This window comes from Xiphophorus hellerii, chromosome 12, assembly GCF_003331165.1.
Source record: "Xiphophorus hellerii strain 12219 chromosome 12, Xiphophorus_hellerii-4.1, whole genome shotgun sequence".
Classification (NCBI taxonomy): Eukaryota; Metazoa; Chordata; class Actinopteri; order Cyprinodontiformes; family Poeciliidae; genus Xiphophorus; species Xiphophorus hellerii.
In genome coordinates, this window is record NC_045683.1 from 23,110,294 (window position 1) to 23,395,933 (window position 285,640).

Genomic DNA, 285,640 nt, shown 5'->3' on the forward strand with positions numbered 1-285,640 from the left:
CCCAGGGCCAGAATCGCAATCCGTCGACTCTTATCAGAACTGACAGCGATAGAAAAGGGGAGCGCGGCCTGAGAGAAGAATGTCTGAGACTGTGTGAGAGTTTATCCTGACATCTCTAAATCTGGCAGATTTTTTTTAAGAGGCTTGAGGTTGGTCAGGATTGAGGCCAGCAAACCACAAGGTCAGTTAAAATTCCAGAGCAGTGCATTAAGGGCTCCATCTGGCCCCGCTCACAAGATTCATCACACTGTGGGAATGCGGTGGAAAAAGTAAAAAGACAAATCTGTGTAGTAAATTAACCCACAAGAAGAAACAAAGCAGAGAAACAAGCAACAGGAGCTCAATAACGTCCTCAGAAATCCTCCTCCCGTGGGAAACATGTCGTAGGAATTTATTGTGACACGGAAGCATGTGAGGTTCCTCGGTTTGTACTGTGGACGCAAACATTTTCACAAGATGAGCAGCTTCAGGAAAACTTTGGAAACATCAGGAGCACCAGCGTCTTTTGTTTTTTTTCCAAATATGTCATTTGAAACCATGCAGCAGATGAAACCTTCATATTTACACGTTTACACATTTAAACCTCTCTCCTTTAATGGAAAACAGAGCGCGTACAAAAAGTCCACACACTGCTGTTAAAATGTCAGATTTCTGTTTCTGTAAAGACATGAGATAAATCATTTCTGAAATTCTTCTTGTACAGCTGAATATGTGGTGCCGAATGAAACCAATACTTTGTTTAAGCACCTTTTACTATTTAAGCATTTCTGTGTCGAATGATGATGTTCTTATTCCTCTTCAGCTTTGTAATATAAGTCCAAAGAGTTTGTACAAACATTAACGTGTAGTATTGCTGATGGCTTATGAATATTGTATTCTATTAATGATGTTCTGTTTTTGTTTTGTTTGTTGTTGTTTTTTTTGCCGGAACTATGAACAAAAAGTTATCTTAATCTGGTGCCAATGCATATATCCTCACGCTTTTAGAGGACATTAAATGTATTTTTACAAAATTTAGCAACAATACAATACAAATTCATCTTTGAAAGAAAATGCTGCCTTCTTGCCACATTACAACACAACCCTGATATAAGAGCATTTCTTGCAGTTAATGTTGCTTCCTTCCCGACCACTTGTCTCCATATCATTTTATTTATTTTGGAAGGGCATCTAGTTTTTAGTAATACACTTACACTTCAATTTATCCACTTGATGACTGGCTTCACCGTGTTTTGTGGTATATTTAGTGCCTTGCAGTTCTCTCCTGACTGATACCTTTTTGGCAATCTGATTTTTCTGACGCTTGGGAAGCTCTTGGCAGACTTTGATTTTTGCTGTGAGTTGCAACTAAAGAAAGGTGAGGAAATATCTTCTAGTACAAGTCAACTTTGTCGGGTTTGGCACTTTAAATGAGCAGCTTGTGACTCCCGGTCAGCATCAGTTTGAATGTAGGGGACAATTCGGAAGACAAAAACATAATACAATTAGAGAGTGTGCACATCAATTGTTTAGATTATTTTTCCCCCTTTGAAATATTTCAGTTTGTCTTTTAGATCAGCTGTACAGGTCATAGGTCACATTAAAGGTCGAAAATGTCCTGAAATTATTGCTCTTGCTCTCTTTTTTACATCAGAAAATCTGTCATTTTAGCAGGATCTGCATACATTTTATACCCAATGTGTATTTAAACATCTTGGAATGCTTTGATTTGCTGGTCCACCTCACCAAAGGGATTTTAGATCATTTTCATTGACATGTTGGACAAAAAAAAAAAAACCTTCTTCTTGTTGCCTTCTTAGCCAAGTCAAACCCAAGAGTAGAAAATGAATTAAAGGAACAATTTTAAAGTTGAGGTAAATTTCAGCTTCAAAGCAGCAACAGTATTAAAATAAAACATAGTCTCTCATCTTGGACTTTAAATAAGAGTCCAGAAAAGTGCATCTTACAACAGCAGGCTACACAGGCTCTCCTTTATCCGACAGAGAAAGTTGGTGGATTTTAATCGTTGGAAGGTCTCCAACAACAGCGGCTTCTTGTGGGGGAGTCTCAGGACTGAGGACGCAGCAGCAGTTGCGGCGGAGGCTCTTGTTGCACAGCTTCGCCACCTTGGCTCTGCTCGTATCGGCCGGCCCCTCCCCGCCGCTGATGGGGCCCACGGAAAAGACTTTCCATTCCCTGCTGTCCCTGGAGGAAGGAGTCCTGGAAAGGGCCACCGACGAGGAGGGGCTGAGTCTGCAGGGAGCCCCCCTGCTGTCGAGGCTCAGAGTGAGGCCCTGGCTGTGACCTTGGGTTTGACTTTGACTTGTGCTCAGATGGTGGTGGTGTGGTCTGGGAGTCATCCTCAGACAGTGAACTCCGAGTAAACTCTGAAAAGCCTTTTTGAACTCCTGGTTGGAGCACGGGTAGATGATGGGGTTGATGCAGCTGTTGAAGTAGCCGAGCCAGAAGGTGATCTTGAAGACCGTGTCTGAAGGTCTGTATGCGGGGAATATGGAGCCTGCAGCGACAGGTGACACAGAGGAGCTCAGAAGAAAGAAGCAACAAAGATCTACAGACAAACAAGCAGTAGCAGAGATGATGCCGACACTTTCCGTGCTAAATTTACTTGCAGTGTAAGGTCAAGGTTTTAATTTTGGGGTTGTCTGCTTAGGAAGGCACTTTCTCTGCAGGTTCTTTTCTGTAAAACGGAGCAACAGCCATTGTTTGAAAGAACAACTGCAGTGAATGCCGTGGGCCTCAAGGGGGTATAAATTTAAAGTAATGGTCTTCCAGTTTGAATAGAACAAGTTAACAAGGTATACTCTTGACTTTAAATGTTGGCAATATAATGGAACTCACAGAGTTAATGCTGGGATGTATTTACTCCACAGGGCACAGACCCACTAACAGCACTCAATGTGCTAATCACATTTATCTCTAATATAAGATGTTAATGACAGATTAAAAATCTTAACCATGTAATCAAGATGCCTTCATTTTAAAATATTGGTGAAATCCTATTTTAACAATGAAGCTGTGCAACGCTGAATGCTCTTTTCCCTCTCTTACAGTCACCGTAAGCGACTGTAAGAGAGTCTACGCTCATAAATGATTAATAACAAGAGAGAGGCTGTTTAAAGATGTTTTGCTCTTAAAATACATTTTAAAGAAAGTTGGTGAACTATAATTTGTCTTGTAAATCGGTTAATAAGATGTGCTGTAGTTATTTTTGTTGCCGTCGTTTTAGAAAACTTTAGAAACATCTCTACCATGCAGAATCTTATTATATGTGGATGTATTCATTGATACAGAGAGGGAAAACTGTGCAATTGTGTCTTAATTTAAAAAAAACAACAACAAAAAAAAAAACTTTTATACAAACAAAAGTTATGCCAACCAGCAGTCTAATAAATAAAAACTAAATAGAAATTAAATAAAACTTTCATAAAGGAAAGCTCAACAAATCCCCCAAACTAGTTTGATTTATAATTTGAGAGCAGGTGCTTGTACAGGCAAAGTGGTAAACTAACCAGTATTAGCCCTGGCCATGCTGCGAGCTCACTTGAGGTGATTTGGATTTAAATTAAAACCTCCAGTTTCCATTGCCAGTGCCTCTCCGCAGACACATTTCCATAAAGCAACACGTGAACTGCAGCCACAGCGATAAGTCATTTCCTTTTTAATATTAAAGTTAACGACATGTTATTTTTATTTCATAAAATTTTCTCTAAATATAACCTCATGACTCAGCCTCAGATGTGGTGTTTTAATAGATTTGCAGTAATAGACTGTGCTTCTCTTGATTAGAGGAAGCACTCACGAATATGAGTGGGATCCTTAATGAAGAAGCATAGGTAACGGCTTAAAGGGGGGTATTATATGCAGCTCTACTTGTCTTTTTATATGTAAGGTGACTTGCCACGTATTCAGTGGGAGACAATGAAGCATTAAAATAATTTAAAGCCCTGTCTGCTTGCACTACACCTCTCAGGCTGATATCCGTTCTCTCAGCTGGAATGGTAAAAGCCTTCAGTGAAATGCTTTATTGCAAGCTGTTACTGGTAGAAAAAAAAAAAAATCTGAGCTCTGTAAATATAAGACGGTGATGTAATCATGAATGAATATCTGAAAAGAGGATAGTCTGCGAGCAAATGATTTTCTATCTCTATACACGGCTTTAGCAGAGGACAATTCGATCATTGTTGGTATTTACTGATAGATCCTTTTCTCTCTTTTTGTTTTTTGTTTTGCAAAAACAGAGGGGTGTTACAGCTGTTAGATAAACGTATTGTGTCTCTGTAATTTTGTGTTTTTGAAACCTTCAAACAGACGACATGCTTCGGCAGAGGCTGTTGTGTAACACCGGTTTGTTTTGCCACGGGTTGTTTGTTGTAGCTATTGAGATTTTAATCATGCAGCCACCAAAACATGAACTCTTTGAAAGATATAATAATACAAAGGAGCAGGGAATTGTTGCACACCAAAAAAGAAAAAAAAGGTTATACAAAATGCAGTACAAACATAAAGACCTAGTCCATTATTATTATTATTATTATTATTTTTTTTTTTTTTTTTTTTTTTTTTTTTTAAAGCAGCATAAGCCAAATTTTTATCTACTGTAGGGTCGCAGACATTACACTGTCATAGATGTAAATAACAAGGTTTTGGACGGTTGACAGATGTTGAAAGAAAATCAGTAAAGTTGTTCTGTTTTGTGTTTTTGAGGTTACAGTAACATGCTGAATCTGGAACGATTTTCTATTTTTTGCATGTCACGGTTAAGAAAATGATCAATATTGCTCAGAATTCACTCATACAGTAGATGCTGCAGTTCTAGTAATACAAACTTTGTAGAAGATACTAACACAGCTTATAATGTAAACACAATAATAATTATTATTAGTGAAACCTATTTAATAGTAGCAGCACTGCGTGTGAATGAGAAAGCCATCATTAGGGTGTTGGCAGGGAGGCCTTCCAACCTAGAAGATGAGGAGCTCATCACCAAAGAAAAATCCTCAAAATACCAGCAGAAAAAAATGCACAAAGGCTGCTCCGCAATTATCACAATGGTTTGATTTCTGTAATCCTAATAAGATTTTTTTTTCCCCCTTTGAATATGGAGAAGAATCTAAATAATTTTGTAACTGTTTTTGAATAAATTATACATACAATTAAAAAAAAAATTCTTGCGTCATCTTGAATTTTCTTTGGGAACCAAACTTCTGGACTGAGTGAAAATCATCTTACAGAACATCTACAACTGACAGGGATACGACTAATTTTCAAAACCTCTTAACTTAACAAAGAATAAATGGAGGAAACCGTCTAATCTTCTTTTCCTATTGTCTGACTTTAGAAATGCCGTCATATAATTTCCTTTACTTTTTGGACAGCTGGCTTTTTGTTGTTCTTAATATCGGGCAGAATGTTTTAGTTTCCTCCATCTCTAACTGATTTCCATGGGGGAATTACAATAGCCTTTCCAAAACCCATCACCAAAAGCCCACATCGTCACTGGATTTATTTAAGCTGATGTGTAGTCAGGCCACAGTATATCATTTTTTTGCAGCCGTTTCAGAAAATACACAGGAAAAATAATAAAACCAAATCAGTATTTTCCTCCATTTATCCATCAGTTTGTGTACTTTAGCCTCTGGGTCACTGGTTCAGATGGGGCTCTTCTTTTTGTTTTTTTTACACACAAAGCAATTGTTTCATCTCACTGTGCCAGACAAATCAGTCAAGTCTTTGGACTGGACAGATCCAAAGGTCGGATTTAAAGGTCTGAACCCAGGCAATCAGTTTTATTGCATGTTGGTGAATTTCATCAAGACAGAAAGATGAGCAATACATGGGCTGGGATTTTAGTGGAGGGCCGCGGTGATTGATGCTATCCTCAGGTGGGCAGTTAGTGCAGATATCTGTCTTGAGGGTATCAAGATGATGACTTGAGGGGTTTATCTGATATAGAATCTGTCACGAGTCATGAGTCATAAAATCCGGAGCCGTCAGCAAAGAAGCAATGTGTGAATTAGCCACCTTTCCATCATTTGGCTCAGTGAAACACAGTTCGATCCAAAAGTAATAATGAAGTTGAAGGGAAATAAGTTGCGGTTTTCTGTTTTCTCACAAATAAATAAGTGAAAAAAAAAATGCAGTGTGTATTGGTATTCGCACCCGTGTGTCAATACCTTACAGAGTGTCGTCTTTCGTTGTAATTGTTGCTCGGTTGAGTTAGCGTTCTTCTAGCGTTTTTCATCTAGAAATCCAATTTATAACCTATTGTTCTGTTCAAAAATGGATTTGAAAACAAAAATTCTCAACTTTTTCAGATTCTAATCTTTCATTTAGGTGGTATTTTGGATTTCTGAACACATGGAAGTAATTTGATCTAAGCCATTGCATTGCAGCTCTGGCTGTATGTTTAGGGCTGCGGTCCGACTGAAAGGTGAACCTTTGTGTCATTCTCAAGCTCCACATTCCCATCAAATCGGTCACAAAAATATTTGTACATCTTTGTGTAGCACCTGCCAGGCTCGAATTTTAGAAGCCAACGTGTTGAATTGATAAAGAAGGGCACCAATTTCCTGATTAGAAAGAATTTAAATGATATTAGTACAACAATAAAGCTCATCTAAGGTGTTCTAAAGTGTTTTGACAACTATGACAACCTTGGGGGCTTTTACTGGGCTTTTACATTGATGTGAAAACATCAATGTCCTTGAAAAAGTTTAGTTGAGGATTTGTCCCTCGAGGCTTTAACATCCGCACCAACACATCATACCAGCTGCTTCCTGATATGGATTCAACTCGAGTGCAGGACATGGCAGGAAGCCTAGGAGGGTTGGAAGGACATTGGAAGCCAAACAACAACAATAACAACAATAATAATAAAATAATAATAATAATAATAATAATAATAATAATAGTACCAGAACTATTGAAATGTGTGCAGCTCCTCTCTCATCAAGACAAGCTGCCATGCACTCCATTCACTGTTGAAATTCCTTGTTTTGTTTTCATCGGCATCACCTGTTTCTCTGCCTGTCACATTCCTGAATCCTTCTTTTTCTATGGGCTTTCCTGGGAGAAATGACACTCTTCTGTACGACTCTTACCATCAGCTGGGGAATCGTTCACGACTCGAGCCAGTAGCCATTACCTAACTGCTGTCATATTGAGATCCGGTCCAATCCGGGCCCCAAACACCCAGGCATATTGGACAAGTCACCTGTTACCTTCTCTCACTTCTCCAAGCAACCCTGCCCTGTCGAAGGGGCGGCGGGCCGAGACGCTTCGGTGAGAAGCAGAGAGCTGAAGAGACGGACTCCTATCCTGTCTGCTGACTGATAGCCTGAGATTCTGAAAGCAAGGGACGTTTCCATGGAGATGAGGATGGAGAACTCTGCGCTATTCTGCTGATAGATAAGTAACTAGATAAGGACAGAACTTCAAACCTGCTCGTTCGCTTTCTTTCTTAGATCAGATAAGGCTGAAAAGGAAGATCTTTTCATAAAAGGTTTTGCTAAAGTCTAATAAGGCGTCCATTTGAGCTTTCTTTTTGTTCTTCATTGCTCGTTCTTCAATTTGAGTTGGTTTGGTTTGTTAGATACGAGTGAATGATTGATAAGGTCCACGTCTTTTTAAATGCCTATTCACTGATTATTTCCTGAGAAGATCAAGAATCCACATCAGACTCGTAACCAGATTGCTTAATTGATTATTAAATAAATTATATTACCTGATTAATATATTCAATAATCTAAGTATTTTGATGCTAATATTAGCTCATTGGCAAGACAGTAACACTTTATGCCAACCACAACACCTTTTTCCACATGCCTGCTATGCCCCATTGTCTTGCAGGCATAATTTCTTCCACCTTTCTTTCAACAAAGGCTCTATTCTTGCCACTCTTTCCCAAAAGGCATGTTTGTAGGATTCATGTCTAATTGTTGCCTGTCAACAAATTCTCCCACATGAGTCTCTGCAGCTCCGCCAGAGCTAACGGCAAAATTTAGTAAACAGAGAAACCAGGAAGACCTTGTAAAAGCAATCTAGAAGACTGCGGGCAAACACACAGAGCAAAATGTAGGCTACTAAATTATTACATGATGTCTTCTTTTTTGTTTTGCCAGTAAGTAAAGCTCTTATTTTATTTAGCATTATTTTACGCCTTGAAATAACACAGAAGAGGAACTTCTGAAATGTCAAGGGTCGAGAAGGACAGCCCTCAAATAAACAAGGCCTAACAACTTGTTTATTTTAGGATCTGAACCGTGATCCAACAGTCCCAAACCTTTTTTTTTTTTCTGTCTAGTGACAGATAAATGTCGGTCAATCATGGGCAGTCCAGCTCTGTGTCAGTACAATACCGCTGCTTGGTGAGTCATTGCTAAATCTATCATTGTCGACGGACATATGTGGCATGAGAAGTGACACCAGTGTCAGCGCGGAGCATTTTTCAGCGTGGGCTTTTATACTCGCCTACCAGTCAGAAAGTACACAACCAAATGGCCAGCTATACTTACCAGCATGAGACCATGGAACAACAACAAGAACAACAAGGTTCGTATTGGCCGGCTTCAAATTTCCATCTCACTCGCATGAGGATGGAAAAGCAGGAGATTTATTTCCATTCCATGCAAGCTAGTCTTGTCATGTAAGGTTCCATTGTGATGGTCTTATCTGTCACTGAAGGGGTGGCACTGAACGAGGTGAGTCACAAAGACTGTGCAAGCTGGAGCAGAGAGCTGGCTTGACATCTCAGACAAGGGTCCGCGTTTTAAATGTATGTCGGTCTGAAATTCTTGGAGCTTGTTTACAGATAGTAAGGACAGGAGGACGTCAGAGATATGAAAGATTTATACGGGCTATTTATAGGTTGTCTAGCCTTACATTTACAAGTGTGCTGTGCTCTGAAAGCTACATGCTTGTCGGAAATCTTGGAACTCCTGCCTGAAGCCACAAAGGAGTGATTCAATTAAAATGCTCTGACCATTAAACGAGGAAGCACTTAAAAGCCCTGGCAGCAGAATAAATCAATGAGTGGGATCTGTCCAATTAATTAATCCAGAAGGTGAATAGTTCTCTAAGCGTAGACTCGGATGTAACTGTAGGCGTGATTGGACGAGAACCACATATAGGTTGCGTTGTGGCTACAGGCATGACAAACGTGAGGAACTGTGTTACACATTTCAACCTGCCACCGTAAACTGGAAGACCATTGAGCTGGCATTGTTAGCGCTTTCCTCTAATTCAGGGAAGGCAAAGCTAATCCTCAAGTTAATTACAGCTTTTATCGCAAAGGATCAGTGGCCATCGAGAGTTGCTGAGAGTCAAGATCCCACCTTGAAAATATTTCACTGAAACGCAGATCCTCAAGGACGAAAACAACGCTGAAATCAAGTGATGTTATCACAAGCGGCTAAGAAAGATCCAGCTTTTCGTGCATAGACTGCCTTTCAAATACAGTATTGTGGATAAGAGGTTGTAACAGGAGTAGAAGTAGGTGTTTATTTAAGCTACAACTTCTGAGTATATCTTTTTTAGTTTCAGAATAATATATATAAATAGATTTCTTTTACATCCAAACAGTAAACCTAATGCACAATCTGGTCTGATTAAACAGTATTATTTCTATCTTATCCTGTTGATATGTTTAGCCACATGGTGGAAATCTTCACCAACATTACGTCCAAGGTAAAGATGAAAATACTCACCAATCGGTAACACCAGGAAGAACGGCAGCCAGCACAACACAAAGCAGCCAACCACAATACCCAGAGTCTTTGCAGCTTTCTTCTCACGTGAAAACTTGAGTAACCTCAAGGCAAAATGCGTGCGGCTGCGCAGGGACTCCTCCTCCAGTGCGGTTGTGTTTCCACGGTGGATCCTGAGAATCACCTGCTCCGAATCTGACTTCTCCGTCTTGTGGCCCTCTCGGAGGCCCTGGCTCTCTCTGTGAGCGACGACATAAACTCGACAGTACATGACCAGAATGATGGTCAGGGGGAGGTAGAAGGAGCCGACGGCTGAGAAGATCGCGTATCCTGGCTCCTCTGTGATCTTGCAGATGGACTCGTCCTCCGGCTCCGGTTCCTTCCAACCAAACAAGGGTCCGATGGATATGATTATGGAGAGCACCCACAGCAGCATCACTGCCAAAAGAGCCCTGCGCTTTGTCATGATGGAAGGGTAGCGCAGAGGATAACTGACGCCGATGTAGCGGTCCACGGAAATCACGCAGAGGCTCATGATGGAGGCCGTGCAGCAGAGCACGTCCACAGCCGCCCAAACGTTACAAAAAGCCCGTCCGAACACCCAGCGATCCAAAATCTCAAAAACGGCTGAAAAGGGTAGCACGGTGGAGCTCAGCAGCAGGTCTGCCACTGCCAGGTTAACAATAAAATAATGCGTGACCGTCCGAAGGTGGCGATGGCAAACCACAGAGAGGATGACCAGGATGTTTCCAACCACTCCGAACAGGATGAACACACCGAGAATCATCCCTAGAGCCACAGTCTTCACCACCCTGAGCTCTGGGAAGAAAATGTGGCTGCAGTTCGTGCAGTTCTGGGTCAGAGAAGCCGGGGTCATCATGTTGTCCAGCACAGGACCCATCAGCTCCAAAACGCTGCTGCTTGGTGGACACGGGTCCGTGGAAAGCACAGCACCTTCACTTTAGTTCTCTGAAGAAAAAAAGGGCTTCATGGCATTCTCGTGAAAGCCATCAGAGTAATGATCACATCAAGGCAGTCTTGTCAAAACATAATTTGAATGATGAGGCCTCCTGCAAATGAGCCATTATGCCGGCAATGCAGCAGGATGCTTCAAGAATTACTGAGAGAGAAGAATAAAATATGCAAATGAAGCCTACTTTGTTGAAATCAGGTAATCCATCTTGAAAACATTTGCGATGTTATTTCTGATATCATACAGCTGGTACAAAGCGCTGACAGAAAAGCACTACAAAGGGGATAGACACACGGGTGTACCTTGCATCCTCTTGCCAAAGATAAAAATGTCACTCCGGACCCAAATTTTAAGTCTTTTGTATTAAAAGCTGGAATAACGAGAAGCCACTTTTTTGGGCCGAGTGGGAGGTGAGCAGCACTTAACAGACAGCCTCTTCCCATAGCATGCAGGGGCATATTGAGCTGCAGCATTCTCTGGCAGCCTCCTGCGCCTGTGACAAGAGACAGAAGAACGGTGTAAAGAGAGCTGGCACAATCATCACACACACAAAAATATATATTTAAAGGAAACATCCACGATTTTGCCTATTGTTTCAGGTTTGTAGTTTCCTTTTTCTTTTCCTTATAGCTGATGCTCAGCCTTGTGTAGTCTGTGGGCGAGAAGCGGCGTCTGAACTACAGTTGGTGTGAGAGCTGTGTGAGCGCAGACTCCTCTTGCTTATCAAGTAAACTAAAAACATGAGGTACAGGAATTTGGAAAACTATGTTGACATTTTCAGAACACAGCACACTATTGAAAAGATGATGTTTTCTTTTTTTCTTTTTTAAATCGCCATTGTTCCTGCTCTTCACAATTGCTCATTACTTTGTGTTGGTCTATCACATAAAATGAGAATAAAATTCTCTGATCTTTGTGGAGGCAAGGCAGAAATTCGTTTGCAAGGCACTGTATAATCAAACTTCAAAGCCACATCTCTCCAGGATGTTGTCACACACTCCTAGCGTGAGAAAGCTGCTGGATGAAAAGAGTTCATTTTAATCAGAAAAGATATATATTTTCAGCTACTTGGGTAAATGTTATGGTTTTTTTGCACACAGACCCCCCTTTGCATCAGCTGGTGATCTCTTCTTTCAGAATCAGACTCAGCTTTATTCGACAAGTTTGTGCACACAAACCAGGAATTGGTCTTTGACTCAGATTTGCTTTCAATGAGGAGAGCATTGCTTTGCTAAAAGTAAATGATGCCGCACCAGCATAGTAGCTCCATGTTATGGGCAAAAACTTCCTCATGTTGATGGACACAAAATTAATCCTGCTTGTGCAGATTAAATGAATGTAGATTAGACAAGTAAAGTAAAATAAAGTATTGTTGCTTGTTTGGATTTTGCTAATCTGCTTTGTTGAAGACTGAAAAGGTATTTTTGAGTTTATCTATCTATCTATCTATCTATCTATCTATCTATCTATCTATCTATCTATCTATCTATCTATCTATCTATCTATCTATCTATCTATCTATCTATCTATCTATCTATCTATCTATCTATCTATGTTTTTGCAGGTTAACTCTTTTTCTGGCACAATGTGCAAAAAATAAATAAATAAAATCCATTGGATGGACATCAAAACACACCACCTCAAGCTTCTATCACCCACACAAGTCAAAGTAGAAACCTTGTAACAATGCCCATAAGGGATTTATATGAGAGTTGCATAAATCCCAAAATGAGTTTCTGTTTCCTCAATCAGACCAAAATCTTTATGCAGCATTGGAAGTATTAGGGCCCTTTAGTTTAAAATATGTAAGGCTCTTGTGGTATAACACAAGGTCATTGTATTAGAAAATCACAATCTGTCAGAAAACTATTTTGTTCAAATGATTTGATATTAAAATAATTACTTCTTCATACATTAACATTCAGAAGAACACACATCTACAGTGGGGGTTGATGAGAGAAAGGGCAAACATACTGCAGGGCAGCCCCCACAAGAGAAGCTGTCACACAGCCTGATCCGAAGGGAATAGTAAAAAAAAACAAACAGGTATAAGCTCCGTTTTTGGCAGTTCTCCAGTCAGATCCACAACAACGTGTTGAGGCGGTGGACAGCTGGACCGCGCTGTCTGTCTGTACTTATTTTAGTTGCTCAGAGATAAACAGGCGTTCGTGGCTCAGCTGTAATCTCAACCTCTTCACCGCTGCGCGCAGGAAAATCCCAGCTCTCTAAGAGGAGGACCTGGCGCCGGACGGTACCTGACAGAAAGTTCATTTCCAGCGCAATGAAATGACAAATGGATAGCTCACTCACAGACCTTTCTGCTCTACGCCCAATGAAAACTTCACTGTTATCATTAACATCCATTCTAAATTTAAAGGTTAGTTAGTGTTGTTAGAGACTGGTTTTAAAAGGGATGAACTCTGATTTAAAAGGCGAAGGTTGCCTTTGTATGACCGAGCGCAACAACTTCAGATTATTTCTTCCAGTGTTTAATACAATTATATATTATAATATCGTTACATACTTTTATGGGTAACTACATACAAATTGGCTTAGGTAAATTCAACCTCTAAAACAATAGGATTCATAAATGAAATGCCAGTGCAGACAAATTTAAAAAAACGCACCATTAAGGACAGGACAAAGGAAAGCAAATTAGGCACAACAAAAAATACTTCACAAACATTTGAAATGAACATATCTGGGAGACTCACCTAACTTTGAGTCTGTTCCCGCATCCCGACGGCTGCTGCGCTGAGCGGCGTTTGGACTCGGCTCCTGCTGCCGAGTCGCGCAGGGAGGCGGCGGCGGGCGGAGAGCCAAGTGCGCTCATGACGGAGAGCGCTCACATCTGCCGGGGATAATCTGCAGAGCCAGCCCCAGGTGCTCCGACTCTCTTCAGATGATGATGAGCACAAAATCACTCACTGCCCTCTTGAGCTATTTTCTCTCCATATTCCACCGCCCACCCCACCCACCCATCTACCTCTCCCTCCCGCCAGTGCTGCCCCCACTCCCCTCCTCCTCCCCTCCACCACCACCAACCAACCATTCTCGCATCACCTCACCGCCGCTCAGCATCACTCCCTGTGCGTCATCGCAACCAGTCACTATCGACCCCGCACGACTTTTCCAGCGGTCGTCACTCACCTTGACAACTGTGAAAGTGCAAGAATAAACAACAACAAAAAAGTTATTTCTTCTGACATTTGAAATAATTATCGGTGGCCCTGTCAGACTTTGAATTAAAGCCAACTTCTTTTTAAGTGGATTAAAGCGCACTTTATCGACTTTAATTTACAATTGTTTTGATTACACCTCAAAGATGAATTTTATTTTATTTTGTTAAAACATTCTTTATTGGTTTAGTTCAAGTAGTTCAAGTAGTCTGTAAATGTTACACCGCTTGTTATATTACGTGTTGTAAGTAAAAAATTAATAATTAAAAAGTTCCTGTTTATGAAATATTCAATGATATGACTCAGAAACACCTAATTAAACTTTAATTACTGTATGAATTGGAGGGTTTCTGAATATTAAGCCTCTGCATCGCAGCCATTTCTTTGTAATTAAATAATCCAGACCTTTTCTCTCAAATGACTCATTGTTAATTTGAGAGAAAATTATTAGAGGTTCAGTGGACCTCTAACAGGTACACTGAAGTCTGAACCTATTAGAGGGACTGCAGACTTAAATTATTAAGATTAATGCCGCCAACCCCAAATCCCATAAATACACACAGTACCTTACAAAAACACTCTTGTCTTTAAAACTTTTTATATAGTTTTGTCATGTTATGACCTCAAACCTGAAAGGGTAAAAATCAAACTTTAGTGTTTTATTGGAATTTTACAGTAGACCAAAAGAATATAGTGTATGACAGAGAACTGGAAAGAAACCCATTCAAGGAAGAGTGTAAAACAAACAATGGTATTGTTGACAGAAAGCAACAACAATTACAGTTTGTAATTTGACACAACCTGGAGACCCAGCAAATGTGTGATAGAAATCAAATAAATAAATAAAACATGTCTCTTATTGTTACAAATGGTGGTATTCAGATGGAAGTAAAATAGAGCAAAAATAAAGACCTTAAAAAATTAAGTTAACTTACAAAAACAAAGTCCAGGTCCAAAATCCAGAAATGTGAAGTGTAGATAAAGAAGCTAAAGCCCAAAAACCAGGAGCATCAAGCAGAGCTGAGGAGATGACCCAGCCAAAAACAATAAAAGCCAGAACACTTATATACTGAGGGAATGGTGGAAAATGACATTAGATGCTAATATGTTAATAATCTAGATAAATAAACCCAAATGCACCAAATTGACCAATATGATAAGACCTTGATGACAATATCAACTAAAGATTGCCAGACATTTCCTAACAATAGAAGAAGTTAGGGAGGAACACAAAAGAAAATAATAATTAAAAAAAACCTAACACCTGTGGATCATGACAATTATTGTTTTTTAATTCCAGTTGTGCTCTAGTCTGTTGTTCTTTCACATAAAATTCCAGCAATTATCATTTATGGCAACAGGAGACATGGTATATGTGACAGTCATGTCTTGATTATTTATTTTCTAATCTCCTTACATCTGGAAAATTATGCCAATTTTGTCCCCATGGACCAGACTATGACCATTTCTCACCTCAGTCTAACACCCATTTCCAGGCAGAAAAAAAAACACCACCGCAGATTAATTGTGGACTCTTTTTTTTCTTCCTTACTTCTACAGACAACATATCTGTATCAACCAGATAAGCAAGTCAGTACAATAAACATGAAAAATAGCGAATAAGTAAGATTGAATGTAAGTGCTTAATTATAGTCAGGCATGTTCCCCTTGTTCATCTAACTGAAAGGGAGCAGACAGAAGAAAAACAAGCATCCATGAATAAATACTGTACATTGATTTATTTTCTTCTTTTTTTTTCTTTTTTGAGGAGCTAGTCACTTTTCTTCCACACTGTGGTCAATTCCTCAGTTTATCCAGACAGGGCATTTATCGTTTTTCATGAAAATGTGGAAGCCAGCTCAGACAGATGTTGAGTCTGTCTGCGAGGTGAACAGCTGACTTAAAGAGCAGCTTCGGCACTCAATCAATGACGAGACTTACAGTGCTTGTCTTTTCTCTTTTCCTTTTTTTTCCCCCACTCCCGCTGCGAGGTTCTGGGGGAAAGAAATCGACTTCTTCACGTCAAAAGCAAAAATCACAAGCACAACTTTCTGCTCTCTGGGAGCACGAGTCCAGCAGAAGGCGCAGAGGGACATAAGTGGACGTTTTTGTTCTGTATGCATGATAAATTGATCATTTCATCAAAGCAAATGTGAAAAATAGAGCTGCTTTCGGAATTGACAAACAATTTTCACAGCAATTTGGGTTAGCGCTGTCATTACCTTTGAGGAGATTATGTCCGTCATTGTGCAGGCGTGCACTGGCACTGGAGGAGAAAATAATAATAATAATAATAATAATAATAATAATAATAATAATAATAATAATAATAATAATAATAATAATAAAGAAATCCCTTTCAAAATCAGTATTTGATAAACATTGAGAGTTGTGTCTCTGTTTAAGTCATGGATGCAGAACAAGCTGATGATTCATGCTTAAAGGATTGACTGAAACGAGGAAGCCATGATTCTCATCTGCACGTCGGGCTTGTTAGTGGCTCGACTGTGTGTTGTAAAAGTAATTAAAGCCGTCTAACTCGCCCATTCACTGAGGTGGACTGCTGCGTTTGAAACAGACTGAGATCAATATCCCCTGTGCAGGAATACACACTTTACCATCACAGGGGCAACAACCCTGAGCCAAGGATTCACACTAATGTTGGCATTTTCAGTGACATTCAGACTAATTGCATATCAAGAGAGTTCCCCTTTGGCACTTCTGACTGATAAAATCTTTTTGAAAGAAATTCAGATTTCAGCAGCTAACATCATCCAGGAGTTGATACAGACACATTTTATTCAGACACATTTGTCATTGAATCCCTTGCTTCCTGTGTGTCATGCTGTCATCTTTATCTTTCAGCATCGCAGTTGTACTGTGCCTGCCTTTCTTTTTATTTCTTTTCTTTTTTTTATTCGTGAGCTTAAGGCAAAAACAGAATTGACATTATGGTAGAAGTGTGATATTTCTGTCCTTGCGCGGATGATGTTCTCCAGGCTGGGTTTCAGCAGTCAGCCGTCCACCTACACACACACACACACACCCCCACACACACACACTAACTCCAGCCTCGCACCTGAAACGACTGAATCCATCGGAGGTAATGGAGTGGATTTGAAGACTCATGACTGTACCATGCAGCAGCAACCCCTTACATTATGTCTGGGAACACGGGTTTCACATAAAACTCATTTCTCAACAGGAAATAACATTAATAAAACTGAAAGTGGCACATCATATGAATGATGCTATTATCTTGACATAGTTAAGGGTTTTTAATGTATTTGACGTGCTCTTTTTTTAAGGGTGATGACGCAGCAGATAACTTCAATGAAATAAAAGCAGGAATGATCAATTAAACTAGAAAATTCCTGAAGAAATTTAACCGGGGCCTGCCAAAGTGTGCCGGTCGGTTTGGACCCAGCGTTCTGATGCTAAAAATTAGCATCAATGCTAAGCTAAGCTAAATTGTAGTCAATAACCTGTGGAGAGTCACAAGCATGTTGACTAACATGGGCTTGCACCGTTCAGTATGTTAAAATTAGTGTATAAGCAAAATTAGCCAAAATGCTATTGTAAGCCTAAATGTTGTCAGTAGCATGTGGGCTATCATTAGAATGTGATTACATTGACTTCCTACATTCAGTGTCCTAAACATGGCTAATAAGTAAGAAAAATAGCTACAAGCTTATTTTAGGGGAAAGGCTAATGCTAGCCCCACTAGTGCACTAGTGGGGGGCAGTGAAATCCTAATGTTTGTGCTAATGTTAATGCACTAACCTGAAAGAAAAAGATAACACAGGCTAATATTATTCCACCTCCTACAGCGGTGCACTAACCTCAGAAGAAAATTGAGGCTTTTATTTTGAAATTTTCAGTAAGCTTCATTTTAAATGGCCACACTATTTCAATGTGTAACAGTGGTTGGGTTCAAACAGTTATGTAATGCCCAAAAGAGCACTTACCTGATGTAAAAATTGTCCAGGCTTTTATTTTTAAATTTTCAGTAAGCTACATTTCAAAGGGCCAAACTAATTCCAACAGTGTGTAACAGTGATTGGGTTAAATCAGTTCTATAATGCTCAAAACACAAGTAGTTCTAAAGGCCAGCTCAGTCCTCCTCTGTAGTAACTGACAGTTCCACCATGTTGTAGTTCTGACATTCAGTTTTTGTAGTTCTAAAGAGCAGCTTTGCTCTCTGACAGCTGTCAGCCAACTGCCATGTCAGGGAGAGAGATGGCAGTCCCTCATTTCTCTAGCAGTGTCACTGCTCTCCCTATGCATTGCTATGGGCAGGCCCCAATGATTAAAAAAAAAAACTGAAGACACCTATTAGAAATCTCTGTAAAATATCAAAATTGGAAAAACTACATTTGGGAACCACTCAAGTTTATTCCCACTAAACTGGCTAAAATTACACATCGCTTTCTATTGGCAGTGGGTGTGTGAATATATTCTTTAGTTAGGAAACACATTTTTGTTCATATGTTTTGATTCATTAATAAAAAAAATAATGTTCTTTTCCAGATTTAGAAAAGTTGGATTAGATCTCAGTATGTCTTTGTTTATTAGTATTTCTAAATAAAGAACAGATTACAGCTTCAAAGAATTGCACATAAATGAACTCCCTCTGATATTTGGATAAAAGTCCCTTACAGAGCCACAGCAAAACCACACACTATTAACACGCTTTGTGCACCATTGTGGCTGGACATTTGACCACTTCTCAGATCAGAAATGGTGGAACTCATTTAAAGTGGTTAGTTTCCTGGCATGAACCCAGCTTTCAGGCGCAGTATGTGAGTTTTCAAAGGATTCGGGTCGTGGCCACTCCAGAAGCTTAATCTAGAACTTGCTTGATCCTTTCCAAAATCAGCTTTGACGTCTGTTTTGGATTGTTGTCGCGTGGGAATACCCAAATGTTTTTCACTCATCTGACCCGAAATGTCACCATCCGACAAAAGAATAATGTCAGGATATTTAGGAGCAGCAAATGATTCACCAAGACTCAAACCTGTCTTAACATCAGTGGCATTCTCTGTGTTCAACACTCAAAGTGTGAAATAACATTCAAAGTGTGGACCCATTTGATTTGTCATATTTGCTGTGATATATATCTTAAAGTTGTAGCTTTATTGCTACGGTAGCACCACCTTTGACGTTTTCATTTTATTTCCATTAATGTTATCTTTTTATGTACTGGCCTTTCATTGTCATAAGTTTTTATTTTTCTTCGTAGGTAACGTTGAGTTGAGTGAAGTTGACAAGTGTCACTGTCCACGGAAAAATGAGTTTGGCATCAGCGAGGGCTGAGGAAATGTCAACCAAGAAGTTATTGCCCCAAAATCTAATTTGAGTGACATTTGCAGCTTCTTAAGGACAAGCCAAAAGCCTTCTGGAGAAAACGTTTGCAGTCAGATGAGACAAAGACAGAGCTGCTTGGTCACAACAGAAACAAAAATGACTGGAGAAGCTAATATGAGGTTTCCAAACTGAGAACACTGTATCTGCTGTCAAGCATGGTGGTAGCAGCGTCATGGCTGGGATCTGTTTTACTGGCAGATGTATAAGAGAACTGCTTGCTGAGCAATGGAGAGCTTCTTCAACTTCTCCTCTGATCAGCTGCTGGATTTAAATGTGGGCACAGTCGGGTGTTCAAACAAGACAATTGTCCAAATGTCATGGTCAAAATAGTTTTAGAAAAAAGCAGACAGACACTGAGCCTCTATAATCATCTCACATTCACACAAATTTAGCAAATATCCAGCCAGGATTGTAAAAAGAGACATTCAGGCTTACTGTGGGTGTATGTTTCAATATGTGTGTATAATATTCACCCTGTTTGGATCAGAGAGAATCCAGACTTGTGAACCCAGATCTTCTTTGCAAAATTCATCGAAGTTGTTTGTTGTATAATGATTTCACCTGGAAAAAAGCAGGAGTTCAGAAAGCTCAATAAAAGCCTGAAATCAGTATTCATGCTGACGATCAGTGGAAAGTGTGAAACTCAAATGTATTGCTATCTTACGTGCTGTTAGAGACATCAAATTCAGATTTTAATGCCAGTCCCAAACATTATGCTGTTGCCAGCAGAGACGTCAACCAGAGTAACGATGCATGCAACAAATCTTTGCCCAAAATGTTGCTCCATTTTCTGCAGAGGATAAAGATCTTGTATTGCAAGGTAATCTCTTTCCCACTGAGAGCATTAGAGGGGGAAAAAAATCACAACATAAAAATAGATTGACAGGGAGCAGTATTTTATAAAGTGTGTTTTATAATTTGAAAATCCTGTTGCTCACCTGCACCTATATCCACATTAGATTGCCTCTGCGACCTGTTGGATCCGAGCCTGAAGAGGCTGAGCTCCAGGCACACTGCCTGCTGTTCACATGGTGTAATAATGCTTTTGGGCTTTTAGTAGACTCCGGGCATGGTTCAATCTGCAGATGCTTTAATGGTGAGCGACATAATTAACTCCAGAACGAACAGGTCTCTAATTATGGCCTAAATGCTGCTCTTTCGCTCTTTAGCATCATGCTCAGGGTTTCTAAGAGGGCAAACGCTGCTGTCTTCCGAACACGCCGATGCACAGTCATGAGAGCACACACACTCTTAACGCAGGGCTCAGAGCACTCAGCTGTTCAGCGCGGGCATCACGGCCCTGTGGCGGGAATTATCCAACATGACAGCACCCTCTGCCCCCCCCTCTGAGTAGTGTCTATCATCTGATTAATTAATCAGCACTCCAGATGTCCCATTGGCAGCGGTGTGATTTGGGAATTTGAGGTGGCTGAAGCTAAGAATGCACATGACATCAGATTGAACTTGCAAAGCACGCAAGTTTCTGACGGTTGCAGCTGCAAACGTCAGAAAACACATCCAGACGGCAGATGAAGTAACGTCTGAAAACAAGCAGCAGAGGTGGCACTTACAACTAGCTCAATCCATCACTCTGACTGTGTTCTGGCTACATTCATTTTGAATTCATGACTGTAAAATAATTGCAATTTTCTCCCGTCTGGCGGATTGTTTCAAGGCCACGGAGCAGACAAATTAAATGCCATGTTTCTAAATTTGGATAGAGGTGGTGCGTGTGTGTGTGTGTGTGTGTGCAAGCAGCTCATTCATTGACCTTGAGTGTAGGTATTGAACATCAGAGCGAGAGGATCTAGAACAGATAAGAGGAGGGTTATTTAGCGTACAAAGGAGGATGTAGCAGTGACACAGCCTTGATGTTCACTGGGGATCAGAGCCGATACGCAGTCACAGAGCATTAGACTGGCATGATTAATAAAGCAAAGGTCACATCTCACCTCTGTTGTCAGCAGTGCAGACAGCAGTGTGCACAAGCAACATGTCTGCACTATTAATTATTTAAAGAGACATTAATGAATTGTATATGACTGTATTGATTCAATGCAAAACTGCTTGGCTGTCTAGTTAAAAAGACAGGGCCTTGCAAAAAGTATTAATGTTCCGTAAACTCGTTTGCATTTAGTCACATTGGAGCCACAAATTACATTGTATTTCTTTGTGATTTGTTATGACAGAACAACACAATTTACTTGTGCAGAGTTATTGCTTTTTTCATAAATAAAAATCTTAAAAAGTATGTGGTGGATGTGTATTCAGACCCCTTAGGAAGCACAAAGACGATACTTTGATCCAATGAGTTAAAAATGTAACATGTTTGTTGTTTTCAAAACACTAAGTATGACAGAAGACTCTGCACATCCGCCTAAAGACATCATTCTCGTGATGACATACTTTGGTAACAGCATCATGCTGTGGAGATGCCTTTATTCAGCAGTGACAGGGAAACTTGTCACAACTGATGAGAAAATGAATAGAGCAAAACACAGGAAAGCAAACTGCATAGATATCCGCTCTAAAGAAAAAGCAAAAATGGTTCCTTCTGCAAATACACCTAATATACTGAGCAATCTGAGTAAGCCTAGAGGGCGTCGTAATAAACAACTTCTCAGTAGGAATACCAAGTGCAGATGAATTGTTTTAGGGCTTGTCTTCCTCCTGAGATCATCAATATGCCTGAAAACTTTAACGATGCGACTCATAGCCAAGGTCAGCATCTACATGTATGGCCACTCTTGACTCATTCTGCCTACAACAGAGGTTATGTTTATCTAAATAAGTATCTCCTTTAATTATTTATTTCAGGGCCATGGTCTGCAGCTGTGGTCTTTAACTGTTTTATTTATTTCATCTGCATGACTAATGAGATGACGCTATTCGCCTTTGTAGATGCAAACACCTAAACAGCAACTTTTAAGAGGTCTGGGAGAATTGATTTCTTTTATGTTTTTAGAATAATATTAATAATTAACTGGTCCAATTGCAAAGATTTATAGCATAATGTGATGAATGGGAAACCATTTTAATTTAGTTTTAAAGGAAATCTCATCCTGACATCTGCTTAATACTTCAAAAAAATAAAGTTAGATCATTTTTATCAAATGAAAAATAAACAAGCACTTATTTTCAGTTGCATTTATTCCTGTCAGCTGCAATATGATTTTCCGTTGTTGTTGTTGCTTGTGATTTTTAAAAGCTCCTCTAAGGCTGAAAAACAGGTCTCAGCGTGTGAGTTTCAGCTTCTGTTTCACAGAAATGCGTCAAAAATCTGCAGAGAAGACAGAAACTCTATCATCTGGGGACACACAGTGATTACAGAGCTGTCCTGAGAGACAGAATGGCTCGAGTATTGAACATCCACAAAACAAAGTGAATCCTGACACTGCAGTGTCATTCTGTTCTGACCTGCTCGCTTAATTGAGATTTGACTGCGCCCTCTTGTGGGGGGAAGTGGAAAATGCAAGTGGTCACTGAACCAGCCTTTGGTACCTGTGGCAGCGATGCCAGGGACCGAGTCCTGTCAGAAAATAAAATTTCCCTCTATGTGTAATGAATTTATTTAATATATGAGTTTCACTTTCTGAAGAAAAAAATGTTTCACTTTATGAAAAGAGTGTCAAAAAGTTGGGCTTATTCGTGAATTTAAACTTTATAACGTAAAATACCAAACGTTTTCACTGCGTTGGCAGTAGTGCAACGTAAATGGATGCAAGCTGCCGTTAAAATCTAAAGAAGAAGAAGAAGAAGAAGTTTTCACTGCGTAATGATGACGTTTAGGCTGCGCATGCGCATAGCCGCAGATCTGTAAGCCGTCGACACGGAAGACAAAGGTTCTAAACAACACCTCGATATTGCTGCAGAAGGCGTTGTAGAAATTTGTTGTCACTCTGTCTTAACTGTAGAATATTACATTTTACTTTGCTTTAACTATTATAGCTTGTGAGGTGAACATAAAAAACATGGCTGCCGCACTGTTAATTGTATTGTAGCTTGTTTGCCTCAAGAACGCCGAGAGTAAACTGTGGCAAGCTCCCGAAAAGCAGACGAAAATGCCAGCTCGTAATATTGTATCCCACGATACTCCTAACAGCAAAGTTAGGTACTCCAGGTTAGCCACTGATGATGACGGCTACATTGATTTACAGGTAAGATCTACAGGTCAGATTTGCCGCTTAATGCTGCTGATCAGTCCTCCTCAGTCATTAGAGTTGAATGTCTGCCTTTTAAATTGCTTTATTCAACCAACATAGTCTAATAACTTAGATATGAAAGAGCAGAACTGGAACAGACCGATACAGAGGCAAAAAAAATAAAAATAAATCACTTGCAGTCTTTAACAATACTATCCAGTAGTGCACGTTTCACTATGTTGACAGACTATAATAGCACATCTGCGTTTCCATGGATAAAATGAAAAAAAATGCACCATTGTTTACGTCAAGACAAATATCAGTAATAAGCTAAATACTCCATTAATGATTTCAAGAGTATTATTAAAAAAAGAAGTGAAGGGGAAATCCAGACGTTTTTCTCAAGAGGTCACTGATTTTTATATGTCATTCTATTTTATTGTTTATGATTTTGTATTATATATTTGTTTAATATATATTTGATTAGTGTTTCTACTACCTTGCTTGGGTACCTTTTCTTAAAGAAATTTCTGATTTCAACTCTTGGTTTATTAAGGGTATAAATAAAATAATGAAAGAACTTGATTTCCAGCCGTCATTCTCTGCCTGTGACCCTACAAGGATAAGCAAGTAGATGATGGATGGATGTTTGAGATTTTCTGTACTGCACACAGTGTCAACTAACTTTTTCAAAAACTTTCATTTTGGCTGGAATAATGGTATAGCTTTTTCAGGAGCTGAAAGATTGGCAAGTTTGTTTGACACCTTGACGTTAATGCAGTAAATAACAACCCACAAAAATATATACTTAAAAAACACTGCATTGTCCAGGAATTTCCAAACTCACCAAAACCCCTTCTTTAGTTCAAATGACACGAGTTATTTGAACTCGTGTCAACTCTGCTTGGGTTGAATGTTAAATCTGTCGGAGCAGTGCATGGAGCCTCAATTTCGTATTAACCCATGATATTAGTATTTTGTGAGACTAATTCCCTAAAACTTCACTCTGTTAGTTTGGTTATTGTTATAATGGCAGCAAACATTGACTTGCAATGTCAACATATGGCCTCAACAGAGTTAAAACCTTGACAGACTCTTTCTAGACTTTGTGCAGATACTGCTATTGCCTTTTAAGCTAGTTCATGTTTTAGGCAATAACTATCTCACTTGGTATGTCGTCTGAAACTTGGACAACTTTTTTGCTTCAGATTTTGATAACTAATTTATCTTCCTCTGCAGTTCAAAAGGAGCCCACCCAAGGTCCCATACAAAGCGATCGCCCTCGCCTCAGTGCTCTTTCTAATCGGCTCTACTTTAATCATCATTGGTGCTCTTCTTTTGGCTGGATACTTTGGAGTTACTGTGAGTTCTTTCTAAAAGCAGACCTTTTTTATGTTATGTTTGTGTGCTGTGTTATGTTAATATTTCTTAATAAAACATCACTGCATGTTTCAGAACTCCGACCGAACGGTGCCTGTGCTGATCATCGGCATCATCGTTTTCCTGCCTGGGATTTACCACTTACGGATAGCTTACTATGCATCAAAGGGCTATCCGGGTTACTCCTATGATGACATCCCAGATTTTGATGACTGAACCACACTAAAACCTCAGCGGCAGTCTTACTTCACTTGCATGCATTCGTGTATCGCTTGTACTGAATTTAAAATGGCTAGTAACATCTTATAGCTTAATCATTTTTTGGAAATCAGTGTTCTTTGTATAGATTTTCATTTCTAGTTAGTTTGTGAATGTGCTTATTTTAATAAATTACCAAAATGATCTTTTAACAATTCATTCGCTTAATGCCCTTTTTATGATTCAAGTGGTTTATCCTTATAGCAAATAATAATTAACTGAAACCAACCAAAATTATTATTCTCAAAGTTTGAGTGTCAAATTTCCAGATTTTAAAAGTAGAAGTGATTCATAATGTTGTACCCAGTGCAATAGTTTGGCCTGTAATTTACTTATGTATACTTAAGATCAAGAAAATAGTTTCCTGCACTATGATCCTTACTGTTTATCAGCTAAAGCCTGCCTACTTTCCAGATTTGTTTGGGGTTTTTTTCCTTGGAGGATTTTATGTGATTAATTCTGATCCTTTGATCTCCATATGGTGCACCTGGTCCCTCTGATTCAGCATTATCAAATGAGGCACTACTAAAGCAATTACAAGCCTTTCCCCTTTCTGATCTCGGCTATCAACCTATAAATATCCGTGATTTTGAAGCAACCTGATGAAAGGCCGACCCCATTTTGCACAGCAGGACATCAAAATCATGCAAAGATGTTGCTGGTAAAGGTTTTCCTTCTGTAATCCCGTCAGATGCGAGGCTACCTGCTGCTCTCCAGAGGGATAATTCAAGGATGCTTCTCTGCTATTAATTGCCACCCCTTGATCAGTTACCAACCGTACCTGGTATTAGTCAGATCGGATTATTCTCCGTAAATCAGCTCAGGAACTTTTTTCCAACTGAAAGGCTGTTTTTTTTTTTTTCTCGTTTTTTTCCCCCATTGACTACTGTGTTTCTTAGGAAAGCAATTACCATATTGCCTAATAAATCATCTGCACTCCACTGCATTTTTATGTGCCGGTTTGTGTTGCAGATATATTACAGTAGTCTAAAAATCAGCATATGACAAAGTCAAGGTGATCCTAAATTGAGAAACGCAGAATTAACAGCAGCCGCAACATTGAATTTTATTTAATTGAAAAGTTTTTTGCTTGATTTCTTTGTTTTGTTTTTAATACATTTTAAGTTTTTATAAACCAGACTTAAAAAATATTGAGACAACAGGATGGTAAAGGTTTTATCGCTTCACAGTGAGGCACTTTTTCCTCATCAACATGCAGTATCAAAGAGAAAGACATGTCTGAGGTTATTTAGAAGTTTTTTATAAAATGGGTCTAAAGGTGTGCAGCAGCTTCAAGTTAGTAGTGCTGCTGCTTTTTTACTCAAATATTTATCTATCTATCAATCAATGAATCGATCCATTATCTTTACCCATTTCCATTATATATTTGTGCAATTATTACCATGTCTATATTGCTTGGTGTTTATAAAGTTTTCCATTATGGGAAATATAGAAATACTGGAAAAATGTATATCAATATGGCAACATCAGAATCATCACAATTTGTGAATCCATTTCTTTGGGTCCCGGAAAATAAAATGCTAAATGACGATGTGTATCTATTTCTCAGTTCTGTAAATGGTTACAGAGGGAAAATTAAAGCATATATGCCCGTTGAGACAAAGTCATAATTCATGTATTTATTTTATTTACCCTACTATTGCTATATCGCCCATGTTTTGTAATGTGTTACAATGTAGAAATGCAAAAATTCTTACCTATTATTACCAGCCATACAAAATCTGAGCTATTTTGTTTAATATATTTATTTATAGACTGTGATTCTCACTTTGTCTTTTTATTGCCTATTTCAGTCATTTCTTACTAGCTGTAAGTAATAACAATAAGTGGCGGTAATATGCCACAAACACACATTAGCAGTAGTAATAAGAATAATTATGACTATAGTAATCATTATTATTAATAATGTTATGTTTATAATTATTATAAATATCATTAATGTTATAACGTTAATAACTATTACTGCAATAATAACATTGTTATAATAACGTAATGCTATTATAACTGTTATAATAATAATAGTAATAATAAATATTATTTTATTATTATATTAACATATCACTGTAATGTTATTAACGTTATAGACCCTTTTCACAGTGACGTCAGACAATGGCCGCCATAACTCAAAACTGGGTATCTTTACTTCCGGTGTGATTTTGCCTTGGGAACCAAGCTGAAAACTTCCCGCATTCTCATAATCTTAAGGATATAATAAAAGGTAAGTTTAATAATAACAGCATTTAAGTGTTAGATAGCTGTTACTAATCATTGTAAATTCACCATTCTCTATCTGTGTATAAAATAAACAGCCTCCGATCGGAGAGTAAACCAGCTAGCAGCAGCTTTAGCCACAGTTAGGAAAAATATACTCTCTGTCAGCGCTGTAACGTTTAGAGGTTCACTTTCTGTGTTTTATAAAACAGTGTTTACGTGCTAGATAACCGTTATAAGTCATTGTCAATTTACCATTCTCCAACTGTATTCAAAGGAACCAGCTTCCGATCATGAGTAAACCAGCTAGCAGCAGCTTTAGCCACAGTTAGGAAACATATACACCGCCGCCTGTCAGTGATGTAACGTTTAGAGGTTCATTTACCGGTGAATCATTATTTTTTATAAGTTTAGAAAAAACAAGACAAAAGCCACAAATAACAGTTGGGCTTGACGATATTTCTGTTTTTCCAGCAACAAAATGCGCGTCTCCATGCACTGTTCATGTTTCTGTCACTGCTAACTGTCACAGAGTCTCTCCCAAAGACGCAAAGAAGGAATAAAAATAAATACACAAGAAAATATTAATGTGCAATGATTTGGATAAATAACTTTAATCTGATTACTGGATTTGAAATACGAACTCGTTAGATTATTCGTTACCGAAAAAGTGGTCCGATTAAAGGCATTACAAAGCAGCGGCGGCACCGGACATCTCTGCTTATAACAAACAAATCCCTATTTTATGGGATGAGTGGCAACTCCAGTCTATAATTTAATAATCTGATCAAGATTAGAGCCTAAAACGTTATAGTTCAAAAACAGTAAAAAGTTCTGGTTAAGGAACAGTTATGTCACGTAGTTAGCTAGCTAACAAAATTCACTAATGCTAAGCTAACGGTTACGCAAAACAAAAATACCTACCTTCATAGTCAAACAGGTATTGTTCGGTGAAGAATTTGTAGCCTTTGTCTAATTTAGATTTTTTTGTCAGAGAGAACTGGTTTGCAAATCGTGATATATCTTCAAATCTTATTTTAGGCAAATGTTTTAGAGACTGTGTAAACTCCATGCTCCGGTGATCTGTCTGATCAACATATGCTGTCAGATTTATACATCTCTCTCTCTCTCTCTCTCTCTCTCTCTCTCTCTCTCTCTCTCTCTCTCTCTCTCTCTATATATATATATATATATATATATATATATATATATATATATATATATATATGTATATATATATATATGAAATAGACAACTTTATCATTACTTACTATGTACACCGGAACTAAGGATACACAGCTTCGAGCCAAAACGGAAGTTGTGTGACGTCATGTGAAAAGGGTCTATTATCGTGCCGTTCGGAGGGTTGGTTTGTGGCAAATTACCGCCACCTAGTGGTGCTATTTCCGGCTCCTGATTGGCCAATTTAAATATAACGTAAACGACGCCCCAATGTGCGTCTAATTATATTTCAATGACTAACTTTACCATCTTTGTCATGGCAGAGCTGCAGAAGTGATTTTAAGGTAAGATAATGGAAAACGTTTGTGAATGCATAGCTTTGGGTCACGGAAAACAAAATTATAGAACAATGTTTGAAACTAAGGTGCGAGATTAGCCATTGCATTTAGCTAATAGCTGTGTAAAAATAGAAGGAAATACAAGACAAGAGTCATAATCCAACCTTTTTGCATATACGTGTATTTCAGAATAGCAGAGGCCGAGGACGTCTTGCTAGGTTCACCGGTTCTAATTCAGAGCTCACATTTTGCTCAAACTTTACTGCGGACAAGTTCGATATTTATCAGAAATATACATTTAATTGAAAATGTACTTACTTTAGCAACTTAGGTTTTTGAAAAGTATGCTAATACTGTTACGACCATAAAGACGACAATAAAAATTATGTAATATTATTATTTTCTAAAGAAAACCTTAGTTACAGGAAGCTTTGACAATATAATTTATCGATACTTGTGGAATGTTTCATTGGTGGGTATTTATGGACCCTGGGGGTGAAGTGTATGTTTGCATCTGCTGTAAGCTGTAGGAAACGTGTCAGCTGGCTGCGGGTTTTCCTTTTGTTACAGTCACCAGTCTTTCCCACCGAAAGGCGCTTTTGTTTGAGGCGCTAAATTGCCAGGTTCGGCAAGTTACAGCGACTGAGGGATCATTAACGGAAGTAAATGTTTGTCCTTTCAAAATTAAAGCATTCTATCGTCGTTCCGAAAAAAGTGCATTTTTGTGCTCTTATTAGGAACATAGTTTTGACTAAGAGAATGTCCTCTAAATTTTACCTTAAGCTTGTTTTATGTGCTAGTGACTTTTATTTCATAAATGAAAATTAGACGTTGCTAAGTAAGGGCAGGCCAAAATGAATGACTCAATCTGATATTAAAAAAAAAAACCATTCACATTTATTTTCACAGTAAAAACACCCTATAATTTTACCCCAGTTCACCTCTGTACAAAAAGAGCCCATAAATAACAATTTCCTAGAGCATTTGGGCCAAAGAACATTTTACAATAGAATTTCAATTGTAAAATTGACATATTATTTTATGTCAATTTTTTTTTTACACAAGATTGAGGGTTAATAAGGTTGTTTAAGCAGTATTCAGTATGAAAGGTTAACAAGAACAAAAACTTTGTTTTTTGTTCTTGTTAACAAGAACAAGTTTATGTGTTATCGTACAGTTTATGTGTGCAATAATACATAAACTGTTATGTGTTATCATACACATAACAGTTTATGAAACTAAAACAAAAAGGGAAGCGATAGCCTGCTGTGGAAAAACAAAGCAAAGTAAACATGTTGTAGATTATATCTTTTTATCTAATCTCGAACAGACAGTTAATGTTTTAATTTATGATAATCTAATGTATTGTCATTGCCAGAATCTATTGCAAATTCTCAAAATGCAACAATTATTTGCATTTAATTAATAAAAAAAACTAAATAATATATATATATATTTTTTGCAACTATTTGATCTTCCTATGACCATCAAGGAAAAACTGATTAATTGGTGCATCTCTTAAGGTATTGTACTGGTCATTGTGCTAAGGATAATGGGGTCAGCAGCTAAAATTCTCAAAATGTTAATAGTTTCTTTATTTACTTTGTTAAGTGGTTAAAAATGCTAAGCTTTGAAAATGAGAAAATATCTATAAGTAGTCAGTCATAACATTTTTAGTTATGACTGAAATAGCTATTATAGTCACTTAAGTTTAAAAGCTTAGCTATAATCAGAATGTAGCCAGAAATATGTTTTTCGGTTTGTGCTGGTGTGTGTATATATATATATATGGGCTGACCTTTATTTTGAAAGTTTGAACGGGAAGTGCCTTGCTGTACCTGTGTGGAACTTGACGGAAGTGTTTACAGCCACCGTAGTAGAAGGAGGGATGAGGCTAATGAGAGGAGGGACACCGCGGGGACAGAAACCACGGCAGTGCTTTAACTAACCCTGCGGCGTGCTCTGCCGAGGAGTCCTGCGCCTGTTGGATGGTCAACGTCGACTGGAAGTCGCTTCCTCTCATTTAAACAACTAAAAGCACTTTGAGCAAGTTTGGATCCAGGAGAATACTGTAATGAAATTAGCTGCTGGGAAAGTTTATCTCTTAACTTAAATGGGATGAGGTAGCATGTTTTTTAATATCAGTTTTTTTAAACTGAAGACGCAAAGAAGTTTGCGGGACGTCCGATCACCATGGAGAGGCGGGATTAAAATGGTTTTAATTTTTCTCGGATTGAAAGGTTAAAAATGTGTCCACCTGCGCCCCGTTCCTCTTGATCTAAGCTTGTTTTTAACCACAAATATCCGTGGCGATAAAGGAATGGACACTTAAACTGGTCTGCAAGAAATCTTAAAGCGCATCCATGGATTGAGAGACTGTACTTTCAGTGAAGTGCCTCATGAAAGGTAAGGTGCAGGTGGAGCTAAGACATCCTCTAGTAATTTAAACCTTTAGACTTGAAGCATCTTTTGTTTAGTCATTTAAATCATGTGCACTTCCCTGATCTTTTGTTTGTTGCATGTTAATTTCTACACACACTTAATCCTACTGTAGCTTTTCCACAGCTTAAATATCCCCCAGTTACAGCCATTCTCACAATCCCTTATTTGAAATGTGTTGTTGTTTTGGGTATCACATGCACTACTTGTAATCTGTGAGCGGGTCTTTTTTACATGATAGACCATTCTAAAGAGGTTTAACTGTCTGCATTGCCCCTTTAAACCAGCAGCTCAGCTTCCTGGATTAAAACAAGGAAAAACTGACAGCAGTACATATGTATGTGCAAACTGTTTTAAAAGCCCGTCTTCTCATGTGGCTTTAGAGTCCCAGAGTAACACAAAAGATGCACCTGTTTTGTTTAGCAGAAGATCTTGGTGTCTTGGTGTTTGAGCGCACCACTTTATCAGCCTGCTGCCTCTGGACGATGCAGGCTTTTGGACAAAAGCTAGTTGTAACAGTTTTACACAAAGGACTGCAGCTGTTCTTTGCACTGTTGTCCTGCTGATCACTTTATTGAGAAATAGGCATCCCTGCAGAGGTCTGTTGTCTCGTTATGAATATGTATTTTGAAACCCATCTTAATAAGGTTCCAATCTAGAAGCATCTGAGCTTATAAATCAGCTTGGTTGCAAAAGTCTTTGATTGTTTTTGATAATTTCATAGTAAGTTTTAACATGTATGTTCTTCTAAAAATGAACCCCCTGTGGAAAGCATCTTATCTTTGCTGTTTGTAACAGTTGTAGCTCACGGGTTTGGAAAAGCCCCTGAATTATTTACACAAAACAGCAAGAACCTGTTTTTCATTTGGAATCAGTGTTAAACACGGTATCATCCAATCCCTGGAGGTGCTTAAAGCCTGTGCACGTGAGGAGCTCAGGTGTTGCTTTACACAGTGATGTTTCTTAATGCTTGTCGTCTAGAAAGCCTCAATAGTTAATCCCGTATCTGGCATTGTTTAAATATGAAGATTACATGACCAGAGGTTCAGCTGTGGACAGACTGACCTGTTGTTCTTAGAGATGTCTCATTTATGAGCTGAATAACATAAAAATAAATGAAGAAATGCATTGATCCAGCAAGAGAGTACCTACAGTCAATTAATTTCTCTAGCTTCAAATTACAACAGATGTCATCCTTTATTCTTTTCAAGACAAATGGATCCAGTTCCTGTCCAGTTCTAAAGGTCTAGAAATGGGTCGGTTACTGGCATTGAAGTATACTGAGGTTCTAAAAAGCTCTTTAAAAATTGGTGGTTAATATTGTCCAAGTTTTCCTTATCAGGCCGATGTGTTAAGAAATGACTAACATGGGCCAATACCAATGTTGATACCAGTATATCTTGCTTCCCTCATAATCCATATTCTTCTGGGATCAATAGGAATCACTTTTATTTTTTCCTTCTAAACAAAAGCATGAATCAATTTTTCTTTGAAAGTTTTGCATGAATACCATTATTTTTCTAAAGGTTATACATTATAATCACATACTGGTCCATGCTGGTATAGATCCAAATCCAGTTAATTTCAACATGATGCAATCGTGTAATCAGATTGAAATAAATATAAGGTACAATATTATCCTTGTTATGTTGCAGTACAATCACAGTTAGTTGATTAAAAAGTTTTATCTAAGGAACTCCATCCAGTGGCTTTGCAGCATTGACTTGTCCATTAATGCCCCTTTCATCACGCTATTAAGAGCTGTCCATAGTGAAAGAAATGAGTCTCTTTGTGTCAGTGTTCAATAAATTCAGTGCAATATGTCAGCATTCTGTGCTAAAGTTCATGACCTCAGACTTTAGGGCTTCGCTTAGTTTTATGGCTCTAACCTGCTTCTGAGAATTATAGGAGGTGAAGGACAAAAGCTCAGGACTTAAAGGGCAATGTGAGCTGCTTTGCTTTGCTGTATCTCAGCTACCAAACATGAATGTAGATCATCTCAGGAGAGAAAAAAAATTCAATCAGTCTGTTCAGGCATGAAGCACATGGGTAATTTATTGGTGTAATGTGAGGAATTATTCAGTCCCTGCAGAAGGTGCGCAGGAAACCCTGAATGCAAGAGACAGACTGACTGCAAGTGAGGAATTTGGAAACACTCTGCCAGTAATTATTGCTAAACCTTGTAGTGCCATATGTTAGCGTATTGGTGATCACTGGTAATCCATATACAGTGGGTTTTCCCTGGGATGCGGGGACTCCCCTCTCGTGCTCGTTGTCTACTGAGCTAATTTCCCATTTTGTTCAAATAAGCATCAATGGATTTTCCAAACTAGGTTGCGTTGCCAGGAACAAAATCCATGCATTGACTGCTCCAGTCTGCCGACTGGTTCCAGAGTTTTGGGACCAGTCGTTGTGTTAATAACTGTGTTTTGCCAGTTACAAATCTTTGGTTGGCCGGTCAGAGTTTCTGCTCGAGTAACACTTGTAGTTGCGGCACGACACAGGTTTGTACAAAGGCCACGGCCTGTCAGGATTAGGAGGGATTACTAAGAGAGTAATACTACTGCTTATCAGGCCTGTATCTGTCACAAGCATCACTGATGGGCCTGCTTAGGTACTGAGGGATAAGACATACTCTCTCACACACATAAGGTCAAACTGACAATACAGAAACCGATATATTATGGAAATATAGAGCTCTTGTTTTTGGGAGACTCCCAACATTTAATCTAAAACACCTGCATATCCAAGGACAGAGCATTTATCTATCTACACATCTGCAAATGTTTACCGACGTGCTTCTTGCTGCATTTCAGCAGGGAAAGTCTGTTAAGACCAGTCAGTTCAAGTGTCACGTGTCCTCCACGTCCGAGCCTGAACATCGTATTAAAGCTGCCCAGCTGGTAAACAATCCATGCGGTCTCCACTAGAAGAAAGTCTGGACCCCCCTCCCGTGGGCAGACCTTTGTGACTTGATATAGCAGGGATTGATCACTGCACCGCTACATGAAAGCATGTCCTTGATGTGTCTCAACAGTTTGATCTCTAATTCAGTTAAACTATTAACACTCGAAACAGGAGGCCAGGATTAGACTGGGTGTTACAAATGTACCGTCCAGAAGGCTAAGTCATGCCGAGATCCAAAGCAATTTGTGTCAGTGAAATCCAGAGGAACACAGCACCATTGCATATTGTCAACATGCATGCTTTAGTTTGAAATATCTGCTGCTGAGGTATTTAACATTTACAGGTTTTTTTTTTTTTTTCAAAAGTATTCATATTACCTGGTGGTGGCAACGTCATTAGCATGGCCCTTGCCTTTCTCCGCAATTCTGCACGATTCAAATCTAGAATTTCAACCTGGCCAGTCAGGGAACAGAAGCAGAAGTTGTGAATGATGACGTCAATTTTTTGCGCTGTTTTTAAATTGTAGTCTGCCTGTAGTTTTAGCAATGGCCACGCTTTCAAATATTGAATAAACTTTAACAGCTGCCTCGTTCGCATTGGCAGTGGAGGGCGGTTTTAGTGCAGGCAATTTTGTCTAAGCTTCATACCATCAAACTGGTGCGTTACATTCATCACTTGCAAACGTTAGCAACTGTGTAAAATTTAAAACCTCATCACAGTCCACTCTTCCAGCAAGCAGTCGTTTCTCAATAACTACTATATCCTACTATCCTACTATATCCTATATACTACTATATCCAGACCTTCTGTAGCACAGAACAAGAGACTGGTTTTACCAAGTGCAACATCATGCTTTGGGAATGTCTTTCTACAACAGGGGCTGGGAATGTAGTCAGAATTCATGGGACGACGGGTGGAGCTAGGAGGGAAAAACTAGAAGAAAAACCTTTTAGAAACTTCAGAAGTGGGGAGCAAATTCACCTCCCACCAGGACAACAACACTATAAACACAACCAGAGCTGCAATGATTAAGATCAAAATGTATTTATGTTTTAGTATTACCCAGTCGAAGTCCAGACCTATATTCAGTTGGGAATATTGACAGTTTCCATCCAGTCTTACTGAGCTTTAGTTATTTTGCTTGAAGAATGGCCAAAATCTCAGTATCCTTGTCATGTAAAGCTGTAACTGCTTTAAAAGGGGGATTTCTTCAAAATATTGATGCGGGGAGTTAGATACGAAACTCAGTTTTCAGGGTTTTCTTTTTGTCAAATAAACCATATGTATGTTGTCTTCTTACTTTACAGTTGTGCCCTGAATACCTTTTCCAGGCGCTGTGTGTGTTACATTGTTTCATTTTATGCATTCACTCTGAATTTAATATCTATCCTCCTTCAGAGGCCCTCAGAGTGCACATGCCAATTAAATGGCTCTGCTCTGCTGCATGAGGAAATAACCTGCTTGTCTCTGTCTAATACCGCACCTGCAGACAGAAACCCCCTCTGCCCCCATTCCAGTCTTTCCTTGTCTGTCTGCACAAGACTGTCACATAGTACATCCTGGTGCTGAAGCGTATTTCAGTTTACTGGAGCAAAGGTAAAGCTGATTTGAGATTGATAAATGATATTTGAGGTCTAGATGTAAGCTTAAATTGGAGAAACATTGTATGATGGGAATTTGCTGTATATCTCATTCTGTTAAAAAAAAAAAAAAGTGAGAAGGCAAAAGGAAGGAGGATGCCGTAAAGTGCAATCACATCCATCAGTTTGTTGCCTGCTGGAGGTGACACATAAACAATTTGGACTGCACAGATTTGTTGTTTATCTTCTGAATCCATTAAGAGCTGCGCTTATTTCAACATCCCAGAGGGCAAACAGAGGGCTGTTGAAAGGAACCCTGCGCTTTTGCATTTCACCGTGATGCCTGACTGACTCTAAGGTTCTTCTAAACAAGAAAGCCAGTAGAATATTGTGAAGTTCATGTTTCTGCTTTGCTATTCTGAGCTGTTTGTTTGCTTAAGCGCTCCGAAGCGATTAAATGTCTCCAGCGGATCATGGAGTTGGTTTGCATTTGTACGGTCTATCTGCGGCTGCATCATCACCTAGCATGTGTCCCACCTCTTTTCTAAGCACAGCCGCCTTCTGAAGTTACTCAAATGAACTTAAGCAATGCGCTTATGGTAAGTGTACTGAATGAAGTGAATTGCGGGAAGGGTGGAAGGGCTTCCTTTATGCTTGGAGGGCAGCAACTTTAACGAGTCTCTAATCCAATTTGAAGTAGACAGAGGAGCCACTTTTCCACTTCTTCAAGTGGAGTCATGTTTGTCAGACTAATTAGGAGATCAAAATCTGGAGTTTGTTTTTTCTTTTTTTTCTTGAAAGACTCATTTGAGTCATTTGTGCATTTAGTCTTTAGATGAATCTTACATGATTCTGCTGTTTGTGCTGTCTTAATGTTAATCTAAGTAAAGCTCGTCATCCAACAGAAAACTGATTTTGCTGCTTAAGCATTAGCATTAGCAATAAGGTAACATTTGGAATTGGAATTTGGAAAGGTCCATTCCTACCTTTCAGTAGGAATGGACCTTTATCTTTCTTTTTTTTCCTGATACATTTCTTAGCAGAAGAATTTTGATTCATTATTGTCACAATAAATCCCAATTAATGTTTAACTCTCAGAACTGTCCGTATTGTGTGTATTGTTAATTTTAGTATTTTCTCCACTGTGCATGTTCAATGAGAGTGTCTTAAATAAATTAGAAAATATGACTATTGCAGTTTTTGTTTGCAGATTAGTATTATAAATCACACTTCTTCATGACTGGTGTCCGAAAGAAGCATAAATTGTAGGGTTTTTTTTGGTAGCATACATATTTGTGATTGCTATCATGCAGTCACAACCATACAGTTGCCTGAAAAAGAAGTAATAAATAGCTCTTTTGGTCACTTTTATTACTGTCACAGAAGTACCACAAAATATTGTGATACCATTTCAAATTCATATTGCCCACCTCTAGCTTTCAGTGTTGTTCCTTTCTCCTGCCTACTGCTGTTGACCCATTTAGATTCAGACAAGACCTCATGAATGTGCTGGACCAAACCCAAGCAACAGGTTAATCTGACCTTAAAGAGGTCTTCCTCATCGCTAACAAGCACACTTAAGTCCTAAACGTCCACAGGATGCAAAGTCTAGGCGGGTTTTACTGGTTGTTTTGAGAAGCTCTCATTGGATTGGCTCAGTTTGCCTTAAATCCAACATAAAATCAGATTATGTTTTCAAAGAATACACTTATTCATCAACCAAAGCACATCTGGAATATGGTGTTTGGCTTGGATAATGTACAGACATAAACTCCAGGGATTACATGTGTCTGAGGAGGGGGATGTTTGAGGGATGTCCCCATGCAGCGGGGATTCTGTCAGTCTTTCTGTCTTTCTGATGAAGGGTAAAAAGGATGTACGGTCTTGTTTTTCAGACTGCAAGATGTGTGGAGGAGAGTGACGGACGGCCATGGGACTGGAGAGACGGTGGCTTCAGGCTGTCACCACTGCTGTAGCCATCTGTCTGCTAAGTAAGTATGCTAATGCAAATATGGATTAGCTGCATTCATTATTAATGCATTTCCATGTTGAATTTCTTTCTTGATGGCATTGTCCTTTTCAAGGGTTAGCTGAAAAAGGTAATAATTAACCCCTAGCAGAAATCTGTATTTGTGTAAGCTAAACAAAACTTATATATATATATATATAAATAGAATACATATGAATAGTTAGACATTTTCTGATGAGAATTGTGTTACACAATTAGGCCTGTCACAATAAGCTTTAAATTAATAATCACATGATAAATTAAAACAAGCTCAATAATGTCCACGTGGAAGATTTATCATTTTTCTTTCTTCTCTCTCTTTTTCTGACAATAATTGTATGACAAAAGTCTTTAGTCTGATGTTTTGTTCTTAACTAGCCAATTTTTAAAAATAATTTCTTGGCTCTAGTGGCCTTTATTTTAAAGTGATTAGACAGGAAAATGGGTTACAAGAGAGGAGGAAGACATGCGGCAAAGGTCATCGGGCCGGGACTTGAACCCATGACGACCGCTTGGAGGACTAAGGCCTCCATACATGGATCTCACATGTATCTCACACAGCAGCACTCCAACTAGGACAGTTTTGTTTACAGAGACTCTATAATTCATTATTTGTAGTTTCCGTTGTTAGGTGTATTTAGTATGGATATTTAAAATGTCCTCCAGTTTAAATATCCAACTTTAAATTCACTATAATTTAAAGTTTATTAAAGAATGTGTTCTTGTATTATTATACTATTATTAAAGTGAAAAAAATATGTTCCACAAGTTAACGTCAATCGATTTTGTCACCATAGTATTCAACAGTGATATTACTAAATGTTCTAGTTTGCGTAATTCTTTTGTAGCACTAGCTTTGGCATACCTTTATACAAGCAAGCATCCCTCGCCAACACTGTTACTTAGGATCAACAAGCATCTGGTGAAGCTTTGAGAAGCAGTGAGTGGATGTTGTTGATCAGCTGGACGCAGACGCTCCACATATACAACATGGTTTATCGGCACTGCTTCATGTCGGGGAGAGAGTGAAGAGGCGGGGTCGCAGCTCAGACATGAGTGGACAAGAGAGAATGGGGACAAAATCCAACTTAAACAATATATCTCTGGGTGCGGATTTAGATCAATCCTGGATTTATGCTACCCCCCCTCAAACTCCAGACCCCAGGCACACGTCCTTGTGTGCGTGCTTGTGTTTGTAGAAGGGGGGTGGTGGGTTGTGGGATTGATCGTGCTGGTTCCACACACCATGTGTATACCCCAGGGGGTGGTGAGAGGTTGGCTGGACCAAACACAGAGGCTCCTGCTGCATCAGAGCCTCGCCCCTCCTCCTCTTTCCCTCCCTTTGAGATTAAAGTAATCACCAGGCCAGATGAGTAGTGGAGCAAACACTGGCACCCAGTTGAGCACACACCCATGTTAGCACATGACAGCGAGGGAGATAAAGGAGGTGGAAGGACTGCTTCTTGCTCCAGGTGTCACTAATGGGATTGCAGCTACTCAATCTTTTTTACCAAATGCCCACATGATTGTTGTGAATGCCCTGTAATGGCCCGGCTTTTAGCAGTCGGGGAAAGTCAAACTCAGGAGCTGATCTGTGACCGGTTTCTGCCAGAATCAGTTATGATGTTATTTTTTATAACCCGTTTTTATAACCTCTTATTGACTTTTCTGTAGGCATGGGCTGGTGAGGTATGAAGCCTGTAGCATTTATTCAAAAATGTTGCATAGTATAATTGCTTTTATTTAAAGCAGAAAACCAGCAGTAATTCACACTTCTGGTAAAATAATAAATAAAACATATTATTTCAGTTGCTACAACCAGGTTTCTTACTGACCAGCACGGATTTCCAGTTTTCATTTCCGACTGCTCTGAATTTGACAGATGAAATGGAAAAATAAAATGTAATCAAAGCACATCTGGTTTGTTCATGAGTTTGTTGAAAGTTGTTAGTTTGGCCGTATTTATTAAATCAGATTTTCAGTATTTGATTTAGAATACAGATCAGAGCCAGTCAAATGAAAAGTGGTAGTATGAAATCACTGGCTCATTGATAAATACATCTTTAACAATATTATTTGTTACAGTTTTTGTTAATATTTGGATTTCAATGCATGGAGAAGAATATAAAATAAATACCCACTAAATTTAATATTAGTGTTTGTGTTTTGCACAACCTGAAATATTTCCAAATGGCTGAAAGATGTGTTCTTTCAGCCTGCAGACTGGCAGTGTGCAGCAGAGGAAAGGCCGCTACTCAACCTGAGAAAACTCTGATCACTCCTGCTCTTTTCTCTTGATTATGTTAAAACGACCGTAATCCATTACTTGGAAAAGTTAGGTGTTTTATGAAGTCATTTTTAAACTTTTCTATACTTTGTGGTTAAAGTTTCTCTGTAAAATTGATCCATTCTTCCTTAACAGCTTTCGCATAAACAAAATTCCCCAAAGCAATCTCCAAAATTTCAGAGCATGTGATCCGGCTCTATTTGAGGCTGTAGCATCCTTGAAAAGGAGCATCTGTAATTTGCCCGTTCCTTGTTTATTGCCTGTTGCGCTGTCTGCACAGATCCACCCAGGCCTTTGCGCTGATGATATATCATCGTCTCTCCAGGTGTGTCTCAGGGTTTGGCATCGCTGGTCCATGCCAGAGAGGGTGACTCTGCAGAACTGGACTGCAGTCTGACTCCATCGTCCAAAGAAGCCACCACCCCGAACCTCTTTCCCTTACACGTTGTGGAGTGGGTGCGCCTTGGCTACAATGTACCTGTTCTCATTAAATTCGGAGTGTACGCTCCTCGTGTTCATCCTAACTACAAAGGTAAGAAAAGCAACACAAATTCCTCTTTGAAGAACAAGCGTCTGGCTTCCGTAGCTCAAGAAACCATGATCCCCCCCAGATAACAGATTTATTTGGTAACAAAACTTTCCTTCATCTTTTAAGAACAAAGGAAGTCATAAGGAGGCTACACTGGTATTAATAACGACTTCGGGAGGAGATGTTGGGTTCAAACCCTACCCCAAATAGATAATCCACGCAAAGCACTGTAATTACAGGTGTTCAGTCTGTGTTTTCGGCATGCACTTGTACAGCAGCGCAGAGGGGAAGGGTGAGAATGAGCGACAGTTAAAGAGGGGTGGAGTGGAGATGAGAAAGGAGGAAGGGGCATACCAGGAACGCTGCTCACTGGGGGATTAGGAGTGTAGGTGGGGGCTTGGTTGTGAGCTGACAGTGTTTTATTAGTATGCTGAAGGGTGACCCAGTAAGAGGAGATTGTTGTGCTGGAAGGAGGATGCATGAAGCATTGGGAATAATGGGAGTTTTTCCTTGCTGGAAGCCCTATAATCCCATCATTGTCTGCCGGAGCCCAAAAGACAAAAGAGGGGTATCACAACCTCCCGTTGCGCTTCCAAAGCCGACAAGACCACTGGGGCACCCCAAATCCTGTACTGTCCCAACTGGGTCACCAAAAAGTAGAAAGTTTCCAAACATCCCAACTCATTTGTTGCGTGGGTGTGCAGAGAAACATGTGAAATACCTGAGGAACCTCACTGTCACCTGGAACACGCTTCCAGCCATCAGGTGACTGTAACGCGTCGTTTTAGCTGCTGCTTATGCAGCCTTAGTTGTTATCTCATGCATGTGCACCCATAGTAACGTCAGCAACACTGCAGAGGTGAATTGTAGTGTAAAAAACTAGGTGTTTTCTTGTTTTCCCATATTCATCCTTTGTGTGTGTGTTTTTTTTTTTGTCTGGTGTGGGTTTTGCCTCTGTCTGCCTCAGATCCTCATATTTCCCCTCCCACTGGGGGCAGATGGCAGCATGTCAAGCGTGTCAGTGCTGCGGGTCTAATGTATGCTTCCCTCAAATTAAAATGTTTTGGGATTTTAGATTTGACGCCGAGACAGGGTCAGGTCGCCAAACGTTTCCCGATCTTTGCGTTAGCCTGTCCGAGGACACAAGAGCAAATGCGGGGGAGCGTCAAGCTGAAGATCAAGATCAACCCATAAAGGATCAGAAGAAAGAGCTATAAATAATGGAGGAGCTGTGCTACTGTTCACTTCCTTTGTTAACAGAGCGGATTCTACCAGTTAAACTAAATACTTCTGTATCTATTCCTACCGCTTTTATATTTTGTCTTGTGAAACTTTGAATTCATTTTAAAGGGATTTTATGTGATAGTTGCAGCTTCTTGTAAAAAAGAAAAAAGATACATAGTTTCAAAATTTATTACAAATAAAAATCTAAACATGTACTGTGTATTTATATTCAGCACCCACAGTTAAAATTTTGTAGAGTCACCTTCTGCTGTGATTACAGCTGCAAGTCTTTTAGTCTAAGTCTCCATCAGCTTTGCAGCTCTGAACACTGACATTGTTTCTCTTTCTTCTTGACCAAATAAGACAACCCTTGTGACATTTTATGGAAAGATGCTCTACTGGATTTAGGTCTGGAACCATTCTAATACTTGAACATGCTTTGATCTAAAAACCATTGATTATTCACTCTGGTTGTAAGTTTGGTGAACCTCCATCCCAGTCTGAAATGTTTTGCTGCCTCTTTTCTTGTTTTCTTCCAGCATTACCTTGTACATAGTTCAGCCCCTTTTCAGTCAACTCTGACCAGTCTCCATTTCCCTGTAAAGCATCCTCAAAGATGGATTGGATGTTGGACAGAAAGTTGCTCCATTAGGTGTTTAAAGCTTGAGATGTTGCTTTATAACCAAATCCCTGCTTTAACATTCTTCACATCTTTCTGTTTGACGTGTCTGCTGTGTTCCTGTGTTTTTATGATGCTGTTTGTTCACTAAAGTTTTTTAACAAACCTCTACTCTTCACACAACGCCTGGACTTATACTGAGATAAAAAAAAAACACAGGTGAACTCAGTTTATTATTTGTTTAACTTTTGAAGTCAGTAAGCATTCCTAGATTTTTCTTAGGTGTAAAAGAGAAAAAGGAGTTGGATACAAATATCCAGCACACTTTCCACACCACAATTATGTGCCTATCTTATAAAGTCCCAATAAAATACATTAAGTATTGGACCAGTATGTGACAAAATGTGAAAAGTTAAAGGAGAATCCCTACCTTTGCAAGACAGCAGCTAGAGATGTTTAAAACTAAAAAGCTTTCACTGTTAAAGTAGATTATGCTCCTAGTTTTTCTGCTGTACTCATTGCATTGCAAATGATGTCAGATGCTGTGTGTCCTCAGCCTGCTGCTATGTCCCAAGGTCGTTTACGCTATTAACCATTTTTATCAGCGGAGATGAAAAGAATCTCAGCGTGTGGCATCCGTGGTGCTTGTTTCCGTCCATTAAAGCAGCTGTTTTTGATATAATATCAGGTGCGCTTGAGATAGTGCTGTGTGTGCTCAAGGAGTGTCCCCACTCCAGCCATAGAAACCATTAAACACAAACCTGTCCAGCTCTCAGAGAATGCTTCATATTTCACCGTGGCCCGTTTCCCACTCTCGGCAATGCCCTGCAGGGCTAAACATTAGTCAGCTCACAGCTAAGAGGAAACAGCCAGACCAAACTGTGACCGACACTCTTGCAATAGCAGGCTTTAGTTGTATCTGTCCAGACAATGTGTTTGAGTCTGGCAGTGTCAGGATGGTTTACTGTCGCAGGGCTAGATCAAATGTCTCCTGTGTTGTGAAGAAAATCAGCAGAGACTGTGAGCGGGGGGCCCTGACCCGAGGTTAGGACGACAATGGGCAAACCCCCAGATCTCAGCGGGCCGCCCTCACACTCGCAGTGTGACTTGTGAAACCCCGGGAAAGTCAGAGCCTGTGTTTTTCACACACGTGCAGGAGTCAGTGAAACATTTACAGTCTTTAATGTTGACAACTGGTTCAGACAAATGCAAAACTTTTACCACCCGCCTTCTAGTAAAGTTTTGTGGAATTTATTGTTAAACAGCCAGGCTTATGTAAATGTGGGCGTGTTTTATCTTCAAAAGCAAGGGGGGAAATTGAAACATAAACCTGAATGTCAGTTTTTCTGGACCAGGTGATTGTGCAGCTAACAACAACACATAAAAAGCATAAGAGACTGAAACCGAAGTTCTTCATTTTTGTAATCTTGGAGCAGCAGGCTGACGCAGGGACCCGAGTGCTTCAGGCTTCATGTCCTGCAGAGTTTTGGCAAAAGGATGCAATTTGATTGAAGTATTTCATTGGTCTGGTTAAGCAAGAAAAAAAAAACCATTTGTAATCTCAAATCTTTTTGCCTATCCTGTTCAGTACATTTATAAGAACCTGTGCATCTATTCATCTGTTTGGCAGGTGGGCATTTATCATATTTATCATTTATCACAATAAATTTCTTATCGCAATAAGAGATTTGATTTGTCATTGTCGATAAATTGCAAATAATGACATTTAACAAAACAAAACAAGACCGTTTGTATCGTCAATTTTACTATTTACTCCTCTGTTCAATAAGAGTGAATAAATACCTCAAAATATGAAAATACGATAACATTACTATACATTTTAGTGACACAAATCACACTTCCTTATGTGAATGGAGTCTTAAAACCCATATTATATATTATAATATCTTAAATTTTTCAAATAAGCCTGACAACACCTCAAAATCTGGGAAATTATGACATTTTACTAGAAAAACGTATTATTCTTATTTTAAAATTAAAATAAGAATAAGCATTTATCTAAGGTCTGTCCAGCTGAACTACGGAAACAATGACCAGACACATAGAAATAATTAACACAAGGTTATCTTTCCCTGATTCTCAAACAAACTTCATGTTTTGCTCTGGGAAGAAGCTGAAATACCTCTTCAAGTGTACTGAACTCTGAAGTTCCTTTGTGAAGATTTGAAAATTAAATCAAACGCTTTGTGGCCGTGCGTAAAGGGCTTATGCCTGTATTAAGTTGAGTTACTGTAGTAAATGTGGGCACATGAGCTTTGTGAAGCTGCGTCCAGCGCACTAACTACGAGCTGGACGCAGCGAGAGGGGCAGAGTTAACTGTAATCTATCCCATGACAAAGAGCTATTCATAAGAGGGTTAAACTGATTAGTGGGACAGGAGGATTGAAGAGAGAAATTTGGGGGGAACGGGAGGGGGCGAGCTGTCCGAGGCAGCGGGCGGACCCAGACTTATGATTGTATTCAAATCAAAACACATCCCACAATGCACCACTGCCCCAGCTCCCTTACTCACATGTGGATGAACAAAGAAAAGCAAAGCTGATGCTTCTCCAAACAAAACAAAAAAAGCACTGCCTTCCTCCAAAGGTTTCCCTGTCAGCATATTGTATGAAATCTGCAATGCTACGCCTGTTTTATTTATGAATATGAAACAAGAAAACATTTGTACTGAAGCTGCAGTTTCCAGTAAGCTGATGAAATACAGTTTTCCTGCTTAGACGCTGAAAGAACAAGAGCTGTGTAATCACAAAGCATCAAGGCTTATAGGGGTTTCACCTTCGGGTCCTTTGAAAAAAAACCCAAGAAGGAAGAGATAACATCATGGAGACGATGGCCGGCCGGCAGCGGCTCCTCTAAAAGCCGAGTGGCTGCCGGCCCACCACCCACCGGGTGAGAACCTAACTCGCTAATATGAAGAGGCTGCCTCTTAGAGTTCAAACAGCGCTGGTGGGATTAGCGTTTCCATTTTCTACCCTTGGCTGCACTGCAGCTCAACCTGTTGGAAACAAGGACTCATTTTTAACGTGGAGCGGATCTGTCATGTGATTGCGACTGGACGAAGAAAGAAAAAAGGAATATCCAGGCGGAGGTGGAGATGGAGCAGCGGCTATTGTTTCAACCAATTGCTCTGTTCTCCATAGAGCTTAATGGCGTTTGTCTCTTGAAGGTGGACTTTGTGTTAGTGTAGGGCGGGGGGTGATGAATGTGTCTGCTGGAGCTCGGGGGTCAAGAAGGTCAACGTCTCATTGGTTTCAGTGGATTATCGATGCACATAATTTGAGTAACCTCTCCATAACCTCTTCCTCAGTTCTTCTCCGATTCAAACACGTGAAGGGTTGTTTGTATGCCATCGGTTTCCCATTTTTCCACACTTGTGTCCAGTCGTATCGCCGAAGAGATGAGCAACCTTATTTTTAGCGTCTGACAGGGCAGAACACCTGCCAAGTGCCATCTTAGGTTTTAATTCCAACACACAACATTCAAATTTGGATAAAGCGCCATTTGTCACACAGCCTGGTTGTTTTGTCTGCCCACAGGGTGAAAGGGAAAGTCTCCTTTCTCTGTTGTTCATTATTTCTTTCATTCTCCCCTCTCTGTCTCTTGGGGTCTGGATTTTCATCCAATGCAATGTTTTTTCACCGCTTGTAATTTTTCAAATCTTTGACAGTAGAACCCCCCTGCTCTCCCTCAGCCATGCACGATTGACCCGCCCCCTGCCCATGTTTGGCCGTGTCGTGTTTCTACAGCAACTGAATTTAAATCTAAACCTACAGCCCTGGCTTTCCTCGGTCTCATCACTATGGTAACCTGAGAGAACGAGGAATGACGGGGTGGAGCTGGGGAGGGAGGTTGTCGTCTCTTTGTAGTGACGGACATGGGGGAGGATACGGGAGAGGGTTAAGACAGGGTTGGACAGTGAAGCCAGGCTTCAGGGGGCAGGGCACTCTCCGGTTTTTGAAAATCAACATGTACACACACCCACACTCACGTGCTCCAGGGCCCTGTGGCATCGTAGGGATTTCCACTGGCTGCATTTTAGCGATCCCCACAATGAGCAGCTCCACTCTTGCGCACAGAAGTGGGCGATAAATTCCACATCGGTTGAGAAAAGGTTGCAGAGGAAATGTGCAGCTGTGGGAGGATCCCTCATGGCACGATTAGAGGAAACCATCTAAAGTTATCCCGATACCTGTTATCATCTCCACGCACATTTCCCCCCCGCTCTCCCAACCCTGCCCAGCTGTTTGAAAGATGCTGACCTGAAACCAATGGCATTCGTTTTATGGATCCTCTAAAGTGAGCGCCGCTCCCATCAAGTGCTTGTCCGTCTTTCAGGAGGTCAGTCAATCATTAAACCCAACTATTAAGCACAGCAACTACCCCGACAGGAATGCAGGGTTAATTGTTACCTATTGTCTGTCTTCACTCTCTGTGTGTGTTTCAACCTGTCTTAAGGCCGTACACATAGGCAAATAAAATGCAAAGCTTTCAGGCATTAATCAAAGGGTCTTCTTGTCTGGAAGGAAAAAATGTGTTGAATAGTCAGATTCTACAAAATGCTAATGCTGCTTAAGGTTGCAGGATATAGAAGACTGTTTAAGATTAAGTGAAGCAAACTTTTTTATTATTTTGCATTCGGCCCCCTTTTAGTCTGATATCCCTAAATAAAAATTAATGCAACCACTTTCTTTCAGAAGTCACCTAATTAACGTGTAGCTGTTCTACGAAGGCCTCAGAGGTTTGTTCGGGAACATTAGTGAACAAACAGCATCATGAAGAAACACAGCAGCTCTGGCAGAGCTGCAGAAATCTTCCAGCAGGACAGCTAATGGTCATGAAATGCACACATCTATGTGGTTATGGAAGAGTGTCAAGAAGAAAACCACTGATGAAAGAAAGCGTAAACAAGTAATGTTTGCAGTTTTCCACAAGCCACAGTACTTCAGATTTTATTCAAAGTTAAGTGGAGCAAAAAAATGAAGGAACCCTGGAAGAAAACTTGTTGCTAGGGTTAGAAGTTTGCTTTTCAATCTTACTGAGCTTGAGGTACTTTGCAAAAAAGGAATTTGCAAAAATTTCAAGATATTCAAAAAGAGTTAGCTGAGACGTAAACCAACAAACCTGAAGCTGTAACGGCAGTGGTTCTACAAAGCATTGACCCTGAAAAGAAATTCACATCACTCTTTTTTCAGTTTCATTTGGAAATAAGACAATAAAAGCCAAAAACCGTTCTCCTTCCTCTTCTCAATTGTATGCGAATTTGTGTCAGTTTTGCAAAATCCATTAAAATTTGTGATTTATATAAAAACATTTTTTGAAAAAGTTAAATGTAATGACTGTCTTAGCAATGCATTTATTTGACTTTGCGTGGATGTGATTTTGAAACATTTTCCAAAGTTTATCGATGCACAATCGGCCTAACCTGCAAACTGCAGGAAGGAGAGCGGGTCGGTGGGAACTCCTTCACATTTCCGTGTTTACTTTCAAACTGCTCGCAGCGTCTGGTATGAGCATCGTGTGTGTTTTCCCCCCTGCCCGCATCCTCCAGTCATTTAAAGCCCTCAGATTGAAGGGCCAAAAAAAAAAAGAGTTCATTGAGAGACAGAATAAAAGGAGGGGGTGTACCCTGAAAGCCAGGCTGCAGTCACCAGGCAACTAGCATATCAAGTTTCAAAGCTTGACAAGGAGTTGTAAGAACTACAGAGGGGAGCGGAGGAAGCGGGGCGGTGGGGGTGTGTGGTAGAAACGCTCGTGCATGGTCCATCTGTGTCTGAGCATGCGCTCACACAAGTGCAGTGTGCATCTGCCATGCTTCTACTTGTGCATTTCTATCCTTTGCCCCCCAATGAACAAAACAAGTGACTCATTTCTCCCATGCATTGTCTTAGATTTACATTTTTAGCCCAGCACTCCTGAATCCAAAATAAAAATGAGTCATATGCATACGTTTTTTTATCGAAGTTCTTTAATAAAACACATTCAAGAATTTCTGGCTTGCTAACTGTAGCTCTCCGCTAAGCCGCCCAAACCCTAAATGACAGGACACCGTCTTCATCTGTCATCTTACATATCATTTTAACCATCGCTGTAGTGATTCATGTGTTTGCACTCCACCTCAGGGCCCCTGACTTCTCATCATCTGAGCTAGAGTCAGGAGACTTAGCCAACATGTTAAAGCTCAATCATTTTCACTGCGGTGCACGATGGCTACATAAATTCATTATGCATGAACGTTACTGGAAAGCATTCAGATTTATTTTAAACCAACTGGAGTCAGTGTTGTAAGAGATATTACAAAATACTTGAACTAATTATTGTTAGTGTTGTTTGCTTAATGAAGAGGTCAGTATATAACACTGTAGAAAATTAAAGTTTCCTCTGAAGATAGATTGCTTGCATCCTCACAAAGCCAGCCTACCTTGACTTTTGGGATGAAGCCAGGGAATGAGGGAGTGAAGGGTTGTTCATTGTTATATGAGGAGCTTCGGTTTCTTGTAAAACTTTTAGTCGAGACATCCCTCTTGAAAATGACTCACACTGAGCTCATTTCTGGGTAAAAGAAGACATAAGAAAACCAATCCTCAGTGCTGTGCAATCGTATCTCTTCTTTTGTCATTGTGCAACTACAAACTTCTCAGTATTTTCATTGGGATTCTGCTCCAACCCAGATTAGTATCCCAAAGTAATTGAAATGAATGGAAAAAGTGTGGCATGCTTTGCGGATGGGAAGGTGGATGATCTAAATGCAGTGCAGTCCTGCAAGGAAACATGTTAGAGACAGGAGGAAGAGGCTCACCTGCTAGCAGCAACAGCCTCAAACAGCCAGAGCTGCAATAAATCAAAGCTTAATGAATGTGTTACAATGGTTCCACTCACTGAGTCTCATTGGGGAAGATTTCAGTGTCTAGATGTGCAAAGCTGATAGAAAGGAATTGTGGGGCAGCTTCTTTTTTTTCTTTCTTTTTACAAAAATTAACTGGGGACTGAATGCAAATACAAATATACCATTCTTTAAAGATTGATATTTGTAAAAAGCCTTTTTTAAAATCATTTCCTTCCACTTCATAGTTAATTATTACTGTGTGTTGGTCTGTCACATAAAATCCCAATGAAATGCTGGTTTCATTGGGGTTGTTAACTAACTAAATGAGTACTTTTGCAAGGTGCCTGTGTATGTTTTTTTTTATTTTTCTTTTCTGGCCAAAACTTTGACTGCTTTTCATCAACAGAAAAATATTTCCATGCCTCTCCCTGGAAAATACAGCATCAAGCTCCAACTGTGCACTTGTAGGTTCCTGGGGCTTGAATGACATCGAGGAAAGATTGATCTTGGTTTTGACCATTTTAGCGACTAAAAATGATTTAATTTGCTCATCTGTTCTTCAAGATGTCTGCTGCTTCCACCATTTCTGCTGTTTTCATAAATCTTAACTATGTCATTTGTTATTTTGTATAAACTTGAAAATTCATCAGAGTCCCTCTCTGCATGTGGATCTGCCTGCTTGCAGAAGGTCTATGACTTTGACACTGGCCTTTGTGACAATGGATGGCTGTGTCCTCTGCATGAAAAGCCCTCTTCCTGCATATGCTGACGTTGCCTGTCTGCCTTTGTGCGTCTGTTAATCTTTTTTTTCCTCTTTGCCTTTCGACCCTCACCCTTCCTCCCACAGGGCGTGTGTCTCTGACCCATGGCGCCTCTCTGCTGGTAGAACGGCTGACCCTGGAGGACGAGGGCTGGTTCGAGTGTCGTATCCTTCTCCTGGACAGCAAAACCGACAACTTTCAAAATGGCACATGGACCTTCCTCTCCATCACAGGTGCAGCACTGCAGGGTGTTGGGAACATGGGAGCTGCTTCCTTCGTCACTCGTCACTGGTTTAGACTTTATTTAGAACGTCTGCAGCATGGGGTCTGGCTATATTCTGAAGGCCCTGGCAAAAGGGAAATTGCTGAACATTAACTGCAGTGCATTAACGCATGCACACTGGATGCAAGGGGATCGCACCTTGTTTTTACCTGCCATGAAGAACTGACCAATGCTTGTGAGGTTTGTCGCTGAAGATTAAGGTTAAATGCTCAAAGCCTTTGACTCACATGCTTCTTAACTCTAAGTCTCACTCACACACGCACGCGCAGCTAAAGCGGAGTTATGTCACTCAGAGTGTGAGGTAGAGGTTTGATATGATGATGCTGCAGTTGATGAAAGCCATCTGTTTGCTGCAGGACACATTTTTGGGTTCACAGCAGAAGGTCTTAGATATTGCACATAATATTGAATATCATATTATGTTTCATATCTGAGAATTAATTGAATAATGATGGAATTCAATATGATGGTGCATAGTGCTAATGGAAGGGAAATTAATGTATGGTTTTCAAGATATTTACAAATATAATAGAAGTGTGACGTACGTTTGTGTTTACATGTAGATTTCAACTTGTTAGTATATTGAATCCACCATCTGGTCTATCCAAAACGGATCGACTTAAATACAGAGAAATCCTGGAAGAAAATGTGTTAAAATGTGCAAAAGACTTGAGGCAGGGTTAGAGGATCATTTTCAGCAGGAAAACGACCCTAAACAAACAGCCAAAGCTGTTAGATTTAAACATGTTAATGTGTTAGAATGGCCTAGTCAAAGTGAAGACCAAAGTCAAATTTCAGTCTGGGACAAGAAATGAAAATTCATGTTTACACATGCTCTTACACATCAAGATATTTTTTAACTTCAATCCTTGGATGTGGAAAGTCTTTAGGGACAAACACACCCAAAAACTACAAGCATAACATTTTGAAAACCATGTGCCATTTTCTTCCAATTAACTTTCAGATTTACTTTATGTTGGATTATAACACAAAATTCCTATTGAATCGTGGTTATAACATGAAAAATGTGAAATAATGAAGGCATTGTATATGTATTGATACCTAATTTGATCATGTGAGTGAAATTCACCCCCTCTGTGTTTGTGTCTTTGCTCTAGCTCCTCCTGTGTTCATCAAGACGCCGCCAACTTTTGTGGAGGTTCTGCTCGGAGACTCGTTGACTCTTAGCTGCGGAGCCCACGGCAACCCTCGACCAACGGTTGTCTGGCACAAAGATGAGAGTCCGATAGAGAAACACGAAAAAATTAAAGTGAGTCGCATCAACAGACAACCCTGCAGAGTTTTAAATAAATACTCATGCAATTTGTGTTTCATTATCGTTCATTTCTTAGGTGCTCAACGGTACTCTGTCTCTTGCGACTGTCACAAGAAATGTTTCTGGAGTCTATAAATGCCACGTGTCGAACACAGAGGGGAATCTGACCCATTATACGGAGCTGCAGGTTCAAGGTAATTGTTGAACGATCCGTCATCAAGCGCAGAGTCGCTGCATATCTAATATGAAGGAAGCGCTGTTGCATTTGTATGAGAACATTCAGCTTTTTGTCTTATCTGTTCATCTCCTTGAGAAAAACATTTGGAAAGGGTGTATTGCATGTAGTTATATGTTTGTGTATACCGCCACCTGCAGTTCATTCTGTGAACTGTAGGTGGTTTAAAACTGACCAGCAGTAATTACGGATCTGTTCATTGCGTTTTTTTTAAAGGTCCACCGATCATCATCATCTCCCCTGAGGACACGACTCTCAATATGTCCCAGGATGCTGTTCTGCAGTGCCAGGCAGATGCTTACCCTTCAAACCTGACCTACGAGTGGCTGAAACAAGGACAGAACGTTTATCACATCGAGTGAGTCCATATCTGTAAAAAAAATCTATCAAGACACCCGGCACGGTGGGAAATATCGCACGTGGTAGTCTTATCTACTCGAAAAGTTGCAGATGTAAATATTTCCAAAGCACGCTGGTAATGCGATAAGTTTTAATTGGATTGTTCGTGAGATAATTATATCATGTGATCATGAACAAGCTGAGACAAAGAAGATTGCAGTTTAGATTAACGTACCATCTTCTAAATCTTTCTTGCACATCCGTTTAGTAGAAGCCACTGTTTTCCGTGTACATTTCAGGGTGTTTCTTTAATATACCGTTTTATCATAAATTGCACCATGTTTTGTGTCTTTAGGTCCCTCAGGTCCAGAGTGAAGATTCTGGTGGATGGAACTCTTCTGATTCCTAATCTCATCCCAGAAGATGCTGGAAACTACACTTGTATCCCCACTAATGGAATACTGACTCCACCCTCGGCTTCTGCCCATCTGAAAGTGAAACGTTAGTGTCTTACCGTCTCATTCTTTGTGGCTCATCGAAAGATGAATGTGTTTTACAGCAATTTCTAATCAGAAAGCGGTTTTTAATTTTTGGAGTTTTTTTTATTTCAGACCCGGCACGTGTTGGAAGAATGCTGCGTGAAACTTATTTGCCAGCAGGAATGGAGGGGGTGATCTTCTGCCCTGTGCAGGCTGACCCGCCTGTGCTGTATGTCAACTGGACCAAAGACGGAAATGAGCTGAATCTTGACAATGTAAATGTTAGCACTTGTTTTATAATCTGTGCTAATTGGGTTCTCAAAGTCACTTTAGAGTTAATATTTTTGTTTTTTTCACTTGTTTAGTTCCCAGGTTGGATGGTGAACTCAGAGGGCTCAGTGTTTATAGCAACAGCCAATGACAATGCTGTAGGCATGTACACCTGCACCCCTTACAACAGCTACGGCACAATGGGCCAGTCTGAGCCCACCAAAGTTATTTTGCAGGTAAAGTTCCCATTTTCAGACTTGCAGTACCTTTAAAAAGTACTAAAGCCCCTAGAGCGTCTCCTCATTTTGTGACTTTACAACTACAAGTCTATGTGTGTTTTGTTGGGATTTTATTTGAGAACAATACAAAGCTGTGCAGAATTGTAAAGTGAAAAAAAGTATTCATACTGAATATTTTACTATTTAAAATCAGGCCCTGAAGCAATGCTTTGTGTGACCAATTTTCCATTCAGTTGCAGCTTTAAGTCATTTGGGTTATGCGTCTGTGAGTAGACATTTACAAGTCTTGCCAAGCCACAGATTCTTTATTGGGTTTAGATTTGACCTATGCTTGGACCAAAATTGATCAATTTATCTATCAATAATATAGTGATTCTTAGACCTCTTATAACAAGTACCTCTCAGGGTCTTAAATATAAAAGCATTAAAATGTATTTAGATGTGCAAAAGTCAAAAGAGTGTCACTTTTTCAGGACCCACCATCATTTCGAGTTCCCCCCCTGCCAGAGTATCTCCAGGAGGTCGGCCGAGAGTTGATCATCCCCTGTGAAGCCAGTGGAGATCCTGCTCCAAATGTAACCTGGAGCAAGGTACAAAAACAAATTCTGCTTTTTCTGGTGCCTCAGCCAAGTCTGATGAATCCCTTACATGAACTTCCTAATGCTCTTCTCGACAGATTGGCCCTAGTCCTCGCTCACCGTACACGGTGCTATCTAATGGATCCCTCTTGCTGCAGCCCCTGAGCAAAGACCACCATGGTGGCTGGGAGTGTTTGGCCACCAATCGTGTGGCGACTGTCAGTGCAGGCACTGTAGTCTTTGCACTTGGTGAGTGCATCGGCATTATCTGTAATGGACATGTAATCTGCAGATAGATATAATGATATATGACGTGTGCATTAACAGTATAGATTTAAAACTGTCTGTTGCTCAGGCACCAGTCCTCATGCTGTGTTCTCGGTGACCGTTACCACGGAGATGAACCAGGCCAACGTGTCCTGGGTCCCAGGTTTTGATGGTGGATTTACCCAGAAATTTACTGTGTGGTCAGTATTATAAAACACACCCAGGATAAAAGATTTTCTGCTATCAGCAACTGAAACTATTTACATACTTTGATTTTACCCTTTAAAGGGTCAAGCAAACATCCAGGGGGAAGCATGAATGGGCATCTTTGCCTGTGCCAACATCCAAAAACTACCTGCTTGTGACTGGGTTACTCGCAGGCACTGGCTATCAGTTCAGCGTCCTACCTCAGAATAAACTCGGCTCAGGACCTTTTAGTGAAATTGTATCAATACGGACAAAAGGTTTGTTCCTTGGTTTTGCCTTCCTTCCAGCCTCCTAGTGTCATCTTGCTTTTAGAAAGAGATCACCTATGAACACTTATTGTCCTCTTAGCTGTGCCAACAGAGCTACCTAAAACCTCCACGGGTGTCCCAGCCCTTGAACCTCCCACGTTGCTCTCAGCTAACCGGACGGGGCGAGGCATTCTCCTGCAGTGGCAGCCTCCCGAGGCTCCTCTCTCCCCACTGACTGGTTTTGTCCTCCAGGCCCGCAGAGATCAGGGCCAGTGGATCATCATTGACAGCAATATCTATGCCAATCGGAGCGAAGTACTTGTGCAAGGACTGCTAAGGGTAATTGTTATTTACTAGTAATAAAACAAACTGGGAGAATATTTGTTAAATAGTCCAATACATAATCTGTCTCTTACTCAGGACTCCGTGTATGATTTGAGGCTGATGTCACGCAGCAACAAAGTCCTGAGTGAACCGAGCGAGTCCGTGAGTGTTTCCACAACTGGTATGTTTTTGTTCTTAATTATTACTGAAAGTGACATAAATATTACTGGATATTTACTACATTTATTTATTAAACACAGAAGTTAAATTATTGACTTTGGTTTAATTACAGGAATGGAAATTTACCCACTTCGTCCTAGTTTCTTAGAAGTCATTCCTGAACCACTGATGGCTGGTGTGATAGGGGGAGCGTGCTTTCTGCTTCTTGCAATCATCCTCTCTTTGGTGACGGCATGCTACATGAGCAACAGGAGACGGCAGAGACGCAGAAAGAGGAGACAAGGTAAGACATAAATGTGTTAAAGAGAAAGGGCTTTCACAACACAGCTAAGATGCAGCCAAAAGATGCTGAAGAGTGATGACTGACTTGCTTTGAGCAACAAAATCTGGTGGTCAGATGTGAGTTCACAAAGTGAAGATTAGATTTATTTGGTAATTTATCAAATCAGCTGATAAATAGGATAAGCTGATCTTCCAATTGGTTATACTGGCTTTTTGATGTGCTTATTTGTGTCGAGGTTGTGACTCAGAACACAATTTCTTCTGAAAATTGTGCTCTATTTGCTAAAAAACCTAATCAAAAGGCCCTAACGTGTCCATTTTATGCTATTTTTAGGTTTCATGGCTCTAAAATTCTGTCCCTAAAGTTTTGTTCTTTTGTATTATGAAATACGTAACTAAAATATTTTTCTCCTGCTTTTTTCATTTAGATCTGCCAGCTGCCTTTCAGAAGAGCCCATCTCAAGAGTAAGTGTCTGGATAAGGTTGATGCACATTTCCTTCAATTTTGCCTTTCTAACATGTTATAGTCTCCATCCCTAATGTTTGAAGCTATTCTTCTTTGTTTTCTTCAGCACACGATCACCTTCACGCAGCCCGGACAGTGTCCTCAAGTTTAAACTATGTCCACCTCTGCCCTTCTTTCCCAACTCCTCGTTATCACAATCTGATCGCTCTTCGTTTGACAAAGGTAGCCGTGGGGAATACCACGATCAGCGGAAACAGCTTTTGTCCAACTCCTCTCCTCCGCCTCATTACACCCTCTTCGAGAGTCATCTAGGTTCTCAGGCGCCTTCGCCAACTGCTCTGGAGTCCATTTCCCGAGGTCCAGACGGACGCTTCATTGTTCAGCCACTGCCAGAAGTTTCAAGTCCTTCCACTAAAAATATAAAGAAGGATGTTCTGCAAGTTAATGGAAGCGTTCACGGGTCAGGGAGCAACAGGACATCAATCAGGGACTCTCCAAAATCAAGCATTTTGAGCTCAGAGAAGGACGAGAGGAAGGACTCTCCTCTTACGGTGGATGTCCCAGAGTTAAGCAGACCTCCTGCATCGCCTGGCAGAGTACGAGCCATGGCAAGAAATTTCTCCCGACATGGCTGCTTTTACTCCGATGACGAACAAGGCTCAGAAACTCTTTTGGAAAGAGCCAGTTTCTACTCTGATAGCAGTGAAAGAAAGCCCAGCGATTCCCTACGTAGGTGTCGCATGCGGGGCAACACTGAAGACCTGTTCTCCAGTTTGGGAAGGAGAACAATGTTGCTGGATAGAGACAGACTCCACCATGGAGGCTACCGACCAATGGAAAGCCACCTGACTGACAACAGCACCCTGGTCTCCCAGCTAGAGAGTGAGCTGGAGATGGACAGCGTTAACAAGTGTGTCCAATTGGCAAAGGAGAGGGAAGAGATTGAGAGGGAGCTGAAGAATTTCGCAATGGATCAAAGACATTGCAGTCGAGTGAGGGACGCACCCTCTCCATGTAGTACAACAGAACGTCCTCAAAGGGATGAGACCGAATCAGTGGAAGAACCTGTGTGGAAACCTCAAGAAGTTACAATCAGACCGAAGTACAGGCCCACTGGTGTGACAAGTCGGGTTTCTGACTATAGGAGAGCGTGCTACTTTGGCAACACTAGCAGTCCGCTGGACAGGCTCCCCACATCTCGCATACAATGGGACGTTAGCCCTGTCACATCTGTCACTAGCCTCATCCCTGTTCAGACTCCTTGTAAGACTACGTCGCTTATCTCATCTAGAGAAGCCACGGAGGTGTCTCTTGCTTTAGATTCATCAAGCTCGCCGGTCACCCAGAATACGTCACTACCCATGCTCTCCCGTGATGTCACACTAGATAAAGCTACATCATCAAATCTTCAGAAAAACAAAGAGGCTTGTACCAAGTCTGGCACTGAGCAGAACATAGTAGAGGAGACACAGGAGTTAGGTGTTGTTTCTAAATCAACGAGTCCATTAGATTCTCAACTACGGGATTTGCCCAACACAGTGAGACCTGAAACTTCAGATTCTGTACAGCATAACCAGACTGAAAGAACTGCAGATATAGGTCACAACAATACAAGGGACCCCAGTCCTGGTAGTTCTTCAACCTTGCTGTACAATCATCATAAAGTAGGAGCTAAGTCCAAAGACAGAGAGACTCAGGACCACGATGACCAGCACGTTTCAGGGTTTTACTCCGATTTAGAGAAGGAAAGTGTCCGAACACTCTCCAGGAGAAGCGACAAGTGTCTCTTCCCTGACAGTCCTAGTCCCATACCAACCTTAACTCTTGTTGAAGAGGTCGAGAGTGACCAGTCTCAGTTTTCAGTCCCCAGAATGTCCGACTCTTTCAAGGCCAAGCCTGCAGCACCATCCCCTAAGACGTCCCCACACCAGACAAGTGCAATCCTTGAATACCTGAGTCTTCCAGGTTTCATTGAAATGAGCGTGGATGAGCCTGTGGAAGAGGGTCAGGTGACCGATGCCACCACAAAACAAACACCCAAGGAGGAATCTGTTGTGGCAAAACCCGATGTAGTCCCTAGAAACTGGGAGGTTCATGTTCAAGAAAACCCACAAACTCTGTCAAGTCAGAAACAAGGTGATCCTCTGGGTTCTGCAGACTCTAGCTACGATGCTTATAAAACACAAGGAAATAGACGTTCTCCTCAAGTGACAGCCAGAGTGAGATTTCCTGATGACCCAAGGCCGTCTTCATCGGGCCCAGAAAAAACAAGCAAGGAGCTCTATAATGAGAAAACAAGAATTCGAGCAGGAAATATTTACACCGTCAGACCTGAATCCAGACTTGGGTCCAGGTCGGCTCATACGTTGTTCAATGCAGCTAAAGGCATGGCAGACATTGTGTCAAAGCATTCTCAGAGTTGTGCAGACAGTGATGAGTTTTTGTCAGAGCAGCCCCAAAGACAATCTTCTCAGGGAAGCAGGACTAATAAAATAGTGTCTCGAATAACTCAAGCCCCTGTGCCATTTCTGAAGAAATCCTTAAGCCTTGGTCCCTGTAGGACTCTCTCTGGTGTGGCTCAGCCTCGCCCTTACCTTAAGAAATCCATTAGCTTAGGCTCACACAGGTGGGAGCACTTTGAAAGCCCAAGACCATATATTTCTGAGAAATGTTACTGGGACGAGTTCCCAAACCCGGATGTGAGGGTGAAGTCCTACAGTCTGGGCCGCACGCCGCCTTCCCTCCCTAGACCGGGGCCCTGCTGGAAAGAATACATCCCATTCCGGCGTCCCAGCATGGGGAGCTTAGAGAGGCCCCACCACACACAAAGGTCTTTAGCTAGTCCTTCCTACCTCACTCCTTTGTACCCACCCAGACAAACCTCAATGTCCCCAATGCTTGAGCCCTCAGATCCACGACGCCAAGCTGCCATTTTCCCTGAGTCCTCCAGATGGTCCCCCTCTTTTCAAGACACCCTGAGGTCTGTCCAGCATCAGTTTATCCCTATGCCGACCTCTAACTCTCTACCATACTACCAGCACTGGCCGGATCCGAGAGGGGAAGGCTTGAGACACTCTGACTCCAGAAGAGGCCCTCCAAGGTCCTACCTCCCCCGGGGCATCAGCTGGCCTTCGCCTTATTACTCCGCCTTCCCACCCAGGGAAGGAGATGGCTACAGGCATCCAGACAGGATGATGGGGAGAAGCGGAGATGCTGAGTTCAGGGACGGTGGCAGGGCCAGTTATGCCAGTCAGAGCAGCGGTAGAGGCAGCGCCGGTCTCTTTAGACAGTCCCTGTCTGTCACTCCCACCCTGCTCAGCTCCCCAGAAACCACAGAGGAGCATGAACGCCACAGAGCTGAGATGGAGCTGGCCGAGAGGAGAGTGAAAAGGTGAAAGACCGCCACCATCTGGAATGACTGACGATGTGGACCATCCTCTCTTCAGATGGATTCATTTACTGTTGCCAAAATGACACTTATCGTGAGACGTTTGTGTTTCTCTGTGTCTTTTCTGACCACTTTTTGTGTATCTCATTAGAAGGAACACGTCAGTAGATGAAAGTTATGAGTGGGACTCCGCTGATGCCTGTTTGGACTCCGAGGTCCTGGAGGCCACCAGGTCTGGCCAGTGTCGAGCTGGTTTTCAGAGAGGCAGGAGGGAGACGGGATCGGACCAGACTGGTGGCCTCCGGGATCAGCGACAGACAGGTGATCTTTTCATTTATGTTTGAGTTTTTTTATTGCTGCATGTGTGATTATTAGTGAGCTTAATGTGACAGTGCTGCATGTGTTCACCTTATTGTCACAGTGCTATGAGTTTTTGTTAGTTCATCCCATGACATTTCCATCCATGCCTCTCCTGTCCCTGATGACCCCCAGGCCCACCTCCCCCTGTCATCCCTCCTCGCTCGCTCAGTGAGGCACGCTTCAACGCCCTCCGCCTGGAGTACCAAGAGTACAGGCGGGCTCAGGGATCCGCCTGTACCCGGGAACCCTGCTTCCACCCCAGCCATGATTCGGATTCTGACTCCAGCTCAGCGCTGCTCTAGCAGCTGTACTCGGTCCGTTGCTCTGCCTGATCCTCAAACCTTTTTTTCCCTCATTTTTCCTCCTGTCACGGCTCACCTGCTTAATTCCTTTTGCTGCCTGCATGTGGTAGTTATAGTGTAAAAGTATTCATTCCCCATGAATATTTTCATGTTTTGTCACATTACGAAGACCTGTAGGAGTTGTAATTTTATTTGATAGACCAACACAATGTTAGATCTAGACCAACACTTCAACGTAGATGAAATGCTACATTGAAGTTGTTGGTTACAATGTGTAAATAAAGAATAAAGGTCAAAATAAAGAAAAAAAAAACATTTTAAGCATATATTGTCTAATGTTGTTCTGCTCTCTTTCTTTCTCTTCTTCAGACGCATCAAAGGCAAAAACCAAATAGCAGTTCTACTGAAAAGACAACAGCACCATGGTCCTATACATCGGGAACATTTCATTCTACTTTAACAATTTTAATCTTGTGTTGCAGCAGCTTCAAGAGACTGTACTGTTCTGTTTTGTAAGACATCCTCAGCTTTGTTCAGGCTCGTTCTTCTGTTCGATTTGGTTTCAGTGTGCTTTTTATAGTGGGAATGTGACAATCGGATAAAGTGAAGAGATGAAATTTTATGAGATAAGGTTCCCAGCTCAAGGTGAGAAGGACTTGCTTTGTGAAAGCAGCAGTTAGCGACAAAATGATAGATGCATTGAAAGTTTTTAGAATCTAAGTCTCCCTTGCAGTGACAATAAAAGATGCTTCTGACAGATCTGTAGGTAAGTAGACAACATCTCTCTGTGAGATATCTTCATCTGTATCGGTGCCTGCGAATAAATGGTGCTAGTTGTGCTCTCCATGTCTATATTGATTAATGACGCGTACTAATTGTTAGGTAACTAATAAATTTGACCCAAAATTCCCTACATCTATGTACCTAGAAGCTGAGTATATGTCTGCGATTTACCCACTGATTGCCTGGAATCATCCCCACTCTGCGACCCATTAACCTCACAGTATTTTGTTTAAAGTGTATAAATGTTCATATGCATAGTTTATTGTGAATAAGTCCTGCTGTATTGTTATGCATTCATCCCCATCACTCCCATCAGTTGAGAAAATCTTACTTGGCTTCACCTGAAAAAGTGCGACTTCACCAGGGAAGATTATATTTGCCTTATTTTTGGTCGGTACAAAGCCGAGATACAAAAAGAACAATTAAAAAGCACCAAACACGTTTTGTTCCTCATTGTGAATATGTCTGTGTATTTATTGAGATGAGTAACGATATGCAACAATGTTTACAATTCACATACCTGATGTGAAGAAAACACTGTGAATATTTCATTGACTTCTGATTCTGTATCTGAATTGCAAGTCTGTTATGAATTGTGTGCCCATTTCCCTGCTGTGTTTGTTTTGTTTTCTTTGCTAAAGAAAATCAAGCTGTTTTTGTACGTTACCTGACAAAACAATTTAAAATATGTTGTTGTAGCTATGCTTTGGGGCAGAGTCAGCCTTTTTATTGTTTTTACTTCAGTTTCCCAGATGAAAACCCACATTTGGCGTGAGTATGCATTCCTGGGGATGGCTTTGGAGGTCTTGTACAAAGAGGAAAATTTTATATCTTGTTACTTGTTTTTGTCATTTTTATATGTTTGTAAATGAATAAATTGTTATATTCTGAATGTAGCAGACTTAAGGGATGTGAATGTGTTGGGGTTTTTTTTGTATTTTTAAACCACTGATGAAAAGTATGATGTCCGTGCTTCCACTCCGGTCACTTTGCTGCTGTTACTCTCTGGCAGAGAATAAAAGACATTTCGTGGTCTTAATTTGGTTTAAAGCTGCAAGCAGCCTCGAACGGCCCTCGGAGCTCAGCGCCGCTCCGGCCTCCTGGCGACCGCGGAAGCTCTGGCGACGCCGCCCGCCAGCCATTGCTGACGCTCTCGCGCAGTTCCCGCACCTGTCCACCAGGTGATGCGCACCGATGCGTTCCGCAGCGCTATCTCTGACGAGGCACCAAAAACCTGGTGATCGACCGATGCAGTGAGGAGAAATAGCTGATGGAATAACCTAGGGGGCGCAGTGGAGTCCCCAGGGTTGAGGACACCTGGCACCCAATTAACTCCTAATGAGTGTGGTGCATAAAAGGAGACTCACCTGTTTTCTATAGTCTTGAGTGGTTAGTGCTCCGTTTGTGCCGTTAAAAATTTCGTTTGTGCATCTTTAGTTTCTGAGATATTAAACATTATTTCGTAGGTCATCCAGAGTTCACCGTTCCCCCACCTTGCTCCAAAACAAACCAAAGTGGGCTGCTTCATTAGTGCTCCGTTTGTGCCGTTAAAACGACTGCAGCGAAGTTGTTTTCAAGTTGGATATTGGATATTCGTGCTCCGCGGAGTGAGCGGCGCCTAGCTCAAGGTTGATTCGATTTATGAACGCTATTTTCGGCCAGCTGTTCCACCGCTCCCTCCTCAAGCGCTCTGAGGTTCACTTAGGGACTGTCAACAAATTTCCGAACCAATACTACTAAGAAACAAATGTAAATAGATATCTGACCAACTGACACAACATTTATGCTGTTACAGGAGACGCACTGTTAAAAAGTATATATAAATATATATATATATATATTTTTTTTTCTTTCTTGCAAACTTTAATATTAAAAGACGACTTTGAACCACTGAGCATCGCCCGGTTCTTTTTCTTAAGATGCTTCTGATGCTGTCTCTGGTCCCGGAGTGACTCAACAAAAATACGACAGATGCTCAGACTCCTGCCGAAGTCCAAAACTTGTGAATCTCCTCTAAACTCTTGAATGGGATTTGCTCCACAATCCTCTCAAGGCTCCAGATTTTTGTACCACACTTTTTCTTTCCACATAACTTTCCATTAATGTATTTTAATACATGAATTCTGTCCACAGCCAGTTTCTTAATTAAACAGTTAACTGCTCCTCTCAGTAACTATGTGTCTATCTGACTAAGTCAGCAGTCTTCCCTATAATTGCTGACCATACCATTTTGAATAATAATAAAAAAAAACAGATTTCTTGCTCTTAGGTTATTTTCTTTTTTCCTGTTTATCAGCCATAAGTCATAATAACCTACATTAACATAAAAATAAGAAAAAGATGAATGTATGGGTGATTAATCTATTCACAGATAAATTATTTAAGTTAATTAAGTAATCAAAATGCACCTGTGTTACTTTAAAACAGAAAATCTCTTCGGCTCTTTACCAATTTCTCCGTGCACATTTAAGTTTTTCCTTCCCATGTTCTCCCTCCTTCTCCTCTCGTTCTCGTGGATCCTTTACTTACTGAAACTCCTCATTAAACTTTTTTTTTCCCAAACGCGAGCTTGGATTTGAGTTTTGTGATTCCTGCTTCCTGTCCTCTCTCACTCATCCTAAAACAAAAGGGCCATTATTCAGCGGCGTGTTTCCTGGGGGTCTTACATGTAGAGATGTCGCACCGCCCGACTCAGGGTCAACACATATTGTTTATGAAAAACAAAAGGATGATGACGTGATGCCATGTCTAGACTCCATGCAAATGACCAAGGTCGATTTTTCAACAAAAAAAAACTCTTTTAAGCTCGCCTATACAGTATTTTCCATGTGACGACACAAGCGCATTTTATGCAGAACGCGCGCGCACCGGGGGCTGACAAACTGGAAATGATTATGATAATGATGAGAATCATGGCTGCCATCACTGAGTATTGTAGGACACCCAATGATGATCAATCACTGAAAGTTTGGTGCCTCTGTGAGTTTTTGCGTAGGAGATACAACAGTTTTGTTTCATGTCCAGTAGGCAAACTTGGCACCCCCCCCCCCCCCCCCTTCAGCAAGCACGAAAACTCACCGTTTCGATAACTTTCAATCGGCCATGCCTTATGAACGATCTGACCAAGTTTTAAGCCGATCAATCGACATCCCTTGGAGGAGTTCGATCAAATGCGAAGGCTGTAAACGGCCAAAATGGGGTCAAAATCGGAACTTCAATCCAAAATAGTCGATGTTCTGTTTGACTTACACTATGACATTAACTGAATTTTCTGTGTGTCTTTGGGAGCTCTACAAGTGTACCAAATTTAATGTCTCTACGATTAAGTAAGGTCAATGCGGATGGTATTTTGAAAGTTCCCAGGTGGCGCTGTTGAGCCGTTTCTGTTGCGATTTTTGCGACGACCTTAACATACGTAATTTTCCACGCAGACTTGACACGTCGGCCAACTTTGGTAAGTTTTTGAATATGATAAAGCCCCCAAAAAGCTAATTCTTTTGACAGAAGCATAATAAAAAGAAGAAGAAACAGTACGATTACAAAAGGCCTTCGCAACGCTTAGCTGCTCGGACCTGATTACATCACACGCCCCCATGTGGTCATGGATAAAACAGCAGCGCAAATGATCAGTTGTACATCGATGCTGTAAACACAAATTTGCATCAAACATAAGTGACAGAACCTCATAAAAACTATGCTTGACCCTCTGTTATGTTGGCCATTATTATGCTGTTGCTCTTTTTCTTTTGCACACTGCCAAGAAACAAAACTAATATTCAGATTTAAAATAATAATTTTCTTAATTAAGAAAGAAAAAATGTAAACCATCCTTATCTTATGTGATAAAGTAATCGTCCCTAAAGCTGATAACTGGTTGATGCAGCAATTCATGAACAAGGAGCCCACACTGGTGCACACACTGCAAATTTGCACAGTACACAAATATGCTTTTCACTTGCCCAAAATTGTTGCATCAAAGATCCTTCTTTTTTCTGGGTTGTGCAATATCCTATTTCTTTATCAACTGAAGTTTAGGTTTACATTAGTTAGGTTCACTTTTTGAGTGAATTTACTAAAATACGTACACGTCTACTTCACTGAGACGCACACGTTTATAACATTTATCCAAAACAGCCTTTAACCATCAATTGCACAAAATTTGCATTTCAACTAGAGCGTTTTTATTATTCCAGGTAAGGTTTCATCACAGTGTAGAGGTGAATGCCGGGCATTCAGCATTACTCTTTCTTGGAGGAGAGACGCATCACATGTTTGACCATATTTCCAACACCATCGAATATATAGTGATAGTGATAATCCGTCTCCCACATGAAGGACGGAGTGCTGACCACTTTGTTCTTCTCATCCACATAGGCTTCGTGAAAGAAATGGTTAAGGTCAAAGCAGCGGAGGAGTCACAATAATGATGAAGACGAACGATTTCGCTCGAATTTACGACAAACAGCGCTCTGAAAGGATATGTATGGCTCACGGACGACGTGGCGAGCGCCCATGCCCTTCACAGCCTGCACCATGTTGGTTTGAGGCCAGTTCCCCCAGCGGGTGCTCTCGTCCCGCTCGTAGCCCATGGTCACCTCGATGCTGGGCAACACGCGGCAGGCCAGCACCGGAGCCATGCTGGCCAGGCTGGAACAGAGGCAGAAGTCTTTCACCGCTTTAATGCACTAATCATCTCCTGTTATCGAGGTCAAAGGTTGATTGCATGTTAGTGACATAGAAGAATTTTTTTTTTAATAGAAGAAAAACTACAACTCTTTATCGGCAGAAACGTTTAGCTTCCATGAAGTGTTGATTTCAACGCAGTTTCAAGCCTCCAGCTTATCCAAAATGAGAGTTCTGAAGAACTAAAGGGTGAGATCAAATGTGTCCAATTTTTACCTTTATTGACAACCTGCTAATTACAGAATACAATTTTAAATACAAATAAAGTTCTTAATAATCAAGCTCCATCTTACATCAGTTCTGTTAGGTTCACTGATGAGAAGCAGATCCTCTAGTTATCGGGCTCCTCTCCTGTGGAACCAGCTTCCAGTTTGCAGCAGACGCTCAGTCTACATTTAAGACTAGGTTAAAAACTTAATTTTACAGCCTATAGTTGGACTGGCTTAGATTATCCTGAGCTATTTCTGTAGTTATGCTGCTATCGGGTTAAGCTGCTGGAGGACAAACTGACCATCATGTCACTTTGCTACTTTCTCCTGCTACGCTCCAATCATGTATATTATCTGCTGATATTTATGACATTAACTTTATGCTCCCTCTCTACTTGTTCCTGCATATAAATAATATCTGTTTCTGCTTATTTATTTTAGGCTGCTGAAGCAAAAATGTTCCTTTCCACTGTCACCACATACATGCTCAACATAAGGAATGACTGCAAATGAACAACTTTATGAAATTAACTGACCTCTGTCACCACATTCTTTTTAATCTCCAGTAATTGGTTAATTTATCACTAGCTCTTATTTATTCATCGTTTTATTTGTCTGTTTTCCTTGATTATTTTAATGAATGGATTTCTAATGGTTTTACGTTTGTATATTTTTAACCTTTGGAAAGCACTCTGTTTTACACTTAGTTGCATGAAATATGCAAAGTGAATAAAGACTTCAAATGTGAGCATTTGACTGAATTTTAGTCTACTAGATTGTCTATTTCTGTATATATACCTGGATGTTTTAGATTTGTAAATTGCCTTGAGATGACATTTGTTCTAAATCCATACTGTATGAGTAAATTGAACTAAACTGAAAACCTAAGTTCAAGTGATCCTTTTTTTTGGGAGGGACTGAAAATTGCAACATATAAAACCAGAACCAATTTTAAAAGTAGGAATTCACCACAGTAATATTTGGATAAAAGTCCCCAGCTGAACAACTACAGACCTCCTGCAGCCGTCATCAAGGTTTCGGTTAGATATTTTATGACTCTTTTTGGCAGAACTGGATATAAACTGCCTGAATTATTTTTGCATAGATGCAGCTTTTAAACCTAGTTGGGGCCAATCTAGATCCTTAATGGCAGCTAAATTATTAGTGGGGGTGTACCAGTAAATTTGACTCGCATGTACAATTTTGAATTTTTATAAATAAGAGAAAATCAGCAGTAAATCTAAATTTGTGTGCCCAATTGTTGTTTTTAAAATGAATTGAAAGTTGCATTGTTATGTTTATCATACCACTCTAAAACAAGACAAATTCAAACGCATCATCAAAAGTGCAAAATTAAATACATTTAAGCCGTTGATGACTGTATCTGAACTTCTGACTGGCACAGCTCAACATATATTATTCAGATACATAAAAATACTCTTTTAGGCACCAACGCCCACAAAACCAACCAATGGAAAAAGCAGTATTCTACAGCCGACTGGCACGACAAATGTTTTTTTACTTTCACTTTCCGTAGCCTTTGTTTTTACGGGAAGTATGGTGAACTCCATTAACTGGTTCATAAACAATTTTGTTTTACTATTGTTGGTTTTTTTAAACTATGAAACTAGGGTAGAGGTCGGGACTACCCTCAGTCTTCAGTTGTCATGGTGACCTTTTCTTCACCTTTTCATCAGCATCCAGCTCCGCTCTTCCCAGTAATTCCGGTAATCCCAAATCTCCTTCATCTGGGGATCTTCCCACCTTCATCTAATACCCGATGCCACCTCTCACCTGACCGTAAGAAAAGTCCGCACAGCGCCTGCCTATGCCTGTGGAACCAGAATGGGTCCTGCAGTTTTGTTGCAGTAATTTATTTTATGAATGATGGCCATCTGGACTTTGTACTGCAACAGTGCGATTTAGACTGAGAATCTCAGTCCACACCGGGGGGGCCGAAGTCCAGTCCTCAAGATCTACTACCTTACAACCTTTAGATGCATTTCTTCTTGAAAACACTTAAATCACATAAATTGCTCATTACCCAGCCTCTGTAAAGCTGAGTGACTGCTGATTATAAAATTTTGAATGCGTCTAGAAGTTGCAGGATAGTGGCTATTGAAGACTGGGTGTGGGCATTCCTGGTCTGCCAGTGAGTAGATTCTTGGTCATTAAGGACATGAGAGTCCTAAGCACTGGAAGAAGTCCAGTTACCTTGTATTTAATTACTTAGGATTATGCATAATGTAGCATCCTGATCTCTTCATACTCAGCACACAGCAACTTGACTCATGTTAGCAGGTTGTTGTAAAATTAATTAGCAAGTCTGTCAATTTTGACCATACACTTCTACATAATTGATTAAGATAAGAGCAGCCTGTAGGGGACAACGCTTGTTAAGATGTAAAAGTGATCAACAGAATGAACAAAGAACAACATGCATCTGAAAATCCCCAGGCTCTTGTCTGCTAAAGGAGAAAGCAATCACCAAGGCAATACCAAACGTCTATGAGCCGTGATTGTTCTCGGTTATAACTTTCAGACGGATTAATTTTGCTGAAGACAGGAGCTCCATTGGCTCAAACTCGTTCTGTGCGCTAATTGTGATAGGTAGGGATTACGGTGCAGGGGTCAGCAAACTATTTAACCTTCTGTTGTCATGGCGACTGTCCTTTTACCTGCTCCTCCTTAGCATTCTCCTTCACTCTTTCCTTTAATTCCTGTAATCCTGCATCTCTCCATACCTGGAATCCTCCCGTCTTCACCTAACACCCAGTGCCCTTTCACCCGACCTCAACGCAGACGTCTGCCTGTCACCTCATCCCTCCGGCCAGAATCTGTTGTTTTAACCCGATCCCATTAGAGTGGAAGCATTTATGTCAGAGCCTTTGTTGTGTCCTCCCTGCTTTAAAGGATTTGCCTGCTTTCACATCTTCCAGTTTGGGCTTAGGAGCAGTAAGGCTATTTTTACGGCATTTGCCCTAGCTGCTCTCTCCACTGAGAGTTCAAGTGAAGACTCTCGCTAAACAGATTCCTAAAATCAGTGTACAAGAAAAAACTACCTTTAAAACTGCTAATGAAGTACAATTTCTGTTCTTCTGGCCATTGCTATTTGTCAAATCCTGAAATCTGAGAAATTTAGATCAGATTCACCTTTTGTGTAAACAAAGGGCTGCTGAGAAGCTTTAGGCTTTGTTGTGCCGAAATTAGCCTTGTTAATTGGCTTAATAAACTTTACAGGACGTTTGTGGAAAGAGTCAACTTTTATTTTTTTTTTTTACCTAAAAAGGCTTTCGCAACAAAAAAAGATCATACAGTGCTGAATTAAATGTTCACCACAGCTTCCTCACCTAATTTCATTTGCCTGACTAAACGTCTAAGTCACCAGTGACTCCTTGCAGTGCCCTAATTCCATTATCAGGTTGTCTAAAGCTTTTGTTTATTTAAATTGGTACATTTTAATTAAGACAGGAGGTAAATGTCAGAGGCAGTCTGGAGCTTAGCCTCATGTTCGACATAGTTCTGTACTTCTCCCTGACTTTCTAACTCAAAGTCAGTGAGGCTAATTACTGAGGACGGATCACAGCATACATACCCAATAGGTTTGCGTGAACGGTGGAACTCTTTAAGCACTCTTTCCACGTCATTATGCAGCTTGCAGTCCTTGCCGTCCTTCATAAAAGTGGATCTAAAAATACAATTAAGATTTTTTACACTTCCATTAGTATTTAAGGCTTGAGTGAACCGCATTGTACCCAATTTTACTTTTCTTTGCACAGCCCAGTTTGCAAGTGACCCCTCACAGATTCTTGACGATTCCGTGGCCTCCAGGAAAGATGACGGCGTCGAAGTTGTTGACGTCCAGCGTGGACAGGTCCTGTATTTGCTTCTTTCCCTGGCCGTGAATGAAGCGAGCTGACTCGATCATCACGTTCCTGTTTGATGGCCAGATATAATCAAAAATACTACCTTGTGGGAAGAGTCGGGTCAGACGGTTACACATGCATGCGAAAGGTCAAGTCAGTTCACTGTCTGGTGTGTGTGGCTCCTACCGGTTCTCGCCCGAGGAAGGCTGCTTCTTCATGTGATCCATCACATGCATTTGCTGCTGATTTGGAGCAAACATGCGGAAGCGGGCGCCGTTCCTGCTCAGGTGGTACATGGTGCTGCACACAGAAGGTTTAGAGCCATCATGTCTGCACTGGTGGAGGTTCATGGATTGGTGAGAATGTGCCTGGATACTCACTACACTCCTTCATGGACATCACTTCCATCCCACCATCCACATCCTGAGAAAACCTGGAATATATCGACTCACTGCATTGGTCCACTTCTTTTCACTCGTAGCATATTATTTGCTTAAACTTACCACAGCAACCTTGGTGTTTCCCCAGTAGCCATATTCCCCTTGATGAACGAAGCAGGCAGGCTGATGAGAGACAGCGGTCAGAGTCTGTTTTGACAGCAAGGTCCTGGTTGCCAGCATGATTAAGCTTTAGTGATTCCGCAGGAAAGTACCCGATTAACAGACGGAGCCTGTAAAGACCTCTGAGAGGGCAGATATTGATCTCACTGAGGAGGTCTGTATTTATACTAGCAGTGTGGGGCCGAGTGACGTTATCACGTAAGCTGAGCTCCATTGTCTTTTGACGACTTGACTTCTTCCTTTCCAGAACACCCTTCCCTATTAATACCTCGTTAATTCTTCTGATTAACTTAAGGTATTTAGCCACGGAGTGAAACTTTAGCTTCGGCTAATATCTTGACCCATTAAGAGCTTGGCACTTGATACAGTGCATTGATTAGGAAACGGTGTCCAACTGCATTGTACGGGCATAGTGGCATACCATATGTCCTGTAAAGTCCATTAGGGTGTAAGGCTCTTACGCTTTGTAATGCCGTGTTGAGTCTAGACGGCGAACCCAGAAATACCTTCAACAGATGGAAATGTCCCTTTCAGAGTAAAAATGTTCAGCTGCATCTCAGTAAACTATTTTTGAAAAGTTTGATTCAATTCAGTATTTCAATTCAAGATTGAACATTGTTACATTTGTTGTGTTGAACCACTCTTGAATTAAAGATGTCAGGAGTTTCTTACCTGAACTAAGGACTGAACTCAGTGCTGCAAGGTTCTCTTCTAAGGTGAAAGCAAAATGTGCATTTTATCTAAAGATCAAGGCCCCAGAGTGTGAAGGAAAGGTGGGAAGGCAAAGATCCAGTCAAATGTTTAAGGACAGTAAAGATTAAAAGAAATAAACACTTGATAACATTTTGGTAACACTGTATTTGAAGGGATGTGCATACGACTGCAATGACATAACAGCTAAATGGGATAACAGCTGTCATGAACCTGAAGGAGTCTTTATGAATGTTTGACTGTTGTCATGAAGTGTCATTCGGTAAATAATGACACTTTTAATGCAAAGTTGCTTTAAAGGTTGCACTGAAAGTCTATTGAAAGTGCTAACTTTGCATTAAAGTGTCATTATTTACTAAATAATTCAAAGTTGGCACTTTTAGTGAAACTTTGCATTTAAAGTGTCTATTTACCAAATGACACTTCATGACAACAGTCATAAACATTCATAAAGACTCTTTTATGTTCATGACAAATGTTATGCCATATTTATGACAGTGTCGTATCAGTCTTTAATAAAAGTGTTGCCAATATTTTTTTCAATTGAATCACAAGGAAACGTTTGATATTTTAATTTATTGAGATGCACCTGAAGGGGAGACAACTCACAGTGAAGGTTCAAGAGAAAAAAAAAAAGTCATTTGTCAATGTACAGATGAACAACAGAAGGCAAAATATGATGGTTTTTTTATTATGGCCACTTTACTGCATGTATAAACAATTACTATTTACATAAAGATGAAGAAAATACAGTGAGAAACAAAATGCAGAAACAGAAACAAATGTGCAACCAACTACAATCACCACATCAGTCACAAACTCAAGCGGCAGCAGGAACCTTACGTGGAACACGGAAGATCCAAACCACGACCTAAAAATCTGAAAAATCAGCAGAACTCACGCATGGAAAACACATACTGAAGTGGTCACGAATGGTATTCACAGAGTACAAACAAAATCCTCTTTTTTAAAACTCAAATACAATTATGATGATGTAACCGATGTTTACGCTGTGAGGTTTGCTGCCAAGCTAGCCTCCATTTCTCCACACCGTGTTTTCGAAACACGAAAAACTCCCCTCCCTCACAATGTTTGTAAATGCTTCTGTCACGTCTAGAACAGAGGAGGTGAAAATAGTGAGTGAGAAAGCAAGAGAAAAGACAGGACACAGAATGAATAAGGTCCGGGTTTTTTTTGTTGTATAAAATTCATGTTTAAAACAATCTCATCAGTGTTGATGGATTCCTGCAAATAAGCAACATCAGGACAAAAGAAGAAGAAAGAAATCACACACGTGGCAAATATGTCAAATGAAAAATCACAAAGCTGTTTAATCAAAGCTCCACCCAAATCCAATTATAACTACGGCTGATGATAACATTCGGCAACAGCGCCGATCAGGTTGCAGCTGCTTCTTCTGTTTCCTGTGATGAGCGCTGTTAGGTGATTTTTTTTTTTTTTTTTTTTGCAGATGACTTATAGTTACATGTAAGGACCAGATCCTAAAAGCCATTTACATGCAAATCACTAACCACTTCAGCAGTGAGAATTAAGTATGAAGCAGCTCCTAAATTGACGCCACCACTAAAGAAAGCTTCCATGCACCCAAAGCCACTGTCTTTCAAGGAATCGACGCACCGACCCGTGCGCGTGTTACGTTCGCTGCCGAGAGTTTTTGCAAAGGTTTCCATTTGATAAATTGAGCGTGGTGTGCACGTCAAGCAAAGTAGCTGTGCTCGGGGATAAAACAATTTTTTCGCAAGGCCAGTCTGGTTGGATTAGGGCGTGTAGGCAGGTGGCGGCTGAAACTGATTGGCGACGTCGTAGTCGGCAGGAAAAGTCTCGCTGCTGTCCTCCATCTCCGAGAGCAACTCCAGGGCCTGCTCCTCCTCCTCCGTGGGGTAGTGGCGTAGGAGGTTTGCGGCGGTGGCGAGGATCGATGCGCCGCCAGCGCCCGCCACCAGGTAGAAGCTGATGGCGAAGGTGACGTATATGAGAGAGCCGTGGTACTTTTTGTGCTGCTGCTGAAGCGCCAAGATCAGTTCTGAGGTCCAGTAGCAAAACCCAATTACTGTGGCACACTGCAGCACTGAGGGGAGAGAGAGTAGGTTAATAAAACTAACAGAATAGGTCTGCTCGATATAATAATTCACTAAGGACAAGAACAAGTTAAATTTTCAATGTCCACTTGCATCAGTTTTAATTATTTTTATTTTTAGAGTTGTAGACAAAGTTTAAATAATGTAAAAAACATTTTATGTCAGGTTTGATTGCATAAAAAGTAGTTTGTACATAAAGATTGATTGATTGCTTGAATACATTTACTCAAAAGATATACAATTGATCATTTTACTTTAAATAGTGTGAGACTGAGTATAGGGTTAAGTTTATGTCAACTGTACTTAAGAGGTTAGCAACATGACACATTATATGAAAATCTGTTTAAAAACATTATTCTTCCTAAATGCTCTGGTAATATGCTTTCTTTAAGGTAAACCTTTCTGTATAAAAAAAACCTCAGAAATCATGATTTTACTTTTTAAAAATTCTGATTTGATATTTTTGCCAAATCGTCCACTTTTACTTTGTTTATTGATACACAAAATAATTTTTTTAAAAAAACCCCAACAATAAGGATATGTACCTGTTAGTATATGTGCAAAAGCATATCTGCGTGTGACCTTTAGGGCAGAGTGTTTGGGTCCAAACACATCCAACAGAAAAGCAGTCAGACTGCATAATATGCCGAGGAAACAGAAGGCAGCGATGACTCTCAGCAACAGGATGATTTGTGGGTTTACACAGTAATCTGTGGAAATATAGAAGTCACAAAGTTAAAGACAGCCGAATGATGAACAACTGCCTACGCTACAGGTTGCGACGTGCTTATTCTCACCATCCAGAAGCTTGGGATCGATGTACCCCAAGACATCCGCCACCCCCAGCTCTTGTCTAGGGCAGGCCCCTCCGTGAACCCGGAGCCAGGCCGGTTCAGCCAGAGCCGTGCACAGCGCTGTGATGGACAGAGCTCCGGGCAGAGCCGACACCAAGCTCCGCTCCGGCTGCTTGGGCAGGGATGTGCCCGCTCTCCGTCTCCGACCTCCAGGGAGAGTGGAACCCGGTGGCGCATACATGGTTATTGCGTCTCCTTAATAATTGGTGTGAGGAGCGTTAGTGACTTCTTTTTTATAGCAATCCTTCCGTAGCTAAGGGATGAGGCAACCAAGAGAGTAGGCAGAGTAAGGCCTGTAAGCCGGTTCAGGAGAGGAAACTTGGATCACGAAGGGATGACAGCGGCTCTGGACTCTTTCTTTCGATGAGTTACACACAATATGTCCGACAAAAATTGGGACGCTAGATAAAACAAGACGCTGGCGGCCGATCAGACAATGAACAGATGGCCTCTAGGCCTGTTAGCTCTTCTGTTAGCCTGATACGCTAACTCCTTGTCAACGTCAAATATAACAAAATCTAAGGAGAAAACTAAACCTAACACAAACAAACAAACACACTTAACACACGATAAGAATACCTACAACAATAAAAACATACGGTTACTATTGGTACAGAAAAGGAAACACAAAACAAAACAAAAGACAGCTTACGCTGGTTTCCTGTAATGTTGACTTCCTGTTAGCAGTTGGCACCGGTCTAAGAGGAGGGGTTGCTGCCATCTAGTGGTGACTCGTCCAAAACCACTTACACAGTGGTGTAAATAAATATTTCCAATTAGATTGCCAATTACAAATTGTTTTACCCCCACATAGAAGTATTAGACAGTTTTCTTTTTTTTTTTTTTTTTTGCCTCATTTCAAATCAAAGTAGTCTAAAAGTCAGTAGACTTATTCCTTAACATTCAGCCGGCGTATCACTCGGCTAGAAGTGATGACGCAGTGGAGTGGGAGGAGTTTCCCCTCATAAACTGAGAGTAAAGTGTTTGCTGTTTAGTTACTATGTTGGTGCAAGGTCAGGGGTTTCTTTTCACAGAAAGTTTGTTTACAAAGTTTCATTAAATGCCAACAAAGGAAACGTGTAATAACTACATAAAAATGACCAAATATGATCTGCTGCTTGATACTCCGCCAGCAATTTATTACATAGAGACAAATGCCGATAAATCATTTTTCTAAGACATAACTTGTATTTTTTCCCCCCAGCGGAAGTGGGTGTCCACCGCTCTCGCCGGCGAGTAGAGGAGAGGTTGACAAATGGTGCGTGCCTAGCGTCAGAGAACGGAAGTGATCCAGAATGCAACGCGCGCAGCCTACGATAAGCAAACATGGCAACATTTCCGCTGTAGACATCTCTGTAAGATATTGTTTTACTTTGTTCACTGCTACATAAACGACCCTCCTTCATTTCTGCTGCTCCACATGCTGATACATGACAAGTGGGCTTCGTACTACCGGGCGTTAAAAGTAGACACGGAAGTATCCACGCTTCAACTGCGTGAAATATTTGAGTAGCCATGAAGGAAGCTCTGTCCCTGGTTCAGAGGATCAGCGCGCACCCGGACTCCTGCTGCTGGTTCGTCTCCTGGAGCCCGAATGGGGCTCTGCTGGCTTCATGCGGTGGTGACAAGGCCATCCGGATATGGGGCCGAGAGGGTGAGCTGTCAATAACACGAGCTATAGCACAACACTAACACTTAAAACATGGACAGGTGGGTCATGTTTCTGTAGATAAATGATGCTAACAAGGTAATGCTTAGAAAACACTTTTTAAAGTGAAACTTCACTTTGAGCTCGTTCATCTTCATTACAATTTAAGGTAGCTCACAAAAACACTTGCCAGCTGGATCCACCTGGTTTGCATCCTCTCTGTTAGGTGTTGCAGTTACTCTAATCCATGTGTTTTGGACATAGCCTGTGTTTTATATACTTTAATGCAAACATTTTAGTATTACATTTCTGTATTTTCAATAAAAAAAAAAAAGCCAAATACCACATGAAAACAGAAAATGTTACTTTTACACTGTTGAAGTAGTTCCATCTGTTATGAGTGGGACCGATTTGTCCATTTGCCCCAAATGGGATTTTTTTCAGTCTTATCTCTAACGGTGTTTGTTGAATGAGATTAAAGGATTAATCTTTTCTGCATTTCTTTTTCAGGTGACTCTTGGATCTGTAAGACCGTGCTGCAGGATGGTCACCAGCGCACTGTGAGGAAGGTGGCCTGGTCACCTTGTGGCAATTATCTGGCCTCTGCCAGTTTTGATGCTACCACATGCATCTGGAAAAAAAAGAACGATGACTTTGAGGTCAGATTAAACTTTTCTTGTTCAGCCAGTGAATTTTCAAAAAACTTCTGAACTTTTAAACTTGCCTTCTAGAGCCTGACCGTGTTGGAAGGACATGAAAACGAGGTCAAATGCGTGGCGTGGGCTCCTTCAGGGAACCTCCTGGCCACCTGCAGCCGAGACAAGAGCGTCTGGGTTTGGGAAGGTTTGTTTTCACCGAATCTAAAGTGAAATCCATTGTTGTAAAATCACTAAATTAACGCTAGCTCTTAGCTTGTGTACAAACACAATTCGTTTGTGCGTTTCAGTGGATGAAGATGAAGAATACGAGTGTGTTACTGTGTTGAACGCTCACACACAAGATGTCAAGCATGTTGCGTGGCACCCCAAGAAGGAGGTAGCCCCTGACTCCTTGCATGCTAATCATACCTTAGCTTGACAACAGGCTATCACTGAGCTTTCTGTTTACACAGCTTCTGGCTTCAGCCAGCTATGACAACAACATCTGCATTTACAAAGAGGAAGACGACGACTGGGAGTGCCAGGCCACCTTGCAGGGCCACACGTCCACAGTGTGGAGTTTGTGTTTCGATGCCTCAGGGGAGAGGATGGCCTCCTGCAGTGATGACCGCACCGTGAAGATTTGGAAAGAGTGTCCCAGCGAGAATGGGCAAGGTGAGTTCATGGTGGACAGCAGCACTTTTGTCGGCGTGTATTGCAAAGAAAAATGAACAACTTTTTGTCAATTTGCTTGTTTAAAGGGAACCTCTCCTGGAAGTGTGTGTGCACCCTGTCTGGGTACCATGGACGAACGGTGTACGATGTCGCCTGGTAGGACAACCAATGCCTGTTAATGTCATGATGATTGGGTGCATCAGTGACTTGTGTTATTGTTTAACAGTTTAATCAGACCTTTTGACATGTTTTAGTGTTTATTTACAAGTTGATGGCTTATAGATAATTTCCCAATAGCTCCTTAGAAATTCTTTATTGCAGAAATGTTAGGACCCAGATAGGGTCGTAATTACTGTGAATAGTGATGTCCTGATAGTTGTGCAGCTGTCAGTCACCAATACCAATTTTTCTACTTTCCATTAGCTGTAATAAAAATTTAAAAATGCTTGAAACTTCACAAAATTATTACCGGAATAAAATGTTTGTTGTAATTTGAAAAACGTCTCAGTAGCTATAAATCGGTCCATTTCTATCATCAGTCTTAAAACACTTTTTCTCTCTGAAAGTGAAATTATTTGACTTAAATAAATCACGTCTGTTCAGGTGTGAACTGACGGGCGCTCTGGCGACCGCCTGCGGTGATGACGCAGTGAGAGTTTTCAAGGAGGACGTGACGGCCAGTCCTGATGAGCCAGTGTTTTCGCTCGTCGCCCAGGAGACCAAAGCTCACAGCGAGGATGCTAACTGCGTTTCCTGGAACCCGACGGAGGCGGGCCTACTGGCTTCCTGCAGCGACAATGGAGAGATTGTAATTTGGAGGTTTAAAGAAGAAGAAGAATTAGACTGATTCTGTGGTTTTTGGACCTGATTTTGTTGTTGAAAGGTTTTTTTTTGTTTTTGCAATTTCAGGTAAATGTTTTGTTTGTTTGAGAATAATACTGCAATGTGCTTTTGAGTCTGCATTTTGGAAATGGTATCCTTTGAAAATTGCTTGAAAGTTTTTTATAAATACAGAATATTAAACATAACCACAAATTGATCCTTTATTTAAAAAAATCTTTTCAGACAGTACATGATGCTAAAAACATGTAGAGGAGGAATTAGTTATGTTTAAAGTCACAACATAACTAGAGTGCTTGTTTCTATTTGAAACACAACCTGCTTTGAGGCTGCAGCATCTTTATCTTCAGAAGAGTCTAGGTTGCCTTGGTTACCTCTGTTAACTCAAACCGTACACGACTGTCATGTAACTGAGATTAAAGATTGACAGATGGACTGGAAGTCAACAATCAGGTGTTTCAAACTTAAAGAAAACTACCAGATAAAATGACACTGGACTTTAATAAGTATTGAGACATGTTGACAGGTAAAGCAAAGGTACATAAATCAGGTTGAGCATCTAAAGGACAAAAAAATAAACCCCTTGATTCCCTATGTCTAATTTAAAAAAATTTACTGCTTAGTCTGAGTCACTTTCCCCCTCGCTGTCGGCCTCTTTCACATCCGCGCTGAATTTGTACTCCTGGTCACAGCCCATGTAAGCGTCGCTCATAAAGTACAGGGTGTAGTTATGGATGCCCACAGCAGGCGCAACAAAGTCCAGCTTGACCTGCAGATAAGAGGCAACAAAAACGGTGTCAGGATGTTACTTCAAGGAGCGTTTGTGTTGCAGCTTTTGCCTTTTTTTTTCACCTTTGCTTTCTGCTGAAGAGTCAGCCTCTTGATAGAGATGAGGCTGTTCGACTTGGGGTCTCCGATGACCACCCACCAGCCCTCCTCACGTTTCTGCAACAATTATAGATTTCCACACATCAGTCATGTTCTGATAATGGAAGGAACGCCCCTGAAGATGAGGCGTACAGTGACACTGACCTGAGGGAAGAGTGGTGCGATGACTGGACCCGTCACCTCTTCCTCTCTCTCGAGCTGCACCTGGACCAGAACTGGACTGCCGCTGTGAAAATATATGGCAATTAGGGCTGAAACAATCGCGATTAATCAATTATTAACCAATAATCGCTAAGTGGAGTATTTATATATATATGCTGATCACCCTCAGTGCTGTAATTAGGCCAAAACTGTACAAAAATATATAAACACGTTCTACATTTAAGATGAAAACCCTTCTTTGTAAGCAAATGTGTAAAGAAAGAAAAAAGAAATTCAATTATTTATTTGCATTTTTATGTATTTCTAATATTGTCTAAAAAATCTTAGGTGGACAAATGGCTAACCTGATGTTCACTTACATTTTTGAAGATGATGAAACTATTTATGCCTTTTATTAGAATTTTATATTCTAAAATAATGAAAGATTATAAATTAGAGGGGAAAAAAACATGGTTCTTTAAAGTTTTGGTAGTAAAAATCTGTAAAATGAGGCATGCATTGGTCTTCAGATTCATTTTGGCCAGTTCTGATTTCGCTTTAGGCATAATATGTTAGAATATAACCTGCCAAAATGAATGAATGTGTCTGCAAGGCAATTTAACATCTGAGAGGATAGAAACCTTTTGATGTTGTCCCTCTCCGCTACGTCATAAGAAAGCTCGATGTTGGGGTAGCGGTTACAGAAGCGAGCCACGTCGGTCATCTGCCCGTCGGAGAGCTGCAGCAAAGACGTTCTGTCCTCGTCCTCCATTTCCATGATGTCAAAGATGCTCTCCACACCCTGAAGACGGAACAAGCACGGACGATATAGTTTTAATCTGCATCATGTGCTCAAATATTGCCATTGAAGCGCCTCGGCACCACTCACTTTGTCAGTGCAGCGTTTGATGTGGTCTGAGGTGAAGTGGGGCAGCTGCTTCAGGTAAGAGTCCTTGGACCACATGGCCTGGGTGACCATCTGCGCCAGCTCCATGGCGGCCAGGGCGGGACTCAGCCAGCCGTTACTGGACAGCACGTCGACGCAGGCCTGAATCAGACGGATCGCCTGCAAACGGGAAACGATTTAAACGTGTTGCTGTCTGAAATGGAAACCCAATGAGCTGAGTCATCAGGAGGGGAGTCCTGACCTTGCTCAGAATCTCCTCCGTGTCTGACTGGAGCTCGGCGCTCAGCTGCATCCTGGAGAGGTGGGCCTGCAGCAGCAGGTTGGTCTTCACGTGAGGATCGTTGAACTTCGGGTTGTTCAGCTTGTGGGGAACTTTCTGCGCCAGCTAAAAATTAAAACAAAATAAACACTCAGCAACAAACATCAACAACCAACTAGGGAAGGAAATCATCACTTAGTGAGTTAGTCTAAAGTTAATTGAGCTTATCAATCAACTATTAATTGATAAGTGGCCAATTTCTTAAAAACCTGGGTTTTCTCTTGTATCAAGAGTACCAACCATCTTTCCATAATATGCTGAATTTAAAAAAGAAGCACGTCTTTATATATATATTTTTGCTTCAACTGTATTAAAAAAATGTTTTTTGACTATATTAAACTTAGATATGCATCTAAAACTTAAAACAGGAACATCTTGGGTTGCTGAATAGAAATAAAAGATGAAAAGAATGAAATATATAAACCACAATCCCTCCTGAACAGAAATGTGTTCATACACTGTCTTTGAGGAAGTCAAGTGCCCTAAAAACTGGCATCATGTTTTACTATTATGTCACAATTTTTCTCCCTTACGCCTTCCACCTCTCTTTCTTCGGAAATCAGTTTTTTGGTCGAGACAAATTGAAGCTGCTTCCCTGAAAGAGATGAAACTGAATGAGCTTGTTGAGTTTTTATATTTCAAAACCGAACCACATAAAGTGCGGTTTGCATCACACACACTAGACTCTGTTTGGCCCGTTTCTCTTTCCTGTTCTGGTATGGTCCTGCCATCTGTGTTCCTGTATCAACTGGTTCCATTTAAGGATGACCAGCGGCACCCTCTGCTGGATGAAGGTCAAACTACAACACTGAAAGAAGTTCTAAGGGAGCGTTATTAGCTAATCGACTGGAACTAATTTAATAATTTTTAAATAATAAACCATTATTCGACAATTAATCGTAAGTCGATAAATTGTTTGCATCCTTCCCCATTTACCTGTCGGAGAAGCGCGTCTTCGTGGTGCCTGATGGGAATGTTCTTGTATTCAGCTGCGTTGGAGATAATCTCGATCAACCCACGGATCTTCGTCTTGGCGTTCAGGGACATACTGAACAACTCTGCCCAACACAACAGCAAAATAGCAGCGATATTCAGCATAACATACGAAAATCCTCCAAACGTCAGCAGGGCCATGTCGGTACAAACCGATTGTTGTGTAGTTGATGTAGTAGTAAGCGGCGATCATTCCCAGGTTGAGCGGAGCGACGTCCATTTCGTCCTCGATGCTGATGCACTTGGACTGCTCCAGGTCATGTAGGGTGTTTTCCACCAGCTCGGACAGGTGATCGGACAGGTGGCGATGGGACATGCCTGCAACGATTAGAGGACTGCGCTCAGATCCCCTTCAAGCCTTTCACTCGACCTGATCAGTCAGGTGTTTACAAGCCGATCCTCACCTTGCAGGTTGTAGTAGTTGGGGTTCTGCGTCATCCGTCGGTAGAGGAACGTCCAGGTCAGGTAGTCGACGGCGTCTTGCTTGTTCTCGACCGTCTTGGTGACGATCTCGGCGTTGAAGTGATCGTGGAGACAGTGATCCAGGTGGGACTCTACGGGCAGTGGCTCGTACAGAAACTTCTTGAAGAAGTCCTATGGGGAAAAGGCGCATCATTGGTGACATTTTAATAAAATCCATCTTTGTGGGTCTTAAGCAGAAAATTTTTTTTCTGAAAAACTGAAATTCCAACGAATTACTGGAATATTTTAACTCATTCAGAGCTGCAAACTATTATTTTAGTAGTCTATTATTCTGACGATTGATCAGATAAACCTTTTGGGAAATTTTGCAACTTTTTTATATAACTGCTTAAACCTTTTCATTCAATAATAAAAATGCATACCTTCTTGGATCCCTGACACATGATAACACAGCGTCCCTCGTCATCCAGCATGGGCCTGTTTGCCTTGCCGACCATCTGGAGGACATCATATATGGGATAGTCCACATACCTAAGACAGGAGAAAACAAAAAAAGAAAATTACTTTTTTTTTTTTCCTGCAAAGTGCTTTAAGTAAACTCTCCAAGAGCCTTACGCGTGGATTTTTCCATTATAGTACTGAGTGTCCATGACAATGACGAGATGGGCAGAGACGTTGATGCCCCAGCAGAGCGAACGTGAGGAGACCACCACCTGGACAGCACCTGTATTAGGACAGGAAGTTAAATCACCAGAAAACTGTTATGTTTTTGTATTTTTCTTCTTTAGTCCTGAAACTCTCTGTGGATCAGGGTTGTTTCATACCAGAGTTAAAAAGCTGCTCAACTATCCGGCGCTCAGTGGCAGTCAGGCCCTCGTGCAGGTACCCCACTCCGTTGGCTAGAGTTTCCTTCAGAGTCGGGTCGTTTATTTTCTCCAGGAATGGAGCCAGTTCTTTCTCAGAGCAGTACAGGAACCTAAAGAGAGAAAATACTTCCTTCAGATGAGCTTCCTTCACTCTTAAAAGGGCGGCATTATGCACTTTCCAGGCACATGGTAACTATGTTGCCTTCAGTTGCCATGGGAGATTCAAGGATTTCTCAAACATGTATAAAAGAATCAAAGCAACACTCTGTTTGTTTTAGATGAGGGAATCACATTATAACATGATGTAAAGTTAATTTTACATAATACTGCCCCTTTAAATCTCTGTTTCAAAACGAAGGCTGACCTCTGAGGGACGACATCAGCGGCGCAGAACGTGAGGATGTCGATGGCGGTGAGGCGGGTCTGCCTACGGGATGGGACAAACACCACCACCGGCTTGGAGGGAGAATGCTTCATGATGGCGTGATACACCGGCTTGGCCATGGACAGCAGGCGGGTCTGAGTGTGGCTCACGTTGAAGCCCTGCAGCGACACGTGAGCGTTAACAGAACGTTAGGAATCCTGACAGGTGATTCGTCCGTTTCTGGCCATCAGCAGCCATGTGTGAGCAGACCTGGATGTGCAGCTCCAGAGGCACAGGCCTGACGTTGGGGTGGAAGTTGAACGTAGCGGTGGTGCTGCAGCCCAGCCAGTGAGCCACGTCCTTGGCGTTGGACAACGATGAGCTGAGAGCCACGATGCGGATGGGGCGCTCGATTTGAGAGGAGATGTACCTCATCCTCGAGCAGATGACCTCCAGCACAGGCTAATAGGAGCATCAATTAATTTCACAGAACACAAAACAAAAATGGCTAATGCAAATCTTGACTTCTCTTTGTTCTTACTCCGTTTTCTCCTCCGATGAGGTGCGTCTCATCCACGATGAAGAGACTGACGTTCTGGACGTTCTTTCGCTGTTTCCAGCGACGAGACAGGATGTCCCATTTGTCCGGGGTGCTGACGATGATGTCGCCTTTTCCCAGCAGCTTCAGATCTGTGCTGGTTTCTCCCGTCAGCAGAACCACCTTCTTGTTCAGGATATCCTGGAATTTCTGGTGCCAGTCAACAAACACCTGAGAAACAAGAATCCGTGTTTAGAAAGATCACAAATATTTTCTGCATTTTTTTTTTTTAACATTCTGATCACATTACAGTCACAAACCTGTATTTTTGTGGCACACGTGAAGAGGAAGAAACAATGTATAGTTTTCTAAGATTTTCGCACATTATGATCTGTGAGGTGTGACATAGATTTGTATTTAACCCCATTTACTTCAAGAAGCCAGTGTAACCTTCAGAATTCACCCAATCAATGAAAAAAGTGAACTTGTTAGTTATTTAATCAGGTACATAGAAGCTTTGTTAAAGTACATAAAGGAAACAAATAATAATGGCTGTATTATACTGTGGGGGTCACATTTTTCAGTAAAGACAGCAGCTGAAAAATGTTTGAGACTTTTAAAATCAAACAAGAGCTACGATTTTCTCATGTTAGAGTGGCCTAGTCAAAGTCAAATGTGTCAAAGAGACAAAAGTGAGGTCCTACAAACTGAATTAGTGGCGCAAAACACAAATGAACTAAACATATTTTAAAAATTATATTTCTTCCACTTCACTGGCATGTAGGGCTGTAACTAATAATTAATTTACAATTAATCTATTGTTTGATGGTTAAAAATATTGGGACATTCTCTAGACTTTTCATTTTACCACTTATTAGAAATACATAAATACATAAAAAATACAAGTAAATGAATAAGTACCTTTTTTTAAAAAAAAAAAAGAAAATAAGCATTTTATTGCCTGGTGTGCAATAGCACAGTTTTCCTTTATTGTTTGGATTAATAAATGAATAGTAAAAGGTGCTTAAGATATTTTTGTTCTTAATTTGAACCAGGAGAAGCTAAAAATGCCACTTGAGAAGTTCAAGACTTTTCATCTTAAATCAAATTTTTTTGCACAGTTTTTTCTTAATTTCTGCTGCAAGCATCCTGTTCTTTCAGCAAATGACAATTTTTTGTGTGTCTATCCTTAAGTTAACAAATAAGTGATTACCAAATTGGATGACGATTATTTCAATAATTGATTAATCACGATTAATTGTTTCAGGCCTACTGGTACACACCACTTTGCATTGATCCAACACATGAACCCCAATACAACATGCTACCGTCTGTTTTTGTAACATTACAAGATATTCAATCCCTGCAATGACTTGCATGTCATCTAGCTAATTAATAAGGGAGGTTTGATGGTTTTGTTTCAGATTTGTGACTTTGTACCTGCTCCGCCAGCGCTTCCATTGGGGTGATGTAGACGCAGCGACCCTCTGAGTTGTGCAGCAGCATTCTCAGGATGGCGAACTCTGCACAGATGGTCTTTCCGCTGCCAGTTGGAGCTCCAACAAACACATTATCATCACTGTTGTACACAGCATTGAAGACTGAAAAAGGGGTAAATAAGAAGTTAGATGAGCAGTGAAGTCAGTCCTGATCTAGGCTCAAGTTAAAAGTCCTGTTTCCTGTTGTGTACCTTGTGTTTGGATGGGGTTAAAGAAAGGGAACTTGTTCTGATAAAGAGCCTCGAAGGCAGAGTTTCTGAGCGCGGTGACAGGCAGCGGCTGCAGATCCAGCAGCTCCGTGGGTGGCGGGTACTTTTCAGGTAGGATAAGGTGACGGAAGGACACGGGCAGCTGCGTCTCACAAGCTAACAGAAAAACAAAGAATAAAACCTGCTAGATGAAGAGCTAAGACAGACCGCAGGAGAATCATGAAGGTTGCTTACAGAGCCATCGGTCCGAGACGACACGAATGAAGTACTGTGGAGGTAAAGGCTCAAACACCGGAACAAAAAAGGTCACAAGGTGCTCATCCTGGGCGTACTTGGCCTTAAGCAGGAAGTACTCATGGTGGAGGATGACCTCACTGTCGACATCCTCCACCAGGATCCAGAAGGCTTCAGACGATCCGTGAATCTGAGCGAGAAAATAAACGTCTGAGACGATGCTAAGGAGAAGTAAGAGATGACAAAGGAACCGTGCTGAGAGTTTAACCGACCTTATCATCCCACTGGAAGTCCGGCGTGATGGTCAGCTCCACTTTGAGCGTGGAGCGAGTGATAGGCTGAATGTGGACAGCCAGGTCAAGCTTGGGGAACTGGTGCACGTATTTATGAATGGTCTTACCCATCTTCGGCATGCGGATCAGCTCACCTGAGCAAAGAAACGTTCGTTAGCTTTTTAACTACGAGAGCGAGGTTAAAAAAACAAAACAAAAAACACAATGCTCACCAATCTCATTGTGGTTGAGATCATAGAGACGCTCGAAGGGGAAGTTTTTCTTCTCGATCTTCTTGACGACCTCTTCAGGAAGCTTCTTGAACTGCCGCAGTGGGGACATCGACTGCCACCTGTTCACGCCGGAAACACCAACCATAAACGATTTCCCTCGACATATAAATTATGCTAGCTTAGCGCTGACAATCCCACTCACATCCGTTTGTCAATCATCTTGCAGAGATTCATGGTCTTGTCTGTGAGCTGGGCCCAGCCACGGTTGAGCACAATCTCAAATATGGCCCGCATTAAACGACCAGCACTCTGAAGAAAGAAAAATAAAATTCATTTCTTTACATAAAACTGCAGAATATGGAAATGCTAAGCTATAAAACAAGCTGTTCTTGCTGTACCTGTGTGACGTAAACCATGTCTGCCATCAGGGCAAAGCCTTCCAGTTTGAGCTGAGAGATGAAAGCTTGAAGCAGAACATTAATCTGAAACAAAGTTGACGCAAAAATATTCAAATATGAATAACCAAGTCAACAACTACTAAACTTACTAAAACTCGATTATGTTACCTTAGCGCTAGGCTCCTCAATGCTCTCCTTTACAGGAATGGGAACTCTTTCCAGAAGCTTCTGAAGCTCAAGTTTTTCCTCCTAAAAGAGAAACATTTTGTTTGTTTTGTATTATAAAAAGCCTACAGTGGATCGATTAGGGACAGAAAATAGTCCCCATGTCTGTCTCCGGCCAGCATACCTCTCTCACGGTGATGTTCCTGAACTCTGAGGACAGTGAAAAGACTCTGAAGAGTTCGATTTCACTGAGCGTGGGCTTCAGCAGCTGGTTGTAGGTCTGAATGGAGTCGTGGGTGATGTAGAAGTGGCTGGCAATGCGACCTAGGTCTGTTACCTTTATGTAATGATGAATAAAAAATGTTAACTTACTGCAAATTTACTATAACGGGGATCATTACGCATTACTGAGAGCTAGTTTGCAGACCTGGAAAGTTCCAGTCCTCTTGTCATATTTAATGAGGCTGTTCTTGTCCAGGACGTTTGCGGCCGTGTGAATCAGGTCCATCCTGCGCCTCTCCAGCAGCGGGTCTGAATTTCGGTCGTCGTGGGATACTCCATACAGCGTCGGGTTGCGGAGCATGCGCACGTACAAGTAGGTATAGCCGAGCCAGTTCACAGCATCCTGCAGCGACAAACGCTACAAATTAACCACAGAGAATCTCAATTTCATTTGGTTTCTTCTGTGTGGTGGTCACTCACCTTCACATTCTGAACGTTTCCCAGCACTATCTCTGCGTTGAGCATGTCAGGGAGCTTCACCACCATCTGGCTCTCTATGGGCAGCTGTTGGTTCAGCAGGGACAGGTAATACTGCAGCTCTCCGTGAGACGTGATTAGGATTCCCTCTCCCTTGGTGTCGTACTGCGGACGGCCAGCTCGACCCAGCATCTGAAATCAAGTGGCAGGTTTTATTTCTACTGGTCGCAGGGTTTTCCCACAGTAAAACACAAGCACGTTTCAGGCGTTTTCAAAGTAAGGTTTTAAACTTTTTCAGCACCTCACTTTGGAGACAAAAACAATACAAATGTACTAAAGAAGACAGTTTCATTTCTACCGATATATGACATCATATATTACGTACATTAATAATGTTTGGTGATTGTCCTTGCTATGTAAAATACTAAATATAACAAGATTTTTTAAAAGTCTCTCTCTCACACACTATTCACCTGACTTGTTTGAGAGGAAAACACAAATTTAACAACAACAAAAAACTCCCCAATTTCAACAAGGTTGCTTTAATATATAAAAAATATAAGCCAAGATCTATTTCAATTAAGTAAATCACTAAAGTCATTGGGAAATTAGGAAGAATAATTATTCACTACATTGAAACGATTCAAACAAAGCTAAGGTAAATTACCTTCCCGCTCAAATTAAATGCTTAAACACAATATACAAAGAAAACTTTCCAAACCATGTTCTCATTAAGTTTTATGGCTTTTTGAAAGTAGAAATAACTTCTGTAATTGTAACTGACCTACAAAAAAGTTTGGTCTGATTTCACTTCAGACAGTGAGAAAAAAAAAATCTGTGTCTTTATTAGGTGTATGAAAATGTCTGTGTTCAGATATAAGTAACATTTTCCAAATTTAGGCTTTTAATCAAACGTTAGATTGCACTTTATTACCAAACTGTTCAGTTTGAGTATCAAGCCTGTCCAATGACTTTATACAGAAATCAAACACTTTTCCAAACCTTGAAAACACATAAAGGAAGTTCAAGCACCAGAGTTGATCAACTTTTCAACAAATCTAAAAACCAGCTGGCTTTAAGTCCAGACAAACCTGTAAAATGTCCAGCGCTCCCAGCTCCGTCCATCTGCCTTTCTCTGGGCTGTAAACCTGGGTTCCTTTAATGATGACGGTGTGAGCTGGCAGGTTCACACCCCAAGCCAGAGTGGCTGTGGACACCAGAACCTGGATGTGTCGATCTGCGAACAGATCCTCCACCAGCGTACGGTCCACTCTGGTCATCCCGGCGTGATGGATAGCAAAGCCATAAGGAAGCAAATCCTTTAGCTCCAAGTTCTGAAAGAGAGATAAATCTTTAACTCAGATCAAGCAGCTAACACTGAAAACTTTTGGAACCCCTCTGGTCTGGTGGTGTTTACTGACTTTGCATTGTTCTGCCTCGGTTCTCAACACTTCAGTAGAAGCAGAACCCTCTCTCAGGAACAAACCCAGAGTGTCCTTCTCCAAGCACATGTCCCGAATGGCTCTGGCGGTCTTTCCTGTCTCTTTCCTGGAGTGAACAAAAACCAGGACCTTTTGGGAGACAAAAGAGCAGCAGATTTACTCACAAGCGAAAGTAGAGTGAATAACAAAAGGAGTCTCAGTCACTGCAGATCAAAGTCAAAACACACCTTCATTTTGACTGCAGACAGAAAGATTGAAATTCTACATTAAATACAATGAAATTGTAACATTGTTACTCTCATCCATAGCAGTTACAGTTTAAAAACAAAGTAGTTACTCGAAACTTTATCTCTATCAAAACAATTAGACTTTCTAACTTATGATAAGCCATTTCAAACCTTTAAAAAAATGTGGAAAAAGTTATTTCAGGAACAGGTCCTGAAAACAGGTTATACATGGTCCTTTTTTAAGGACCATGTATAACCTGTTTTTTTTTTTGGCCCCGTTTCCTAACAAATGAGATATAGAAAAAAAAGAGCCCCAGAAATCTTCTTGGAAAATATTTCTACAATGTCAAAGCAAAACTGTCAATTACAGTAACTCTAGATGTTAAATCAAACACAACTCACCTGGTTCTTCCCAGCATGCTCCATGATCTTTTCATAAACGATCTCATTCATGATTTGGAAACGTTTGATGGCTTTCTTTTCTGTGATACCAACGTACGTCTGCTCAAGGGGCACAGGCCGAAAACTGGAAAGAAAAATTAAAACAGCTCACAAATCTGACACATCCCAACAGGAAACAAGCGGTTAAGGGATTACAACCCAATAAACACCTGTTGTCAAAGTAAAACAGCCCCTTTGCAGGATCAACGCGCAGGCAGGTGGCTACGTCTTCATAGTTGGGCAGCGTGGCGCTGAGACCAATCAGCCGCACGTCCTCCTGGGTCAGCTCCACGTTACGGATGGTCCTAGCCACCAGGGACTCCAGCACGGGGCCGCGGTCGTCGTGCAGCAAATGGATTTCATCCTAGAAAACGTTTCCCTGGTTACCCTCAAGGATTTATCTCAGTTTTTAGTTTCTAAACTTGCTTAGTGGCATGACTTACAATGATGATGAGGCGCACTAGCTGGGTGTAGGTGCGCTCGCCGCCTTTCCGAGTGATGATGTCCCATTTCTCAGGGGTGCAGACGATGATCTGAGTGGCGTTGATCTCCTCTTTACAGAGCTGGTGGTCTCCGGTCAGCTCAGATACGATGATGCCGTAGCTTGCAAGACGCTGAGAAAAAGAGAAACGGTGGCATCATAACCTCTGGTTTGTTCTGCAGCAAAGATTTCACTGCAAGTAAGCAGAGCTGTATGAAGAGACAAAATGCTCACCTTGCCAAAACTTCCCACCATCTCCTGTACGAGTGAGCGCATGGGTGCAATGTAGATGATTTTAAAGTCATCCACATTGATTGTTCCATCCATGTTTATGTGCTTCCCGATTTCCCTCAGCATCGCCATCAAGGCAACGTTGGTCTTACCGGCTCCCTGTGTGCAAGACGATCACCCACATTTAGAGGAGATAACTCGTGTCAACTCAGCAGTAAGAACGTTTTTCAGCTTCGACGTGGTTCACTCACCGTAGGCGCGCACACAAGCAAGTTTTCATCCGTCTCCATGGTGGTCTTGAACAGCTTGCTCTGAATGCGGTTTAGAGTTTTGAAGCCTTCGAATCCAGCCTGGGCATACTTGGGCAACTTGTCAATGACAACAAGTACCTGGTGGTACAAAAGATTGGCTGAATGCAGGACATAAACTCAACCACAAGCAGCTTGATACCAAACAAAGCAAATAGTTGAAAAGCTTGGAGTTTGAAAATGCCAGGTTTTCATCACAGTGGATGAAACAACAAACCTCATCGTCAGCAAAGGGTTTCGGCTTGAGAGCAGGCACGTGGACTTCTTCATAACCTTTACGCTGCTTACGAAAGGAGCCGTCTGGCAGCTGGCACCGCTTGTTGGCCATGAAGTGGCTGCCTTGACTGAAGGCCAAGTCTTCCAGGTCCAGAAGCTGCCGAGGCATCACTGACTGTTGACAGGACGAAAAATAGGAATGAATCAGCGTCGATGACGTCAGTGCTGATTAGATGTCTACATACACCTGTGTCTCTATCAACCGGAGGCAAAAACAACAGTGAAAGATCATCCAAGTAGCCTCACATTGCAAACTAAAGGCTTAGTGGATGGAACTAGGCCTGCACTAATAATTATTTTACAAATAAATTATTCTGACAATTAATTGGATCAATAATCAATAATCACTTGGATCAATTAATCACCATTAATTTGATCAATCCTTTAAGCCTTAGATGGAAAATGAACCAAGCAGTATTTACCTCTCCGTGGTCAACGTCCATCGCTTCTAAGTCATCCACTCGAGACTTCCTCACTCTCTCTCTGCGAGATCGTTCTTCCTAAAGTACAAAAACATAAAAAGTGTGAAAAGCCGCACATAATACGTTTTAACTCAGAGCGTTAGCTTTATGACTAAAAGCTTTACTCTGATAATGTCCTCCTTCTCAGTCTCCTGCAGCTGGTAGAGAATCTTTGAAAGCTCCTGATCCGACTCCATCTTTCCAATGATCCGCTCCTTTTCTGCCTCGCTCTGAGCGCTGGCCAGCATTGTACAATACTGAACTGTGTGACAGAAAGAAGAGGTTAAATGCGTCAACTCAAATGAAACACTGAACAATCCGGGGAGGACACAGTTTGAACCAGACTGCCTTACTCATGCGGCGGTGCTGACGAAGGACTTTGATGAAGTCAAAGGTGTTGAAGCCCAGCAGCAGCACCAGCTGGTTCTCACACTCTCTGTCATCACTCGCAGTCTGAGATTCAACAAAGAAACACAAGAAGGCAAATCTGAAAATTAAAACGTATACACTCACCATTAAAAAAAAAAAACATAAACACAAACGATGTGAAAAACCTTGAGGATTTCCAAGACTTCGTCAGCCTTCTTTTGAGAGACAATGGCGTCATCGTAGAACCGACTGAGCTGACGTTGGAGCCAAAAGGCGTCGATGTCCCGAGGATGTAACTGTTTCTTCTTCTCTGACATCACGTCACCCGCCTCACCGAGCTACAAAGGCAAGAATTTCTGATTACACTCTGAATAAATAAACACTCTCTCTTAACATGAGAGAGAAAAAAAATCAATGGGTATGCTGGACTTACATTTGCTGTTAGCCTAGTGGAGACAACCGCTTCTTCTCCTTCGCTGTCTTCATCTGAGTGTTCGTCTCGTACTTCGCCAAACTGGTCCTCATCTCCTTCCTTTGGAAGAAGAAACAAGCTCATAAGCTTCTAAGCGCCAGTTCTATCACAGTTTAAGCATCACGATTCAAAGTCAAGCTCAGCACCAAAAGGAAACATGTTGCACAAGAGCCACTAAATACGAAGAAAAGAACATTTTTAATAAACAATAAAACTCACTTCCTCGTCAGATTCAAACTGTACGTTGACACCATATGTTTCATCAATGTTGTCATCTGTAGATTTGTAACAAGAACAGTTTCATTAATAAGGTTTTTGAAAATGTTTCACATCAAAGTGAATGGATTGGTACAACTTTCAGACAGTGGGATAGAGAATTATATCTGGAAAAGCAAAATTATTTGAAATATTATCCTGAAATTGAAGATATTTCAAATAAATCACATTCCAGACATTTCCAGAGTGCATTGGAAGTGCCACAACAAACATTTAATAACTGCTGACCCATATTCTGTAAGTCCTTGTCTCCTCCGTAGTCTGTGATCTTCTTTCCCAGGTTGACCAGCACATGATAGCGCGTGTCATCAGACGGGCCAAGAAGTTGCTCGACTTCACGTCGCCTTTCTTTGTCCCTCATTTTGTCGTTCTTCAGCACCGCCAACACTTCATCAGCTGCTCCACACAGAATATCACGAGGCTGCAGACGAAAGCGCGTCAGCAGGTGGTTTATTGTGAGAGCTAGGTTTAGAGTCTCAGTGTCACTAACCTGATCTCCTAAAGCTGCGTGGATGAAGCTCAGCAGCACTTCATAGGTCTCTCTGGTTTCTTTGGTTTTGGGCTTGTACACGATGCCCACCATTTCATCGATGCCCTCAGACAGGAGGGTAAAGCCTTTCATTTTGTTGATGTCGTGTCTGTCCTCATCTCTTTTTCTTCTCCTATTTTGGAAGAATAAAGTTATAGTGACCACAACAACTTTTGGGCAGGATTACGCTAATGTGCACAACTGGCAAAATATTAATTTGTTTGGCAAGTGTAGGTGTCAGATTTCAGACTTGTTAAGGCTGGTGTCCTGTAAGGAAACTTTGTTTGCAATACTTTGGTATTGAAACGCCTGCTGTCATGAAATGTGCAGCACAGAGAGAAACACTTGAAGAAATTTACAGTAGATAGTTTGATATTCTTTCCCAATATTTCAAGTGTAGAGAATAATTTTGGAAATTTCTGTAGGAGCAAAATTGAGCACATCTGTTTTATTTTTGAATCGACTTGCATTGAAATTTGTTAGATGGTTCTGTAAATCTATCATCATTGCACTGGCAATAAACGCAGCTTAAATTTTGTTTGAGGTAGCCCAAAGAAAGCATGTAAGTAAAGCAGACAAAACAATTTCTAGTATCAACATCTGACTCACAACACAGGTCTAAAGACATAAAAAATAAACGATGTGCCTGAATTGAACTTTTTTGTGTGTGGCTGCACTGACTTATCTCGTCGTTCCTCCAGCTTCTGGGGTTTGGTCCGCTGAGCTTTGTCCCCCATCTTTGTCCCCTCCAGCTTCCCCACCAAGGACAGCACCTCACCGGTGGGCTCATCTCTCCGAGTGCGGTCGATCAGGGAGCGATCCGCTTGCAGCACCAAGTTTGAGTTCTACACATTCGATACAAATATATTATGAGACATGCTGGAGCAAAATAAACATACTCCGTTACATATAGCTCAATAATGTAAAGCTAGTTCGCCAAAAAAAACTCATTTATCCCAATATCCATGTGTTTATATTCGGACATACTCACCGCTTTGTACTCATACTGCAGGTTACGAGCGGTAACATCCGCCATGGTGCCGCTTTTCCCTCAGCTTCCACCGCTCCTCCAGTTACAAATGCTCACAGAGCTGACTTGACTCTGACTTTTCAATGAGACGCCGAGCGCATCGGTTTAATGTTTCTATTTCAAATAAAAGTCGTTCTCATTAATCTCTGAAATATTGCGTTTCTCCTACGTAACAAAATCGCTGCTAACACGAGCGCACAACAGGCTTTCCTCTGGTTTCCACTTCCTGTGTCAACGGAGTGAGAACAAACAAGGAGAAAAACATGCACTGCCCCCTGGTGGCTATCCAGGTCACGACATTCACGTAAATTCAATTGAGCCTTTTCTTCGTCTGGTTTTGGCATTCAGATGTCAGAGTGTTGCCTTTAGGAAACACAGTGGTTCAGTCTGAAAAAAAGCGTTAAAATAATATTATTATATTAATTATAGACTATGATCTGTAATTACAGATCATTTTAATTCTCTGATTTACACTCATTCTTCTGCTTCCTTTTACAGAATATTGCTGTTATTATGTTTAAGATGAGAAAAATTATTACATTATTAGCAGTTCTTACATTATTGGTTGGTACGGGAGGACACCTTTTGAAAATAATTTCAGGGGGCGGCATCATCTTAGGTTCTTGCATGATACTTCAAAGAAGATTTTGAACAGCAGTAGATCATATTTCTTTTGACTCTGAAGGTTTGTTGTATATTTTAACAGGTTTCACTCCTGCAGAAAGAACCAACAACTGCAAGGAGAAGTTAGTAATACCAGCCTAGGAAGATGTTGAAACTATATAAATATTTTCCAGTTTAGACTGTCCAATGGAAGTTTACATGTGACTGTTTATTTGAATTTACTTCTCAAGAATTTCTGTCCAAGCTGGACATTCCCAGAACAACCTAAGTATTTCTATATATTCACATGTACAACAGCTGTTTATTGAAAGAGCAGATTGTATGGAGGATAATTCTAAAGGTTTCACTGAAAGTAATTCTTGTGAACAAACCGACTATACAGTAAACCTGCTTGATATACACCTTATGCACAACTACGTTCTAATCAGGGTACATGCCTACTTTTCACCTCCAGGTGGCAGCATCGACAATTACAAAGGTTTTAATACGTTGCTCAAGGAAAGTTTAACTTCTGCAAGAAACAGCCACTAAAATGAAAGATGTTCTCTTATTTTGTGCTGTGACATATGTGCACAGGTTTTGCTATATAAGTGGATGTTAAAAAGTTGAGAGGAAAAAAGGAAGGCTTCAATGAGCAAATCTTGTGGTGCGCAATCAGAAAGAGGAAAAAGGTACAGTGCATGTCGTCAGCACTGTTTTATTTCCTTTAAAACCCCAACATACATTTTTAAAAAAGCAATTTATGAATAAACTCATCTTATTTAAAGACGGACCAAAAGACACAGATCTATGGACAGTGAAGATTTTTAATAAATTAATGGCACACTTAAATAATTCTTACATAAATTATTTGTTGTCATTTGGCACTCTTCACTCTCCATATAAGTCAGGACATACTGTAGCAGCAGTTTGGTATTAAGCTTTGAAAATATAAAAAGCAAGTTTATCCCTCATATAGTTTAGGGTTTCTCTGAATTTTTCAAAAACTGTATTAGTTCTTAGAAAACTGTAAATTTTGAAAACTTAAAACAAATCTTCAGTCCTACATTATAAAAAAATGAATGTAAACATTTTGCTGTTTCTCTAAATTATTCTAAAATATAGGGATAGATTATGAATAAAACATATAGTGCTATTAACATGAGTTTTACTGGAGGTTTATATTCGTATTGTTTCTTTGCAGTTGGGCAGGTTTTACAGGTTTAGTTTTATCCTGTGTTTGGACTGGAAAATATCATTATTTAAAGTTAAATTGTCATTATTGCTATGTTTACTTTATCTGGTATGGTTTACTTTATCTTCAATATTTAACGCAAAAGGAAACGTTTCTGGAGAAGAAATTTGACATCTGATAAACATTGGCAATAATGTTAAACATCAAGCATAACGTTAAGCATTACCCTTGTTTAAATAAAAAATCGGGGACAACATTTAATATCCTGGATATTAAATGCTAAACATCGGAGATAAAGTTAAACATCCCGGATGGCATTAAACAGCAACGACAACACCGAATGTTAAACATCAGACATAACGATAACCATTGGTGGCTAAAGCTTAACATTGGGGACAATGTTAAACTTTACAAATAAACATTGGGGGCAACTTTATTTTCACAAGATTTATTAATTTGATTTCAAGTCTGCAAATCTTGGAACCTTAAAGTGATTTTAATTTTAAAAATCTACTTAAGTTCAGTAACAAAGTTTTACCTTTTTTCTTGACGATTCTGAAATTAGTAATTCAATTATAGTAACATATGTATTGTAGAAGTCCATACTAACTAGGAAAAATTGACCGTTTATCCCAGAATGTAATGGTTAAACACAAATTGAGGAGAATTTATCTGTGTACATTGGCAAGGAGTTGGTAATTATTCTGTCTGTATGTCCGATTTATTATCTAAATTGTCATTATAACTATTATGTAAACGTAGATTTTTCTTATCTCATGAGTTAGTTTGTAACCATTTTGTCTATGTAATATAGTTTATTTGTTGGCTCTTTAGCACAGTATATTGAACAGGAACATTAATATTATAACATGGTTTTAATTACAAATTTTTGATAATTAGGGCATTGTAAGTAAGTCATTAAATTGAGATAAAGGATAGGATTAAATAAGTGTTCTCTGCAAACAGAAAAGGAGTGGTAAGCCAATTATTTTGTTTATGTATGCATGATTTTTTCTGTCCTACAAATTGCTTGTTTTTGAAGACCTGTTTGAAATAAATCAAATATTTGCTTCTTTGAGTAAGAATCACTTACAGCATAGTGCTGCTATAACTTGTTTGTGTGCTAGAAGTGAGCTAAGGTGCAATAATTTGTTTGTGCCAGGTTGTAAATATTTATTTTGAAGCAGGTCAAAGAGAATCCAGTGCCTTAAACGGCAGTTAATTAATGGAGATGCTCATTGTTGCTCTCATATCTTATTTCAACAGTAGTCCTTAACAAAGAAACCCGTAAAACAACAGATCTGTAGGAAAATCTGACGAGGTAGCACAAATAGTCAGAACACCGGCTCAAACCTCGTCTGGGTCAGACAGGAAATATTAATCCCCGGAACCTGGAAGAATCTGATCCTGTTCCACTTTATCCAGGCTTAGCATTTTACATGCCAGCCCTCACTGTCTGTGTGTGTGTGTGAAAGAGAGAGTGTCTCACACTCCTCTGGGGTAGAACCAGGACAGTGTGTGTTTTGCAGATGACGTCACAGGGAACAGCTGCTCAGACAGCTGAGCTCCACTCATGTGGTGTGCCTATGACAGGACGTCACAAAGATTACATTGTCTACACACTGAAGAACAAAAGAGGATTTCTAATAAGCTGCAGTGTGAGGGAATTTATCAAATTCTTTGTATGTCAAACAACTCTCCCAGCACATAAAAATTATACCATATGATTATATGTTCTTTAACACTATTCTTTTCAAGGCGGCTTTAACTAACATATTACATTGTGATTGATAAGTTCCTTTATTTCAGTAATTTAATTGAAAAAGTGATTTCAGGATTATGGTTAACAAGATAATGAAGGTCAGCAAATGTGAATATTACATAAAACCAACAATAACAAAAATGATATTTAATGCAGAAAGGCTCTGGCCTGCACAATCATGGGGACGACAGCTGACTTGGTAGCTGTGCTGAGTCACTTGCAGCCTCTACATAAAGAGCAAACCTCAAAACGTCATGGCTAATCAAGCCGGCTGTTTGCAAAGTGCTGTTTCAAAGCTAGGAAACAGAAAGTTCAGTGAAAGGAAAAAGTGTCATTGAAAAGTGACACTTAGATAGGACTTTGTAGCAAAGCGGAGAGTGCAAATATTCTATAATACATGGACATTTTTATATTGAAAATCCTTCTCAGAGATTTTATGCAATCCTCGAATTTGCTGAAAAACCTAAGATGTGGTTTCCGTTATCGGTCAGCCATAATCACCAACAATAACAGAAATAAGTTTTAATGAATCTTAAGAAGGCAAGAATGAGAGAAGTGAACAGATGGGAGAAGAAGAAAATTAAGTACCGTAAACATAAATATGAATAACTGCATATTTGTATTTTTCTTGATTATGTCTGCTAAAAAGTTTCTTAGTAAAGTATTCATCTCTCACAAATATACATAATAACATGTTATGCTGACAGTTTTCATCTTTTCACCATAAGCTATTGTGTGAAATTGCAAAAGCATTTTACGCTTACTGTATTCTAGATTTGCATGTTTTACATCATCTTTCAAATTGGTTTACTGAAATAAACTTTGAGAAGCACTTGCACATGCACTTTTGTCATCCATCTGCATATAATATGCTACTGTGCTACTTTTCTCCTGCACAGCGAAACTTATAAGAGGCTTAGCCGACCGAAACCCCCAAATTAATTAAATGGTTGGCTGTAGAAACACAAAACAGTAAGTGAGGCTTGGTTATGTCTCTCTGTACAGTTTTATTTACATGATACTATTCTGTTGTAATGCTGGATAGCAAGATTATATGCAATACATAAATATCAACACAGTTTGTTGTTTGTTTTTTTTTTTCACTTTTTTGTACAAATTTGCATATAACTAAGAATCAAAAAAAAGAAAGAAAAGAAAAACTCAGTTATTTCAATGAAAAGCATCCACACTGGGGGGAAAAGTAACAAGTCACAAACATTCATGTCAGGCAGCCATGAAAACACACTTTTTTTTTTGTTGCACAGGGAAGTGCACATGCACACGCACAAATGCACACTCGCGCTCTATAGATCGATAAACGCTTGACAGATGAGAAGTTACATCTAATCTCAGTTTCTATTATTTTTCATTAATCTAGCTCTGGCATGCTCCTGTACTTCTGTAAACATGTGCTGATAAACCGGGTAGCTCCACAGCTAAAAAGGACAGGAGGAAGAGGGACACACCCACGTAATAACACACACACACTGTGCTCACATGACTGTTGTGTTAGCGCAAAAAAAAAAGAGGGAAAAATCCACAAATGCACTAAGTCCATGCGCCAACATCAGTACAATGGAAGAAGGAAAAAAGAAATGGATAAAATAAAAATCAGATAATTGTCTCTGGAAATAAAACGCCCCCAAAAATCCCTAAGGCGAGTGATATTTCTGAAACACTAAAGAAGATGAAGAGCAACTCATGCATTTATTCCATTCATTTATGCCCCTTGCAACATTTGAAATTTGTGCACCCGGAACATCAGGAACGGGTGCCGGCGTCTGCCCTCTCAGGCCGATCATTAGCGCTCAGCCCCGGCACCAGTCGATCGATTATAATCAGATCTGGGACCATTTTTCCAAGTCGGGTTTGTTGTTCAGATTTGGTTGAAGAGTGGGGATCTTTGTGTGTTTTATGAAAAACCAAACTATGAAATTGAACACAGGTGAGCTGATTGGAGGTTCAATCAGGGATTCAGATAGAAGGGAAGACAACACAGCAGCTCTGAGGTAGGTAAAGCTAGGAGAAATACGGTAAAAAAAAAAAAAATCCTCCTATTCAAGAGTGATGCTTAAGTTTCTTCTTTAGGATTAAAGGACAAGGCGGGCAGATTTCCTTTTCTCTGTAATCTGAATGCTTTGAGGGTTTAGTAAAAATGGCTGTTTGGCACAAAAAGGACAACCTTGTTTTGGTGAAGAGAGCACAGCATATCATGGACATCGTGCCTGGTCTGCTCTTAATAAAACACATTAAAAAAAGAAAACAAAAAAGGAAAAGGACTCAACGGCGGCAAATTCACACCACAGAAAACAAGATTAAAACAATCTAAAGAATTAATGAAAATAAAAAAAAGTGATCATTCATGCATCTCCCTCAGGTAGGGTCTTTCGATTTTTTTTTTTTCATCATTTTTGCGAATCGAGTCCTTTTGATTTAGCCACTCGCACTCATGTCAAAGGTCTTCACTCATTCTCCAGGCTTTCGCAAGATGTTTCCTCATTCCCAACACCATTCCCCCCCCCCCCCCCATCTATATTCTCTGGATCTTGTCAGCCACAACCACGGGATTCTCTTTGCGGATCTTGGCGGCAGCCTCGGCCTTGTAATCGTAGGGACAGTTGTGCTTGTCGGAGTATCGATGGATGCCACAGAACAGGTTACCACAGCGACAGTCGAACCCTGGAAGGTCAAAAGGGCAAAATTTAAAACAACCACATTAAAACAAATGGAGCTGGAAAAACTCAATAAGTGACTTGTGGAAAATAAAGCTGCAGTCTTCGAATAGTCTGATAACGGCTTACCTGTAAGGCCCACTCTTTTGCGACACATGAAGCATCGGTTTTTCTTGGGTTTGGGGGTTTCACCCTTGCCTTCTTCAGTGCTGGGAGAAGCTACAGGAGAAGGACTAGAAGCAGCAGGCTGGCTTACAACTGCACACAAAGAAAAGAAGAAAAAAAAAAAGATGCATTTATGTCATGCAGATGAAAAATATTAAAACAGCAACTGCTGTGTAGATTTATCTCAAATAATTTCCTTTGCTTCAGGCATGAACTGGTTTTGGTTTCAAAAGATTACGAACATTTCCAATCGTACAATTTTTACAGTTTAAAGTCATTTTAATCGGGCAAAAAAACATTTAGGAGTGACCTGAATTTAGTGTGATAACTGGTGTTAGCTTGCTATGTTTGTGTTACTCTATGAAAGAGGGAAATGCTGCAAAAAGCTTTCGAAAACAATTCTTAAATTTTGCCAATGCTCACTCTATTTTTAATAGCTATAGTAAAATAATTAAATGTTGTATAATGTTATTACACTTGTAGCACTATGTTGTGTTACAGAGCAGCATCAGGAAAAATTTTGCCTTAAAAAAAACTGATGCTAGACAGACAATTAATATTAATAACTAAAGCAACATTTTCACTCAACGTTATATGAATGTGAAAATCTCCTTCCAGTCCATGTCTGCATTGTGTGCCTCTCATCTACACACCGGCATTGTTGGAAAACAGCACTCTACGCTGAGCAGGACTCCAGCAGGCAGAATCTAATCTGACTCTCTCCTCCAGTTTAGAGGTATTTTTAAACAGGCTTATTTTTAGACGCCATCTCCTTCTCAGAAGCTCTAAGTAAAACCAGCTGTTAAATTTAAGCTGCGCTGCAAAGCATCAGAAATAAACCCAAGGCCTGCCGTTGGACCTTACAAAGCAGAGTCAAGGTGTCTGTGAGCTTTCGACAGCCTGTGTGTGTGTGTGTGTCTGAAAAACAAACGGGTTTTTATGTGCAACATGTCTCACCAGGCTCTAGGAGTTCAGGCTTCTCCTCTCTGGAGATGCTCATCTCTGTCATCTGTTGGGTTACAGGAAGAGATCCTTGAACAGTCCTGCTGGTTTAAAAAAAAAAATAAAATAAATAAATTTCGAACGAGAGTCTCGTTAGGAAGATGTTTATAAAGATACGAATGCGAGGAGAGTTTATTGATCGAGCCAAGCAATCTGCAGCCATTACTGACCTAGACATGTCTGGTGAGGAGGCAGGGGAGGCGTCAACCTTAGCTAGACTGGCTTCTAGTCTCTGGATGGCTGAGGCCTCTGAGGTAGGACTAGCAGTGGAGCCTTAATGACAAAACACAGAAGGAGATTTTAAAAAATATACATATGTATAAATATGTGCACATTTCCCCTAAGAGGTAGAAAATTAATAGAATTAATAAAAAAATAATAATCAGCTGCTTTGGGATAGCCAAATGCCTGTCCTATTCTAATTACACATCTTTAGGAAAGAATATACAGACAAGTACTGTACATAAAAATTAACAAAAATAAGTAAATAAATAAAAACAATAATTATTATAATAATAACTTCTTTAACAAAGACTTTCATGCTTTGTATGATGCCTTACCCATTGGGCTCATGGGGCTCATGCGATCGCTGCTCTGCTGTCGCGTCAGGTGTTCCTTGTAGCAAACAGAGCACATGCCATTGGTTCTTGGGTTGCCATAGAAACCACAGCCTGTGGCACAAAGCATGGGGACGGGGCTCTGGTTCGTCTCTTGAGCCATTGCTAACAGAGGAAGAGAAAGAAGCAGAGTGTGAATGATTATTGTTGTTGCGACAGAGAGAGAAGCACCTTTCCTTTAGAAAGAACTGAAAGCAAAAAAAGAAAAAAGTGGGGTTTTTTTTCTGCTGATCTAGTTTATAGAGACTGACTGACAGCAGGGTCAGACCATGAGAAGTCATAAACATGTCTCTCTGTTTCGACTTGCCCTTTAGCCTGAATACAGTAATGAGCGGTTCTCCACAGGAAGTTTAGACAACAAACAGCGCTCACTCTGTTCTGCTCACCGCTTTTCCTCAACTCGGCTCTCCGATCACAGCGTTCTTTGTTTTGTCCACTTCTTGTCAAAACCCTTTCTGATGAACTGGCCTTTCTTCCTCATAGGCCGCTAGAGTGACTCCCTTTTATGGCCTTATCGGGTCATTCACGGTACTTCCCATAACAATAAAAATACAATGTGACGCTCTGACTCACAAGCAGCTGCTGCCTCACAGTATGACAAACATTTCTCGTCAGGTACAATCGCTTTCTGTTGGATAGAGAAGCAACAAAGTAGGTCAGCAGTTTAAGGAGGTGTCCTGTGTTTCAAGGTGTTGGGAAAATTTCCCGTGCCACAGAAAAACAAGTCTCTGTGTGTGTTTGTGTGCGTCTGCTTGAGCAATTTGGCAGAACATGTAATGCTGTGACGTTATGGTCTGCCTTTGATGCAGCGCGACGCCACAGGAAGTTGTGTAATAAGACACACTGACTTTTACGCAACACATCAAAAACACCTCTGACGAACAGACAGGAAGACCCAGATCTGCCCATCCTTATTGAGAGGCTGTTTAGCATATCATCTGATCGCATCAACAGCCTCATATTTCCCTAGTAAACAACCTTTGGCCTGGTAGGCGCTTTGATCGTCTTAAAAACCTTGTTTATATTCAGCTCACAGACAAACGGAAGAAAAATCAAGTCAATGTTTCAAGGAGAGGCTGGCAGGTGTGCTTTTTTTTTTTAGGACGTCATGTATATGAACGCTTGGGGGCTTCTTATCAGCAAGTGCCACAAAGTACTCTTCCCCGCACCCTCCTTCCATGCCCCTTTACACCAACAAGCCAGATCTGTCAATAAAGCTCTTCTTGGAAAAGCTTGCAAAAGACCGCTGCCATTTGAGTCACATGTTCAGCTGCAAACTCTTGAAAAACACCAGACAGAGTGAGTGAGCTAGAAACTTCTGGAAGATCAAAACCTCCCATATTCATAATAAATATAGATATTAATAAGTGGTTCAATAACATAATTATCATGTCACCGGAAAACTATTTTGTAGTTGCATAAAGAGCATCTTAATTCGGTATTGTCGTGCCCAATTATTTGATCTGCAATTTAATCTCCAATAATGAGCTTGTCTCTCCTCAGTTTGCTTTTCTTTCCAATTTTATCTTCCTGACATTTACTTAAATATAAAGAACATACTCATAAAGACATTTTTAATCTGGATTTATTGAATATATTTTTTATTTAATTATTTTAAGGCATGCGTGGTCTTCCCTAGATTGGCAGCTGAAACTCAAAATGAAATAGCTCATAATGTTGGCTCATTCGTTACCTTTTGGTTCACGTGCCACACAAATCACAGGCCTGTCTACATATAATTACAGTGAAATCATACTGTCTATTGTTTGCTGTGAATAGGATGATTATGGGATAAGAATTAGTCATTTTTTGATTACAACAAACAAACTATTTTAAACAGCTGGGTAATGATAAAAAAATGCTGCATTTCAAGTTATGGGTGAGTGTTATTGTGTTTTTTTTTTTTTTGTAGCAGTACAGCTGCACCGCTCAATGTGACTTTTTGATAATAAACCATCTTTATTTTTAGTGAATTATTTTTGTTAGACTCGCTCACTGCAGGTGAATACAGATTCAGAGTAGAGATGCCAGTCTAGCTTGGTATTCCATTGACTGGCAGGTCAAATGCTGACAAATGAGATTTTTTTTCTCCTCATATTCAACAAATGAATTAAAATTAACAACTCCCATTGATTTATCTCTCTATACAATCAAGCAACACCCTGTGCCTGAATGCAGAGGTGAAATAATATTGTATTTAATTTTTTAGCTGAAATATTGCCCATTTCTGGAACAAAAAAAGCTGCACTAAGTATTTTGGTATATATGTTGTGGTTCTTAATAAATAAATAAATGGAATTGTCCAAGATTGGAATGGGTGTCAAAGAGCACTATTGTGATTCTCATCACAATAAATATCACAAGAGATTGTTAAAACTTTATGCTCATATAAGCCCATCCTTACATGGAAATCTAACATTAGGAATAAAACATGAGTGGTGATAATTATGTTAATTTTCCCATTTAATTCAAAACTACCATCTCTATCAAAGAACATGAAGCACAAAACTAACAAAATTAAAATGATTTTCCAGTAAAAATCAGAGCATTTCTAATTTATAGCCAAAAGTTGCGATAAGTTTTTGATCTTCACTTTAGTCAGTATCAAATAAACAAAACGCACTGTGATAGAAACGTTATGTCTGTATTGCCGTTCAGAAAACTGACATTTGACCCACCAAAGGCTTTCGATATGACAAGATTGTGACCTTAATGAGGTGCATTATGCATTAGAAAACCCACCTGACAGGGCAAGGCAGGGAGTTTCCAGCACAGACACAACCACTCACCACAGTTTCCTTTCACAAAAATGTTAAACGCATGCAGCAGGAACTTATGAGAAAGCCTCAGTCTTGTTTTCTATAAGAGACCAGTTTAAACCAACATATATGGGGTTAACTTTAGCAAACAAAGGGAAAGCTCATATTTCAGGCCCTGCTGGTGGGGTTGGAAAGTCCTGAGTCACAGTGAAGGACAGGACAGAAACTGGGGATTATTCTCCATAAAAACAAACTAAAGCTGAAAACAACCACCAGAAGTTGGTAGAAAAAGCCCCAATGGTGGTACTTTGTGAAACATTCAATAGCCAAGCCAGAATGATACGTCCTTCCTTTGTTTCTTCTTTCCTCCTTTGTCTGCAGCCTCCTTGCTTCCTGTTTTTTAAATCGCAATGTGTCTCGCATTTATCGCAACACTTGCGCCTAATACGGATTTCCAAAGTGTCCCTGACAAAGCAACGTTAAAAAAAAAATCCTCATTATATAATCACAAATAGTCGCTTAGAAGCCACTTCTTTTTTTTTTTTTTTTTTTTTTAAAGCCCCTCACGTCGAGCGAAACCTCGTCTCACCCAACAGCTCCAACTACAATACAAGCCAACACTCTGGTTTTATTTAATTACGCTACCATCGAAGCAAAGGCTGAGTTTCATTTGAGTGCAGCCTCTCTCGCTCCACTTGTCTATTCGGCTTATAAATTTTCTATTTGTAGACAGGAATTAACAGGCTTTTGGTTCACCCCATCCCCCAGCTCGGGACAGGCTGAGAAACAGAGACTGTAAGCAGCACTACCTCAGCTTCCTCCCATGTTTTTTGGTTTTTAACACAAAGTCACGTTCGAGGACTTGTGATATTTCAAGTCAGGTGGAGGAGGACATGGTGGAGGTGGAGGTGGCAAAGACAAAAGAAGGTTGATCACCGCAAAGCACATACCGTGTGACCTTTTAATCCATCAGCAAAGGTCGCCATTATCTCATCAAAAGCGCACATCTCTAGTATTTTACCTCAATACAAATCGCTTTCTCTGTAACGCCAATCCACTTCAAGAAAAAAAACAAAAACAAAAAGCAATAATCCATGATCACCTGCTGAAAATCGATGGGTTTCTCGCGAGAAGACAGGAAAAGCGGTTGTCTTTGTCAGAAAAGGTCGAAGTTATTATGTGGAGTTTCTTTTTTTTTTTCCCGTCTCTGTGGCAGCGTTTCTGTGTCGTCGTCCTCTCAGTCAGGCGGATTTAGACGGGTTTAAACGTCCCTTCCTAGGCCTCCTGCCTTTTCCTCCTTCCTCTCTCCGTCTCCCGTCCCCTTCTTCTTCTTCTGCTGGATGGATGTTTGTTTCCTTCTTTAGCAAGAGGAGTGGTGGATGATGATGTCACGGGTAAGAACAACGTGTCACCATTGGCTGCCCCGCGGAGCCCCGGAGCGCTCAGAGCGGCTCTGTCTGGCTCTGGTTATTACATGTCTGTTCGTCATCCACCCACAAGGACACGAATCCATTTACTGAGTAATACACCTAAATGGACGAATGAATGAATAATGACGTGTGCTATACATATTTTTAAAAAGCACAATAAACAGGGAACGCCTTTTTTTTGTTATTTGCATTATGGTTCTGTTTCTATCACCGTGGCCTGTATGTTCATTTCTATCACCAAGCATCAGCAGCGCAAGAGAAGATTTACAACCGGGACATGATGCTGTTTCATTGTGGTAAAGTTGTGGGTCAGTGACTACACTGCAGTCAGGAGGTAGCAACAAACAAGTCATGAGGCGCGATTTTTTTTTAAAATTTTGATTCAATTTAATTGATCTATTTAGTCTCAAGTCCCTCCAGTAGACAAACTGGTCAAATTTATATTAAGTTGTCAAGAAATATGTAATCAAATCAGTCAAATTTGTAGCAGTGAAATCCAATCATATAGATAGATTTGTATTCAGTTAAATGTACTTTAAGTACGCTTGTTTTCTATGCCGCGTTGCCTTCATAACTGCCTTGATTCTTCATGATGTGCAGATTCAACAAGGTCTCAGAAACATTTCTCAGAAATTTTGGTCCATATTGTCATGTTAGCATCACAGTTCTAGTGGATTTGTTGGCTGCAGATCCACTCTCCAGTTGTCAGGCCAGAATACAGTAAACTCTTGATCAGGTTTAAGAAACAAGACTGAGACGATTTGAGCTTTGTAATGTGGTGTAATTAGCCACCTGGAAGTAACCAGCACAAGATGAGAATACCGTGTGGTCATAAAGGGATTGACTGGTGCAACACACTCAGGTAGGCTGTGGTGTTTCAGCTCAGTTGATAGTAAGGTCTCTAATGTGTACCTTAAAAACTTTGCCTCAACCAGTAATGCAGGGCAGGATGGAGCCATGGATTTATCTACATCAAATTCTGTCCCTGAATGTCGCAACCCAAATCCAGACCACATTTTTTTCCAGTCTTTCTTTTAAAAAAAAAAAACAAAAAAAATTTTGGTCACAGTCTGTAAATTTTAGCCACAGTTTCCTTTTCTTAGCTGACATTTGAGTACCTGGCGAGGTCTTCCACTGTTGCCTTTCTATTATCTCAAACCAGCATTCACTGTTTTCCTTTCACTTTAACAAAGGATTTCTCGCCTAACAATTGCAGGGCTGTGGATATTCTCCTTTTCTGATCACTTCCTGTGAACCCGAGAGGTTGGTTGAGTTTCTGAAATACTAAGACCAGCCTGTATAGCAACCGAAAACCACAACATGATCAAAGTCGCATTAACCCTCTTTTCTTCCCCATTGCTATGCGTGCTTCAGACTGCTGTGAGCTGTCTTCACCAGATATAGATGCTTAAAAGAATTGAGTAGCTGGCAATGTTGACTGATTTTATGTTTGTGTTCTCAGAAAAATAAATAGGAGTTCCTAATAATGGATCCAGTTAATACTGTCCAATTAAGTTAGAATTTAAATAAAATAACATTAATTTTGGTTGATTATATAAATAGAATGCTATTTTTTCTTGGAAGTCCAGCTGATTGAATCAAGTCATAAGCATCTTTCACAAAACACTAAAAGCTAGGATTTTAACACCATTTATCTACAACTTTCTCTGTAAGGACCAAGATGGTGTGAGATGGCTGGAGTTAACCTGCCACTGTTACACCTCTGATTTGCTAGATGATGTAATCACAGCCCTATATTGGTTATGTAAGGATTTGCCAGCATTGTGACTTGAGGGTGTAGGGATGACAGTCTGTGTGACTAGCTGGCCAGGAGAGTCAAGGCGAAAATACACCAAGACCGCAGGGTAGCGGTGCATCAAAGACCTCATTCCTTGCCATTAGCACACATTGGACGGGCTGTGCTAAGATCTGGTGAGACAGAATAGATCACTGGGCTTTAGCCAAGGGCAGTGTTCCTCAACAACGCTGGCATTTGAGATGCAACAAAATTGTTATAGTTTATATGCCACCAATGTGCTTAATGCTTTAAAAGTGGAGATGTTTGCCACTTGTTTTATGAACAAACCTCTATGTCAGGGGTGTTCAAAGGGTGGTCCACTGTCCATTTGCAGCCCCTTGACTGATTATGTGCAATTAAAGAATTGTACAAATTTCCTAAGAAAGAGTGATTCAAATCGTGCTCTTATTGCTGAAAACAGACAAAAATGTTTTTTGGTTTTTTTTTCTATCCAGCGCAAGAAAAGTTTGTGAACTTTGTGCATTTCTTCTGTTGAAAACAGATAGCGGGAGAAATAGTTCCTTTGACGTTAAGCACAGAATCTTTGGGTCTACCTTTTATGGAGAGTAAACATAAAAGTTATTGACAGGCGATAGTTATTTCTCTATATATAAAGATGGCTAAACACAAAAACACCAAGCCAGGCCTAGCTTATATGGAATGCAAAAACAGTGTAGTATAGCAACTATGGCAATAGTAGCAACTATTGCTACTACTGTAGTTGCTATAATAGATTGTAGCAACTATTGTAAGAGATTTAGGGTAGAGTTTCATAGAGATGCAGCAGTTTGGACAAATATTCTGAGGTCATTGAAAGACCCAAAAACAAATTAAAGTACAATAACATTTTTCCTGAAATAAATAAGCTGTCACAGCAAAAAGGCTAATCCCATAATGATATGCTCATGTTTCTTTGTACCTTTGTAGAAGTTCAACTTGTTAAAAACAAGTACAAAATGACTTGTGACCTCACAAGTCATTTTGTACTTGTTGTATAGTTGAGTATACTCAACTAGACCTCAATAAAACTGGGACATAATAATAACATAAAAAGCATTAACTCCATATCAGAAAAACAATTTTAAGTACTTTTATTAAGAATTATAGCTCAAATACACGTTGATATTTAATTATTTTGTTTACTTTGATTTATAAAGTCCACTGGTTGACGTTTGGGAACTGTTAATGTAAACCCCATTCTATTATTCAACAACCTTGCTAAACCAGTTTGAGTTGTTAATTGAAATCAGTCAAATTGAGTGTAAAAAAATCTGTAGTAAGATACAAAATGACTGAGATTGTTATATTACAAAATGCTGAAGGGATGAAATAAACAACACGCAAATGAAACCCAATAATACTCTAACCCAGTTATCATCATGAAACATTAGGCCTTAAACTGCTCATATGGGATCTAATTAATGTGAGTACAGGCCAAATTCTTCAGTGTGAAAACATTGCTTTGGTCTATTGCATAAGCTCACACAGAAAGACAAGCAATGCTGACTAGACCCACTTGTGTGGATGTTGGCAGTGTAAACAAGTATTGTGGAAGGTAACAAGATAAGTTCTGAGTAGAACTAAGGGCAGATCTGTTTAAACTGGTTGTGCAATAGCACTGTGTTCGTAAACAGGGGTGTAGCCCCAGGGTAAGAGCACAAGGGAAAAGCTGTCAGGAATGTTTTGGGAGTTTTTGAAATGTATTATGAATCCCTATATAAATATTTGAAACGAATGTATACAGTCATGTGAAAAGATTGGGATGCCTTATGAATGTCTTTGTATGTTCTAACATATTTCAATAACTGGATGTACAATCTACCCTGTTATGGACTAGTGATGCGTCCAGGCGGTAGCCCACCTCCCGGCCACTGACTGCTGGAGACAGCTTACTCTGTCAAAATCTCATACCTTTTGTGTGGTGTGCAACTGAATCTTAAAGCAATTACCTGAACAACATGGTAAAATTAAAAGACCTGAGCCCTTCAGAAAGATGACTATTCAATCCTTGTGAACCACCTAAGGGATTTAAGCTTCAACATGCTCAGTTCTGGCTGTGGAAATAATTTTACACTGAACGCCAGCTGTAAGATGCTAAAAGAAGTCAAAGTGTCATTATGAGACTGACAGCAAGGTCTCATGCACTGTTGATGTGAAAGCTTCTTATTTCTGCTTTGGAGGACTAAGGTGGAAAACGTTCCTCTACATATAAACATATAAAGGCTTGATTCAAGTTGATCAGAGAGAATAGAAACAAAGACCAGGATTTGGACAGATGACTCTCTAATGCAATCATTTACAGAATCATTTGGCGTAAACCAGTCATAACATCTCAGGAAAACTACCTTACACCAACTATGAAGCACAAGCCTGGAAGTCTCATTGTTCAATCAATCAATCAATCAATCAAATTTTATTTGTATAGCACATTTCAGCAGCAAGGCTTTTCAAAGTGCTTTACATCATATCAAACACAGAAACACAATGCAACATAGAATCAACAATCAAAATAGGACATTAAGTCAGGTTCCATCAATAAATTTGTAATTGATTACATTTCAAATACAATCCTAAACAGGTGGGTTTTTAGTCGAGTTTGCATCCATAGAAGGTTTACCTGTTACACTCCTACTGTGTTATATGGAACAAAATACCTATTCCTATTTTTATTCCCACTCACGCTCACAATCACACAGTTTAAAACGATGTAAACGGCATTTTAATGTGCTTCTGGCACAAGGCTCCGTGTGCCAGAAGCACCAGAATTTGTTTGGAAATCCTTTGCTGTGGCAGGACAGGACCAGCTCACCATCAGAAAATCCACAATGAATTTTACTCTTTGCCAGATGTTGATTAGTGAAATTGTGAGGCCACCGTTGAAATTAGAGCTGAAGCAGAACTGGACTCTTCAACAAGAGAATGACCCAAACCTATCAGTGAATACAAAGATTAGAGAATTAAAAACAATGTAAAATTCTGGACTGAGACAAATCCCAGATCTTGAGATCATTTAGATACTTTGGGGTAACATGTTAAAAAAAGGTATTTAGTTACACCACAGAGTTAGAGTCTTACATTACTACTAGATTGTTCATCAAGACAAAAGTTTCAAGGGTTGTTTTTGTTTGTTTGTTTGTTTTTGTAAAAGGAAGATTCACCTTGATGTCTGTTTTTAACATCTTCTGGCACAAGAACATGTTATCTACTGTGCTGTTGTGAAATATAAAAACGTGTACTTACCAATGACGTATAATGTGTTATTGGTGCTGTATCACTTGCCCTGAGGTTTAACAAGTCCAAACACATTCGCCCCTAACCTTTTCGTGTATTACGTCAGGCACCACATGTCTCTAAGCACTACAAGCAGTGCTATAGAGGGAGCAAACGCTTGTGGTGCTAGTGTTCTGAGGGTACATACTGTTAGCTATTAGTGGTTGAATTCTTGGAAGCAGGGAAGGGTAGAAGAGTCGCACAGACACGGTTTGCCCAGTCAGCTTCAAGCAGAAACTGGAAGTGGAGCGAAGTGAAAGTAAAAATAGCTTCTGGCTGTGGATATTTACCTAACTTTTTCAGGGGAACCCAACCTTCTCTTCCACAGAAGAAAAACACCCATACAGACAATGTTTGCTTACACAGACAGCTGTAGTTTCATTTAATGAACACATGTACAAAATGAGACTTGTTCATTTACAACTAGGGACACAAGTTTGGCCTTTTCTGGTTCTCAGGCAAGAAGAAAGTTGTTGCTAAAAAAGCATAACAAACCCTACTTAATGTTTTTCATAATGCAACATTGTAATGGATACAGTGATCATGTGCAAGAATGTGCTCTGATAAAATATGATCGAAACGGAACTGTTTAATTTACAAACTAACACTGCAAGTCACCCAAACACACCACCCCTAATGTGATACACCACATTTCATCATGTTGTCGAGAGGCTTTTTCTGGAGGGATACAAAAGATGGGAAAATCTAAATACAGGGTTACTCAGCAGTATTTTCATAGAGGCTAGGGAAAAAAACACAAAATTGGCTCCTAGGTATACCTACCAGCAGAGTAAAACCAATAAAAATACTGCCAGAGCTCTGATGGGATGGTTTTGATTGAAAAATAATATTTTTTTGTTATTACAATGGCCTAGTTAAAGTGTGGACTTAAATCTAGTCTTTGATCTTCACCTGTGCTATCAATACAATATGATTGAGCTTGAGTCAAGTAGCCTTTCTCATATTACTAATCCTGAAGAATTTATGTTCACAAATATACTTTTTGTTTATTATACCACATTATGTTGATGTTGTGTTTTGTTTGCTTTTCCTTTGAAATTTTCCCAATCTTGCTTACAGTCATGAAACAAATAATCAGTGATGAGTGAAACGCTGATTAGAAAGCCAAAGGTCACAGTGAAGATGTAAAAGCAACAACTGCACTGTTTATCGCCAGTCAAACCTGTTGATTTCTACGTACATTTCCAAAAAGCACTAAAAGTGGTTTTAGGTTAAAAGCTTTTTTTGCACGTGCATAAGTGAAACACATGCAGCGAGGGCTGGAGGCGGGCAAGGAAAGGGAACCTTGTGTGTGTATCACACTGAGCTCTTTGTGTCAGAGTGTTGTGCTAACAGAGCAGAAAAGAAGGAGCATGTGTGTGGTGAGTATGTGAAGGTTCATGGGTTTCACTGGGTTGAAGAGGGTGGGTGTGGGGTGTGCAGCTGAGGAGAGACTGGGAGATTTTCAGCATTTGAGTATCATCACCCATCCCCCTCGTGTCGTAGCTCGGCCTCTGGATCGCCACCCGTTTGTAGGATGTAGGTGTTCATCCGTTTCTCTTCCCCGACCATGACGGATGCACGTGAGAGACCGAAAAGTGACAATGTTGCCATGACGACAGATTGTACGATTTACAGCCATCTTTCTGTGTGGGCGTGTGTTATGTCTGCATTCGTGTGTGTGCATATGTGGTGTGTGGGTGTGTGTGTGCGTGTGTGGGTGTGTGTGTGTGTGTAAGAGGCTCTGAGGATTACTTATGTGAATCTGGAGCAGCCTGTTTGTAGTTACTAGGCAGATATTGGCCCAGCCAACACACACACACGCCCTCACACACACGCACAGACAGAGCCTCGGCTTGCTTGTGTCTGGGGTCTTATGGGTGAGACATTGTTGATAAAGGGAACTACTTGTGGCAGTGGCAGCTTATCTGTTTAGTGAGGCCGTCCATGGGGCTTGATAACTTCTGCAGCAAAGTTTTTTTTTTATTTTTTTTAACCAAAAACATGACTTTAAACCTCTGTTTCCTGCTCTTTCTACACTCATATCTTACAAAGGAGCACTTCATCTGTGTCTGTGTTTGAGTGTGTGCTAAATTTAGTAAACAGAAAAAAGGAGAAGGTGCTCAAAGAACATTTTTGTGATGTGGGGAATTATGGCCCACTTATGCTGCTGTTACTGTAATTTTTGCTGAAGGTTTTTAGAGAAATACAATCTTGACATTCAGAGAAACAAAGAACAATCGGATCAAAAGACAGTAATTTTTTTGATTACTTTCTGTTTTGCTCTTTTTTGCTTCCTGCATCTCTCATGACTATCATTCTTGTTACTTGTGACCAGGAAGGAGGCTTGGAATAACTTCCCCGGTTCAAAAAAAAATAATCTTAAATTATTTCCTCGACCTTCTCAAGTTGTGTGCAAGCCTCCTTTATGGGTATTTTAAGTTATTTGTGGCCATGGTTCCTGTTTTAAAAAAGAAGAAAAAAAGCTGAGGCGGAAGCCTGCAGGCCTTGCATGAACACGCAGCAGACTTGGAAAAAAAAATATTGTTTCTGTTTCCCTTTACAAGCTGATCCATGTGGGTCTGTCTTGTTCCAGCTGACATCTGACACTCTGTGAATGAGTGCACGCCTGTGAGTCATGATAAAGCCCCCCCACCGGCCCGTGCATGTGAAAGTAAGAGCGTGTGCATGTGTACGCAGCAGATGTCCTGAGCTCTGCTCCGTTCCCCTCCACAGACTGGCTGGTCTTTGTTGCTGCTCCCTCGTGCAAACGGGTATGGCCACGTGCTACTCTGACTGCAGGGACAAGCCACGCCCCCCTCCTCCCTTTAATCTGTCAGTTTCTGACGCCAAGTCCTGCCCTAACAACACCCAGCGACTTTACAGGACCTGCCTCCTCTCTGGATGACGTGGTTTTTACTCATGCATGCTCGCCATGCTGTCTTTTAGTCACACTGAAACATTGTGGCTGAGAAAAAAAAAAATCTGACTAACTAAGCAATATACTTCCTTTTTTGCATCATTTTATGTGAGCTGTCTATTTCTCAAAGGTTCCCCTTTGATTTGTAGGTTTTGAAAGCTTGAATTTCCTTTGCTGCTCACTTCCTGGCTACAGTGGCTTTAACTTTTCACATTGTTGAGTTACAACAACAAACGTCAGGCATCTCTGTAACAGTTTTAAAGGTGTTAAAATCTTTTGTAATGCAGTGAATTTTTTGTCAGCACGAAAAACCTCAAGTCTAAACGTTACAAACTGAGATCTGCTCTCCACAAGGATCCATCTTAACACATAAACTTCATAAATTATGCATACTGCTGCTGGGAAACATAATCAGGAAACTAGCCTTTACAAATGTAGATCTTATTTTATTGATTAATTTTGCATCAATGCTTCCTAACAATTTGCTTAGTGCTTGTTTAGTCCTAAAAATCAGCATCCACTCTGTCTGCTTTACATATTTATGCACACATTTATTTTATTTTCTGTGCATAGCTTTGGATAGCTCATCCTTTTCTATTTGTTTGTTTATTATTGTTTGTTTTCCAGTTTTTAATCATATGTAAGACCCTTTGTGTACACATACAAAAGTGCTTTAAAATTAAGGAATGATTGATTGACTTATTGACTGACACAAATGAACACTCCCCAGATTTTTATTAGAAAAAAAAAGTGTCATTTGTACATCAAAAATTCACTCTACTTTGTGTTGCTCAGTAAAATACATCTCTTGTGGAATACACTGAGTTTTGACATTTGATGTAAATGGAGAAAATGTGAAAAGTTTCAGCTGGTGTGAAAGCTTCTTTCAGGCGCCGAGAAAGCTGAAACAGGAAGAGGGACTTTTTAATTATGGGGAAGCTAGGGAGAGATCAAAGTGGGTTTCACATTAGAGGCATGAGTGCTGGTGAAACTGAATGCGGCTCTGTTTTTTTTTTCATTTTAGAACTAGTCTAACTGCCGCACTAAAGCAATCTGTCATCCAAGTAGGTCCTGAAGGTACAGAAAAACCTGTATGGCGCTGAAACAATCATTCATTGTGCTTGAATACAAGTATCTGCCAGGTCGTCATTGTCTCATATCTGTGCCGATGGCAAAAAAATGTGTTTACAGTCTGAGTCACACCTGGATTAGCTTGCGCTTTTCAGTTACTCTCCTTCTTTCTAGAACAAAAACAAGACAGGTTTCAAACAGACAATTTTTTTTGCATTTATGTTTTGCTACACCACTAAAAACATAAATAAAATACAGCACCTTGCACAAGGATTCACACCTAATTAACCTTTTTTTGCATTTTGTCATGTTACAACAATAAACTCCAAGGTACTTTATTGGGATTGAGTCTCCTACATAAAAACAATTGCAACCAATTTCTTTTATGGATAATTGGTAAGAAAAAAAAATCAAAAGAAGTTCAATTTGATGTTTGCCAAAAGCCATGCTTGGATACAATAAAAGACAAAATCCAGAAATGTTTTTTTCTGGTGTAATAATAACTCTGCAAGTTACCTTAAACACATCGTTTGCACCACAAAATATAGTGGTTGTTTTTCTTCAGCTGTGACAGGTGAGTTCATCAGGGTTGATGGGAAGATGGATGGAGCAAAGCCCAAGGCAATCTTGGAAGAAAACATGTTAGAGGCTGCAAAAGACTTGAGACTGGAGTGGAGGCATATACCTTTCAGTGTGTGAAAGTCCTTAAATATTTATCCATCCATCCATCCATTTTCTGTTCACCCTTTGTCCCTAATGGGGTCGGGACCTTAAATATTTAACCAGAGCCAAAATTGAATCGTTCAGATTAAACCATATTCACGTGTTGGAGCAGTCTAGTCAAAACCAGACCTAAATCCAACAATGAGTCTATGGCAACACTTAAAAACTGAAGTTGACAGATCAGTCTGATTTGAGGTATTTTCCAAAGAATAACAGGTCAAAAATGTTATTCTTTTGTTCTAGAGGACGGAATAGAAATCCACAACAAACTTTCAAAATTTTTATTTATGAAAACCGTGTATAATATTTTTTCACTGTTCACAATCATTCTCTTCTTGCTGTTCTTTCATAAAATCACACAAAAACACTGGCTGTAATGCAACACACGTGGAAGATTCAAGGAATAGGAGTATTTTTGCACTGTACATTAGAAACAAACTTTTACGCTAATCACTCCTACTCTTGCCACAAGGATAAAACAGGTAACTTTGCGAGGTAACATTAATTGACTGAACATAATTTTATTGCATGATGAAAAACAATACAAAGCATTTATATTAAGTTCTCCCATGAATTTAAATCAAGGTCTGATGACCTCATCAGAAAGCCTTTCTCCCTGTGCCTCAAGCTTTTCCTGTCACTCTTGTTGTGAGCAGAGAGCCTGGCAACTCTTCAGCTCTTTCAGGTTGATGGCGCACTGCCTAACACCTTCATACTGACAGCTACAAACAAATGTTATATTTGCTTAAACAAAATATCAACTTGAGGTACTATAACTCACCAATGCTTCTCTATCATTTACTGCCCTGACAATATAATGACACCAAAAAACTACCAGGCTCCACAGTGAGCCTCACAACAAGAATGGGCAGCATGTTTTGTGCAAAGATCACATGTTCTCTGTCAAGCCTTCCACAATTTTCCATGACTGTCCAAAGAAAAGTTGTGTGTTTTCATTATGTTAGCGGCGAGTAACCTTGAGAAAAGGGGGTTCTCGTCATGTATCATAATCATCAACATTAAGAAAAATGAAGGAATGAAATATTTCACTCTATGTTTAGTGAAGCTATACAACATGAGTTTTATTTTGTGAAATACGTGACTTCTCTCTGGGTGCAAAGAAAAAGACCCTTTGAAAATAACATTAAACTGAGACTAAGACTAATTTTTAAAAAATGTAAAAAAAAAAAAAAAAAATAAATCTTTTTTCTATAAAACTGTGTTTTGAAGGGTGAGTTTAGATTAAAGATTACAGAATTATGATGAAGACTGAAATAATTATATATGTTACTAAAATGTATAATTTGTCTTAGTGAAATCAAAAGACCATTTGCAGCCTGGGATAGGCAGAGCTTTAAGAAGTGAAACAAACAAAATAGGAGAACGATTAAACAGAGGTGCAGGGCAATCTGAAACTGAATCACTTCTCTTTTTTTAAATACTGGATTATTTGAGCTTAAACCTGATCTGGTATAAATAAAAACATTTGTTACAGGTGTCAGGGACAGTTGTGCTACACCTTATTAAGCTGTAAGAATACATTCAAATCATCAAAGCAAGTTTGATATAAGAATATGTTCAAAATAACAATAAACAAACAAAACTAAGCAAAAAACAGTTTACCAAGTGGTTGTGATAAAACTGGATCCTTCAAAATTTCCATTTTAAACAAACACTTTCTGTGGTGGAAACTGGTTTTAAGTAGGACGGATCATAATGGCGAATATTTGGACTAACTGGTTTCTGGAATGAGCAGCTTTCAAAAGAAAAATACATTCTTACATGTTGGTACTTTTACGCCATAGGCAGAAATATGGTAACAAAGCATCAATATCAGAAAAACTAAGCCAAACTATTTGCACACAGGTACATAAACCTACATTTAGCATTTTTAATTGCGCTGGTGTGCAGTTTCAGTGTAAAATTATTATTTCAGTATCCATTATGAGGACACATGCATTATGACTATAGTTGTGGTTTAGTTATGTTTTATTTTACATTATTTAACCTGTAGTTTGTTTTAACATCACAGTCTACTCAAATGGCCTCACTGACTCTTTCCACCTCCCTTGTGTTCTGTGTAGATAGATAAGGCTAACTCTAGCATTGAAAAACGGAACAATTTGCAACAAGTCATTCACCCAAAACACACACACTCGGTTTTGGCCTCTTAAATTCAAAAAGGCAAACTCCAGATTATCAGTACATACAAAACAAGAAGCATGTACGACCAAAACTATGTTTGAGAAGGCACACCTATCGTTTCCTGCTACTAGAAAGTTTTCATTTTGGAGCAATACCGCCTCCTACAGGATTATGCTAGCACTAACGTTACTTCTTTCTACATCGTTGCATGCTGCATGTTCAAACACATGACATTTTGCATCAAAAAACTTAACTCTTAAAATGGTTGCTTTTATACTTTTTCAGGTTAACACTGTAATACATCCCAAAAGTTGTTATGGTTTCAGATAAGGTCTTAAATGGAAAGCCGTACAACAAGCAACTCTCTGTGAAATAAACAGTAGTGCAAAACTATTAGCTAGCGTTACATTCAAAGTAATCAAAACACATTCACTAAAAAATAAAGCAAATGAAACCAAAACAATGCTAATACTGAATCCTGGAGTTTTCTTTTTTTTTTTTTCCCCTGCAGGATGAAGCACACATTGAGATGACTCAGATGGATCAACCACTTTGGCCCACAGAAGTTTAGCTTGTAGACTAATTTATACATTTAGTTATTTATCATCTTTTAATAAAGTTTTCTTTGAGTTCTCACATTCCTTTACATCAGTAAAGCAGTTTGATTCGGTTGTCGTCAACTTAATCTGACTGACCAAGCAAACGGTGAATGACCTGTGCTTGTATAGCGCTCTATTAAATCCAGGACATTTACAGGAGAAACTCCTACCGCCATCGATGAGGAGAACCTTAATCAAAGAAGAAGCTAAGATGTCCATTAGAACTCCAGAGAAGCTGCAGAGATACATGACTTGACTGAAAGAATTTGTCAATACGACACAGTAGGTAGCACTGTTGCCATGCAGCAAGAAGGTCCTGGGTTCGATTCCCGGCCAGGGGTCTTTCTGCATGGAGTTTGCATGTTCTCCCTGTGCATGCGTGGGTTCTCTCCGGGTACTCCGGCTTCCTCCCACAGTCCAAAAACATGACTGTTATGTTAATTGGTCTCTCTAAATTCTCCTAAAGTGTGTGTGCATGGTTGTTTGTCCTGCCTGTCTCTGTGTTGCCTGGCGGATGTACCCCTCCTCACCCCACTAGGGACAAGGGGGAACAGAAAATGAATGGACCATCCATCAGTTATACATATACATTATAAACATACTCAAAAAATGTTATGGTCAAATGAGACAAAACTTCTATAAGTGTGTCAAAAATTAATACTCAAGTAATTGTTGAACCCTGACACTTTAATATAGAACAATGAACACTCTTGTACAAAGAGCCCTCATCCTCACTTTTACCTGGCCTGCCTTTAACCTCCATGTTTTTGTCTTGCCATCCCCATTCATAGACCTCTCACTCTCACTCTCACTGACACGTGGTGCATAATCTTTCAAATCCACACACAGCCGCATAAAAGGCAGTCATAACAGTTTTGAATAATTGATTGTTAGTGAAATTGCTTGGCTCTAGAGTTTCCAGCTCATCATTGTTCCTGCCTCGGGTCGATGGGTGGTGAGGAAAAAGTAAACTTCTCAGGCAAGTTACCCATCATGTGCCAAGCCATCAGCGCACATGCAAAAAGACATATACCTGGACCTGCACCCACACCCTTCATCCCCAAAGCGGTGCATGAGCTTGAATAGGGTTTCCCCTCTTGTGATGTAGAAGGTACAGCAGCAGTGAGGAAGTATCAAACCCTGCAGCTCTGTTTGTTTTGCAGTTCACATCACCTCCTGATGTTGCCTTTTCTAGAAGACGCAGGACCATGAGAGGAAGATGCCTGTAGACACCCTGATCACCTCAGAGAACGACAGTAAGATATTGACCATGTTCACATTACTGGATAGGCATTGCTGCTCTGCTTTTCTAATATAGTACAACTCAGGATTGGGTTTATCATAAATTAGCTTAGATTTTTGTTATACAAGCAGGGTAAGATACTTCACCCACTTTAGTATTATCTATAATATTTTGTGTGCAGGTAAGAAACTTTAGGCTTGGTCTCTACCAGTCCTTATATGTCCTGTGTCAAAAATTAAAAGGGCTCTTCTTATTACTTTGTTTCAATATTGACATTTTCTTGCCTGTCTCCCATAAAAGCCAGATGGTGGACATGGCCAATTGCTGATTGACCATGTCTTGGAAGGTTTGCAGTTGTGCCATACTCCTTCTATTTTTAATTGGTGGAGATAACAGTACTGAAAGCTTGGGATGTTGTTTTATAATGCAGTCCTGCTTTAAACTTTTCTACAACCTTCTTGGTCTTTGCTGACACGTGTTCACTAATATTCTCTAACCAAGGGCATCACAAAAAGCCTTATTTATACTGGATCTTGAATACTGAGATAGAGATATTGAATATAAGATATGAGATATTGAATGTTTGGACTCCACAGTTTTCAGATCTTTATTTGTAAACAATTTTGAAAACAAAGTATGATTTTTCTTTCACTTCACAAATATGCTCTACTTACTGTTGGCCTTTTACCCAAAAACCCAGTGAAGTACATTGAATTTTGTGGCTGTAGCCGGACAAAAAAATACTTTTACAAGCCATTTTACATTGTTTCCTCCTAACTAACCCCATTTTCCTTTTTTTGGAGATGGTCCCTGCTCTCCTATGCTCGTAGGCTTAGCCTCCCCCTCTCTACTTCACCAGGCTATTGTTTGACTCCTTTGTGCCCCTCGGCTGCACCTGACCGTAATGACCCATGTGGTGCCCACTCCGGTTACACTAAGGACACACATCAAAAGACCAACTACATAAATATCTGTTCGGTCTGTCAGTGGTCCTCTTTGTTTTCCTCTTTATCCCTATTTACAACAGTACAATAGTCCCATGTGCACAATAAGGTTTGGCTCAGCCAGTCAATGGAGTCAGTGTGGCATCCACAATATAAAAAATTGACTGGATTTAATAAAGCTAATGCGAGGGGTTGGTTATAAAGCACTGATATCATATGACTACAGTTATGTGCATGATTTCTATTAATCAGTGAGAATGCATTACTGCATGTATGTTCTGGAGATTTCTGCTATATCTTTAGCTAAATTTTGCTATTGCACTTTTTGAAATATTTGTGCTTTTGTGCAAATTTCAGGCCCATTGAAATACACTGAAATTCAAAAATATTTCACAAAATTCAGCTAAAATCTTCTACTTTTTCACAGCTTACTACTTCTGCCTACTTCATCGTAGAAACTCCATTCAACTTTTAAACAAGTCACAAGACTTTAAACTACCTTCCAATGTCTCGGCTTTTTGATATCTCCTATGATTTTTCCACAATTTAAGTTTTATGCAGATTTTTGATTGTTTTCAGGTTTACAATGTAATCCTATGGTGGAATTCTCTAACTGCTGTCAGTTGTTAGAGTGTACACTCTAGTAACTGACGATTTTTTAACTTTTCATACTTGTTGACAAACAAAGTTATGCTGTTCATACATATTTAACTGCACAGAAACAATTTATGCATCAAGACGTAGCCACATATGTCTACTTTAAGGAACTATGACTATCATAGCTGCAGGTCTTTGGGGTTTTTGTCAAACTCTTCTGGAGCACAGACATGTCACACTGTCTATTTCTTCAATGTGTTTTTCTCTTGTGCTCTGTTTACATCTGTGTGTCAACATTCTGCTTGTCTACCTTTCTGCAGATGCCTTTTGTTTTTACTGGCTTTACTGTCTGCAAAGGCATTCTGAAAACTTCCATCAATTTAAGCAATCCATATATCAAAATGTTCTGCTTCTGCTGAATTATGCTACGTCTTCTGCTACATTTTTCTATTGAACTTTTTCAAATATTTCCGGTTACATACAAGATTCTGTTTCTGCTGAAACATCTTTTGCTGAATTTGACTATTTAGCAAAAATATGTTTGGCTTTTTTCAGTTTTTTTCCTACTTCTTATGCTTTCGTTCTACTTTTTCTAGCATATTCTGCAGAAATCATTCTGTAGATTTGAATTCTCACAGCTGTTTCGCTTGGAACAGCAATTTTTCTAGTATAAGTTTTAAGATGCAGTTGAAGTCCCTTAGCTATATGAGTTACAGTTATAAGTATTTAGGGCAGTTTAAGAGAGTTTAGTCCAGCAATATCCATTGCAGTCCAGAATTTCCTTAAAACCATATTTAGTTGTGATTGACGGTTATGAAATTATTATTTTTAACTTAGATTTTATTGAAACACAAAAAAACTCAATGAGATTAAAAATCTATTTTTCAAGCATGCACAGTAAAAAAAAATTCCGTAAAAAAACAGGAAAATGTCCTGGTAATTTTCTGCCAGCACATTTTCTGTTTTTTTACGGAAATTCTGGTCATAAGTTTTCCGTAATTTAACAGCATTTTTTTATGTTAAATTTACCAGCACTTCTGTTAATCCATAATTGAAATTTTCCGTATTTTTACAGTACATGTCCTGTATATTCACAAACACTTCTGTAAATAATGAATTGAAATTTTCCGTTTTTTTACAATATGTATTAAAACATTCCGTAAAAAAACAGGAAAACATCCTGGTAATTTTCAGCCAGTACATTTTCTGTTTTCTTACGGTATTTTCACAGTTTTTCAATGTTAATTAACTTGCATTTCTGTTAATCCCTAACTAAAATTTTCCGTATTTTTCCAGTAAATCTGTAGTATATTCACAAGCATTTCTGTTACTTAAAAACTTGTATTTTTGACATTCAAACCATTCAAGTCTGTGTTAGACATTGACTAAGTAATAAATATAAAGCACTACATTTTAAATAAACATAAATTTAAGCAAAACTCAACTTCTTATTCAAAAGGACATTTAGACCATGAAATTTAGTGTTAAAATAGCTCATGCAGATGGGTTAACAATGAAACCATAAACAATCCATTTGCAAATTTTATTTTGCAGTTCATGGTTTTTCAATACCATATCAACACATCATTACAATATAATTACAAATTGCATTCTCAATTATATATTCAGTCAAACATATTTTTAAAGTTGTTAAGGTCAATGTAAAGTTCATTCTTGAGTCCAGACTTTGAAGTCAATTTAATAATTTTGTTAAGTTTAATTTAATTAACACAATCCAACACTAACATTAAAAAAATACAATTTTAATCTTGCAATTTGCATTACAAGATTAAAATCACAGGTGTAAACAAGGACCAACATCCAACTACTATTTTCTGAACTGCTGTCAACATAACAGAGAACATTATGAAGCATCACCTTTTACAAGAATCAAATTTTCCATGGACTGTCAAAGTCATACAGTTCATTTACAAACTTGAGCAGTCGGGGTGGAATGTGATGATGCTTCTTCCCCTTCATTTCAGCCTTTGACCCTCGTTTGGGGTTTAAGCCCAGAAAGACTCTAAAAAAAAAAGGGAATGGATACTTGAGTTTAACATACAGACAGATGCGTCCAAATTACATTATAAGACAAATAAATTTTTCATATCATTGAAAAATGTAAAGGTTCTTGAAGGGCATATCAATGGGGGTTTTTCCTGTAATGTGACTTCTTACTCTATTGAGGTTGGTAGGACACATTAGCTATATACATTGTCAGAGAGCATTTTCGTACTGGATTAACTTTATGCTTACAAACAACACCAATTGCTAGCTTAGTGATCTGGCTGTTTTATCCATGCATGAGATATGTCAGTGTCTTGTCCTAATTTCTCAGCTCTGGGTTTTTCCCTTAAATAGTTTTATAATCCAATTGGAATCCCAATCAAAGCAAAAAGTCAACAAAGTTAATTGGACTTCCCTACATCCGTCTACATGCACTGAAATCCTTAATGTTTCTCACATAGATGAATGACCCTCGCAGCAAACATGCTGTGTCTTAAAATACTAATACATTTTCAAAAATCTGCACAGAATTCATGTTGTAACACCTGGCTACACGTTTTCCTTCAGGATTCCTTTTCTTTTTTTCAAAAATTGTGTAGCTGAGTGTGTCTTTAGGCTGAATACTAATGCCTCTCAAAACAAATCAATTTTTCAAACAATTGACACCCTAGAGATAGCCATAGAAAGTTGACTTACATCACTCACACTGAGCTTCTAAGCCAAATTAATGTCCATAACATAGCAGAGCAAAGCTCAGTTTAGCCTTTTAAAGAAGAAAACTGTTAATTCCACTGCTAAATGGCTTTTCTCAAGGGTTGGGTCAAACAAGCTTTTCAGCCACAGGAGGTTCTTCATTCTGAGTCATGCTGTTCTTGCTGCAAGGTGAAGACGTAGAACGATGAAAGAAATCAGAACATAAAGGGTATAAGTTGAATATTAATGGAAAGGATTTGAAACCCTCTCTGATTTAACACCTGCAGCTACCTGGTAAACTGCAGCATGAAATTGCACATTCAGAGCAGTTTGTCAATGGAGCTTTCAGCAGATAAAGCAAATGAAATGCAGAGTGGAGGAAACATATTGGACTTCTACACAACCTGATGTTTCTTTGAATATAGCGTTCCTCACAATAACAGCGACGGCTGGTAAAGATGTGCAAAAAGGCATGAAATTCATCTTTATCACAGCTGTATTAGCTCACAGTAAAAATGAAAAAGGAATCACGTCTACAAAAATGTCTCGGATATTGGCATCCCTAATGGTAAAATAAATCAATGCAACCGTTCTTGTAATTAATCATTTAGTTATTTCCTGAAATATAGCTATGACCCTCAGTACAATGTCCCTCATCCACTTTTCAAAATGAGAAAAACAAGAAAATACAACCTTCAAGTAAAGCAAATGCTCTTCATAAGTCAATAAATAACTTATGAAAGATATTTGCCTAAACTCGCCCGACAAACAGTCAGAAAAGCTGAAACGTTTTAAACATCGGGAACTGTAGCAAGGATTGGTGTTATGAGGGTCACCAAGATTCTGTAAAGATCATTAAACACTTTAAAAATACCAACCAAGAGTAAATTTGGGGGAAACAGCCACAACAACCAAGGTTTGCTGAGTATTCTGGTATAATAAATAAAGGTGCATAATTATAAATTAATTTATAATCAAATTAATTTGATTGTTTCTATGAATAAATTGGCAACTATAAGGGCGCATAGCCAATGCAGTGTACTCAGTGTACTATAACCCTGGCGGGCCACCATGCTTTACTTGCCCCCCACCAGGCTAAACATTGTTTCCTTATTGTAAATAAAGTTTTTTTATGCACCAGTAACAATGACTGTAAAGAGGAATTAAGCTAGGTTTATAGTTTGTAGTTGAAGCGTTGTACTGGGCACGACGGGGTGCGCACCAATTGCTCCGTCCTTAAACTTGCCTGTTGGCTTCAAACACCATTTCCAAATTATGATGCCTGCTTGTTCACCTCCGAATTTTTTTTACATCTAAATTTTTTTTAATACAAAAACAAGGTGTGTCGCTGGTAGACTTCTCTAGCAAATAGATTCTTTTGATGCATCAAAGAGTGATGTCATCACTGCTGATGTCATTGTTACCAATGGAACTGAACATTCTAATAGTTCATTCACATCAAACACGTTTTGAGCGTCAGGCGAGTCTGGTTTACATTCAAAGTCTATGTGGAGTGTTGGACGCCATGGACTCTCTTGACGCGTCAAACGGCCACATCGGCCCTCAACGCGCCTCCACATAGACGTTGAATGTAAATCAGATGCGCCTGACTCTCAAAACGTGTTTGGTGTGAACGCACCATTATATGTCCTGTGTCATATGACTCATTGCTTTGAGTCAGGGGTAACATTTAGAGGTAAAATGTGAATTAAGTTTTAGATAGGGTTAGGATTAGGGAAAATGTCTGTGTTAAGCAAAATCACAGCAACTAAAATGAAGGGAAATGAATGCAAAGTTCTAATATGGGTCGAAATAGTTTTGATAAATCTGTATAGCATTTTGTTTTCTAAATCATTCTATAAATAATGATGATATAATGTTAGGTTGTATTTCTGCCAATTGCATAGCTGCAGTACATTAGTAGTCTAATGTGTTGAATATGCTGAGACACATTCAACGCATTAGAAACCAATCAGAACCAAAAGTTTGTCTTTTGGTTCTGATTGGTTGTTTCTGGACAGCAGCAGAGTCAGAGGAATTTTCAGATTCTCAGTTTCATATTTTACTGTCAGACACTTTTAACAAATATTCATCTAACACACTTATCCTTGCGCACACACATTCACACTTAGGACAATTTAGAGAGACCAATTGTTTTTTTTAGAAATTGTACCTGCTGCAGTTTTTATATATATAGGAAAGTTTTAATAATGTTTATTTTGGTGTTTTTAACTCTGAAATTGATCTTGTGTTTTATCCATTGGCTTTGGAGTTAGGAATATTATTTGCCTGTGTCTGTTTTGATTTCCTAAATTTGTGTAAAGGATATAAATACACTGCTGTTTAAACAAAACAGCGGTGTATTCATTTGGCACTTGTGCATATCAGCCCAACAAGGCCATACTGGATATTTTGGAGACGAACACATTTATCCTTGCGCACACACATTCACACCTTAGGACAGTGTTTCTCAATTCCAGTCCTCACGCCCTCCCTGCCTGCATGTTTTAGGTGTTTCCCTTCTGCCACACGCCTGGATTGAATAATGGGTGATTAACAGGCTTCTGCAGTACTTGATGGTCACGCAATCATTTGAATCAGCTGTTCTGGTATAGAGGCACATCTAAAACATGCAGAGCAGGGGGGCCTGAGGACTGGAATTGAGAAGCGCTGCCTTAGGACAATTTAAAGAGACCAATTAATTTTTTAGAAATTCTACCAGCTGCAGTTTTTATAGATAGGAAAGTTTTAATAATGGTTATTTTGGTGTTTTTAACTCTGAAATTGACCTTGTGTTTTCTCCATTGACTTTGGAGTTAGGATTATTATTTGCCTGTGTCTGTTTTGATTTCCTAAATTTGTGTAAAACATTGAATTTTCATAATGCCCAGTGTTGGCAAAACCTGGGTTTGGATTGTTATCCAGGTTAGTACCACCTGGGTGTGGGTCGGCGTAAAGGCCGAGCTGGGCTTAGACTGGCCTTCAGGCCAACGCCAACACGAAGCCCCTCCATGCAACCAGTGGAGGTTGGTCGCATGGACCTCGATGTTTGATTGGAGGTCCATCTTTCCTCGGATGTCCCTGTTGGATTGGAGGTCCATGTTTCCTCGGACCTCCCTGATTGATTGGAGGTCCATCTTTCCTCGGACCTCCCTGTTGGATTGGAGGTCCATCTTTCCTCAGACCTCCCTGTTGTATTGGAGGTCCATCTTTCCTCGGACCTCCCTGGTTGATTGGAGGTCCGTCTTTCCTCGGACCTCCCCGTTTGATTGGAGGTCCATTTTTCCTCGGACCTCCCCGTTTGATTGGAGGTCCATCTTTCCTCGGACCTCCCCGTTTGATTGGAGGTCCATCTTTCCTCGGACCTCCCCGGTTGATTGGAGGTCTGCTTCTCCTCGGACCTCCCTGGTTGATTGGAGGTCCATCTTTCCTCGGACCTCCCCAGTTGATTGGAGGTCTGCTTCTCCTCGGACCTCCCCAGTTGATTGGAGGTCTGCTTCTCCTCGGACCTCCCTGGTTGATTGGAGGTCCGTCTTTCCTCTGACCTCCCTGGTTGATTGGAGGTCCATCTTTCCTCGGACCTCCCCGTTTGATTGGAGGTCCATCTTTCCTCGGACCTCCCCGTTTGATTGGAGGTCCATCTTACCTCGGACCTCCCCGTTTGATTGGAGGTCCATCTTTCCTCGGACCTCCCCGGTTGATTGGAGGTCTGCTTCTCCTCGGACCTCCCTGGTTGATTGGAGGTCCATCTTTCCTCCGACCTCCCTGATGGATTGGAGGTCCGTCTTTCCTCGGACCTCCCCAGTTGATAGGAGGTCTGCTTCTCCTCGAACCTCCCCGGTTGATTGGAGGTCTGCTTCTCCTCGGACCTCCCTGGTTGATTGGAGGTCCGTCTTTCCTCGGACCTCCCTGATGGATTGGAGGTCCGTCTTTCCTCGGACCTCCCTGATGGATTGGAGGTCCATCTTTCCTCGGACCTCCCTGATGGATTGGAGGTCTGTCTTTCCTTGGTCTCTTCTGTTTGCAGGGAGTCTTCTTTTTGCAGGGGGACCTCTGGTTGGGTGGAGACTCTCGGATGGTTGTTTTCCAGAGCAAGTTTCAACTTTATCTTCAGGTCTGCAACCTGACCCTGCAATGATTTCACTTTTTCCTCCTGTTCTTTGATTTTGGAAGCTTGCTCAGTGTGAGTTTTGATCTGTTCCTCAAATTTAAGTCTCTCTTTGTATCCTTCAATCATTACTTCAATCAGACCTTTATTGCGGGATTCATATTTTTCTGCCTCCCTCTTGAAGTGATCCAGCTGTTGAAGAATGCTCTTTGATTCACCTTCACGTTTGACTTGCAGATGACGTTCTCTTTCCAACATTTTTTGCAGCTTATGAATCTCCTCCTGCTGTGATTTCACTTCAGCCTGACATGCAATCCTTTTGTCTCTTTCCTCACGGAGTTCAAAAATCTTACTCTGCAGTTCTTCTTTAAGATCGTCTACCTGCTTTGTGAGATTGATGACGTGTTGGCTAGACTCTTCCTCGTCTTCCACTAAGGGGGTGATCTCGAAGCCAGCAGAAGGAGTTGTTTTCTGCTCGACTTCCAATGATCTTGGGCTCTCAAAGTCGCCGGAAGGACTTGGTTCACCCTGGATCTCCGATGATTCATCTTCCGGCTCGCTGTCATTGTCAAAAACAAGGATTTCGTCGTAGTCGACTTGGATGTTTTGCTCCATCATTTCAATCCATGAAAGCTCAGCTGGAAAAGCTTCATGTTCACAAGTATTCTGTTGTTGCTTCATATCTATATTCTGGTAAATTATTTCTTCTCTGAAAGGATTAATTTCGAACGTGCTCTAAAGAGTGATCTGTCGCGATAGAACTGTGGAACAGGTCTGAGAAAACACTGTCTGTGAACTACAGTCAAGAGAGAGATTCCTTTGTGATATCATAGTTATGACATCACTGCGGATGTCATTGTTACCAATGGAACTGAATATTCTAATGATGCATTAATATCAAACTCCTATAGAGGGTCAGGTGAGTCCAGTTTACATTCAAAGTCTATGTGGAGTGTTGGATGCCATGGACTCGTTTGATGTCAAATGCTCCCAACGGCCGCTAGGCGCTCCAAACGCGCCTCCACATAGATGTTGAATGTAAATCAGATGCGCCTGACTCTCAAAACGTGTTTGGTGTGAACGCACCATTATATGTCCTGTGTCATATTGGTTCTATCATATTAGGACCAAAGCCTGGTCCTAATATGATGGACTCATTGCTTTGAGTCAGGGGTAACATTTAGAGGTAAAATGTGAATTAAGTTTTAGATAGGGTTAGGGAAAATGTCTGTGTTAAGCAAAATCACAGCAACTAAAATGAAGGGAAATGAATGCAAAGTTCTAATATGGGTCGAAATAGTTTTGACAAATCTGTATAGCATTTTGTTTTCTAAATCATTCTATAAATAATGATGATATAATGTTAGGTTGTATTTCTGCCAATTGCATGGCTGCAGTACATTAGTAATCTAATGTGTTGAATGTGCTGAGACACATTCAACGCATTAGAAACCAATCAGAACCAAAGTTTGTCTTTTGGTTCTGATTGGTTGTTTCTGGACAGCAGCAGAGTCAGAGGAATTTTCACAGATCCTCTGTTTCATATTTTACTGTCAGACACTTTTAACAAATATTCATCCATCATCATCTAACACATTTATCCTTGCGCACACACATTCACACTTAGGACAATTTAGAGAGACCAATTGTTTTTTTAGAAATTGTACCTGCTGCAGTTTTTATATATATAGGAAAGTTTTAATAATGTTTATTTTGGTGTTTTTAACTCTGAAATTGATCTTGTGTTTTATCCATTGACTTTGGAGTTAGGAATATTATTTGCCTGTGTCTGTTTTGATTTCCTAAATTTGTGTAAAGGATATAAATACACTGCTGTTTAAACAAAACAGCGGTGTATTCATTTGGCACTTGTGCATATCAGCCCAACAAGGCCATACTGGATATTTTGGAGACGAATACTTGTGCTGTTATGCCATTTTTGGTCGGAAGGTTGCTGGGAACACTTCGAAACACACCATTTTAAATCAAGATCTTTTGAACTATGCAAGAAAAGAATGATAGTGATTCAAAAAAAAGTCAACATTCCTCCTATTGAACACCTGAGCTGAAGAGAGGACAGAATGAGAGATGACACAAGAGTCTAGACAGTCTATAAAGAATAGGCAAGGTCTCAATCTGAATGTGATCGAGAAAGATTTTCACCAATCCACTACAGAGCAACAAATGACAAACAAGAGGAACCTTTATAAACGTCCACTTAAAGTTTAAAGTAGTTTACAACCTCTAGTTAACTAAACATTGCTCCACCAATGCATAGAAATTATGCAAGGTCCAGACTGAAGAGCTCCAACCAGGAATTGATCACAGTACCTTGTTGCTGCAGAACCATCCATTTGACATTAAATGTACTCAATTCAATGTTGTGCAACTGTGCTACAGTCATGAGAGGTTAATTTATTTTAAACCTACCAGAGCTTAAAATATTGTCAATATAAGCCATTGTCAAATCTGCTCTTTCAGTAATTGCAGAGGCCAATGCATATTTGCTAAATGTATGTAAAGCCCATTTTCATGTTCACTGATTTGAAATGCAGATTTCTCCATGTAATTGTAACTCCTTTGGGACTTTCACTGTCATACAGCGGCTTTCTGGATCTGCCAGGCAATCCAATTAGTGCAGCTGATCACCAGTCCAGTTGCAGTCATGCAACTGGACTGTCTCAACAGTTGCAAATAACTCCTTGACAATCCTCAACTATGACTAATTTGAATGAACAATCACTGAAACAACAAAATTGTTGGTACACTTCTTTTAATGAAGGCAAACCCGTAACAATCACTGAAGTTACTTGAAACTGATAAAATTGTAAAAAAAAGGGGAAAAAAAGATTGACTGAAAATTAAACAATGAAAATAAGACAATGCTTCTGAACTGTGTTTCAAAAGCACAGAATTAATCAATTATTATTGCTCAGACCAAATAATTCAAAATATCAACAAAAATATACCAACCTTTGTATAAATTCCAGTGTCAGGGACATGTCTTTTGGATATTTTATGTTCAAGACATAAAACATGGAGAAGGCGTAGCTTAGGGCAGCGATGGGTGACTTGATGTGGTCATTCACAATCATTTGGTCAACAGCAACTTTAAAAAGCTGTTCACCTAAAGAAACAAATCATTAATACAAGAGTTTAAGATCCACCACAGGTGACCAGAACATGTCCATAATATGTTCTAAATACGCGCAGTAATTATATAGAAAATGTTTTATTATATTAATTTTCATATGACTTTTTTTTCACGTACCTGTCAACATATTTTTCTCTGTCCTTACATTTATTCAAAATACTGTATAATCCATGGGTGTCCAAAGTCGGTCCTCAAGGGCCGGCATCCTGCATGTTTTAGTTCTCCCTGGTTTAACGCACGTGGATCAAATGATGGCTCATTAGAGGCCTAAGAGGAACATTGACTTGCTGAAAGGTTGTTACTACCACCAGGGAGAGAATAAAACATGCAGGATGTCGGGCCTCCAGGACCGACTTTGGGGACCACTGGTATTCAGTTCCAACAATGTGTATGATATTGCATCAAAATGTATATTTGCAAACTTTAACATTATTTGAAGGTTATTCTAGAAAACATAGTACATATAGAATTTTGAATCAAAAGTTTAACAGACTGAGGAAAGCAAAATAATAATAATTGCACACCCATTATAAAGATGCATGGGGTGCTTGGCAGGTCAAGATCAGGACTCTCTGGATGCAGCAGCTAAGGAGAGAAAAGAAAATATACACAAAATAGAGAAATGTAAACACCAAAGCATGTAAATCTTCTAATAATGGACGGAACTAAACAGCTAATGTTTACAAAAAATAATTGTTAATATTTTTGGACAAAAAGAAATGTTTACAGTGTAAATTTACCTCATTTTGACAAAATAGTTGGGCTGGTTTCTCCTTGAAGAATTTTGCGATTCCACTAATCACCTGGACAGCATCACTTCCTGGAATATCCACCCCTCTGGACCCAAGGAAGTCCTTTATTGTCTTTTCTTTCTTTGACAATTCCTCTGCCAGTCTGGTTTGTACTGGGAAGCCAAGAAGGGTGGTTGTGTGATCAAACAGGTGGATTGCTTCAAAGAGAAAAGGCCAGTCTTCTAATAACTTGCTGATGGAGTTTCCTCTGTTGATTGCTGCTCGCTGGATGCTATAGGTTTCAGCCACCATTCTTCGAACATCAGACTCTGGAAAATGATTTGTTTGGAAGGCAGTTTTCAGTTGTTCCTGTGTGAATTTTAGGTTTGTCACATTCTCAGCAGTTGGCTGCCACTGCACACAACCATAGCGATTTGAAGGCAAAGACTTTTTCTGTGATGCCATTTCATCTTCGCATTGTCTCTTTGTTGAACCAAAGCTCAATGGTCTCATAACATTTTCAACTCTGTTTTCAAGCTGTATAAACAGAGAATCATATCCTGTTCCAACAACTTTTAATCCATTGACCTCTCTGTCTTGGAAAGAGCAGGGATATTGCTCTATGATCTGCTGTGCAATGTTCCTCAACTTAGCTCTTCCAGGCCTTTTTTGGTCCTTCCCAAGAACATCATCAATGATGATGCGAACAAGTTCCCTTCTGTCTTTAGGTTTTGGTCTTTTCTTTTCTTCAACAGCAATCATAAGTTGGGGTGGCATTTTGTGCCATGGCACAGGATATGCCTCACAGGAACCGGAAGTCACAGGTGATAGTTGCAGCTGGTGGCTATTCAGCTGCAAAGGTTCAGTAGTGGGGGCAGAATCAGCTTGCAATTCTAAATAGAATCAATAGAACAAAAACAAACAAACAAAAAACATGTTAATTATATTTATATGAACACAAGATTAAACCTAAATGATATATATATATATATATATATATATATATATATATATATATATATATATATATATATATATAACAAAGCTGGAGTCTGGACGTAAAAACTATCCTGTCAAAGTAAGAAAAAAAAATACCCCACCTGCGTCTCACACCCAGGTTATCAAATTGTGCTTAACAATTAAAATAACTACAGCCTGACATTTAAGAATAAGCACAAGCAGTATGACGCCATGAACTGCTAACTTTCACGCGCCATTTATCAACAGTTTGGATATTGAAAAGAAAAAAACGCATAACACCAAAGGTTAAATCAAGAAAACTCACAGCAGACGACGACTGTCATATATATCAATAATTTGGGGGGCTATGTGAGACACATTCTTATTAAGATGGTCGAAAAAATCAAGCTAGCAAGTTCCTCAAGAGATAAATGCAAAAATGGGCGCCGTACTTGGAGTGTGGGAAAAAAAAGAGAAAAGCGGTCACCGTTATAAATAACCTCGTCTTACTTTTACATTTCAGAACCAAAAACGGTATTTAAAAAATATGAGTAAAAACATTTTTAGTAAAACGAATGCAAAATTATACCGTATTTACAAGAAGATAGCGGTTCGCCAGTCTGAAATATTATCTATACTAATACTATGTTTTGTTTTTTTAATTTAAAAAATGTTTATTGATTTACTTTACATTACCCCAGAGGTGCCAAAAACCGATTACTCCAACTTCTAAGTCCAACCTGGGTCCAGGATACACATTCAGTGTCGGAGAGAGAGCTTTGAATGGCTACAGAACAAGATTTTGCGCTTCGTGCAGGTTCTTGTTCCCATGATGCAATGCGCCAAATTGAAAATACGGGAAAAATACCTGTAAAATGTAAAAACGGAAAATTCCTTCAAATTTCTACTGTACATTTTACCGTTTTTTTTACAGTTTTTTTTTTACAGTGTGTGATTGACAACACATTTGTACAAAAAAAATGTTGCAATAATCAGAGAATACATAATCAGTATTTTTTTATTGAAATTAATAAGGACTAAAGATTTACAGCCTGATGTTTCCTTCCTGATCAAAAAGTGTTTGTGTTTTGATCATTTTCATTTCCCTCCCTAAGACCCGTCTAACAGCGTCTCCCATGTTCCTGTTTGGTCCTGCACCTCCAACACTCTCTCTTGCCTTTTTTCCTAAATTCCACACAGACTTTAGGTACTGCCAGAAGGGGACATGCTGGGATTAAAGCCTGTTAACACCTGACTCTTTCTGGTTGATATGAAGAAAGATGGTTGAAAAATAACCTTGGAGATTAAAACATTCTATGGCTTTAAAATGTATGTTAAATAACAAAACATAACACTTCTGCTTGCAAAACATGTCTGTCCATAGTTAATCTGTATAATTTTTTAGTTTTTCCGACATACTAACTTATATGCCTGCAGATTCAATATGTTGATAGTAGAATACATTTTATCAGTCGTCCTAATTTTAGTCTGGAATTGTTTTTCTCCCACAGCTGATATTGAATTGGATTTTGCAGGTGAGTCAATACGTAAAATCTCAGTCATGAATAAAAATATTTCACACTATTTACTTCTGGGAACTATTTTATTGTAAAAAATAAAATAATTTGGACATTAAGCAGAACTTTACATCCAGAGATTGTGTTTTGACCAGATTTTATCTCACCAAATCATCCTACTGTGGAAATAAAAACACTAAACCAGGTGGATCTGGTTTAGCAGATGGACAGCTGCTAAACTGTCCATCTGTTTAGCAGCTGGTGGACAGATGGCAAGGAAAAATAAAATCACCTCCCTCGCCCTTCTCATTTCTCACCAGGTGATGAAGATTTTCAAGAAAATCATGAGAGGCAAAAACACAAAGGGAAGAGAAGAAATGGTGACAGACCAAAAAGCAAGAGGGAAAATCAGAGAAGAAAAAGATCATCCAAGTCAGTGCAAGGAATAAGAGAGGAATCTCAATCCACGACAGAGAGAAGAGAGAGGCGTAGGAGGCGAAGAGGAAAAGCTGAACATGAAACAAGCGGACATGAGGGGAACGAAGGTGAGCGGGATCAAACCAGGGCCAAGACAACAAAATCAAAGAAGAACATCAAAAATGAGAAAACCAGAAAGCTGGAGGGGAAGGAGGATGGAGAAGCTCAGGAAAGAAGTGAAAAGGGAAAACTGAAACCTGTGTGTGCCAAAAATGAGGAGAAAATAGAAAGTGGAGATCAACTTAAGGAAAAAGAAAAAGCACTTGGAGTGAAGAAGAAGAAAAAGCGCAAAAAAGTTGTTGAAACGAGGTAATGCTTCATGTGATGTGATAGTTCCTGCTTCTAAACGAAAATGTCTCGTCACTCATTAACAGAGTCTTCTGAAATGATTTAGTTCAGAGCCAGAGACCAGTGAGGAAGGTGAGGATGAGGAAGAGGTCAATAATGATGGAGAGGTGAGGCCTGAGTTACTGTCACCTGAGGAGTTGGAGAAGTTGAAGGAGGCAGTGGATGAGAAGAAGAAGCTGATCCAAAGTCTGAGGGGGAAGCCCTGGCCAATGAAACAAAAACTTGTCACTTTACGGTACACTTTAATTTATTACTTAAAAAAACAAAAAACAAAATGACTTTAAAAAAGTTACTTGCCAATACTTTATTTACTGACTTTTAGAGAGTCTCAGCTATTTGTGGAGAAATATGAGGGAGCTTTGGGGAAAGGGAAAGGCAGGAAGCTCTACGCATACAAGGTCATGATGACAAAGGCAAGTAGACACCAACGTTCACTTATTCAGAAAAAAAATCTCAAATTAATACTGTTTCGTTTAAACTTTTTTGTAATCATTGCATCATTAGAAGTGGAAGAAGTTTCAAAGAGACTTTGAGAACTTCAAAACAGCCTGCATTCCATGGGAGATGAAAATAAAAGAGATTGAAAGTAAGATTCAAACATTTGTTATGAGTAAGAAGACATATGACATATGTTAAAATGTATTTGAATAGAACATCTTTTCAGACACACATTTTGAGTATACATGATCTTCCTTCTAAAAAGGGGAAAATAGTACATTAAATAGTGTGTGGTGCATTTTTGACTGTTAAAAAGTTTATGAAACCATGTCTACCTTTCACAAATATGCTCTTATTCATGCTGATCTACCAGCCAATAAGATGAAAATAATGTTTGTAGTTGAAAGATGACAAAATGTGAAAAGCTTTTGTACTTAATGTGCCATTCAGGTCATTTTGGCTCCTCAGTTGCCTCATACTTCATCTTCTTACGGTGGATGTACGGCATCAACATGATCCTGTTTGGTTTGACCTTCGGCCTGGTTATGGTACCAGAGGTACTCCAGCTTTGAAACCTAAACTGGAGTTTCTTTTTGTTCATTGCTCTCTAGATATATTTCATGTTGATCATTCTCCTCTATACTTTTTTTGAACAGGCATTAATGGGGAGGCCCTATGGCAGCATCCCGAGAAAGACTGTCCCCAGAGCTGAGGAAGCCGGTGCCATGGACTTTGCTGTCCTTTGGGACTTTGGGGTCAGTTAGAGATGTGACACACATTGATTACTTCCACCTAAAACAAGATGTTTAATTTGCTTTTTTAATCTTTTTCAATGTCACTCATAGGGTTACGCTCAGTATTCGGTCCTCTTCTATGGTTACTATAACAACCAGCGCGCTATTGGCTGGTTCAAGTTTCGTATGCCGCTGTCGTACTTCCTAGTCGGTGTGGGCACAGTGGCCTACAGCTATATGGTTGTCATACGGACGTAAGTTTTCTGCGCAGGTGTTGAATGACAGTATGTCTTCATTATATGAGGCTGCATAGAGAATGCATTCTTTCTGACTGAAGGATGGCGCGTAATGCAAATGAGTCAGGGGTCGGAGATGACAACAGCTTCAATTTCAGCTGGAAAATGTTCACAAGCTGGGATTACCTGATAGGAAACCCTGAGACAGCAGACAACAAGTTTGCCTCCATCACCACCAGTTTTAAGGTCAGGCCTGCTCTCTGTCTAATTTCCAGTGGAGCAATGAATGAAACAACACAGCAGAGTTAGTCGGTTGTGCTGCCTGACATCTGCAGGAAGCAATCTTGGAGGAGCAAGAGAGCCGAAAGGACGACAACATCCATCTGACTCGTTTCCTGCGCGTGCTGGCCAATTTCCTGGTGTTGTGCTGCTTGGCAGGAAGTGGATACCTCATTTACTTTGTGGTGCGTCGGTCTCAGAAGTTTGCCCTGGATGGTCTGGAGAATCACACCTGGTGGGAAAGAAATGAGGTGAAAAGGGAACAAATAACGAGTGAAATGATTATTACAGTAGAATATTTTAGAAGCAACATTTTTAGATATATAAAGAAATTTGATTCAATGATTTTATTGCTGCTGTATTTGCTGTATTTACTATGTCTTCTTTAATCTATCATTTTGCAGGAAAACTATGTTAGAAAAATTTGGCTCAGGCTAAGTTTAAAAAAAAAAAACTAAAACATTTCTTTATTGTTTTTTTATTTATAAGTGTGAACTCACTGCTGAATATCTGATTGAATTCTGTAGTTGATCCCATATTAATAAGAGAGATCTAAAACAATGAAAATCAAACAGCAAGAGGATTTTAATGTTATGCATAAACTTTATATTTGTTAGGTTCATCCACTGAAGAGTTGGATAGCTGCAACAATATTTTGGCCTATTTTATTTGCTTTACGGGTATTGTAAAAGCAACTTACACTACAATTTGAACACAGTGTTATCCAAAAAGTAAGTGGTACAATTACAGACAGTGACGTCACTAAACACAGACTAATGGATAGTGAAGAATTCGATGGAAACGTGTGATAAGATTTTCTCTGGGGCTGTCTTTGGGCCTCTCAGGTGAATATGGTCATGTCGTTACTGGGAATGTTCTGCCCCATGCTGTTTGACGTCATCAGCGCTCTGGAGAACTACCACCCCCGTGTCGCCCTGCAGTGGCAGCTGGGTCGCATCTTTGCCCTTTTCCTAGGGAACCTCTACACCTTCATCATCGCACTGATGGACGCGATCAACCTTAAAGTGAGGGACCGTGAGTCTGATTCTATGAAATTGTTTTTCTCATGACATGATTCATCACAGAATGTCTTTCACAGAGGAAAGAGGAGAAAGTAGTAAAGTATAACATTACAATGTGGGAAGCAAGTCTTTATAATGGCACAGGATCAGAAAACAGCACTGCTCCACCCGTCACCATCCACCCTGCTGATGTGCCGAGAGGGCCCTGCTGGGAGACGATGGTGGGGCAGGTCAGACTGCATGTGTGTGTTTGAGCTAGTATGCAAGTCTGATATGATTGCTGCTCCAGCTTGTTATTATATTAAGTGGACAGGCGTTGTCTAATGATGTTAGAACAAATGAAAAGCAAATCAGAAAGCAAGAATTTTAATAATACTTTTAACAGATTAATCTTCCAAAAAATATTCATTTAATTCAAACATTTGTTCTGATTTTGAGTTACGGTAAATACATCAGTGGAGAACCACTTTTAATACACTTATTTAACAGTTATTTCTCATGGTTTACATGAATTTAACAGTAAATATTATGCACATTTGCAAACCATATTAAAGGTTGTTGCTCTCCAGTAATAGCTTTTTACATTTTGTCACATATGTGGACCTTTTGGCTACTTTTCAGGATACCAAGTTTAGATGGTACAATACTAAAGGATTTGACATATTTTAAGTTCATTTTTATATAACTAAAAAATTGTGGTTCTAATGTTTCGAGATATGAAAAAGCTAATGTGGTATGGATTTCTTTTACATTGTATTGCATTTAAGAAAACTAATCAATGATGCTTACCTCCTGACTGCTAAAACAGACATCTGGATATTTAACTTTTTAGTTAACCCTCATTTAAGATAAGCATTATTATTATATGCTTTACATTTGTTTGTGTCATCATGCAGGAGTTTGTTCGCCTGATTATATCTGACACAATGACAACTTACATTACGCTGCTGATTGGAGATTTCCTAAGAGCTGTGCTTGTTCGTTTTCTGAACCATTGCTGGTGTTGGGACCTGGAGGCTGGATTTGTGAGTCGACTTTTTCATAAAATATACTTACATTTTATTCCAAGTATATAAGGTACCATAAGGTGTGTTGTTTCTGATTCTTCTAAAAGCCTTCGTACTCTGAGTTTGATGTCAGTGGAAATGTCCTGGGGCTTATCTTCAACCAAGGAATGATATGGTGAGAAGAAAACATCAGTTTATTTGTCAGCACCGACTTCATGGCTTTACATAAGGCCAGTTGGACTAGTACTGTGAGAAACGTATGGAAGAACGATAAACAACACTAAAAATGACTGGGTCTTCCCTTCCCCTGCAGGATGGGTGCCTTCTATGCCCCCTGCCTGCCGGCTCTGAACCTCCTGCGACTCCATGTGTCCATGTACCTGCAGTGCTGGGCTGTGATGTGCTGCAATGTTCCACAGGAACGGGTCTTTAAAGCCTCGGGCTCCAACAACTTCTACATGGCCATGTTGCTGGTCATCCTCTTCCTGTCCACTCTACCGGCCATTTACACCATTGTAACCATCCCCCCATCATTTGACTGCGGACCTTTCAGGTACTGATGTAAGATCAAGGGGTTTGCCGTGTTTCTTCTGAAATTCCCCATGTTTCTTTCTCAGTTGCCATCATGTCTTCACAGTGGCAAGAACAGGATGTTTGATGTGATCCAAGAGACGCTGGAGTCCGACTTCCCGGCCTGGTTTAGTAAAGTGTTCAGCTATGCATCTAACCCTGGGCTGGTGCTGCCCTTTATATTGCTCATGGTGTGAGTCACCATCAGAGTGCATGAATTTAGTGTTTATACAGTACAGATCAGAAATGTAAATACAATCATCACAGATATGAGTGTAATATTATTTTTTCAGCTTTTAATGATTAATTTGAATTATTTTTTCTTGAAGTTTCTCTTGAACTTCAGAGGTTCAAAATTATCCATACAATCTCAAAGACACATATACACTGTGCTGTAAAAAAAGCATTTTCTCATTCTGTTTTTTTTTTTTTTTTTTTTTGCACTGAAATGTTTGAGATCAGAAGCAAAAACAGGAATTACTGTAGACAGGCTTTTCCCTGCAACTGTAATTTCAGTTTTAAAAATGCTTTGAAGTATTTTACTGGGACATGTTTCGGTGCTTCAGCATTGATGATCTACTGCTGTTTTATTTTTCAGACTGGCCATTTATTACTTACAGTCCACATCCAAAAGCTACAGAGAAGCAAACGTGGAACTGAAGAATAAACTACAGATGGTAACCCAGAGATTAGATAATTTTGTTCTCCTCACATCATATGGTTCAGATTTCATTTTGAATGCGTAGAAATTAAGTTTAGTCAAGTAAAGAAACTGAATTAGGTCATTTTATTCACCAAAGATGTGATTTAATCTTACAATATTAATGTTTGTTTCACCGGATTTTTTTTTTTCTATCAACACTGAAGCTTGCAAAGAATGGAAAAAAATTGGACATTGTATTCCTCCAATGGCGTTGTAACAGTATTGAGTGCAATAGAATGATCACACCAGCAGATGGCAGCAGAGTGAAAACTCAAACTGCATCAATCCCAGAGCTATGCTGTACTGTAGCTTCACATGTATCACACATGTACTGCATACAATAGTAGAATGTGCAGCTAAAACATTTATGGTCTGAATTAACTGAGCGCTATTTTCCAAGCAAAATGAAGAAAACAAGAAAAAGAATAAACAAGCTGCACTGAAAGCTCAGATGGATCTGGAGGAGGCCAGAAAATCAGCATGTCAGACTGCGGAGCTTCAGAGGAACAACAATGCTTCAGTTCAAAGACGAGAGGGTGAGAACGCCAAATCAGCATGACAAGATAGACAAAAATGCCATGACGGAATACTTTAAACAGGAAAATAAAAACGGACTTTGTGTACTTTAGAAATGCACAGAAAGTGGTTTTGGAGCTGGATTCAGTAGCAGTAAAAAATCATTCAATGTGTAAACTCGCAACTTAATTCCTATATCTTCATGTATTATCAGTTTGTAGTAGCGTAACCTTCGGTTTGAATGCAGGTTCAGAGAAATCCATGTTTCAGATCTTATGAGGCGGGGTTATGTGGAGTTACACTCAGCAGTCAGTGATTTAACTGGAGTTTTAACCATTTCAGTTCGGAGACGTAAGGAGGCCTCAACAATGCCATTGTTTGATGGCTTTAAGGATGGAGTACTTGTTATTCAAGTTCAAAACAAACTTTATTGATTCCAAAGGGAAATTAAATGAAGCGATATTCAGAAATATGAACCAACCCCTAAATTTAATTATTAATCTGAAATGATACAACAGAAAACCAGCAAGTGAAAATAAATCTCTAGTGGGTTGCACTTAGCTAACAATTTAATAACTCTCCACATCTGTTAACAGCAGAATAATGGAGTATATTAAATTTAGTTGTGGGATGACACTGTTTCCTACTCTTCCATTAGCATAACCCTGCAAAAACCTAAAAGCTGTTTAAATAATATACACATTTTTATTTTTTATTTTTTCTCTGCAGATGATGAAGAAATCTACAACAAAAATCAGAGGATGTATCATGTGCGCAACCCTTCTCCGTCTGTTGGTGACAGAGAACCACACTTCCCAGTGAGAGGCCCTGCTCCCAGAAATTGCCATAATGGCAACCATGGGAACCCAAGATACCTTCCTGGTTTCCATCAGCAAAGTGAGCCCAGGATGTACAGGGCGCCGAGTCTGGAGAGACACTGAGAGAACAAAGACAGAAGCTGTAGCCAAGTAACTTATTTACCTGGGAACTGGAAAAAGAAAACACTTAAATGGAGGCAGTTAGTGTGATAATCTGTTTTAGAATTAGTTTCTGTTGAAAACTGACCAATAATCGGACATTTCTGAATGACAAAAATTCAGAAATGTCCTTGCAGTTGACTGCAAGGATATATTATCTTCTTTAAACATTTTACCTCAGTACTTGCACAGCCTCCTAATATTTCATTCCTTGACAACAGTAGATTTCAGTGGATTTCTATCTATCTATCTATCTATCTATCTATCTATCTATCTATCTATCTATCTATCTATCTATCTATCTATCTATCTATCTATCTATCTATCTATCTATCTATCTATCTATCTATCTATCTATCTATCTATCTATCTATCTACCTACCTACCTACCTACCTACCTACCTACCTACCTACCTACCTACCTACCTACCTACCTACCTACCTACCTACCTACCTACCTACCTACCTACCTACCTACCCACCCACCCACCCACCCACCTACCTACCTACCTACCTAGCTACCTATCTATTTCTCTGTCTTTCTGTCTGTCTGTCTGTATATTTAGTATTGCTTAGCATTGCCATTACCATTGCTATTCCTAACTGTTGCCCTAGGCCGATGCCGATGTATTAGAAAATTAATTAGACACGGAGGCCACTTAACCCAGACAGGAATCCTTAAATAGATCTCTTACTCAACTCCGGGCTGATTTACGCACTAAAATCTGTCTTTTTTTTGGGAGGTGGATGTTAGGAGGAAGGTCCATGTGGGCTGTAGACTGTGTGCATTGGCATTGGGAAAATAATAATTTCTAATATTCACTTATGGACATAAATCAAGAATAATAAAACTTGTCCGGTTGTTTCCAACTAACCGCCTAATCTTAGCCTGACCTCATCAGTTAGACAGTTTACAGCCATTGAGACAGAAGATAAAATGAGCTGATTCTGGTTTTTTACGTGTTATTAAGGTGCTGCATATCCCTCGTTCACTGTAGACCAAATACCACATAGTAAAATAATTGTAAGACATCGTAGAGTAAGGGACCAGTAATAATAAAGAAAAAAGAAAGAGCACATTTTTAACTTTTTTTTTTTGCAAAAGGCCTGGAAAATTCCAGTAAATACCTTAAGATTTTTTATTGTAGCAAAATATGTATAAATTCTCATGGTCTGAATACTTTTGCAACAAAGACAGTCGGTAAATCTTCCACCCAGACCTGACAGGGCACTGTTATTTGAGCTTTAGTTGCATACAGTTTTGAACTTAAGCTGAGTTTTGAAATAAAAGCTGTGTGTTCCCACTGAGGAAAAAGTGCTGAGTCTCTATCAGGTAAGACGACCGTTAATATGAAATCCTCCTACTGCATTGCTCAGGATAAATCCATTGCAAGTAAGCATTAATTATTGACACTGTTTTTATCTGCGATCCGCTGACTGACAGTCTGCCGCTCATCAGGAAAGAGGAGCCACAGACTGTCAGTCACATCCTTTAATGAAGTTGGAAGAGACATATTAATGGTATTAATTAGCATTGTTTGTGTGCTGGAGACAAGTCTTAATGTTACAGGAGAAGAAAAGGAGGAACCACTGTTAATCGCAGTGACATCAACCCTCAGATGGCCCCTGTATCACCCTCCTACTGGGGTTAAGTTTTGGCTCCCTCCCAGTCTCAGTTCAGACTGGTACAATGCGTCAGGAAACTTAGCCTTGACAGATTGCACATTACCGGATGTCTTGGTTTCCTCTGTAAGGTGATGACCATCTACAGCTTAGAGCTGCAACGAAGAGAGGAGGGGTTGTGCAAACACTGATTTTACAGATTAGATGCTGTCCTGCTTTGTGTGTGAGAGGTTAGATCAGCACGAGCGAGTAAATGAGTCTCAACACCAAATGCATATACTCTAAAGAAAGAATGAGAAAGGCTGACACAGACGAGTGCTTGAGGCTTGTAGGAGGCGGAAAACAATATGGAGGGAGGTGGATTAGTCTCAATTCCAAAGCATCATCTTTTCTTTCAGATGCAAGCCATCAACTCATTGCTTCTGTTTGTTAGCTGTATAGCAGCCAGCAGCTCCTGTTTCCTCCTGCATTTTTAAATAGGTAGTGTGTGTTTAAAACAAAAAAATGTCCTGGTCTAGCTTGCATTTTCTAAAAGGTCAGCTCTGATGAACAGTATGAAAGCATACAGGTAAGCGGTGCGTTGTACTGTTCAGAGATGCTTTCTGTCTAATCTGTCTAAGCTTGAGGTTTTTTGCAAGAAAAAAGGTCAAATATTTCAGTCTCTGGGTGTGCAAAACTGCTAGAGCCCATGTTTCATTTTCCTCCCACCTCATAACTACCAACTGCTTTGTTTTGGTCTATCACGTAAAAAGCGTGAAGGTTTTGATTGTAAAGTAAAAGGCTCTTGGAGTGTGAACACATCAGTCGATTCTCTTGTGTGATTACAGGACATTGTTTCTGCTTTACCAATACAAAAATACGTCTATGAACACAGTATTGGAGTAGATTTGGAAAACCAAAAACTCAACCTCCAGTTTGTGGCCTAAAAGGCTAACTGATAGCAAATTTGGCAGAGTTAAATCAACAATGTGCCGAGTCATTTGGTCCTTCTCAGAATTGGTATTAATTTAACTCTTTCAGCGTTATTTCAACAAGCGACTGAATAATTTAAACTTTTGAAATAGTCAAAACTACTCAGTCTCTTGTTGAAATAACCCTGAAAGAGTTAAATTAATACCAACTCTGAGACGGAGAAAATACACTCGACACAGTGTTGATTTGACTATGAAAAATTTCCCTTATAGAGCTGATTATGAATGAAGTCACAGTCTGACTGGAGTAAAACGTCCCCTGTTTGTTCAGCTGGCACCTTTTTCAAGTATTCTGACTATTTGTTTCCCCTCTTGATCAGGATTACCTCATGTTTCATCCAACTTTAATGCATTTTGCCCTATTTTTCTACAAGGTGTTGTCTTTCTGGGTTTTAAGTAAATAACGGCAAGCATGAGTGCTTGATGTCAGAGCAGCTTTAATATGAGGACATTATCTATATTTCTACCAGGTGAAGGGTACTAATAGGCTGAAGTTTGAACATTTTTCCTGTTGAGATCAATAAACGTTACGGATTAGTGATTGTATATCCTCCCCTGTGTCTGTGCTATAGTATCCATTGACGTTTTGATTGACAGGTCCATTGTCTGACAGACTGTGTTTCCTCCTCTGGCTCCCTTTCGTCCTCCAATGGGCTTGGAGCCTCTAACGGTTACCAAGGATCCCTGAATTGAAACGGCTCTAACTCTAGCACACCCGTTCCTGCTGATGTGTGCAGTTGTGCAAAGTGGCATGTTGACCCTGCAAGCTCCCTCATAAATGGACAGGATGCAAGTTTGGATGTAAGGGTTGACAGGAGGAGAAGAAGAAGCAAAGAACTCAAAAACAGCTCAGGAAAAATGCCTCCAAAGAGGAGAAACAATGACATAGTTGATGTTGAAAATGGTGAGATATTTGTGCTAATTTGCTGTTCTTTAGAGACCCTTATATTTACTGATAGTACTACATTATAAAAGCGTATCTCTTATTGTAACTTGTGTTGGATTATTTTTGGTCTTTTTTTTTTTTCCAGTTGGGATGGATGTGGACGCTGAGCCTGACAGCGACAGTGAAGGTGAGTGATTCAAGATCATTTCTACTGAGGTGAAGAGACAAGAATGGCAATATCAGTCTAATCTGCTTTAAAACAGAAAACATATAGTTACTAAAAATAACTATACTTCTTCATTCGCATGTTTTTGTCTATTTGATAGCATAGTTGTTGGTGCCAACAATGGTCCAGCCGGTAATTTTAGTGAAAAGATTTTTTTCTCAATTTTTGATTTTTAAGAATATGCAACAGTAATAAAAGCCAAATGCATTTAAGGTACCTACATATTTTTCTGCAACTCTACTAATATTTTATTGATAGGGAATGACTCTAAACTGCTACAGCATTGCAAATCTCATGTACTAACAATAAACTGTTTTTTTTTTTCACAGAAGAGGCGAGGAGGAAAAGTCGAAACAGGAGAGCTAAGTTGCAACGTAAAGCCAAGCATGTCAGTGAAGATGAGGATGAGGAGGATGAGGACGAGGCACCCCGACGACGAGGACGAAGGAAACTAACCAAGACAGATGATGATGATGATGAGGACGAGAGCCCTCAAAGACGAGGACGGAGGAAGACAACCAAACCCCAGGACAGTGACGGAGACTATGATGGAGAGAAACGAAAGGCAGCAGCAAGAAAAGGAACAAGAGCCTCCAGGAAGAAGGTTTCTAAGGAGCAGAGCGATGAAGAAAGTGAGGAAGACAAGGGGAGAGGAAAGAAATCTGGGAGAGCCGTGTCCAAAAAGGAGAAAGAGGAGCAGAATAATGACAAGAAGGGAAACAAGAAAGAAAAAGATGAGGAGAATAAGGACAAGAAAAAGAAGAATAAAAAGACAAGCAGGTGCAAATGTCTTTTCTCTGCATGATTTAGGCTGCTTTCTGCATGCAGTCTTATTCATAGTCCTCAAACAAAGCTAATGGATGAAGGTTACTGAAGTACATTACAGAAACATTAAGGAAGTGACACCTTCAGCAAAATGAATCCTCTAAATACATTCCTTATCTATGCAGCAAATATGTTTAACATCAGTTAGAGGCTGCAAGAACAAGGCAGTTTCTGCTTCCCAGAATAAAAAAGAAGGTGTTTGCCTGCTCTCTCTTGTCTGACCTATAGTTTCAAGCTGCTACTCATTAAGTTTTGCACACACACAAAAAAAATCCCCATCTCAAAACAACTTTCAGAAAGTTGTTTTTGTGGCTGTTGAAACTTAGCTTCTCCAATGTGGTGGAAATTTTGGACTAATCTTTCTGAATTCTGCAGAGTTCACCACCAAGAGACATCTATGTTCTTTTCAGCAGCTCCTCCTCCTCTTCTTCATCCTCCGACCCGGACGAAGAATCATTGTCAGAGGGAGAGATTGCAGCCCTGAAGGAACAGGTGGAGGAAAAGAAGAAGCTGATTGCTACGTTAAGGAACAAACCCTGGCGCATGAAGAAGAGGCTCTTGCTGCTCAAGTAAAGAGAAAAGCTCAACCAGTTGACTGAAATCCCATTTCCGTTTTCTGGGTCGTAGAGCATGAGTGAGACGGAGAGGTCTGGGTTTGTTTTCATGCAGAGATCAGCGAGGACAGGTTTGCCCAAAAGAAGCGTGACAGAAGAGAAGCTATGACTTTTTCATGAGCTTGTTTAATGCATGTTGTTGTGGTTGACTCAATTCACGGACTTCAAAACATCATTAATCAGTAAAACACCCCAGACTTGTCCGTACACCTTGTTTACTCTGACTTTTACAATTACCAGTGGAGTGTTTTTTTTTATTTTTTTACCTTAATGGAGGACATAATTTGATTCATAAATATATATTTTTTCCATGTTTGGACAAACAGGGAGGCCCAGGATTTTGTTGAAAAGTTTGAAGGTGCTCTAGGAAAAGGGAAAGGCAGGAGACTGTATGCTTTCAAAGTCATGATGACGAAGGTAAAACAGTTAGCATATTGTAAGCATAACAGATAATCTTTGTTGGAAAATGAAGTTAAACTGTGTAAAACTTTTCTCCCCTAGAAACTAATCAAATTTAATCGGGATTTTGAGAACTTCAAAACGGCCTGTATACCCTGGGAGAGGAAGATAAAGGAAGTAGAAAGTTAGTACCAAAGATCGAGTTTCTCTAAAAGTTCTCCACCGCTGTCTTTCTGAGCCAGATTTTCTCTTTGCACAACCACAGGTCACTTTGGATCTTCAGTCGCATCATACTTCCTTTTTCTGAGGTGGATGTATGGTTTAAATCTGGTCCTTTTTGGGTTCATGTTTGGCCTGGTGGTGATCCCTGAGGTGGGACTTTCTCCTCACAGTCCTTGTTAGCAAGTGTGAGTTTCACTATAAATCCTCTCAGCTCTCTTGTGTTTTCCTTTGCGTTTAGGTTCTTATGGGTCTACCATATGGTTCAATTCCCAGGAAAACTGTCCCCAGAGATGAACAGGACACAGCTATGGATTTCTCTGTCCTCTTTGACTTTGGGGTGAGCATGTTTGCCCCATTCCTACAAATCTAAGGCAAAACAAGTTGCTGAGCTAACAAAAGAAAGAAAAAAACTGCCTTCCAACTTTGAAATTTGATTAACAAATTACTTCTAAAGTCTTATAGAAGACCTACCAGTCTTCAGACCTACAAACCTACCAGTTTGTAGGTCTTCTATAAGCATCAGGTCCTGATAAGGAAGGCTGGTTCTACACTGTGGAGATTATTGTATTAAGAAGGATTCTTCATAAAATGAGGAACACTATGATTTTAGTTTAAACATCCTCATCATGAGACTGTAACACAAAAATAGTGCCTTCAGTAAGGGGCTTCAAAGAGCCACTGTAACATGGACCGCTACAGGAGATCCTTCCTGCGCCTACAACAGCTCTTTGAAGGAAGCTGTATAAAGTGCAAACTGATCACACAGGAGTAATCACACTAACAGTGATTCAAAAGTATTTCTATTGGTGGTTGAGCCTAATTTCTGTTTTTATCTCCTTGTGCAATAGAATTGTGTATTTTTGCTTTTGAGTTTATGTTCGTGTCTTCAACAGGGTTACTGCAAATATTCCGTTTTATTCTACGGATTCTACAACAACGAACGGAGCATCGGGCTTCTGCAGTTCAAACTCCCTCTGTCGTACCTCCTCACGAGTGTCGGCGTTTTCGGATACAGCTTGTTGGTTGTCATCAGAACGTATGCAAAAGATCAACATGCAGAACGACCATTGTTAGGAGTGCAGATGAAGGGGATGGCTTACGGCTGCTATTTTCTCAGGATGGCTCGTAATGCGAACGAAGGAGGAGACGGGGGAGATGAGGGAGAATTCATCTTCAGCTGGAAAATGTTCACCAGCTGGGACTATCTGATAGGAAACCCTGAGACTGCGGACAATAAGTACGCCTCCATTACTACCAGCTTCAAGGTTAGCAGCTGTGTCTGTTTGTGTGCTTAGGTCTGTATAATTTTCAGAATGATATCTTCATATTAAGCTTTGGAACATGAAAAATCATCAAGACCTTAAATTTGGATTACCAAATTAAGAGATTTCAACATGCCAAAGTGTCGAGATGTGTAGTTCAACATGTTGTTTTAGGTAGGAGACAGGTTACTGTATATTTGACGCCACTTATCTGTTTTGTAGGAATCTATTGTAGACGAACAGGAGAACCAGAAAGATGAGAACATCCACCTCCGACGTTTCCTCAGGGTTTTTGCAAACCTACTAATCCTCTGCAGCCTTGGTGGCAGCGGGTATCTCATCTACTATGTGGTGAAACGGTCTCAAGATTTTGCTAAGATGGACCCCAAAACACTCACATGGTTTGAAAACAATGAGGCAAGTCTGTTCCAAAGATGGAACGCGAGAGTAGCAAAGGAGATCAGTAATTAACCTCTCTCCTCCGGTGTATCAGGTGGAGTTTGTGATGTCACTGCTCGGGCTTGTGTGTCCTCCTCTATTTGAAACCATTGCAGAGTTGGAGGACTACCATCCTCGTATTGCACTGAAATGGCAACTGGGACGCATCTTCGCCCTCTTCCTTGGAAATCTTTACACGTTTCTCTTTGCTCTCTTTGATGAGGTTAATGAAAAGGTATGTCATACAAAAGACACCAGAATTCATATAGAATGATTTTTCCACTAATCATTATAAATTCACTACAACAGAAAAATAAAACACTTCTGCAATGTGTGCAAATATTTTCAAACTAGATTTTTAGATGCAGTTTTTCTGTATTTAACTGAAATATTTAGTAATTTGGCGTGGATAGTATGTTCAGCTTGATGTGGAGTTCTAGTTTTTCATCACAACTTTGTGTTGGTATATTACATACAATCCCCCCCAAAAATACGTGGACACACATTACAGCGTTTCTTTAGCTATACAGTGGTGCCACTCAGACTTTTGACATGGCGACTTTAAAGAATTACATATGTGTCACATTAAATAAGCAAAATGCTACAGTACATATTGAAAAATGAAATTGGAGGACAGTTTTAAATGTAGAATAGCAACTTTCTAACCAGTTTAATTAGTGTTAGCATTTTCCCATTAACAAAAATTAAACCTTTAAAACGTCAGTTTTGTTTACATAATGCTAACACACATGAAGTTTGTTTTAGAAATCACATTAAGCTTGCAAAAGAAAAAAAAAAGTTCAGCAAGCCATTTAATTCAATACACCACATGAATTTGCACTGTGTGAACTAAGCTACTAAAAATTGTTTGTTTTGGTTGCATTTTTAGCTGGAAACTGAAAAATCCATCAAGAACGCCACTGAATGGACTTTACATCAATACTACGCCAACTACAGCTCGTTCTACAACACCACAAGTGTGCCTCCTCCGAATGTGGCCCCCGCTGATGTCATCAGGGGCCCCTGCTGGGAGACTGGAGTTGGAAGAGTCAGCACTGACGTTATGCATTGTTCAATATTGATTTGAAGGCACGGACAAATGGCCGTGCTTTCTCATAAGTATGACTTACTGTCGATCTGATTATATTTGTTACTCTTTGCTTTTGCCTTTTTTCCTTCTGCAGGAATTTGTGAAGCTAATTGTCTCAGATGTGCAGGTTACCTTTTTGACTATTCTGGTCGGTGACTTTCTACGTGCTTTCATTGTCCGCTTTCTCAATTACTGCTGGTGCTGGGACCTGGAGGCCGGATTTGTGAGTATTCATATGTGTCGCTACGTCAACATGCCTTTTCATTTTAGCTTGTTTAGCTAACCAAAAACGAAGTTTGTTTCTGTGTACTCATCTCCATTTGCATTCTTTTCATGCAGGAGTCAGTACAACTTTCCTCAGTTAAATAGTTGTGATTGTAAAACACAGTAAACATGGCAAAGTTTGCATTAGCTTAAAGTGAACCTGATCTACAAAGTGAGGTCTGGCAAGACAGGCGATCCTAAGCATTAGGGGTAACATGAGATTGAAATGAGATCTTAATTACAGAGAGGGAGATGAATGGAGGGAGACAGAGACCATGTAACAAAGGAGCAGCAAATACAAAGTGTATTGACCTGCTGTTTTTTAATTCAGGTCGATGTATTAATCTTGCTGTTGTGTTCATTCTAGCCTTCATATGGAGAGTTTGACATCAGCGGAAATGTCCTAGGGCTTGTATTTAATCAAGGAATGATATGGTAAATTCAATTAATCAATATATTAGGATGAGATCAATTTGTTTATATTTGGGAGTGCATACTTCCTTGGACTTCCTTGCTGTTTATACTGTTGCCTGTCAAAAACCCCACAATGTTAAATATTTATTCTGAACTTGCCTTATTTAAATTAATAATTAGTTTGGTGTAAGCTGATAAACTCTTATTAAAATAATGTGTCTACATCTGCTGTCATCCACAGGATGGGCGCATTTTATGCTCCTGGTCTAGTGGGCATGAACGTCCTGCGCCTCTTGACCTCTATGTATTTTCAGTCCTGGGCAGTGATGGCTTGCAACGTTCCTCATGAGCGAGTCTTCAAAGCCTCACGGTCCAACAACTTCTACATGGGCCTGCTGCTGCTGGTGCTGTTTCTTAGTCTGCTTCCTGTTGTGTACTCCATGATGACTCTGTCGCCATCCTTTGACTGTGGACCTTTCAGGTAAGTAGATGTGTAGGGCAGCGGATAGAAATGAAATACAAGTTACATCTGTGATTATAGTTTTGCGAGTTACTAGCAGTCTGTTAAGGAAACAGTTTCGGTTATTTGCCCTTTCCTGACAGTTTATTAGATACCTCTGTTTGATTTTTCACTCAAATAGTGAATCAGCCAACAGCTAGCTAAAGTTTAAAAAGAGCGTCAAAAAGAAGGGAAAATGTGATTTAAGTAAGAAGCAGTTCCTTGTTCTACGCTTTGCCACGCTTCAGCCTTTGGGAGCAGCAAATCTGAATTTTTAGTAAATCAGGAAGCAATGATAGTTATTTACAGCAATCCTAAACTTTCCCACTTAGGTAATATTTTTTATTTTTTTGCTTACTTAACTGAGACATTGATTTAAAGAGCAGTTAAACCATTGTACCCTATTTCATGTCTTTCTCCAGTGGCCAAGAGAAGATGTATGATGTGGTAATAGACACTATAAAGGCAATGCCAGCTTTTATTGGGAACATTTTTACATATGTCAGCAACCCTGGGCTCATCATGCCTGCAATCCTTCTTATGATGTAAGTAAACTTTGAATATAAATGGAATGCTGTTTTCTGTCTCTCAAATACATATAACTTGGGATACTTTAATTTTACACATATGATCTGACACTGATGAACTGGAAAAATACAGGCTTAGGGAAACCAATACAATTTGAAAAATTACCTCTGTGCCTATTATTGTGATTACAGTGTAATTATCTATAACTTTAGGCTAGCATGTTATTTGCAACAATCTTTAGCTTAAAAACTTTTACTGCTTCACAGACTGGCCATCTACTATTTGAACACAGTGTCAAAAGCATATCAACAAGCAAATACTGACCTGAAAAAGAAGATGCAGATGGTGAGTATTAGTGGGCTCTTGTTTACTTTTTTCCTAACGTGTTTTGTGTTTTGTCCTGCCATCAGCATTGTTGTCTGCTAAACTGGTTAAAATTTCAGGCTCGAGATGATGAGAAGAATCGCAGGAACAACAAGGACAGCACCAATCAAATGATGAAAGACTTGGAAGACCTGCTGCCGAACAAATCTCTTGCGCCGACTCCCGTTGAGGAGGAGAAACCGCTTGGTACACTGAACTTTTTAATGTGCATACGTATCGCATATATTCGGATGTATTTACCTTGTTCTTGTATTATTTGTCTTTCCAGATATTGTAATTGATAAGACTAGAACAACTAGAACAAAGCCAGGCACAGCAGGGAAAGGAGTATTAGTGCAAAAGGAGGATTCACTGGCTGTCCAGAACCCCAGGCGCCCCGTGACCCGGGCCCCAGGGCCAAGAGGGGGCCCCCCTGGAAACATGAGGTCGCCTCAGCCTGAGCCTGGAAGAGGCAGAGGTCAGGGTGTGGCTCAAAGAAGATGAACAACAAAAGAAAATTTAAATGGCTCACCACAAATAACAACCAATGGTAACATCACTTTCACGGTCACCAGAGGGAACTGTTGTGTCATTTGAGTGATATACTTTTTTATTAAATACAAACTTTTGTACATTTGTAAATTGTAGAAGTATTGGTTTAACGTATGCAATAAAAATAAAATATAACAATTCATCATACTGACTTAGATATTGTTAGTGGGCTGTTACTACCAGGTAGATTTCAAAAATGCAATGGAAACATGATCTGCTGAATTATAACAAAGCAATGAAACAAATGATAGAAAAATAAATGCAAAGAGTGGATGCATTCTGCCCTCCTCGTCAACTTAATGTTGTTATCGTTTGTCTAGTTCTTGATAAACGTGTTACTATCTGCTGTATTTTGTCCTGTTTCTTATCCCTGTTTCTGATCTGTTTCACCATTTGGTTTGCTTTGTCACTTGTCATTGTCCCAAATGTCTTCAGTTACTCTTATCTTGTTTCCTGCTCATCAGTAACCTGCTTTCACCTGATGAGTCTCGTTAGCATACATGACTCTCAAAAGTTTATACACATCTCTGTTAAAATCCCAAGTTACTGTGATAAAAAAAAAATTAAGGCTGCGATAAATTATTTCAAAGTTTTTCCACATTTAATGTAGCAATTATTTTACAATTCAACAGAAAAACAAACACATGCTGCAATACCTTGGTTATATAACTCTGCAATATTAAATTAATATTTGGCTGAAGCACCACTTTATTGAATCTCAGCGTCTAGTTTTGTTTGGTGCACATCTAAAATCACTTAGTGAATATTATTAGCATAAAATAAAACTCAGTTGCTCTATAAGACTATTGTAATATTTGCTCAACTGTACGTCTTTAGACAAAACCATAAAGGATCTCAAGAAAAACTAAATTTTTCTCCAAAGATTTATTAAAAACACAACACAGAAACTGTAGCAGAAGATTCCCAAGATGTGAACAGGCTAAATGGAGTGGGTTATTGTTAGCCAACATAGTGTAAGCCAACACAGTATATGTATCATGTCAGCTAATATTGAAATTTTAGACCATTTTACCAACAACACAAAAGGAGCTGCAGGACTTTTTACAAGTATTAATTGTTCTAGATGTGACAATGATCTTCTGTATTCTCCATATCTTTGGATTGAAGAGTTAGGGTGAAGCTTTTTACTCCAAATGAAATTAGAGATTTTGTCCTCTGTTGTTCTGCACAAGTGATAAATGAGGCTCCTATTGTCATTCAACTTGGAGGACATATTGAGGTACAATCAGTTTAAAACTGAAACTGAGAAAATTTCATTTACCGTAATGTACTCAGCAATGATCTCTGGATATTTTCTTCATATATTAATCTCCAGTTGACTCAGATTTCCAGTAGTTTTCAGTTGTTCCTTATTATTGTTTACTGTCAAAATAATTTACCATAAAAATTAGGAACTAAAACATGGAAGTCAGCTGTTTCCTTTGCAAATGTTCCTCTTAAGCCTAAATCGCACTCCATGTGTGTCCATCTACTTGCAGAAACAGTGCCAGAGGAAGTGCTGGCATCAGCAGAAGGTTAACACCAGAGGGTCAAAGGTTACAGTTGGCACCAGAGAATTAGGCCGGCTCTTTACAATAGAGTGGCACCAGTTTGTACGGAGATGAGGGAAGGTCGGGACAAACGTACCACCAGAGCTGAGCCTGGATCATATTTGCTTTAAAAAAAAACCCTAAAAGCTAACATGGTAATAAAAATATTTTGTAGAAAGAGTTGCACGTATAACCACAGAGATAAATAATATACAGTATAAATATTTTGGTTGACCCAAAAGATTTATACTGGTCAGAAACTGGTCAGTACTTTCTGAGCAGCACATTAAGAAAACCACAATAAAGCCACTGTCACTGCAGCAAAATAAAAGTTATATCTCTGTCCAATGTGCCTTGCAAAAGAAAACATAGCCTTTGAACTGTTTTTCACAGTTATTTATGTTACAACTTTGAACTTTAATTTGTTTAATTGTAATTTTATGTTATAGGGCGGTGTTTAAGCAGTGCATAATTGCTAAGTGGAGTGTAAAGGACAACTGGTTTCATTAATACTTAATAGAGCTATCCTTCTCTTCTGTTACAGCTGCAAGGCTTCTAGAGTCTTTTTTGCGTTTGTACATTTACTGACTGAAATTTGTGCCAATTCTTCGTCTCAGCTGAAGTTCAGTCAGATCGGATAAGAGAGTGCGCTTCTTGTCAAAGAAAAAATAGTCAAGTAGATTCACAGAACTAACAGATTTTTTGAAGCAGAAAGAAGAAAACATAAAGCTAAAAAATGCACACAAACTACAAGAGTAGCTCAAATGGGAAAAGAGTTAACATATATTAAAATGTTCACAATTTCTGTCAAGATTTGTATCTTTTCATCTGACATCACACTGTTTCGTCATGGCATTCATATGCTTGAACCTTTTCACATTATGCTTAGTTACAACAACAAGTTTCAGTGTAGGTTATTTGATTTTTCGCTTGAATTTAGAGCTGGTCCTTGAGGCATTCTAACATATTAATATACTTTAATCTAAACCATCACAGGTAACGCTGCCTGTATGTTTAGGACTGTCCTGTTTTTAGGTGAATCCCTCCCACATCCGTTTGACGACTCACCCTGTATCCCTGCAGTGAGCATGTCTGTCAGAGCTGGGGATGGGACCAGGAGAGCATGATGGAGCAGCAGGTCAAAGGAGTTATCGCTGGAGCTTACAGTGTTGGGCGTCCTGCAGTTGAGCTTGAGCTAAAGTGACAGTTAGCTCAAGCTAAGAAAGAAGATAGAGGGGGGTGAATGGTGAGAGAACAAGACTAGGACAAAATGTAAAATAAGTCATAGAGGCAAACAAAACTAGGAGGAAATGTGAGTATGTTTCAGAAATGACAAAATGTACAAATATAAAGAGGAAAGAAAGAAAGAAATATAAGCACTGTAATCAGATGTAGCAGTCTTCATTTGAAATGCTAATATGCAATTAAAAGGTTTTATCAGAGGGCATTGCAGGTTCATTGTCAAAAGAAATTAGTGTCAACAATCCACAGTATAATTACACTATTCATACACTTTCCTGTAAATTACAACCACAAACATCAGCATATTTTGTTTTAATTGTATGTCACATAGTACAAAGTAGTGGTTAATACTAATGTGGAGAGAAAATAATAGAATTGTTTTAATGAAAAAATCAAAAACTTCATTATTTTTGATTATTTAGAGCTGCATTTACAACTCCAAGTCTTTTAGGATATGCCTCTACCAAATTCTCTCACTACAGTTGTCCTTTATTCCCCAAAATAGCTCAAGCTCAGTCAGATTTGACTGGGAGCATCTGTATTCTTTTCCTTTTTAGGTCTGGACTTTAGTCTGATTTATGGTCCTAAAACAAAAACCTTTCCTTCATGCATCAGGTTCTATATGCTCAGGGTAGTTATTCTAATATAAAGTTTACCAAGACCCCAGTTGTAAGCAATTTGTCAGCCTCTGACAGACTTTCTTTCAAAGACCCCAGCTTCCATTTTCCAGTGGATGAAAATGCTTAGTTTTGATCCCATCTGACCAAAAAAAAAGAAAAAAAAAAGCTTTGAACAGCTTTCCCACAGCATTATGCTTCCTGCCACTACTTGGACCACTGTATAGAGAGTATGCTCAGGACCGATTTAGTTTTTCAGACGATGGATTGAACAGAGCTCTGGTAGATGTAAAATGACAAACAGCACCATCTTGTGACAAATTGCACAAATTACAATTCGTAAACGATATTTTTCAGGTAATGATCTCGTGTTTAACGTTTTAACAGGCTTAATAATTCAGACATGTGACCTTATTAACATAAGAACAGATACGTTTCTTCCCAATAATGTTCACAAAAATATGAAGTGCGACGGGAGAAAGAACAACCGCGGAACTCGCCAAAAATGTGTAAGTTTATTAAAATGCATGCGTTCATTCTGTATAAAGGATACAAACATAAATGTTTCGCTAATCTTACCCCTTATGTATGTGTCTTGAACAGCATCTCATGTATGCAGGCTAACCTTTTTAGACGAAGCAGCTTGTCTACAGACGGGGAGGTCCCTGTACAATTTATGAAACCCTCCCCTAGAAACATCATCAATCTACAAACTTCTTTCTGGTCTGCATTGGGTCTCTCGTCTCTCAGCCGCTTAGTTTTTACACATAAAAGCCGCAGGGGATCACAGTGTGGTGAGTTTTCCTCACTATATTTCTCAAGCTATTTCCCATCAAGTGCAGATGTTTCATAATGATGTTTTGGAGTTCTGATTTGGATGACTTTTTCCTGGATTTTCTTCTGTCTTTCACTCTTTTTTTAAACTTTGGAACATAACTTGATTTTTCTTTTCAGACATTGTTTTCACTTTCTGCTCTCTACTTAGCATGTTCCTGATTTGACAACATGGGGCTGATCCTGTCAGGATATCTGCCATTAAAAGAGAACTCTAGTGCACCTCTCTCCAGTGTCACTCTTGCTCTGTGTCTTTTTACCCTCATACTGATGATGGCCATCAGGGTAAAACAGAGCCACAGATTTTTCTTCTCCTACCACCATGACTCCCACTTTGACAACACAAAGTTCCCTAGTGCTCCAGGCCCCAAACCTTGGCCCCTTGTGGGCAGTTTGCTCCAGGTGGGGGACCAGATGCATCTCTCATTAACTCGCCTGGGTCTGCAGTACGGTGATGTTTTTAAGGTACGGTGAGTTTGTGTCTGGATTCTAATTTATTACGACATTATTTACACTCATCATATCCATGAATTCTAAAAATAATTTGAGCCTTTTGTGATATATTTCGATAATTCTTATTCCAGGTTGAACCGACAATACAACGTCAAAGAATCGGGTGTGCATGTTGGATTTGTTAGTTCTGTTGTAATTCAGAGTAGCTTTGTTTTAATACTGATTGGGTTCCTTCACAACCCTGCGAGTAAATACATGTAAATTAGCACCAGGGTTAAAGAATTTGAAGGTACCATGCATCTGTACCTCTGACAGCAAAGCAGATTCATCAGCATCATGTCCCCACCACCATGCCTAACAGCTGGTAAAGTTTGCACAGGTTTGAAAGCCTCGCCTTGATTCCTGCGAACAAACTTATTGTCACAATGGATAGACAGTTAAATTTTGGCTTGTTTGATCTTGAAACTTCCAAAGCATGAGTTTGTATTTCACTTTTTGAAGGTATTGATTGTGGAGTAGACGGTTCTTTAGCGGCTTGAAATCTGTTGATTTGAACAGTGACACTGACGTTGTTTATGATGGGCTTCAAACCTGGTGGTTCATTGATTGTTCTTGAACATTCTAACAAATTTCCTTCCATCTGAGGGCTAAACTTTGATCAGATGGCTTGAACTCTCAAATCAAGCATTTAGAATGACTGAGAAACTATTGTAAAATTTAAGGACTTTCATCATAATCCAGATCGTTGACATTTTTTCTTTTTAAATTAACTGACATTATTTGTTCTACATTCATTCCATAAAATTCACCTTTAAAAGTCCCAAATGAATTCAGTATTCATGCACATGATGCATGTATATGAACTTCTGACTGGCGTTGTGTGTGTTTTTCAGTGTAAGTAACTTACGTACAATTTTCATGTATCTGTACTTTACTGAAGTAGATTTTATCTTGGCTACTTTCGACTTTTACTCCACTACATTTTACAGTAAGTATCTGTACTTTCTACTTCACTACATTTCTACAAAACCGTCGCGTTACTCGTTACATCCAAGTCGCATTGCTCTTTTTTTCCCCATTAAAATGTGAAGTTCAGGGACTTAACGTGGGGGGCTGTAAAATCCAAGCAATAACGTGACTTACTAATTACGTGTGTCTCTCGTTACCCATCGCCTCCCGGTTTCACTCGCAAGCGGAGCTCCAAGACATGCGCAGTGGTTTCCTCTGAGCGGGAGAAGATGTCTGTCTAATCGTCAGTAATAGAATACCGCTACATGAATCATAAGATTTGGCGACATGTAAATTCAGCAGCGCTTCGCTTTCACAGACGGTGGCGACTATGTCCAACTTTTATCAAACTTTTAGCAAAGCTAGCTGTACAGAGACAAATATGTTGCATGAAAAAAGTTGTCACTCATCATTGTGCTGAATTGTTGACTGACATGTCGCATATGTGGGACAACGCTGTGACGAAAAGTCTGCAATATATATTCCTGAACGATCCGACTCTTCTGAACGGCTCTTACATTGCAGTAGTTATTATTATTTTATTTAATATATATAGAAATGTATTTAATTGGCGAATAAATAAAACAAGAATCTAAGAGCAGGCAGAGCATGCTCATTGCTCTTTAATTGTTTTTGTCACCTGTCATGGTGGCAGATGTTTCAGCTGGAGAGGGTGAGAAGAATCACAATGCGCTCCTTCGGCTTGGTTACCTCTTGCTTGTTGCGCCTTGGACAGTGTTCATAGTTGAGTGTTGTTTACCATTAGGGCATTGTCTTAATTGCTATGTGTAATGGTGCAGATGGTTGTGGTTTCTGACATGGGCAAACCAGGTCAGAAACGCCCAGGGCGTTACCTTTTTAGGGATGGCATGAGACCACCAGGGTTTGTAGCACAGAGATGGAAGCAAAGCGGAATGAAGAAGAGTTTGAATTGATGATATTGGTTGAACTTATTTCAGCTCTAAGTATTTAATATCTATGTGTTTTTATGGGAATGTGGATCTTTAAGATCAATTTGAAAAGTAATTTTGATCATATTTCACATTTTATTGTGTCATGTAGCGCGGAGCGCTGGTCTTGGGGTCTTGGGTTAGGTGGTCTTGACTACGTCCTTGGTTGCATGTAAATCTAGATTTAAATTGTGTCACAGAGAGTAAACACAATAAAAAAATGCTTTATTTATGGCATTTTTCATTAAAATGGCACATTTCTGACGTGTTAAAATTAAATATGATAGGTACACGTAATGACATTGTATTAGCGATTAGGTATTACATTCAGCAGGTACTTTTACTTTTAATACTTAAGAATTTTTAAAAAGCCAGCACTTTCTTATTTTTTCTGAAGTACAAATGTTAATGTGGTACTTTCACTTTTACTAGAGTACATTTTTGTCTGTTTATTTGTACTTTTAGTGAAGTACATTGTTTGAGTACTTTCTCCACCACTGGTGTCTTTGTCTCAGATGCGTTTCGGCTCTTTGACAGTGGTCATCCTTAGTGGGTACTCCACCATCAGGCAAGCACTGGTCCGTCAGGGAGAAGATTTTGCTGGACGACCTGAACTTTTCACTTTCTCCGCCGTGGCTGATGGGACCAGCATGACCTTCAGTGAAAAGTATGGACCTGCGTGGCTGCTCCATAAGAAGCTGTGCAAAAATGCCCTAAGGTCCTTCTCCCAAGCCGAGCCGAGGGGATCAGGGGCCACTTGCCTCCTGGAGGAGCAGATGTGCACTGAGGCTGCTGAGATGGTGACGGTGATTCGGGAAGAAGCTGCAAAGAACCACAAGACGATGGGTATAGATCCCACAATATCCTTAGTGACCTCAGTGGCAAATGTGGTGTGTGCCCTGTGTTTTGGGAGAAGGTACGACCACAATGACAAGGAGTTTCTCACCATTGTGAACATCAACAACGAGGTACTGAAACTTTTTGCAGCAGGGAATTTGGCTGACTTCTTCCCAGTGTTTCGTTACTTTCCCAGTCCGTCTTTGAGAAAAATGGTCCAGTGCATTCACAGGATGAACGGATTTATGAAGCGAAGAATCGAGGAACACATCAACACCTTTGATAAGGTAAAGAAGCCTGCTAACTACATTAAAACAAGAAATTTATTGTAAAAGAATGAAAAGGGGAAAAGAGTTCACATCTGCTAAAATATTCACAAATTCTGATTAGATTGGTGTCTTGAGGTTTATACTTTACAGTGTGATTACTCCCATCTTTACTTCATCTTGTTTACAAGCAATATGTACTGTATGCAGTCCTGCGCACGTTTAGGCATTCCATGTGTGTATGTCTTGTTTCCTTTAGATTATGCCACTTATTTGCATCCCAATCTTTTAATCTGCCATTGCACACACCGGCCACTGTAGCCAAAAAATAACAAACAAGTCCCCTGGGATGAACTATTGTTCTTGTGCAGAGTGCCTAAAATGTTCGCACACACTCTAATTAGGAATTACCAACCTAGTGGAAGACACGCGTCCCACTATGACTGATTACCATTTTGTCCCTAATTAATTCGTTCAAAATTCAGTCCTAATTTTCTACATAATCACAAGATTGATTCCCCCCACCCCTTGTTATAATAATGACGACAATCTCAGGAGGTCATGCCATGAAAGTTTCTGTCATGTTTTGTACGTGTGGTTGCAGAACTGCATCCGGGACATCACAGATGCTCTGATCTCACTTTGTGAAGAAAGGGAAGAGAACAGGGACACATCTCTACTTACTAACTCTCAGATCATCCACACCGTCATAGACATCTTCGGTGCAGGTTAGATGAATCAGCATAGCGACGCCAATGGCATTACTGCATAAAAAGACGCCCTCGTTTTTATGCAGCTGTGCATTTTGTGCTCTCCAAAAGGTTTTGACACCATCATTGCTGGATTACAGTGGAGCCTCTTGTACCTTATCAAGTTTCCAGACATCCAGGACAAAGTACAGCAGGAGATAGGTATTGTTTTATGTCTTGATAGGACAAATATCGAGATCTAAATGACTGAGGTGTGTTTGTGATGAAAACTGAAACCCTAACTGCCTTGGTCAGTGTGACCGCAGCCTATGAAAACAGAAAGAATGTACGGTATGCTAATAGCGTGAGCCTGTCTGTTCTCATGAATGAGTCAGGGTTTTACTGTCCAAAAATAGCAGGTTGCTCATTAATGAATCCAAGTAGAACATCACTAATGAGCCTGAGTTTGTGTCTGTTGGTTTATTACAGAGACAAAAATCAAACTGCAATAGTTCCTAATAATAGTGATCTGGAGCATTTTGATTAATATAAAATTTAGCCCCAAAGGAACATCAAACATTTACCATGCAGATGAAAATACAACATTCAGGGCAAAAAAAAGTTTTATAATGTTCATGAAAGTAGCATGATATTTGTGAACTTTGAAGAAAATCAAAGCAAAACAGGTGTAATAAAAAGTCAACTGGTCTTTGAGAAACTCAAAAGCTCAGACCAAGGTTTGCTGACGCCGGAGTTACTTTTGATGTAGACTGACTGAACCAGTGCCGAATGTCCTGAGGCACGTCACATTTTCACAGTGAGAGGAAGGGAGGGGGGATGCTAGGAGGTGACAGGATGAATCAGAACAGTACAAGGGTTGGAGAGTTCAAGAGAGACACAAAGGCAGTTACACGCAAGGCTCTGAACGATCATAATTTACCATTGTTCCTTAACGCAACTAAAATATTGGAGGCAATGGGCTGAAAGGCTGCTCTTTGTAAGGATGGACTGCAGCTGAACTAGACACCTTATTCACAAAAACAGGATTATTTAGAATGAAAACAAGATATGAAGTGAAAACAAGTAAGTCCTTAGTCCTATAGTCTTCAGTCAACTGCAAAGTTGTCATGCCCATTAAACTTTAATAGACTTGTTGGAATTTCATGTGATGGGCCAACACAATGTTTGAAGTGGGGCTAGGTTATAAACAATATCCAAATCTTTGAACATTTTAGAGAGTACTTTTCAATCTGTCATCTGAGAATGGACACAATATGGCACCAGGACATCTCAGGTGTGATTATCTGTCGATGTAAAATCTCAGTATCTTGCACTGTGCACATCTTGCAGTAATGTAAACGTGGAGAAAAGAACACAGAAAAATTAATAATTGAGAGAAAGCTGTAGAAGTCCAGTTCGCCACAGGCAGAGATGAAAACTAAGACTGCACATCACCCAACAAGTCATCTCTACAGACACTTAGTGTTAGCAGCACCATGCTGTGGGGATGCTTTGCTAAACCACAAACAGGGAATCTGATCAGTGTGTGTAATACTGGGTAATCCTTAAAGAAAACCTGTTAGCCTGCAAAAGACTTCAGACTGAGGCAGAGAAGGAAAAATCCCCAAACATACGGTTAAAGAAACTAAAACTTTTTGATGAAAGTATATTTATGCGTTAGAATAACCCAATTAAATTGTATATTTAAGTCTAATTCAGTTTTTATGATGATATTTGAACAATGGTGCTCATAGCTTTGATTCAATGTACTTCAGCTATTTAACTAAGACATGTGACAATCATATCATAGTTTTCAGATGCTCAGTGATGGTAGACATACCCCCCAGTAGTCTAGCAGCTGTAATGATAACAAAAGCTAGCTATGGAAAGTAATTCCTCAGGTACATTAAGTGAATCTCATCAGTTTCATTTTTATTTGAACATTTTAGAATTTCTACAACTTTACTATCAGTTGGTCTGTTGCTTAAAATCCCAATACATAAACTAAATGATGTGTTTGTAATGTGGCCAAAAGGATCAAGGAATACTAAGACTTTAGGAAGACATTACATGTTTTCAAAAATAGTTACAATTCTATTAAATAAAAAAATAGAACAGAAAACAAAGATGGTACAATAAGATCTTAGTTTACTGTAAATATTTAGTTAAATCTGTTGTTTCTTCTTTTAAGATGAGCACATTGGCTCAGCCAGACTTCCCGGGTTTTCAGACAAGCCCAACATGCCCTTCACTGAAGCATTCATATTCGAGGTGTTTCGTCACTCTTCCTATGTTCCTTTCACCATCCCTCACTGGTAAGACTTGAGCTTTGGCTGCAGTTTATTTTGGTTTAGCATAAATATTATCGGAACCTTTCATATGTTCCTTTATTTCCAGCACCACCAGAGACACCATCCTGAATGGATATTTCATCCCAAAGGACACGTGTGTCTTCATTAACCAGTATCAAGTCAATCATGATGTGTGAGTTGTCACAAACATTGACACTGATTGATGGTTTAAACATGGTTTATACCAGATCAGGTATGTATTGCCTTTTCGGATATTTCTCATTAAGCTTTGCATCGAGGGACAAACTCAGACTCCAATCAGACTGGAGGAACAGTGTTTGTGAACAATGGTTTTCAAGCCTTGGTATAGACTCAGTGTGACGGACCGAGCAGTTAAAGAACAGCCAGGCACCGGTTCAAAGTCAAAAATAGTTATTTTTTATTTAACCCAAAACAAAACTTGGGTAAATAATAGAAAAAATGACAAAATTTGGGCCCATAAAAGAGGTCAAAGTAACAGACATCCACTCAGACTAACTCAAAAAACAGACCTAACAAACAGAGACAAAAGGGGACTTAAATACTGGCTGATCAGGCCACATACAAAACACAAAGGGGAAAATACACAGAAACCTAACTGAAACTAACATAGCAAATCCCATTCCCCCCCTCTGGATGATGAGTAATGGTGTGAACCAATTTGCAGTCTCAGCTGGCTTGCTCCACCCCTTCTCCACCTCTCTGCTCTCCTAAGGATTGGGCAGCCAGCACTTAAACTCAGAAACAAAACAAAGATTAAATCAAGCAAAACACAACAATATAAACTAGAATGTGCGCACTTATTCTAGAATACAATGTGATGTGTTGCTTTCTAAACAAAACCAGTTATTCTGTAAATTAAATCCTAAACTTAAAGAAATCCAAATATAAGTGAAATGAACTTATTGCGTGTGGTGAGAGTGAATATTACCACATTTGTGTGGCTGTAACTGCAGCCATCACACACTCCCCCTCTTCAGATCTCTCACTGGGACAGCGAGAGAGACAGTCTGCGATGCAGTTGTCCTTGCCGGGGATATGGTGGATGGTGAATCGAAATGGCTGGATGGCAAGGTACCATCGCGTAATCCTTCCATTGGTATCTCTCATCTTCTCTATCCATTGGAGAGCTTTATGGTCAGTCTCTAAGGTGAACTCTCTGCCAAGAAGGTAGTATTTGAATGAGTCCAGGGCCCATTTAATGGCTAGTGCCTCTTTCTCAATGGTTGAATATCGTATTTCCCTTGGAAACAGCTTGCGGCTAATAAAAGCCACTGGATGGCGCTCTCCAGGGGGTCCCTGCAACAGAACAGCTCCCAAACCTCTCTCAGAGGCATCAGTCTGTAGAATAAAAGGTCTCTCAAATTCAGGGCTGTGCAGGACTGGGCTCTTACTGAGAGATTGCCGCAGATCCTGAAAAGCGGTTTTGGCCTCTTCTGTCCAGAGGATCTTATTGGGGCTTCGTGAACCAGTGAGATCCGTTAATAACGCGGCCCTGGCTGAGAAATGAGGGATAAACCGATGATAGAACCCTGCCATACCCAGAAAAGATCTTAACTGTTTTCTGGTCTCAGGCAGAGGGCAGGACTCTATAGCTGTAATTTTATTTATTTGAGGCTTTATCACTCCATTTCCTATAACAAACCCCAGGTACTCAGTTTCAGACTTGGCAATTGTACACTTGGCTGGATTAATAGTCAACCCTGCAGATTGAAGTCGCTCCAACACCTTCTCCAAATTTTTCAGGTGATCTTCCCAGGTAGCACTGAAAATGACTATGTCATCAAGGTAGGCTGCAGCAAAATCAGACATGTCAGATAGTACCTGATCCATCAATCTCTGGAATGTTGCCGGGGCACCATGTAGTCCAAATGGCATGACTTTAAACTGGAACAGGCCCCATGGGGTCCGGAAAGCAGTAAGTTCTTTTGACTGCTCCGTCAGGGGTACCTGCCAATAACCTTTGCAGAGATCTATGGTTGTTAAATATCTGGCCTTCCCAATCCGCTCAACCATGTCATCGATGCGGGGGGCTGGATATGAATCAAATTGTGTTATTCCATTCAAATACCTGAAATCAATGCAGAACCGTAGGCTGCCGTCCTTCTTCGGCACCAAGACCACTGGGTGGCACCATTCACTTCTTGATGGTTCAATGATTCCGAGTGACAGCATCAGATCAACTTCCTCTTTCAGTGAAGCCAACAGACGCTCAGGTATTCTGTAACTCAGTCTTCTCACAGAAGCTCCATCTTTTAATACAATGTCATGTTGGACAAGGTCCGTTTTACCAGGATTTCCCTGAAACATGTTTGGGGTGCACAGATTTCTCACCTGAGCCTGCTTTTCTTCCGAGAGGTGGTCCAGATCCAGCGATTGAGGTGAGGGCTTTGGCAGGTACTGGTTATCCTCCTCCTCTTCCTCTGTCACATCCTGAATAAGAAAAACATCTGCCTTTGGCTTCTCTACCCATTCTTTAAGCAGGTTGACATGGAGCACCCTGGTGGAACGGGGCTGATCTGGAATGGCAATCTTGTAGGTTGTTGGCCCCAGCTTGCTCTGGATTTCATACGGACCTTGCCATTTTGCCAACAGTTTACTGTCAGCACTAGGAAGGAGCACTAGCACTTTCTGGCCAGGGCTGAAAGACCTCTGGCGAGCTGACTGGTCATACCAGTTTTTCTGATGTTTCTGTGCTTCTTCCTTATGAGCTTGGGCCAACGCCATCATCTTTTCCAGTCGTTCCCGCATCTGGACAACATAAGAGACAACATCTACAGCTTGAGATCTTTCTTTGTCACCCTCCCATGTCTCTCTTAACAGAGATAAGGGACCCCGGACTTCATAGCCATACAGCAATTCAAAAGGTGAAAAACCAGTAGAGGCCTGTGGCACTTCTCTATATGCAAAGAGAAGATAAGGTAGCCACTGGTCCCAGTCTGTGCCGGTTTCATTGACAAACTTGCGCAACATTTGCTTCAAGGTCTGATTGAAGCGCTCTGTCAGGCCATCTGTCTGAGGGTGATATGGAGTAGTCTTTAGGCTCTTAATTCCTAGGAGTTGGTACACCTGCTTCAACAAAGTGGACAGAAAATTAGTTCCACAGTCGGTGAGAATTTCAGTTGGAAACCCAACTCGTGAGAAGAGCTGTATGAGACAGAAGGCAACTGCTTTAGCTTTTATTGATTTCAAAGGAAAAACCTCTGGATATTTTGTAGCATAATCCAGGATCACCAGCATGTAACGATTACCTGATTTACTTCTTTCTAGGGGGCCAACAATGTCCATTCCCAGCCGCTCAAACGGGGTGTTGATGATTGGCAAAGACTGAAGAGGAGCTCTGGGGGGAATTTTTAGGGAAGACTTTTGGCACTGAGGGCAGCTTTTGCAGAACAGAGTCACATCAGATCGTATTCCAGGCCAATCAAAATATTTTCTGATGCGGGCCAGTGTCTTGTGCTTTCCAAGATGGCCAGCCCATGGAATGGAATGTCCTAAAGACAGCACCACCTTCTGGACTGGTTCAGGAACCACTAACTGCAATGCTGACCCCTGCTGACGATATAAGATGCCATCTTTCAGCAAAAATTCACCCAGGCCGTTCAAACCTCGTTCAGGATTTTTATTTCCCTCTGCTTTCTGAAATAAAGATGTTAGGGCTGGATCGCTGTGCTGCAATTCTCTAATGTTAGCAGGGATTTTAAGCCCCATTGGTAACTCAGGCTCAGAGCTAGAAGGTGACTTAACAGCGTGTTGAAATTTCTCTTGCCGTCGCTGTCTGCGGGACTTGCGAGACTTCCCGGGTGTGGTCTCCAGGTCCGCGTCATAAAAAGGCAAGGCACAGAGTGGTTGTATAAACTCCTCTCTCTTTTTAGCCTGAGATCTGGTTAATGCAATGTTACACATTTTGCTGGAGTTCAATAAATCACCCAACACAGGCAGGTCTTGACCCAGCACTGCTGGAAATGGCAAATTCTCAGCCACACCAATATTTAGAAGATAAAGTTGGTCTTGTACTTTAATATACAAGTCTGCTGTTGGATACAACAACTCATCTCCATGAATGCAGCGGACAGGGATTGTTTCCACATTAACCTTATTTGCTGGAACAAAGTCTCTGTGCACCAGAGTTTGAGTACTTCCTGAGTCAATGAGTGCCTCTAATTGTTTACCCTCAACTTCAATTGAGGTCGTTCTTAAACTAGACTCCCCTTTGAAGTCCATACTTTGTCTGGGCACAAAACACATTTGTGTTATTTTTGTGGAGTTCTTCGGGCACATTGGTTTTGTGTGTCCTTCCATCCCACACAGATAACAAATCACTGTTTTGGCTGGGACTCTTGATAAAGCATTCAATGATTGGCCCATTAGAGGTTTACTCACCCCTGCCTTTTGGTAATGGGGAACAGGTCTTGCAACCTCCCTCAACTTCCATGCTTTTTGACTCCAGGGTTGTCCTTTTTTCCGTGCTGCCACAAACACGTCAGCCAGCTGGGCAGCCTCTGCAGCCGATTTTGGATTATGTTCTTTAATCCATATCTGCAACTCAGGAGACAACATTCTTAAATATTGTTCTAAAATGATGATCTCCCCAACCTCCTGCACAGTTTTTTGTCTTGGCATCATCCACTTTCCATACAAGTCCTTCAATCTTGCATACAATTCTTTTGGATTCTCCTCAGGTTTTACTTCCAATGATCGAAATCTCAATCTATATGTTTCAGGATTAATGTCGTACTTTCGAAGCACCGCTTCTTTAACTTTATAATAATCCAGAGAGTCATCCATGTCCATGTGAACATACGCAGCTCTTGCTTTGCCAGTGAGTAATGGAATCAGGTAAAAAACCCAATCTGCTTTTTTCCACCGGCAAACTAGAGCCATGCGTTCAAATGTTGTTAAAAAATGTTCAATGTCATCCTCATCCGTCAGTTTTTCAAGTCTGGGTTCATGAGAGTGAAACTGACCTGAGGGAGCATATATTTGCTCATTATTGCCGCAGGTATGGTCATCACCTTCACTTGATTCTGCATCGGATTGTTGTGACTCATCCAATCGAGGCTCAGGAGCAAGGGTGGTACGCGCTTGCACTTCCACCTGTAGCAGCTGAAATTGGTGTCGCAGTGCTCTGAAGCGCTGTTCCTGCCGATTAAACTCCTCCCTCCGTCTTGTTTCCTGGGCTTCCTGCTGGCCCATATGAGAACGAAGAATGGAAATTACTTCTGATATTGTTGGCTCCTTACCCTCAGTGCTATCCACCCCTCCAGAGGCTCCATTTTCCTCTCCAACTTGCTCCTCCATTCCGGCAGGCTGGTTTTGAGGATCTCCTTTTTGTCCTTTGGCACTCCTTCCTGCTCTTTGCATGGCTTGGTAAGAGGAGGAAGAGGACTACTCAAAAAAAATAATAACCGGTGCCTTTAACTGCAAGATCCCACTTCTGACACCACTGTGACGGACCGAGCAGTTAAAGAACAGCCAGGCACCGGTTCAAAGTCAAAAATAGTTATTTTTTATTTAACCCAAAACAAAACTTGGGTAAATAATAGAAAAAATGACAAAATTTGGGCCCATAAAAGAGGTCAAAGTAACAGACATCCACTCAGACTAACTCAAAAAACAGACCTAACAAACAGAGACAAAAGGGGACTTAAATACTGGCTGATCAGGCCACATACAAAACACAAAGGGGAAAATACACAGAAACCTAACTGAAACTAACATAGCAAATCCCATTCCCCCCCTCTGGATGATGAGTAATGGTGTGAACCAATTTGCAGTCTCAGCTGGCTTGCTCCACCCCTTCTCCACCTCTCTGCTCTCCTAAGGATTGGGCAGCCAGCACTTAAACTCAGAAACAAAACAAAGATTAAATCAAGCAAAACACAACAATATAAACTAGAATGTGCGCACTTATTCTAGAATACAATGTGATGTGTTGCTTTCTAAACAAAACCAGTTATTCTGTAAATTAAATCCTAAACTTAAAGAAATCCAAATATAAGTGAAATGAACTTATTGCGTGTGGTGAGAGTGAATATTACCACATTTGTGTGGCTGTAACTGCAGCCATCACACTCAGTTACCTTTATGTCTGGACTTTGACTAGATCATTCCTACTTTAAACCATTATTTTTTTTTTAGGTGATTTGGCTCATATTCCTCCTAGACGTATGCTGTTTGTGATGTTCTATTAAATAAAATTCCACTGAAAGACTGAACTTTGTGGTTGTGTGATACTGCAAAATGTAGAAAAGTTTGAATGTAATAAATAATTTTGTAAGCTGTAGAACTCTCGTTGTTTTTCATTTTGAACTAGGGATCTTTGGGGTGATCCAGAGAAATTTCGGCCACACCGCTTCCAGGGCCCGTCTGGGCAATTAAACAAGGAGCTGACGGAGAAGGTTCTCATCTTTGGCCTAGGGAAGAGGCGCTGTCTTGGGGATGGATTTGCACGTTTGGAGATGTTTGTGTTTCTCACCACGCTGCTCCACGGTTTGCGGATTGAAAATGTTCCTGGACAGGAGCTGGATCTCAGCACAGACTATGGTCTGACCATGAAACCACGTCCGTACAGGATTACAGTCTCCCCCAGATTTTAGACACTCTGGACATCACAAGTCCACAGAGACGGTGGATCTGTCGTTACCGTTCACAGGCTGGAGTTTCTTTTTAGTTTAAAAAACCTAAAAAGAAGCAGTTTCTCTATTAAACACACCATTTGTTTAGATGTTCAGGTCAAGCAAACTGCATTGGTATATGTTGAAAATGTTCCAGTACTTAAAGTCCATCAAAATAAAAAAGAATAGAAGCAGTCCCTCATTAAAAGCCTTTACATGAACTTATTATTTACAGTTAAACACTGGGGGAGAGGAGGGAACCATTTTACAGAGCGGTGATTAGTGCTTCAAGCTTGAAACTGTGTTCAGCCAAGGTGCATGGATCCCCCTTCTCTTTGTCCTGCCTCAGCTTTTAAACTGCTGTAATCCTCTTACCTACGTCATGTCTCTGGCTCCTCTTCCACTTGTTGTTGCTTTACGTCATACACATAAACTAGTTTATCTTCTCTTATAGTTACAATCTATTGTTTAAATATTACTGTCCTAAACCTTTTTCCAAGCTATTTCTCTCTCTCTTGACCTCCCACATTCTTAAACTACTAACAGTCTCAGTCGACTATAAAGATGGCAATGAAATGTGAAATTAGGCAAGTTAGTATCAATAAACTAGACTCACAGAAGCCCAGGAGTACATGTCTGAGTAAGAGCCGAGCAGGGCAGAATTATCCTTAAAAGGAAAGTGTTGTACTTCAAACTGTTGAAGTTTTTCTTTCTTTTTTTTCCCCTAAACTCCTCGTCGGAGAATGCATTTCAACGGCGCATACTTCTGTCAACCAATGAATGAGCTGTTTCACGTGGATTGATGATGTTGAGTTGTATCTGTAATCACTTCCTTGTTGACAGTCACAGAAATTTGTAGCTCAATAGTTTGATTTCCATTAGTTTATGTAACAATTATAAATATTTAGTGACTTGTAACACACTTGTGCATTTTATAACCATTGCATTCATCTGGGTTCGCTTGTTCTAACTGTGACTGTATGCATTTTACTTTTTAAGAGTTAGCAGAGCACTAATAAACACATCACTTGTGATAGGCAGGGTTGATAACTAAAATCATGTTTAAAAATATTTTTGAAATAAAGAAAATGCACTTTTCTCATAATCTGTGACTCATTTGTCTTAATTAAATAACAGTATGGGGCAGTAAAGCTGGTCTAGCTAATGATAAGATGAGTGCAGCTGAACACAGGGAAATCCTGGAAGAAAAAGTTGGAACTGGGGTAAAAGACCGACGTTTGTGTGTAATATGACACAATTTTAAAAAGTTGGTGCTTTTGTAAGACACTGCAATTACAGAACAATCCTCCATTTTCCTTTGTTTTATTTCTGTGCAGCAGCAAAGTGGTTTAATCAGCGAAGCAAACTATGAAGACCTAAGGACCTGTTAGCCCTTTCATAAATCATGTACCCCCTCCATCTGCTCTCTGGTCCTCACTGCAGGCTTTGTCCTTCACTTTGCTCTAGCCGACTGACTCACAGTGCAATTTAAACTCATCAACAATAACAAATGAAGGCCAGCGTGTGTTGATTGGCCACTGATCCAAAGCAGCCAATAAAAAGGAGCACGCAATGTTAGAAAAAGTGCGATACAACAAGAACCACTTGTCGGATCTACATCATAGATTAGGAGAGCGTGACATTTAAGACTGGGCCCAGCTACAGGTAAAAAAAGAGAAGAAAAACTGTACTAAAATGACTCCAGCAATTTATTTTGATGGTTTAGAGCTTTTGGAGTGGAACAAAAACAAAAAGCAGATCCAAAGATCCAATCTTCTACAAATTCTATAAATAAATAATTGCAATACTTCAGAAAATAAGTGGCTTGCAAAAACATACTCCTGAATCTTTTTCATGTTCTCTGTGGACATTAATAGGTCTGTCATGATAGCAAATTTTGCTGGATGATAAATTGTCCCAGAAGTTATCGCAATAAACGATAACACTGTTGTTATGAAACCATTTTCAAGTAATAATAATGCAGGAACACATTCTTCCAGATCAATAAACTTTAGATTCTAATGAACATTTAACACTGGAACTGGAAGACATTTTAAATGTCCAAAATAAATAAACAAAACAGAAACAACAAATAAAATTAATCATGAAGTCTCTGTAAACAAAACTGCCTGTCACAAAAATCCCAACAGGATAAGTAAAGATATAAATAAAATCACAGTGCATGAAATTATATGACAGTTCAAAACAGCTCTATTCAATAGATTAATATCAAAGTTTATTATTTTAGACTACAGCTTTTCCAGTCCTTTTTCTTTCATATTATAAGTCAAACTAGAGTTTTCAGTCTCGGCTTGTAAATTCAGTGTTAAAGAAACACAACATGTGCTTTTTGCTTTCAGTTTTTTAGACATATATAATAATCCTTTTACATGTATGAATCACTAAGTCTTTGTCATCCTTTAGACAAACAGAACCTGAACTGTGGGAGCTTTATTCTATAGCTCAATGCACCAACATTCATTTTCAAACAGCTTTCAATCTCTAAAGCAAAATGTGACTTACTTGTGAACGCCCATCTTCATCCAACATTTAAACCTTTTAAACATGCCAGCGATTACAAGACTGCCCGATAAAACAGTGTGCAGAAACAACAGCCTATCAAACATCCACCTCTTCCACTGCCTGTCCAGATTTCAGCTTCATGATCACCTTTAAGAAACACAGAGAGGCAACCAGGATTTTAGTCATTTAAACCACTGCAGTAATATCAAACATTTTGTTTTATTCTGAAACAGCAGAGCTTCATATCAAAGCAGAACAAATTGAAACTGTGCGGACCTCTTTCAGCTGGGCGATCTCTTTACTGTCCACATTTCTCTGGGCGTTGTTAGTTATGGCTTTCACTCTCGTTGCATAACTGAAAAGGTTCATCAAGTTCAATACATAGATTTCTACCAGCACAATAAATAAACTACTGTCTCTTTTGTGTCTGATTCTTACACGAGAGATGTGAGAGTTTCGTCCAGATTGTATTCTGATGGGGAAATGTTGACAATCATGAGGGTTTTGGCATTTCCTCCCAAAGAGTCCTGCATAACCTGGAAAGGATGGGGAAAAGACTTGTGCTGCTTTGCATGACAGAATTTACAATCCAGGACCACATTTGGTTTTCATCAGCTCTTTTGTTTACTGTATGTTCTTTGGATAAATCTAGTTTGTGTATGGGTTTTTACACCAGCACCTGTGTGAGCTTGCTGTTCCTGTATGGTACATGTGGCAGCTCCGCAGACAATGCTGAGATCACATCACCCAAGGCACTCAGAGACTTGTTGATTGAGTTTGCCTCCTACAAAGTGGCATGCAGTGCATTAATGTTCAATCTCATTTAATTTGATACTCCTAAACTCTAAATTTCTAAGTCTTAAAGCAGAGTTAGGTTTTAAGTTAATATCCCAAGCCTTGAGTATCTCAAAGAGCATCATCTGAAAAAGAAGAGTTTTGCACAACTTACAAACTCACCAAAAAATATTCAAGGGGTTTGAATACTTTTCACAGTAACACAGGAGCACACCTTTAGCTGGTGGTCCTTGGCACCGGTCTTTGCTGCTCTTTCACTCCCTGCCAGATCTACAAGGCTCAGCTTTCCGGTGTTGACACTCCCATTAGTCAGATTCCTGCTCTCCACCATGATGCCAACAATCAGATGGGAGCGGGAACTCTCCACATTCATCTCTTAAAAACAGCGGCAGTACGAAAAACAACAACCAGCACTGTTAGTTCGTCTCTTGTGATGCACTTTTGTACAGATAGTTAGAGATAGTGAACACTCAATCACATTCTAATAAACGTGGCTCTTCTGAAAGCCGATTCTCTGCAGCTCGCCAGTTAGTTCAATAATGACGTACATAGCTACCTTTTCTCTAACTGGAGCTAAAAGGATTACTCCAAACCATTTAGCGCAGCCCTGTTTGAACTGCACAGTATGGGGCACTCACTGGTGGCGGAGATGTGTCGATTGGCGCAAGCCTGTTGGAACAGAGCATAAAGCTCCTGGGCACTGGAAGCCTCCTTTGTCTCTGCTCCTTGGGCGAACACAACCCCCTTTCTGTTCCTTTTGATCTCCACCCGCCTGGTCGGGCCATGGGGTTGTGTCTGCGCATGGGCCTCACCCGCCTGGCTCACGAAGAGGTCCTGCAACCTGTCGTTGTACAGCTCCAGCATATAGGCCGAAACCTGAGGAGGGGGAAGGATGAAGAAGCACCGCAACCAGAGGCAGGAACAAACAGGAGGAAGACTGCTACCTTGAAGTCAAATTTAGAGCCGTTCTCGCGCATGATGTCAAATATGCCGTTAAAAGATCTGGGCATAATCCCAGGGTTCTTCTGATCTTTGTCCCCAACCATGGTGAAGGTTTTCCCTGAGCCTGTCTGGCCATATGCAAAAATGCAAACATTGTATCCATCGATGACTGACTGCATCAGCCTGTGGGAGGGAAATGTTGGGAATTATTGAGAAACAAAGTGTTTGACATTCTTGTGTGTTGTATTGTTTTACCTGTTTACATCTTGAAACAAATCTTCCTGAGAGGCCTCTGTACTGAACACCTTATCAAACTGAAACTCTCTGGGCCCTCGTTGGGTTTCCACAGTGACAGAGTAATCGTCTAATTTAGCCACCACAACGGACCCACCTTGTGTAGCTTCACTTCGGTTCACTGGACGAATTCGACAAAACACCCTGATTTTACCTGTAGGGACATAAAAGCATGAAAAAAAGTCACAAGAGTCTAGTCCTTACTGAAAAAAATCAATTGCAAGTTGGTAATGTTTGTGTACCTTTCATTTCTTCCACCATGTTATAATATTTCTTCCTCATTGCTCTTTCTGATGTGTAATTCTCAACTACCTTCTTCTTCTCTTCCTTTTCTCGCTTCAGCTTAAGAGAAAACAGTGAAAAGACTTTGGTACGGTAGAACCCAGACAATAAGATCTGAATGAAAACATTCCTGTTTTTATTCAGGAATGTTCCTGCAAACTGTTCCTGAGCAAACTGAAGATGCTCAAAAAGCATCTTCAGTTTGTTGAGCCAAGTTTTGATTCTAATGGTGAAAATAGGTTTCAGCATTCCTCCAGTCAGCAAGAACCTGCAGGGTCTAGGTTTAAAACCTACTCTGCAAATACTAGTGCTTTGGGTTCCTTTCTGCATATTATAGATTTAATTTCTAGCTTACATGTTCTGATGGGACCTAGCCCAGGTTCTACCAGGCCCTGAAGTGAAGGGTTTCTGATTTTAATGTTTTATTTTTTGAGTTTCCAGCATATGTCTTCCTGGCTGACTTGCTGTCATTCCCAATCACTTCTACTTTGCTATTATTTCTCTCACAGTTGAAAGGATTTTATTGAAAGGATCAAAATACCAAAGTGATGTTTTGAAAACAATAATCTCAGCCCCAACTTTGACCCAACAGCAACTCCAAGAATCTCAAATTTAAATAAATAAAAAAGATATATTGTCCTTTTTATTTTTTAGAATAGATAGGTACCAGTAAACCTGAAAGGATTCAGTGGGTATAAACAATGGACAGATGGATTTTGGAAAAACTCTATTTTTATGTGGACATGGTTACAAATCTTAATGTCTTTATATTGTAATATTAATGCATAAACGAAACATGTCTGGGGTAAATTCTAGTGCTAGTGCCCCACAGTCTCTTAAAACCTGCCCTGCAAGTTGTTACTCTTGTGGCTCTGAGTTGTCTGAATGAACTCTTACCTGATCCTGCAGCAGGAGAAGCTGGTGGCCAATCCCCTTTACAGTCCTCTGTGCGGTTGGAAGTGTCTCTTGTCCCAGGATGTCCTCCAGCTCAGACATTTCACAATCTAAGCACGGAGTAAAAAAAAAAAAAAAATTGTATCTTTCATAAGACTTGTGGTTGAAGAAGATTCTGTACTGAAGCAAGAAGTTCAGCTTCAACTAGTTTGGTGATACATGAATGTGAAACTCAAACTTGATTGCAAGCAGTGCTTTGTATGTCATGCAGGAATTGCCGATGAGGGTCACAGCTGTGTTTAATAGGTAAAAGTTTAACTCCCTCAATGGAAAATATTGAAAATGTTTATTATAACAGCTTGTGTGATCAGTGTTTTGATCAACACAGTTGTTGTCCTCTAGTGTTTGTGTAGCTATTTATTTACTCGCATTTTTGGGGCAATATTCAGCTGACCTTAGAGTTGAACTCACCATTCATTACAGGGCATTCCCCAGATTTGATGTAGTCTAAAGCAATTTGACACACCTCATGTTCCCTCACTGTCTCTTGCAGAAAAGACAGGCTTGACTCATCTGACCTATAAAGTGAAACAAAAGTTTAAACTACAGTTTTAATATTTTTCCTCAGTAAAGGTTTGCATAGATATTTCAAGCCATGGTCATTTCTTTTGCGGACAGTTTAGATTGTCTCTAACCCCTCTTGTGTGGGAGTCTTCTCTTTATCATTGCTGTCCTGTTTAGCGGTTTGCAGATGAAGTTTGTCTCTGGCTTCAGCCAAAGCAACCCGATTGTCTTCTATCATTTGGTGCAAAAGAGCTCTCGACTCTGGCACTGCACTGCAGATTTCATGGGCCTTGAGGAAAAATGATTGTAAGGTATCAAACATCAACTTTGGAAGACATATTTAAGATAATGTGAGAAGTAGCCTGAGGGCAGTTGTTCTGCAAAGTGTGTGGCACAGCACCTTGGTTATGACGGTGGGGAGCAGGACGCTGCAGTGTGGCTGTGGGACAGGAGGGACGGTGATCCTCTCTGCTTCCAGGAGCTCAGTGATCTCCCTCTCCTTCTGGTACAGGCTCTCCTTCAGCTCCTCCAGGCGGGCGTTGGCCCCCTCCAGTGGCTGATCTGAGACACTGCATGTCTGAACACAAATGCACGGTGACAAAAAAAAATGCACTTGCTTGTATTTAAACAATCACTAAATGTTAATATCAAACAAAAGTAACCCAGGAACACAGAGAAATTAGATTTTTCCATTTTTATTAATCAAAAAGATATGCAAAAAAAAGAAAAGAAAAAAACATTCTGCCACCTCTGGTAGGAACCACTGCTACCATGGTTGTATTCTTCTTTGCAAAAAAAAAAAAGAGAGTATCATTATATAGCCATGAGTTAGCAAAGGGGATTAACTGTTTTTTTTTCGCTGTAGAGTTAATTTGGCTTAGCTTTTTCCCATGATAACTAAAATCATCATTACAAAACTAATTTTATATTTACAGAGGTTACATTTGCATGATGTAAAAAAATGTTTGAGTATCTGAAAGATTAAGAGTGACCAGAAAGCAAAAAGAAAATTAAAGAGACATTTAAGGAGGGAAATACTGTTGTACACCACTCTATGTTGAATGATTACCCTCACAGTTTAAATGAAGCAAAAGAAAATGTCTTGGACATATAATACTATTTGTTATTCTGATGATCCAACCCACCTCCGTTTGTTCTTTCTTGTCTGACCCCTCCTCATCCTCTGCTGCTTCCTGTTGCGCCTGTGATGAAGATACTACCAATATTTCTTGGACTTGCCCTATTTCTTGTCTGGCCATCTGCAGCTCCTGCAGTGCTGTTCGGGGTAACACACACAGAGTAACTTTTCCTCCCTTTTTCTTTGTTTTCCATGTCACAAAATGCTGCTGGACTCACTGGAGGCCTGGTGGCAGTGCAGGGCATCCAGCCTGCTGGAGAACAGCTCCAGCATTTTGCTCTGACACAAAAGAAAAAACACAAACGTTATGTTTGACTCCCGCTTTTCTGCAATATGGCCACCAGAGTGTGCTCTGGTGTAGGAGCTGCCACATGCTCCCTAACTTTTTCTCTCTGCCATTGCAGGGTCTCTTCTTTCCATCTTCTCCTCTCAGCTCTTTGCTCCTCCAGCAGCTGCTCGTTGTGTGCAGTCAGCTCCTGCAATACACATAAATGTCTTCAATTATGTCCTGTGCTTTTCAGTTACCATGATCCACCATATGGTGGAACAGAAAAGATGGATTAGTACATTGAAATGTTTGCATGTAAAGGAAAAAATGCATTTCTGAGTGACTTACTGCAACGTTCTTCTCCAGGTCAGCCTTCGTCTTCTCCACTTTGTCCTGGTAGAGGTCCAGGAATCTCCTCACAGTGTTCAGTTTGTTCTGATAGTGAGATCTGACCTTCTGTATGATCCGTTCCTGAGAACAAATGCAGAACTTCAATGAAAGTTCTGTTTAACTTCATATTCACACACTCTTACACTTTTTTTCTATTACTTGTGTCTCCTGAGCTGTGAACTGGAAATTCTCCTCCAGTTCCTGCACTGTTTGCAGATGTCTCTTCTTCATTGCCTTCATGTCTTCAGCAATCTGCTTGTACACAATATGTTGTAAGTTAGCCGAAATGTGCAAAACTGCATTCTGTTTTGCAACATGACCTAATGGCTTCGAGGTAGCAGCATAAGGGCAACCATGTGAGAGTGAGTAAGAATAAAACACAGGGTATCTGACAGTAGCTCCATTGTGCTCATACTCAACAACTGCACTGAAAACGTCTTGATGTTTGCTTGACATTCAACATTCGCTGCTTTAGAAGATAAAATTACAGTTTTGGTTTTCAGTGAAATAACAGTAGATATTATGTGTATTGGAGAGATTCTACTCCTTGAATTTCTTTACATTTTGTGATGTTACAATTACAACACTCTGTATAATTATTAGGGTTTTATCTTGTAGACTAACACAAAGAAGTGCACATTTGTGAAGCATATATATATATATATATATATATATATATATATATATATGTATTTTCTTTTCTTTTTTACAAAAGCATGACAAGTTAATTCTTGGAACCACTTATAACCTAACTCTGCTCTTAGCTTCTCTACAACTTCATCTCTTATCTTTCTCCTGTGTGTTCACTAATGTCTTTAAACAAATTTGTTCTATTATTCTATTAAGAATAACTTTAAAGGATATTAATCTGACTTTGACTTTTTAGGTTCTAAAAGTCAAAGTGTACGGCCTGCCACATGCTCCCTAACTTTTTCTTTCTGCCATTGCAGGGTGTCTTCTTTCCATCTTCTCCTCTCAGCTCTTTGCTCCTTCATCAATTGTTGCAAAAACAAATTAACATTTTTTCCCTACTTCACAATAATGTAATATTTTGTGTTGATCCATCCCATAAAAACCCATTAAAAAGTACTGCAGGTTGTAGTTGCAATGTAACAGAATGTGAAGAAGATGTCTGAATACTTTGCATAAAACAGATTTCACTGTAAGTATTTTGCAGTGTGAGCTCCTCTACTTGTTTTGCACTGTTTTCCTGTGCTGCTCATTATTTTACCTGAGCGATGCAGAGCTCAGCCGACTCATAGGGGATGTAAATCTTGAGTTCCTGTGAGCGCTCAGCTTCTCTGTCATCACTGCCAACTCCCAGCTGAGATTCTGATGAGCCTGCATAAAAATAAATACAGATGATTATTGTTTACTCTAGAGCAGGAACCCAGGTTGATAATTATTATCAAAGTAACCTGTGAAGTTAGTCTCAACTTCATACCAAATTCCACCAGCCGTCTCTCGTGTCTGTGAACTGTTTCAATGAAATAGTTCTTTCCATCAAGTGATTCCCTTGGTAACTCATATTTTATATGTATTTAGATGATTTAAAAAACAAACAAACAAACAAAAAAACTTAAATGTTAAAGAATAAACATGTGCTGCCAGAGAACTCCAAGTGAACTTGAAAAATTTGTTTGGGGTTCTTGTCTAAGATGTGCTGTTAGTAGGTCAAACAAGGCAAAAATAATCGTTTGTATCCAATTTTTCTTATCCTCTAATCCTCTGAAGAAAGAAAAGCGAATTTAAAAATAGCGGCTTAAATGTAGATGTAAATTGCTATTATTAAAAATATATCTAAAAATGCCTCCAACCAGACACTCACCCCTCATCATATAAACATCATTTATTTTGTATGCAAAACCTTGTCCATTGCGTTTCCTCCTGTCTGCAACAATCCAGCGTCTAAAAGCAGCCCACCTCCTCCTCCATGGATTTTTGTGCCGATGCGTATCTTGTACAGGAAAGTTGGAGGGTCGTTGTAAAACACACAAAGAGTTCAAGGACAAAAGAGAAAGAGAAGGCATTCACATTTAAAGCATGACATTTTACTTTACCTCAGTATAGAGTGAACATCTGGATCATATATTTTTATTAGTTTTGTTTATGTAATTATTTAGGTTTTTTTTGTCTCAATCTTTATTTTTGAAAATAATAATAAAAAATGGACCTGTACTGCTCTATCAGCTTAATTCTTTCTTTCTTTTCTCTACCTTCTCTATTCTGTTTGCAGTCACTTTTTCATTGTCAGACATTCACAAAGCCAATCCTTCTGGAAAAACAAAAGCAGCCAGCCACACTTATCCTCTCTACTGGGGTGTGTGGAGACTCACTGATCATAGGGGAGCTTTATCTTTTCTTAATATAAGGTATTATAATTGGGCATGTCACGACAGGCGCATTTACTAGTGAATCTGAAATCTGAAATTTCTGTTGAAATTTCAATGGATTATTACAGTTTACATTAGAATAGAATAGAAGAGAATAGAATAGAATAGAATAGAATAGAAACACCCTTATTGTCCCACAAAGGCGAAAATCAGGTGTAACAAAAGCATAAAACACACAAAAACTGAAAAAAATATATATCCATTTGAAAACAAAAGAAGCTAAATTGTTCAAAACACAAACTAAATCTGGTGAGATGTAGGATTATTATCTCAGATTATACCACTTTTTGCTACAGAGGTGTTAATTAATCTGGCTTTTAATTCTGTTGCATGATAATGTTTTTGATAACATTGATAAAATATTTATTCACTTTGCTGAACCTTAAAAGGCTTCTTGTCATCTGCAAGACATTTTCTGTGTCTCTGAATCTATCAGGTTGTTACTCCAAATATTAAGCTGTCATTTTGGCAACATAGAGACATAACAATTTATTTTACACACAAGCTGTTTTTCTTTTTTTGGTTTCTTTAATACTCAGCAAAAATGTGACAACAAAAAATTTTGGAAATTCCCTCAAATGATTGGAACCTGATCTACAAATGGCTTACAATGAAAAGGTTTGGGAACTATATCCAGTCGTCTCACTGATTATTTCTCAAGAATAAAGAAAATTCAGAATGCTACAAAGATAATGTAGGATGTACAACATTTTAAATAAAATACATTCCAGCCCATCAGCCTCTGGCTATAAATAAGAACAGAGGAAATATGTTCACCACCTTTGGCGTTGCCTGTGGATTTAATGCCTTGCATCAAATCTTTATCCACCTACAACGTTTTTCTATTTTGTAGTGACGTAACTACACGTAAGTCTACATTGCTTAGATTTTAATGTGACGGGCCAACACAAAGTGGTGCTTAATAGTAAAGTGCAAGAATAACTGTTGAAAAAGAAAGACTCAGACTATTGAGGTTGAGAAGACCACCAGCGTTAACTCATCCACCCTGCGAAGCGCCTCTCAGTCACATGATCAACATCAAGCGAAAGCATTCAAGAGTGTAATCATTAACTTGTTTACAGATGAGAAGAAGTAATTCGAGGTGGACTTTACTGTAATGATTGAACTGATTTATGAGACATTTATGACAATTTTATTGATCCATTGTGAGCACAAGAATGAAGACATAAATTTCAAGAACATCACATTTTATTTAAAGTATTACATACAATTTCTAGATGACATCTGACCGAATGTGTGCAGTTTTAGGGTGATTTACATCTTTTGAGATGACGCAAAAAAATCCCAACAAAACAAAACAAAAAAGAAAACACTTTTCATTTGAAATGATCAAAGTTTAAAAAAATTATCTGTTTATTTTTTTAACCTTTTGCATCAGCTTATATCTAAAGCACTGAGTGATTCCAATCAAACAGTATGCTTTAAATCTTTCTCCACTCTATCTGTCACATTCCCATCCCCTCTTTGTTTTCTGGTACAGGAATCTAGGCGTGTCGTCATGCTGTTACTCTCTTCTCAGAAATACCTTTCAGTGAAAAAACAGAAATCACGTCAGGACACTGAGAGAAAGGTCCTATCATGTGGAAATGCATCAACTGCCTTAGCTTGGGAGCAGACAGAAAATGAACCCAAAGACTTAAATCAGAGCGAAGCTGAATGAGACTAAGACTGACCTGATGCGATGTTTCCGTACTGCTGAAACTGTGAGTTGGGAAATTTTGGACTTGTCCTCCGCTCCTTTAACTCAGGTACACTCCCGGGTAGGTTTTCCAAATCCTGCTCTGATACTGGGGCATGGCCTGACTGGGACGGCTCCTCCGGCTCCTCCGTCGACCTGATAGTCGTCTCCCAGGCAACTGAGACAGAGAACAACATTCAGAAGATCTAAATGAACACTGCAAGGAGGTCATGTGAATATAAATGCTTATATGTCACACCTACGCAAGGTCTTCTTGTGAAATTAAAAATAAAATCCAAAATATATTTCACTAGACGTTTTTCAGTTCCTCTTTAAATGCTTAACGTGTGAGTCTCGATCATTTTCTTAGCATTCCAGACATACTGCATTCCAGACATGAGTTCAAGCCCAGATTGCAGCTGAACGACTCCGGCACATTCAAAGAGCTTTTCTATTCACACTGGTGCAAGCTTTCCCACAGCAACTCTTAACAAAAAGATCTGTAACTCTGCTGTTGTTGTAGATCTGTAAAAGATCTGAATTCCTCTGTAACTTTCTGTGTCACGTCTGATTTTAAAACACCTCCAACTTTTATAAGGTAATTAATGTTGCCAATAATGGAAAGGAACCCATGTTAATGATGACCTGTGTTTACCTTGCAACAACACAACTGAATGGGTAATTCAAACATGTATAGTAACTTAGACAAATTCATGCAGTCATTTTTAGATCTGTCACACAATTCAAGACTTTCCGGCAGGCGCGTTGATCATTTACTCTGCCTCCATTTCTTATTTCCACTCTGACCATTGCTGCACCGTCAATTGCGAGACAGCAGCTGTGAAGGTGAGAAATGTTTTATCTATACTGTATCCTGAGATCAGACAAATTAGGAGTACAGTCAAGTTGCAGAAATATTTTAAAATAGCTGGAGGAAGCTGCAGAGTTTATGATGTGGCAAACTAAAAAAAAATAAAATAAAAAATTCACTGTAAGTTATCAAGATGTGGTTAGTTTAGATTGGTTTAGGAGTTTAGCTTAGTTTGCATAGTTTAAAATACAGATGAAAGATATCAAGAAAAAATAATTATAACAGCGCAAGAAGAGGCAAAAACCCAGTGGGCCTATTTAAAGCCTCCGCCAAAATAATACAAAAAAAAAAGAATACAACAACACAACGCTTCGTCTGTTGATTATAAATATTTGAAATACAATCAATACAGCATAAAAACACCTAAGAGTTTTAATGGGAATTTAAATAAAACTTGTAAAAATAAAAGTGACATTTCTTTAAGTACGTATAGCGTCAAATAATAATTAAACTCTTTTAGAGAATGACTGCCTTTCATAAAATGCAAAAAGTCATTCCAAAGTTTATCTTCTCTGTACTGGAGAGAAAACTGACCTTTACTGGTTTGATAATTAGGAAGGTGAAATGTTTACCTTGTCTATTGATAAAAACGTAAGAAGGCCTTCAAACCTTCTGTTAGTGCTCCGAAACTGCATCAGCTACAGAAACATCTAGAGCTAAATCTGACACCAAGCATGTATAAATTGTTAGAGGTGTGCTTATTTGAGGGTGCTTATCTTTAAGTGTGACTTTCACATCTCCACACAAAGTGTGGAAACCTCCTCTTTAAACAAATAAAGAAATTCCCATTTCACCTTGTCAGGAAGTTGTGTTATGTGATGCACTTACTTTGCTTCCCAGCAGGTGCCACTGAGTGATGCCTCCCTACTTTCTTTCCCAGGAAGGTCAGGGAGTAGGATCTTCTAGAAGTCCCAGATGTGTTCATGTACATTATGTGTGTCGGTCCTCACCACTGTTCTTATGTTCTACTGATTCTCTATAGCATTTGGAGCTGGATCAGTCCAAAAATCTGCAGGGAAAAGTAAGTTAAAATCCCCGTGGAGCCGAGATAGATGAAAAAAAAAAAGTTACCTAATATGCAATCAAATTGGTCCAAATATTTCTGTCCACATGATGAAATCTTGTTCAACCCTTTAAATATTAGCAGATGTCTCAAAGCTGACACAGCCAATTCACGCAGAGAGTGTAATCTGCCTCTCAGCCTCTTCCAGCTTCTGTAAGCTGCAAGCTGAAAATCTCAAATACTTCTTTATTTAACATTTTTAGAAATAAATAAATTGTCTACAGTTCTCAGCAGGAACAGGAATGGATCCATTTCTACCTGCATGGCACCTGAAACACTATCCCCAAAAGAAGCTATTTTCCATAACATACCACATAAAAACACAAATCAGTGTTTTGTTTTTTTCTTCCAATCCAAAGCAGTAGTGAGCTGGAAAATTAGATTAAAATGAGTTTAGATAAGTACCTGGTTGTGAGTCCTGAGCTCCCTGTCGGTGTGACTCAGGTCAGTTTGGGTGCTGCTACGCTACAGGAGGACAAAGCCAAGGTAATCCCGATGCCTCAGGGGAACCAAACTCTCGACAGGGTTTAAATATTAAACTGCAGAGGTAGAGTTTCACCAGCTCCTGGCTTCTCAACAGCAGAGCATGTTGGTAAAAAGATGCCCCCAAAGAGTCCTCAGGTTCCTTCTGTGTTAGATCCAGATTGCAACTGGACTCTTTGTTGCCACTCGGAGATGTTTAGATTTTACCCCCTCGCTTACTCGAGCAGGGGTTGTTTTATTTTAATTCGTTTTGGTGGAAATGGCACACGTTTCTCTGTCATCGGGGTCAAATCTGGCTAATTATCTTTCTTGCGATTAAAAGGAGTTGAATGGAGTGTATTTTTTTCACAGTCCATATTCTTCCTGGAGATGCAGTTCAAAAATGATAGCCAACTCCTCTGTTCCTGCAGCCTCTGCTGCTGGTGCCTAACATTGTGTTCTTCTTCCCTGTTGTTTTTGGCTGACCTGGTCTGGGATGATTTCCTTTCTTTTGCTGACTAGGACTCATTTGTAGCATTTGGACCACAGCTGGAGCATCTGTCTAACACACCTTACTTAGCAGCAAATCCAACCCTGATGCCACTTTAATGAAAATACAGCTTTTCCTTCTCTTCACTTTACTTTCCCCAGCGTTCAACCCTGCACTGTCTACATTTCTCTCTGAAACTCTGAAGTGTTGCTTTTTCAAATAGTGGACCAAAGTGTCATTTCAAAACTCACAAGTACAAATGACAACAGGGCAAACTTTTTTAACTTGCGAAATGTGTGATGGTGATGAGTTTCATCACTAAAGGTTTGTTAAGTTTGATTATTTACCGTGACGACAAATTCTACCTGTGTTGAAATGATGTCGTCATGCAAATGCATCATTGGCTTTTATTCATCTCTCTGTCAAAGAGCCCCCCTGTTGAGGCATGTGTGAGGCCTTAGCTGAACTGACATGACTGTACCACACCTTAAAATAAGTCATTACCTCACCACACCAAAACCACACTCCTTTCAGGAAACTCCGAGGCCTTGCAAAAGGTTTTAATAAGAGACTCACCAACGGAAGCTAATTGGGTTTAATGTCATTTATGATAGCATCAGTTGCTTTTTGTTACACTTAAATGTTTCAGACAGTCAAACAAAGATAGCCTATAAGTAAACAAAAAGAACTGTAAAATTTCTCAAATTTTTATTTCATTCAACAAGGAAAAAAGTTGTCCAAAACAAAATGACCCAACGTGAAAAATTAGTTAAAGCATAAATCAAACAGAGATTAAACAAAGTTGTCTAGAAATCTTCCACTGTCACCCAGAGTTGACAAAAAAAAGACATCATGGCTTGATTGAAAGAGAAGGAAGTCATTGACCTCAGTTAGTCTGGAAAGACCGTTGATGAATTTATTGATCACCTCTGTCTGTTTTTAAGATTAGCAAAGTCTTATGCCTGTGTCATTATTTCCAGACCCATTTCAGAATATTTCACAGCTGCTCTTGTTTTAGATGGGGGCATGATCTTTTTGTTTTGTTTTGTATTTTTACTAAGAGTTCTTTAAACATACTTCACACCGGTTCTATTTAAGCAATTTCTTTATTCTGCTGGTTTTCACACAGGACCAGACTGGCTTGGAGAACTTTTTTACTTTGTCATTTAAGCAATACATTGAAAAAAATAAAATAAATAAAAATAAAAATAAAACACGTGTATTTACTTCAGTTGTTTTCGTGTAGTGTGACATTAAACTTATTTTGGTAATCTAAAACATCTACAGCGATGCATTTCATGTAAGCAAGTTACATAATTAAGATGTCTTATGGCTAAGTTACGCATATGTGTCTTTATTCAAACATAATTAAATATAAATCATTTGACTCCTTAAACACTGAGTCAGCAAAAAAAAAAGGCATTGATAAATAAGTAAATGTGTTAAATCTGTAAAATGAACTGATTGTTGCAGGCGGCCCATATTAGGAGAATATAAGAAGAACTCATAGAGCATTTCTCATAAAGTCAGTAATCCCCACAACGCAAACTACCCACGGAAGTCCCAGATGTTGCATATCCCTGTGATTTTCCAGAGGATAACATTTTTATGAAGGATCAGGACCTGGCGTTTTCCCCGCACATGTGTCTCGGTAAGCCGCGTGGCTGTTAAACATCTGCAGGAGAAAATGCGCACAGATTTCTGCGCACTAAACGCCGTCGTGCGTAATGGACGGAGCTCCGCTGCGCTCGGATGTGCAGGGCAGACGCTCAGTCCAATCGCAGAGGTGGAGCCTGGGCAGTATGGGCTGGACCCTTCACTAGGTGGAGTTTAGCTCAGACATAAATACACTTCTTCTGCCCATACAACGCCCCTGCAGCCACACAGTCAGACTAACTTCTCCCCTCTGAGGCCTCTCGGTAAGTAGTTTATCCGCCATGAGAAATAAAATAAAAAAACTGCATTCTGTTCTCCTGTTCTTAGTTTCTGACTTTAGCTTAGAGTTTGTGTGTAAACTGAAATCTGAAAGTATGCTGTGTCTTACGGGACTGATGCGCTGTATGAGGGTGTGGCTGATGAGACAGCGGAGACTTTGCAGGTTTTGCGTTTAATACAAATGCAGAGTTGTTACGGCATTGTTACGCCGCTGTAGTTCCCATTCAGGCGCCATCTGAAATTATATGAAAGGGACGAAGAAGTTTATAAAGGTCTGTTTCCATATCAAGCTGTGTGTGGGTGCGGCTGCGCAGCCTGCATATTGTTGTAATTACTGAGCTAAACCTCATGTAAATACAGTTCAGACGGGTTGAGTCTTTCCTCTGAATTCAAGTTTGATTTGATTTGAATAAAGCTAAAAATAATAATACATCTTCAATAAAACAAAGCCTGCAATCTCCTCTTAAAAATGTAGCAGTTTTAAAATGATCGCAGAACTGACATCTTCTTCTCTAACTTTGTCCTCTCCTCTTACAGACAGAACCAACTCTCCCAACATGTCTTTCATCCAAGCCTTCTTGCAGCAGACAGTTTATCTGGGCATGCCCGATGAGTCAGTGAGTAACTTTCTAGCGCTGTTTTAGTTGCTAAGGCCAACCTCTGTTTTTTCCTTTTTCCTCCCTTCCTCTGCGGTATGCCCTGGTGGAAAAACTGATTAGGCAGAAGGGGGCGTAGAGGAAAATAAAAAAGTCTCCAACATGGGCGTAAAGAAGGAAGGAAAAGGTTGTAGACCTAAAACAAAGATAAAATTAGAGCTGAAAAGAGAAAAAGGAAAGGAAATCTGGACTTTTAAGGTTGTGTGAAATGAGACTGATGGCTGAAGCTCTGGGAGTGTGTGACTCAGTGAAGCAGGAATTTGTGCCCCTCCCTTTATACACTTTGCAAACAGAGTATGCTACTTCTCCTTTCTGCGATTGCTTAAAGTTGAATTAGGGAGAACGTTGCACAACTTTTTCGTGCATGATTTCTGTCCCGCCTCCTACAGTATTGCTCAGTGCACCATGATGGGACTCCCAGCCGTGGAAGTACAAAAAGCAAGAATAAAGTCTGTTGCAAGCGTCATTTTCTGTGATCTTCATCCACACGTGTAATAGCCAGTTGTTCTTGCTTTGGCATTTGAGCAAATAAGGCTTTAAAATAAAAAAAGAAAGAAAAACTTTTGCAACATACCTCATGCACTCCTCTTTGCAGCGATCAGTCAAATAAGACGACCCCACCAATCACCTGTGTTGCCTTTTAGCTCCTCAAGAACGAGGGAACGGTGACTGCTGCTCCAAACTTCAACCCCAGTGCAGATGCTGGAGTCCTGGAAAAAGCCATCAAGACTAAAGGTGAATTTTAAAGACATACACAGACGCTGCTTGGGCAAGTGTGAACATGTTTCTCTGGTCTTGAAGAGCCGAGAGCTGTAGGAACCACTGCTAACTTAACATTTATTTGTGTTTTATTGTACTTTTTTAGTTCATGTTACTTTTAAACAATTTACAATGTGTATTGATTTGGTTTTGATTAATAGATTTTTAATTTTTTATGTTCTACTATTTACCGTATCTAAAGTACTTTGCATTTTGCATGGTAAGTCCTCTAAAAATGAAGAGTGATGGACCAAATGCTGTTTCTAAAAACTAAAGAAAAATATCAATACCACCTTCTGTACATCACGTGTCATTACAACTTCATGAGACAAATCATTATCTTAACTAATCGCACACTGCAGGCGTAGATGAGCACACCATCATCGATGTTCTGGTCAAAAGGAGCAACGAGCAGAGACAGCACATCAAAGAGGCGTACCAACAGGGCTATGGGAAGGTCAGAACCGCTCCTCTAATGTATCAGTGGCAAAAAAAACATTATGCGTCAGGTTATTTTTGTGCTTATATGTGACTTCACTTTGTTTGTAGCCTCTGGAAACAGAACTAAAAAAGGCCCTGAAAGGCGATCTGGAGGAAGTGGTGCTGGCTCTGCTGAAGACACCGGCGCAGTACGACGCCCAGCAGCTGAAGCTGGCGATGAAGGTTGGTCAAACGCACGGAGTTCAATAGATCCATTTGAACAGCACACTAATAAATAAATCAGTTCAATGATAAAAATTAAACTATTCCATTATAACTAAACAAATACAACATACAAATAAGCCGCATAAGTCTTGGTTATTTCAGTAAATAAAAATGTGGATAGTTTGAAATGTGTTTAAAGGTGGGATAATGGAGCTTCTACTTTTTACTAAAGCCAGGGTTCTGACTGCTAAAGGGAAACTTGCCCAGCAGATTAGAGTTCATTAATATGCTGCCACATAAATAGTATTAAGTACTTAAACATTTTCTTAAATTTCGAACCTCTGATGTGAGTATGATGTCACACTGAGTTTGGTACGACACAGCTGTAAGCTAATGGTAGTGGTGCTAACTCTTAATAGCACTACATGCCAAAATCAATGTGTTTCCCTCATTTTTGCTTACATATGCGAGCTCTTAACCCTGATGAATAATTTCCACATGCCTCTTTTACAATGTTTTAGATCTTTGGCAGTCGTATTAGAAATTGAACTCTTTACTACTTGGAGACCCATGACTATCCAGATCAAAATTTAAAGTTTAGGAGTTGGGAAAGCAGAACATTTCTTAATATATTTATTGGTACTTATCACAGCTTTTTGTTCTTTAATTCAGTGACATACATAGTGATGAGAAATATATGTTTGTGAATGTGTTACTTTTGTCAGAACACACATAAAGGGGAACAAACTGTTTCAGCTTGTATTGCTAACACTTTTTAGCATCATAAGGATGTCATTTCCAAATCAAATGAATTCCCAAAACTTTGTGATATAAAATTCAATTAATGTGATACAATAACATTTTTGACCAAATATTGCTTTTCCGAGTGGGATTATACTTTCTTCTCCTCAGTGGTGGGAAGTAACGAAGTACAAGTACTTCGTTACTGTACTTAAGTACAATTTTCATGTATCTGTACTTTACTTAAGTAGATTTAATAATGGGTACTTTCTACTTTTACTCCACTACATTTTACAGTAAGTATCTGTACTTTCTACTTCACTACATTTCTACAAAAGTGTCGCGTTACTCGTTACATCCAAGTCGCACTGCTCTCTTTTTGTCCGTTAAAATATGAAGTTCAGGGACTTTAAGGTGGCGCCGTAAAATCCAAGCAATAACGTGACTTAGTGTCTGTTGTCACCCATCGCCTCCCCCTTTACTAGCACGCGGAGCTCCAGACATGCGCAGTGGTTTCCTCTGAGCGGGAGAAGATGTCTAACTAATCGATAATAGCTGCATAAATCATAAGATATGACGACATGTAAAACCAGCAGCGCTTCGCTTTCACAGACGGTGGGATTTTGTCCAACTTTTAGCGTCACTTGGAAGGAAAGCTTAAAGAAAGGTAAGATCTGTGGACGTGATGCTAGCAAAGCTAGCTGTACTGAGACACATGTTGCATCTGCGATGAAAAAAAGTTGTCACTCATGCGCTGAATTATTGTGTGGATTCAGGAACGATCCGATTCTTCTGGACGGATCTTTACTAAGGTTGATGGGACTGAAGCCTCACTGAGAGCCGTTCTTTGTTCTTGTATACACTACAATAGCTATATATATATATATATATATATATATATATATATATATATATATATATATATATATATATATATATATACACACACACACATTTATTTAATTGCCGAATAAGTAAAAGTTGAACGTATGAACACAGAGCATGCTCATTGATTGATTTTGTCTCCTGTCATGGTGGCAAACATGCAGTGGGAGGGAGGATGAGAACAGTCATGGTGCTCCTTCTGCTTGTTGCGCCGTTGGACAGTGTTCATAGTGTTGTTGTAATGTTACAATTACAACTGTAACTGTAACATAGCAATTACAGTTAATTGCTATGTTTCATGGTTTAATGGTGCAGACAGTTGTGGTTTCTGACATGGGCAATATGGGCAACCGCCCAGGGCGTTATTTCAATAGGGATGGCAGGCGACCTCTGCGGATTGTAGCACAGCGATGAAAGCAAAACAGAATGAAATGAGTTGTAATTGATGCTGGTTAAATATATTTCAGCTCTAAGTATTTATATCTAGGTGTTTTTATGGAAATGTGGATCTTTCAGATCAATCTGAGAACCAATTTTGATAGGTGCACTTCATTTTATTGTGTCATGTAGCGCAGGGCGCTGGTCTTGGTCTCGTGTTCAGTGGTCTTGACTACAACTCTGCTACGTGGCTCCTCGATTGCATGTCTTCCCCCCCACACCTTCGTTCCATCCCCTTTCAGTTGGATTTCTTTTTAAATAAATGTCACTAATGAAGTTCATGCTACGTTAGGACAGGAAATAAGATGTTTCCATCCCTGAAATTATGATGCATAGAATCACATATCTAAGTCTAAACTCTTACAGAGAATAAACACAATAAGAACATGTTTAATCTGTGACATTGTTTATTAAAATGGCACATTTATGATGTATTCAAATTAAATACTATCGGCACACTTAATGATATTAGCGATTAGGTTATGTATTCAGCAAGTACTTTTACTTTTAATACTTAAGTATTTTTAAAAGCCAGTACTTTTTTACTTTTACTTAAGTAAAATGTTAATGTGGTACTTTGACTTTTACTTGAGTACATTTTTGCCTGTGTATTTGTACTTTTACTTAAGTACATTTTTTGAGTACTTTCTCCACCACTGCTTCTCCTGCAGCCCAAAGCTTAGGCCGTACCATCCTCTGTTATTTTTGTTAAATAAAGACGCCCGCCTACTTCCACACATTCATCCATTGGTTTCTTAGTGGAAGGTGGAAGCTGGGTTGTTGGGTTTGGGTTTGTTATTATACCAGGTATTTTTCACAATGTTGGTATTTCTGCTCGCACATTCCTGTGTCAGGGTCTTGGGACAGATGAGGATACTCTGATCGAGATCTTGGCCTCCAGAACCAACAGGCAGGTCTTGGACATTAAGAAGGCCTACAAGGAAGGTATGTACCTATAAAGCTCAGGAGGAGTCTCTAAACTAGTAGACAGTAAATACTTTGAGAATAGTTTTTTACAAAAAGGCCAAAATGTTCTTACAAGCTGAATTTTATTATTATTTTTTGTTTCCTAGACTACAAGAAGGATCTGGAGGAGGACATCAGGTCGGACACCAGTGGAGACTTCAGGACTGCCCTCCTTGCTCTTTGCAAGGTGTGTCCTTTATTTTAGCCAGTAAAGTTTGGAAGATTCCCAGGTTTTACAAAATGTATACTTGATTTCAGATAAACCTTAGTTTCTCTTTTATGGAGAAATTATATCCAGCAACGACCATTTTTGAAACAATGGAGGAGTTAAGAGACCACAATTCTTGCAGAATAGTTTTACTTTAAGGTTTATCATTCCTACAGTGACAGACATTTGCTTTTTACTGAGTAGCACCCAAACATAACAAGTTTGACTTCCAGGTGTTTTTCTTCTAAGCTTCATAACAATAGTCAAATATTTTCAGCCAAAATCTGAGCAAAAAAGAAGAAAAGTGTCGGACATAGTGCTTGTAGACATTTGACATCTGTCACATATAATTAAGACATAAAAATGTCTCTTGCGCAACTCAGACTTTAAAAAATTTACAAAAAGATTCTCTTTTCTTTTTCAGAATTTCTCTTTCCAGTGCTTGCTACTTTTATTTGACATTTGAAAATTAAACAAATAAAACAACATCTAGAAACTAAAGACCTTGGGAAAATATCAACTTTCAGATTATAGTTGTATTTTTTTTTCCAGAAATATTGACAATAAATAAGACTGAAATGAATTGCAAATCCTGTCAGAAGTACTCAAACTATGCAAACTGATCACTCACAAAGAGATCTAGAGATGTAATCCTTTTGAGATGCTTATAACTTGAGTAACATTTGAGTTTAGCATGTGTTTCTTAATTTTTATAGATATATTATCAGCAAATAAAGTGACATTTTTTACATTTTCATACTACATACCTACATTGATCTAAATATTCTGCTTGCCTGAGCTTTGTATTTTTTGTATACATTGTTTAGGTTGATAAGGCAGAGAAATAAGTGTCTAATGGCTTAATGTGCTGTTGCACGTCATAGGCTGGCAGGACTGAAGGAGTCAATGAGCAGCTGATTGACAGCGACGCCAGGACTCTGTATGAAGCCGGCGAGGGGAGGAAGGGCAAAGACTGCTCCGCCTTCATCGAAATCCTGACCACCAGGAGTGCCCTACACCTCCGCAAAGGTTAGTATGGTGACCTGTTGAGTAAGATGTTTCCGTCCCTTTCAGAGATAACACTATTCTGCTTCTTTCTTTATTTTTTTTAGTGTTTGATAGGTATTCAAAATACAGCAAAGTGGATGTGGCCAAAGCAATCGACTTGGAGATGAAGGGAGATATAGAAAGCTGCCTCACAGCAATAGGTGAAGGCAGATACTTGCACTCTTAATTTCAGTTACTTAAGAAATGATTATAACCATTACTAGAATTAATCTTGAGACATTCTTCTGAATTGCAACAGTGAAATGTGCTGGAAGCAGGCCAGCGTTCTTTGCGGAAAAGCTCTACTTGGCCATGAAGGTACAGTCTGTGTAGCAGCAAAATTCTGTCTACTCTGTGCTGACTAACAAAACGTTTCCTAATTCTTTGTTTTGCTCTTTCTCCATCAGGGTAAAGGCACCCGCAAAAACATCCTGACTCGCATCATGGTGAGTCGTTCTGAGATCGACATGAAGAGGATCAAGGATGAGTACAAGAAAACCTACGGCAAAACACTCTACCAGGACATTCTGGTGAGCAGACATCAAAACATGCCATTTTCTTCCATTTTGTTGGGTTTTACATAGTAAGATGGATATAATAGGCCATTCAAAACTTTTAGAGTTTAACTATTTCTTTTCTACCATCAGGATGACACAAAAGGGGACTACGAAAAGATCCTGCTTGCTCTCTGTGGCGAAAACTAAAAGCCTGTCTCTGGGACCAAAGTGGAAAAAGCCAAAGATCTCCAATGATATTCAGCAGCTGTGGAAAATCCCTTATTATCTTTTGACATGTATGGTGTCCTATGCACTCATGGAAGACTGAGAAGACGTCTCTTCGACTGTCATGACATTTAGTAATAAGCAAAAGATTCTGTTGAAGTTGTCACTGCTTAACATCCTCCCTCAAAGCCAAAATATTTTACATTATGGCAGCAAAGGTAGCACATTGTGCTCCTGGACCAATACTTTAGACTGACTTAGCTTTGCATTTATTTCCAGAGGCTCAAAAAGTTTAGGTCCTGTACTGCAGATTGGCTGATGTATGCAGGCTAACTTGTGCCAATCATCTAGTTGTAGTAACATTTTTGAATAAAAGCTTTTTTTTTATTGAATAATTTGATGGGGTCTTGTATTTATATGCATGTATACATATGGCAAACCAATGTGCTCTAATGTTAAAAAATAAATAGTGGCAGTATAAGGAAATGCATGACTTGCTGGAACCAGATAGTTTTGGGAAACACAAGTTGTTTTCAGCTATTAATAAACAAGCAATAATGACACAGTTCATGAAGAACTAAACATTGAAAGCAAACTTATTCTAGTAATTTGGAGGCCAGAGCAAAGATTTGTTTGATCTTTTACAATCTACAGACAAACTGTAGCTTGAGGTGCAGAATGCAAATGAATAAAGGTTTCACTGTATAAATTGTGTGTCACATTAAAAGTAGAGCAAGGTGTGCATTCTTGGCTTAATAATTTTAGATCACAAAAAGGCATTTGATGTGTTCTGTACACCTTAGAAAAGCAATATTTAATTCAAAGAAAAGGCGAGAAGCAACAGAAGTCTCAGAAACCTGAACTTCGTGGTTTATTAGTTACACGATATAAAAGCACAGTTTTATCTTATAGCAAAACTTTTTTTAGGCCAAGGAATAAGCCTACATGTATGTATGTAACCTTTATTAAACCATGTATGTTCCACTGAGATTTAAAAGATTGCGTGGTGCAATAACTGGATGTTGAAAAATGCTCTGCTTGAAGCAGTTGTAGTTTTTTTCATTCTGGTCTAAATCCATGAGATGGCAGTATTGTAATGTGAATAATGCCGGCTGCGGTGAAACTTCAGAGAAGAAGAAACAAAGCCTGTCCGGCTGGTTATCCGCAGAAGGGGGATGGCCGTTCTGGAAGCTAGTACCTGGCAACCTCAGGACCCAGCCCAGCACTGTAAACAAGCGGACACCCAGCGGCTAGCTCAAGCTGCAAGACCCAGCGCTTCTCTCTGTATGTGTGAAAGTGCCTCCTATAGCAGCCGCAGAGCTACTCTTCATTACTTTTTTTGTTACAACAGCGCCTTGACTAATGCTGACACGTCATATAAACGTGTTTTAAAGTGTTAACCCGGTGCAGATCTAGCCCGCTAACCGAGTCACAGCAGTTTGTCAAAGGTCTATTTAGAAATGTCACTCTGCGTGTGTTGTGATGATGCACATTAAATGATTAAAACGCATGTTTAATTGTGATACTGAATGAGCAAAAGGGTGTTTGGCTTTAAGGAAGCCGGCGGGGTAACGTTACTAGATGTAACTGAGCTGTGCAGAGAAGCAGTAAAACAGCGGTGAGCAGCCAACCTTATAAGGCTGCTGGAAGGACTTAGCCACCTAATACATCATACAGACCGAGTTCACCTTGACTAACCTTGATCTTTCCATCTTTGTTTCTCATGTTTCAGGTCAAAAAAGTTGCAGTTCGCTCGAAACACACCCTTTAATGTGAATACTGACCCATGGACCAGCTCAGAGTCTGCTTCACCCCAGAATCACTTTTGGAAGTAGATCATGAATGACAAACTCGTCTTCCTGGGCCTGCTGTACTTTGTCCAGGGTATTCCCTATGGTCTCCAGTCTTCTCTGCTTCCTGTGTACCTACGTGGAGCCGGCCATTCTCTCACACGCATTGGTTTCACCAAGATCCTCTACTTTCCCTGGGTGCTGAAGGTACTGTGGGCCCCTTTGGTGGACCGAGTGGGAACCAAACGTCGCTGGCTGGTGGGCACGGTGTCTGGGCTGGCGTTGACATGCCTCTCCAGTGCTGCCCTGGCTCCAGAAGCACACATCTGGGGTGTGGCCGGGACTCTGCTGGCCATGAACACCTTCGCCTCTGTTCAAGATATTGCTGTAGATGGGGCTGCCGTTGGGCTGTTGAAAGGACGCGGGGAGCTCGGACTGGGCAATACGGCCCAGGTTGTGGGATACAAGGCTGGATCAGTGTTTGCCGGTGGTGGGCTCCTAGCTGTGATTGATGTGGCTGGATGGAGCTGGATGTTTATGCTCCTGACATTTGTGTATGCAGGCGTGGCTCTGTTTGTGTGGGGGGCCCCTGTGCTGGACGATGAGAGCATAAAGCAGGCAGATGGCAGCAGGAGGGGGGGGCAGGGAGCCGAGGCTATGAGGCCGTGGAGGGTATGGAGGAAGCTGATGGCAGTGCCCGGCACACCTTGGACAATCTTGTATGTGCTCACATACAAACTTGGTAAGTCTAATCACTATGCAAATGTGTTTCCTGTTTTAACAAGCAAAACTTTACATAGCAACGGATGTGTGCATGCAGTGTGTTCTGCTGCTTAAACTTATTGCAATGAAATGACCAGAGTGTCATTATTTCACTATGTTATTCATGCTGTTAAGGAAATAAATAAGTCTTACTTAAGGTGAAACACTGAGTCATTTAAAAACGAATCGAAATTAAATTTTGATTATTGTTTTATTAAGAAATTAAGCAAAGAATATAGCAATGACTCCCCTGGCTAGTCCAGGGAAGTGAAGAAAAGATGAAGGTACATCGCTTTTAATATCCACCAGCCCTCTTACAAAGTTTGGAGCAAAAGGGAGTATCCCCCCAGTTTCAGTTTACGTCACAACTCTGGTATTTGCACCTGCAGACTGTGACCTGGATGGTTCAAACCCAGTTCAGAAATACCCTTTATTATGTGTTTCCACAAAATGCCTCAAACACAAAGGGTGCTTTATAGCTAAAATTGATTGTTTGATTGATTGACATAAAACAGAGTTTGACATAACAATGCACCTTTAACTTGGCTGCATCAGAAGCCGCTCAAAAAGCGAGTTCAGTGGTACCACCAGTGCTGGTGGTAATTTATGGTGAATTCTCTACAACCAGCCCTTTCCAAGTTTTAAAACCAGTAGGATTTAACTGATAAGCTTGACGACAAGGCTGACTACTACTAGCAGATGCAGGCTCTCCATTTTCGTATTTAGAACAATCTTTAAACATGTTGACAAAAAAGATTGGATTATCCGAGAAAGATGTTTAATTTATGGAAAATAATTAGATGTGCTACTTGACTTTGTTTTTACTAGTCAATTCCAGTCAGCCATTTTGGATTTTTCTTCCCCAGCTAGACATTTGACCCGAGGAGACCTCTGTGTTAATTTTGGAAAGCTCCTAAGTAAATATTGAAGAAATAACATAGCTATGCTTATTCAATCAGTCTCACAATGACAATTGGTAGTAACTTTTCTTCTCTTTGTTTTTATCATAATATCAAAAGTTTAAAGTGAAATTTTCCTTTTCTATTACAGTATTTCTTACTACGGTGACACCTGTAGAACATTTTTTTTTATTGCATTTGTACCTGTTACAATAAATCTGAGGAAACTACTGTTTTATTCAACATATTGTGAAGACCCACAAGGTATTCACTTTGATTATATCAACTTTAACATGTGAAGAAAAGACCTGATAAGAAACACACAAACTGAGTAACCATTGCATAAAGACATAAAACATGTTACCAGTTTCGATTGGGAACCCCAAAGCCATCGTTCCCCAGCCACTGTTCGATCTATTCAGAAGGTTTCCTTAAACTAAATAATCAGGTTATTTATTATAATAAATATTCAGATTTCTGAAAAAAGTTGTTTCAACATCACATTTTAATTTTATTGTACAGAAAATGTACTTGCATTCATCTATTCTTCCGTATTTCCGTCAGTCCATTGAACTTTCCATTATTCCACCCACCTGTCTATACATCTATGGGTCCACAAATCCATCCGTTGTTTTTTGCATACGTGTCATGTAAAACCTGAGGAACATCTACATTTGTATTTTAGAGTTGGACCTAAAACTGAAACTAAAAACCTGGAAATTTGCGTCTCGAAAATATACAGCATTTTGAAATGAATTACGAGAATCCTGTGTTCAGAAATGCATCAAGAACTGAGAAAGGAAATTGATTTACCCTCTTTAAGCTCTTATAATTATGTATATATGATCACAAAGCCCACCAACAAGTTGAAAGACAGAAACAAATTTGATGGAGCAATCTAATATTTAACTCAATCTGTTTTTCCTCATTTTCTGTTTGAAGGTGAGACTAACAAATTTGTGGTTTCGGTAATTTTATCTTGATTGGTGTTGCTGTCTGAGACCTCTAGATCACCACTAGATGTCACTGTTGGTGTTTCACTAACAACCAAACAGAGCCACCAGTGTATTGCTGAAGTGTGTGGAAGTAATTGTTGCAAGCCAGTTTGTTCTGTCTCCTGTGAGAACACTAAGAAATACAGACTCTGGTCAGACGAAGCAGCTTCTGGTACTCAGAATGAGCACAGAAAGTGACTCCACAAAGCGCCATGAGCTTCTTTTAGTTTGCTAACTTGTCGTCAACAATAGAAAGTTAAAATCTAAGGTGGTCCCGTAGAAGTTAAGCTCGAGTGTTTGGTAGCGAGAGTTAATATGACCAGAGTTTGGTTTTTGGTAGCAGAAGGGGATTATGTGAGGATTAGAGCGTCTTTGTGTCTGTGGCGTTAAGAAGCTGAAATAGAGGAAACCATGCGTCTTTGCTGATGTGTACTTACATGTATGTGTGCAAGTGGGTGGTGGGAATCTAATTGTCTCCTCAGATTTGCACAGTTCTTTCCTGTGTATGGGGTATGGATGCATACAGCATTGTTTTTTTTTTAACAGTGTACATGAGGGTGTGTGTTTTTTCTTTTTTTCTTTTTTTTTTTTAGTGTTGAGGTTGGCTCAGTAATCGGATAATCCCCTGCAGACGACACTGCTAGACAAAATATGAAGACTGGCTGGACCCCCTAATCTGTCTAGGAGCAGCCCCCTCAGCCCCCCAATGCAACACTCTCTCTGATCCATGAGCTCACACATGAAGGCACACAACACATCGTTGTTGCTCAAGAATACAACAGTTATCAACTTTAGCATTGTCAGTGTATTTATTGGTTTCCTTCTTTGCAGTCATCACATTACAGAATTTCCCCTTTTTGCTATTTCAATGCCTGCTATATTTGCATCCCAGTCCAATCTATATATGTATCTTATAGTTTAGATGAATCTTAAATGTGTGGCCTATGTGAGACAGTATTGTTTTTGTTCAAGGGGGTATGTGGATATGTTTGTGTGAGACCGGTAATCTGTCTGTCTGAACAGTCCCCCCCCCAAACACCTCTCATAATAACACGCATATACAAGCACAAAAACCCCTTCTCCCTCATCTACCACTAATGAACTCTGAGTTTGCTCTGCTTCCAACTCTGTGGCCAATCATTTGCTGCCTCGTGTCTAAACGGTGACCCTTGTGCCATCTGAGGCCACCAGCTTGGTGGGTGAACTGTCTGGGTAGGCCGACAGACAAGGGGGAGAGAGGGGGAGGGAGGTCGCCCAGGATAAATGGGAAATGAGCCAGGGTAGAGGCGAACAATGAAGGCCTGGAGTTGCAAATACTTTTCCAAAATCTCATCAACCATGTTTTCCCAAAACGTGGTAGACATGGAGAGGTATAAGATTCTCAAGGTACGATAACATTTAGTAAAAATAACGCAGTTTCACGCTATATCTGTGTTTATGTGGGGTGTAACGAGATCTTGTTGTACAAGATTTCAAGATATTAAAGCATCACAATATTGTTGAAATGACTGCCACTAGTCCAGGAATGGGCAACTCCAGGCCTCAAGGGCAGGTCTCCTGCAACTTTTAGATGTACGCGCCTGAGTGAAATAATGAGGTCATTAGCAGGACTCTGGAGAACTTGACTGCACTTGGGAGGTGATTCAGCTGTTGGATTCAAGTGTGTTGGACCAAGGAGATATTTAAGAGTTGCAGGACACCGGCCCTCGAGGACCAGGATTGCCCACCCCTGCACTAGCCAGTTCCGTCAGCTTGTCTTCATTTGATGAAGTTGGGATAGAAAATGCCCCAGTTACTCTTAATTCACTTGATGATCAGCATTTTGGACTTCCAGTAGGAATTATAAATGGCAATGGTGAGAGAGCACTGGAAGTTGTGGGTGATCTTAATGTGTGTTAGTCTAGAAGCACCACAAACTTTTTAACATATTTTAATAATTATAATAACTATAACTGAGATGCTCTTAAAGTACATTTTAGTTTAAATACATCATTGTCACATTTCACATTGAAAAGATAACATCTGGACCATTTAAAGTTGATGCAGCATGCACAGGAACCAGAATGTGAAAAATACCCACTCTAGTTCTAACCAGAACTGAACATCTGACTAAGTTGGAGAACCATTTAAGTTAAAGTTGAGGTATTTCAATAGAGAAAAACCTAACAGGGTCTTGGAGTGAAGACTGGAGAAGAGGATGAATTAATAAACAGTCACCACATGGCTCCTCCAGTAAGGCAGAGAGCAGAACTGCAATAGAAGTAAACAGACTTAGCCTTGTTAATTTACATGATCACTTTAAATGTCTTCAGGTTTAGGTTAGTGTGTTCACCTACCATGTCCAATCTGTCATGATAATACACAATATTACACAATGTAGGCAAATGTTGGATTGACTCAAAAATGCTTGGTGCTCCATCAAACTGTGAAACACACTTTGATCACTTTTGGACATCTTTTTTCATCCTTATGCTGTACGATGCCGTGTCAGAAATAGTGATAAATCCTAAAAGCGACAAAGCTTTAAAAATTCATTTGTGTCATTCCCAAACCAGGAAATACCAATCCAGTTCAACTGGACTCTCTTCCCTACATGTTTTATGTTTTCCTTCGTCAGCAAACCTGATTTAAATGGATGGGTCATTAAAAGGTTTAGCTGAACTTCATAATGGGTCTCTTGCTTCAATACATGGATAAATGCTAAAAAAATGTAAAGCACTTGCATTGATTAACTGGTAACAATAATAATAAAAGATTTGACTTGTTTTATTAGCAGAATGGTAAAATGAAATCTTATTGGAGCGGTTGGACCATCAAAACCTAACTTCATATTACACAGTTCATTTAGTCCAGAAACCCATAAGAAGAAAATCCTACCCAGTGGCCTAGAGGGCTTGGTATTTGTGGAGGGGTTATGTAATCGCTGTTACCTTATGTTCTGGTCTGCATGTTCTTGAGTTCTCAGTGCCATAAAGAACTCCTTGTGTCCAAGTGTGTGACAAAAGACTAATATGCATTAGGCACTGTGAAATTCCATATAGGCAGGTTTTATGCCATCCCTAGTGAACCTGAGGAGCTGAACAGTGCGTGCAGGTGCGTGTGTATCCCTGTGGACCTTCTGTTTGTGTACGTGCATGCTGCATTGTCCTCATACATGTAGACTGTATGAAGCTGTTTTCATTTACCCTGTTGTTGGCGGAGAGTGCTAATTTTGTTCTGCAAGGTGACTGTGTGTCCTCGGTGATCTCCCCGGCTCTGACATCTCTTTTCTTTAAGCTGCCACAGGAAGGTCAGGTCTTTGCCGACCTCGCACGATCATCTTAAACTTTTCATTTCCCAGCTCCACTCCATAGGAACTCCTTTGCACGTATATACACACCTACACACGGCTTCAACCTTAAACCCATGTGCCTGAACATACCCATCGAATGCATTACCCTAAAATCACTTGTGTATGTATTAGCTTGCCAGATATTGTGTTGGCAAAGAGATATCAGTATATTTCTAAGACATACAATAGCTGGTCAAACTGTTTTTTTAGGCTATGTGTGGCGCTACATGCACCTGATCAGAGTGTGGAAGTATGTAGCGATGTGTTATGACTAACAATTATACAATAACACTTTTCATACTTTTTGTTGTTCTTGGGGATTAATGCAGCAGCTGACATGTACTGGGTGGCCAGGAGGACTGATTTGTCTTTGGTTGCAGAAGCAAAAACTTCTATAAGGGAAAAATTTGAAGAGGTTATAGAGAGAGATATTCGGTTGGCCTTATTGAAAACCCTTTGACAATTTAGAAAGGGGAAATGGGGACCAGTCCACCTATCCAGGTGCTCGATAGCGTAGGAAGGGGTATCTGGGTGGCTTTTAATTGCTATCTGATCCTTGTATGCCTGAAGCAAGAGCTGTGTCTGTATTCAAGCTTGTTCCCAGTGAGGAAGGAGACAGCCTGGGCTGCCCCTTGTCACCGATCCTGTTTGTGGTGTTCATGGACAGGATCTTAAGGTGCAGCTGCAGAGACTAAATCCATGGCCTTTAGTGTGCACTGGAGCGGTTTGTAGCTGAGCTCAAAGTGGCTGGGATGAGAGATCCTCTAACTTTGAGGCCATGGTTCTCAACTGGAAAAAAGATAAATTGTCCTTCTGTAATACAAACCACTACAGGAGGTCCTTGTTGCCATCAGTATGTACAACAACTCTTTGACGAACATTGGATGAGTTACAGCACTTCATTTTCATGTGGGATTTTTGAATTTGAATTTAAACTTAGAAATCAGTGCATGTTTTACCTGTAGCTGTCAAAATGTTTTATAGGTCACATTCCATTTAAACTAGTCCAGTTGGTCCCACCTGGCTCTGTTTATGTTCAATTAACTTACCCCCGTTTGCTTCAAGGATCATCTTTGTAGCAAAATTGCTCACTCCATCCTTTTTTTGTGCCGCCAGTAGACAGACACAGATCGATTTTACATCAATCTGTGTAAAATCGATGAAGTACGACTTCTGAAGTCGTACTTCAGAAGTCAGAAGTATGACTTCTTACTCAGAAGTACGACAGTAGTCAGTAAAATAGATGTAAAGTTATCATTATGTTTACATATTTTCTTTTTTGCTATTAAAAAGTACTTTTAAGTTAACTTTTTGGCATTGAAAAACAATGGAAATTTTAATTAGAATTTATTTTCCTTTCATGTTTTATTATTTGTTTTTTTAGCTCAACAACTTATTTTTGTTTTGTTATTAAAGCCAAGGACTGAAAAGTGTTTTACTTTGGGATGTCCCACTCAGGACTGTTTTGTCTCTGATGCTCAGACACATTTTAGATTAGGCATTAACGGCTGGACGAGCCTAATCTGACACTACATTAAAAAAATATAGAAAGTCCATGACATGTATAGGTTTTTTTTTTTTTTTTTTTGTACCCCTCCAGGGGGTCTTTTGTGGGCTCTAGTGTCCCTTATATGACAGTGGGCTGACATTAAACGGGGAAGAAGAGGGGGGAAGACATGCGGCAAATATCGTCGGGTCCAGGAGTTGAACCCGCGACGGCCGCGTCGAGGACTCAAGGCCTCCAAATATGGGTCACGCTAACCACTACGCCACCACGGCACGCCCAGACATGTATAGGTTTGAAAACCCCCTAAATTATAAGTTACGGTAAAATAAAGATGATCTGGTTGAGGCTTCAGTAAATTTAAAGCTTTCAGAAGATGTTTACAGGCACAGCAGTTTGCAGAAATATTATTGTACCTGGTGAGGAACATTTAGTTTGTTAGAAACACAGATTTGTTACAGCAAAACACACAACCTAAGCACAGTTTTGCAAGCCATGCACATGGTAGCAGGTGATTTGTTTTCAGAAATTGTTTGGCAGCTGACAATAAATCACAAACAATTGACCAACAACAGTAATTGGGAGTTTAGTCTCATTTAAAAATGTCATTATCGGAACCCTGCATTGTTGTTGCAAAAGTTTAGAAAATGTTATTAAATATATTTGTGTGCTTACAAGCTTTTTAAATAACCAGGATCAACAAAACACCCCCTTCCTAATTCTTGTCGCTCTTTTAACGGTAAATAGTTTTGTCTGACTGTGCTGTCTGTAAACACAGTTTTCTTTGAGCCTGTCATCCCTCTTCTGTTTCCTCTTCACTAACCTCCTAACAATGTCTCTGTTCAGCTTCCCCTCCTCCTCCTGCTTCTCTGTCTGCAGCCATCTTCATCGCTGAGTGCTATCTTCTCACTTGCGTCATGTTCTGTTTGTGTCTTCCTGTTCGTGATTGTATGATGCTCGTTTGCTGCATCGGTTTTCTCCTATTAGTTCTTTTTTTCCTAATTGACCTATTGCTGTTTCTGTCTCATTAATCTCTTTCATTTTTTTGTGTGAGCCTCTTCTCACTGATTCCCTTTTTATTCCGATTTCTGATGTCTTTTCCTCTTCCTTCTTCTTCACCGTTTTTCTATTTACTTGCTTAATATAATAGAGTCCCTGCTAAAATAGACAATTCTTGCTTGGAGAATAGTTAATGGGATAATCTACTTGTTCATATTTGTCTACATTTCCAACCAATACTCCATGTGTAAAGAAATAATTAGTTGAACATACAGAACTTTGAACTAAACAACAGACGATGAAGAATCACATCATGTTTACTTTATTAACAGAGTCAAAATATTGAAGATGCAGTTGGTAACTTTTATAAAAAAAAAATATTTTTTACATGTTTGCTTTCCTTACATAAGAGGAAGGAGCTGTAAATGCGCAGACGAGTAAGCATGGCCACCGATGGTGGCGGATAAACTGTTGTCTTGCAGGTTATTTCTCCACCATTAGTGCAGCTGCAGCAGACCAGCAATCTTGAACTTGTATGTTGCGAGTGGCTGAGGATGTGAGCAGCGTGTACACAAGTGTGATATTCCTCTGTTAAGACATTCCTCTTGGCTCTCATTGGTTGTTTCTGAACAACCAATGAGAGCCAAGCAGAACAATGGGCTTCTGCAGATCAGGACCACAGGGAGTAGTTAAATTTTTTCTCAGATTATCTGTATCATATTATACTATCAGCACACAGTGACGCTTTTAACAGATATGTAAAATATTTTTGTAAAAGTTCCTACTTCAGATTTAAATCGACTTTTGCATCTCAGATTATTATCATTACTATTACTAAAACAGCAGACTTCATGTCTTCATGAAGTCTGAGAGATGGAAAGCTCAGAAGGATAAAATAGTCTTGCTCTTTCTCGCTCTCCTGCAGCCTAAGTAAGACTTAGACATGTCCCAACATGTAGCAGAAAATACAGTTTACCTTCAAATATCTACTTTCTTACTTTTCTAAGCATTGATACTAAAAATTGCTCATGTTGAGTCTCAGCAACACTGTGTCAGGATCTGTGTTTTTCTGTGTTTATTTAGAGTTTTCTGTGTCTCCGTGTTGTCCGGTTCTCCCCTTGATCATTCCCAGGTGTGTCTCGTTTCTGTGATTACCCTCTGTGTTTTTAATGCCACCTGTGTGTCTGCGTCCTCGTCGGGTCCTTGTCTTGTCTGTTTGTGCGTGCTGTCTCTCTGTGGTTCCTGCCTCCGTATAGCTAGTGCTACCTGTGTTGAGCCCTGGTCTCCGCTCTGCAGTGCTGCCTGGTTTTGGACTTTGTGTTGGCTTTTTCGTCATTAAATCATTATTATTCGTCTAACCTGGTTCCATCGCGTCTGCCTCACCACTCATCCACACCGCACCTCATGACACACTGATGCATGTCGAACAAGAAATGATGGCGCCTAATATGGTGTATTCACTGTATTGAAAGAGATCAGATTTTTGAGTTTTTAGTTGGTAGTGATTCTTTAAAAAGCACCACACATGCAATAGATATTCAAATTTTGGGACAAATCCTTACATTTAGGCTGAAAGCAGTGAATGTTTGGTTTTTGCAACATTTGTAACATTTACTGAGATAATGTGTTATCAAAATGCATAAGGATGAGGAAGTCATTTTGTTTCTCTTAATCTTCCTTTTCCTTTAAATTCTCTTCTTGTCAGCGTATTTGGGAGAGGTGTTTGTTGGTGCTCGGGTAGATCACGTATGATTCATTTTCAGCCAATAAAATACAAGAGGGCTAGTATTATGTCAATCTTTTTATTCATTTATTTATTTTGCTTATTCTACTCACTCCACTCTGTTCTTTAGATCTGCTGTGATGAGAAAGATCATTGTGAACCTGCAGTGTTTTCTCTTTTCTCTCTGACTTCATCTCAAAGACGAAAACCAAAACACACTCGTCTGTCGGAAGGCGAATGTCCTATCTGATTGGTTAAATTAACATTTATGACAAACTTCATGGCACAGTCAGTCCCGTCTGTATGTTGAGCATGTGTAATCTGCCAGCGGTAACACATGAGTGACAGAAGTGAGAGACGAGCGTTTGCTACAGAGAGAATCCACGTTTCCTCCCCAGGTTTCACGAAGGTTGTCACACCATTGTTACAGCGGTGACACTCTAATTCTGCTGCTGCACTCCCAATCACTGGGAGTCTGTTTCATCTGTCTTTGTTTCCCCGTCTCTTTCTCTATTTTTGTTTGTCTCCTGGCTGACTGAGTGAGTGAGTCGTCGGTTGTGTTGCGTCGTCTTTGACAGCAGTCTGGGAGCCAAGCTGTCACTCATGCAGCTCCTTGGTCCCACTGTCTTTCTGAAGTCAGTCTCCATTAATATAATAACACTGTGTAGTCGGCACCACTGAATATTTTACTGTAATGTTCCACAGAACATTACCCCCACACTCAACGCCACACAGAAGAAAGTCGTACTGTCTGACAGAAACTTTTTATTTTGACTGAAAGGTCTTTGTGAGGTCTGTTTCATCTGTGGAAGTTTCTGTGTTTTTTTGTTGTGTTTTCTCTTTTGAGCTTTAGGAAAAGTGCTAGGCCCCTTTTTGATAAAGTGACTGAGGGTATTCTTTTTCTTGTCGGGCATCTATTATTGACACTTTCCAGGAATAGGCCTAGGTACGCGGCACATCGATGCGCTTCGTTTAAACCTGCAGCCGTCATCTCCGGAAAAAGTGTGTTCTTCGGGTTTGCAGGCTAAACAGTTTGCTCCAACCTCCTCACTGCATTCGACTTTGATATTTTTATTGTCGATGAAAAGTCGGCTTGTTTCGTGAGAAACAAAAACAAAATAAAAATTTTTTTGTTACTTATTTCAAAAAGTGTAACCTATTCCTTACACAGAGAGTGAAATATTTCTTGCTATCACTTTTTGTAATTTTGATTATTAAAGGAAATAAAAACTCTCAGGAAATCAAAATGTTACATAAGATCAATAAATAAGGGATATTTTAAACAGAAAGGTAAAGCTTCTGAAAAATGTTTTTATTTGTATACATTCAGTTCTTGGTTGGGCCTCCATTTAAATTACTGTAACAATGCGGCGTGGCATGGAGGCGATCAGTCTGCAGCACTGCTGTGGTGAGGTCCAGGTTTCTTAGCAGCCTTCAGGTCATCTGCATCATTGGATCTGGCATGTTTTATTACTCCATACATATGGAGTTTAAGGATTTAGACATTTTGACTATTTACCATTTAAATACTTAATGATATTTTGCTTGACAATTCTCTCAAGGCTGCAGTTGTCCCTGTTGCTGTTGTTCCTTTTCTTACCACACTTTTTCCTTCTACTCAACTCTTTATGAATATAGAGAGTTGATACAATGCTCTGCGTGCAACCAGTTTCTTTAGCAATGACGTTTTGTGGCTCTCCCTCCTTATGGAGGATGTCGGTGTCAAATCAGCAGTCTTTTCCATGACTGCGATGATCCAGACTGAGGGACCATTTAGAAACATTTGAATGTATTACATCTATATCACTTTTGGAGAGCAGCGATAGATAAAGTTGAAGTTTTTTTCTGATATTAACCTGAAAAGACAGAGTTTCTCACCAATAAGCTTCAAGCTTGAACTGCTGTCTTGTTCTGGTTTTCCTCTTTTCAGTCTCTCATCTCACTTTTTGTGCCTCTTTCCCATTTGTCCTTTTCTTTTTCCAGGTGAGCAGGGTGCTGTGACAATGTTTCCTCTTTTCCTCCTGGATCACCACATGACAGCCAGAGAGCTCGGCTTCTGGAACGGCGTCGTCGCTATGGGCTTCTCCATCTGTGGCTCATCCCTCGGAGGCCTGCTGCTCGCCCAGTTCAGGTAGTCATCATCGGCAGTGAGAAACCACTGTTGATTGTCAAATTATGCACTGTTGATTTAAGACGCTTGGACAGCATTATAAATGACCTTCAGCATCAGCTAATTTGTAGGGCGTAGTGACAAAAACATAAAAGTTCTGGTGGAGATAAAATATCCAAAACAACAGCAACCATGCTAAAAATATTCAATATGATAAAAAGTGTGTATGCTGCGCTCTCATCATGTAAGATATTGTAATCATCTTTACCTTCTTCCTCACCTTATTCATCATGCAGATTTCCCCTTTAACATTTCTTCATCACTGTTCCTTCACTCTATTGGCTTGTGTGTACGTACGTGCTAATGCGTGTGTGTGTTTGTACCTTTCTCTCTCTCTCTTTCTCTCTCTCGGGGTGTGTACGGTAATTTAAGTAAACATTGCCTTGTTTGAGAGCTCAGGGACCCCCTGTGTGGCGTGTGGTGTGAGAACAGCATGAACAGCAAATCCTTTACACACACTCAGGTGCACGCAGAATACGCATAAACACACACACGCACGCGCACGCACACCCCTCAGTTTGCAGAGACAATATAGATGTAGCTGAATGTAGGTATTAGATTTCCCCACAAATGCTAAGTTGTTAGACTGACTTATTATGCTGTGAAGGCTGTGAGGAATTGAAACCTCTCAGTTGGTTTGCTAACTCTGATGACACACTCAACATTTAAAGCCTTTTTAAATTAAAATGAGAATTTATCTATTCCTTCTGTTAATCTAGATTTTGATCAGTTTATCTAGCTTTATATTTATATTGTCTTCCAGTTCCAGTGTTAAGTTAAAGTTTATTGATATTTGAGAATGTGGCCTTGCATTATTATGCCATTATCAGTATATTGCTTGAAAATGGCCTCAAAGCAAGAGTATTAGTGTTTATCGCAACGACTTCTGGGACAATTTATCGTCCAGCAAAACTTGTTATCATGATAGACCTGATGCAGAATACTGCGAATCACAATATACACTTGAAACACAGATATGCAATGATATTACAGAGGTAGGAGTCTTTACATTGTTTTAATTCCAACAATATATCCAGATGTTCTTTCTTTTAAAGTGAAGCTTGTGTGCTGTTTTTCCAGTTTCACGTCAAATTGCATCAGGTGATCACTTGGCAGCAAATGTTCTGTGTTTCTCTGGTTAATGTCGACTTGTGGTGTCTTTTTATCCCACCTGCCCGTATCTGTGTCAGTATTGTATGTGTATGCTAGCTTGCCCAGACCTTTGTTCTCTGCTCTCTCTCTCTCTGATGTCAGCCTGTTTGGTTCTTTCCCTTCGTGAAGGAACACTAATAAACAAAGAGGAAACCTCCAAAGGCCAAACTTTTCTAAGGGCTAAAGTGCTTTGAAAAGATGTCATTGTGATACGTTGTCTTTTGATCCTTCGCGCTGTCTCCATCTCACTTGTACAGGGAATAAATGGTTCACACACCACTAAAGGCAGAAAACACTTGGAGCTATGTCATCTTATTGTGTCATTCTTCCAAAGATACAGAGGTATTTTGTGGATTTTATTTTATCTAAGCTTGAACCCACCAAGATGTCTTTTGAAATGAGAAATGACCTCAAAACGGCCTCATTCAATACCCTCAGCTGTAATTTGTTTTTATGTATGAGATAAATGTGTCTGCTGAGCTCTTATACAGCATACAGCAAATGACTTGATGCATTTGTAAAAATTGGTGAAATATTGATAGGTTGATGCTTATTGTTCTTTATAAATAAGGCCAGAAAATTCTTGGTGTGTTGCATTTCTAACTATTCTGTCTCCAAACATGTCGCTATACTTTATGGTGCATTGTTTATAGAAATCAAACATCTAATTAATCTCCATTCAGTTTATTTGTGTTGAACAATTCACAATGAATTAACCCTCAAGGCAGCTCACAGCTGGACACAGAACTGAATAAATAGCATTTTGAATTCATATGTAATTATATGGAGTCACGTTTAGTACAAATGCAGATCAAAACAATCACATTCATCCTGATACAATCCAAACATATAGTCAGATTGTCATCTAGTGCCTACTTGGATCTAAATTATGAAACCCTGCAACATTACATAATCTAGAGTCAAAATTTCTGTAATCTTTTAGTGCCGATTGCATTGAGCCATTGATGCTGCAGCAATCTCTCACCCAGAGCGAGCGTGTAGTGACAGTGGAGGGGAGCAACTTTCTTTTAACTTAAATAAATATCCGGCTAAAATAGACTCACAATAAATAGGCTAAGAAGAAGAAAATAGAGGAAAACAAAAGCACTAGACTGGGAGTACTTTCTATGGGACATAACAGAGTTAAAGGCAGAATTTTCTTTGTAAATTAATTTATTCAGGAAAGACTTGCTTCTGTACACAGAACTGCTCGGTCATGACTAACACACCGCTACACGTTTCTCCTCTGTTTCTCCTGTTGTTGCTGTCCAAAGGACCAGTGTACCAGAGACTTTTAAAGATATTTTTGCAGATTTCTGCTTTAGCTTTGTTACCACAGATCTAAATGCTCATTTTTAGTATTAAACTGCCCTTTTGCTACTGCAGAAATCTCTCAGTTCTACTGACTTTAAAGATTGAATAAAATAACCTGGTGGTGTAGCTAATTATTAAAGGTAAAATTTGTTTTCCACACACAACATGTAATGACCCGAAAATCTTTTTTTTTTTTTACTTTTACTTTATTTGTATTTTTCAATATTTGAAAATACTAGTAAAGACTAAAAGATGTGCCGATAAGTCTTTAAAAGTTCATCTATACCATTTAGTTTTCCGTACCACCCTGTGCCAGATGAACACTTTTCCTTCCTCACCTCTTCTTCTCACCCCCGCATTAGCACACAGAGGCGAGGTTGTCCAGCAGGTTGTGTCCCACGTCTAAAAGCCCAGTTGGAACGTTTATCCACTCCACCATCAGAAACGGCTGAGTGGTCAGTCAGGGACGCTCTTTAGAACCACCAGCAGCAACCTGAGAACAAACCTATTCTTATCTGGGCCTGGCCTGTGTAAGGTGGCAGCCAGGCGGGTTTTCTTTCTCACACACACACACTCTCTCTCTAACGCACAGGCACACACTTTAGCATCTCTTGAGAAAGCGTCATATGAAAGACTATCATTGAGAAAGGAGGTAAAGAAGAAGCAAAAAGAGGAATGTCTTTAGCATGTGAATGGTGCAGGCTTGGTTTTCCAGTCAGGATGTAGGTGGAGGCGGGGCTGAGAGTGGAGAGAGGGAGTGTAGTGGAGAAAATAGTGTATTTGTGTTAATTATAATGATTTTCCACAAAAATATGAATGAAAAGGAAATTTAGTACCTTCTTAAAGGTTGTTGTTTTCAAAAAGTACTTTTAATCTGACAAACCAGCCTCGTCTGAACAGATATTCTAATTTATTGAATATGACTGTATCAAGCAAGGTTTGCTGTCATTTTAAGTATCACCAATCAATCTAAAAATGAGCCACGTCTCGGTGGATCTCCATGGAAAGGAGTAGAGTGGTAAGTTTGGCGTAGACGCTTCACTTACCGTCTTGAATTAAATATTCTGCTTTGCGTGACAGGCCCTTCTTCCTCACAATCTTTTTTACACATAAATAATTACATGCAGAAAAAGCATAAACAAACACACACAGTCCTTTTGAGTGGCAGGTATCCTCTGAGTGATTGGCACTGTTAATCCCTGTTGTCACATCAACAGTGTGAGTGCCCAAATGTGTGTGTCTGTGTGTTTGTATGTATGTTAACAGTGATTAATTATCTCTCTCACGCTGAGGATCTCCTTAGGTTATTGATTACGTCACGAATCAAACCCACAGGGGGATGATTTCTTTGCACTAACAGGGAATCAATTAGTGTCTGGGGACTTGTTTACTTATGCGCTTGCTGACATGTAAATGTGTGTGTGTGTGTCCATGAATGTGTGTTAGTGTAATTGTATGAGATACAATAAGGTGTTTAAATGTAATGCTACGAACCCCGAGGCGTCGTCGTACACATCATGTTGCTCGCCGATGCACTTTTAGCTCTTAAATCCGTCTTCCTGAAATTTGTGTTGTTGCTTGTTTCTCCTCAGCATCGGGGCGATGATGCGACGGGTGTTTGTGTTGCGTACCGTCAGCATGGTCTTCCAGAGTTCTTTGCTCACTGTACTGGAACCATCGCCGCTCATGAAAGGTGAGAAACTGGATGGAAATCAAAACAGACAATATTTCCAAACAAGATATAGTTTCAAAGTTGTCATGGCTCATCCAGAAGATCCCTGGGATGAAAAACAGGCAGAACACTATTACTGTTGCCAAGGCCCTCCGAACCCCTCCTCTTATGATTGTACACAATCAAAGGAGAAAGAAAACTGCTCCAGTAGCTTAAAAAATGAGGTCTGAGGTTTGTGGTAAATAAGTTAGTTTAACATCTTTCTGTTCACTTAAAATTATTTTAACCACATTTCAAAAATGAATTGGGCAAGGCGAGGTTCATTTGGATAGTCCCATTCATATTCAGAATAGTTTAACTGCTTCAAATTAAAAACAGGTCAGAGATAGGAACCTCCCAATGAAGCAAAAATACAAACAAGTAAAAACAGCAAAGTACAATATATAAAAATATCACATGATTATGTGAAAAGCACAAAATATTGTATATATTACAGTACTGACCAAAAGTTTGGACACACCTTTTAATTCAATGAGTTTCCTTTATTTTCATGACTATTGACATTGTAGATTCACACTGAAGGCATCAAAACTATGAATAACACATGTGGAAATATGCACTAAACAAAAAAGTGTAAAACAACTGAAAATATTCTAGTTTCTTCAAAGTAGCAACATTTTGCTGTGATTACTGCTTTGCAAACACTCTGCATTTTCTTGATGAGCTTCAAGAGGTAGTCACCTGAAATGGTTTTCACTTCATAGGTGTGCCCTGTCAGGTTAATAAGTGGGATTTCTTGCCTTATAAATAGTCATGAAAATAAAGAAAACCCATTGAATTAGAAGGTGTGTCCAAACCTTTGGTCTGTACTGTATATCAAAAGATCATATTAATTTAATAATGGGAATGTTTACTTTTTCACTTAAGACCAGGTCGGTCTAGATACTTTTTTCCCATAAATTAACTAATCATTTGAAAACTGTGAATTGTATTTAGTTAATTATCTTTGCCTAAATAAAAAAAAAATACTTTGATGATCTTATACATTTAAGTGTGACAAAAAAATTAAAAAAGACATTTGTAAGGATGCAAAGACTTTTTCAAAACTCGGTGAAAGTAAATAAAAACTACAGAGACCTTCAATGGCGACACTGTCATATTGTGTGACCTAAACAAATGAGTGCTGAAATTCAAATATGAATGTGTATTATATATTATATTGTGGACATTGACACAAATGGCACATTCGATTTTATTGTGCTGCCAGTCTAGCAGTGTTTAGCATTCACTTCTCTGCCGTTTATCTTTGCCAAAGACTTCGTCTTCCCTATCAAGGCTCTCACACTGAAAGTCGAGGCCCGCCATCCCGCCTCCGTTCCAAAACCCGACAAAGATTTCAGAAAAGTTAAAGGGGAGAGGGGAAAGAAAGGGAAAGAAAACAGAAAAACATTCTGTTTCAGATTTTCAATATTACATGATAACACTCTGCTTCCCACTCTTCCAGTCTGATCAGGCGGAGTATCTGTGTGACTCCAGCAGCTTTGCATCGCTGACTGAAGAGTCTTATTCTGCAAAAACTCCGGCGTCTTGAGTGAATAATTCAGTGTTCGTGGGAGCAGAGACAGATAGGCTCTGTGGTTCCTCTGTGTTTCCCCACTAACATTGCTCTGCCACTTCCCCTCAGAGGATAACACTACATGTGTTTTGGAGATGTGTGTGTGTGTGTGTGTGATTTTGGGGGGTAGACTTTACTCCTCAGCTGCTTACCTTTTTCTTGCTGCTTTATTTCTTCACTTTGACATCTACATAGAATAAGTATGAGGTGTAAAGATGTAGAAAACACAGTAATTCAGCCTTTTCCCCGTCAGGAAAAGCACCTTTTTTGGGGGGGATGCAGATGTTTTGTGGCTGATTACGATCCACTTTGCCTGCACGTGTTTGCTTTTGCAGGAATGGCGGTCCTGAGCATGAGCGTTCAGCACTTCCTGGGTGGTCTCATCACCACGCTCACCTTCACTACCATGATGCATTGCACTCAGAGGGCCGAGGAAAGCATACAGGTAACAAAGACTTCATTCACTCTGTCTTCCTTTCGTTGTTTTGTTTCTGGTCGTTATCGTGTTATTCGGCAGCGTTAGATCATATCCTGTGGCTTAACAAATCTTTTTATGTGCTAGAAATAAAGGCCGTGTTCTTGTTTTTTTCTCATCTGACTTGGCTTTATGTGCTGTTTTGTAATGTGAAGTAATTTCCTTTCGGGGTTGTCAGAAAAGGACTGTGCCACACCTATTCCCAGCTCTACCTGCCTCTTCTCACCAGCGGTTTCCACCTGTGAAATCTCAAAATGAATCCCAAACTCAATTTCTGTTTATTGCTTCCTTCTTCTGGAGGATTTCTGCCTCCAGCTACCCGACTAAGTTTTCTTTTCTTCATTTCGGACGAAATGCTCTTTTTTTTCGGACTCCCAGCATCTTGTTCTCCTCTCTTGATTTCTATACTTTGCTGTTTCTCCTTTTGTCCCTGCCGTAACTGGGCCATCACCGCCTGAAGGTGATCGCTGTTCAAGCAACCGTCACTCAGTCAATCTCTGAGGGTGACAAATTATAACTCGCATTGCTGTGGCTCCTCGCGTGTGAAACGAGAATAAAAGAAGAGACACCTGCGGAGCAGGTGTCGCAAAACAAATTCAGATAAACGGCAGTAAGCGAAGACAAAAATGTGCTGATCAGAGCTACAGTTAGGTCTGAGGGATGTGGGGGCAGGTAACTTTGCTTTTTACTGATTCAGTTTGTGAATCTATGTGCCCAGAACAGTAACGCATTAGCTTGTCTGAGCTCGATGTGTGTAGCATGAGCGTGTTATTGAAAGTAGTGCTATCCAGTAACAGAAAGCTGATAGTGTGAGTGCTTGCTAAGGATACCCAGGAGAAAGAAACCGAATCTGTTAAACAAGTTGCTCAGAATAAAGACACTCCACTTAGCTTTGGTCACGCAGGCTCTCAGAGATCTCTGCATCGGAGCGCTGCCACAGTCTGCCGGCAAAGTCGCTGTGGGCGCCGAACTTCTCAGCCTGGCCGACAAAACCGTAGATTCTCACATTTGGAAGCAACAAGAACATTGTTTAGTCAGATTCAAGTAAAATACCAGTTGCTCCAACATTAACATGTTGACTCTGTTTAGTTTAATTATTATATATGAGTCCTTCAGCTACCCTGCTTCATCAGATATAAATGTCATAATGTACAGTGATATGAAAATACATACCTGATATTCTGGATGAGTCACTGATGCTCTCTGGGAGTCATTTTGGTAAGCTGGTTCGCCACTCTTTTCTGTTTTGTGGATATTGACTAACTGCGATTCTCTGTGATCTTTTCCAAGCCGACAGACGTCATTGACTGTGATTCTAATAATTTCACGTCTTTAGATAGGGGCACGATGTGTTGCTTTTTAAGGTATTTTAGGCGCTGTTTTCAGAGAAACCGTAACATATTTGTTGCGATCCGGCCGCTTATTTACACATCAACAGAGATTGGAGTCTCCTAGAGAGGAACCTTTGGGAACATCTCCCACAGAGGTTTGAAGTTTTTCACAGGTGTGAAAGCGCAGCTGCAGGGTGAGGCGTTTTGGCAGTCTCGTCTACTCATTGACACAGTGCCGTCTAAACTTGAAACTTTTTGCCAGTCAACATTTGAAAATACCGGCACCTTCCAGTCAGCTTTTTTGCGTAAACAAAGCCGTAGCCTAGTCCAGCTTGGTAAGCAGGCTCTTTCTAAGTTACTTTTTGAATCTGCAGGTCAATAACCAGACCTAGTGTGGCTCAAAACATCAAGTCATGTTTAGATAGATTTTTTTCTTTAATAAACAAAATCAGAAATCAAAAATTGCTCTTTGTAGTTTTTCAGGTTATCTTTGGCTTATTTCCAAGCATTGTTCTATAGACAGTGTCACAATGCAAGGTGTGTTGAGTGTTTGGAAAAAGATAAAATGTGATATCTCTACTTTCCAAGTTTTTGAACTGCAAAAGAATTTAGCAAGTTAAAATATTTTTTAGTTAGATTTATGACAGTGAGGGCTTCTTCACATTAAATCTTTTGTTTAGATGATGTGATTGTTGATGTGTTTATCAGTTTTAACTGTTGCATACAGTCTAAATGAGAAACTCATATTATTCAAATATCTCCAGAATCTCTGGTAGCAGTCAGTCTTGCAACAAATCTGAAGAAACCTCTGACTGAAAATACAAAAATATACAACCCAGAGTGAATTTTTGTGAGTAAACTGTAAGAAATCTGTCGAAGGAAGTTGGATCAATGGAGAGAAAAGCCACATGTAATTCATAATTGACATCTTAACAAGGAGGCATGTATCAGAGAGGAAGCCACAGACTGTAAATGATTGAATGAAAGTGATTTATTTGTTATTTGCAATTTATGCAAAAAGTCATCCAAAGTGCTTTACTTGAAAATTACGTAAGAGAATCACATTTGAACCAAAAAAGGTCAAATATATTAAACATGACATAAACAGAGAGGTTGAAATGTAAATTTGAAACAAATTAAATGCCAAGACTTGAAAAAATCCAGATAAAGCAATTTTTGACCTTTATATTAAACTGGTGTAAACAATAAAGTTTTCAGTCAGTTTCTGTGCACCGCAAGTTTTCAGGGAGTTTGTTCCATTGCTGAGGAGCATAGAAAGTGAAATTTACCTCCAGTTGATTAGTACTGGATTTGTGAACATGGTGCAGGATGTTTGCTTGGAGCCAAACACAGATGTGACGGTCTGAAGAAAACAAATACATTTAAACCCTGATTGATGATATGGGGTTGAATGTCTGGTGAAGAAGTAAATACACATGTCCACACCAAAATGTAACACTTTCTTGTTTCACCAATTGAAAGTAGTTAAGATGGAAAATTTTTAGGATAACGATTTTCCTAACAAAAGAGCTCTAAAATGTTCTCCTGTTGAGTGACAAAGCAAAATAGTGGGATGAAAATTGTGAGTTTTTCTTCTTTTTTTCCTAGATTTTTAAGTCACTTCTTTTCATCTTTTGGTGTTTTTTTCCCCTGAATATTTCAGATTCACCTTTTCGTCACGTCTGCAGTAATTGTTCCTTTTTTACAAAGAAGCACACTCTACTGATTTTTAGTAGTTAATGTTAAATCCTCTCCTCTAACAGAATGTTAAAGTAGACGCATTGAGTAGAAAATGTAATCTTTTGCTCACTCTTCACTCTTCTTCTAGGCCACCCACTACAGTTTCCTGGCGACTCTGGAGGTTCTGGGGAAGCTGATGTTCAGCGCTTTGGCCGGAGGAGTGGTGGACTGGTGTGGTTTCCAAGTGGCCTTCCTCTTCTTCCTCACCCTGTCGGCTGGAACGGCCCTGCACGTGTGGACGGCCACCTTCACCGGCGCTCTCAGGGAGAATCAGCTCAAAGAGCAGCCCAAATGAGATCCGTCTTAAACGTTTACATTTAGGGCAAGTCCAGGTACATTAATAATGGACCATTGGAGCTCGACTACGAATATTAAGGAAACAAACTTTGTAGAGTCGTAAATCAAGATTAGTAAAGTTATTTCATATATCAACAGTCTTAAATAAGTATCAGCCATTCTTTAATGGAGAAAAACCGCTTTCCTTTAACCACTCTGTGACTGACTGCTCTTTTGTCATATTTCACAGGCAGAGATGGCCTTATGTTTTATTTATTTTGTTTTGAACATATCTCAAATAGTCTTAAAAAGCGTAGTTAGGTGGTGAACCTTCGGGATACAGTGTACATCTTAAATATGATAGAAGTACTCATAGCTTGATGGAAGATGGTTTATTGTGTTTGGTAGAGACATAAAATATACTGAAAGTTTCATAGTAGCTTAAATTAAAGGGAAATATAATCAAAGCTTATTATCATCTGAGCCAGTTTCATATTGTTATACGTCAGCAATAAGAGCTACAGCCAAAAGCAATAGTGTTAGTTTATTTTCTTATACTGTACTGTATATATATATATATATATATATATATATATATATATATATATATATATATATATATATATATATATATATATATATTCTCCTGTGTTGTATGGTTTACAGTTGTCAGCTCTTTAATCTCTGCTACCTCGCATCACCACTGTAAGGTACGACACAGATACACAGAACATAAAGTAACTGCATAAACCCAGAGTGCATACACAGACATCCCGTAATGTGTTAGCTAAAACAAAACGTAATTGTAGTTTGTCTTGAGAAAGAGAATAAAAGTGTAATTTAGCTCTTAAGCAAAGGGCTTTTTTCGTGGGTCGTAAACCATACATTGTCAACCCTTATGTTGTAAATTCCCACAAGTGTCAGAGTACAACTCACACTTGTAGGAAACATCTGCCTTACACACTGCATGGTGCCATCTAGTCTTATTTATTTGACCAGACTCAATAAGAAAGTCAGCTTTCAGAAAGAAACTTGAATGACCAGACTTACTTGGAAGTTAAAGTTCCAAAATCGCACTGTTTTAGTTTCTTTTCATTTCTGTTTTTAAACATGTTTAATGCACAATAACTAATAATAGCTTCTCTTGTATAGCTCAATAATAGCTGCATAGCATAAATTGTTCCCTCAAGTCTTAGATTTAAACAGGTTCATCCCAGCAGGTTCTGTAAGAATACAGAGAAATCCTGTAAGTAGGCTTTGCTAAAGGAAACATTGGCCACTTGATTTCTTTCACATCATGTGAAAAAGACAATGACATTACATATCTAATTATGTAGCCATCTGTGGAACATGAGCGGCAAAGAAAATCTTTGAAATTTGCACAAAAATAAAGCTGCTGGGGACATTTCTAAAGTGTTTTTTTGTGTGCGTTTTATTTACCTCTCCACTTCTCTGGATCTTATCAAAATTTTCTTGCATCCTCTCTTAAGGTCTGTTTGTGGTTCTTCCACTTTTAAAAGTCCATTGTGGCTTCTAGCGGCCCGACTTACAACACTGGATCTCTGCAGAGGTTGTGGCTGACGGCTACGGGAGTGAATAGGCCCCATGTCACAGCACCCGCAACGTAAACAGCTCTAATGACACAACAAATGCTGTGAAGGAGGATTAGGCCGGCTTACACGGCCCGTCAATACACCTCCACTTTACATGTTCCCACCCGGCCTCATTATCTTGGCTTTCCTTTTTTTTTTTTTTTTGTTATAGTGGGACTGAGAGGGGAGGGTTTGAGGAGAAGCTTTTATTCGCTCCTCCTTTTCTGAAAAGAACATTCACCAAGAACAATGTGTCTGTTTGATTAGATTTCTATTTGAAAGGTTGCTTAAAACCACAAACCCACCTTAGGATACGGTGCTCTAATTACTCAGGAGTTCCTTCACGTGTTTATATGTTATATGATAATGTTCACATTTTTTATTCCGGACTTTGGCTCATAACAGTTTTATTGATTCCCATGTCTGAAGTCAAGATATAGGTTAAAAAAATACAAATATAAAGGAGAGCACAGGAAACCAGAGGATGCAGTCTAAGACTAACAGAGAGATAAGCCGATGTAACACATGGGCCACACAATGTGAAACCAGGGATTGTAATGTTCAGTTTCAGTTCATTTTCACTTTATTTTGGTAAATTATCAACATTACACACAGAAAACAAAAACAAAATGCTACTTTATAAACCCAAAACATACCAGAAAAAGGAGTAGGCTGAAGCCAAGGCTTATTCCTGCACATCCTGCTCTTATGTCAGTTCATATGGCAAATATGTATTCAGGCATTTGCTTCATAAGCGCTCTGTGGTGATCCTGGTCTCCCTTAAAGCTTAAAGTCTCACTTTTCAGCTACTAAGTGTTTTATTCATGGCAGCTTAATTGCACTACAGTAGGACATTAGCAAAAGCTTTTTACCGACATGGGACATCAAAAGCACACTAAAACAACATATTGCATGTTCGATAACTTCATGTTGACTCTACTGTAGCCATCTGCTGTAGTTTTAACTTTGTTGCATCTTTGACTCTCAGTCTTGGGTTTGTCATGTGAAAATGTTTTATTTATTTTTATACCATTAATTGACGACTTATGGAAGTCACCCTCATTTCTTTCAGCGCTGCCAACAATTCTCCAGGGAAGACAATAATGAAACCGTATACCTCTGCCAGGAAAGAATGAAACAATTAGGAAACGTTATATGAATTTACCATCAGGAAGCTTCAGCGTTACCTCCAATACAAAAGGAGTGAATTTTAGAAGGAAGGCGCAGGTTACCAAACCAACCCTTATGTTTTTTAAACCTCCTAACTCTAAGCGAACTGCTTCTGCTGAGTCTGTCTTACTCGTTGAAGCTATGCGTAATGGGATAACTGCTGCTACATAACTTGTCAGTCCCACTTTGAAGCATGTGCGGACATTGAAAGGTAGGTAAGTGGTCTGGATCCCACTGCGCTTGATGAGAGTGAGGCCCCCCGTTGAGGTTGCCAGATTGGCAGAAACCCCCCTGTGGAGATGTTGCGTGTCTTGGGGCCAAACGCCCCGCCACCTCTGAAGTGATTTGGTGTGCGTCCTGTTGGCACAAGTCAGCCTTTATATTTGTCGTCTTTGTCGGAAAAACTGCCCAGGAGTTTGGAAAGGGGGCTCGATTTGTCTGGTGTTTACACGCAAACAAACTGTTGTGCTGTTACTCCGCAAAAGATTAGACAACAATTTTGGCATCTCATTGAGAAAGCAGTGCACACAAATTCCTGAGCTGTAATCTCCAGACTCAGATTTCCCACAAGTGACCGGATATGGTTTTCCTGTAGCTGTTTTATTTCTTCAGGGCGGGCAACAACTCTAGTCACATCACCAACTTTATACCCATATCACAGGGGAGGCACAGCATAAGATAGCCCTGCGCATTCACCCTGCGCCAAGTCTGATCGGCTACACACAGCATCACTAGAAACACCACAAAGACGTCCAGACAATGGGAAGCAGAAATAATAAGGCAGATTTTATGAGCATCCGAGAATGGGAAGAGAGTTCATTGACAGGTACAGTGCAGAGTTACCTCTAAAGGAAAGAGGATGGGAGGGAGGAAGAGAATGCAACATGTTTTAATCTCAGCAAACAAAGGTGTTGTATCGCTTTTTCTCCCCCCCTCTTTTGTGTCCGAGTGCCTCGGGAGAAGAGAGGTGTTGGCTTTTTGCGCTGCTTTTGTCTGGTGGCTAACAGAATGGTCTCCTGGGAAACCCGAGTGGGCAGGTGGAGGAGCAATCAGCAGCATCAGGTATCGCGGTGTTTCCTTCGCTGGTGTTTACTTTTTGTTTGTTTGCAGAACAAGAGTCATGGACACCGCTCTCTCTTTACTGTACTGTGGCCATTTCTTCCTGTTCTTTCCATCGCTTTGTTCTCCATCCTCGGTACTTCGGCTAACTTCATTGCACGCTGACAGGAACGTTCGCGGGTTTTGTTCATGTCAGAGATTCTGAGATTCTAATGGTTGATCAAAACTCGAAGCAAGCCAAGAAAACCCTGACAGGTTTTCTAAAGTAAGGTCTGGAAAAGTATAGAATTGACTTCAAGATTTTTCTTACCTGAGAACCCATGATTATATATAATATTAGTATTTCCAGACTTCAAAACTTATAAGTTGTCTTTTATTTCCTTCCTTCCTTCTTTCCTTCAGCTCCGTTCCTTCTTTCTTTGCTTTCTTTTCTTCCTTTGCTAATTCCTTTCTCCTTCACATCTTTGCATATTTCCCTTTGTCTTTCTTTTCCTTGATTCTGTACTTCCATCTTTGTGTCCTACCTTCCCTCCATGTGTCCTTCCCGGTGTGCTTCCTATCTTTGCTGTTGTCCTACATCTCTCATGTGTCTCCCTTCCTTCCTTGTGTCCTTCATTTCTTTACTTGTGCACCACCTCCCTCCCTGAGTTGGGTTCCTTCGTCTATCTCTTCCTGTGTCCTCCTTCCTTCCGTGTGTGTGTCCTTCTTTCCTTGTGTCCTCCCTCCCTTTCCTTTCTTCTTGCCTTCTCTCCTTGTGCTGCATTTGCCTTTTCCCTACCTGTCTTGATTAAACATAAAGGACAGAGAAGCCTGGAAAGTTGAATTTAAAGAAGTTGTGAATTTCTGTATGGAAAACAATGTGAGAGTAAAATCCTAATTATTTTTGCTTTAACTTCACCCAGATTCTCTTTCTGTCATTTGAAATGAGTGAAATGAACGATAACGACTTGATTAAGAGCATCCACACAAAGTGTACAGAAAATATGCGAGAGAAATATTCCACTGCTGTACAGAACAGCATTGTGATACTATTATTATTATTGTTGTTGTTGTTGTAGCATAAAGGTAAAATAATATAGCTGATTAAATGTAACATTTTACACAGATGGAGACTGAAGCAACTTTGACAATAGTGACAATGGAGGTTATCAACAATAGATAGTAAGTATTTACCTTTAAAACTATCTTTCTGGCTCTTTACATTTTAAGAATAAAGTCATGAAGTTTTCCTTTAGCTATGTAAAAGTTCGTGTTGAGATCAAACATCCCTTGGCATTGTAGGTTTTGTATTTCTTTTGGGGCTAAAATGCTGTTTGGGAGTTCGGCAGCATTACCTAATTACATCCTGAACACCATTTAGCGGCATGGCGCCTAATTATCCTGCGTCTTAAAATTTTTAAAAAATGATATGCATTTTTTATTATTATTATTATTATTACAGTTAATAGGAAAAAATACCCAGCCATAATCCCTCACCCTGAATTTAGAAACATCCTTTTCTGATGACGGCGTCGGTAGAATTTTCTATTAGTTCTCTGAAAAATCCTACGAGTTTTCCTCAAACGATGCATCCGAGGGCAACAAGCCAAAACCCCACTGAATAAGTTAATGTAAGACTATATTGCATGTTCTGCATTCGTTTCATTAATACTACACAGCTAATTTTCATGCAGGATTTCTCCTCCCTGCCAACATAATCATAGATGTCTATTTATAGGCCCCGGGTTTTAATTGGCATGAATATTCCAATGAGAGACGGAGAGGCGCGCGTTGTAGATGGCAGCGTAAACATTGTGGGATTTACAGACAAAAAGAGCCGTAGGATGTGCAACGCTGATGTAAATATTCAATGCTGGTAAAATAAACATGTCCATGCACAGACACACACTGTCTGTGGGTTCATTATAAAAGTTTCATTTTTTTAAGACTGGAGCTTCAGCTCTGACTGCCATAATTTTGCGGTGTTTGAACTGTTAAGAGTTGCAAAGACTTAAAATATATGAGTCTTTTATTGCATAATCCCACACTGGAATATTTAGAGAAATCCTGCCTTAAATTGAAGTACGTTTAATCAGTCGGAGGAATGAGCATGAAGGACGGAGCGTCCTGTGTGGTCCAGCAGTATGTTGTTGCTGGGGAAGTGTGTGAAAACCCCAAAATCTTCTATCCTGCAATTAGTGTTGCTGTATTTTTTCTTTCTTCTCTTATGTGGTAAAATAAATTTGCCACATTTCTTTTAGCCAGTGGCTAAAAAAAAAACTGCCATCTCCAGTGAAAAAAGAAACTTGTTGAATCCTAGTTTGAAGTTTATAGAAACTTTGATCAACTCGAAAAAGACAATACTGGACAAATCATTGTAAAGCAGCTCAAAAGTGGAAATAAAAGGCATTTCACATTTAAGGATGCACATTTTTTTTCTTTTTTTTTGGCAGGATGAAAAATTTAATAAATAAGAGATTGTTTTTATTGTCTTGTGCAATGCCAGTGGTTACTAGGAGGAAAATGCACAAAAGGATGCAAAAAATATGAGTCATATTGCTTGGCGAACTCTCTTTGACTTATGTTCCAGTTCTTTCCATCAAATACATATTGGTATACAAAACATGTTGAACTGCCTATGTGAGCTTCCTGTAGGTTTCATTTTGCATAGGATGAAAAAAAATCTAAAGTAACAACAGTAGAAAAGCTAAAAGGTGTTACTCTTATAAAGTCAAGAAATGAGCAGGTTTTTAGAGGGCAGCTTCCTCACTTTGTTTTAGAAACTCACTTAACTCGCTTCCGTCATCCTCATTTCCCCATAGCTGATCATTTGTTGGTTCTGAAACTTCTTTTATTTAATTATTTTGCTCCCTGTTCTCTAAATCTGAGATGACTGAGATGAAAGGCTGACCCAGTCATACTTCCACTAACAAGTGGTCCCACTGCGAAAAGCATTTCTTTTGATTTTTGATTTCTGGTCCGTCTTTAACTTTATGGAAATTTCCTCTAAAGTGATAAACCGTCCCGACCACATGTGCGACTGTTTGAAGTCACCCTGGAGCCGCTGTGTGGTGAAACCGGCTCTGCTGTTCATTCACTCAGTGACGGGCTGGGATGTGACAGGCTGCCACCTCATATGGTGTCGAGCCTGACTCACACAGCTCTGGTCTCCCCCTGTCTGCAGGCTGGGACCCCTTCAGCGGAGCCCTGTGGCATTCCCCACTGCCTGTCCCTCGGTCACTGCTGCAACATAAACACACACACACACGCTCACGCTCACACACACTGTTCCCAGGCCTCATTTGAACCATTAGGGCCAAGACAGGAGAAGCCCTGTTCTTATCCACCCACCCCCAACTCTTCTTTTTCTTCTTCTCTGATCTTTTTTTCTTGTCTCTGTCTGTCGTACCTTGCAGAATTATTCTCACCCTTTTGACCTTTCCCTATTTTGTCAGGTTACAACCACAGTTGTCAGTGCATTTCATTTGGATGTTATGCGATAGACCAAAACAAAGTGGTGCATAAACAGCCTACAGGCAGAACACTATTTGTGGAAAAGAACCAGCTCTGAACACACAGTGCACACAATGAAAACACAGGCAGCATCATGCTGTGGGGTCCTTTTCTTCAGCCAAGAAAGAGAAGCTAGTCAGAGCTAATAGGAAGATGATTAGAATAAAGTTGAGAATTTGTGGCCACAGTTAAAATCTGATGTTCACAAAAACTCTTCATCCATTCTGACTGAGCTTTAGCTTACTTTCAGTTTCAACATGTGCAAAGACCTGCAGCTATAATTGCAGTGAAATGTGGCCCCACAAAGTGTCGACGTAGGGGCATTAAATGCAAATGCATCCACACCATTTTCAATTTTTTTTTGTAAACAATGGTAAGAAAATATTTATCAGTACATCCGAATTGCATGTCACCGTATCTATCTATGTTTCTATCTCTAACAGGAGGGAAGAGGTGTTTAAGCTTCCTATTGAGGAGCTGGTGTTGCTGGCAGACTCAATCGGATCAGATTCCAGCCCTTTATTATGTTCAGTATTTCTTGGGAAAATTGTTCTTGCACAAAGTTTGGCAGAAAACAAACTCCCTTTGCGCAGTCACTGAGCTCAGATTTCTCATTCCCAAATCAGAACATTTGTAGGTTCAGGTTGTGTTCACGAACAAATGGGAAATATCAAATGTTTTCTGCTGCACAAGTTTGTGAAATTGTGAAACGAACACACACAACCTATTGGATCACATCATTCTTGAGAAAAAAAATGAAGTTTTGTAATATTTTACTGACAAGAGCAGCTCATGTGTCAGAAACAATCAAATCATCTCCAGTTGAACTATATTTCCCCCACAACAATAATCCATGCATCTATGGACACTTCTACAACAATTTGCCATATTTTGAGCATATTACAGTTTTGCCGTTATGTAAATATTCTAAAGTGGAGCTTAGAATAACTTCAAAGCCTAAATGTAGTGTTTACATGTAACAACGAGCTAAAGTGGAGGAAAACAAACATGAAGTGATTATGAAAACTGGAGGAGAGATGACGTCAGGACAAAAGGACAGATGAGTGATGAACAGGAATGTTACACAGTTTTACATCTTCAGGGATTCATCCTGAGACTGGAGGGTCTCCATCCACTCTATCCTAAACAAAGTCATGGGTGAGTGCATTCACAAACAAAGTCATGGGTGCTTGTGAATGCACTCAGCCCAGTCCTTTCATCTTTTCTAGGCCTGGTTTTAAATAAATGTGAATCTGTGCTGCCTTTTTGAACATTTCCATTTGAAATTTGATATAAAACGGTACTCCTCAGTCGTTAAATCGTTTGCTAACACAGCATCGTTCTATACATCCCATTTTCCTGTTGCTTCACGGGACGCTAATCTTGTACAACCATATATGTAAGTGCTGATATGCGGCGTGCCATACAAAGGGGAAAAGAAAAACATACGACCGCCCCCCTTCCCACTTCTCCAAGTACCTTGAAAGCAACACCAGCGGTGCGTCCCTGCAGTACGGGAAAAAAGGCTTACAGTGACACGCTGCTGAGAAAAGCCAACTCATCCCCACCAGCATTTGTTGTGCTCTGCTTAATCTAATTCAACAGCTAAAACCTCTGTGACAGCGGCTTCTTGCTTCAAGCACCAAATTATGGATCTTACGGGGAAAATAAAGATGAGGCGAGGAATGAGAGGAGAGCGAGCGCGGTTCATCCTGATCAGATGGGATGGAGGGGAGCACACACACACACACACACACACCCCCACACACAGAGATATGCATGGATACAGCGGTGCGTGGTGGTGGTGGGGGTGTATCTGGTGGGACCATCAGAGAGACAGCAGAAGGACTGATGTAGACAGCTGGACGTGGACTCTTTAATCTGTCTAAATAGGATCTGCCCAGTGCAGGCTTTTTGTCCAAACAGCAGGCCCGACGCTGGGGTGGTGACAGCCAGATGACATGCAGGGGTGTGTGTATGCGAGTGTATTTGACTACTTGTTTATGAGAAAGAGCAACAGTGACAAACATAGGCAGACAGAAACGTCTCACCAATATATAGATCTGGTTCTGATACAAAACATAAAGCCGGGTCTCATTTCACCATTTCATTTTATAAAGAAAAAGTCAACAAGCAAACAAAAATATAGACAAAGAGAACCTCTTGTGAACATGTTCTGGCATACAGAGCCAGACAGGGGAGACCACACACGCATCATGAGTAGATATAGGCCTATGCCATCTTGTCTGGTGGTTTTAATGATTGAATATTATATGCACTTTTATAGATAGACTAATATTTTGTTAAATGATCCCAGCCCCGGCTCCAGACGAGTTTAACAGGGGGGGCATCGACTTTTTTTGCGGGGGGCAAAATGAACGTAGACAACAACAGTAGTCTATAGGCTACTTGTTAACAAGCTTAAGGTGCTGTATTGTTATTAGCTAGTCATCTTTTATCTATCATTACCTGCATCCAACACCATTACTCTATTCACTCTGTTAGTTTGGGGGGGACTGTGCCAAGTTTAGCTGGTTTACTGCATGATTCTAACACACCTGAGCAGCTCTGCACAGCAGCAGCCCAACAGGTACAACCCAGCGCCAGCGTCTTAGCGCTCATGTTGCGTTTAAAGGCGGCTTGGAAAAACAGGTTACGACGTGTTAACGGCTTAAACAGTTTTAACTGCTGAAAACAGTGACAGAGGACACAGATATGGGAAGTGCGGAAGCCCCTATTATATCAAATCAATATAGGAATAACAGAGAGTTGTCCACTTTAAGGTCAAAACAACAAACAGCTTCCAGTCCACGGGGTGGGGGGACATGGCGGACTCTGTGGGTGGGCCATGCCCCCCAATGGCCGCCCATGCCGCCGGGCCTGAATGATCCTTAAATCCTACACTTTTTTTTAGACGTCAGTTAGGTCCTGGTGAACGTCTGCCTTAATATTTGACCACTCTTCTTATCAGAAATGGTAGAATTATTCTAAAATTGACTGGTTTTCTGGTAAAGACCAATCTTCTAATCACAATCTATGAATGTTAAATAGGTTCAAGGTCACGATGATTATAGAAGCTACATGTTAGTTTGTTTCATCCATTCCAAAATTAGTTTTAATGCCGATTTGGCATCATTGTCTTGCTGGAACACCTGTTTGTGTCAAAGTTTGAGCCATCTGACCCAAAACGTCATCTTCAGATGAGTGAAGGATGCTTGATGGTTAGCATGCTGAGGAACAACCCAGGAACAAACAAGGCGTTGTGCTGGAAAACGTGGGAACATCAGCGTTGACAATAAAGGGAGCTTGGTGTCAATGTGGAAAAAGCTGATTGAAAGTTGATAGTTTTAGGTTTGACAAAATTTTATGGGCAAGAGAAATCCTTTATGGTCAGATGAGACAGAAACAATGTGTGTTGAGTTAAGGAGAAGCTTTCAAACCATAGGCAGACAGAATCCGCTGTAAGCCCGGAAACTGTTTCCAAATACTTCAACTTTGTCTCAGATAAACAGCTGGATGTTCCACTACAGTAATCCCCAACAGATATCAGAACTAGTTTTGAAAATGTTAAAGCAGGCTAATATTAATCTTCTGCAATGATCCCTCCCAAACCTGACCCAACAGTGACAAACCATACCAAGCCTATGGAACTAAAACCATTATATTTAATCATATAATACTCATCTTACATAATTATTTCAAGTCATTTCTAGAAAAGATTCAGGTAGAATTATGCCAGTAAACAAACCTAAAAAAATCATTTTTCTAAGTCATTTTTATCAAAATATTTGTTGAAATATACGGTATGCGCTTATAACTTTGTTTTAACAGACTTAGCTGTTTAATATTGAGCTATTGTGAGTTAGAGAAAACTGTTCTGCACCATTTTCTTGGTTTTAAAGTTGTTGTACAATTGGTCCACCCTGGAGAGGGAACATTTAATACCATAATTAGGATCTAAAATTACTGACATTCATATTTCAATGTCATAGAAAAGCATGTAAGCATATGGGTGGCACTAGTTAAAATAGGTAGGAGTATGAAAAAAATCTAGTGGGTTCCTGTGAAAATGGGACAGAACGGTGGAAGTAAGACGCCCCTTAAGAAAAAGAAAAGCTGGACTCTGGGTTGGACATTTTGGATCTCAAACATGGTCAGTTGTCAGTGATGACATTAGTTTAGCATAGAAAGAAATCCTCCAGTGAACATTGCGATTGTGCACTCCACAGATGACTGGCCGTGTCACCCTGCTCTGCTGTAAACTCTTTCAGACAGGCTAGCAGGCTCTCGGGGCCCGGGGACCCACAGACTGTGATGGGAACACCGTTTAATTGGGGTAATCGGCATGCTTTTAGGGACCTGCTTATTAGGAGAAACCCCCTCACACAAACGCGTGCGCTTCACCAAAGACGGACAGACAGGCAAAGTGACAGCTCCGTTTCACATCCTCGGCCTTCGCCCACATTCCTGCGTTCACAGACCCCGAATCAGCAGGGGGATGCACGGTCGTGAATGTGTGTGAGCGCCGTGACAACTGTGTAACACTAATGATGTTTAACAATATTTAAACGTGCCAGTGATACAGAGACTTCGCCTCGGGGTGTAAGGGGGTAAAAGGTGAGGCGGTTATTGGAAATAGTTCGCTGCAGGAGATCTTTGTGAAACAGCATTTTGAATTGTTCTTAAAAATATATATTTCCATTGTATTGTGGATCCATAGTAGTGAAAATTAAACATTTGTTTGCTACCATGAATACGCTCGGCTCTGTGAACTGTACTATATTTACTGAGCACGCTGCGTATGATCTGGGTTTACAAGAAACAAACAGTTTATTTCATTGTTTGAGGCAACAATGACTGGGATTGTTTTATCCTGGGTCTTTGTGCAATACTGTTAGAAAGGGAAGGTGTGTGTGTGTGGGGAGGGGTGGGGTGTACCAGGTTTTTATATCTTTATGGGAACCTATTTCTGTCTACAATGTGGGGTTATGGGGACCATTGCTCCTTGTGGGGACATTTTCTTGGCCCCATGAGGGAAATTATTGTTTTTGAGTTAGTTGTTAGGTATGTGATGGTTAGGGTTAGGATTATGGTAAGGGTTAGGCTGTAGAAATGAATGGAAATCAATGTGAAGTCCCCACAAGTGATGAAACACGACTGCGTGTGTGTGTGTGGATCAAGTACTGTCTGAATCTACCCCCAGTTGCACCCCCCCACACACACACACATATTGATGTAAAAGTTTTTTTCAAAACTCGTAGTAAAATTTGCCGAAATTGGGGGAAATTTTCTGGTGGTCATTTTTCACATTTCCTTACGAACATTTATTTTATGTTTTCAATAAGTTCTTGCACTGAAAGTGATCTACAGAAAGCAAAGTTCTGATTTAATGTGGAAATATGTGCACATGTTATCATTTCTTAAATATGACATACAAATACATCTTTGTAAATTAGAATATCGTCAAGAAGCTAATTTATTGGGGCTGGTATCTCTTATCGTCTTTTCAACTGAACTTCAAGCAAACTGGATTCTGTGTCTCTCCTTTCTTCTTCCAGATCCTGGAAACTTGATTTCAAAATGAAATGCAAACTTTACTTTAATATTAAAAGACGACTTTGAACCACTGAGCATCGCCCTGTTCTTTTTCTTAAGATGCTTCTGATGCTGTCTCAGGAGTGACTGAACAAAAATACGACAGATGCTCAGACTCCTGCCGAAGTCCAAAACTTGTGAATCTCCTCTAAACTCTTGAATGGGATTTGCTCCACAATCCTCTCAAGGCTCCAGATTTTTGTACCACACTTTTTCTTTCCACATAACTTTCCATTAATGTATTTTAATACATGCATTCTGTCCACAGCCAGTTTCTGCTCCTCTCAGTAACTATGTGTCTATCTGACTATTAAGTCAGCAGTCTGCCCTATAATTGCTGACCATACCATTTTGGATAAAAAAAACAAAACAAATTTCTTGCTGTTAGGTAATTTTCTTTTTTCCTGTTTATCAGCCATAAGTCATAATAACCTACATTAACATAAAAATAAGAAAAAGATGAATGTATGGGTGATTAATCTATTCACAGATAAATTATTTAAGTTAATTAAGTAATCAAAATGCACCTGTGTTACTTTAAAACAGAAAATCTCTTCGGCTCTTTACCAATTTCTCCATGCACATTTAAGTTTTTCCTTCCCATGTTCTCCCTCCTTCTCCTCTCGTTCTCGTGGATCCTTTACTTACTGAAACTCCTCATTAAACTTTTTTTTTCCCAAATGCGAGCTTGGATTTGAGTTTTGTGATTCCTGCTTCCTGTCCTCTCTCACTCATCCTAAAACAAAAGGGCCATTATTCAGCGGCGTGTTTCCTGGGGGTCTTACATGTAGAGATGTCGCACCGCCCGACTCAGGGTCAACACATATTGTTTATGAAAAACAAAAGGATGATGACGTGATGCCATGTCTAGACTCCATGCAAATGACCAAGGTTGATAAAAAAAAAAACTCTTTTAAGCTCGCGTATACAGTATTTTCCATGTGACGACACACAAGCGGATCTTACACAGAACACGTGCGCGCACACGGGGGCAGACAAACTGGAAATGATTATGGTAATGATAAGAATCGTGGCTGTCATCACTGTCTCCTCCACCATGTTAAAAATTAATCTGAGTCAACGGTAATCCACGTCTCCTCATTAGATTACTGGTGTGGGGAGGGGAGGCTCCCAGGCCATCTGTACATCATTAACAGAGTCTCAGTGACAGCTCTCTCTTCTCCACTCAACTTCCTCCAGCCGTCCATGCTGTCCAACATCTTATCTGTCCCCCTGGTCTTTGTCTCAACCCTGTCCGTCCACTTAATCCTGCAACATAAAGAATATTGGTTGCAGGATTAAGTTCAAAACTGGAGATGTGACACTGTACCTGCATGTATAAGCATTGATTTAACATTGATCTAACCTAAACTTAATAATTCTCTAACACAGTTAGAGATTTCTGAAATTTTGCATGTGATAATTCACTCAGATCATTATTCAGTCAGAAATCACTGCTGATTACCAGCTAGTTGTTAAACTTAACAGGAGAACATAAACAAGCTGGAACATAAATTCTTCTCTTACTCTCAGCTCTAAATCACCAAGACATGAAACTGTTACTTTAGCAGATCTGGGTGACCAATTAAAGGGGATTCAATCTGTCAGCTTTATACTAAATAATAATTATGCATAAAAAAAGGTCAGGCAAACATCAACACAGCAGTAAATGACTCCAAGGCACTTGATAATTGATAACATCTGCATCTTTATTTTAGTGCAGTGCAAGTCTTTCGTGCTATGGGCAAAAATTATCCACATTCCACTTACTTATCATGAAACGCACCAGCAGCACCAGCAGCAGCAGCAGCAGCAGCGTGTTCAAGGGGAACACCAATAAGCTGTGTTTTCTAAATGAAAACTGCCACTCAGTCATTTTCTGCATGAGCTTTTGGAGTTTAAAGACTTCCAAATCAGACTTGAGTCTCACACAGCACGGCGTGCAGCAGCCCCTGGAGGAAATCGATAATCAAGCTCCCCGGTCTCAGGTGTGGCTTTGCGTAAATTTAACCTCAGCCCGTTCTCCATCTCTCTCATCTAAACTGATGTGGAGATGAGCAGCTCATCAGCTTCTGCTTTGACGTCAAAACAAAGTGTGGGAACAAACCCCAAAAAGTTCTGCAGTTCCTCTGTTGATTTTTTCCCCCCCTCCAGAACTTTACAGATGGAGCTTGTAATGCTGTTTGGAGGCGGAGCTCGCTATAATGTTTGTGTGTGCATGCGTGAGTGTGTGTGTGCGTGGGGGTGTGTGTGTGTACTGACAGATGGCTTGTCACTGTATGAGAGCCGGTTCGCACATTCATGTAATAGAAGCAGAAAAGCACAGCAAGCATATACAAAAAACAGCAGGACTCGCTGAGTGGAACTAAAGGAAGCACATTCAGAATGACCGACACTCCGTCACTCCATCAATTACATGCTTGTTGTGTGAGCATCATGTCAGTGATGTGTAAGGCATTTAAATGACTTGTGTACCAAGACACAGTAGCGTAGTTTCCTCTTTATTGTATGGATTTTTTTCCTGACAGTGATCTTCCCTGATCAGTTTCAGGACAGCTGCCAGCATAAATGTAGGTTTTAGGTTTAAAAGTCTTTAAAAGATGTCTCATACCAGTGTCACACATCTGGAGACAGATTTTTTTGTTTGTTTATTTTGTCTATTAAATTGTTGAAGCTCAATCAGATGTAATTGCAGACATTTCACTACCCACCAGAGTGGAAAGTTGCCTTTCACTCCCCAACTTACAAGACAAATTGACAAACACTTAACACCTTTTTCATTCACTGGGCTTTTATGTGACAAGATGGCAAGGGTCATTATCTCAGTTTTCAGATATTTCTCCTGATTCTCACCTGGATTCATGTCTGGACTTTGACTGGACCATTCTTAGATGTAAACCGTTTCATTCTGCCTCTGGCTGCATGTTTGCAGGGTCTGCAGGATTGTTCTCTAATAATGTCCACACATCTTTTAATCAATTTCAACCAGTTTGTACTTTGGTAAACCATTTCCACAACATGGAAACACCATCATGTTTCTCCTTGAAGGATTTTGAGGTGTACAGTGTTTGCTTTCTAACTTTCATGGCATTTTGCATCCAATCCAAAAAGTTCAATATTAATCTAATTTGAGTACCTTCCTTGGCTGTGTCCTATGTTGTTTGTATCAAACTTCAAATTTGACTTCTTATGGACTTCTCTTAAAAATTGCTTTCACTTTATCCAACTGCTTAGGTTTCCTTGCCGACCTCAGGGCTCCAAACAGAGCTTGAATTCACACGGGACAGGCTAACAAAGGCTCCAGCTGCAAACACACCAGAGAAAACTTGTAGCTTAAAAGTGACTTTGGAGTAGTCCAAATTGAGACCTAATTTAATAATTTCTGCTAAACTGTAACTGTTTGGAAATGAAACAGCTAGTAATCATACTGTTTTATTTTGAAAAATGGAGAGAAAATAATGATCTTTCCCAGTATATTATATCACGTTTTAGTAAACTTTAGTTAAAAGTTAACTTTAAGTATGCCATCAAATGTTATAGCATCCTACCTTCGGACATTTTTCTCCTCAGCTTTATGAGGTACATCAAGCCATTAAAATATGTGTCGACAAGTGGTATAATTCATCATTAATACATTACTTTAGGACGGTAAAAACTGCTTAAATTCCTTAAATCCTGGGGAGACAATTAAAGACTATACTTTCTGGCAATGTTTACCCAGTGTTAGCTTCTTTGTAGAAAGGTTTATAGCTAGCTTTAAATCTTCTGATACAAATTTGGTATCTTGTCTTTTTTGGGGGGGGGGGGGGGGGGGGGGGGGGGGGGGGGGGTTGCAAATGAAATTCATTTATTGAAGAGCATGTGAAGCAAGTCCTGATCACATAGTCAGTGTGTTTTATGTTTGGCTCACTAGGCAACTAAAACAAGTTGTTTTAATGCAGTTTCATGCAAATTCAATAAATCATAGAAAACACAGAAGTGCGGTCAGTGGCGTTGAGGTGGAAAGTGGACTTGAGTAGAAATCTGCTCAGGGCTCAATGCAGACTTTAGCCTCTTCTATCGCCACTGTTCCACATAAAGACCAGATTTATGTGGTGGATAATTAAGAGCTGTTAACAGGTTCTTCCACCTGAGCTGTGAATCTCTCCAGCTCCTCCAGAGGTAAAATGGGCCTCCAGTCTGCTTCACTGATTATTGCTCTCCTTGCATGGCCTACCAGCTTATTTGTAAACCATGTTCCGTTTTATTTATGTGCTACTTTGTCTTGGTCTATCACATAAAATTCCCGGATAATGCACTTAATATTTTTGAAACAGTTTCAGGGATATAAATACTTCCACAACACACTGTAGACGTTTAATTATAGCACAAAGCAGCATTATGTACAGATAGGACAGAAAAAGTTCAAAGGGAATAAAATCCAAAGATATCATGAGACTCTGTAAAACGGTGTATTTATCCAAGTGCGTGTGTGTCTCTCTGAGTTTGCGTGCAGGCGAGTGTAGGTGTGTGTGTGTGCGTGCGGGGGTGTGTGTGTGTAAAGGCCCCGTCACTCTAGCCCTGCGCAGCAGCCTAACCATTCCTGACAGCCAATAGCTCATTAGAGCTGCTGTTCTATGTTCCTAACTCCATTCGCTCACTCCCAGTTTGCTGGACCCAGCCCCCCAAACAATATGTGTGTGGGGGCGTGTGCATGCGGGGGTGGGTGTGTGTGTGTTGTCAGCTGGCTGCGCTCAGGCCTGGGCTGGGACAGGCTCGATGGACATTGGGGATGAGAAAGCGGGGTTTGGGGGAAACTCGCGGCCCTTTCACAGGCACAAAGACATAATTAACCAAATTGGTAAATGGTTCAAGAAACCGCCTCTTGAACATTGTGTGCTTGTCTCTGGTTGCTATAGAAACACTAAATTTGTGTCCACTTTGTGTGTGCGTATGTGGGCGTGTGGGCGTGTGTGTGTGTGTGTGTGTGCGATGTCCGATGTCCAAATTAAAAGTCACATGCGATTATCTTTTTATGGTCCTGCGGGACCACACACAAACGTCTTTTCAACTGAATAACTGCAGCATCATCCTCCGCTCCGTGACTCAGTCGTCTTTCAAAATATGTTAAAAGGCAAAATGCCGTCACTTCAGGACAGAGTCAGGTCTGGAAAACACAAAGCATTTTTTTTCCCCATAAAAAAACGATGAGTTCATCAATTCTCCAATGCCAACTTGCAAATGTGTTCAAGAGGAAAGGTAACGGCACTTGAATCGTCATGTGACCTTTCACCTCTGATGCATAGTAGGTGTCCATGTGTATGTTTGGGTTTGCATGTCTGTCTCTGGAATCCCCCCCTGTTCTCCCCACTGCTATTGAATGAGACATCGATCACCGTGACAGTGGGACAGACGTCAAGGACGAACTGCCTGTATATCAATAAGCGTGTGCTTGAAGCTCGCTCTGCTTCTCTGCCACCGAGGAAAACATTTCTTACTTCAACCGCCGCTGAACAACACACGACTTCATCAAATACGAGTTTCAATGCATTACTAGATGTTTTGTGTTTTAAAGCAGGATGAAGTTTTAGCCCATAAAGTTGCTGTTTTTCAGAGTTACTGTAAGGTTCCAGGGTTTGTTTGTTTGTGCTGCATCTCCAGCCCTGTTTTGAGGTTAGTTTCTGTAAAGTTGTGCCTTTTGGCACCAAGCAGCATTGTGATTTGGGAGCTCGGAGCTTGGTTAAAGAAAAACTTCAGGTCTGACTGAAGAGTTCACTCTTTCTCGTTCTTTTTTCTCCTCCCTCTGTCTTTCTCTGTCTGTTTGTTCCCCTCCCATCCCTCGTTCGGCCCCCAGAGTCACAACAAGAAGCAGCAAACAGCTTGTGCATCCCTCGTACCAGAAGAAAATGCCCCATTTTCATCTGTTTGAATCTGACATTTTTGGCACATTAAATATTGGACATTAATAAATTAAACGTAATGAACTTACATGAAAGAGAAAAAAAAGTCCACTGGTACAATGCAAGAAAGTATAAAAGGCAAGAGTGCAAAAAGAAAGAGGCACAAAAACAGAAAAGAAAGCTCAAACTTTTTTTCTTTAATTCCAATTAACTATTACTTTCTGTAGCCATTGGAGATTATTTTTCATGTTCATTTATTCAAACAAATATTGAATAATTTATTGCAGGGGGAATAACAACATTAGAAATCACAAGCATTTGGTGCCAGCGTGGAAAAAAAAAAAGGTCTGTAGATACGGAGCACAGAGGACCACGGCTCTTCGTTAATGGGACTCATTGGTCATTTAATCTAATTAGGCCTCCGCTGGGTGTTTTGTAACATTAAAATAATCATAGCTGCTCTAAGGAAGCTGATGCAGCTGATCTGTGACCACAAACAGAAGTGGTGTCTATTTAATTAAGGTTGTTGAAAATACCAAACAACTTAAACCTTCATAGCGCACACTATAGCTGTTCCTTTATCTGTAACCTTTGCCTGCACTGGCTGTTTAAAACGCAGTCAAATGTGTGCAATGTTTGAAGTAATGATGCACATCAGTCAGGAATTTACAAAATAAGTGCAGGTTAGAAAAGAAATCAATGGTGAATGATAATGTCTTCTGACTGCAAGCAAATCATCACAAAATAAATGTTTTTGTATTATAGAATAAAAATACTTTGTAGTATTCTTCTGTTTAAGTTTGCTGTTATTTCTTTTATTACACAATTAAAACAAGTTTACATCCACCTCATAAAAAGACATTTGTTGTCTCTCTGCGTCTGAAATTAAATCAGAGCAAACTTCAAACTTCTCTCGTTTTGGTCAGTAAAATTACTCATCCTAAGTGGTAATACTAAAACCAGAAATTTGAATTTGAACCAGAAATTTAAATTCCGGTTACGCTTTCTTTGGTTTGCAAATCTTGGGATATCAACTTTTATGGCGTCTGATCGCAATGTTTTTATATTATCACATGGAGCACAAATGAATTAATAACAAAACATTTTTAGCAAAAACACATTTTCTCTGCCAGTTTGCAAACAAGAAGTGCGAAACTTTCCAACGAGTGTTTCTTCACTGCAAGAACTTTGTGTTGCCTCCAGGGCAGAGCTTGGTTAGGACTGGCAACTATCAGGTATGAATATTTCAACTTAGTGCATCCAAAACCTTTTGTTAGATCAGAAAAAGAGCAATAATGGCAAAAAAAACACCAAAAGATTTTTTTGCAGGAATGAACTCTCAGTTGGAGACGCCATCTTGGTAGACCTATGCAGTATTAATTCCTTTCCAATCTTTGACCAGATTCACCAAGCATGAAACACTCACCATCACTGTTATCATAAATTGAATCCTCTTGCTCCTGTTTTGTCCGTTTTAAGAATTTCCACCAGTAATTACAACAAAACATTTTAATTCACAGTCTGCTTTCAGCACTCCCTCAGCTCCTCTCTGTTTGTTTAATCCCATTACTGGCCTTTGTCTTGGTGTTTATTTTCCCCTCTTGTCGCTGTAAGTTGGAAAAAAACACATTTTAAAAATCAAATGCCAACATTCTCCTTGCTGTGCACACAGTGCCATGATTTGCAGCACCTTGTTAAAGCGTATAGGTGCAAGATATCTGGCTAAATTGCATATTGAGCATAGGAGAGACTGTGTGTCTGTGGAGCACCTCAGGACCAATTATCTGTTCCTCTCATCCTCCTCTCTAAGCAAAAGGCCCCATTAGAGGTCCATAAAGATATCACAGGTAGACCGGAGACCAATTAGGCGTCCCTAAACTAATAACAGGTAGACCAAGTGACAACATGGGTATCCAATCTACATCTCACAGCAGCATGTGTCATGTTGTGCCTAACAAAGCCCCTAGGCCCAAGCACACACAGCTGCACTTAAGAAACTTGCTACACACACAGTCCGATCGGCCGACTGACTGATACGGCTCAGTTTCTGCACGTTTGTAGGCAATAAAATAAAAAAATGCACCATCAATAAAAATATACTGAAAAATGTCTTTTAATGAGAGCTGCAGGAAGAATAAGACATGATATCTGAAAGTGTTAAGAAAATGAAAAAAGTATGAACTAATGTATAGCACAAAATTGTCAAGAAGTTCTGTGTTTTTCTCCAGTATTGAAAAAAGCTCAGATTCACTCCAAAAAAAAAAAAAGAGAGAGAGAAAATGCCAAAACTTGGCAGCAGGGTCCCACCTCTACCCGTCCATCTGATCCTCCCACTCGCCCTCCTCTGAATGGAGCATCCAGAGAGGCGAGGATCAGGTCGACTGTGCAGAGATGAAAGAAGCATGAGAGAAAACAGCCAAACCAGAGGGGATGGTAGAGGATATGGCAGCGGCGGACAGTAGGAGGAGACAGAAAAGGAAAACGGACTTCAAAAAAACAACAACAGCAGCAAAAAACAAACAGCAGGGGAAAAAAAAAACAGTGAAAAGATAGAGAGGGGAGCTTAGAGGCACCCAAGGTCCTCAAACTAATTAAGATGGTTTGCATTTATTTATGAAGTTTAATGAGCAGCTTTTCAATAGTTTGTTTTCCCCTAATATGAATATTTCCTTTTCATTATGTTACACAGATGGAAACTCTCATTCTTTCCAATAATCACATCCTGTCCTTTCTGTTGGATGGGGCGGCTGCTGAACGTCCAAGTTGGTAATTTATTCATTTTTTGGTATTTCTTTTAAGTTGTTAAAAGCAAACACAACTTTGAGTATGTCTTCATAGGACGGAGGTGTGTAATATTCTGAAAGAGATTCTCCAATTAAGATAATCTGTAATTTAGATATACAGGTAACTAATGGTAAGATGATTACATCAACAGAATCAAACAGGATTAAAGTGGTTTAGTTAAAGTAAGTGCTTGAATTGACTTGAATACCAGTAGTGGTGCATTCAATGGACTTGGAGCAATTCAACAAAAGCACAATAGTTTAAACACAAACACACAGGTCAAAATGCTGAAATCATTGGCTGATCATTCTTGTTGGTACCTAAACCAAAATAACGTGGTTCCATTACTCCTGCTCTCATGTATTTTTAAACACCTCCCCGTTTTTTGACTTTGTTTCTATAACTCTCAACTAAAGCTGGTTTTTAAATGTATGTTTTGAAAGCTAAAGCGGCATCATCATCTGCTCCTCACCACTTTTGTCCAACACAGACATCTGAACAATTCATTGGTTACAGCAACACCCCCCGAAAAACAGGAAATAAAATCAATGAGTAATTTCCAGCGGTTTTGTATCACAATGCTGTTTACCTCCTGCTGTTCGCAGGCGCGATTTTTTTTCTGATCATCATTAATGAAGTCCATATTGTCTAGCCACACTGACCTGGGTGCTGGTTTTTAATAGGAAGCCCTGCGGCAGTGCTCAGAAATATGAATCAATGAAAGGGAAAATGAATCCGCAGCAACGTTATCAAATGTTTATTCTGTAGCGTGGCAATAGGAGTGAGCCTGTTTTCTCCTCAGAGCTGAACCCTGTTGGCATGGCCAAGCGTCCTCGTGGCCATATGGCGGATTGTAATTATACATAATGTTGCTCGGTCAGGTTGGGGCTTATTTGAGGAGTACATATATTGGCGGACGTGTCCTGAGCCTATATGTGTGTGTTTTAATAAAGCGTGTACCGTACAGTGACCATGTGTGGGTATGCATGTGCAGTAGACCTTTCATAAATATGTAGCCAGATGGAGACCACAGTGATGTTACAGTTAAGCACAGCACTATGAAACCTGGATTTGGATGTCGTTTTGTTTATCCACCTTGTTCCTAGTGGCGTTTTCAGAGGGACTGATTGTGTTAGCAACTTCCTGCAGGGCAGCTGTGGCCGCAGTTATGTGATTTGTTTCGGTAGCTAATCGTACACAGGTTGGGTTGAGGTTAATGGAGTCGAGTCATTGACCACGGGAATAAGATGGTCAATGACCATCAGATGACCATTTAGAAAGACTAAAACAGCTTTCTGGTGAGCTGTTTTAGAGGAAATGTATTCCCTGTAAGTTCTGAGGTTAAAAATAGTTGAAATATTGGACAATGGAAGAATTGTGCAGCCTTCACAAAGTGAAAAATACTTTTGATAGAGGAGCATTTAATATTACCAATTTAATAAAGCATTTTAAATACTAAATCTCAACTGAAAACAGTTTTTCTTTAACTTGATATTAAAGAAACTAAAGGAATCACGCTATTGTTGGTTTTCTTTATTCCGACGTTGCTTCTTGGCCGCTAAGGCACAGCAATTCAATTGTTTCTTAACATGAAATACTGAATGAATCAACCACAAGGAAACACCTAAATGCTTGAGGAATGTAGAAACTTGATGAAGTCCAAACAAGCATCAGAATCAGAATGAGGAAGAAATGAGATTTACGTGACTTTGAACGTGGCAAACTGCTGATCTACTGGGAATTTAACACACAATCATCTCTCAGGTTTTCAGAGAATGCTCTGAATAACAGAAATTGAACAGGGAATTGTAGGGATTAAATTATTCTTCACTATTCAGTGAAGCATAGGCCTACTAGTTCTAGATGACAGAAAGGCAGAAGTTGCTCAAATATCCCATCGTTACACTCAGTGAAATAACTTCTGTGAACTCACAACATGTCAAACAATAAAGCAGATGGACTACAGCAGCAGAAGACCCCAATGCTGCCACTGTCAACTACAGGCAAGAAGCTGCAACATTTACAGACTCACCTACAGTAGCACAGGTTTCATGATTGGGATTTTATCTGTCGTGGTTCAAGTCAGTGGTTCACAATCAGTTTCAATCCAAACTGTTTTCATTAAACTGCATTCAGTGTCTGAAAGCCATGCTGTCCTCATACCTGGAAGGTCTTTGTGATCTTGCTGGGTGAAATCTTCCCTCCAGTGGTGGAGCATTGGTCCTTTGTTGACTCCAAGTCGTCAGTGAGGATCAGTAGCATTGTACATTGTAACTCTGTGCTTTCTGCTGCTTTATATCAGAAAGTCAGGATCAGATAAATCATTGCTGAAATCAAACAACATTAACAGTGAATACTGCTGGACCCTTAGCAGCAGAGAGGATAATTCATCTGCATCAGATGAAGATACAAGCATTATACGCACCGCAATTAGTAAAAGAAAAAGGATATGGACTTCACTTTTGTGTATAGCTTGTGCTAGATGTGGATATGCATGTTAAATAGGCTGCCTAGTGGCGCAGCTGGTAGCTCTGTTGTTGCCTTGCAGCAAGAAGGTCTGGGGTTCAAATCCCTGCCTGGGGTTTATCTGCATGAGGTTTGCACATTCTCCATGAGGCTTTATTGTGAACAAGTTGCATTATGTTTGTTAATACCAGAGAGGTAAAATGCAAATAGCACTGATTAAACTTGCAACTGGTTCAAATGATTTGATCTCCTAGTGCCTCGCAAAACTGCTAACCACCATTGAACCTTTTCACATTTTGTCACATTTCAACAACAAACTTCAATGTCTTTTTTATCAAGATTTCTCACATTTGTCCAACATAAATTAAATGATAATGACCACAGAGTAGGGTGGTTTGCATTTATATTCATTCCCCCCTGAATCTAGTCTACTCTGCAGACCCACTTTTCATTAATGGCAGCAACCCTTAAGGGATTGTGTGTAGCAGCTTTGCACATCCAGACAGAAATGTTTTCTCATTCTTCTTTGCAAAGCAGCTTAAGCTCAGTCAAACTCGATAGAAAGCCTCTGGGAACACCAGTCTTCAAGCCTTTCCATAGCTATTCAGTTAGTTTTAGGTCATTTTAACACATGAATAGGATTTGATCTTCATCATTCCTTAACACAGGATTGCCCAGTATTAAACTCCATTCATCTTCCCATCAACCATGAACAGCTTCCCTGCCTCTATGGAAAAAAAGCATCCCAGCAGCATAATGCTGCCACAACCATGTTTCCATGGGACTGTGTTTTCAGGGTGACGTGCAGTGTTAGTGCACTTTGTATTCCAAAATGTGACCTTTTGGTCTCATCTTTATGTTTGCTGTGTCCCTTATCTGGCTTTTGGCAAACTGCAAAAACGGGATTTGTCGTGGCTTTATTTCGACACACTTACTCCGTATATCAATCAACAGATGCTACCACTTGAGCTATGAGTCCCTGCAGGTTCTCCAGAGTAACTTTTTGTCTGGTTAACCCTCTCCTTGCCAGGCCTATTCATGGTTTATCTGATTTCCAATACAGATTGTGTATTGAACATAACTCTGAGATGGCTTTGGAAGTTATTAAATGAACTTTTTTTAAATTCATGATGCTGTTTGTTTACTAATGTTCTCTAATCAACTTCTGTGGTTTTCACAGAACAGCTGCTTTATGCTGTGTTTATGAGGCATTAAGGTTGACCCTGATAACGACACAGGCAGTTTCAGAAGGCAATTGGTAGCACTGTCTTTCATGTGCTACCAATTTCATGTGCAGGTATTATATTGAAAGCAGTTGTCTGTGAATGTACACCACATTTTTTGATATGTAAACATTTCTGAAAGCCATGTATTATTTTATGGGCTACATTCAGTTGGACAAAATCTTAATATTATAAAATCTGGGATAGTAAAATGACAAAATGTGAAAGTAATCCAGGGGCATAAATATTTATAATTATATATTTTTTTTACCTCCAAAATGAAAATGTATATCGAAGTACACAGGTGGATGGTTTGGCATTATGAATACATTTAGAAGTAATCCTGTTTGAACGCATCACTGAAAGCATTACAACTTACTAAATGAAAATGTGAAAAGGGATTGAACTAACTTACTCCATTCACTTCCTTCGCTGTCATACTCAAAATCAGAGGTATGTGTCCTCCTTTAAATTAGTACAGGCACTTCACAGAGAGCGTCATTAGTCTGTAGATCATCCAGGATTTACCTGCTCAGGACATCAGCTACTTGTCACACAGGATGAGATGCTGAGGGCTAATGGAAAGGAGCAGCCCATAGAAAGCAACTGTGTGGTGGAGATTTACATGACAACCCCTTTCTGCCCCCTAAACACACCCTAAACTCCACCTCAGACCCCCGTTGCTACACCCCGTCACACCCTCCTGTGTTTTCCATGCTTTCTCAACATAATGTATGAGAGCGTACTACTTTCTGTACGTTCATAATATGTTTACAGCTTTGATGTGATTTACTCTGCAACCTCTCCTGTGAGCATCGTTTGTGTGTGAGGGTGATGAGTTGTGACAGGTGTTGTGGCCGCCAGTGCTGTAGGAGAAGGCGGAGGAGGAAGAAGGAGGAGGAAAGAGGGGAGGGCGTAAACGAGAGCAACACAGATGATTATTTAATTACTGTCTAATACTGCGTGCCGCCCTCCTCCCCTTTATTCCTCCCTCTCTCTTCCTTTTCTCTTTCTTTCCCACTCACACACACGCGCACGCACCCCCACACACACAACCCTGCACCCCCCCTCTCCCCCACACACACACACACAGACTCCCCCTTTTCATCCTTTCTTTATTAATGAACAATCCGGTCCTTTCTACAAATCCACCAGGGCTTACTCTACCCCCCAGACACTGTGTGTGCGTGCATGTGTGGGAGAGAAAGACTGTGGTTGTAAGAAGAGTGGGGAGTAGAAAGGGGTTTGTTGTATTTTCCCTTAGGAGGATAACCCCCCCCCCCACACACACACACCCTCCACTTACCCACATGCACACCCACACATACGGCTCATATGCACACACACTCAGATTTCCAGACTAATCAACATACTTACTCTGTCGGGGTGTGCGTGTGTGTGTTGTTACGTCCTCAGGTAGCTGTCATTGTGTTATGACAGTTGCGTGGATAAATAATGTCTGTTGCATCATCCTAACCTTATTACGTCCCCGTCGCAGTCCTCACATGTATAGTAGGGCAGTGAATGTGTGATGGTGCACCAGGTTCCTGGCCTCCACAGTAAGAATGCAGATATGACCAGTCTGATACTGGAGAAAAGAGATGCTCGCCCACTAATGCCAAGTGATTTATAATGTGACAGAGAGAGAATACGTCCATCATACATTGGTCACTTGTCAATAAACTTTAAGGAAATGATGATGATTTCTAATGATGTTGAAACTGTATTATTTTTAGGGATGTGCCAAAAAAATCGAGTCACATAAAACAAACAAACAAAAAAATTGAAATCACAATTCTCAGTTACTACAATTCAGAATTGATATAAAATGTCCCAACATTGATTTAAAAAAATTCTAAATTAAATGAGCCTGCAGGCTGTCCTTCCATGATGTCCTGACTGGAATGTACCAAAGCCCAGTAAGCACCAACAAAAGGAAGAAGGTACAAAAATAAAAGAGAGATTCAAACACCCTCTTCTTTGTTGAAGGAAAACTTTTGGACTCATTTTTGCCGGGGACAACTGAGCCTGGTAAAAACCAGTCCCTTGTTCTGCGCTTTGCTTCGTACAGAGTCCAGAACCTCAGCTATGAGAAACGATTGCTAGCTGGAGGCGTGGACTCTATTGATGTTTGTATTGATTGGATCTTATTTTACCCAAGCTCCACCTCAGATTGAGGGAGAAAGAATCACAAGAGGTCCACTGAAGACAGTGGTCTGCTGTGGATGTTGAGAGGGTGGAGTGTGTTTGTGTCTGTGTGGAGGTGGAGGTGGTGGAGTCCACTTTTATCCCAGCAGTGCGTAGTGGATTAAGATCCAAGGAAGCATTTTTAAACCTTTGTTGGCCTTATACCGACAAGCATAATATATGCAATACTAGTGCTAGTTAAACCCATATTTCATTACTCTACATTGATTACAGATCAGTAAAAGTACTCTCATAGAGAATACAATTCCTTTGTTGGATCCACAAACAAAGATTGATTGCTTACTTTTTTGCGTACAATCTACCAATATTCAGAAATTCTTGTTGGTAGTTTTTTTATCTTCAACCTTACAGCAGTAGAGATTCAATTGTTCAGTAGAAGTGAACACATCTCAGACGCTGCAGATTATCACCAAAATTTAGCTTTAAAGGTTTTTACTGATACAGAAATTCCTGTAGAACCTTTCCTCCTGTCCACTCCTTGGCCCTTCCAACACTCACTTTCCCTACGTCTTTCTCCCACCTCTCCCATCTCTTCTCACCTCATTTTTCAGACCTTCTTCTTCTTCACCTCACCTCTCACCTCCCCTCTACATCTCCACACCTCTCCTCCTCTCCGCGGCACTCTGAGCCCTCCTCTCACTTCCCCCCCTCACACTCCCACGTTCTCTCACCCCTCAGTCTCCCTCTGCCCTCCTCTCTCTCTCTTTTTTCTCCATCTTCTTCCTTCCCCATATCTCCCTCGTTAATAATTCAACAGCAGTGCACACATGAGTGGTCATCGCAGAGCTTCACATGGGGTATCTGGAGGACAAATGAAGCATAAGGGTGGAGGAATTAAAAACTTCCCCACGGCTCAGCTACAGGGCCAGAGGAATCTGCCGCCTGCCCGGCTGAAGACCGTCTGTGAGTCCTTTCCCTCTGTCCTCCTGCCAGTAAATGTTAGCAGGGTGGGGTTGGCGGATTGTTGAGGGGGGGGCTTTAAATGCTAAATATGCCCTAAGTTGGGAGGTGGCAGCATTCGGGGACCGCCTGGTGACATTTTGTTTCTTTACACGGCTTGTTCTCCCATTGGAAACCAGCAGAGAAACTCTTTGTGACCGTGAGAGGACGCACTGGTTTCTGGACCCGCAGAAGACAATGAGACTCAAACTGGAAAATGTAAATTAAAGATAGCTGCACACATTCACTGACCTTTACTTGTTCGTCTGGCAGCAGATGAACAAGGTTGCATAGAAAAACTCTGCAAGATTCATCTGTAAAGTCTGCAAAGAAATGCTTAGAAATAAATTATCATCTGTTTGAACTGTCATCAAGCATTGGCTGCTTTCAGTCAAAACAAGCATTATTTGACTCATAATTACATGTCAAAGATTTTAAGTTGCCTGTACTGTAAATATGAATACTTAATTTCTCAACAAAATGATTTTCCATCTTTCAGAATTGGTTTTTACGTTGACAGTACAAAATTTGGAAAAAGATTACATTCTGTCTGGTCAACTAAAAAACACAATTGTACTGCTGCTCAAAATCTGATCCAAATTAGTGAGTGTTCATTTAGAAAACAGTTCTGTCAGTCAATACCACTCATTTATCCATCCATCCATACAAATTGAAGTCTGCGCTAATTATGATGCATTTGATAAAAGTTATGAACCACTCAGTACTTTATACTTCCACTTTGGTTGAAATTCCATGTTATGACAGTTTCTAACAACCTCTGTGAACATGATGATGCATTCACATAACTCTGGACCCTCAACCCAGATTGCTAGGATTTTCAACTTGCTTTTCCACAGCCCATTAATATTCTCTGTTAGACGAGGCAGCTCCTGCTCCCTCAAACCACATACAGCCTGATGGGGAGATCCCAGACTTACTTTAGTTTTCATTAGTTTTTGATTCTGCAACAACAAAAGGCTGCAGTCTGATCACCAGTAACCTTCCTGCTGCTTTAGAAATCCTCAAACAGACAATGTCCTAAAAGCTCGACAGCTTCCATCAACACCAGTGCCCATCGCCGAGTCTTCTTGTGTCTGCTGTGGCAGAGAGCATATTTTGTTTGCAAACCTTCTCCAGATCCACTGAACACGTGAACTAGACAACCAAACTCCCATGATCCCTTCAGCAACTTCTTAAGGGTAAAAATCTGGCCCACGGTTCGAGTTGAAAGACCCACTGTTTTTACAGAATCCAAAGTTGCTGAAGTCATTGGAGCCAAAGTTGCTTTTTATTACAAGAAGACCAGCTGTCACCTTGAGAGCACCTCCTCTACACCAATTCGACAGCTTCCTTCCTTCTTCAGTTTCCCATCCAGCCCCTGAATGTTGAATGTTTCAGTGCGAAGTCTGTTTGAAGAAACTGTAAAACTGTTACAGAAACCAAGCCGGAACACGTCTGCCTCAGTCGCTCCAGCGTTACATGTTATCTCCATAGCAGCACTGGGATTCGAAGCAGATCCAGGGAAATGTTTTAACAGGTATGCTGTTATTATCAACAAGATTTGACACATCTTTTCATTACCTGAGTTCATCTTTGTCAACATTAACCTGTGATCTATTCTCACAATTTTCCCATGAGCAGAACAGATCTGCTTCTAAGGTGGAAAAGAAAGAAAAAAGAAAATTCAGATGAATTGACAAAAGTCTGATTTGTCGTTTATTATTCAGCTTGCGCTCAATATCAAAGCAGGAAGAAAAACTCTAGTCAGGTGTTGCCTATTTGCTACAATAAACAGAAATGAATAAATTTTCTGCTATTTGAATAAAAAAATTAATATGATGAGGGGTTTATATCACCTTAAACTTCCTTGATCAGCTTCTCTCAATGAAGAAGAGAATCGCTACATACACCTGAAGTAAAGTTGCCATCGTGTAATGTGTAAAAAGAACAAAGATGGAGTGGGTGACAGACTAAATGTCACTCAGAGGACGGAAGAGGCAGAGGTGTGATTTGTCCCAACATCCTTTGGATTCACCACCACAACAGTCCCGTCAGACTGCAAGTCAACAAGGAGGCACATGTCACCTCAAAGTCGGGAAGGCAGCAAGGAGACAAGAAAACCGATGACTCACTTTGACACAAACACAGAGAGCCAATACACACTGACACACAACTGAGTCAGTACAATACACCATGGTACAATGCACATAATACACACATCAACCCATGACTGACTGGACTCTGAAATGTAGCAAAAAGGTCACGATTCTTATATTTTGTTATCTACTAAACATCATATCTGATTGAACCCTGGTTATGTTTATCGATTCCTAGTTCAAAATCCTACTTATTAGAGAGGTTGGACCTGATCTGAATAACTCTATACTGATCAAGGTGTTAAAATATTAGGTGTATTAATATTTATTTTCAAAATAAATATTAGGACAAATAATTGATGCTGTCAGAAAAAGCAGGTAAGCCGCTGCAGCATCTGGATCATCTTTGGTGATTGAGCTAAAGTGGACACACTAACACAGACAATTGAGCTTAATCAGATCATGACTTAGTTTTGGCAAATGTCTATCCATATATTAAACTGTTACATCTAAAAAAAAATAACATTGTGAAAATGTTCAAAAGTTTTTGTCACTCTTCAGAAAATGAAACTCATATTTTTGGATTCTTTGCACATACAAGTGCACAATTTCATTTTGATGATTATGAATCACAGACGATGGAAAACCCAAAATTCAGCATCTCAGAAAATTTGAATATTGTGCAAAAGTTAGTTTTGGAAACTCATGTCATCACTCATTAGCTAATTAACTCAAAACACATGGAAACTACTGAAAGCTCAGTCCTGGTCAGTAGGCTACACAATCAAGGGCAACATTACTGACCTGACAGAAGTCCAGCAGACAGTATTTTTTCTAGAAAATTAAAGTGTTCACTGTGTTTTATAAAGTCAACAGTCAACCTCAACATTTTAGAGCACTTCATGATTCATTTAGCTGAGAAGCTTTACTAAGATCCTGATTTTATTTTCCAGCAAGACTTAGTAAACTGGCCTGACTTGAACCCACTGAGAATCTATGATTCAACATGAGCCGTTGAATTCTGGGTATTCATTATCTGCATCCTAAAATCATTAAAAGTACACAAAGTAACGGTTTGAGATATTTCATTTTATATGTAGTGAATCCAAACAGTTCATCAGTGTTATTTTCTGGGATGAATGCATACAAAAGAAAAAAAAAACTGCTTGTGAAAGACTTCTGCCTCATTTAACATACTGTGGCTTGTTAATATCAATCTGCCTGGAATTCAGTTCGTTCAAAAAATACTTTTTAAAACAAACAAACAAATAGCAAAAAAAATAGGAGAAAAACATTAACTTTGATTTGAAAAGGAAATCTGAGCTCAGGCCGGAACTTTCTACCAAGCAAAACCAATAAAAAGAGATGATAGCGGATGACAAGCTGTCTCTGCTGTTTTTCTGATCCAGTGTGTAGCTGCTCTGCCAGGTACTGTGCACAGACACACCTATCCTCAGTATCTGGCAGCAACAACGGCAGGACTGACAATAATCTCAGGGGTAATCTAAGACAAGACACCCACTTTATTGCAACTGAGGTTTAGAAATCACTTTCCACTCCTTCCTGAGTGGATGTATGCAACAAAAAGGACGTCTCATTGTCCACTTGGAGGGGAAATAACTTCTTTGTTATGCTTTTTGAGAAAAGGTGTTTTACTGTACACGAGTAAATGAGCCGCAAGAAAAGCTCAGCTGAGAGTGGGAGACCTTTTACTCCCCTGGTGTGTCGCAGCTGAGAAAGTTTTAAAGGTTTCTATTTAAATGTTTTAATATTCTGCATGTCGTGCCTCTGTGTGTGAGCTGTGTCGGGCAGAAAGACCCAGCTGCTGAGAGGCTTGATATTCAAAGTGCTGTCTTCAGCCCTGAGGCTGTAGAGCACGCTGTCTAACATGGCTGAAAGGAGGAAACATATTGAAACAAGAACTGTAATCTAGTATTTGGGGATTATCTTTATTATTTCTTAGACATCTGAATGGATGTAGAATATGTACTTATGGTTCAAACTAACCCATAATTAAAATGTAATTGGTTCTAATAAACAGTAAGTCGTTTTGTATGGCTGATGGATGGAGGAGTAAAAGAAGTTCATCTATTGTGAGCATATGGATCATTGCTATTTGCAGCCATGATTGAACATTTAAAGAGTATTTTAAAAAGAAAGCATTCCAGAAACATTAAAAACTATTTACATCCTTCAAAAAGTACATCCTCAGTCTACCACTCAGTGACTCTTTTAGTGTTTTACTTTTTATATCAAAAAGTTTAGAAGGAGAAGGTGCTATTTTTGTAGAATAGAAAAAAACATATTTACCTGGTTTAAATGAGCTCAAGATGGTTAATGAAGGTGGAAATTTGGTGGACAATATGAAAGTATACGCTGCGTCCCTCAAACTATTTCTGAGGTTTATTTGCAACATACAACTCCATCCATGACCTGCTGTCATTAAGGAGCGTTATTTTTGACTCAGAGGTGTTTCAAGTGTTGCCACAAATTCTCTGTTGTACTCAGATTTGGGCTTTGACTGGGTCGTTCTAGCACATGAATATTTATTAACTCATTCTGTGGTCTGTTTTGTTTGCCCTGCTTGAAGGTCAACGTCTATCCCAGTCTGAAGTATTTTACAGCTTTCTCTCCAATGTCTCACATTTGTCTGTATTTGGCTCCAAACTTCTTTTTTTTTTTTTTTTTTGTTATTTCAGCAAATTCTCCTAGGATTTTCACCAGCACATCAGTATTAGTTGTCCTGCAGCTTATTAATAAATATTTAATAACTAACTCTGGTAATTTGTTAATAGAAGCAAAAAGCTCAGCCTTACAGTGACTGTGCAGCACCACAGCTGCAGCACTCCATGCTGGCTCTGCATCACCATGAGGCGGCCTGAGCCACAGAGTTCACAAAGGGTTAATGTTGACGACTCAACAAAACAATCGGGAAAACTTATATTGACTTTCTGTGTATTTAAACACATTATTTCAAAGATCTGAATGAAGTTATAAATCATTATTTCCAAGTGGTTTTTATACCCTAAAGCTATCACACTGTTCTGTGTCGTGCTGTGTGTGTTACCCTTTTTAAAAACATATTATGCAGGTTTGGATGTGAGGAAATTAATCAGATTTAGTAGAATATATTGTTGTATTACGTCTTTGAAGTATGCGTGTAATATTTAATGTATTTTTCATTGGAATGGTTTAGGTATATTGGGATCAGAGGTGTGAAAATGACAGAGTTTAGCTTTGTCAGTACAGGGTATGGTACTCTTGTCATGATATCACAAACCTGTCGTAATATTTACGACAGGTTTGTCGCATCAACAAGCATCAGCAACCTGGAAATTAAACTCAGATGCTTTATAAGTGCCCCAAAGAGGCCTGATGATTGTTTGCTGAATTATTTGCTGAAAAAGTTTGCATGATATTACGTACTGTAAATTTTGGGACCTTCCTGGGTCATTAAAGTAGCACTTTTGTAAATGTTTTGGCAGTGACCCACATGCAGTGAAAGTTTAAAAAAATTCCCTGTTGCTGACGTAGTTTGTGATCAAATTGAAGGCAACATAGATATACAATAGTATGATGTGGATAATAAATGAATTAGAGCTGGAAATTTGCTCCTATTAAGTGTGAGGTCATGGGACTGTTTCCTCCTGGTGGGGATGTTTCTAAAGCAGAAGTATTTTGGTGTCTGCCTCATCAGTGATGACAGGATGAAGACGGAGAAGGAGGAATGCACCAGGGCCATGTCTGCATTGGGCGCTACATCCATCTGTTGCTATTGAGAAAAAGCTTAGTCAAAAAGTTGAAGTTACTTTTCTTTGTAGGGTGTCTGGACTCCTCTTTAGGTACAGGGCGGATCCGCCGACATTCAGAGAACCTCGGTTGTTCTGCTCGTTTTCTGATCGGGGAACGCCATGGAATCCATCAGACTAGCCAGGATATTTGCAGAAATTCAAAAAGAGAAACTCCAATTTCAACCTGACTGGAGAACATAATCTATCTCAGCCAATAAAGCTTAATTAGTACATTGAAAAGAATTACTATTTTACTAAATATTTTCTTGCTAAGCGGCCAAAGGGGCTGAATCATGGTGGGATAATGTGTTTGCATTGTGAGTGAGGCTGATTTACCGGCAGGTTTAAATCACAGATTGTGTTGTAATTGTTTTGAGCCTGTTGGGAGGGGGCTCGGGGAGCGCTCGCTCCCTCCCTGCTCTGTGATTGGACTAATCCATTATTGATGATGTCCTGATGAGATCAATCAAGCCAGAGTTTTTTTTTTTCCCGTTTTTTGGCTGCTGACACTGATAATGCCGTTATAACACACTAATAGCCTCTGTCATGAATATTTAAATCGCGAGGAACACACACTCCATATTCATGACTTCCATGTTTTTGTCTTGGCTTTTTCTTTTCACCCCCGTCTGGAGTCGACCCCCCTCTTCTACAAAAAACATGCAGTCCTCACTGCAGACTGTATTTATAAAGCTGTTACTGTCATCCCCTTCTTTACTGCGAATCTAATCCCTATTAGACAGTAGATCATACCTTCAGAATACGTCAGATCTCTCTGTTTATCCCCCAGTGCTCCTCGCTGCAGCGTGACCAGAAGTCCACAGAGAACCAAACCGCATCTCCGCTGCCTCACCGTCTTTCTCTGTTAAGCCGCCGCATTGTTTTATTTACCTCAGAGACAAACGCCATATTTATTCATGAATCCCTGCAAAATGCTGGTAAAATAAACATTTGTTTCGTGCTAATGAAAAACATGCTCCCGAAATGAGTTGTTTTGTTTCGCGCTCGACCCCAAACAAGCTTGCTCTCGATAAAACAAATAAGTACGGAAAATAAAGGGGCAATAATGCAATTGCTCACAGTGTAAATGCATTTGTTCCAGCAACTATCCTGTGGAGGCAGGCGGATCAGTAATAATTCATAAACAAAAGAGCTAACTGTGTTCATAATTCATAAGAGGAGAAACATATACACCCCAGTCGTTGCGGTGGCTTTCTCGAGGCCAGCATGCTGCTAAGCAGAGGCTGTCTAAAAGATGGGCATCAGACAATTTTATTCCTTATCTTCTTTATTAGACAGCAAGATGCACAAAAACTGAATTTAAAGTTTGCATATTATTAGTGTATTATCATTATTCATATAATTATTAAAATATCTGTTAACCCAATGAGGTAACAGAGTTTCGGATCATTTTCTGATATATTTTTAGTCATTTTTGAGGGGCACAAAATTAAAGCGTCTTTCACAAGTTCTCGTTCCTGTGTGTGCTGAACGGCATGAATGTTTTAGTCTTTAAATGGAGGGAGATAAACGCAGTCTACGCTGGGGAGAGGCCTCTGGAGCTCACGCAGCCCAGGCTAGGAAGTGCTGTGTGGGAATATCCACACACCATTAAAACGTAATGAACACAGGAACACAACACATGGCTTCTCCTACGTATGTTTGGCGTTGCCCGTTTTGATAGAAATTCAAATCAGGTGAATTCGGATAAATTGGGAAGTTTTTCGTTATTTCATCTTCTGAGAGCAGCTTCGCCTCAAGGTTTAAAAATGACCCAATTGAGTCATACATCACTGAAGTCCTCCAGGTGTCGACTCGGCCTCTGTAAACAAATTAAGTGCATCGTAAGCTATGAATCTATGGGTGGGTGTTTCAATGCAGCTGACACAAAACAAATTTTGTCATGTTTTAGGCTTTTTTTGAACACAGTTTACTTTCAGCTGTAAGTGTTGTAGTAATTATTCATGCCCTTCAATTCTCCGAATATGTTTTTGTCCTTTTAACCACTTTGGAGGGGAGACACGGGAAAAATCCAGCTGCCTTCATCCTGCCCTCCCTCCTCTTCTCAACTAATGTTTCTATTTTTTATTTCAATGTCCTTCCACTTTCTTACACCATCTGACTCTCTCTCCTCATCATGCCATTCTGTTTACATTGTAGAATGTTTAAAAGAATACTTTAATTTAAAAGCACAAGAGTATTAAACAGTATTGACGAGGATATGCCTGTTGACATCAAATTTGACTTATTTACTTACTTAGACTTAGAAAATCATCGCTCCACACACTTCTGATAGTTAGCAGAATAGTCGCTAACTATGATCCCTGTGGTTCTGTATTTATTAATTTCCTTCATTTAAAATAGGTTTAATGTGCATACATTAATAAAACATTTCATACCCTATAAATGTAATAACTTCATACTCTTAAGTTATTACCTGAATCCAGCTTGACCAATCTGCAACACATTCACATTAACAAAATACAAAAACGAACTAAATCACATTTATTTTTCATGAAATCATACATGTTTTTATATTGTGAATGTGTGACATGAAGTGGTTATATAAATGTTATTAAAAATACAGCTATTTCTTTTGTGCCTGAGTTTTGAAGCTGGTCAACTTTGTGTGATGCAACATCAGTTAAATGGGACATCAAGCATATTGACACTCAGGTTTACAAAGCTAGAGTGAAATGCTTTTTGCTTAGTAATTAAAAATTAAATATGTGGATAAAATAAAAAGTCATTAATTAGTTTAATTATGATTTCTTCATTTAAGCAAAAGTACTATTTTAACCCTCCTTCTTCTTGTGGTGAGGAAGTTAGAACAACTCAAATCATGGGTAAAATTATTTTTTTCTGTTCTTGATTTGTTTTTGTTTTCATTAAAAAAAAGTTAGATTAAGAAAATAATTTTAGTATTACATAAAAAGTACTTCTCATTTCTGGACCATTTTCGTGAAGCTCCACCTTGAGATGCACAAATTAATCAGCCAGAGATTTAAATCGACTAATGATCCCTTGATCTGCTCTGATCTGTGATTTCTAGATCCAAAAATGTAAAACTTGAATTATTTTCCCTTTCATCAAATGGATTAAAACTGAGAACTGTCACCATTTTCAGTCACAACCAGCTCCAAGTTCTTTCAGCAGCTCTTTTTGAGTTAATAAAACGGTTAGAAACAAATGTTTTGCAGTGTATCTGGCGATAATCTTGTAATTAACTCATTTTCGGCACATTGCTAATCGCAGCTGTAATCGGCATTTTCTCTTAAACTGAAGCAAAGGAAGAAAACGCGCTTCTTAAGGAGAAGAGATTAGCAGAAACTTGGAGTCATGAGTGCAGAGCCAAAACTGCTGATGCCTGCCGCCTCTATGCTGCTTGCATGCGTTTCATGCACTTACAGTGAAAGTGTGCCGCACAGTGAGTGGAAGGGGGGAGGGACCAAAAGATACCGTATCCTTACTGGAGCTGTCTAGACCTCCGTGGATTCTACGGCACAATACAAGCATAGCTTTTATTCACACTCAAAACTTCCTCCCTGACTGTAATACCCTCGCTGTGTGTGGTAAGCTGCGCCGGCCGCCTCAGGCCCTGACATCCACCCTGACTGTTTGTGGTCAGGCAGAGAGGCCTGATGGAAGGATAGATGGATGAGAGGCATTAAATTACATGCTGACTGACCACAGAGGTGGACACTGACGCCGCAGGGCCAAACGCTGCCTCTCTGTCCAAGCCCATCTCTTTCTCCCCCGCTGCCTCTATTCACAAGTTTTGTTTATATCTCATTTCTCTCTCAAATATGTTTTTGCCCCCTATTTTTGAAGGACAACTTTTGGATGTCTGCAAAGTAAGATATTTAGATTAACAGCCTTTAACTTTAGTAGTTTCTGCCTGTGGCTAGACGGCAAAACTTGGTGGAGAATTGCCACTAAGACGTCTGGACTAAAAGAAAAGAGACATGCACATGTTGAGAGAGCAGTCGGGCTCAGAAGCTGAAAAACCTTTTTGTTTTTCTCATGTTCACTCGTGAAATTTAAGTTTGAGTTTTCTGTAATATTTCTCTGAATGTGGATCCGGAATATAAATGAAAATATAATATAATTATATTTACAACTATATGATTGTAATTTAAAACTGGATTCTGTATAAGTGGTTATAAACTGGACCTGTCCATAACGTGCCTTGAGATTACATTTCTTTGTAGTTTGGTGCCGTACGAATTCATTACAGGTTTTAAGATTTTGGCTGAGTTTTATAATAAAGAGGACAAAACCTATGAAACAAAGGCTGATCTGTAGAAGAAATCATATTTTTCTTTTCTTGTCTTACCTTTGCAAATTTTCATTTGTCACAATTCTGCCTTCTCACTGTCTGCATAGGCACACAGCTACCATCATAGTGCACAAAAACACTCTCTCGCACCACCAAGCCTTACTCCTGATAGGCCAGAGGGGGTTCCATTAGCCCCTACCACCTGCTGTGAAACACCCACTCCTTTCTTTTTCCTCCACCGACACACACACACACACACACACACATGTGCACACACACGCAACTGAATGCACTTGAATGCAGAAACTTAGTGCTCTTCCTAACAAACTATTGCATTCTTCCTTTTTAAAAGGCACACATATTCCAGCAGTTATTATTCTCCAGATTTGTAGTTTCTGCCGTAATGCGCTTAAGAAATTCGACAGACTGAAAAATACAAGTCGCGTTTTTTTGTTTGTAGCAAATTAATTATTTATGCTGCTCAGAAAAAGAACAAACAATCTTGCAACCCCATCAAGGAAGTGTGCTTCTACGACAAGTTAAAAACAAAAAAAGTTCATTTTCAGAAAAAGATGGTCAGTATTTCCCTCATTGACACATATTTTTAGGGTTGGAATATTGACACATGAACCTGCGAGAAACGTTTAGAGATTGTATTTGATCTGAATTCTGCATTTTGTGCTGAGGAGACTCATTTCTGTGATAACAATAAAATTTCTCTAAATGTAAAAAATCACCATGAGACTTTTAATTCAACAATACGCAACAACAAAAAAATATGAAAATAACATTATGTGATGCATTTAGATTAGTTTTGATATCGATGCGACATTTCTAAACACATCAACACATACCATTAAATCCGTCTCTATCGTGCACTCTCTCCCCTGCTTGTCTTGCCCTCATCATATTTTGGTCTTTTCTCATCCCATGTTTCCCCCCTCAACTCCCCGCTCCACCTCTCGTTCTCCCATGCCCCTCCTCGGCTCAGTAGCCGTGGCGAAGACAGCACGATGCGCTGCAATTACTCTAATTGGTTGTGACTTCTTCATTTACATGACAAGTGCACAGTGGTCCTGGGAACCAACGGCCTGCACTCTGCACCCTTCTGCAGCGCTGGACAGCCCCTTCCTGAGGTCCTGTAGGGGATGGGGGCGGGGGGTCACTGTGAGGAGTGATGGTGGAAGACAAAGGGGGTGTTTGGGTGTAATAGAGCGTTAGAAGGTCCGGGGATCCCTCGGTGTGTCCAAGGGGGCAGGAGGTTCTGGGTGGTGTAGAAACGGAGTTCGATTTAGAGTGTTTTCAGCGAGGATGAAGGAAGGTGTGGACATGATGAAAGAGATACAGCTGGGAAAAAAGTAGTGATTCAAGAAGCAACCATGTTCTCAGAGAGAAAACGAGAACCACGGCCGTGCCGATGTCGTCTCTGAGCCGGTTTGTGACACATTTCAGGGGCTTTCAGGATGGTGGGAGTTTGGATGGACGCTCCAGAACAATATTGTCTGCTTCTCGGCATTCCTGTTGCTCATCGTCACAGCGACGCTTCGACTGCGGCCTCCACCCAGTAACAAGGCGCTGAACTCAAACAGTGAAACCACTCATTAGTGCGGCCGCTGCGCATGTAGGGGCGTGCGTGTGAATGTGTGTGTGTGTGTTTTAGAGTGTGTGTTCTGCACTGTTAGTTTAAGCATTGAGTGTACTCAGCTGAGCTATTGTTATGGTAATTCAGGAGTTAGGTATTCATTCAGGGGGCGGCTCTAATGTTTGCTTTGCGGATAAAAAGGGGGTTTTATTACAAGCTGAAGTTCACTTGTCAGGACTAATCTCATTTAAACAGCTATTCTGTAGGGCAGCGAGGGTGAGAGGCTGCGGACACATACTTCTCATTGCTCAACAGGCTGTTAGTACGGGGCATGCCGCCGTTTGTATATATGAAGTATGCGATAATAGCTTCACAGGCCAAGGGCAAACACATCTACGAGTAGAGGAAAGTGTCCCGGTGGTTCAGAGAGGTGCTGGGAGGTAAAAATCAAAGAGTTTCTGGAATTAAAATGATAGGAAAGTAGCGTGTGAGCATGTATTTATCAGTGTAAACACAACACATTGCCTGATTCCTCTGAAAGATGAGCCATAAAAGTTCTATGTTTAGAAAAGTGAAATAATATCTCACTTCAAAGAAAGAAATTTGTGGGAAAGAAGAGAAGAGCTTTACTGTGTCCTGCAAAAGTAAGAATACCTCCTGAACTTGTTGACATTTTTGTCAAGTTACAACCACAAATGTTAGTGTATCTGTGGTTAAAGTATAAAGTAGAGAATTATAATTATATACATAAAAGGCTTTACCAACAATGTCAAGTGGAGGAAAAACTGTACAAATCTGAAAAGTTTGGTGTGTGGATAAGTATTCAGCCAACTTTACTCTTGTACTCTGAAATTAATCCAGTGCAACTGATTATTTTCGGAGGCTTGATAGAGAACATCAGTGAAGAAATAGCATGATGAGGACTAAGAAACACACCAGGCAGGTCAGGGGTTAAAACAACATTCACTGCAAAAAATGTGATCTTTCTGGAAAAGAAGAAACCTTTTGTTGGAAACATGTGGAAAAAGTTTCTCTGGTCTGATGTCCTGCCTAAGACTAAAAACACCATCAGCACAATTCTGTCTGGATGATTTTCTTCATCAGCAAAGACGTTCCAAGTTAATGAAGCTAAATATGGAGCGAATGTTCAAAGAACTTCTGAGAAGTTTCAAAGGATTGAGACAGAGATTCAGAGGAACAGTTCAGATCAAGGCATATTTGAATGGCCCAGTCAAAGTCCAGAATCAAATTCAATCAAGTAATCCGCTGCAAGACTTTAAAATTTATGTTCACAGTTGCTCTCTGCCTAATCTGACTATGCCTGACATATTTCCTTTTGGTTGTGCAAAGCTGATAGATTCATAAAGACAAAATGATTTTCAGCAAAAAGATATACACTTGTGTAATTATGAGCTGTCTTGCATTGGCCATCACATAAAATTCCAGGTTTTGTGACACTCAGAGATGTGATGTGGCAGAAATTGAAAAAGTCCAAGGGGAGTGAATACTTTTGCAAGGTACTTCATATTTGCTAATCCACTCTTTCTCAGGAAAGCGACGTTTTAGTCTCCTGTGGGAAAATAGAAATGATCAAGTTATGGAAACGTTGTGGTCTAAATATACAAAAAGGGTAAAAAATCTATCCTATAAAAACAGAACACCGTAATGTTTTGCTCATTTTCGTGTTACATTTTCAAAGCAACAGCTGGCAAGACTTTTCATCAGAAGAGCTCTGAACACCACATCCAAATCGTCCAATTTCCATCCACACAGATATCAGATTGAGATTTTTTTTCTCCACCAACTCTTTTAGAAATCAATTCTCCTTTTTTTTTTCTTTTTTTAAACGGATGTGTAAGTGTTTCCGTTCTCTCAGCGACGCGATTTTTAATCCAAACAACTGGGCCGACGCACTAACTGAGGTCGTTCCTGACCTGCGATGACCCCGTGCGGGGACCCGTTGACCACTGAGGGCGAAAACAAAGCAGATCTCGCTTCAGGGGTCAGACAGAGACGAACAAACGACAACGACGTGCTGAAAAGCAGCGTGTCTCTCCAAGGGTTGCATTCTCTCTTAGACCAATGAGTTTAGCTGGGCAAGGGGGAAATGAAGCTGACATGAGCTGAAGAACGGGGAGGAGGGAAGACATGAAACGCACGATTTACGCAGGAGAAAGAGACGGAGTGATGAGTGGGGAGGAATACTACCTTTTGTTAGAGAAAGTGATCTTTAGTGAATGATTTCACTGCGCCTCCCCTTCAGATGAATATCTAATTAGACTTTTTTTTTTTCCAATATACATGCTCAAAATCCAATTAGTCCAGACAAAAAAAACGGAACATTGCGCTCCCAAGGTGACAATAGATTAAAATAGATAGGATATTTCAGTGGGCTCCTTTAAAAGACGCTTTATCTCACTTCTTTCCTTATTCTGTCATGGTCCAATCAGGCTTTTAAATCCTTATCAAAAAAAAAAAAAAACGAAAGTAGAGAGGTAAAAATCTGTATTGTCTCCATGAATCTCTGAACAAGTAATCTTACATTCTTGCTTTGTTTGAATTTTTGGGATTAAGCCAAACGAAAGGATGCTACCAATAATTTGAAGTGCTGTTAATTATTCCAACGATACAGCAAAAATCATGCTGGAACACATTTTGATGAACTGGTTTAAAAATCCTAAAGACCAAAAGAGCAGAAGATACCATATCTGATAGCGGTTCGTTGCTTTATATTGATTATTGCTATAGTCAATATAAAGATTATGATATGTCAAGCACATTTCATAGAAATGCATAATTTAGTCCAAGATTTGATAAGGAGGAACATTTGTGTTATAGCACCATCCATCTTCCTATCAGCTGGCAGAAAAACATGCCCACAGCATGATGCTGCCACCACCACGGTTCACGGTGGGGATGAGAGTTTTAGTTGTCTATTTCATAAAACCCTTTGCATCAGAGCACCTTCTCTTGCTTATCTGCTGCGTCTTCCAACATACGGCTTTTATTCAGCAATCACTTTCTTTTTCAAGAGGTAAATTTTACCAAGTAAAAAAACAAGCATAAACGTGAAAAGGGTAAACTAAGACATGATTAAAAAGTTAAATCAAACGGTTCAGGAAATTAGACAAGTACTTTAAACTATCTTAACGAATAACATGTTTGGGAAAAATGTCTTCAGCTGCTTCTTAAATGAGCCCAAACTCTCAACACAATGTAAAAACAAAGCAGATTGTCCCACAGTAAAGGAGAAACAGTCTGGGAAGGCCCTTCGTCTGGAGTTTTATATCAGATCCTTGTGACTACGAGCAGATTGTGACTGGAGGACATGGGGTTCGAGTTGGAGTACGAAGGAGCGTCACCATGTAGGTTCCTGAAAGCTAAAGCAGGATTTGACTTTTAAATGATTAGGTTTCCAAAAACACCTTCGGTTTGTTCCAGTGAAAAGTCTTGCTGCACAGTTTTGAACCAGCTGAAGGCGATCAAGGTTTGTCATTGTTGATGCATGTGTGTTATAAGTTACTCTTTTGTCATAAAGGCTGTTTCTCTGAGTAGTGGTCTGCTTGACCAGCCTGTCGACTTACAGCGCCATGCTTTTGTAAGTTTGCCATTGTGCCGTACTCTTTCCATTTCCCAATGAAGGATTGTGAGGCTCTGAGAAACTCAGAGCTTTGGATATTGTTTTAAACTTCTTCATAACTTTGTCCTAACTTTGCTGGACTGAATTTATTTAGCGTACTGGAAGAAAAAAACAGTCTGAAAAAAAGATTCGTATTCATAGAACGTCATAAAATCCATGAAGGCGTTTTCTTTCCACTTCACAATTTTTGCGTTTGTGTTACAACATAAAAATTCCTACAAAATACAGTGATTGTAGAGGCTTTAATGAGACACAAGGTGTTAAAAGTACACGATGTCTGAATGCTTTTTCCAAGCCGTTGGGATTTTGTTCGAAACCACAGACGAGCCACAAACTGCTCATTTGGGTGCTAAAAACAGTCTCGGGTTTTAATTGTCTGAGCACCATCAGCGAAATGCATTCTTGATTTATTTAAAGTTAAACAAAATGTGACTTGGGTTTCACACGCAGGCTGGAAAAACCTCAGTGTTCTAGCTGGTTAGTCCTCTCCTGTGTAATGAGTGGGGCCGTCCCACGCATCACCTGTGAGAGCTGCAGCCTGCGTGTCAACTGTGACCTGCTTATTTTAGGGGTTTTGGGGAGGAGAGTTGCTTTGGGCTTGCATCACTCAGACCTGCAGCTGTGTTTTTGCCTGGCTTCCTCACTTTCAGCTAAAGCAGCTATCAAAGACATGGTCTGAAAAAACACGCTCCGTCTGCAGCGCGCTCATGAGCGATGATGTACTCAGCTTCTTTACCTTTTATCGGAGTGTACAACCCACCCCACTTTATAAGAGCAGGGTCTTAAAGAAGTCTTTCACTTCTCTTTCTCGTTTCCACTCTGCCTCAAGGAAGCTGCTTGGCGCTTTGGCAGCCGTAAATGTCAGTATTGCTGCGAAATAAAAGAGTGATTGTTTCTTTATTCTCGGCAGGCTTTGTGTCCTGCAGAGGTACTATGCTAGGTGTGTTCTCAGAGTAAGCAACGTGCCTGCATGTGTGTGTTTTGTCTGAGCGATGCTTTTGTTGACTGTGTGAAACAGACACTTTTTAAAGTTGTCTTTTGAAGCCGTCGCTCCTCAGAGAGAGCAAAGCTGTGAGCTTGGAGAAGGTGACAAAGCAAAAGGTACAGGGTGTGTAACAGGACAGAGCACACACTCTGCCTTTCTCTCTTTCTCTCTCTCACACACACACCCAGACATGTGATCAGTGATACACCCAGTTACTCTCAGGCTCTCAGCAGGCCGCCAGGTTCCCTACTGAACAAGCCAGAAATGAAACCCAAAGCTAACGCGTGTGTTCTCTCTGAGCACGGCTGCTCCGCTCTCACGCTCCCTGAGGTGTGTCCCGAGCACACACACACAACACTCACACACACACACACCCCCACACACGCACACACACACACAAACTCTCATATTGTAGGGGCACAGAGAGATTTTAATAAGCAGAGAGAGACAGAGAGAGTTTTTTTTCCCCCCTCTGCCAGCCTTATCACTGAGCTCATCGTGGTTTCCTTTCAGAGCCGGGTCACAATGGAAGCGGCATCGGAGATGAACTCCCAGAGAAGCCAAAGAGCAGGAGAGGGGAGGAGATGGAGAGGTCATGACCACTGTGGCACGAAAATGAACCCTCCGCTGTCATCAGGAGAAGAGGGAGCACGAAAGGAAGGAGGAAAAAGAAGGAAAAAAAAGAGAGAGGTGTATTGCTAACAAATTAGTTTTGGCTCGTCTTTAGAGATTGGCCACTTTGATTGGTTCCTGGAGTCTCTTTGGCACACAGCAATTAGGAACCACACAACCCTTGTTCTCCACAGAGACAAAAAAAAAAAAAGCTGGAGGAGCTGCTGCTGCTGCTGCTGCTTTGCCATGCTGACTAAACGCTGGCTGCGCTCTGGTGAAAAGGAAGAGGAGCGAGGACAAAGAAAAAGCCAAAAAGCAAATTTTGTTTTTGCTCTTTTAAGAAGAAATAATTTAAAAGAATGAGAGGAGATGAGGAACTGAGAAGTTTAGTCAAAACTGAAATCCTGGCAAAAATGGAAAGAATTTGTGATCCACATTCAACTAAAATAATAGGAAACTATATGAAGACATATATTTTTGTTTCATTCATCTGAACAAATACAAAGCTAATGTTTCTTGATGGATATATTTTAAAAAATAGCTCCAAAAAATATTTTCTGTGGGCGAAATACACACAATATTTCACCTGACAAAGGTTGGATGCCGTTCTGACTTCAAAAGTGACTTTCAGGGCGTAATCTCACCTCTGGTCCGCTTGTTTGATCCGGACCAAAAACGAACTTTATCTTTTTTGTTTGCTGCATTTTGCTTTCACATTGTGTTTTTTTGCAAGCGGAGAATAATTTGTGAGCAAAGCTGTACATGTGACGATCAATGGGGGGGAGGGAGGAGATCACAGACCCACAAAATCAAACTTTGGGAGTTTTTCGTTCTGCATTTGTGTTGTTTTTACGACTGCGATACAATTTTGAAGAGCAGCTTATATAACTCTGGTCTCACGATGCGATATAATAGTGTGCTGTGCGCTGAATGAGACGTGATGCCATGACCCACAACATCGCTAAGCAGAAAGCGGCTATAGTAAGGTTTTAGTATCATCATTGCATACAGTGGTGCCTCATTAAGTACAAAAAGATGTATATTTCCTGTAGCTGGTTTGGATCGATTCTGATCTGAATTCACACCAGAAGTGAACCGCACCAGAGACGATCTCAAAAATGTTCAAACTCAATTGTGAAATCACGATTCATTGATCCATTTACAAGTATTTATTTGATTTTTAAACAATCTGCCCTTTTCCGTCTGACATCTGACACAAACAAAGCCTTTTTGTCCACACATCAGCTGCTCGCTGGATTTTGTTTTCACCCTTTTGGACTTTTGCATCAACCTGACAGATGGTTGCATTTGAAAATCCCAGAATATCAGCAGCTTCTGAAATTCTCAAGCCAGTGTGTCTGGCACCAAAATCCATCCATTCTGATAACTGCAGCAAGTCATCGTCACCATGTCTAAATGCTTTAATGCAAATTGCTGCCACCACATGATTTGCTATTTGTTTTAACAAGCAGTTGAATATAATGTGGCCGGTGAGTGTAGGTGGTTACACTGGTTTTATTTTTCTGCCCAGTGAGTCTAATGTTGGTGATATTGATGAGCTCAAAAAGTACTAAAGATGTGTGGACTAGTTTTAAAAATGGTTCTTTTTTTATCATTTCTGTCATGCCAGTTGCTATGTTTTATATATCTATTGATGTTTACACTCAATACCATGCAGAATGGCATGGAGGCTAGAGTTATTTTTTTTTCCAACAAAGATTTACTGATCTGATTACATGCAGTATTAAAACTTTACGTACATTCCCCAAACAGAGCAGGTTTCACCAAAATAAAAAGACCGCATCTGGGTTTCATGTTGCCATGTTGTCATATTAATAAAGTCTCTTTCTCAGTATGTTTGTAATATGTTCTTTGTCTTATTTTTGTACAGATAAAATTATGTATTATGTTTAAAACAAAATTATAAAAGAGTCGATTGAAACAGGGAAGAAAAACCGACAGCTGTGATTTTTCGGGTTTGTGTTTGAGCTGCGTGGTGTGAACATTTCAGACGGATATGTTTAGTGTGAAACACATATGCTGCTCCGGGTTGAAGGTGACTCTGTCTGTGAGTGTGTGTGTGTGTGGGGTGTGTGTGTGTGGGTGTGTGTGGGGGTGGGTGTGTGTGTGTGTGTGTTGCTCATTTCCAGTCGGACTGAGCCCCTGCAGGCCATCCCTGTGTGGTCACTTCAGGGTGTCCTCCTGACCTCGTCTCTGCTCACCATAACCCACTCTGACAGATCCACTGTCCTCCTCTCAGGAACATCCAAATATTTTTTGTTGTTGTATATTGATGTCTGTACATTTACTTTCAGATTGTACCATGCTTTTACTGCAGCAAGACTGAATAGTCTCCACTGTCGATCACCTTTAAAGACCCTTTTTGCAAAGATGTGCAAAAAGCCTTAAAATAAATTCCCCTTTTTTGTTGTTGCATAACCTCGCCGCAAATTTTTCTTCTTTGAAAAATGAGTGTTTTGTTTGCATTTATTCAGGGAGGAGAATATTGTATGTTAAGAAATAATTGAGGTCCTTGCTACTAGTACAACTTTTCTAAATAGAACATCACTTCTCCAATCGTTTCTATAACATTTATAAGGTGAGAGCAGAAGAGAGAGAAATCTGTGACACTTCCTGTTTGGGTTTTGGCTTTGCCCTCTTCTACTCACCCAAAGGTTTTCAGAGGTTCAGATCTGTGCCCACCATAAAGAAGGTAATTTTGCATTTAGTGAACCATTTCTCTGTTGACTTGCCCTAATATTTTGGGTCAGTGTCCTGTTGAAAAACTCAACAACTAACCATTTTGACTGATTTGACCAGATTATTGAATAACTGAATGAGTGAATTAAGTGATTGTAGATCATCATGTTGTAGGAATACAATTTAACTGAAAAATTAAAGGGTTTTTTTGTCATTTATTTATTTTGTCAAAAAAAAAATATTATTTTATTAATAATGATTTGAAAAAGTAATTCAAAATGTAAAGCATTCAAGGGAGTGAATACTTTTATATCAATCAATCAAGCTTATTTGTATAGCACATTTTATCAACAAGTCAGTTTACATCATAAAAACACAGAGTCATAAAAGACACAGTCAACAATTGACACATTACATTTAGTCAAGTGCCATCGTTACACTATATAATTAATCCTCATTTATTCTAGCAGCCAGGAGAAACAGGTCTCCGTTTCATGTTATTTGTACCACAAAGAAACAGAAAGTCATGGCTTATTAATTAGGTGATTGTTAGGGGCACCATTAAATAAGATACTGTTAATTTTATTTTAAAAAATAAATAAATGAATTAAAAAATTATAAAAAGGTTATATGCTTTTTCCAGGTTCATATTGTGGCACAAAAAAAAATCTGCTATTGATTAAACTTTCCCCACGGCAGATTATAACTTCAGCATTATTACAACTGTAGGTTGCTTTCTTTTAACTCTCCATTTAATGTTTAATAGTTTTTCTTTCACTCATTTCTTTGTTTTAAAGTAAGAGACTGTGAACTGGAATGTCAGGGTTGTGGAATAATTCCTTTTGGTTTTTTAATGTCTTCTTCCAGAGTTGCAAACATCGTAAGACGGGTACAACCTTATTTTCTTTGTGCGTAGAGAGACATGTTGTTTGAAAGTCTAAAAGCTGCCGCTGTGCCTGCCAGGCTTAAAGTTAGCAGCGGTGCTTTAATTTACTTATAGTGACACGGCACACCAAGACAGGCAATTAATCTTCATCCTGGAAAGTGTCTGACTGCTGTGCTCATTTGCAGCTTTTTGAAACTCTAAACTTTTCTACAGAACAACAAAACATGGTCGTGGTCAGCATACCGCTATCTCGTTGTTAAAAGCCCCTCATGTGCTCCGTAAAAGCTTGATTTAAATGTGAAAACATGACAATCCGAGCAACAAAAAAAAAATGTGTGAATTAATTTAGCGAGGTGCTGTAACCAATTATATTCCTTCATTATCTGGTATAATCGGTTTCCGTTTCCCTAATCCTCCTCGCTGACTCGTCTCTGCGCTCTCCTCCTCTCCACACATGAGGAAAGTTACAGAGGAAGTTCGCCCAACTCCCGTGGCTTGGGTGGCTTCTCATTGTGTTCTTTATTCATGTGTTATTTGTTTATGCGGATTAATTATTAAAAATTTGGTGCATTTTACTAAGGTTCAAGTCTGCGGATAATGATTCCTCTCCATTCTCTCCCAATGGGTTGTGTTTGTAATTTCCTTGAATATAAAAGTTGCATAATTCATGTGTATCGGCGGGCCGCATCTATTAATTATGTCTGTCTTTAAGGTGCTCACGTCTTTACCACATCTTCTTTTCCCTTTATTCCTCCCCTCATTCTTTCTCTCTCTCTCTCTCTTTCTGTATCTTCTCCTCTGAATCTCAGAAATAAAGACTTTGGAGCGCTTTCCTGACTGATCTCTTTCTCTCTCTCTCTCTCTCTCTCTCTCTCTCGCTTACATTTTTGAGTTTGCGAGGGTCAAATGGACTGTGTCCAAGTTTCAGCTTGAAAAAAAAAGCAGATGAAAAGAAGCTGTGAAGAAAAGGGGAAAAAGTTTGCAGTGTTGCTGTGATGTAAATGCCCTTATTTAGTAATTTATAGAAGGGGGGAATTGAGCACAATTCTGTGGAGATTCATAAACTATTGATGTGTCTAATCTTTCAGATCCTGCCAACATGATGATCATGATATGTGTTAGCGTGAGACACTTCAACTCCCCCCCCCCCCCCCCCCCCCACCTCAACACACACACACAGTTACTATTCACATCCACTTCCTAACACACACCATTCTTACCATTTCTGTTTTCCAGTTTTTCTCGTCGCCTTCAGCTGCACACTAAATCTTCAGACCTTGCTTATCATTATAATAGCAGCATTAATGTCTTAGATCAGTTCTGATCATTTGGTACAAATAAACTAAAATAATAAGTTTATGTTTTGCTCACTCCTCCATGGGCTGCCACCTTATCGTGGTGGAGGGGTTTGAGTGTCCCAATGATCCTAGGAGCTATGCTGTCTGGGGCTTCATGCCCCTGGTAGGGTCACCCAAGGCAGACAGGTCCTAGGTGAGAGACCAGACAAAGAGCAGCCCAAAGACCCCAATGATGAAGGAAAACTTTGGACTTGGTGTTCCCTCGCCCGGACGCGGGTCACCGGGGCCCCACTCTGGAGCCAGGCCTGGAGGGGGGGCACGATGGCGAGCGTCTGGTGGCCGGGCTTTTACCCATGGAGCCCGGCCGGGCTCAGCCCGAAGAGGAAACATGGGCCCCCCCTCCCATGGGCCCACCACCCGTGGGAGGGGCCAAAGGGGTCGGGTGCAGTGTGGGATGGGTGGCAGCAGAGGGAGGGGACCCTGGCGGTCCGATCCTCGGTTGCAGAAACTGGCTCTTGGGACGTGGAATGTCACCTCTCTGGTGGGGAAGGAGCCGGAGCTAGTGCGTGAGGTCGAGAGGTTCCGGCTAGAAATAGTCGGTCTCACCTCGACGCACGGCTCTGGTTCTGGAACCAGTCTCCTTGAGAGGGGCTGGACATACTTCCACTCTGGAGTTGCCCAAGGTGAGAGGCGTCGGGCAGGAGTGGGCATACTTGTTGCTCCCCATCTCGGCGCCTGTACGTTGGGGTTTACCCCGGTGAACGAGAGGGTAGCATCCCTCCGCCTACGGGTGGGGGGACGGGTTCTGACTGTCGTTTGTGCTTACGGGCCGAACGACAGTTCAGATTACCCACCCTTTTTGGAGTCCTTAGAGGGGGTACTGGAGAGTGCTCCTCCTGGGGACTCCCTTGTTCTGCTGGGGGACTTCAACGCTCACGTGGGCAATGACAGTGAGACCTGGAGGGGCGTGGTTGGGAGGAACGGCCCGCCCGACCTGAACTCGAGCGGTGTTCTGTTGCTGGACTTCTGTGCTCGCCATGGATTGTCCATAACGAACACCATGTTCAAGCATAAGGGTGTCCATATGTGCACTTGGCACCAGGACACCCTAGGCCGCAGTTCGATGATCGACTTTGTCATCGTTTCATCGGATCTGCGGCCGTATGTCTTGGACACTCGGGTGAAGAGAGGTGCGGAGCTGTCCACTGACCACTACCTGGTGGTGAGTTGGCTCCGGTGGTGGGGGCGAAAGCCGGTCAGACCTGGCAGGCCCAAACGTGTTGTGAGGGTCTGCTGGGAACGTCTGGCGGAATCCCCTGTGAGACGGAGCTTTAACTCCCATCTCCGGCAAAACTTCGAACACGTCCCGGGGGAGGTGGGGGACATGGAGTCTGAGTGGACCGTGTTCCGTGCCTCCATTGTCGAGGCGGCCGATCGGAGCTGTGGCCGCAAGGTTGTCGGTGCCTGTCGCGGCGGCAACCCTCGAACCCGCTGGTGGACACCTTCGGTGAGGGATGCCGTCAGGCTGAAGAAGGAGTCCTATCGGGCCTTTTTGGCCTGTGGGACTCCGGAAGCAGCTGATGGGTACCGGCGGGCGAAGCGGCATGCGGCTCGGGCGGTTGCTGAGGCAAAAACCCGGGCGTGGGAGGAGTTTGGAGAGGCCATGGAGAAAGACTTCCGTACGGCTTCGAGGCGATTCTGGTCCACCATCCGGCGTCTCGGGGGGGGAAGCGGTGCAGCACCAACACTGTTTATAGTGGGGATGGTGTGCTGCTGACCTCTACTCGGGACGTTGTGGGCCGGTGGGCAGAGTACTTCGAAGACCTCCTCAATCCCACCAACATGCCTTCCACTGAGGAAGCGGAGCCTGGGGACTCTGGGTTGGGCTCTCCAATCTCTGGGGACGAGGTCGCCGAGGTGGTTAAAAAGCTCCTCGGTGGCAGGGCCCCGGGGGTGGATGAGATCCGCCCGGAGTTTCTTAAGGCTCTGGATGTTGTAGGGTTGTGTTGGTTGACGCGACTCTGCAATGTCGCATGGACATCGGGGGCAGTTCCCCTGGATTGGCAGACTGGGGTGGTGGTCCCCCTGTTCAAAAAGGGGGACCGGAGGGTGTGCTCCAATTATAGAGGGGTCACACTCTTAAGCCTCCCTGGCAAGGTCTATTCAGGGGTCCTGGAGAGGAGGGTCCGTCGGATAGTCGAACCTCGGATTCAGGAAGAGCAGTGTGGTTTTCGTCCTGGTCGTGGAACGCTGGACCAGCTCTACACCCTCGGCAGGGTCCTGGAGGGTGCATGGGAGTTCGCCCAACCAGTCTACATGTGTTTTGTGGACCTGGAGAAGGCGTTCGACCGTGTCCCTCGGGGAGCCCTGTGGGGGGTTCTCCGGGAGTATGGGGTACCGGGCCCTTTGATACGGGCTGTCAGGTCCCTGTATGACCGGTGTCAGAGTCTGGTCCGCATTGCCGGCAGTAAGTCGGGCTCGTTTCTGGTGAGAGTTGGACTCCGCCAGGGCTGCCCTTTGTCACCGATTCTGTTCATCACTTTCATGGACAGAATTTCTAGGCGCAGCCAAGGTGTTGAGGGGATCCGATTTGGTGGCCTTAGGATCTCATCTCTGCTTTTTGCAGACGATGTGGTCCTTTTGGCTTCATCAGATCGTGATCTGCAGCTCTCGCTGGAGCGGTTCGCAGCCGAGTGTGACGCGGCCGGGATGAGGATCAGTGCCTCCAAATCCGAGGCCATGGTCTTGAGCCGGAAAAGGGTAGAGTGCCTTCTCCGGGTCAGGGGGGGTGTCCTGCCCCAAGTGGAGGAGTTTAAGTATCTCGGGATCTTGTTCACGAATGGGGGAAGAAGGGAGCGGGAGATCGACAGGCGGATTGGCGCAGCGTCTGCTGTCAAGCGGGCGCTGTACCGGTCCGTCGTGGTGAAGAGAGAGCTGAGCCAAAAAGCGAAGCTCTCGATTTACCGGTCGATCTACGTTCCCACCCTCATCTATGGTCATGAGCTTTGGGTCATGACCGAAAGAACGAGATCGCGGATACAAGCGGCCGAAATGGGTTTTCTCCGTAGGGTGGCTGGGCTCTCCCTTAGAGATAGGGTGAGAAGCTCAGTCATCCGGGAGGGACTCAGAGTAGAGCCGCTGCTCCTTCACATCGAGAGGAGCCAGTTGAGGTGGCTCGGGCATCTGGTCAGGATGCCTCCTAGACGCCTCCCTGGTGAGGTGTTCCGGGCACGTCCCACCGGGAGGAGGCCCCGGGGAAGACCCAGGACACGCTGGAGGGACTATGTCTCTCGGCTGGCCTGGGAACGCCTCGGGATTCCCCCGGAGGAGCTAGAAGAAGTGGCTGGGGAGAGGGAAGTCTGGGCCTCCCTTCTGAAGCTGCTACCCCCGCGACCCGACCTCGGATAAGCGGAAGAAGATGGATGGATGGATGGATGGATGTTTTGCTCAGTTTATCCTTTATACCAACATTCGGTTATGTGCCATCTATTTGGTTTTGAAATAAACAGTCAGGTTGGACTTTCTGCTTAAAACCAACCCAGCGTTGAATTTTCAGGAAGGGTCAGAAGCTGATGCTCACATAAAAATCCTTATTCATCCATAAACACTCACATACAGGTTATATTAATTATTTTCAGAGGTAATAATTATATTGTGCCTGATTTTAACTGCCCCTCGGTTATTTTTGTACAACTTGCAAACTGCACAAGAGGAGATTAACTTCTCAGACTAATCTCAGCAGTATAGCGGTGACCTCAGGTTGACCTTAGGTGAAATGCTGATTATTGTGAGAAACGCACATAAAGCCACAACGAGAGATAATCTGTCAGAGAATCAAGTCGAAATGACCTCAAGCAGAGACGGTTTTGTCAGAGAACATTAAGCATCCCTCAAGCAGAAAGTAATAGACAAATAGATTCATTTTCATAGCACATAATTGTCAGGTGGAAAATATGCAGAGTTTTAAAATGGAAGTCATGAATAAAAACTTAGAAAAAAAGTGATCTAGATTTGAACTCAAGCCCATTTATGTTTATGCCCCGAAATAAAACCTGATGTCTCTGGTAGCTTTGAGAAGTCTCCTAACAAAACAAATACTGAATATCGTCTACCTGTGTAGACGATATTCAGTATGAATTTTAATCTCAGTATCAATCCAGCTATTCTGTGAAGATCCTCAGAGTTTTGTTAGAGAACACTGATGAACAAACACCGACATGAAGGCCATGGAAAAGAGCAAACAGGTCAAAGAGAAAGATGTGGAGAAGTTCAGTGCAAGGTTAGGTTAAAGCTCTCAGTGTCTCACAGAGTTCAGTGTTCGTTACTTTCTATCTCCTCAATAAAAACTGAACAGAAATGTTCAGTAAAAGACATCCGAGCCTCCGATTTGATTGAAGAAGCTTTCACTCTGTAACACACAGGGTAAAATTCAATCTATTGCCTAAAATTGAAATAACTAAAACTACCAAGAAATGGCCGTCCACCTGACATAACAAAGGAAGCATCATTCAGGGAAACAGCCCAGAGGGTCATGGTGGCTCTGGAGGAGCTGCAGAGATTCACACCAGTATTAGTTCAGAGGAAAGCCGTCAAGTTAAAGGAGGTTTTGTGGTTCAGAGTGACACACGGGACCAAGTACGTTTGTGGAGCGAGGAGCTCTGAAAGACTCAAGTGTAGTCAGATGAGACCAAAATTAACTTTCTGGCTTACATGCAAAATGGTATATATGGTGGAAAACTGCAGGTCACATTTTGTTCAAATGTTATTAAAAAAAAAAAGAGTGAAATCCAATTATGATTTTCCTTCTGTTTCTATATTATGTACCATTTTATTTTGGTCTACTACATAAAATCCACATTTAATACACTGAAATTTGCAGTTGTCATATGACAAAATGTGAAAAGTAATTTGAAAACGTTTAGAAAGCTTTTACTGATCAGATTTGTTCTGCAAATAGCAAATATTGCTTTGTATTTGTAAGAACAGAAAAACAAATGATGCAAAGATTAAGCATCTCAAGTATTTTCGACATATTTCGCAAGTGCATTATGTTGACTATATCTCTTGTATAAAACCAACAAACATTTTTTTTTAACATTTACAGAAATTTAGCTATTTATTGTGTAGACAATGGGACAGGAAATAAAGTGTGAACATCTAAATATTTCTTGTTTTCCTTTTTTTCTGGATTTTTCTCGACAGCATAGTAACTTTTTTGCTTCGCTATATTGTATCTGCTTTGATGTATGTCTGTGTGCCTGAATATCTCCGCTTCCACTCCTCCCTCGGTACAACCTGTGGTCTAATCAGGCCCAAAAGCAACAGCAGCAACTGAACTGGAAATCTTTGCACATCTAAATAATACACCATCAGTCTATGCCAAATCTCTCAGGCTACAATCTCCCCCCCTAAGGGTGGATGCCTGGAGCTCATTTGTATACAAAACAAATCTAATGTATGCTTTCAACACATATTTAACATATGCCACTCACTGATAAATTATTCACGAAAAAACGGGGAGCTTACATTTTTAATCGCCACCATTTCGTCTTCCCAACGAGGAAAAGGGAAATTCGAGGACAACTGGTCCGAGGAGAGAAATGAAAATCATTTGCAGGAAAATAATCTGTTCACGCATCCTCGATTTTAACGTCAAATTTGTTACTTTTTCACAATTTCTCCCACCTCGAGTGCAGTACGTGATTTTTAAAGACACCGATAAAATATTTTGGAAAGTTTCAGATGATCTGCATCCATTTGTTTGTGCCGCTGCAGAAGGAGCGTCCCCCTCTGCTGAACCCACATTTGCACGCTGACTAACACATGAGCTCACCCAGAAGCTGAACCATGAAGGTTAGATGTATTTAGGGGGTGATTTGCGACACAGAGATGATTCATAATGCAGCCATGCAAACAGTTGTTCTACATAATAAGTATTCAGAAAAAAGAAAAACGAAAGAAAAAGACTTGAGGGTCAGAGGACACACAAGAGGACAGTGCAAATTTCTCTGTCAAAGCTTCACATACACCTGCACACTCAGTGACAATATTTTAGTAATCTGTCTCTTTTGCAAGTATTAACAATGTGTGCTCCTGTTTTTGCTCCAAGTGTGTTTACTCATACACGCACACACACGTATGCTGCGATGCTTAAACATGAACGTCATAGATGCACTCAAGGGTGCACCACACACACACACACACACACACACACGCCTCCCTGCGTGTGTCTTTGCCCTCAGCACGTTTGGCACGTTACAGGAATCTGACAAATGTGACGACAACCTCTCCTGACACCGTGCCTGCTACAAGAACCTGGACCCTCGCTGGATATGTTCACTCAGCTCAAGAAAAACAGCACATTTCTCAAAATATCTGGTGAAAAAGATATGGGTGAGATGGAGGAACATTACTTTAACTGTGTTTCATCAGGTAGATTTTTTTTTTATCTGTATGATCAGTTCAAACAGGAGACATAATTCAGGAATATAGAAATCTCTCGCTTTTCTTTGAAAGATGTGAACGCAGGTTTGCGTTCACATCTTTCACATCTTTTACAATTTATCAGATGTGTAAAAAATTCACATTTTACTAACAAGTACCAGCGGAAGGACATCACAAAAAGGAACAGGACTTTCTGCAAACTGATAGGCATTACGTTTATAAATACTCTCAGAAAATGATCATGTTTTCTCATTTGAAGTAATTTTAGAGGCACCAAGATCTTTGTATTGTGTAGATTGTATGTTTGAAATCTTCCAACATATCACGTTATCACTGAAAAAAACAAAAACAATTACAGTTTCATATTTAACTCACGAATATTTTGAGTACAACATCTAGTTTGACGCCGCAGTAATGTAGTTCTAGTAACACTCATAATATTTTACAACCATTTAATGTTCAAAATGTCTACATATTTTTCTGCCATAATGAAAACCAGTCATGTAAACTTTGTTTTCCAACAAGCTACATTTAACACTACAGATTTTTTTTTTTTTTTTTTTTTAACATTATATTGTTGACATCTGTTTATTTCATGATGTTCAAATTGAAGAGCCTACAAATCTGGACAACAACTTTTTCTGTGATTTTTTTTCCATAGTTACCTGAATCTGCTTTGAAACATGCTATGGGCATCTATGACAGATAACATACAATTTCTTAATATGTATTTCAAACATAAGGAAGGGATGAATGTAAAAAAGGTAGGAAGGAAGCACTGTTACCCTTTATAACTTTAAACTAAGTCCCAAGGAATAGAGTTGGTGTAAGGATAATGCTGAGCAAATGGGACGGAGTAAACTCGCTGACCTACTGCCCCAAAGTCCAGCAAGTAAAAAAACAAAAAAGAAGAAATACACAAGACATATCAACCACAGATCATTGTGGATTATGGAACAACAAAAGAGCTAATAATGACCCTTTCCACACTATAACCTTTCATCCCTTCTTTGTTCTTAACACTAACACTCCCTCCACCCTTCCACAATTTTCTCTTTCACTAAATGGCAGTCAGGTCTCTCACTCCTTCTCCTGCTTTCTGTCCTTGCTGGTAACTCTGCCTGACTCGCTCGCTCTCTCCTCTCTGGGTAAGAATAAGGAGCAGCACCGCTATTCAGAACTGTAATTGCATTTCTGTCCTTTGTTGGAACCGAGTGTTATTTTCCATTAATGGCTGGACATATTATATAAGCAAGTCTTTATGGGAGTGATAATGGCTGAGGACACATGAGTGGGGAGCTCTGCTAGTGTGTCAGTGTTACTCCTTTTTTTTTTTTTTGAGGGATACAGCGGAGCTTTCATTAATACTTGAAGTGGACAAACCTGATGATCACACACACATACAGCAGAGTACAAATTACACACACACACACCCCCACACACAGTAAAACTGATTTTCAAAAATGTCGGGACATCGTCTGAACGGTTGATAAAAACAATGCGGTTTTCGTGGCACAGAAATATGGAAAGTTTGGAAATCAGCGTCACTAACACAAAAATTAAATTGAACTTAAATCCAAAATGTAAAGTGGGATTCCTCGAACATAAACTTCAACACGATGTTTATGTTGTGTCGACGTGAAATTGAAATTTTTAGGCAATTTTTGGCCACATAAAACAGCCCGACTCAGAAGGCTTTTTGAACAACACAGTTTTGGATTTTAAACTACAATCCTCAGCCAAATAATATCCAAACACTGAATTACATTCAACAGTAAGTGACAATACACAAGAATGATTGACAGTGCTAAGATCCTCCTCCTGGCTCTAATTGGTTGTTTCTGACCAGGTGTTATATTTCTGCAGATGGCAGAAGAACCACAGGAAGATTATCTGTCTCATATCATACTGTCAGGAAATAGTTACAGTTTTAAGAAATATGTAAAAAAATATACAGTACAGACCAAAAGTTTGGACACACCTTTTAATTCAATGAGTTTCCTTTATTTTCATGACTATTGACATTGTAGATTCACACTGAAGGCATCAAAACTATGAATAACACATGTGGAAATATGCACTAAACAAAAACGTGTGAAACAACTGAAAATACTCCTTATATTCTAGTTTCTTCAAAGTAGCAACCTTTTGCTGTGATTACTGCTTTGCACACACTCTGCATTTTCTTGATGAGCTTCAAGAGGTAGTCACCTGAAATGGTTTTCACCTCATAGGTGTGTCCTGTCAGGTTAGTAAGTGGGATTTATTGCCTTATAGATAGTCATGAAAATAAAGAAAACCCATTGAATTAGAAAGGTGTGTCCAAATTTTTGGTCTGTACTGTATATATATTTTTATAAAAGTTACAAACTGCAGCTTCAACACACAATTTGAACCCCACTGTTTCTTTATCCTGATGGGAGTATCACAGGGTTGTGTGCTAAGTCCTCATCTCTTATGCTTTGACAGCACAAAAACACATCACTTAAAAACAACCATAGTAGAAACAAAAGCATTAATATGTATCATGTATTGAAATAATCAAACAGACAGCCAACTGTTTGGATGAGAAAGTGATAAAAATGCATTTAATCAGATTTATCTGCTGCTTTGCTGAAATTGCAGCTGGGATATATGGTTGGTATTTAAGTTAGGCAACACTGATTATCTGCATCTGTTGGGTTTTGTTTGGCTTTTTTATTATTAGGGGCTTTGCATGAAAGCATCAATGCGCTTGACAAAGACTATGCATGTATCTGAGAAAGCTGGCTATGACTCTTTAATAAACTATGCTTAGTAAAATAGCTTAACTGTTGTTCAAGCAGAAAAAAAAAATGTGGATAGCAATTCACCACGTAGCGTCACTTTTACTGCAAGAACAAAGGATGATGGGAAGTGACAGTGGTGCCTGGGGCAACATGGGAGAACAGAGTAAATGGAGACGAGGAATGGAACGGAAAGCAGGGGTTGGGGTGAGCAACGCTATTACATCAGTGAAATGCACACACATATAAATTATACCACAGAAGCACATGAGGTCAGTAGGACAGGCTATCTACTGGTCAGATGTGTTTTCAGGAAATAAGAGCACAGGGAGAGAACGGGTGGATTTTATAAGTTTTCAGGTCAGAAAAAGGAGAGGAATTTGAATTAGGAAGCTTTAGTTTTGATAAAAAGCTGAACTTGTTCACTTTTTCTGGGATGTCACTGTCTGTTTTCCCAAACTGGTCTGTGTTTACTCTTAATCAGGCAAACTGGTCACCAAGGGCTGGTTTGGTTTAGATACCTTTATTTAAACTGATTTTTGGATTAACATGTTATCTAGATTTGATATTAAAATTGTTTGATCATTTGAAAGCAGGAGCTGTCACACTGATTTAATTAATTTCATGGGATTGATTTTGGGACGTTCCTCTCCATCATTCATTTGTTTGAGGAAAGAAAAAGTTGAAAGGAAAAATAATTTTAATAAAGAAAAAAGTTTCTCCTGACTTTGGTCAGAATTCCCTTCAAAGCCTAAGATAAAAAAAAAAAAGTGTGGAGAAAATATAAATATGCAGGTAAACACACTGGAGACTTAAGAATACAGGGTTCCAATAAAACAACGCTTAGCTTAAAAAAGAAAAAAATAGCAATAGTCTCTACCGTCCTGTATCCATTATAATCATGGTACAAAAATCCATATTAAACCCTGAAGGTCAAGTATTTTGTTCTTTTATCAAGCGGATCAAACGCCATCACTCTTATATGTGACCACAAAGGTAATGTTGCAGAGTAATCATAGCAACATATCTCCCACATAATGCCAGGTAATAAGATCTCCACTCACAGCTCCGCTCCCTCCAGACAGATGGGGGATAAAATGGGTTTCAGTTCTAAGACGTTCTAAGAAGGACCCAGAACGATGGTGGACTGCTTCACTTCAGTTCATATTCCCTTTCTTTAAATCTGAAAATAAAAGTTTTCAGCCTGGTAGTGCTTCCAAATGGTGAAATAAATATTATCTGGGTTAGTCAGACAATAAAGATAGGTGGTAGCCAAATGCTTGAAGTGGCTACCATGTTAGCCACTTCAAGCATTTGGCATCCTGAGGTGATGCAATCATCTTCTATGCAAATGAATACCATATAATGAGACAAAGTAAAGCGTTATTGTTACATTTGAGTTGATGAATCTGTTGTGGTGGTATATGTGGCAAAGAAATGCTTTGACAGGTCCAGAATAAAAAATGGCAGTCTGGGTAACTGGAGAGAAATGATGGGTGCTGGAGTCACCTAGAGTAACCTTAAACAGGAAACACTGCATTATTTTCTTACATGACGTATCTTTATGTGCACTAGAAATATGAGGCAAATCATCAATCTGAAAAGGCTTTAGAAAAGAAACTGGTTTAATTATAATCACATTTTGATTGGTCAAACTGGTATTCAGCAGTGAAATTTTATCCGTTTTGTACTACTTCTAGACATTTTAAGCTCATGTCTTAAAAGCAAATAATTTCTTGATGATTATTATAAATATAAATTCGTCACACAGAAACACAGAGGCTGGTTTAGCCTACACTTTAGTTGTGGTGGATGTTGTGTTAGAAGTAGCCCTACCTGCATTACCAACCAAATGTTCGACTCTTACCTAGTCCCACCGTTACTCTGGAGGTGCCGAAACAAGTTTGAGACACACCGTTCTGTGTAATTAAGGTCAAGTAAATTTATTTAAAATGTTTTTCTCTAGATGCAACACTTGGCTTGTGAGAAAAGCTCTGTATTTATGTAGATTTATTTTTTTTGAAAACCACAACACTGCATATATTCTTTTGTTGATGTGGTTGTAGATTACACAAATGATTTGCAACAGTATCAGGCACACATAACTGGAAGACGATTCATTAATACTCTTTGTGATATATTTGCCCTCTTTTTGCTTAGCCACAAGTTTTGCATTAATTTCTGATATAAATAAGATGTGTAAATATATATTAATGTAGTCATATTTTCATTCAAATGTGTGTTTGCACTGCAGCATTAGTTGGCAGTGCAATTTGAAGTGCAACTCTTCCTTTTAAAGGGTTGGTGAATTAGAGGCATAGACTCAACATGTTTTGAGTTGCATGTCTTTTTGGTATATTTTGTGTTTTGATTGTATGTGTAGCCTGAACTATTTGCAGTATTGTGAGAGCACGCTGCTCTGTTCCTGTACGTCTCATGTTAGATGAGAGTCGTCGTTCCCAGCAGGTTTTCTCATTAGTGAATAAAAAGAGATCCCCTCCATGCTTTTAACCTACAGGCCTTTAGACATAAAAACATGCAGACAGACAGGAGTTGGGAAAATGAAAAATAAAATAAAAAAACTCACTGAGTGATTTCATATGTTTTGAAGAGAAAAGTTGTAAATGCACAGATATAAAATAGGAGGTTACCCTGCTGAGAATGGGATAAGGAGGTAGACAGGGCTGACAAAAGGTATGCCATTATTTATGGGCTGGGAGTAAAATGAACACGAAGCTACATTACAGGCTGGATTTGTCTTCTGGAAAGCCATGGGAAAATTCACTTTTCTTCCACTCCAAGCCTTGTGCGCAGTGTGAAGCATTCGTGGATGCTGACAATGCACATCTTCCACACATGCATGCACACAGTCAAACACCTCTCCTCCCATTCATGTTTCAATATTGAAGAGTGGTAAAAGTAAGAACATCACTGTTACCAGGCAGACTAAAAAAAACAAGATACAAATAAAAAGTGAAAACAATTCCAAGAAAAACTGCAGACTAGATAGATAGATAGATAGATAGATAGATAGATAGATAGATAGATAGATAGATAGATAGATAGATAGATAGATAGATAGATAGATAGATAGATAGATAGATAGATAGATAGATAGATAGATAGATAGATAGATAGATAGATAGATAGATAGATAGATGATGAAGAGACTAAACTAGTATCCAGGGAGAAGGGGAACACATCTGGACTGCAGACAGAAAAGTGCAGCAGCAGGAGGAGGGGCAGGACATACACTCATCTGAATGAATCATTGCCCCAACAAACACACACGTACAATCATGTTTTCATCACAACTGAGGGCATTAAACTGGCCTCATTCATTAGAGAATTTGATTTTTGAGTAAACTTGATAAGAATTTGTTTTGGTTGCCAAATTAACTATTTTAATCATAGTTTTTGTTTTTTGGTGAAGAAAAAAAAATGATGCAACGTCCTTCGTTGTGCCTGCATAAACCGGTTTACTTCTCCACAACACAGACAACACAAACAGATGCACACCGTAGCCACGTTAGCGCTCCCCGTAAAACATAACGCAGCTGTCAACCGCCGTCATAAAGCACAACTTTCAGCTCGGTGTATAACAAATACTAAATTTAATAAAGGAAACTCCAGACAGCCCCGGGTTTACTTGTATGCCCAGCTGAACATTTCGGATCAATTTAAAGAGGCACCCTGTGGTTAAGTTTGTCCTGTTGTAAATATCAGTTCTTAACTAATGACATTTACGCTGGCATTTCTTCCACTCTACTCTCTCTTCACAGACACCCTTAATGCTTTTGCTAATGTGCAGGATTGCAACAAAGCTTTCACACAAGAACTTTGCCCCTCAGCTTTTTTTTTTTTTTTTTGCCCCCCCCCTCCCAATGTGTGTGTTTGCATTTGCTTTGCACACACACGCATTCCACAGTCAGGCAGTCAATGGAGCTCCACCGTGGTGCGATGATTGTGCTGGTCAATGTGCTCCGCTGTGTGACTGCATGCCCCCAAGACTGAGGCTGAGTCTAGACACGAGTCAGCCAAGCCGCCCTGCTGACCTATATCCTACAGTTACACTAAGTGAGAGACATAGAGAAACAGAGGAAGTGGGAGAAAGGAGAGAGGAGAGAGGAAGAGAAACAGAGAAGAGCGAGGGAAAAGACGTGGGGAGTGGGGGGCACGAAGAGAGGTTGCAGAAAGTGAAAGGCTGCGATGAAGTAATAGAGTAAATTGAGAGATTGGGAGGAGGGGAGGATGAGACCGAGAGACAGAGAGTAAGCGAACGTGTAGACAGGAAAGAGGGGGATGGAGTGAGGAAAAGAGAAAAAGCGAGGGAGTGATGCAGCTATGGATAATTCAGAATGAGTTAAAAGGGGGAAGGGACGAGAGGAGAGATTGGAAGTGGCAGCCACTAAAGTAAAAAGAGAGATGGCTGAGTTACAAAAGATGGGAAGTAAAAACAAAACTGAAAATGCATTTGGAAATTCTCAGAGGAAAAAAAATGACAGCAAGTTAAAATGAACACAAAGAACTGTAAACACCCACAACTATCACATCTAATCATATTTGTATGTAAAGCAGGTTTGCAGCAGCTGGGGACAAAATGCTGTACAGTAAGCAGCAACATAAACTTCATTATACATTACAGAGATTACAAAACAAAAATATTCTTAATAATATTAATATTAAACTCTCAAACTGATTTAGGACCAGTACAGAAAAATAGGGTTTAAGTGGGATTTAAGAATTTTAGTGGGATTTCCAGTCACTTCCAAAATCTGTGCACAAGTTTAGATTTAGGAATAAATTTAGGAGCAAACTACCATGTGACCAAAGAGATCTTATGACACTTATGGTTGTCAGAGATCAGTCTGTTGTCTTGGAGCTTTGTAAGTCAGCAATAAGATCTTAATGGTGGACAGGTCAGTACATAAAATAAATAATTGTGTTTTTTTACTTTGTGTTAATGAATTAATTTCATCATTCTGGACCAACAAGCTGGGAATTACAACATTTAATTACAATCACCTTTTCAATGTAACTATAACATAAGTACAATTTCTACTTTAATTAGAAGTTTAGTTTAATGAAACATACATTTACTGCAGAATTTTATTTTAGGATAAAGATATCATCTTCAGACTTTTGACATGTGATTTCATGAATCACTACCCAGATTACTGAGTGGTGTTTACTTGACCAAAGACGATCTTTTCTGGTTTAAGAAACTATGCTGGTGCAGAACCTTTAAGTCTGGCACAATTGTCCTGCCATGAGAGCTCAGTGTTGATCTGCAGCTGTGAAATCCAAAACCAAAACAATTTCAAAATCCCTGTAAAAAAACAACAAAAAAACAACTTTGATTAGATTTCATGGATGTCCCTTTCAAGACCACAAAAAATAAACCAATTTCAACTTTGATAAGAACTTAAAAACTATGTTTGTATCAAAATTTGTAATTTATTTAAGCAGATTTTCAGCATGTTTTTAACTAAACCCACACTTCTGTTTTTAAAATGTTTTTTTATTATTATTATTATTATTATTATTATTTGTTCAATGTAATATTCTTGTCTTACAAATGCAATTAAATGCAGTATTTTAGTTAGCTGGTAATTAAACCATCATTATAAATAACAGAAATAAATGTTTGAAAAAAGTCAGTGTGTGTGATATTCCTCTAATGTGTTTCACTTAATGAAAAACGTTATTGAAAAAAATGAACTATTCAATAATATTCTATTGCATTGAGATAAAGTTCTGGCGCAGAACCTTTAATATCATCACAACTCTCCTATTTTGTTTGTATTTCCTTTTAATTCATGTAAAGCACTTTGAACTGCCTTGTTGCTGAAAATGTGCTATATTTATACAATTACCTTACCTTACCTCCTTACAGCCAAATATTGTGATGTTCTTTGTCAAAAGCAGCTGTGAGGTCTAAAAGTACAAAAAACAGCAAAGTCATAAGAATATGTTGCACTTAAAATCATCAACACCCATCGTCATAACTTCTTAGAGTTTATTTCAATTTTACTGCAACAGAAATGCATTTCTATCACTTTAGTGAGTGTTAAGAGTGTAAGAAATGTATTTGTTGTTTCCCGTTACAGCCGATCCTCAATGAGGTTTACTACCTCATTACCATTCAGAATTCATGAAGACATAAACGCAGTGGCTCAAGAGAAACTAAACTGATGAGCTAGTATATAGATCTAATTATCAGCTGCATTTAGTTTTTCATTATTTAGCCAGTGCATTTTTTGTCACCATACATCCAGACTCTTTTAAGCAACTCTGAAGTAATTTAATATTTCCCATCTAACCATAAACCTCAATGGACAAATAATCATGTACATCCTTCCAATTCTTTCCTCCTCTTTTCCCCATCACTCTTCTTCCCATGTATGGGAGAATAAAAAGGCCCAGACAGAGCAGGACAAAGACTTAACATGTTTTTCTCTCTTTTCTTCTGTGCATTGAGAGGATGAGCTGGACTGTACTAATAGTCATTGTGTGTGTGAATGGGACAGAGGGCTTTTTGTGTGTGTGTTCCAGACAGCGGCGCATAAGGCAGGACTTAAGTAGATGTTCGCCAAAGCGTACGTAATGCCAGGGAAATATCAACTAATCCCTTCACTCTTCTGCCCTCCACCCCTCCCTCAAAACCGATTTTTCTCCTCCTCTTACTCCCCATCATTATCTTCACCATCATCCCTTCCACTGTGCTGCTACGCCAAAACTTTCAGTAGATCTCCTAAATCTGGCTCTGAAAACTAATTCTAACAATGTAAGACATGAAGTCGCACACCTAGAGTGTTCTGCACTCTCTCACTCTCACACAGCACACACACTCATCTGGGGATTGTTGTTGTTTCTTAATCCTGGTGGATTAACACACTAACAGACTCATTTTACCTCAGCCCAAACAAAGAGAGATGTCGAATCATCTACCCGGGGGTGAAGTTGAAGATTGTGTTAACATGATGTGAACTTGTGACTGTTGGTAGGAGGTAGGGTGTGGCAGGAGGCATCCATGTGGAAAAAAAAATTAAACGCACACACACACACGCACACACACAAAAAAGCATAAAAAACCTGTTGTAAGCATTCAAAAAAGAAGTGACAAAGCTGCACACTCGTTTATGCTTTCAGGCCCAAGGCCACAGCATTTACAGCAGGTGCCTGCACTCTGATTGCATAGGATGTCATTAGCCGGTGTGCTAACTCCAATATTCTCCTGGAGCTGTGAATGTAAACTGCTTAAACACATAATCTTATACGGTCTGTAGGAAGCTCAGCGCTGTGTCAAACAGTGGTGCTGCAGAGAGTCCGCTAATCCACATGCTAGACTCCAGATTAACGAGAGAGGATGGGTATATGAGTGAGGGAGGGGTTAAAAAAAAAAAAACATGCCGGCCAGACCCACCCACAACCCCCACCGCATCATCATCATCATCATCATTGCACACACACACATGCCCGCTTCCCCTGCTCCCTGCAGATTATGATGCTTAGTGCTACCCCTGTGCAGACAGTAAGAGGATCTCTGCGTGGCGTCCCCCAGGTCCCTGTCATTGGTCTTCTGGGGAATCCCCCCACTCCCTCCCTTCTGGACACCCACAGACAGGATAGGGGTCAGAGGTCAAGGAGCAGGAGTATTAGGGGAAGCATAAAATGAAGTGTTTATAAAAGATACATGAATTTGTTTTCACGACAGGGATTATTAGGAATCAACCCAATGACGGCCCCTGGGAACGTGGTAGGAAGCAAAAGAAATGCTTTGAATTGTGATTACATTTTAAAGGGGGTTACTCACAGTGTTTTAAGTAGGGTTGGAAATATTGACGGGTACTCAGAACCGAAAAGGTAATTTCACATGATCTTATTTCATTCTTTCTTAACTTGTATGATCTACGGCAAATGAGGCGCCATTTTAGGTTCACACCATCCATGGGTTTATCTAGAAACTCAAGCATTGATCTGCTTTAACGATCATTCACCAAGACTTTGAGCAGTTTGATGAATAAAAAAAAAACTGTTGTAATGTTTGGTTTTTTTAAATGCAATTGAATATGATAATGACTTCATTGTGCACTAAGAGAGAATATTTGGGATGTGATGGAAAGGGAGATTAACATCATGAATATGCAGCTGACAAATCTGCATGATGCAAACACGTCAATATGGACCAAAATTCAGGAGGAACGTTTCCAACACCTACTTCTATGTGACAGATGTTGACCCAATTTGGTGCTATCAAAGTCTACCTAATACGTTGAAGTGAACGCTATTTAATTTGTCAGTCTGCATGATAGCCTGACCAGAAGTATTCACTTTTCAGAACTTGTTTCACACAGGAAGATTATTGGTGGTGCACTGCGATTTCCTGTGGTTCAAAGTAACAATTAGCTTTAGGCTCTAGATCCATCAAATCAGGATTTATGCTTAATAATGACACCAAAAGCGTTATATGCTGCATTTAAGATATTAACTCCTCACATTTAAATAGAACCACACTTCAGCGGTTCCTTTCACAGCCAACATAGTTAAATAAAAACACCTAAACTGTCAACAGTAGAGTGCAACTTTTACTCACACAGACTACAAAGATTTATAAAGCCTCAGGTTAGCATGTGTGTGTTTTGTTTTTTTTTACCCACCTCGTCATTCACAAACCAGCTGTGAGTTTCAACATTGGAAAAGCTGAATCCTCTGCTGGTTCATAGCAAGAACCACTTCTGAAAATCAACACAACTATCAAGCAGCACTGAACTTGAAAAGCTTCGTAAGTCCCAGTTAGCAATTTCCTCCCCATTTTAACACCAACATTTATTAAGCTCTTC

General features: G+C 40.0%; 16 protein-coding genes across 26 annotated transcripts; 9 read left to right on the forward strand and 7 right to left on the reverse strand.

Moving 5' to 3' along the window:
- Window positions 1–365: 365 nt before the first annotated feature.
- On the reverse strand, window positions 366–13,615 carry adra1aa (adrenoceptor alpha 1Aa). Its single transcript, XM_032577507.1, has 3 exons — window positions 13,392–13,615; window positions 9,705–11,170; window positions 366–2,497 (listed from the first exon to the last, which is right to left on the reverse strand). Exons 2-3 carry the CDS (start codon window positions 10,603–10,605, stop codon window positions 1,956–1,958), a joined length of 1,443 nt encoding a protein of 480 aa, XP_032433398.1. The 5' UTR covers window positions 10,606–11,170; window positions 13,392–13,615; the 3' UTR covers window positions 366–1,955.
- Window positions 13,616–23,024: 9,409 nt separating this feature from the next.
- On the forward strand, window positions 23,025–26,621 carry tmem230b (transmembrane protein 230b). The gene is made up of 3 exons (XM_032579495.1): window positions 23,025–23,380; window positions 24,605–24,727; window positions 24,821–26,621. The coding sequence occupies exons 1-3, from the start codon at window positions 23,285–23,287 to the stop codon at window positions 24,959–24,961; spliced, it is 360 nt and encodes a 119-aa protein (XP_032435386.1). The 5' UTR covers window positions 23,025–23,284; the 3' UTR covers window positions 24,962–26,621.
- Window positions 26,622–30,655: 4,034 nt separating this feature from the next.
- Window positions 30,656–61,365, forward strand: igsf9b (immunoglobulin superfamily, member 9b). 3 transcript variants are annotated; one of them, XR_004341305.1, is made up of 23 exons: window positions 30,656–31,161; window positions 37,577–37,672; window positions 40,302–40,508; window positions 50,040–50,186; window positions 51,355–51,506; window positions 51,589–51,706; window positions 51,964–52,105; window positions 52,442–52,587; window positions 52,698–52,840; window positions 52,931–53,071; window positions 53,548–53,664; window positions 53,751–53,901; window positions 54,008–54,119; window positions 54,208–54,383; window positions 54,475–54,713; window positions 54,795–54,879; window positions 54,991–55,161; window positions 55,589–55,625; window positions 55,733–59,017; window positions 59,166–59,335; window positions 59,507–59,688; window positions 60,046–60,321; window positions 60,410–61,365. XR_004341305.1 is itself a non-coding variant. In XM_032579514.1 (22 exons), exons 2-21 carry the CDS (start codon window positions 37,612–37,614, stop codon window positions 59,674–59,676), a joined length of 5,970 nt encoding a protein of 1,989 aa, XP_032435405.1. In that variant the 5' UTR covers window positions 30,656–31,161; window positions 37,577–37,611; the 3' UTR covers window positions 59,677–59,688; window positions 60,046–61,365. The 3 variants fall into 3 exon arrangements, 2 of the variants coding, with proteins under 2 accessions (XP_032435405.1, XP_032435407.1); XM_032579514.1 differs by having other exon boundaries at window positions 60,046–61,365; XM_032579516.1 differs by lacking the exon at window positions 59,507–59,688 and having other exon boundaries at window positions 60,046–61,365.
- A 3,242-nt stretch (window positions 61,366–64,607) lies between these two features.
- Window positions 64,608–69,928, reverse strand: gatd3l (glutamine amidotransferase class 1 domain containing 3, like). The gene is made up of 7 exons (XM_032577674.1): window positions 69,721–69,928; window positions 69,598–69,650; window positions 69,404–69,517; window positions 69,155–69,286; window positions 68,947–69,039; window positions 64,941–65,106; window positions 64,608–64,838 (listed from the first exon to the last, which is right to left on the reverse strand). Exons 1-7 carry the CDS (start codon window positions 69,835–69,837, stop codon window positions 64,698–64,700), a joined length of 816 nt encoding a protein of 271 aa, XP_032433565.1. The 5' UTR covers window positions 69,838–69,928; the 3' UTR covers window positions 64,608–64,697.
- Window positions 69,929–71,048: 1,120 nt separating this feature from the next.
- tmem127 (transmembrane protein 127) lies at window positions 71,049–74,152 on the reverse strand. The gene is made up of 3 exons (XM_032577501.1): window positions 73,385–74,152; window positions 73,133–73,297; window positions 71,049–72,577 (listed from the first exon to the last, which is right to left on the reverse strand). Exons 1-3 carry the CDS (start codon window positions 73,620–73,622, stop codon window positions 72,267–72,269), a joined length of 714 nt encoding a protein of 237 aa, XP_032433392.1. The 5' UTR covers window positions 73,623–74,152; the 3' UTR covers window positions 71,049–72,266.
- A 573-nt stretch (window positions 74,153–74,725) lies between these two features.
- Window positions 74,726–77,441, forward strand: ciao1 (cytosolic iron-sulfur assembly component 1). The gene is made up of 7 exons (XM_032577500.1): window positions 74,726–75,095; window positions 75,600–75,748; window positions 75,821–75,932; window positions 76,036–76,124; window positions 76,201–76,402; window positions 76,489–76,558; window positions 77,006–77,441. Exons 1-7 carry the CDS (start codon window positions 74,957–74,959, stop codon window positions 77,247–77,249), a joined length of 1,005 nt encoding a protein of 334 aa, XP_032433391.1. The 5' UTR covers window positions 74,726–74,956; the 3' UTR covers window positions 77,250–77,441.
- Window positions 77,442–77,724: 283 nt separating this feature from the next.
- snrnp200 (small nuclear ribonucleoprotein 200 (U5)) lies at window positions 77,725–93,166 on the reverse strand. Its single transcript, XM_032577499.1, has 44 exons — window positions 92,895–93,166; window positions 92,585–92,748; window positions 91,865–92,036; window positions 91,603–91,795; window positions 91,318–91,373; window positions 91,060–91,158; window positions 90,812–90,964; window positions 90,611–90,710; window positions 90,383–90,519; window positions 90,219–90,296; window positions 89,738–89,911; window positions 89,464–89,601; window positions 89,216–89,371; window positions 88,944–89,114; window positions 88,671–88,864; window positions 88,462–88,585; window positions 87,812–87,961; window positions 87,482–87,724; window positions 86,394–86,582; window positions 86,119–86,316; window positions 85,876–86,028; window positions 85,695–85,775; window positions 85,527–85,610; window positions 85,331–85,437; window positions 85,129–85,247; window positions 84,896–85,050; window positions 84,624–84,813; window positions 84,372–84,545; window positions 84,122–84,282; window positions 82,685–82,912; window positions 82,414–82,605; window positions 82,144–82,322; window positions 81,738–81,889; window positions 81,529–81,637; window positions 81,336–81,444; window positions 80,895–81,084; window positions 80,644–80,808; window positions 80,434–80,555; window positions 79,420–79,563; window positions 79,161–79,337; window positions 78,913–79,073; window positions 78,275–78,356; window positions 78,095–78,187; window positions 77,725–78,011 (listed from the first exon to the last, which is right to left on the reverse strand). The coding sequence occupies exons 1-44, from the start codon at window positions 92,937–92,939 to the stop codon at window positions 77,862–77,864; spliced, it is 6,411 nt and encodes a 2,136-aa protein (XP_032433390.1). The 5' UTR covers window positions 92,940–93,166; the 3' UTR covers window positions 77,725–77,861.
- A 4,314-nt stretch (window positions 93,167–97,480) lies between these two features.
- Window positions 97,481–105,083, reverse strand: zfand5a (zinc finger, AN1-type domain 5a). 4 transcript variants are annotated; one of them, XM_032578484.1, is made up of 6 exons: window positions 104,811–105,083; window positions 100,893–101,054; window positions 100,503–100,605; window positions 100,288–100,376; window positions 99,295–99,423; window positions 97,481–99,172 (listed from the first exon to the last, which is right to left on the reverse strand). In XM_032578484.1, the coding sequence occupies exons 2-6, from the start codon at window positions 101,050–101,052 to the stop codon at window positions 99,024–99,026; spliced, it is 630 nt and encodes a 209-aa protein (XP_032434375.1). In that variant the 5' UTR covers window positions 101,053–101,054; window positions 104,811–105,083; the 3' UTR covers window positions 97,481–99,023. The 4 variants fall into 4 exon arrangements, with proteins under 4 accessions (XP_032434375.1, XP_032434378.1, XP_032434376.1 ...); XM_032578487.1 differs by having other exon boundaries at window positions 99,024–99,172; window positions 100,288–100,373; XM_032578485.1 differs by lacking the exon at window positions 104,811–105,083 and adding an exon at window positions 104,730–104,752 and having other exon boundaries at window positions 99,024–99,172.
- Window positions 105,084–118,832: 13,749 nt separating this feature from the next.
- On the forward strand, window positions 118,833–134,498 carry LOC116729205 (transmembrane channel-like protein 1). Its single transcript, XM_032577582.1, has 3 exons — window positions 118,833–118,920; window positions 133,613–133,636; window positions 133,939–134,498. The coding sequence occupies exons 1-3, from the start codon at window positions 118,884–118,886 to the stop codon at window positions 134,406–134,408; spliced, it is 531 nt and encodes a 176-aa protein (XP_032433473.1). The 5' UTR covers window positions 118,833–118,883; the 3' UTR covers window positions 134,409–134,498.
- On the reverse strand, window positions 121,978–132,060 carry LOC116729202 (uncharacterized). 2 transcript variants are annotated; one of them, XM_032577580.1, is made up of 4 exons: window positions 131,214–132,060; window positions 130,935–130,995; window positions 130,230–130,383; window positions 121,978–122,471 (listed from the first exon to the last, which is right to left on the reverse strand). In XM_032577580.1, exons 1-4 carry the CDS (start codon window positions 131,916–131,918, stop codon window positions 122,339–122,341), a joined length of 1,053 nt encoding a protein of 350 aa, XP_032433471.1. In that variant the 5' UTR covers window positions 131,919–132,060; the 3' UTR covers window positions 121,978–122,338. The 2 variants fall into 2 exon arrangements, with proteins under 2 accessions (XP_032433471.1, XP_032433470.1); XM_032577579.1 differs by having other exon boundaries at window positions 131,151–132,060.
- A 2,489-nt stretch (window positions 134,499–136,987) lies between the features above and the next one.
- Window positions 136,988–138,970, forward strand: LOC116729666 (transmembrane channel-like protein 1). Its single transcript, XM_032578342.1, has 6 exons — window positions 136,988–137,165; window positions 137,297–137,382; window positions 138,049–138,177; window positions 138,267–138,334; window positions 138,473–138,712; window positions 138,797–138,970. The coding sequence occupies exons 1-6, from the start codon at window positions 136,988–136,990 to the stop codon at window positions 138,924–138,926; spliced, it is 831 nt and encodes a 276-aa protein (XP_032434233.1). The 3' UTR covers window positions 138,927–138,970.
- A 634-nt stretch (window positions 138,971–139,604) lies between these two features.
- On the forward strand, window positions 139,605–152,451 carry tmc2b (transmembrane channel-like 2b). Of its 2 annotated transcripts, XM_032577570.1 has the most exons (21): window positions 139,605–139,968; window positions 140,678–140,845; window positions 144,551–144,592; window positions 144,961–145,411; window positions 145,870–146,025; window positions 146,397–146,487; window positions 146,572–146,653; window positions 146,735–146,841; window positions 146,930–147,028; window positions 147,585–147,727; window positions 147,809–147,956; window positions 148,176–148,370; window positions 148,447–148,626; window positions 149,281–149,439; window positions 149,576–149,704; window positions 150,113–150,180; window positions 150,401–150,640; window positions 151,081–151,203; window positions 151,453–151,531; window positions 151,630–151,756; window positions 151,839–152,451. In XM_032577570.1, the coding sequence occupies exons 1-21, from the start codon at window positions 139,884–139,886 to the stop codon at window positions 152,051–152,053; spliced, it is 3,087 nt and encodes a 1,028-aa protein (XP_032433461.1). In that variant the 5' UTR covers window positions 139,605–139,883; the 3' UTR covers window positions 152,054–152,451. The 2 variants fall into 2 exon arrangements, with proteins under 2 accessions (XP_032433461.1, XP_032433463.1); XM_032577572.1 differs by lacking the exons at window positions 139,605–139,968; window positions 140,678–140,845 and adding an exon at window positions 141,430–144,423 and having other exon boundaries at window positions 145,867–146,025.
- A 3,216-nt stretch (window positions 152,452–155,667) lies between these two features.
- Window positions 155,668–170,599, forward strand: cyp1d1 (cytochrome P450, family 1, subfamily D, polypeptide 1). Of its 2 annotated transcripts, XM_032577576.1 has the most exons (8): window positions 155,668–156,304; window positions 156,496–156,809; window positions 159,271–159,879; window positions 160,463–160,586; window positions 160,680–160,769; window positions 162,739–162,862; window positions 162,945–163,031; window positions 169,194–170,599. In XM_032577576.1, exons 2-8 carry the CDS (start codon window positions 156,516–156,518, stop codon window positions 169,474–169,476), a joined length of 1,611 nt encoding a protein of 536 aa, XP_032433467.1. In that variant the 5' UTR covers window positions 155,668–156,304; window positions 156,496–156,515; the 3' UTR covers window positions 169,477–170,599. The 2 variants fall into 2 exon arrangements, with proteins under 2 accessions (XP_032433467.1, XP_032433468.1); XM_032577577.1 differs by lacking the exon at window positions 155,668–156,304 and having other exon boundaries at window positions 156,313–156,809.
- Window positions 170,600–171,185: 586 nt separating this feature from the next.
- kifl (kinesin family-like) lies at window positions 171,186–187,840 on the reverse strand. Of its 3 annotated transcripts, none has more exons than XM_032577573.1 (23): window positions 187,728–187,840; window positions 183,376–183,556; window positions 181,672–181,854; window positions 179,452–179,541; window positions 178,816–178,925; window positions 177,744–177,836; window positions 177,543–177,665; window positions 177,310–177,402; window positions 177,145–177,205; window positions 176,934–177,064; window positions 176,189–176,365; window positions 175,920–176,077; window positions 175,696–175,802; window positions 175,228–175,334; window positions 174,291–174,390; window positions 174,010–174,202; window positions 173,757–173,937; window positions 173,451–173,688; window positions 173,027–173,187; window positions 172,697–172,801; window positions 172,456–172,553; window positions 172,294–172,372; window positions 171,186–172,164 (listed from the first exon to the last, which is right to left on the reverse strand). In XM_032577573.1, exons 2-23 carry the CDS (start codon window positions 183,476–183,478, stop codon window positions 172,114–172,116), a joined length of 2,742 nt encoding a protein of 913 aa, XP_032433464.1. In that variant the 5' UTR covers window positions 183,479–183,556; window positions 187,728–187,840; the 3' UTR covers window positions 171,186–172,113. The 3 variants fall into 3 exon arrangements, with proteins under 3 accessions (XP_032433464.1, XP_032433465.1, XP_032433466.1); XM_032577574.1 differs by lacking the exon at window positions 187,728–187,840 and adding an exon at window positions 184,016–186,235; XM_032577575.1 differs by lacking the exons at window positions 171,186–172,164; window positions 172,294–172,372; window positions 172,456–172,553 and having other exon boundaries at window positions 172,695–172,801; window positions 172,975–173,187.
- On the forward strand, window positions 186,369–193,956 carry anxa1a (annexin A1a). Its single transcript, XM_032577581.1, has 12 exons — window positions 186,369–186,481; window positions 187,035–187,114; window positions 187,798–187,888; window positions 188,275–188,369; window positions 188,462–188,575; window positions 191,476–191,566; window positions 191,695–191,774; window positions 192,680–192,824; window positions 192,908–193,003; window positions 193,102–193,160; window positions 193,250–193,372; window positions 193,490–193,956. The coding sequence occupies exons 2-12, from the start codon at window positions 187,055–187,057 to the stop codon at window positions 193,544–193,546; spliced, it is 1,011 nt and encodes a 336-aa protein (XP_032433472.1). The 5' UTR covers window positions 186,369–186,481; window positions 187,035–187,054; the 3' UTR covers window positions 193,547–193,956.
- A 129-nt stretch (window positions 193,957–194,085) lies between these two features.
- On the forward strand, window positions 194,086–218,728 carry mfsd3 (major facilitator superfamily domain containing 3). The gene is made up of 6 exons (XM_032577578.1): window positions 194,086–194,848; window positions 195,297–196,096; window positions 207,551–207,698; window positions 211,796–211,896; window positions 213,826–213,935; window positions 217,125–218,728. The coding sequence occupies exons 2-6, from the start codon at window positions 195,403–195,405 to the stop codon at window positions 217,329–217,331; spliced, it is 1,260 nt and encodes a 419-aa protein (XP_032433469.1). The 5' UTR covers window positions 194,086–194,848; window positions 195,297–195,402; the 3' UTR covers window positions 217,332–218,728.
- Window positions 218,729–285,640: the final 66,912 nt, after the last annotated feature.

Bases quoted from the DNA above. Each gene is read 5' to 3' on its own strand.
- adra1aa (XM_032577507.1), bottom strand. From the start codon at position 10,605: ATGGGTCCTGTGCTGGACAACATGATGACCCCGGCTTCTCTGACCCAG. The intron at 2,498-9,704 runs GTGAGTATTTTC...CTGTCGCTGCAG, and splicing joins CTTCCTGGTGTTACCGATTG to GCTCCATATTCCCCGCATAC.
- tmem230b (XM_032579495.1), top strand. From the start codon at position 23,285: ATGCCAGCTCGTAATATTGTATCCCACGATACTCCTAACAGCAAAGTT. The intron at 23,381-24,604 runs GTAAGATCTACA...CTTCCTCTGCAG, and splicing joins ACGGCTACATTGATTTACAG to TTCAAAAGGAGCCCACCCAA. The intron at 24,728-24,820 runs GTGAGTTCTTTC...TGCATGTTTCAG, and splicing joins CTGGATACTTTGGAGTTACT to AACTCCGACCGAACGGTGCC.
- igsf9b (XM_032579514.1), top strand. From the start codon at position 37,612: ATGGGACTGGAGAGACGGTGGCTTCAGGCTGTCACCACTGCTGTAGCC. The intron at 52,106-52,441 runs GTGAGTCCATAT...TTGTGTCTTTAG, and splicing joins CAGAACGTTTATCACATCGA to GTCCCTCAGGTCCAGAGTGA. The intron at 54,880-54,990 runs GTATGTTTTTGT...GTTTAATTACAG, and splicing joins CGTGAGTGTTTCCACAACTG to GAATGGAAATTTACCCACTT.
- gatd3l (XM_032577674.1), bottom strand. From the start codon at position 69,837: ATGCTGGCAACCAGGACCTTGCTGTCAAAACAGACTCTGACCGCTGTC. The intron at 69,651-69,720 runs GTAAGTTTAAGC...GATATATTCCAG, and splicing joins GAAACACCAAGGTTGCTGTG to GTTTTCTCAGGATGTGGATG. The intron at 69,518-69,597 runs GTGAGTATCCAG...TTCTGTGTGCAG, and splicing joins GATGTCCATGAAGGAGTGTA to CACCATGTACCACCTGAGCA.
- tmem127 (XM_032577501.1), bottom strand. From the start codon at position 73,622: ATGTATGCGCCACCGGGTTCCACTCTCCCTGGAGGTCGGAGACGGAGA. The intron at 73,298-73,384 runs GTGAGAATAAGC...ATATTTCCACAG, and splicing joins CGATCCCAAGCTTCTGGATG to ATTACTGTGTAAACCCACAA. The intron at 72,578-73,132 runs GTACATATCCTT...CTCTCCCCTCAG, and splicing joins TTTTGCACATATACTAACAG to TGCTGCAGTGTGCCACAGTA.
- ciao1 (XM_032577500.1), top strand. From the start codon at position 74,957: ATGAAGGAAGCTCTGTCCCTGGTTCAGAGGATCAGCGCGCACCCGGAC. The intron at 75,096-75,599 runs GTGAGCTGTCAA...TTTCTTTTTCAG, and splicing joins CCGGATATGGGGCCGAGAGG to GTGACTCTTGGATCTGTAAG. The intron at 76,559-77,005 runs GTAGGACAACCA...ACGTCTGTTCAG, and splicing joins ACGGTGTACGATGTCGCCTG to GTGTGAACTGACGGGCGCTC.
- snrnp200 (XM_032577499.1), bottom strand. From the start codon at position 92,939: ATGGCGGATGTTACCGCTCGTAACCTGCAGTATGAGTACAAAGCG. The intron at 86,583-87,481 runs GTTTGTCTGGAC...ACTTGATTTCAG, and splicing joins GAGCGCTGGACATTTTACAG to ATGCTGGGTCGAGCTGGCCG. The intron at 79,564-80,433 runs GTAAATGGGGAA...TTTAATTTTTAG, and splicing joins AAGACGCGCTTCTCCGACAG to CTGGCGCAGAAAGTTCCCCA.
- zfand5a (XM_032578484.1), bottom strand. From the start codon at position 101,052: ATGGCTCAAGAGACGAACCAGAGCCCCGTCCCCATGCTTTGTGCCACA. The intron at 100,377-100,502 runs GTCAGTAATGGC...TTTTTAAACCAG, and splicing joins TCCTCACCAGACATGTCTAG to CAGGACTGTTCAAGGATCTC. The intron at 99,173-99,294 runs GTAAGCCGTTAT...TTGACCTTCCAG, and splicing joins CAAAAGAGTGGGCCTTACAG to GGTTCGACTGTCGCTGTGGT.
- LOC116729205 (XM_032577582.1), top strand. From the start codon at position 118,884: ATGCCTGTAGACACCCTGATCACCTCAGAGAACGACA. The intron at 118,921-133,612 runs GTAAGATATTGA...TTTCTCCCACAG, and splicing joins GATCACCTCAGAGAACGACA to CTGATATTGAATTGGATTTT. The intron at 133,637-133,938 runs GTGAGTCAATAC...ATTTCTCACCAG, and splicing joins TATTGAATTGGATTTTGCAG to GTGATGAAGATTTTCAAGAA.
- LOC116729202 (XM_032577579.1), bottom strand. From the start codon at position 131,918: ATGCCACCCCAACTTATGATTGCTGTTGAAGAAAAGAAAAGACCAAAA. The intron at 130,996-131,150 runs GTAAATTTACAC...TTCTCTCCTTAG, and splicing joins AACTATTTTGTCAAAATGAG to CTGCTGCATCCAGAGAGTCC. The intron at 130,384-130,934 runs GTGTGCAATTAT...TTGTTTCTTTAG, and splicing joins CCCATGCATCTTTATAATGG to GTGAACAGCTTTTTAAAGTT.
- LOC116729666 (XM_032578342.1), top strand. From the start codon at position 136,988: ATGTCGTTACTGGGAATGTTCTGCCCCATGCTGTTTGACGTCATCAGC. The intron at 137,166-137,296 runs GTGAGTCTGATT...ATAATGGCACAG, and splicing joins CAACCTTAAAGTGAGGGACC to GATCAGAAAACAGCACTGCT. The intron at 137,383-138,048 runs GTCAGACTGCAT...GTCATCATGCAG, and splicing joins GGGAGACGATGGTGGGGCAG to GAGTTTGTTCGCCTGATTAT.
- tmc2b (XM_032577570.1), top strand. From the start codon at position 139,884: ATGGATCTGGAGGAGGCCAGAAAATCAGCATGTCAGACTGCGGAGCTT. The intron at 145,412-145,869 runs GTGCAAATGTCT...TCTTTTCAGCAG, and splicing joins AAGAATAAAAAGACAAGCAG to CTCCTCCTCCTCTTCTTCAT. The intron at 151,204-151,452 runs GTAAGTAAACTT...ACTGCTTCACAG, and splicing joins CCTGCAATCCTTCTTATGAT to ACTGGCCATCTACTATTTGA.
- cyp1d1 (XM_032577576.1), top strand. From the start codon at position 156,516: ATGGGGCTGATCCTGTCAGGATATCTGCCATTAAAAGAGAACTCTAGT. The intron at 160,770-162,738 runs GTATTGTTTTAT...TCTTCTTTTAAG, and splicing joins CAAAGTACAGCAGGAGATAG to ATGAGCACATTGGCTCAGCC. The intron at 163,032-169,193 runs GTGAGTTGTCAC...ATTTTGAACTAG, and splicing joins TATCAAGTCAATCATGATGT to GGATCTTTGGGGTGATCCAG.
- kifl (XM_032577573.1), bottom strand. From the start codon at position 183,478: ATGTACATGAACACATCTGGGACTTCTAGAAGATCCTACTCCCTGACC. The intron at 173,188-173,450 runs GTGAGTGCCCCA...GCTGTTTTTAAG, and splicing joins TCGACACATCTCCGCCACCA to AGATGAATGTGGAGAGTTCC. The intron at 172,373-172,455 runs GTAAGAATCAGA...GAACCTTTTCAG, and splicing joins GAAACTCTCACATCTCTCGT to TTATGCAACGAGAGTGAAAG.
- anxa1a (XM_032577581.1), top strand. From the start codon at position 187,055: ATGTCTTTCATCCAAGCCTTCTTGCAGCAGACAGTTTATCTGGGCATG. The intron at 188,576-191,475 runs GTTGGTCAAACG...TTCCTGTGTCAG, and splicing joins AGCTGAAGCTGGCGATGAAG to GGTCTTGGGACAGATGAGGA. The intron at 193,373-193,489 runs GTGAGCAGACAT...TTCTACCATCAG, and splicing joins CACTCTACCAGGACATTCTG to GATGACACAAAAGGGGACTA.
- mfsd3 (XM_032577578.1), top strand. From the start codon at position 195,403: ATGAATGACAAACTCGTCTTCCTGGGCCTGCTGTACTTTGTCCAGGGT. The intron at 207,699-211,795 runs GTAGTCATCATC...GTTTCTCCTCAG, and splicing joins CTGCTGCTCGCCCAGTTCAG to CATCGGGGCGATGATGCGAC. The intron at 211,897-213,825 runs GTGAGAAACTGG...TTGCTTTTGCAG, and splicing joins ACCATCGCCGCTCATGAAAG to GAATGGCGGTCCTGAGCATG.